This window comes from Ahaetulla prasina, chromosome 4, assembly GCF_028640845.1.
Source record: "Ahaetulla prasina isolate Xishuangbanna chromosome 4, ASM2864084v1, whole genome shotgun sequence".
NCBI lineage: Eukaryota > Metazoa > Chordata > Lepidosauria > Squamata > Colubridae > Ahaetulla > Ahaetulla prasina.
Genome location: NC_080542.1, coordinates 138,827,464 through 139,081,107, shown reverse-complemented (window position 1 = coordinate 139,081,107; position 253,644 = coordinate 138,827,464). Strand labels below are relative to the sequence as shown.

General features: G+C 41.5%; 2 protein-coding genes across 9 annotated transcripts; one reads left to right on the top strand and one right to left on the bottom strand.

The window, feature by feature from the left end:
• The first annotated feature begins 34,436 nt into the window (after positions 1-34,436).
• On the top strand, positions 34,437-165,776 carry RBM33 (RNA binding motif protein 33). Of its 8 annotated transcripts, XM_058180395.1 has the most exons (20): positions 34,437-34,741; positions 41,834-41,909; positions 64,845-64,893; positions 66,223-66,299; positions 68,683-68,992; positions 72,448-72,567; positions 75,411-75,582; positions 82,602-82,810; positions 83,713-83,971; positions 85,492-85,550; positions 96,376-96,526; positions 97,545-97,873; positions 100,029-100,271; positions 102,910-103,194; positions 113,151-113,795; positions 134,748-134,960; positions 137,164-137,352; positions 149,791-149,828; positions 160,732-160,820; positions 163,145-165,776. In XM_058180395.1, the coding sequence occupies exons 1-19, from the start codon at positions 34,705-34,707 to the stop codon at positions 160,796-160,798; spliced, it is 3,528 nt and encodes a 1,175-aa protein (XP_058036378.1). In that variant the 5' UTR covers positions 34,437-34,704; the 3' UTR covers positions 160,799-160,820; positions 163,145-165,776. The 8 variants fall into 8 exon arrangements, with proteins under 8 accessions (XP_058036378.1, XP_058036377.1, XP_058036381.1 ...); XM_058180394.1 differs by lacking the exon at positions 149,791-149,828 and having other exon boundaries at positions 34,438-34,741; positions 100,053-100,271; XM_058180398.1 differs by lacking the exon at positions 149,791-149,828 and having other exon boundaries at positions 34,438-34,741; positions 137,164-137,227.
• A 23,128-nt stretch (positions 165,777-188,904) lies between these two features.
• Positions 188,905-231,776, bottom strand: SHH (sonic hedgehog signaling molecule). Its single transcript, XM_058181670.1, has 3 exons — positions 231,026-231,776; positions 223,067-223,328; positions 188,905-191,181 (listed from the first exon to the last, which is right to left on the bottom strand). The coding sequence occupies exons 1-3, from the start codon at positions 231,326-231,328 to the stop codon at positions 190,466-190,468; spliced, it is 1,281 nt and encodes a 426-aa protein (XP_058037653.1). The 5' UTR covers positions 231,329-231,776; the 3' UTR covers positions 188,905-190,465.
• Positions 231,777-253,644: the final 21,868 nt, after the last annotated feature.

Here is a 253,644-nt window from a genome sequence, read left to right as displayed (position 1 = left end):
TCTCTTTTTGATAAAGCGTCTCTCCCCTTCAAATAGAAGTAGAAAGTGGTGATTCCTAGTATAATACCAGTTCTGAAATAATTAGTAGGTAACCATATATCACTATTTTTTTAAAATAAAAATCTTTATCGATAATGCTGAATGATTAATGATGGGCAAAACTTAAACCAGGGTGATTTCCTCCTACAAAGGTTATTTTGAAGCATGAACTTCATGTGCTTAATTATATTGCAAAAACCTCAGCTCTTTAGGCATGGTTCTGTATCACTGTAAAATTGTTTTTCAAGGTACATTTGAAAAGTTTCAACACACGTTTCAGATGCTTGATTTGCCTGTGAGTTATTTCTTTGTACTGAAACTGGCCCGCATTTCTGCAAAACACACGAACAAACCCTTATTTGCTATTTAAATTCTCCTTAACGCACCTGTGACTGAAGAAAGCAAATGAGAATTTCCCCAAGGACACAGCTGACTACATCCCAGCTGTTTGAACCTGTGGACTTGTCCGTCAGTTCAAAACTCTCAAACATTCTGTTGTTTTCAAAGAATGACAGATGGTTGAATTGTACCTAATATACTCAGCATCATGACACACATCTCCAACCATATTGGTTTCATTCCCAGAATTTACATGTATACCTATAGCAAACTCATGCTGTATTGTTTTATGGATTCTTTTCCTTGTCTTGGCAATAGTATCAGACTTGTAGTGCTAAAGTGTATTATTTTCTTCCTTTCGTCTCCATTCATAATTCCAAAGTGTAGCTATCAAATATGGGACCATATCCACCTAAGAATTTCCACACACACCCAGTTTTTCCCCGAAGGCCATCACTCTGCTAAACAAATAATTCCCTCAACACTGTCAAACTATTTACTAAATCTGCACTACTATTAATCTTCTCATCATTCCCATCACCATCTCCTTCCACTTATGACTGTATGACTGTAACTTTGTTGCTGGCAATCCTTATGATTTATATTGATATATTGACCATCAATTGTGTTGTAAATGTTGTACCTTGATGAACATATCTTTTCTTTTATGTCCACTGAGAGCATATGCACCAAGACAAATTCCTTGTGTGTCCAATCACACTTGGCCAATAAAAATTCTATTCTATTCTATTCTATTCTATTCTATTCTATTCTATTCTATTCTATTCTATTCTATTCTATTCTATTCTATTCTATTCTATATTCCTTTCATCCTGTCAAGTGTCTAAATCATGATTCCTAAATCATGAACCCCAAAGTTTTTGCACTGTTGTGCCATCCTGGTGTTAGATCAAAGGGAATTTTATCACTGATCGAACAATACAAAAAACTTGCAAGTATTTTGCATGCTGATAAAAGGAAACTTAAACTTTTGACATATATAAATAATATAGCCCTGGGGTATTTTTTTGCCTCGGTCTTATTCAAATTTAAGCTCTAAAGCAACAGCTTTCCCTTCTTATCATCCGTGTTTTAGCCAGTTCCTCTGCTTCACTGAAATCAAGGTATAGCTCAGGTCTACGAAGTTAATGAGGCATGAACCCACTTATGGAAAAAAGCAAGTATTTTGCATGCTGGTCACAGCCAGGTTTCAAAACAACCAGATTGCTTTCATGTCCACAGCAACCAATACACATTTTCTTTTCCAAACTATCCTTCAATAACATGGGCTTTTTTTCAGACAATATCGCCGTAGCAAAATCCATCTAGAAGTTTCATTTGATGGAATCAGAGTATCTCTACCAAATTGCCCATAGAAGGAAGGTGGAGCTGCACAAACTCAAATGGTAGAAAAATGACTGGCAGTAAACTTTGGACAGGACCAATTATGAAATTTTCTGATGTTTGTAGTGATAAAAGGCAGGAATTCCTTATTATGGCAGATTCTCTGCCTAGTGTTCTCCAGCTATATTGGAGCAGAGTCTCTCAAAACTGCAGCAAGCTTAACCAACAGCAGATACGTCTGACATGTGTTCAGGTAGGAAAGACTGAATTGGCATGTCATATAGTGAATACCCTTCTTTGTCCCACTGTATTAGCTGCAGTGCCTGGGGTAGGGAATCTGTGCCAACTATGGATGTTGGTGAACTACAATTACCAGCATTATTCTCCATAGATCATGCCAGTTGAAGTTGTTGAGAATTGTAGTTCAATATCTAGAAGGCTGCACATTGCTTGCCTCTATGTAAGGCAATATCATTGCGTTTTATATTGATAGAATTTGTTGAATGCAGGTGCAGTCATGGACTGCTGGTTTTGATGGTTACACCACGTATCATGATGTATCATGATGGAATATTTTCTGATTTTATTCCTTTACACCGGGGAGGAACAAGGCCCATGGGGTGCTGTCGTGTCCCACTCCTCCTCTGACGGCCGGATCTGGGAAGTCTGTATCATGCGTACCAAGAAGCCTCTGCAGCTTTGCCAAATTCCGGTCAGATTTCTCAGGGCAGGTAGGAATCCAAGGTGTGACTTCAGCAACCAGATGAGACTTTGCCTGACTCAAGGAATGCCAAAAAGCAGATCCGTTATATAGGCCATGGGGTGTGGCTCCATGACTCAGCACTTATCCAGGCCTGCCCCTCCCTTCCTTTTGCTGACGTCGCTCTCCATTCTCCAGAAGCGGGGATCTGCCCACTTTTGTCTTCCTCCTCAGCTGCCAGCAATTCTAGCTCGTGGCTAGAACCTCATGCTCACATGCTATAGGAAGGAGGTTTGTTTGCTCAGTCTGTCCGGGCATGGTGTCAGGGCTGGGGGCTGGAGGCATGCCAGGCCATTCTTCTTCACTATCAGTCTCTGGCTGAGATAGCAGGAGATGGGAGGGGCCCGGCTGCGGAGAGGAGGCAGACGAGGCACAACAGGTGCTTAGATGTGGCCCACTCTGGAAACAGTGAAGAAGTGGCCGGCAGTGCCTCTGCCAGCAACAATGGAGTTGTGTTTTTGACTGCGATGGCTTCCTGCAACCTTCTGCCAGCAAAAACGGAGTTCGGGAGGGCTGCATGCAGTCCTGAGTGCCATTTTCACTGGCAGTGTGCTCAGGCCACCACAGGTGCCAAAATGAATGACATCGAGCTGGCCACACCCACCCTGGCCAAGCCCACCCACCCCCGAATTCAAACACAAGCCTGATGCGGCCCTCAAAGAAATTGAGTTTGACACCCCTACTTTACACTAAACCTATCTATCCAATATGATCACGTGGGATGAACTAATACATCAACTGTGTAAGAGAGTTGAACTTTCGCTTAAGTTCTCATCAAGACCACCACTAGAAAGCGATGCAGCCCAACCATGTCACGTGTTACTTAATCCATATGTGGATGCCACAGATTGCTCTGAGTGCAGAAGTCACACAAGTATTGAATAAAATAATAAACAATAAGAATTGCATTGATGAAGAAATATAGGAGAAGGCGTGAGCTAAGGCCATGTTTCCAACATTGGAAATATCTAAAATTGGAAGGTGTTCCAGATGAAGACAACTGAATATCTGTCTTCCCTATTTGAAGTTTTAAGTCAATATGGCCCAGTAAGGAAATTCCCAAACATATGTATTCCAGTTATTAGAAATCAAGGCAAGTCTCCATGAAAGCAACCAAGCTCAAAGAGCACCAAGAACCCTCAGTTATTGCAAACATCTCCACTATGTAGCTTTGTTACAGCTCAAGACTTCAAAGCCTACTTTAGTACTATTGTTTGCAAGGTCCCAATGGGTTTCTCCTACTTTTTCCTGATAAGATTCTAAAATTTTTCCTACTCTTACAAGCAGATCTCTTGCAATTTTCTTGCAGCTTTTGCACAGCATAAAACTCGGTCATGCTGAGTAGAAAATAGTTAAGTTTCACACTCCTTGTTGTCTTTGTTGCCGCTCCCAAGTACTCTTCCTGACAACTATTTTCCCTTAGAGAAATTCCTTGGAGTTAATGTAGCCTTTTCATTTCAGCTTCTCTGATGCAACTATTCTTTTAGACCCCTTGGTGTATAATCATCAATTGCTCCTAGGAGGTGAAGATCTGAACAGGTAAGGTGACTGCTCAGTTGTTGTAAAATTCTGGTCCTATTGTGCTTTCCTAGCATTGGGCCTGTAGTCTTTTTCAGCAGCACCCCCCCCAAAAATCCCTCCCATTCTATGCATACTGTGATTTTCACAAAACTTGGTGAATTTCTGATGCTGTTTGGAAGTATAAAAAGGAAGTTGTAAACTATCCAGAATTGGTAGGAAAATACAATACTTAATAATAATAATAATAATATAATATTTTAATTTGTATACCGCCCTTCTCCCGAAGGACTCAGGGCGGTGAACAGCCAAAATAAAATACAAAAGAAACAATACATACAATACTAAAAACAACCCTTAAAAAACTTATTCAAATGGCCAAATTTAAAATATAATAACGCCCTATAAAATTGACAGAAATTTAAAACCCATAAAATCAAATTAAAAATTTTAAAAATCAAGCCAACTTCAGCTCAGGGGCTGATGGAAAAATCTGATAGGCTTTCTATCTAAACTACAGTTCTTGTAATTTTTAGAAATTCTGTTACCAGATATAAAACTTTAATTCATTACAAAGCTCAGCTTTTGGCTTGTCAAAGAATTGGAAAACCACAATACCCCTAAAAGGGGGCGGGGGAACCTTTTCACTTGAGCTTATGATCTAGCTATTCCAGGTAGATTAGTAGTTTTATTAGTAAATTTCATGTACATTTACTGATGTTTGAATAATTCTTTGCTCTGGAAACAAGATCAAACAATTCTACCGCTCTTATTGTATTTTATTTTTTGTGTAGTTAGGACACTATGGAATAAAGTTATTAAAAATTAGTAGATCCTGCTGTACTCAGTACAGGTTGATACTGTATTAGAAAGAAAGAAAAATAAACTATAAATAGGTGGAGGTATGGATTTTTTTTTTATTTGTATGTTACCAAATTTACACAGGCAAAATATCTAAAAGAAGAAAAAATTCAGCCTATACTTTCAGTCTAAAGAATATTAAGAATATTTAAAGAATATTAAATCTAAATTTTCTTCTTAAGTATTACCTCAAATTTCCTACTTTTACCTTTAAAACTTAATTTCATCAATTTCATTTTCAAAGTGTACTTACTTGGCAGAGATTTCGGCTTCTGCTTAAGCAAGCTCACAGCTCTAAATTTCAGCCAGGACAATGTTTTAAAACCTGATCTTCCTTCAGAGAAGGTAATTTTATCTTCCTCCTTCTTCGGCATCAGGATCTTCTCAGGTCTATTTCTCAGTGCGAAATCCTATTGCTGTTATGATCTAATGAAATAATCCATGGACGAGCCAGCCAATGAAAGAGCAACATGTGGGAAAAACAGAGTCCAGGAGCCAACTGGATATTGCTTAAAGCTCAGGTGCCTGGAGGAAGCAGTAGAAAGGAAGAAGGGGAAGGAATGCTGGTTGCTATGGTGAATAAAATTACCTGTGCAACATGTGCTCTTATTTACTAGAAGTTCATTAGAGCTGCATTTTCTGATCTTTACTTCCCAAATCCATAGAAGAGCGTTTCCTGTATCTCAGCCACTTTAGGATACGTGGACTTCAATTCCCAGAATTCCCCAACCGGCACCTGTGAACTTCAACACCCAGAATTCCTTAGCAAGCCAGCATCTCTATGGACCAACTCAGAATGCTAGCTGCAGAATTCTGGGAGTTGAAGTCCACCCATTTTACAAGATACTTTACAAGAAACACAGAATATTTTACAAGAATATACATTTTACAAGAAACACAGAATGGACTTAAAAGTCTGCTGAAAAGGTTTTCCTCTAAGCATAGGGGCATCTGCAGGATGGGTTAAAACAGGTGGATTTCAGCAGGTTCTGACCAGTTCTGGAGAACTGGTAGCGGAAATTTTGAGTAGTTTGGAGAACCGGTAGTAAAAATTCTGATTGGCCCACCCCCATCTATTCTCCGCCTCTCAAGTCCCAGCTGATTGGGGGGAAATGAGGATTTTGCAGTAACCTTCCCATGAATTGAGGAGGGAATGGAGATTTTGCAGTATCCTTACCCTGCCATGCCCACCAAGCCACACCCACAGAACCAATAGTATTTGAAACCCACCACTGGCTGAAAATAAATAAATAGAAAATCAAGATGGTAACTTGATGGTTGTGTTGGTTGTGGCTGGCCTATCGATTTTTTTTAACCTGCCTTATTTTATAGACATCCAGTCTGATCTGCTACGGATGTTTTCACCTTTAAACACCTTGCAAACACAGACGGTACAAGTAGTCCTAGACTTACAGCCATTTGTTTAGTGACTGTTTGAAGTTACAACGGCCCTGAAAAAAAGCGACTTATGATCGTTTTTCATACTTGCGACCATTGCAGCATCCCCATAGTCATATTATCAAAATTCGAATGCTTGGCAACGGTCTCGTATTTATGACGGTTGCAGTGTCTTGGGATCTTGTCATCACCTTTTGTGACCTTCTCATGAGCAAAGTTAAAAAAGATGCTGAGACTCTAGAAAGAGTGCAGAGAAGCGCAACAAAGATGATTAGGGGACTGGAGGCTAACACATATAAAGAACGGTTGCAGGAACTCGGTATGTCTAGTTTAATGAAAAGAAGGACTAGGGGAGACATGATAGCAGTGTTCCAATATCTCAGGGGTTGCTACAAAGAAGAGGGAGTCAAACTATTCTCCAAAGCACCTGTTCTGTCCCGTCCCCCACCTCAGTCCGGGAGACACATGAACTGACTCAATTAGCCAGCAATTTAGTCCACGGCAGCTATCAGCTCTGGCAGCAGACCAGCGAACATCTGCCAAGGTTTTCTTTATCTTCCCTGATGTTACCGGAGCAACCAGAAAATCAGGAACAAACAGCAATCCAGGCCAAATACTCAGTCAAATAGTTCAGCTCAAGTTTTCTCCAGTCAGTTTGCTTTGTCCATCACAAAGTAGTAGAGCAGCCCCTCCTGCTTTTATACCCTGTGGGGTGTGGCTCCGTGATTCAGCACTTTCTAGGCCTGCTCCACCCCTTCTTCTGTTGTTCCTGCCTCTCTTGTCTACGAAACCGGGGATCTAACCAGGACTGATTGTCCACAGCTGAGCCTGGAAGCGTTGCCTGGGCGGGGGGAGATACAGGAGACAGAGGCCTCATCACCTCCACCACCTAGCCTGCCTCTGGCTCCTGGAGCTGAGCCAGAGAGGCCGGCCTTGCAGAGGGGAGCCCTGATGGCCCTTCCCCCTCACTCTCTGAGTCACTTTCTGGCAGGGGGCCAGGCCTGGGGGGGTGGGTGGGCTGGAGCCACAACAGCACCTGAGGGTAGAACAAGAAGCAATGGATGGAAACTAATCAAGGAGAGAAGCAACTTAGAACTAAGGAGAAATTTCCTGACAGTTTTAAAGAAAATGTTGGATAACCATTTGTCTGAAATGGTGTAGGGTTTCTTGACTGGGCAGGGGGTTGGACTAGAAGACCTCCAAGGTCCCTTCCAATTCTGTTATTATGAAAGTCAATGGGGAAGCCAGATTCACTTAGCAACTGGGCTTCTAACTTAACAAATGCCATGATTAATATTTATTCAACACCTGTGGCCAGAAAGGTCATAAAAATTCATTTAACAACTGCCTTGCTTAGCAAAGGAAATTTTGGTCTCAATTGTGGTCGTAAGTCGAGGACTACGACCACAACTGAGACCAAAATTTCCTTTGCTAAGCAAGGCAGTTGTTAAATGAATTTTTATGACCTTTCTGGCCACAGAATTCAGCCTGGGATGACAGTTGAAAATCATGATGGTTGTTAAGTGGTCACCATATGACTGTGCCTGATTTTATAATGTTTTTTGCAGCAGTCATTTAGCAAAACGCAGCCGTTATTAAACACGTCCCTTATAGCCAACAGGTGGGTTTTGTTATTGTTTTTTTGCTGGAAACTGAAAGTATATGTCAATTTTCCAGCAAAAAATGAAAAAAAAAATTGTAGTTATGTGACCACACAATATTGCAAATGGTTGTAAATGGGCCTAGTTGCCAAATTTTCCAAATGTGATTGTGTGACTGTGGTGTGTATGTGTGTGTAACTTCAAAACTGGGTTCATAAGTAGCTCTGGGGTCATTTGTCATAACTTGAAACTGTCACCAACCAACTAATCATAAATTGAGGATAACTATAGTTGTTTTCTGAGATATTTAACTATCCTTCATGCTGCTGTAGGAAATTAGCACTCACTCCTCTCCTAGGAAAATGAGATATTTTAGGAAATATTAAAAGGGCAGAATATTTTCCCTAAAAGGGAGGCAGAAAGTCAGGCCCCCCCCACCTTTGTCAATGGGCCATTAAGGCCTGGGCCAGTCTATTCTACATAACAAAGATCTACCTCCTTTAGGCAGAGCCATAGTAGGAATTGTCCAGTAGGGAGTTCCTCTTACCTTTGCTACTGGTTCAGAACTGAGAGCGTGCTTGTACATGGTGCTTCTGTGCATGCGTAGAACCATCTGCACATGCGCAGACCGTCCGTGATGATGTCTGGGCGGATGGGTGGAGCCTTCCACCACCGCCACTACCGGTTTACCCGAACCGGTGCAAACCGGTAGAAAACCATTACTGGAATTGCCCAAAACCCTTTCATTACATCATCACCCAGCAAGAATCAACCAACCCTGGGACTCAAAATACAACCTACAAAGTTACCCCTGCATGGCCCCATAGGAGTCTGACAACCAATCAGAACACAAGCTCAAATTCAAAGCCCAACAGAGGGCATAAAACCCAGGCACTCTCCACATCTCTGTCCTTTTTGCCCAGGATCTCAAGCCATGTGATCCTGTTCATCAATAAATCTTCTTTCCAAACAACTTCCATGAATCCGGTGTCTTTTCCCCCACTTGGAAGTGAACCCAGATGGACATTTCTTCCAACACTGCTTTCATTAAATGCATCTTTGTTCCAGTTTTCAGACCCTCATGCCTTTTCCCGCCCATCTGGCAAAGCCCGACTGTTGCACAATTGGTTGCGGGCTCAATGTCATCTGTAAACTTGCCTCTTGTGTTGCACAAATCACATCCAACAAATTGTGCATTGCATATGAATCTACTTGAGTGTGATTTGTTAATTTTGCTAATGAAATAGAAGTCAGATACTGAGATGCTGATACATGTTCCAGGCTGGTATATTCCAAAACAATATATATTAGTAATATATAGCATATATTATATTAGCACTTTATTTATTTATTTATTTATTTATTTATTTATTTTATTATTTATATTTTTATAGCTCCCTTCTCCGAAGACTCAGGGCGGTGTACAGCAAAAATAAAACATAAATATCAAAACAGTTTAAAATACAATAACCATTAAAAATCTAATTCAATACGCTGAAAGTTTAAAAATTTTAAATAAAAGTTATAAATAAAATTAATCCCCTTAAAATCCCATTAAAACATTCAATTTAAAATTGTATCAGGCCAGCCCTGCTTGATGAAAAAAGAAGGTTTTGAGCTTGCGCTTAAAGGTCCGAAGATCAGGTAGAAGTCTTAGCCCAACAGGTAGTTCATTCCACAGGCCGGAGCTCCTACAGAGAACGCTCTCCCCCTGGGGGTCGCCAGCCAACATTGTCTGGCCGATGGCACCCTGAGGAGGCCCTCTCTGTGGGAGCGCACAGGTCGATGGGAGGTTACCGACGGCAGTAGGCGGTCCCGTAAATATCCCGGTCCCATGCCATGGAGCGCTTTAAAAGTGATAACCAGAACCTTGAATCGCACCCGGAAGACCAGCGGCAACCAGTGCAGCCTGCGCAGGAAAGGTGTTACATGGGAGCTACGGGAAGCTCCCTCAATCCCCCGCGCGGCCGCATTCTGTACCAGGGGAGCCCCATGTAGTAATTGTAGTAATCCAGACGGGAAGTAACGAGGGCATGAGTGACTGTACATAACAAGTCCCAATCCAGAAAAGGGCGCAATTGGCGGATCAGGCGAACCTGATAAAAAGCTCCCCTGGCGACGGCCATCAGATGGTTTTCTAAAGACAGCCGCGCATCCAGGAGAACGCCTAAATTGCGCACTGATTCCCTGGGAGCCAACGATTCGCCCCCCACAGTCAAAGATGGAGTTAATTGACTGTGCCGGGACGACGGTATCCACAGCCACTCTGTCTTAGATGGGTTGAGCTGGAGTCTGTTCATCCCCATCCAGACCCGAACGGCCTTGAGGCACCGGGTCATCACATCAACGGCTTTGTTGGGGTGGTTCGGGGTGGAAATGTACAGCTGAGTGTCGTCAGTGTACAGTTGACAACTCACCCGAAAACCACAGATGATCTCCCCCAGTGGCTTCATATGGATGTTGAACAGGAAAGGCGAGAGAATCGACCCCTGCGGAACCCCACAAGTGAGTTGCCTAGCAGTCGACCTCTGCCCCCCTGCCAACACCATCTGCGAACGGTCAGAGAGGTAGGAGGAGAACCACCGAAAAACGGTGCCCCCCACTCCCAAACCCCCCAACCGTCGCAGCAAGATACCATGGTTGATGGTATCAAAAGCCGCTGACAGATCCAACAGGACAAGGACAGAGGAACAACTCCTGTCCCGTGCCCTCCAGAGATCATCAACCAACGCGACCAAAGCCATCTCCGTGCTATACCCAGATCTGAAGCCGGACTGGCACGGGTCTAGATAGACAGTTTCCTCCAGGTACTTAGCTCTTTCATGTTAAAAGTTTGAGAGTTTTAGTCAGTGAATTTACTTTAAGGTAAAGGTAAAGGTTCCCTTCGCACATACGTGCTAGTTGTTGCCGACTCTAAGGGGCGGTGCTCATCTCCGTTTCAAAGCCGAAGATCCAGCACTGTCCGAAGACATCTCCGCGGTCACGTGGCTGACATGACTCAACGCCAAAGGTGCACGGAATGCTGTTACCTTCCCACCAAATGTGCCCCCTATTTTTTCTACTTGCATTTTTATGTGCTTTCAAAACTGCTAGGTTGGCAGAAGCTGGGACAAGTAACGGGAGCTCACCCCATTACACGGCAGTACTAGGGATTCGAACTGCCGAGCTGCCAACCTTTCGATCGACAAGCTCAACATCCTAGTCCCTGAGCCACCGCATCCCTTTTTGAATTTATTTAGGGCACCTAAAAAGAGGCAAGGAACTTCATTTATACAACATGGAATCCATCTTTATTTATTTATCTATGTTTTGACAGCCTTTCTACTTTCTACTTTCCCACACTCAGAATGTCCTTGCAAACAGCCTGAGTTTACTAATCTAAGAAATTATTTGCCATAAACTCTTCTTGTTTATAACCAGTCCCACCCAGAGACACGATCACAGGCAAATCCCTTGCTGGGACACAGATGTACAAAGTTTGTTGTTATGCCATTATCAGAATTGCTAGGAGAGAGATGACAATTATCACATCAGCTGCATATGAAACGGTCCATGAACTGCTTTTCTTTACAGCATTTGAATTAATCTGTATTTTTATAGCTATTATTTCAATAGCTACATAGAGCTTGCTGTTGATCGCTTGCTTCAGGCAAGTAGCAAACTTTTTTTAAAAAAAATATAAAATACCCAAAAGGTTTGGGAGTAAACCATGCACAAATTCTACTCATCAAGGAAACTCTTTATAATACTAGTTCCTGAAAAGTTAGAAAGCTGCCACACTCTTTATGAACTAATACTGTTTATTATTGTTATGTACCATATAAGGAGTGAGCTATAGGTTTCACTCAGGTCCTCGAAAAGGGCGGGAAAATTTCTTTCTTTCTTTCTTTCTTTCTTTTATTTATTTATTTATTTTGTCACAACAGTATATATAAACATCAGCATGAAAATAACTATATAATATATAAGCATATATATATAAGCATGAGTATGTAATAACTATATTAATTGGATATAATTAAAGGAAACAATAGGACAGGAACGGTAGGCACGTTTGTGCTCTTATGCACGCCCCTTACAGACCTCTTAGGAATGGGGTGAGGTCAATAGTAGACAGTTTTTGGTTAAAGCTTTGGGGATTTTGAGAAGAGACCACAGTCAGGTAGTGTGTTCCAAGCATTAACAACTCTGTTACAGAAGTCATATTTTCTGCAATCAAGATTGAAGCGGTTAACATTAAGTTTAAATCTATTGTTTCCTTTTATATTGTTGTGATTGAAGCTGAAGTAGTCTTCAACAGGAAAAACATTGCAATAGATGATTCTATGAGTTAAACACAGGTCCTGTCGAAGGCGGCGGAGTTCGAAAATACTTAAAGTTCATTGGTTAAGCTGTCTGACAGCCCTCTATAAAAGCAGACACTGCCAGACAAGCACTCTGTTGGGTTTGTACTGGTCTACTAATAAAGAGCGGCTGTTACTGAAAGAGCTGTGTCCATCTCTTCCATCATCAGATCTAACATTGGCGACAAGGATGGGATCGGAAGAATAAGGACAAGTAGACCAGAGTCCCAATGGAGTAGGAAGTAACCGGCATTGCTTGCTGTTCTGCAGAATCACCATCTGCCAGCATGATGACCACTTATGCTCTGCCGGCTCTATTCAACCCAGCCATTGACAATTGGGGCTCCTATATGAATTGTTTTGAATGGTTCATGGAGGCAAACGACCTCCTGGGACTGTCCCACAACCTGTTCTGTCCTCCTCCGCCTCCGTCCGAATGATGGCTTAATTAGCCGGCACTATCAGCTCTGGCGGCAAAAGAGCCAGCATCTGCCAAGAGCCTTTGTTATCTTCCACAACGCTGGTGACTCACAAATTTCAGCTCTAGTCAATCAGTGGATTTGCCTGTTACAAAGAGAAACACCAGCTCTCGCTGCCTTTTATATCCTGTGGGGTGTGGCTCCATGACTCAGCACTTCCTAGGCCTGCCCCACCCTTGCTTCTGTTGTTCCCTCCTCTCCTGCCTACTAAACCAAGCCTGATTGCCGTCAGCTGGGTCTGCAGCCGTGGCCTGGGGGGGAGAGTCAGGGGATGGAGGCCTCATTATTTCTTCCACCTGGCCTGCTTCTGGCTCTTGGAGCTGAGCCAGGGGAGCCGGTGCTCCTGAGGTAAGTCCTGACGGCCCTTCCCCCTCACTTTCCAAGTCATTTTCTAGCAGCAGGGCCGGCTTGAGGGGGCGCAGACACAACACAACCGCAAGCGAGCACTGTTCCTCAGTTATTGCGGTATGGACGTGTTTGACACGGCCAAGGCACTCGTTGAACCAGTCGTGGTTCAAACAGTACCATAGGCCACGCTAAAGAACACACTTCAGGCACATTATGCCCCGGTGCAGTCAAAATTCGTACGGTGGCACGAGTTCCACCGCACAGTGCAGGAAGAAGGCGAATCCGTGAACCATTATGTAGCGGCACTCAGAAAAGCTGCCGCATATTGCAAATTCAGAGAGCTGGAGCTTAATTGCCCACCTGTGGAACCAAGATTCCAGCCCAGACTTCCAGAGGGGTTGGACTTTCCACCTCCTACCAAGCCCAGCGACGTGTTCCAGGAGGTTTTATTGGCGGGTTCAGAGACTGCAACTAATCCACTCACTCGACGCCCAGGAACAAACTGGGCACAGGTCAACTAGGGCTCGCACCAACCCCGCCTACCTGCGTGATTAAGTCTGTAAATATGTATATATATTAAACTAAGTAAATATATTCTAGGAGGGGAGGGGTGTTATGTACCATATAAGGAGCGAGCTATAAGTTTCACTCAGGTCCTCCAAAAGGGTAGGAAAATACTTAAAGCTCATTGTTAAGCCGTCTGGCAGCCCTCTATAAAAGAGGACACTATAAGCACACTATTGGGTTGTACTGGTCTACTAATAAAGAGCTGTTATTACCGAAAGAGCTGTGTCCATTTCTTCAATCATCGAATCTAACACTTATCTTATTTTGAGTGAATTTGTTTTATTGTTAATTTGTTTTATTTATTTGCATTTATTCCACCATTATTATTTTTACGAATAGCTCAAGGTGGCAAACATATTCAATATACCTTCCTCCTCCTATTGTCTCTACAACAACAACCCTGTGAGGTGAGTTGGGTGATAGATAGTGACTGGCCCAAGATTACCCAGCCGGCTTTCCTGCCTAAGGCAGGATTAGAACGCACTGCTCCTGATGATTGGCTCAAATTCACCCAGTTACCTTTTATGCTAAGGAAGGACTTGAACTCATAGTCTTCTACTTTCTGTCTTAATCACTGGAGTATCAAATTGTTTTTATTGTTTTGGTACCTAATTTTTGTATTTTAATACTTACAACTCCGTCGACTTCAACATGACCTTTGTTTAACACACAAAATCATCTATTGCAATATCCTTCCTATAAAAGACTACTTCAGCTTCAATCGCAATATTACAAGAGCAAAAAATAGATTCAAGCTAAATGTCAACTGCTTCAAACTTGATTGCAGAAAATATGACTTTTGTAACAGAGTTGTTAATGCTTGGAACTCATTACCTGACTCCATAGTCTCTACTCAAAATCCCAAAATCTTCAACCAAAAACTGTCTACTATTGACCTCACCCCATTCCTAAGAGGGCTATAAGGTGCGTGCATAAGAGCACAAAAGTGCCTACCGTTACTGTCCTATTGTTCCCTTCATTATATCAAATTGATATAGCAGATGCATATTTTTTTACATATATATATATATATATATATATATATATATATATATATATATATATATATATATTCTTCAAAATATGTTGTTTTATCTATGACAATTGTTTGTGTATACTGTTGTGACAAAAAATAAATAAATAAATAAAAATAAAACATATATATTATAATAATGATAATTTCATAACAAAAAATTCACCAAATACTTGGACATTTAAAATTTACTGGATTTTGCACAAAAAACAGCAACAACCCCCACTGTGCTAGGAACGTCAGGTCTCTACTGATTTGCTGTCTCAAGGCTAAATTCAGACAGGAATGGCAAGATTTTTACTGTCCGAGACGGGAAAGTAGATTCATCTGTGTAAATTCTGCCCCTGTGCTCTGTTCTTTTGTCCAGCAAAACGGATACCTGATGAAAGATAAGAATTGCATTTCTTATCTGTGTCAGCTTCAAAGGACCATGGAAATCACATTCTACAAAGATTTTTTTTTTTAATATTAAAATTGTAAAATGCATCCATAAAATATATATTGCTTCTACAGAAGCAGTAGAGTTAGATCTATAACTAGGGTAAGTGGGTAAATGACTTGGGCTGCAAATTCTATGCCAGGAGAATTATCAATATAGGTAGTCCTTGATTTATGACCAGTTATTTAGTGACCATTCAAAGTTATGATGGACTCCCCAAAAGCTACCTAGGACCTGGTTTCATAGTTACATTTCCCCCCCTGGTGGTCACATCACTGCATTTTGGGCATCCAGCAAACAGCTTATATTTAAGCCAATCTGGCTTTCCCTCATTGATTTTGCTCATTCCCAGATGCCAGCTGGGAAGGTTACAAATGGTGATCACATGACCCCAACATAGTGCAACTGTCGTAAATACATGCCAGTTGCCAAGTGCCCAAATTTTGATTACATGAACCACGGGAATGCTACAACGGTCGTTAGGTGTGAAAAATGATGTGTCACTTTTTTCAATACCATTGTAACTTTCAAAGGTCACTATACGAATGGTTGTAAGTCGAAGACATGAGCTTGTTGATCGAAAGGTCGGCAGTTCAGAGGTTCGAATCCCTAGTGCCGTGTAACGGGGTGAACTCCCGTTACTTGTCCCAGCTTCTGCCAATCTAGCAGTTCAAAAGACGTAAAAAATGCCAGTAGAAAAATAGGGAATGCCGTTGGTGGAAAGGTAACAGCGTTCCATGCGCCTTTGGCGTTGAGTCATGCCGGCCACATGACCACGGAGACGTCTTCGGACAGCGCTGGCTCTTCGGCTTTGAAACGGAGATGAGTACCGCCCCCTAGAGTCGGCAACGACTAGCACATATGTGCGAGGGAAACCTTTACCTTCACCTTACATGATCTTGATTTATGACAGTTTTTCTGAAAACTGTTTACTTCTTGTTTCCAGGAAAGACCTGCCCATAGGGAACAATGGTTCGCTTAACAGCTGCTGCGTTCGCTTAATGACTGCCGTGTTTGCTTAACAACCTTCATCAAAAGAAGGTTGTAAATTCAGCTCAGCCATATGATGAACTACTTTATGACCGTCATGACTTATGACCATAATTGCCAGGCTCAATTACAGTCATAAATTGAAGACTGCCTATATTCTTTTGAGGGACTCCACGGGACGCTGCATGTAGCTTGCATATCTTTTTGCTCCAAGGCACTATCTGATCCTATGATAAAAGCATATTTGTGTAGTGGAAAATTCAGAAGAACAAAAAACAATATTGAGAAGAAAAAACCATGTTTATTGCGACCATCATAGGATTCCTGTTTTACAAGAAAGAAGGATTCTAGATAATGGGAAAGCCAAGATGTTTATAAAAGTTGACCGTTACAAGGGGAGTCCTTAAGTTCTGATTTACTGGCCAGTTTGGGGAAGCTAAGCAGGTCTTTGTCCATGTACCTGGAGTTATTTATATTGTTACACAAAGTTGTTTAAGGAATGCAACAGCTTTCTTAGTAATCTGAATATCTAGTCTCTGCATTAACTTTTTTTCTGTTTACCTGTAAGATTTTTCACTAAAATCTTTTCTTTTTGTTTATTTTTAGATCTGCCACTTCGTAATATTCTTCTTCTTTTTTATTAGTTTAGGCCTTGCTTCTTGTGGATCTTCCACGATGAAAACTAAATCATCTGCAAACGGCTGTATTTTATACTTTCCCTTTTTTATTTCCATGTTCAATCTTACAATGGTAAGATCAGAGAATTAATATCAATGTAATGAATGCTCTTGTAAATCTTGATGGTTTATTGCACAGAGATACTTGTACCCAGACGATACACTGTTTAAAGAAAGATGGAATGTGTCAGGCTGTCTCTGATTATATTTAGGAAAGAATACACCTTAACTTCATTTGCAAATAAAGAAAAGTACTTTTACTAAATACATCATGACTGCAGCAGTATAAAGTTGGATCTGAGACAAAATATGGCTAACATTCCATATCCCCCCATTAGTCCCTCCTTTCCTCAAGAGGTCAGGCTGGTCTGGTCCAATGCCAGCTCCTTCTCCCCCCCCCCCCAATAATCTTCTTCCCCCAGTCTCTAGCTGTTAATCATCTCAGGAATGCAGTCTCTGTTGAAAAAGCCCGTGCTCTAACATTCTTGCTGATTTCAACCATTAATCACCCCTCCCCTTCTGATATGTCAGATGACACTCTTAAAGGGCCCTCTTCCCTTACCCTGTATAGGGCAGTAATATATCTTACATCCTTAAACTATTTTACGTTACAGAAAGAACCCATTACATTCTAACTACTGAATATAAATTGTACAAAAAATATGTAGGATTGGAGTGGAGGCTGACATTCGGCCCTCCTGCAGCAAGGACGTTAGTCCTAGAAAAGAAAAGAGAAAAGTTAGGGTTTGTCAGGATATTTTTTATAGAATTGTGCTATCTTTTCTGAAGCATGAACATCTTCCTTGTTCACCCATTCAGCTTGGGACGAAGGGAAGTGCTTCCAAGCAATAAGATATTGAATTTTATTTCTATGTTTTCTTGAATCTTTCTTTTACTTCAAAATGTTGTTTGCCCTCTATGAGAATTGGTATAGGAGGGGGTGTATGGTTCGCATGGAAAGTAGACATGTGTTCTGGTTTCAGTAAGCTCACATGGAAAACAGGGTGAATTCTTCTAAGTATTTTTGGTAAATCAAGCTGTACAGTCATGGGGTTGATGATTTTCACTATGGGGAAAAAGTATATTGTGAAAGGAAAAGGGCCTCTGGTGGCTCAGGCTGGTAAGACAGTCTGTTATAAACACAGCTGCCTGCAATTACTGCAGGTTCTAGTCCCACCAGGCCCAAGGTTGACTCAGCCTTCCATCCTTTATAAGGTAGGTAAAATGAGGACCCAGATTGTTGGGGGCAATAAGTTGACTTTGTATATAAATATGCAAATAGAATGAAGACTATTGCTAACATAGTGTAAGCCGCCCTGAGTCTTCGGAGAAGGGCGGGATATAAATGCAAATAAAAAAAAAAAAAAGAAATGCAACAGAACTGAAGACGATGGAACGCTGAAGTCATCACCGATAGCTCCCTCTGTGTTGCTATTTCCTCATAAGAGCTGGCCTTGGGCTTTAATGCAGTGGTAAAATCCTCCCCAGTTTGCTACTGGTTCGCTGCCCGCACATGCGCAGTTCACACACATGCGCAGTGCATGCCAAATGCATGTTGCATACATGCATGCACAATGTATGCCAAATGCATGCTGCGCATGCGCAGTGTATGCCAAATGGACATGCATGCGTAGTACACACCAAACGCACGCTGTATGCGCAGTGCATGCCAAACGCATACTGTGCACACATGCACAATGCACACCAAATGCACACTGCATGCACGCATGCGCAGTACGCAGTACGCACCAAACACGCACTGCACATGGAAAAAGGAGGCTTGGGAAGATAAGTAGAACAGTGGGGGGGGGAGGGAAGCTACGCCACGCGATTTAGATTCCCTAAAAAGCTTTCCTGCTTTCCGGCGATTTTAAATTGCACGGCACAGCTGATTGTCAGAAATACCAGTTCGGACCAACCAGTAGCTTTATTTTACTACTGGTTCACTGAACTGGTGTGAACCGGTTGGATTTTATCACTGCTTTAATGTGAGTTGGTCAGAGTTTTTTTAATTATTTAATTTAAATGAGATTTCAGAGAGGGGCTTGTTTGGGGGCACGTAGACTCAATTTGGATCTAACAGGATTAGGAATAGGAGATGAATTTTGACCCTGGTCCTGCCAAAAGGCAAGTAATATAAAACGTACAATCTCCATTTCTTTTGTTCGATCTATTTTTTTTGCTTCGCTTGAAATCCTAATTATGATGTTAGCAACATTCAAGTTCACACTGGGCTTAATCACAACATTTTTGCTTCAAAGGCATGGAAAGGTAAAATCAGCCCCTGTCTAACTACAGAAAAAGTCCATTTCCTTGATGTTACACTCAGAAAAACTATATTGTTACAGTAAATACATTATACAGGAAATCTATGGATTGTCCTACTACCTACATGCTTCCAGCTTCTATCCAGATCACAGTTAAATCTACCATTCACAGTCAAATTGTGTAAAGGTAGTACGGTAGTAATATGACTTGTCACTTAGCAACTGTTTCAAGTTACAACAGACCAGTGGTGAAATGTAAAATTGGTTACTACCAGTTCTGTGGGCGTGGCTTTGTGGGGATGGGTAATGGGACTGGGTGAGCGTGGCCAACTTTTTTTTTTTTACTTTTAAAAGCATTGTTTCTACAACCTCTCCGGCCGAAAAGGTTGTAAAAGATGCTTTTAAAAGGTCTGACGATCCCAGGTGAGCCGCACGATCATCAGAAGCTTTTTTTTTACTTTTAAAAGCATTTTTTTGGCCGAAGAAAAAATACTTTTGAAAGTAAAAAAAAACAACCTCCGATGATCGCGCGGCTCAGCTGGGCATGGGGGGGGGGACACGGATTTTTGCTATCGGTTCTCCGAACCACCCGCTGCCATCGCTACTGGATCGGGTGATCCGGTGTGAACCGGGAGTATTTCACCCCTGCAACAGACTCTGAAAAAGGGACTTATAATGTAGATTTGAAGTTCCAATGTCTATCTTCCTGGTCACATGACCGCATTTTGGATGCTTAGCAACTGGCTCAAAATATGACCATTTGCAGTGTCCCATAAGCCATGTGACCACAATTTACAAAGTCACCATCCCCCAAAAAACCTGGTATTTACTAATAGGAATAGCACTTAGACTTATATACTACTTCATAATGCTATACAGTTCTCTCCAAGGGGTTTACAAGTGTCAGCATATTGCCCCCAACAAACTGGGTCCCCATTTTACCTACCTCAAGGATGCAAGGCTGAGTCAGCCTTAAGCCAGTCAGAATCAAATTCCTGGCAGTAAGCAGAACTAGCCTGCAATATTCAGTGGTTGGATTCTACCAGTTCTCATCAGTTCTGTAGAACCGGTTGTTAAGTAGTTAAGCAGTTCTGAGAACCTTGTTAAGTAGCTAAGTAGTAAACCTAATTTTGCGTAGCTTCTTTTCCAAAAACACCACACTACTAACCAGAGCATATAAAACATTTGCTAGACCAATTCTAGAATACAGCTCGCCTGTTTGGAACCCTCACCACATCTCTGACATCAATACAATTGAACATGTCCAGAAATATTTTACAAGAAGAGTTCTCCATTCCTCTGAAAACAACAAAATACCCTATCCCACCAGACTTGAAATCCTAGGCTTAGAAAACTTGGAACTCCGTCGCCTTTGACAAGACCTAAGCTTAACTCACAGAATCATCTATTGTAATGTCCTTCCTGTTAAAGACTACTTCAGCTTTAATTGCAATAATACTAGAGCAACTAATAGATTTAAACTTAATGTCAACCGCTTTAATCTAGATTGCAGAAAATATGACTTCTGTAACAGAATCATCAGTGCTTGGAATACTTTACCTGACTCTGTGGTCTCTTCTCATAATCCTAAAAGCTTTAACCAAAAACTTTCTACTATTGACCTCACCCCATTCCTAAGAGGACCATAAGGGGCGTGCATAAGCGCACAAATGTGCCTACCGTTCCTGTCCTATTGTTTTTCTTTTCTTCTTCCTATATATATGCTTATACCTCCTTATATTTACCCATATATGTGTTTATTTACTATATAATCTTTTTGTATGATACCTACATATATTGTTGTGACAAAATAAAATAAATAAATAAATAAATAGTTAAACAGTTCAGAGAACTGGTTGTTAAAAGAAATCTCCTTTTGTTTTTGTTTTTTCACTTTACAGGGTTAATCCTGTAAACACTTACAACTTTCTGCTGTTGCTTCCTAGACTAAACTTTATTGCGCGTGCAGAAACTGCCTCTCTGTTAACCCTTATTACATTATTGGCCTTACTTCCGGTTCTGGAGCTTCTCAGAGTTTGTTTGCTTTTTTTGACTTTCTTAAAGGTTGTTTTAAGCTTTTTACACTGCTGTTGGGAGGAAATACTCCCCTTTTGGAGTTCTTCCAGCCAAGGTGCAATGATCAGCACTTTGAAGAAATAATTGGATAATGAAGCAGAAACTTTTAATGACAAAGAACCAAGATGAGTGACATTCAGCAAGGCTTATTGACTAGCTAGAATGATTGACATTCAAACGTGAGTTTACATACCCTTTCTGACTTTTGGTCTAAAACTGGTTTTTGGGGAAGTTTAATTCTGTGCTTGGTGATGCTTAATCCTGTGTTTAGTGATGAGATAATTTTCCCTATTCAGCTTTGTTTGGGTGGAAAAATATTAATCTCTGTTCCTGAAAAGAAGCATCTTCGGAAATCGGACTAGTTCCTGTGTCTATTTGTTCTGGTAATTGGTTTAACAAGCAACAGATATTCTCTTTGCTCCTTTGCTTCATTCTGGAGCGCTTAAATGACCTCTCTGCTAAAGGGATTCACAAGAGTTGGCTGCTGATAGTTATTGTTGCATTTTAACTATTTTAATTCCTCAAGGTGCTCTGGCACCCTGCCTGATTTGTAACTCCAATTTGCAGGTATTTCTAATCTAATGATTGGTATTTAGGGCAGCTTTTTGCAAGCAAAGAAGCTTTTTGTAATTTTGTACAGGTAATCCTTTACTCACAACAGTTACAATGGCACTGAAAAATGTGGCTTATGACCGTTTTTCACACGACCGTTGCAGCAAACTGTCATTAGGGCAAAGAAGTGATGTCACATGACCACCTGGCCATGCCCACCTGGTCACATGAAGCACTGCAGTTGTGAAATGAGTGACACAGTTGTTAAGAATGCTGCAACGGGCATAAATGATGACCGGTCATAAGTGCAAGGACTAGCCAAAAGTGCAAGGACTGTCAGAAATCACTTTTTTCAGCCCTCTGGGTAGTCCCTATGTACACAGGGACTACTAAGAGGGCTAAAAAAGTTATTTTTGACCGGTCCTCACACTTTTGACCAGTCCTCGCACTTACGACTGTCCTCACATTTTACGTTTTGCGCCCTATCTTGCAATCATGGTGAAGAGAAGAGTTGTGAAATGTGTGACATGGTTGTTAAGAATGCCGCAACAGGCATAAATGTGAGGATGGTCATAAGTGTGAGGATCGGTCAAAAGTGTGAGGACTGGTCAGAAATGACTGTTTTCAGGCCTCTGAGTAGTCCCTATGCACATAGCCACGATCATCCAGTCACAAGATCATCCAGTCACATGCCCACCCAGTCACATGACCAGCTAGCCCCGCCCCGCCCACAGAACCAGTTGTTAAAAAATTTGAATTCCACCACTGGCAATACTGCATTCTAACTACTGCGTCACTACAATTCTGATTTTCAGCCAAAAATGCTTAATAGTGAACAATAAACTTACTTAATGATTGCAGTGTTTGTTTAATGACTAACCAAAAAAGATAATAAAATTAGACGCTGTCACCCTCTTTAGAACTATCATAACTTGCGACTGAAATTGCAGGCTCGATTATCAAGGTGACCACATTTGTTCTGATGTGATTTGCTCTGATTTGTTGACACAAAGTGTTAATATTGCTATATACTGGTTTAGGAAGGCCACATTCAGAGTACTGCATCTAATTTTGGTCACTGCAAAAGAAAAACAGGTGCTGAGACCTTAGAAAGAGTGCAGAGAAGATGATCAGGGGACTGAAGGCTAAAACAAATGAAGAATGGTTGCTGGAATTGAGTATGTCCAGCTTTATGAAAAGAAGGACTAGGGGTGACATAATAGCAGTGTTCTAATATCTAAGGGTCTGCCACCAAGAAGAGGGGGTCAACCTATTCTCTAAAACAGCGGTCACCAACTGCTGGTCCACGGACCACTGGTGGTCTGTGAGAAAATTTTGGTGGTCCGCAGAAAAATTATTTGCATTTTTATATTGCACTAAATACTATTTATCTTTTAAAAGATTCATATTAGTGGTCCGCGGGATTTAAAATGTTGAATTTAGCGGTCCCTGAGGTCCGAAAGGTTGGAGACCCCTGCTATAAAGCACCTGAGGGCAGGACAAATAACAGATGGAATTTTAACAAAGAGGGAATTAAGGAGAAATTTCCTGATAGTAAGAACAGTTAATTAGTGTAATGGCTTGTTTCCAGAAGTTGTGGGTGCGCTAGCATTGGAAGTTTTTAAGAGAGTGGACAGCCATTTATCTGGAATTGTATAAGGTTTCCCGCTTGCGCCGGAGGTTGGACTAGATGTCCAAGGTCCCTTCCATCTCTGTTATTCTGTTTTCTGTATTTGTATATTAACTTTGTCATCTTCCCTCTCTTCCACCCTCCATTCACACACACCCTGAAATTTAAGACATATATTGACTTAGCCATTCCATGAATTGATAAAGTGAACTTTTAAAAAAATACGTTAGTCTAAAAATATGCTATCAGACTGTTCTGATTACATGTTTCTTCTTGAATACTCTTGGCTGACCGTACTGGATTAGGCAGGGTGGGCCACCGTGTTGATCTAGTAAGCCCTTTACCAAGTTGTAGGAATTTCAATAGGCAAGAATTTATGTAGCTCAGGTGGTCTCTGGTTGTGAAATCCCTTTGTGCTCTCGGAAGTTGGTTGTTTGCTTGCAGATGTCTCATGGCCCAACTAGAGAATAAATTAATATTGGGGATTTCATTGTGTCTTCTGACAGCTAATTGGTATTCATGGATATGCTGTGCAAGTTTTTTATGTCTGTCCTATATAGTGGCTATTACTACGCTGTATGCTGTAGATCAGGGGTCTCCAACCTTGACAACTTTACAACTTGTGGACTTCAACTCCCAGAATTACTCATTCAGCACATGGTGGCTGAGGAATTCTGGAAGTTGAAGTACACAAGTTGTAAAGTTGTCAAGGTTGGAGACCCACGTTGTCGATGACTCTTCCTTTTAGTTCTTGGGCTAATTGTCTTTTGGTTTACTTAAGAGGTTTTAGAACAGTGGTCACCAACTTGTGGTCCATGGACCACTAGTGGTCTATGAGAAAATGTTGGTGGTCCGCAGAAAAATTATTTGCATTTTTTATATTGCACTAAATCAACTATGTCCCCTGGGACAGATACATGCAATGAGTGTTTGTGTTGCTGCAGAGAGTCTCCCCCTTCGGGGTCTTTTTGTGTGGGTCGGAGAGGGGCAGAAATTCCGACTTGGGGTCTGCTTCAGCCTCCTGGTATGGAGCTTTGGGCGAAGGCTGGAGGGAAGAGTCACTGGTGGAGAAGAGCTGGAGGGCCTTGTTCCAGTGGGACTGCATTATGGCTTGGAACTGGCTGACCATCTCAGCCCACTGAGCCTCCAGGCACTAGTACCTGGCCTTGTACTCCCGCAGGTCTTCCCTCTGCTTAGAAAGCCTATGCTTGTAGTCCTCAGTGAGATGCTTCTGCTGAGCCTCCTTCTTGGTCAGATTCAATTTGAACTGAGCCAGCTGTTTTGCCAACCTTTCTCATGGTGGCTGCTTAGCTCCAACAACTGCTTCCTGTTGGGGCCCTAAAGAGCCCAGGTGGGCAGGCGAGGAGTGGGTGGGAGGGAAGAGGAGAGAAAAGGCCAGTGAGGCATCCCTCAACGTTGAGTGAGATCGAGTTGGCCACGCCCACCCAGTCATATGACTACCTCTACCCAGCCAGTTATTAGACAGATCATATTAGTGGTCCACAGGATTTAAAATTATTAAATTAGTGGTCCCTGAGGTCCAAAAGGTTGGGGACCCCTGTTTTAGAAGGTTTTAGAGCTGATTTGTGTGCTACAATGATGCTATCTATATACTAGTTTTTTTGATTATTTTCTGAGATATTTTTGAATATGGTAGTGTTCTTGTTTTCATAGCTTATGTTGGTTGCGCTGTAATTAGTTCATTGGTCAGATACCTTTTGGTTAAATTGCATAGGTTTCATTTTGTTGGAAGATGTTGTATAGTTGGCCTGTTTGTTTTTTTCTCACATTCTGGTTTGCTTCAGTGAGTTTGTGCCAATCTTAATCAGCACAATTGGTACGCAAATGGGATAAATGTGCATACTGACGAATCTCCACTAAGGAACAACTATTCTTTTTGCGCAAATGCTTACGACAATATGCCCTGCAAATCCCCAACAAACTGTGCAGCTGGATGGAAAATAGTTCAACAAAGCAACCAAAACATGATATGATTAACGATCATGTATGCTCACCACAGCAAAATAAATTTCAGCACACCATAGATAACCTCAAGAAGCAACCAGAACAAATCATGACCCCAAAACAGACAAAAATGTTGACAACCGCCAAGAGACTAAATTTCTAAGACAAGCTGAAAAAGGGAAAACAAAACTCCAAACCAAACTACTTAAACTAAGCTCCAGAAGCAAAGAGGTGTCTGACATGAACCCTAATGTGTAGTCAAAGTGCTCAGTGTTTGCCACATAACACAATATCCTACAGAAAAATCTCAACTGTAGCATAGATCATGCTAATCAGTTATAATTCTTTCCAGCGTTAGAAGCATGAATTAAAAGCCACAGAGACGCAAGAAAACGTATGGCAGAGAATCTTATCACAGACCAGAAGAACATAGAAACAGAACTAATTCAAATCAAAGGTCAGAGCAGATCTCAAAACCTAGAGAGACCAAACCATCACTACCTTCCCTGAAGACAAAGGCTGGACTGTGATTATTATGTCAAAATACAATACATACAGATGCCAAAGAATTGCTGGAGTAATCACAACCCAGTGCAGAAACTGGGTAACCAAATCAAGAGAACCCTAAACAATTTAACATAGAAAAGTCAAATCACACAAGAAGAACAGTGGCAGATGAAGCCGTATGTCCTCCTTCCACGTTTTTATACATAAAATTATATAAGCCCAACATTCCTCTTCATCAAATTATATTATTACCGGCAGAGGTGCGTTTCACATAACTTTACCACTGGTTCGCTGTGCACCAAAAACGTGTGCACGCGCCTTCTGCACATGCGCGAGGCCTTCCACACATGTGCTTTGCTTGCACGTGCAGCTTGCATGCATGTGCACGGCTTAGAAAACATGGCTAAATAGGACAGCATAGCGCCAGGGTGGGTGGGCGGGTGGATGGGGTGGATGCCATCCGCAGGTTGTCACTATCAGTTCACCCGAACCGGTCTGAACCAGCTGAATGCTAGCACTGATTACCAAGGACTCCAACTTACAACATTAGCCAGCAAACTTATAAAAAAGCTTGTACATCATGTAGAGGGGAGTGGATACAATACCAATTGTCCACTATAGTGCCTCCAGAAAATTAAAGAGCTAAAAGCAGAAGATGAAATTATGGTTTCTTCCAACATCATAGCATTTTTCACATCCAGATATCTAGAATTAGCAAAAGAATCCATGACAGTAATACTACACCTGGCCTACCCAAATACACTAAGATTGAAATACCATTAACCTCTGCCTCACTGCCAATTTTTTGTTTGATGGACAAATATACCAACAAATCAGAGGAACACCTATGGGATCATCATTATCAGGACTATAGCAGAGACTGTAATGCAACGTCTTTTGGGAAAGGAATAAAATTCACAAGACAAGAAGAAAACAAGAAAAGATATCTTTAACTGGATATCTTTAACAGCAAAGGAAATTATGGCAAATTAGAAATGCAAATCCATGGAAAAAACAATTTGCACTAACAAAATGTTCCATTGCCAAAGTAACATTTCAACCTCCCACAAGGAGAACTGTGTAAGAACATTATTCAGACTAGACTGGACTGGACTGGATTGGACTAGACTAGACTAGACTAGACTAGAATAGAATTTTTATTGGCCAAGTGTGATTGGACACATAAGGAATTTGTCTTGGTGCATATGGTCTCAGTGTACATAAAAGAAAAGATACCTTCATCAAGGTACAACACTTACAACACGTAATGATAGTCATAGGGTACAAATAAGCAATCAGGAAACAATATCAATATAAATCATAAGGATACCAGCAACAAAGTTACAGTCATACAGTCATACAGTCATAAGTGAAAGGAGACGGGTGATGGGAACAATGAGAATATTAATAGTGCAGATTTAGTTAATAGTTTGACAGTGTTGAGGGATATATTTGTTTAGCAAAGTGATGGCATTCGGGGGAAAACTTTTCTTATGTCTAGTTGTTCTAGTGTGCAGTGCTCTATAGCGTCATTTTGAGGGTAGGAATTGAAACAGTTTATGTCCAGGATGAATGTCTATAGAGATTCTTAGTCATTCAGGTCATGGTTGTCCCAAAGGTGTTTTTTCAAAAAGCAACTTGTTTTTCCTCGAAGATGTTTTGCTTCTCATCCAAGAAGCTTCTTCAGTTCTGATGAGAAGGAAACAACTTCAAGGAAAAGCAAAGTTCAGTTGCCTTTTGGAAAAACACCTTTGGGACATTATTCAGACGAGGCACCAATTTGTTGTTATTGTTAGTTGTGAAGTCATGTCTGACCCATCGCAACACCATGGACAATGTTCCTTCAGGCTCTCCTATCCTCTACCATCCTCCAGAATCCATTTAAGCTTATACCTACTGATTCAGTGACTCCATCCAATCACCACATTCTTCTTTTGCCCTCAGTCTTTCCCAGCATGAGGCTCTTCTCCAGGGAGTCCTTCCTTCTCATTAGGTGGCCAAAGTATTTGAGTTTCATCTTCAGGATCTGGCCTTCTAAAGAGCAGTCAGGGTTGATCTCCTCTAGGACTCTCCGGTTTGATCGCCTTGCAGTCTTCTGAAGCCACATCTAGTGCCAGGGTTTGTGGTCCTTCCTCTTCTCTCTCTCTTTCTCTCTCTCCCCTACCTTCCTCTCTCTTTCTTCTTTCTTTCTTTCTCTTTCTTTCTCTTTCTTTCTTTCTTTCTTTCTTTCTTTCTTTCTTTCTTTCTTTCTTTCTTTCTTCTCCTTCCTTCCTTCCTTCCTTTTTGTTTCTCTCTTTGTTTCTCTCTTTTCTCTCTCCCTCCTTCTTTCCTTCTTTCTCTTTCTTTGTCTCTTTCTTTGTCTCTTTTTCTATTTCTCTCTCTCTCTCTCTCCCTCTCCAACAGGGATGAAAAGTAAAATTTGTTACTACCGGTTCTGTGGGTGTGGCTTGGTGGGGGGGTAATGTGACTGGGTGGGCATGGCCAACTTTTTTTTTTTACTTTTAAAAGCATTTTTTCTACAATCTCTTCGGACGAAGGGGTTGTAAAAAATGCTTTTAAAAGCCTCTGATGATCAGGCAACTCAGCTGGGTTCACCGGAGGAGCCTTTTAAAAGCATTTATCTACAGCCAAAGAGGCTGTAGAAAAAATGCTTTTAAAGGGTTCAGACGATCCCAGCTGAGCTGCATGATCATCAGAGGCTTTTTTTTTAGTTTTAAAAGCATTTTTTGGTCGAAGAAAAAATGCTTTTAAAAGCAAAAAAAACCTCTGATGATCTTGTGGCTCAGCTGGGCATGTGGAGGACCTACACAGTGTAAGTTGGTGGAGGGGGGCAGGCCGAGTGAGTCTAGTGGCTGGGGTGAGTGAGCGGAACCGGTTCGGGGGCGTGATCACTCAGCAATTAAAAACACCACTACTGTCCTCCTGAACCAGTGCAAACCAGTAGCAACCCATCACTGATATATTGCATGATATAGTGCAATATTGGGTTTTCAATTTCATTTATATAGAATGTAAAGGATGTGTGTTTGTGGTTTTTATTTTTATAGTTATAATGTACACTGAAGATGGCATTTAATTTTATTGTACCATGTGCAATGACAATAAAGTAAACTATAAACTATCTATTTGCCAGGAATTGAGAGGGATGGATGCCATGATCTTAGTTTTCTTAATGCTGAGTTTCAAGCCAACTTTTGCACTCTCCTCCTTCATCCGCATCAAGAGGCTCTTTAGTTCCTCTTCCCTTTCTGCCATTAAAGTTGTATCATCTGCATATCTGAGGTTGTTAGTATTTCTCCCAGCAAGCTTAATTCCAACTTTTGATTCATCTAGCCCCACCTTTCTCATAATGTGCTCTGCATATAAGTTAAATAGGCAGGGTGACAGTATACAGCCTTGCCGGACTCCTTTCCCAGTTTTGAACCAATCAGTGGTTCCGTGTCCAGTTCACACTGTTGCTTCTTGACCCGCATACAGGTTTCTCAAGAGACAAATAAGATGGTCTGGTACTTCCGTCTCTTTAAGAACTTGCCACAGCTTTTTGTGGTTCACACAATCAAAGGCTTTAGCATAGTCAATGAAGCAGAAGTAGATGTTTTTCTGGAACTCCCTAGCTTTCTCCATGATCCAGCGTATGTTGGCAATTTGATCCGTAGTTCCTCTGCCTCTTCGAAATCCTGCCTGTACTTCTGGTAGTTCTCAATCCACGTACTGCTGGAGCCTAGCTTGTAGGATTTTAAGCATAACCTTACTAGCACGTGAAATGAGTGTAATAGAGTGATAGTTAGAACATTCTTCAGCATTGCCTTTCTTTGGAATTGGAATGTAAACTGACCTTGTTCCAATCCTCTGACCACTACTAAGTTTTCCAAATTTGCTGGCAAATTGAGTGTAGCACTTTTACTGCATCGTCTTTTAAGATTTTGAATAGCTCAGCTGGAATACTGTCTCCTCCACTAGCTTTGTTGTTGCTCAGATTTCCTAAGGCCCATTTGACTTCATTTTCTAGGATGTCTGGCTCAAGGTTAGTGACCACCCCATCGTGGTTATCAGGGATGTTAAGCTCATTCTTGTATAGTTCTGTGTAATTTTACCACCTCTTCTTAATCTCTTCTGCCTCTGTTAGGTCCCTGCCATTTTGGTCCTTTATCATGCCCATCTTTGCATGAAACGTTCCCTTCATATCTCCAATTTTCTTGAAGAGATCTCTGATCCTCCCTATTCTTGTTTTCTTCTTTTTCTTTGCACTGTTCATTTAAGAATGCATTCTTATCTCTTCTAGCTATTCTCTGGAATTCTGCATTCAATTGGGTGTATCGTTTTCTTTCTCCTTTGCCTTTCTCTTCCTTTCTTTCCTCAGCTATTTGCAGAGCTTCCTCTGACAGCCATTTTGCTTTCTTGCATTTCTTTTTCTTTGGAATGGTTTTAGTTGCTATCTCTTGTACAATGTTGCAAACCTCCTTCCATAGTTCATCAGGGACTCTGTCTATCAGATCTAATTCCTTAATCTATTTGTCACCTCTACTGTATATTCATCAGGGATATGATTTAGTTCATACCTGAGTGGCCTAGTGCTTTCCCCTACTTTCTTCAATTTAAGCCTAAATTTTGCAATGAGAAGCTCATGATCTGAGCCAAAGTCAGCTCCTGGTCTTGTTTTTACTGACTGAATAGAGCATCTCCATCTTTGGCTGCAGAGCACATAGTCAATCTGATTTCTGTGTTGACCGTCTGGTGATGTCCATGAATAGAGTCATCTCTTGGGTTGTTGGAAAAGAGTGTTTGCTATGACCATCGTATTCTCTTGACAGAATTCTAACAGCCTGTGCCCTGCTTCATTTTGTACTCCGATGCCAAACTTGCCTGTTATTCCAATTATCTTTTGGCTTCCTACTTTAGCATTCCAATCCCTCATGATGATAAAAACATCATTTTTTGGTTTTAATTCTATAAGGTGCTGTAGGGATTCATAGAACTGGTCAATTCATCCTCTTCAGCACCAGTGATTAGGGCATAGACTTGGACTATTGTGATATTGAATGGTTTGCCTTGGATTCAAACTGAGATCATTCTGTCCTTTTGGGATTGTACCCCAGTATTGCTTTTCCTACTCTTTTAATGACTATGAAGGCTACTCCATTTCTTCTGAGGGATTCTTGCCTGCAGTAGTATACCTGATAGTCATCTGAATTAAATTCACCCATTCCTGTCCACTTTAGTTCACTGATTCCTAAGAGGACAAATACACTGCAACAACCCAGAACAGGAGAAAAGAGAAACAGATTGTTTTATATAGTTTTATGTATATGTATACGTTGTATACATCTTCCACAAAATGGAAGCCATTCGACTTGATCAAAAAATATCTGACCACTCAACCCTCTACAGCACAACCAACACAAGCTATGAGAATGATAACACTACCATACATCAAAACATCTCAGAAATAACCAATAGACCAGTATAACACAGTATTACTGTAGTTTACTGTATAAGCTAATGCTTTAAGTAAACCAAAGTACCTAATAGTCCAAGAAATAAAAACAGCAGTCTATAAAATATATTGCAAGGACTCTAACAGCCACTACATAAATAAGCCAAGACTAGCAGAGTGAATCTATTAACACCAACCAGCAGTCTGAAGACACAATGAAATCTCACAATACATGAACATACTCAACCACACTTTCAACTAGGAAACTTTGAACCTCCTAGACCAAAAATACTAGGAAATTCCTGGAAGATTGGCATTCAGAAAAACCAGCCAACAATAAACACATAAAAATAAAAAAAATAGATAGCATTAAAAAAAGACATTTAAAAAGTTGAGAAGGCTAGAACGTATCTCCTGCAGCAGGTAGCATCCAGATAAACAGGGATTTACACTAAACACTAGGATCTAACAAGGAGAAAAATCACATCCCTGACAGGGAAGCTACTATAGCTCTATAGCTAAAAGTCTATAGAGATTCTCAGTCATCCAGGTCATGGTGGTCCCAAAGGTGCTTTTTCAGGAGGCAACTGGACTTTCTTGTTTTTCTCTGAAGACATTTCGCTTTTTATCCCAGAAGCTTCTTCAGCTCTAATAGGATAGTGGGGAATGGAAGGATTTATATTATACATACAGGATTTGTATTATACATACAAAGCTCTGACACTATCCTGTCAGAGCTGAAGAAGCTTCTTGGATGAGAAGTGAAACTTCTTCAAAGAAAAACAAGAAAGTCCAGCTGCCTCCTGAAAAAGCACCTTTGGGACTACTATTCTGTATGTAAACAGGGAACAAACCATACACTTACTAGCACTGATAATGTTCTCTAGCCAGGTATTGAAACGACTGCGAGGAAACAACCAAGTTTGAAGAGCCCCAAAAGATTCAACAGGTTTCGAATTTACCAAAATTCCTTATATTCTCCTTCACTCAAAAGATGCTCATCTAGTTCAAGATATTAACCTGTTTTGTATCTCTCAAGCCTATGACTTTTATTTGGAGGTCCTTTAATTAAAGGATTTAAAATAACAAGTGGACACTGATGTACTTTTCCTTATCTTTCAGATAAAAACCTGCTTGGGGTGTGTGTGTGATAAATCCTTATCTGAAAGATAAAAGCATCCACATGGAAGGCTTTATCGCTTAATTAAAACCTAGTACAATGGGCAATGAAGTCAATTGATTATTCAAGAAAGCTCTTCAAAAAATATTCTGCTTTACTCTTGGATGAGAATCTCTGTTGGATCCCCTGTACTGTACCGTGTAATATAATGATGTAGATTATACTTATATTCTTTTGTGGAAATGAACTAATTAATTAAAAACCAGGCTACAATTTACTGTTGGCTGATAAATTAATCTGATGGCATGGCATGATAATCAATAGGACCTAGAGATAGGATGATCTGAATCCATTAATACAACCCAAGGAGGCCAGGACCTTCCTTTCTCTGTTACCATAGAAGGAATAACAACTAACTTTACTGATACAGCTCACGACAGTGAGGCAAAACTAGACTACAACTGCAATTATTTAAAAACTACAAATAATGCTAATAATGTTAAATAATGTTAATGCCTGGAGTGCACTACCTGACTCTGTGGTCTCATCCCAAAATCCTCAAAACTTTAACCAAAGACTGTCTACTGTTGACCTCACCCCATTCCTAAGAGGTCTGTAAGGGGCGTGCATAAGTGCACCAGCGTGCCTACCGTTCCTGTCCTAATGTTCCCTTTGGTTGTATTCAATTTGTGTGGTTATTTCATGCTTATACTTATATATATTGTTGTGTTTGACAAAATAAAATAAAATAAATAAAATGCAGTAATAGAAAACATGGGTATGATTTTTCTCATTGTGATTTAGCAGATCCCACCACAGGTGAGAACAAATACATGCACCCTAGTAATCCTGTACGGGAGTCCTTTCTTTGCTTTCTCGTGGATTCGAAAAATGAAGTTGATTAATTAATACACATCCTTTATTGTTTTTCCGAGTCACTGATGGCCTATGTACTTAGATCCCAACTTTAATCCTCAGTGACACTTCATTTGAAAGGATAGCAACAGAACAGAAGTTCAGACGACTCCGAAAATTTGTTTGCCATCACATTAAGTCATTAAGTATGGCTATTGAATAAACCACACAATTAGCCACATTTGCATAATATACTCTAGGCCATACACTGTGCTGTACAAACCACAAAAACCACCTTAGAACTTGTAATAATTATGTGTGTCCTAAGACAGGGGTCTCCAACCTTGGCAACTTTAAGCCTGGAGGACTTCAACTCCCAGATTCTGGGAGTTGTAGTCCTCCAGGCTTAAAGTTGCCAAGGTTGGAGACCCGTCTTAAGATACATCCCTTTCTTCAAAAATCTATTTCTGTATCTATAACCTGCCTAACTCGTTTCTCTAATCATGAGCCCAGATATTGGTTTTATATCATTTCATCGGCCAGGTTTTTCTAAAGGGCTAAAACTAGCATATTTCAAACTTGGCAACTCTTAACACACGCAGCCGTAAAACTCAAAGTTTTAAGAGGTGTCTTTATTTTTTATTTTTTTTACAAATTGTTTTAGAATTGTTAATCACCCAGTGACTTAAGCCAGTATCTGACTGTGAGTTCTGGGAAAAACCCACACAGCTTGTGAGTTGTCAAGGTCGAAAAACACTGACCATGTTTAGATAGAAAACATAGTTTTGTCTAGGACTTGGAGGAGCTTTTGTGGCTGATAAAAAGTTTCCTTATCATCCAATGTGCGTCTTATGTGAATCCGCTTCATGGTCGGCTATTCAGCAACCTATGAGCGTTTTCAAGCCGGATAACAATTCTCCTCATTAGAGAAAAAACCCCGTAAGCAGAGAGACAGAGCTCCAAAACATTTCCCCTCAGCTCCCCTGGCAGAAAAACAAAACAAAAATCCTCCTCTGGCAGCTACGCATGCGCCACATTTATTTGCTATTAAACGCCGGGTTCATTCTAGTGTCTCTTTAAGCGCATGCGCCTCTGTCCAGTTTTTTTTTTCTTTAAAAAAAATCAATAAAATATAGTCACTTGACCATAAAGTCAAGGGCAAGAGAGGCCCGCTTTCCTCCGCTTATGCTAGGAGGCGTGGCTTTCTCCTCAGAGCCCTCCCTCTTCCCACCGCCCATATTTCCTGCCTTTCCCACCCTCGTCTTGTCTTCCGATGCGGCAGATCGGCTGAGCCGGCGAGTCCACCATCTTTCCGCTCCTCTTTTCGGAACAGTCGGTCTTCCAATATCCCAGATTACAACGCGGCGCCTCTAGCGACGCTCTCCGTCCGACTCCTCTGCGTTCCACTCAGCAGCCGGCCGCCATGTTGTTCTAGTTTTACGCTCCGCGGCGGGTGATCGGTGCTGGGCGAGAGGATCTGCCGGCGTGAGGGTCTCCCGGCGTCGGGAGAAGGCAGGGAGGTTGCGGGCTTTTCGCACCGCGACCTGGCGAGATCGGACGCCATGGCAGCCGCCTTGGGAGGAGCAGGAGCAGGAGCAGGTACAGTATATATAGATCCCTTCTCGTCCTCCCGAGGCCAAGCAGGGGAAGGGAGGGTTTGCGGCTGATCCGCTGGGGAAGCCTGAGGCCCCCAGACGGGTGCGGGCGCTCCAGGGAGAGGAGTGGGGAGAAGCAGCCGTCGATCTCCTGGGTTGCAGGGGTGGGGGAAAGATGTTTGCGCTTCCTGCGTGCGGTGTTTACCGGCGAGGAAGCCTGGCTGGGCAAGACAGACACGTCAGGCTTGTCTGAGGGGCAGCTGAGTAGGGATTTTCCAGGGGTTTGGGGCGGGGGAGAAGAAGGGGTGCCTGGAAGTGGGCCTAATAATGGGGGTCGTTTCTAGCTCAGGGGTTGACATGAGGGGGGTCCTCTGAGGGTAGGATAGAATAGAGTAGAATAGAGTAGAATAGAATAGAATAGAATAGAATAGAATAGAATAGATAGATAGAATTCTTTATTGGCCAAGTGTGATTGGACACACAAGGAATTTGTCTTCGGTGCATATGCTCTCACTGTACATCAGGAGAATAAAATACATTCATACAGAATCATAAGGTACAATACTTAATGATAGTCCTAGGGAACACATAGGCAATCAGATCATATTAGGGGACAGTCAGTATAAATCGTAAGGATACCAGCAACAAAAGTTACGGTCATACAGTCATTAGTGGAAGGAGACTGGCGATGGGAGCCACGAGAAGATTAATAGTAGTGCAGACTTAGTGAATAGTTTGACAGCGGTTTGAGGGATTGAGCTTGGATGTTTTCTTGCAGACTTTTTCATTAGGTAACCTCGTAGAATAGAATAGAATTCTTTATGGGCCAAGTGTGACTGGGCACACAAGGAATTTGTCTTTGGTGTATTATGCTCTCAGTTTTATTTTATTCATCGGGGATAAGAAGATGCAATACTTCGTGATAGTCAAGGTTACTAATAAGCTGTCAAATCGTGTTAGGAAACAAATGAAAACAATATAATTTAAAGGTACACGCAACATGGTTATAGTAGTAAGAGGGAAGAGATAGATACTAGTAAGGAAGAAAAGAAGGACTTTCTTTGGAGGGAAAGGAAAAGGTGGTGTCCCCAGTTTGGTTGCAGTTCTTTAAGGCCTTAGGATTGCAGAGTGGGGGTGGGGGGTGGTGGAGATCTTTGGGTTTTTATAAAAGCAAGATAGAGGCACAGGACATAGGGGATAGAATAAAGTGCTTAGGGAGAGGGTGCTGTTGTGGCTCATTTTTAAAAAAAATTTCCCATTTCCTTCCATTTGGACTTGTTCTTTTGTGGATTTGCTGTCTTCCCTCCATTCTTATGCTTTTTATTAAAATGCATACAGATGTGATGGTTGACATCTGTATATTCCATTGCTGCAAAGGGCGTTGTTTAGTAAAGGAGTGTAAATTATGAATCTGGCCTTTTTGCAGAAGTTCTTTCAGTCCTGCATGACATGGACGTCTTATATTTTGTAAAAGGTATATTAGTTGAACTTAATATGCTTATTGCTTGCTTTTAAAATATTCACGTTCAGACCATTCTTCTTTTTATATTTGCACTGTCTCAGTCTTGGCTTGGTTTTGGATATGTAGCCTTATGTGACTGTATCCTCACCATGTGTCTTAACTACAATCTTTTTATTGGCCAAGTGTGATTGGACACACAATCTTGCTGTCTTGCTGAGAAAGGTATATTTTTATTAGAGACCAAGTATATTGCAGGTCATGCAGAGGAACTAATTAATGCTATGAATAAAAAAGCTTACTATATATTAAGTTTGAATTTCTCATATGCTTTCTTGGATGTTTCTTTCTGCCTAGTTTTGTAAGTCTGAATTTCTTTGTTATGTTTGGTCCCAGAGCCTGTTTTTGTAACGTTACCAAAGTTTAAATAACTTGCTAGTTGTGTGATTTCATTACTTACAGTATATATAAAAGTTCCAAACTTTTGTATTGTAATAAAAGTGAAAAAGAAATTCAAATTCAAATTGTATTTACAGGTAGTCCTCAACTTACAACAGTTCATTTATGACCATTCAAAGTTACAACAGTTCTGGAAATAGCGACTTATGACCACTTTTCACATTTAGCATCCTCATGGTCATGTGATTTACATTCAGATGCTTGACAACTGACTCATATTTATGACAATTGCAGTATCCCAGAGTCATGTGATTCCCTTTTGCGACCTTCTGACAAGCAAAGTGAATGGGGAAGCCAGATTCACTTAACAACCATGTTATTAATTTAAGAACTGCAGTGATTTACTTAACAAATGTGAGAAAAGTCATAAAATGGGGCAAAACTCACTTAACAAATTTCTCATTTAGCAACTTAAATTTTAGTCTCAATTGTAAGTTGGGGGACTACCTGTATTTACAAGCAAGACTGATTATGTGGGAAGAGACGCAAGATAGAGTGGCTGAAGTCTTTGACCTGAATCTCAGTTCAAATTTGCTGCAAAGTTTGTTTACTGATCTTGGATTGCCTTTATATCTGTATGCATACCCTTCTTTTCAGTGCATTGTTGATAATAAAGCATATAGGGTAGGGGTATTTTGCTGGTCTGAGCATATAAAGAATCAATACAATACCTGTAAGTTGAATGAAAACAAAACACTTTTTTGTGAAACATGGTATCTTGCAGAGAAAATATGCTTTCCCTTACCAAGTTTTGTTTGTTTACTTTTTGCTACTTATTGACATTATAGTCTAAAGTCACAGTTTTTGTGACAGAGTCTTGTTTTACTTGGATTTCTGAATCCAAATTGCTAGGCTGGTTTCTTTGCTGAGCATCCCAGTTAAAAAATTGGGGATTTTGGAGTGGCAAGAGTAGATTTATTTTTGGAAAGGAACTTTTCCCTATGCCTTTATACCTCATCTTCACAAACATTCATGCCATTATTTTTTGTTTCCCATTATGAATAAAAAGAAGGAAAAGGATTGGTTTTGAAGAGGGCTGTCCTATAGCAAAGATTTTTATTCAAAACTTTATTGTAGTTATAATTTATTTACGACCCAATATAATATATAGAGGTTGTTAACTGTCAGCTGCCACTTCATGCTTGCTTGTGCTTGGCTGACATGAGGTAACATCCTGCCATGAATTATGGAAAACGGGGATCAAGGGAATGCGTGGGAAACCGAAAAGGTGCTGTACTGTCTTGAGAGGCTGCTTCAAGGTCGCCAAGCTGGAAGAAGGAGGGAACTTGAACTGAACTTGAACTGACCGTTAGGAAAACAGCTTGCAAGATTTAATTGGTTTCCTTGGGGTGGAAAATGAAAAACAAGGAGGGGGAAGGAAGGAAAAGTATAAGGTGATAAGGTAGTGATTTTGGCATGCAAATCTTGGTTCTGGCAATGCATGATCTGCAATATACTCGGTCTCTAATAAAAATATACCTTTCTCAGTAAATGTACCCGCAGCTAGGCCACTTGGACTGTTGAGTTTTACATCTTCCTTTTTAGGGTTTCAAATAGAGTGTAGTGCCTCCACTTATAAAATAGAATACTTTATTTGTCCAAGAATGATTAGACATACAAGGAATTTGTTTAGGTGCAGAAGCTCTTAGTGTACGTGCAAAACAACAGTAGTAATAATCATAATGATACCAATTATCATTGGAGGAGGTAGTAGAGATGATGAGAAGGATAATAATAATAATACAGCCATACCACATAGGCATTAGACAGTATTTATGTTCACAATTTGTATTCTAAATAGATAAGATACTGTTTCAGTAGCCGTAGAGAAAATTACTTCTGTAAGAATATTGGTGTCATATTATCTAGTGCTCTTGCAGTTACATATTGTACAAGGAAGAAAGGGAACACATACTTAGAAAGGATTCTCTGAAAAGAGATCTATATATTTTTAGATGGCTTTTCTGAGCTGGTGGTTTTGTGGATTTCAGATGTATCTGAGAGAATCAACTGATAGGTATACTTGCTACTGATGGAAGAGCCTAAGGAAGATTTTTAGTTCACATGCCAAGACTGTAAAGTATAATTCTGCCATATAAATGTTAAAATATTGCTTGAACTTGAAAGATCTATCTTCTAATAGTCTAAATCACTTCCTGATTCATTAATCCTAATTCTCAGTTGATATAAGATGCTTTGGAAACTTGTTATTTCTTATAACACTCAGAAACTCAGAATTCTGTCTGCAAATATTGATTTAAAGTTTCTTGCAGTTTGAATTGTTCTTGTCATAGCTGAATTGGCTAGTTCTATTCCTTCTTGGCATTCTTATGTCCATACTTGAGCCTTAAAAATGCAAATACAAAGTATGGTGAAAAAGCTTTTAGAGTATTCCAGTACATATTAGTGGGAAATCTGGAAATCTAGTATTGTTAATGCAGGAGATACTTGGATGGTGGAAATCAGTAGATAATAGACTACGATTTCCTTAGATGCTGCTAACTACAGTATTGCTTTGTGTATTTATTATCAGGTATCAGAGCTTTATGTTATCAGATGACAGGTTGATTTTGTCCAGCATCCTCTATCTCCCCCCCTCCCCCAATGGCTAGCCATCTATGTCTGAGAGGTTCAGAAGCAGAATTTGAGGACAAATTAATCTCTTTGGTTTATGTTCTTAAGCAACTAATACTTATGACAATATTGCGTTCAAAACTGAAGATGATATCCCATCAGGCTTAATAGCCATTAGTAGTTTTATTCTCCATGAATTTGCCCAGCCTGTTTACATGTTTGGGGTATTGGACAACTCCTGGAGGAATGTTGTCCATGGGGTCGCGATGGGTTGGACATGACTTCGCAACTAACAACAACAAAGTATATTCAGCAGTTAAACGCAAAACTTCCTTTTGCCTGTTGACAATGTGTCACATTCAATTTCTTTCAGAATTTTAGAGGTTTTAACATAAAAGAGGGTGGAACTCTTCATTCTATACATTTTCTTTTATTAAATTATGAGAATTGTAGTTCAGTGTATGTGGAGATCAGTTAAAGAAAACTGATATGATATATTTCTCTACCTTCCTTTCTGTTTTTTGAAAGTATGGAAAAGAAACATTGTTAAGAGTCTTCATGAATCCTTAAATCTATTGTTTAAGTATATATTCCAATGCTATAGATCAAGGGTCTCCAACCTTGGCAACTTTATGACTTGTGGACTTCAACTCCCAGAATTCCTCAGCTAGCACATACTGGCTGAGGAATTCTGGGAGTTGAAGTCCACAAGTCGTAAAGTTGCCAAGGTTGGAGACCTCTATTATAGAAGACATTGCATAAATTCCATGTGCATAAAACGAATAATATAAGAAGTGACCTGAACAGTGCATAACTTAGATTTCTGTAAACACATTTATTTTACATAATCTGTATGCCACTCATTTCATTACATTTTGTGCAGCCTTCAGCAGTAAGTCATAATTACCTGACAATATAGGTGATAATTCTTATTACCTTTCCTTGAAGGCCCAAAATATGATATTCTCCTGCTTTAGGAATCTAATAAAGGAAAGAGCTGTTCTAATTTTGGGGAGACAGTGACAGTGTGCTGCCCTCACTTGAAATCTTGGTGGGGAGTTAGTTTCATTAGTCACCAGCAGCAGCCTCACCTCAAGAGAATCCACAGACCAGAGAAATTCTACTTCAGGAACAGTCCTGAAGACCCCAAGCCATAAAGGACTTCATAAGCAATGACCAGCATGTAGAATTGTACTCAGAAGTGTAGTGATATCTAGTGCAGCTCCTGCAAGATGGAGAACGTTTTTTTAATCTGACATTGGCCCCATCAATAGCTGGGCTGCTGCAGTTTTAATCAGTTGCAATTTCTGTGTAGATTTCATAAGAACTAATTCATTAATTGTAATATAATGAGAGTATGAGTGATAGCAGAACTCCTGTTTCAGAAACTATTGCTTGACAAAGGATCTCTTGGCATGGCCTACACTAGCTGTGCAGTTGGAGTCATGAGTCCAGGAAAAAAAACCTACTCAGATCTTGTAGCACAGCGGCCCCCAACCTTTTGGGTACCAGGGACTGGTTCCATGGAGAAAGGTTTTTCCGAAGATCAGAGGGGGCGTGGTTTTGTGTCCTGCCTACATCCCTTTGATGGGGCTTCACTTTTTTCTGTGGCACTGTTTTTGACATGCTGAGGCACGGTGCCGATCCATGGACCGGGGGTTGGGGACCCCTGTTCTAACAGTTCCTTCCAAGAGATTGTAACTACATCTCTGTCATGGCCTAAAGATGGAATTATTTTGAATTCAAGTGACTTCTGGATAAACAAAGTCTACATCTTGCTCAGATTTAATTTGGTTTTATATATAGGATAGTAGTGTAAAAGAAATTTTTGAATGATAATTAGGCAAAGAATACTTGTTAAAGCTTTTTAGTGAACATCATGTAGATCAGGCCTGTCAAACTGGCAGCCCACGTGCAGGCCCATCCTGGCTCCGCAAAGGCAAAAAAAATCCTGATACGGCACGATACGGTTTGATGTCCCTGATCTAACTAATATATGTACTGAAAAATACTCTATGTTGTGAATGGCTATTGATGCTACATAATGAATCCAGAGCTGCCAATAGATACTAGAATTTTAAAAAGGAATTCCTAAATGAGGGATAAGCTGCCTAGATTATTTTGGACCACAGTTCATATAATTTTTAATAATTGTCTATATGGGATGGGTTTGTAGTCTGATTATCCAGATGAATCAAATTATTTATCTTCCCCTGAAGAGTCAGATTGGGTCCGGAGGTACTGGATAGTCACAGCCTTGTAAGAATCAACTTAAATTTTTCAACCTTTTGTTTATTTTGCATATGCCAGTTGATAGTATTTGTTGTTCATTTCCATTAGTGCAACTTTCTTACAAGAGCAGGGATGTATTTATGATGGTGCCCAGCAGTACTTCTTAAAAATGATTAAAAGCAATTTTAAAGTTGTTCTCCTACAAGGATAGTGCAGAAACCCAGCATTGCTTATTTTATTATTAAATTTATATGCTGGCTAACTCTCCTATAGGGTGACTAGCATGATTCTTCAAAATAATACCAGTACTGCTGTCTGAGAATCCAAGCATTTGTTTCATATTGTTCAAATTGTCAAATCTCTTGTTTATAGAGGATGACTTTGATTGTCATAAACCTGGTGCAGAAAGATCTTGGAGAAGGAGAACTGGAGATGATGATTGGGATAGGTAAGTTTCTCTTTTTTTCTTTTATGCAGAGATGTTTTCATTATATGTCATTTGTTTCTCTCTTTCACAGTGTTAATTTGCAGGATCTAAAAAATGTTCAAATACAGACATTGATATGTTTGTTTATCTGCCATGTACATAACTGTCGCTTAGTTGTAGAGATATGTATGAAGGGCAGACAGTGGGTGGGGCCCACTTTCTTTAATCAGAGTTGCATTTTGCTGTGGAATACATGGGGGGAATTCATAGACCTAACAAAAATGAGCAATTTATTACATTTTTTCCTATCTATTATACCTAGTTATACATAACTGTTCATACTTGTAGTTGTACTCCTTTATATAACGTGTGTTCACTAGTGCCAATGAATAATGTACCTATTTAAGTGAGCTTGTTTGTTGGAATCGGTGGATAAAGAAAGTCTATGGACCAAATGAGGGAGTTCAGCAGATTTTACCTATATTATGATGTTAACTTCCCCCCCCTCCCCAATTTAGAGCCTGAAGACATGAACATGTAGTTTTACAGGTTCATTCATAAACTGTTCATTTACTGACCGTTTAAAGTTATAACAGCAATGAAAAAAGAGACGTTTGGCCCTCACACTTACGTCTGTTGCAGCATCCCCATGGCTATGTGGTCAAAATTAGGTGCTTGGCAAACAGCATGTATTTTCAGTGGTTGCTGCACTGGTTTATATGATCATCATTTGTGACTTTCCCAGTCGACTTCTGGCAAAGACAATAGAAGAAGCTGGATTTGTTTAATGACTGTGTGATTGGCTTAACAATCATTGCAAAATTTTTTTAAATTGGACATGACTCACTTAACAGCCATCTTGCTTAGCAACAGAAAGTCTGTTCCAATTAGGGCCATAAATTGAGTTATTTACCATATTTTTCGGAGTATAAGATGCACCTTAATTTTGGGGGAGGAAAACAAGAAAACAAGAATTCTACCTGCTGCTACTCGCTGCTACTCGCTTTCCCTGAAGAGACCTCTCACATGCTGTGCGGGGAGGGTCGGGGCACAGCCTGAGGAAAGAGCCTCTTCAGGATGGTCTGGGGGCGGGGGAAGCTGCCCGGCAGCTTTGGCAAACAAGACGGGCCCCACAGTTTGCAGCTGGTTCCCCCTCTGGCTGCCCAGCTGGCAGCTCAGGGCAGACAATGGCCACAATGACTCCCTCTCAGTGCCTGGGAGCCCCTAAAGTGAAACGTCCCACCTTTCCAGCACTGCAGTTCCCCTCCGATGTGCTTTGGGGAACCAGGGAGGAAAGCATTTGCAGGTGGCAGCACCAGGCGCCCTGCATGTTTTTGGATTCAGGGAGGAAAGCACTTTGCATAGCATAGCAGGGAATGGGGGTAGGAGGTTGATCAGTCATTTGAAGGGGAGGGGGAAGATGCACCCTCTTAACTGCACCCGCCATGGTCGGTGTTGGAGGAGGAGAGGCGGAGGAGCTGGGAGTGCTGATGCTTTGGGAAGGAAGGAGAAAGGCAATCTCCCTGAGCTCCCTGGGACGGGCACCGCTTTTGCCAATGTGGTTTCCTCAGGTCGACCTCGCCTCTCCAGAGGCAGCTCCGAAAACAGTGCTGGGGAAGATGCAAGTTGCTGGGTGGGAGGAAACTGACAAATGAAACCAGCGAGGTGAAACGCCAACTTTGCAACAGTGTGAGAGATGACACCCCTGCAGAAATGGAAGGTTCCCTCCCTTCTCTGCAAGACCATACCATAGCAGTTCCATCTGCCTGGTATTCCTTCACCTTTCCTTCCTTGCTCCTTCCCCCCCTCTCCACCCCAAAGCAGAGGAGATCACATCAAGAAAGAGGCCAGGGCCAAAGCTGGCCTCGTCCAGAAAGTCGCCCCCCTGCCCCGTCAGCCTGGGTCCTCCCCTGTATCTCTTGTAGAAGAAGTCAGCCACGTCCTCCGAGACCCGCTTGATGGTGGAGATTTTATCCGGATGCATCTTCCTCCTTCACTTCAAATGACCGATCAACCCCCTACCCCCATTCCCTGCTATGCTATGCAAAGCGCTGGTGTGTTGCCACATATGTCAGTTTCCTCCCACCCACCACCCACCCTCTTGGACCTTCCCCAACACTGTTTTTGGAGCTGCCTCTGGAGAGGTGAGGTGTGACCCCAGGAATCCACATTGGCAAAAGCAGCACCCATCCACGAAAGCTCAGGGAGATTGCCTTTCGCCTTCCTTCCCAAAGCATCAGCACCCCCAGCTCCTCCACCTCTCCTCCTCCAACACCGACCATGGCGGCTACAGTTAAGAGCGTGCATCTTCCCCCTCCCCTTCAAATGACCGATCAACCTCCTACCCCCATTCCCTGCTATGCTATGCAAAGTGCTTTCCTCCCCGAATCCAAAAGCGTGCCATGTGGCTGGCACTGCCACCTGAAAATGCTTTCCTCCCTGGTTCCCCGAATCACATTGGAGGGAAACCGGCCACCGCCTGAAACGTGGCTCTGTGAGTTGCATCAGGCCAATGGGCGGCGGTGCTGGAAACGAGGGGCATTTTCCTTTAGAGGCTCCCAGGTGCAGAGAGGGCGGTGGCTCCTCACATTGCTGGCCGGTGAAGTCATTGTGGCCATTATCTGCCCTGAGCTGCCTGCTGGGCAGCCAGAGGGGGAACCTGAACTATGGGGCTCACCTCGGTTGTTCGCTGAAGTCGCTGAGCAGATTCCCCCGCCCCCAGACCATCCCGAAGAGGCTTGTTCCTCAGGCTGTGCCCCGACCCAGATCCCCTCTGCCTGGAACCGCCCGAGAATGCAACATGCAGAGGTCGAAATTGTCCAAAGGGAGGGGCTAGTGTGTGGGTGGGGCTACATTCGGAGTATAAGACGCACCCAGATTTTCACCCTCTTTTGGGGGGTAAAATGGTACATCTTATGCTCCAAAAAATATGGTAATTAAATTTCTATGCTGCCCATCTCACTATCAAGTGATTCTAAGAGGCTTACAATGTTATAAATCACAGTATAAAGCAATTAGAAAGTTAAAACATTCAAGTTAACAATAAACAGGATAAAAAGACCAATATATAAACTGGTAGCAGTTAGTCTGCCAGCCACCTCCAGAATGGGATATGCCCATCAGGGCCCCAAACCAGTTGGCAGAGATTTTTAGGCCCTTCTGGAAAGTCAAGAAGTGGGGGACAGATTTCACCCTGTGGGGCATGATATTCCAGAGGCAGGAGCTGCAGCAGAAAGGGCTTCTCTATTAATGAACATTTCATGATATATTAAAATCTATATTTAATGGACCTTAGTTTAGTGAATACACTATAATAATAATAATAATAATAATAATAATAATAATAATAATAATAATAATAATAATAATAATAATAATAATAATAATAATAATAATAATAATATTTTAATTTTTATACCGCCCTTCTCCCGAAGGACTCAGGGTGGTGAACAGCCAAGTAAAACAATACAATATATTACAATAAAAACTATTTAAAAACTTATTCCATATTGCCTAAATTTAAATATAAAATACATAATATAAAAATAAACCCCATTTAAAACGAATTAAAAACCCCTATTAAGCCAGTCCTGCTCGGAAGAATAGTATGTTTTCAGCTCGTGGCGAAAAGTCCGGAGGTCAGGAAGTTGTCGAAGTCCTGGGGGAAGCTCGTTCCAGAGGGTAGGTGCCCCCACAGAGAAGGCTCTCCCCCTGGGGGTCGCCAGCCGACACTGTTTGGCTGACGGCACCCTGAGGAGACCCTCTCTATGGGAGCGTACCGGTCGGTGGGAGGCATGTGGTAGCAGAAGGCGGTCCCGAAGATATTCCGGTTCTATGCCATGGAGCGCTTTAAAGGTGATAACCAACACCTTGAAGTGCACCCGGAAGACCATAGGTAGCCAGTGCAGTCTGCGCAGGATTGGTGTTATATGGGAGCCACGAGTGGCTCCCTCTATCACCCGCACAGCTGCATTCTGGACCAACTGAAGCCTCTGGGTGCTCCCCAAGGGGAGCCCCATGTAGAGAGCATTGCAGTAGTCCAGGCGAGAAGTGACAGGGGCGTGAGTGACCGTGCATAAGGCATACCGGTCTAGAAAGGGGCGCAACTGACGGACTAGGCGAACCTGGTAAAAAGCTCTCCTGGAGACGGTCGCCAAATGATCTTCAAAAGACAACTGTCCATCCAGGAGAACACCCAGATTGCGCACCCTCTCCATTGGGGCCAATGATTCGCCCCCAACAGTCAGCCGCGGTTGCAGCTGGCTGTACCGGGATGCCGGCATCCACAGCCACTCAGTCTTGGAGGGGTTGAGCTTGAGCCTGTTTCTCCCCATCCAGACCCGCACGGCCTCCAAACACCGAGACAACACTTCGACAGCTTCATTGGGGTGGTCAGGGGTGGAAATGTACAGCTGGGTGTCATCCACGTACAGTTGATAACTCACCCCAAAACCACTGATGACCTCACCCAGCAGCTTCATATAGATGTTGAACAGGAGAGGGGAGAGAACAGACCCCTGTGGCACCCCGCAAAGGAGGCGCCTCGAGGTAGATCTCTGCGCCCCTGCCAACACCGTCTGCAATCGGTCGGAGAGATAGGACAAGAACCACCGAAACACGGTGCCTCCCACTCCTAAACTCCCCAACCGTCGCAGCAGGATACCATGGTCGATGTATCGAAAGCCGCTGAGAGATCTAGGAGAACCAGGGCAGAGGAATAACCCCTATCCCGGGCCCTCTAGAGGTCAACCACCAATGCGACCAAAGCTGTCTCCGTGCTGTACCCGGGTCGGAAACCGGACTGGAACGGGTCTAGATAGACAGATTCCTCCAGGTACTGGGGTAACTGATGTGCCACCACACTCTCCACAACCTTCGCCACAAAGCGAAGGTTGGAGACTGGACGATAGTTACCCAAAACAGCTGGGTCCAGGGAGGGCTTCTTGAGGAGGGGCCTCACCACCGCCTCTTTCAAGGCGGTGGGAACAACACCCTCCCCCAAGGAAGCGTTGACAATTCCCTGGAGCCAGCCTCGTGTAACCTCCCGGGTGGCCAGCACCAACCAGAAGGGACACGGGTCCAATAAACATGTGGTGGCATTCAGCCGTCCCAGCAATCTGTCCATGTCCTCGCTGACACCAATCAGAGCATAGAAAAACTTAAAAAAAAGTAGTGCAAGATCGGAGGAAGTGGTGAGACCTGGCCTATAGAATTGCCAAGAGTTGGACATGACTGAGTGGTCATCTTCAATTTAATGGATAAATTGGATGCAGTAGACAAAATTTAAAGTTTTGATGAAGTTGATTGAACAGATTTTGCCGATGTTCTGGGAAGGTTTGGGAAAGATTGCTGTTTTGCTCAGGATCGGTAAGCCAGTGGCCTATGTGACAATGAAGAAGCTCAGGGGCTCAATGAGGAAGGGGCTGATTGCATACTTTGAATCTATTTCTTTGTAATTGTTGGACTTTTACTGCAAGACTGGGCCAGGCCGAAGAAGGCAGATTAGTATCTAAGGCTATGGGTGGTTGTTAGGAAGCAGCACTTCCCTCTGCAGCAAGTGGTGTAATTGGAAAAAAGAATATTAAAATAAAAGTGTAGATACACTTTTCAGATTTAACAGACCTTTAAATTTGCTAAACACCTCTTTCCACATTAAAATCAAGATTTTACTATACTATGTTCAGCAACACTTCCTTTTGCAACTGGTTTTCAGCTGACTTGTGTATATACCTACTGGGATCAAATAATTCTATTGAGAAATTCCATAACTTAAGCTTAGTTAGGAATTCATCTCTTAACTTTGTTACATTCTTCCTTACATTCAAATCTGCATTTGTCATCACTATTCAGGTAGTGATGGGAGGGATGAACAATACTCTTTTCTGGACATTGAAAAAAAAATGAACTACTGTATTTTTTGTACTATAAGACGCTCCGGACTATAAGATGCACCTAGGTGGGAAGAAAACAAGAAAAAAAAAATCTGCCTCTGCCTCCCAGCAATTTGTCTCCTTACAGCAAACAGCAAACAGCCTGGTCAGCTTCAGCATAGCCTGATTTAGTATGAGCAGCTGATTGGCAGTTGGATCAGCCTCCCGGAATACCGCCTATCAGCTGTTCTAGGCAGTGGGGATTGCCGCCGGCATATATTGCCACTCTGTGTGCCCCATTTTTGGCCTCTGTGCGTCCCGTTTTCAGCCTGCTTGCACCCCATTTTCGGGCTCCATGCGTCCCATTTTCGGCCCGTTCCAGGTGGCGGGGATAGACGGCAGTCCCTGCTGCCTAGAATGGGCCAAAAGCAGGATGCATGGAGGCCGAATATGAGGTGTGTAGAGGCAGTGATGGGCGGCAACAGTGGCGATGGGTGGTGGCGATCTCTGCAGCCTGGAACAGCTGATCAGCGGTATTCCCAGAGGCAGATCCAACTGCCAGTCAGCTGCTTGTGCTAAATCAGGCTGTGTTGAAGCAAATTGCTGGGAAGCAGAGGCCAAAGGGTGGGGGCCAGTGGGTGGGCGGGGCTTCGACAACATTCTCTATAAGATACACAGACATTTCCATCCACTTTATTTTTTTTGGGGGGGGGAAGAAAGTGCGTCTTATAGATCAAAAAATATGGTACTTTAAATATAGTAAAGATTCAAGCAGAGAGAAGCAATTGACTCTTTCATCTCAGTGCTTTGCTTAAACGAGATTACTCTACATTTTAGAATTATTTATTTATTTATTAGATTTATGTTGCCGCCCATTCACCCATGGCGACTCAATATGTGTAATAAGCCTCCTAATGTAACATTTACACCATATTTTCTGTCGCTTATCTTGCTTTGGTTTTATGCTGGTTTGTAAAATCAGAAATGGAGGACAATGCTTTAAAGCATCCTCCCCCCAAATATGATATTCTCCAGATGTTTTGGTTGTCTACTTCCAAGAAGTGTGGATAGGGAGTGAGAAATCTAATCCTTGGCCACTCTCCAATGGTATACCGCCAGACTCAGTACTCTCTCTACTCCTGTTCAAGATCTACAAAAAGCCACTCGGTGAGATCATCCATAACCATGGATTGAAATATCATCAATTTGCTGATGATATGCAACTTTGCATATCCGCATGACCTGACGGACGCTATGTTCTCATAGTGCCTGGAGGTATTAGGGGCCTGGAAGGGGACAACAGACTATAACTGAACTCTGGCAAGACTGAGTGGTTTTGGGTGCATGATGGAACATCAGGATCCGGGTCTCTGACATCTTTAGTTCTGGACGGGGTTGCACTGCTCTGTTCAGACCCACTTTGCAACTTGGGGATCTTGCAACTTTTTCTCGAAGATCAGGTGGCAGTCCTGGCTAGGAGAACCAGTTAGTGCACCAGCTGCAGCCTTTCCAGGACTTTGTCAAGCAGAGGAAATCAGGAATCCAGGCAGTACAAATGAGTGTAGGTTTATTGTGTGCTAATGCTCTCTATAAGTATCTGAACTACTAATGGTCAAAGCAAATTGGCAGTAGATAAGAGTCTGTGGCAGGAGTGTCAAACTCAAGGCCTGCGGGGTGCTTAGATCTGGCCCATGGGGCCACCCTGAAAACAGTGAAGGACTGGCCCACGGTGCATCTGCCAGAGAAAACAGAGCTCAAGAGGGCCATGTGCAGCCCCCCGAGCTCCATTTTTGCTGGCAGAGGCTGCAGGAGGCCCTCACATCCAAAAATGGAGCTTGGGGAGGCCTCATGCAGCCCCCCTGTGCTCTGTTTCCTCTGGCAGAGGGCTGCAGGAGGCTCTCGCAGCAGAAAACTGACGTCGAGCTGGCCACATTCACCCAGGCCATGCTCCCCTGGCCTCTTAAGTTCAAACACAACCCTGATGTAGCTGTCAGTGAAATTGTTCTGACCTAGACTTCCCAAGAGCATGAAGCAGACTTCTTGTCCCGATAAAACCTCTTTTATTTAGGTTAAAAGGAAATTCCTCTCCAGCAAAGTCCTGGCAAACAGTCTTTTATGAGATTTCACAACTACAGACCTTTATCAGGCTTGGAGAGTTGGCAGGTCGATATCTTCCAAACGCCACGTAGCAGCAGCAATCAGAAGCAAGAAGTCAGGAACAGAACTTCACCCTAATGAATTGAACTAATTGTCTCCTGCAGACTCCCCTGCCCTTTTGTACCTCTTTATTCCCTATGGGAGGGACCATTCACCATCCACTGTGCCTTTACTCCCAAGTTGGCCCTTTTTCCTTAGCTGTTCTCTTCTCCTGGCAGCTGATAACTGTGGGATGGCCCTGGCCCCATCTCTGCCTCAGATGCAGAGCACTCATCACAGCCCTCCCCGGACTCCAGAACTGGCCCATGTTCCTGCCCAACTACTTCACTGTCTGAGTCTGCCACCAGCTCCACTGGCTGTTGGCAGGCCACAACAGAAATTAAGTTTGACACACCTGGTCTATGGAATTCCAGGTGGGCTGATTTTAGATTTCTTGTGGACGAGAAGGGAGACTAGTGATATATTTGACTTTTCCCTTGAGCTCAGCCTGGTCATTTATAGGTTCCCTGCACTTTATCATTCTTGTTTGAACTACCATGTTTTCCCAAAAATAAGACCCTGTCTTATATTTTTTTGAACCCCGAAATAAGTGCTTGGCCTTATTTTCAGGGAAATCTTATTATTTTGGGGCATATGGAGCAAGATGGGGTTTTCCTTGCTGTCTTGCCTGATTTCCAGCTCTGCGTTAAAATATTTTTGGGGAGGGCTTATTTTCAGGGGGAGGCTTATTTTAGTGTATGCCCTCAAAAGCCTGATTGGGCTTATTATCAGGGGATGTCTTATTTTTGGGGAAATGGTACTACAATATGCTTTACATGGGACCACCCTTGAAATACCTTTGGAAGTTTCAACTGGTACAAGGTGTGGCATCAGAAGCAGTCTTTGGGGGCCACAGAATGACCCACGTTACACCACTGCTTCACAAGCTGCACCAGCTCCTAGTTTGCTTCTGGGGGTGGTTTAAGATTTTGGCTATGACCTTTAAAGCCCTGCATGACATGAGTTCAGACTTGCTGTTGAACCATGTCATGCTGCTTAGACAAGCCCATCCTACTCATGCTTGCAGAGGAGGCCTTCTGAGAATCCCGTGGGTAAGGAACTCCGACTATGGGATCATTGCTATCCTTTTGAGGACCTGGCTCTGCTGGTTGGCCTGGGACCAAACGGGAGAGTACATCACTGAAGGTGGTTGCTGCACTATTGACCCCACCTGCTGCTTGCACTTCCTGCTCCATCTCCCATTCATCTTTTTAATTTTGTATTATTGTACTTCCATTGTTTACACTTATTATTTCTTTAATATTGTTAGTTTTACATTTTTAATCACTTTCTATTTTATTGTTGTAAGTAACTTAGTGTAGCCCCGTGGTGAGATAGGTGGCAAATTTGACAAATGAAATTAAGTATAATAAATATGTATGTATTCATCAGTGCATAGGGACATGGTGGCTTGGGGGCTAGGACGCTGAGCTTGTCGATCGAAAGGTCGGCAGTTCAGCGGTTTGAATCCCTAGTGCTGCCGTGTAATGGGGGTGAGCTCCCATGATTTGTCCCAGCTTCTGCCAACCTAGCAGTTCGAAAGCCCGTAAAAAATGCAAGTAGCAAAAATAGGGACCACCTTTGATGGGAAGGTAACAGCGTTCTGTGTGCCTTTGGCGTTGAGTCATGCTGGCCACATGACCACGGAGACGTCTTCGGACAGTGCTGGCTCTTCAGCTTTGAAACGGAGATGAGAACTGCTCTCTAGAGTTGGGAACGACTAGCCCGTATGTGCGAGGGGAACCTTTACCTTTATCAATGTATAAGTGCAACCATTATAACCATTCATTTAGTGACAGTTTGGAATTACAACCCCACTGAAAAAAGTGACTGATTGTTTTTCACACTTATGACCATTGCAGCATTCCTGTGGTCACATGATCAAAATTTGGATGTTTGCAATTGGTTCATATTTGTAACGGTTGCAGGGTGTCGGGGTCACGTGATCCCCTTTTGCAACCTTCTGACAAGCAAAGTCAATGAGGAAGCCAGATATACTTAACAACTATAGTGATTCACTTAACAAATATGGTAAGAAAGGTCATAAAATGGAGCAAAACTCAACAAATGTCTTATTTAATAACGTAAATTTTTGGCTCAATTTGTGATAATAAATCAAGGACTACCTATATCAATAAACATGGCTTGAAATTCTGAGAATTATAATCTTTACACATCTGAATGGCATCAAGTTGCCTTAATGAATTAATAAAATATATATTTAAGCCACATTCAAGGGTATTGATTACTGTCTTGAAACTCGATAGAAAGGAGCAATAGAATATGATGCCAATCATTTTGTAGATTATATTTTGCAATTCCATTGGCTGTTGTCAATGGTTTCATTTACTGCTGAACAGATAGGAGAGAGGCACACCTTTCACTTAAGAATACATTTACTACTGTCTCATATCTGACTTCTTTTCACTCCCTGGGCACCTTCACTGAACAAGCAGGACAAAGATGTAATCCATGGGTGGCAGAGTAGTTGTTGTTGTTGTTGTTGTTGTTGTTGTTATTATTATTATTATTATTATTATTATTATTATTATTATTATTATTATTATTTATTCGATTTTTATACCGCCCTTCTCCCGAAGGACTCAGGGCGGTGTACAGCCAAAAGTAAAAACAGACAATACAATATACAATTAAAATACAAATTAAAAAACTTATTTTATAATTGGCCTAAAAAAACTTTAAAATATATAAAACTAAAACCCCTTAAAATTAATAATAGAAAATTTAAAATCAATAAAAGTATCACAGAGGACCATGTCTGTTTCATCAAAATCCATAGACTCTTACGATCCCAAATAAGTTTTGGATTTATTTGTGCTGCTCATCTCAAAGCAGTGATTCAAGGCAGGATATAAACTGCAACAGCAGTTCTTTGGGTGGTCCAAATGTCCATGGTTAAGATAGTAATTCCAATCTGGATAGAAAACAAATTTAACCCATAGAGCTCATGGTGACCCAAATGCCTGGAGAACAGCTGGGTCCCCAGAGAATTACAAAGGTTAAATTTATTTATTTATTTATTTATTTATCAAACTTATATACCGCACCATTTCCCGTAGGACTCAGGGCGGTTCACAGGCATATTAAAAACCAATATAACAAATAAGCATTAAATAAGCATGTTGGTGAACGTCTTCAAAGCGCTCCATGGCATAGGGCCGGGATATCTACGGGACCGCCTGCTGCTACCGAATACCTCTCACCGACTCGTGCGCTCTCACAGAGAGGGACTCCTCAGGGTGCCGTCGGCGCGACAGTGTCGTCTGGCGACGCCCAGGGGAAGGGCCTTCTCTGTGGGGGCTCCCGCCCTCTGGAACGAATTCCCCCCAGGACTCCGTCAACTTCCGGACCTCCGAACCTTTCGTCGCGAGCTTAAAACTCACCTATTCATCCGCGCTGGACTGGGTTAGTTTTTAAACTTATGGGTTTTTAATGGGTTTTTATTCTAAATTTTAATCGTGGCCAATTTAATAAGTTTTTTAATTATATTTTAATCGTATTTATATTGTATTATTTTATATTTTTTATCAGGCTGTGAACCGCCCTGAGTCCTTCGGGAGAAGGGCGGTATAAAAATTTAAATAATAAATAAATAAATAAATAAATAAAACCCAGTTAAAACTAAATATTATCCTGGCCTGATCACTAAAACAATAAAAACCAGTAAAACCCCCATTAAAATTTAACTAAAACATTTTATTCTTAGGCTAGTCCCGCACGCTGGAATAATAAAGTCTTCAGTTCTCGTCTGAAGGTCCGGAGGTCGGGGAGTTGTCGTAATCCCGGAGGAAGCTCGTTCCACAGGGCTGGTGCCGCCACAGAGAAGGCCCTCCCCCTGGGGGTCGCCAACCTGCATTGTTTGGTCGACGGCACCCTGAGGAGGCCCACTCTGTGGGAGCGCACAGGTCGTTGGGAGGCAATCGGCGGCAGAAGGCGGTCTCGAAGGTATCCCGGTCCTAAGCCATGGAGCGCTTTAAAGATGGTAACCAGAACCTTGAATTGCACCCGGAAGACTACCGGTAGCCAGTGTAGGCCGCGCAGGATAGGTGTTATATGGGAGCAACGCGGTGCTCCCTCTATCACCCGCGCGGCCGCGTTCTGACTAACTGAGCCTCCGGTGCTCTTCAAGGAGCCCCATGTAGAGAGCATTGCAATAGTCCAGGCGGAAGTGACGAGGCGTGAGTGACCGTGCGTAAGGCGCCCGGTCAAGGAAGGCGCAACTGGCGGATCAGGTGGACCTGATAAAGCTCCCTGGCGACGGCTGTCAAATATTCCTCTAAGGACAGCCGATCATCCAGGAGAACGCCTTGTTGCGCACTCCTCCCTGGGGGTCAGTACTTCCTCCCCCACAGTCAGCGATGGTGTAAGCTGACTGTACCGGGACGCCGCACCCACAGCCACTCTGTCTTGGAAGGGTTGAGTCGGAGCCTGTTCCTCCCCATCCAGACCCGCACGGCCTCAAGACACCGCCCATCACCTCAACGGCTTCATTGGGGTGGTTCGGGTGGAAATGTACAGCTGAGTATCATCAGCGCAGATGATAATCCACCCGAAACCACGGATAACCTCACCCAGCAGCTTCATATAGATGTTGTACAGGTGAGGCGAGAGAACAGACCCCTGAGGCACCCCACAAGTGAGGCGCCTTGGGGTCGACCTCTGCCCCCCTGCCAACACCGTCTGCGAACGGTCAGAGAGATAGGAGGAGAACCACCGATAAACGGTGCCTCCCACCCCCAATCCCCCCAACCGCCGCACCAGGATACCAAGGTCGATGGTGTCAAAAGCCGCCGAGCGGTCTAATAGAACCAGGGCAGAGGAACAACCCTGTCCCGGCTCTCCAGAGGTCATCCACCAACGCGACCAAAGCCGTCTCGGTGCTGTAACCGGGTCTGAAACCGGACTGGAACGGGTCCAGATAGACAGTTTCCTCCAGGTGTTGAGGAAGCTGATTTGCCACCACACTCTCAACAACCTTTGCTAAGAAGCGAAGGTTGGAGACTGGACGATAGTTCGCTAAAACAGCTGGGTCCAGGGAGGGCTTCTTGAGGAGGGGCCTCACCACCGCCTCTTTCAAAGCGGCGGGGAAGACACCCTCCAACAAGGAAGCGTTGGTAACTTCCTGGAGCCAGCCTTGTGTAACCTCCCGAGTGGCCAGCACCATCCAGGAGGGACACGGGTCCAATAAACATGTGGTGGAGTTCAACCTACCCAACAACCTGTCCATGTCCTCAGGAGTCACAGGATCGAACTCAGCCCAGATAACATTCTCAAGACTTGTCTCCGCCATCCCACCTGAATCTATCCAATCAGTGTCCAAGCCATCCCGAATCTGAGCGATTTTATCAGACAGATACTGAAAAAATCTTCAGCGCGTCCCTGTAAGGGGTCCTCCCGAGCCTCCTGCGTGAGCAGGGAGCGGGTCACCCTAAACAGGGTGGCTGGGCGATTATCTGCCGATGCGATGAGTGCAGAGAAATAGTTATGTTTCGCCGCCCTGATCGCCACTAGGTAGGTCTGAATATATGACCTTACTAGTGTTCGGTCAGGTTCGGAGCGGCTGGACCTCCAGGCGCTCTCTAGGCTTCTTTTCCGGCGCTTCATCTCTCTCAGCTCCTCATTATACCAAGGAGCTGGTCGAGTTCGTCGCCGGGTCAGAAGCCGCAAAGGCACGACGCGGTCTAAGGCACCAGCGGCCGCCTCATCCCAGGCGGTCACCAGCTCCTCAGCCGAGCCGTGGGCTAACTCCCTCGGAAATGGCCCAAGCTCCGTCAGAAACCTCTCAGGGTCCATCAGGCGCCTGGGACGGAACCATTGAACCGGTTCCGTCTCCCTGCGGTGAGGTGTAGCGGTCCGAAAGTCTAGCTGAAGGAGTAAATGATCTGACCATGACAAGGGTTGAGATATTAATTCCCCTAACTCCAGATCATTTAGCCACTGTCCCGAGACGAAAATCCAGTATGTTACCCCCGACGTGGGTGGGGACCGCAACTACTTGGGTCAGGTCCAAGGCCGTCATGGAAGCCATGAACTCCCGAGCTACCATTGACGAATCGCCCGCTGACGGCAAGTTGAAATCCCCCATGACCATAAGTCTGGGGGTCTCAACCGCCGTCCCGGCTATCATCTCCAGCAGCTCGGGCAGGGCTGCCGTCACATAGCAAGGAGCCAGGTACGTGATCAGCAAGCCCACCTGCACCTCCCGGCCCCACCTCATGGTGGCCCAGCTATGAATCTTCCGGATATCAGTTTTATAAGGAACTGACGTAATTGTAAACAATGCTGCTGTGTGGTTTTCTATGGATGAAATAAGAGCAGAGAAGTAAGGCTTGTTTTACTTCTCTTAGTATCACAGTGTAGGCTGAACATTGAGCTCATGCCTGTGTTTGATCACATTCATTCTTCACCTTATACCAAGGTTGTGTTAGAGGTCTCTTCTGTCATGTTCCAATGGCTGCTCCACCCCCAGTCCCAAAGGTGATTTCTCAAGAGGCAACTGGACTTTCTTACTTTTCTTTGAAGTTGTTTTGCTTCTCAGCCAAGAAGCTTCTTCAGCTTTTGGTTTCAGAAAAAAAAAAAACACCAGAAAGTCCAGTTGCCTCTTGAAAAATCATCTTTGGGACAACCATGACCTGGAGGACTCAGATTCCCCATAGGCATCCAGCCCAGTCATGTGATCACATTTCAGGCACTGGAAAATCGGCCTGCCTTTATGGCCATTTGAAGTGTCCTGCAGTCACATAGATAGATAGATAGATAGGTAGGTAGGTAGGTAGGTAGGTAGGTAGGTAGGTAGGTAGATAGATAGGTAGATAGATAGATAGATAGATAGATAGATAGATAGATAGATGATAGATAGATAGATAGATAGATAGATAGATAGATAGATAGATAGATAGATAGATAGAAATAAATAAATAAATAAATAAATAAATTGCTATATTGATATAGAGATAGATAAATAGATATAGATAGTCAAAATACGGCTTTTACTTCCAGTTTTTGGCAAGAATATTCCATAGGGAACAATAAGTTCACTTAACTGTGGTGTTTGTTTAACTACTGGTGCAAAAAACCATAAAACTCTTATGACCACCACAACTTACAACCGTAATGAGCAGGCTCCATTACAGTCATAAATTGAGGACTCTCTGTAGGCCCTTCCTCTATATATTGAGGTCAATATTACTTGTTAATTCTGTGATAACTAGTGAGTAATCATGGCAAGGGAAATGTCCTATGCTCAGATCATGTTTACCTTGGGTTAATTAAAGTTTTAATGGTTAAGACCTTGAGCTTATTGGCCAGATGTTTCGCAGTTTAAGACCCAAGTACTATGTTTCTGTTGCTTCCCTCTGGCAGGGGGTTTCAAAGTATTTCTAGCAGGACTTCCAGATTCTATAACAGCTTTGTTCCCTATGCCATCCGTCTGGTAAACTCGCAAGATTCGTTTCTCTCGCCATATACATGTATACATCCAAACTAGATTATGTTGTTTCTCTGTGTCATATAATATATATGGATATATGCATAAGTATGTATGTATGTATGTATGCATTTATTTGTTTGTTTGTATGTTTATATGTTTATGTTTAATGTATATTGGAGCTGGTGACCTATATGCAACAAAATTTCATTTTAATGTATGCCAATTAGTGTACATTCAAAGTGACAAAGTTATCCTAAGTCATGTGATGGGGTGAGCCTCTGTCCTTGCACCAGCTTCTGCCAACCTAGCAGTTTGAAAGCATGCAAATGCAGATAGATAAACAGATATCACTTCGATGGGAAGGTTTCATATATAATCGGCATATACTGTATTTTTCAGTGTATAAGACGCACCGGAGTATAAGACACACCTTAATTTTGGGGGAGAAAAAAAGAATTCTACCTCTGCCTACCAGCATCAGGATCAGCGGCGTCCTCACTTCCATTCGGATTTTGATAACGGGAGCGGCCTGGGGAAGTGTGGAGGTTGGGACTTGCTTGGCGAAGCAGGTGCTGCACAGGGGGCAAAAGGCAAGGAGCTGCCACCCAAAAACACTGTTGCCGCAATCTCTGCCACCTGCAGATCTCTGCTGCTTCCCTAGTTCCAAAAATGGGGTGTGCAGAGGCAAGGAAAGAGCGTCGCGTTTTTGGGCGGTTCCAGGCAGCAGAGATTGCTGCAACAGTTTTCGGGTGGCAGCACCTTGCCTTTCAACTCCTGCGCAGTGCCCAGCAAGCCACCAGTTCTCCAGTGAGGCTGAGGTATTGGTCAGACATAGGTTGCTACAGCTGGATCTGCCTAGAAACTGAGTCATAGTTTTTTGGCCATGCCCCTTCCTCCATCCTGTTGGGCCCAGTTTCGACTCAGTCGGCCTGAGAGAAGCATCTCTAGCAGATCTGGCTTCCAGCCCATTTCTGTTCGATTCTTTCAGAGTCACTGTGAGTTTTTTGACCAAAAAATTTCTTCTTTCTAATCAGGAAACATACCGGCTTCAGTCTAGCAGAGCCTACTTGCCTTTTTTGGGAGTGCACCGGTCTACCTTCTTTAAAAATAGAGGTACCGGTCTACTAGCCACCTACAGCGCTGATCAGCTGTAGTGCAGCCCTTTGAAGCACCACAGCAAATGCAAGACAGTTTTCCTGAGAACGCGCGGCTGTGCGAATTGCATTGGGGAGGAAAACATGATACATGAAGGCAATGCTCTTGCGAAGTGGCCACTTCTCCATTCATCGCATTTTCCTCCCTGATGTAATTCGCACAGCGATGCGTCCTCAGGAAAACGCAGCAGCGGGGATTTTAGGTCAGTTCCAAGCAGCAATGCCGCCTGTGAGGATCCCCGCCGCCTGAAACCACCAGAAAATGCAACGCTCAGAGGCCGACAACCTCTGAAGGGTGGGGGTGTGGCAGGTGGGTGGGGCTACATTTGATGTATAAGATGCACCCAGACTTTCACCCTCTTTTTTGAGGTAAAACGGTGCGTCTTATACACCAAAAGATATGGTAGTCATGCTGACTATATGACCATGGAAGCATCTTTGGACAATGCTGGCTCCCTTGGCTAACCAATTTCATTGTATATGTGATGTATAATGACAATAAAGGCTATACTATAAGAAGTGGAGATGAGCACCGACCCTCTAGAATCGGACATGACTGGACTGGTGAAACCTTTACCTTACACCAGGGTGGGTTCCAAATATTTTTATACTAGTTCTGTGGGCGTGGTTTGCTTGGTGGGTGTGGCTTGGTGGCCATGTGACTCTGTGGGCATGGCCAACTCAATGCCACTCATGTCAAGGGGTGCCACACCTGGCCCCTCCCCTCCCAGGCATTCCTTGTCACACCCAGCTTCAATGTATCTATAGTTCTGTAAAAATGATGTTCCCCTTTTTTCAACGTTATTAGATGTACTTTCATGGACCATTGAAAGGAGGAAATGGCTCACATGCTTTGCCCAAGAGTGTTATAGGCAACAGGCTTTTAAAGGGCTGCCAGAAAGAAGGGGGGGAAATGTATTTTCCAAAGCACCAGAAGGCAAAACAAGAAGCAATGGATGGAGACTGAACAAAGAGAGAAGCAATCTAAAACTAAGGAGAAACTTCCTGACAGTGAGAACCAATATAGGTGCAGAAATATTCCAGTCATAATTTCACATATAAAATAGCCATTTGTGTAATACAACCTGCATATTGTTCAGAACAGTAATTAGTATTATGGCTGATGTTTGACAGTAAGCTTAAAAGTCAAAGATCACAAGAGTTCTTTCTCTACATACAAAACATCTCATACTAGGAATAGCATATTAAGCTGGATTTATGCAACCTGATGTACAAAATAAACACACACATTTATGCTCTGGACTACAGACATTGAATGAATGTAAATCTCTGAAAAATGTGATAGCCCTGGGCAAAAGAAAGGCAGTAAAATTATTCTAGGTGTAGGGACAGTGTAAAATATGAACACATGATAAATAATGGAACAATTAAAAATAATAGCACAGAGCTTTCTCTCTCCTCTCTCCTCCCTCCTTCCTCTTTCTCTTTTTCTTCTCTCTCTCTCTTTTCCTCTCTCTCTCTCTCTCTCTCTCTCTCTCTGTCTCTTTTTCTGTCTCTTTCTCTGTCTCTTTTTTTCTTTCTTTCTAAATCACTCTAAGGTTTGAAAGCAGTCACAAGCTTAGGGTGAATTAAGTCTTTCTCCAAAACTTAAACTAGGATTCCAACAAAAACCTCTAGGTCAGCATCAAACTCAGGTTTCGACTTTTATCCACAGCCACCAACTCCAAAAGTTTGAGACAGACCAGGTCTCTCCAGCTTAGATTTCCCAATTAGCCCTGGCAATCAGGAAACCATGGGTGTATATGGACAATTATAAGCTAGATGGAAACTAGATCAAAAAATAGGTGTTAAGCAAACTGAGGATAATTTGTTAAAACAAATGAGAGATCAAGGCCAACAGCATATTAAGAGATTGTATAGTGTATTAGTAGAAATAGACTCAGAGACTGAACTGGTTAAGTATTGTATGATTAAGTGGGCACAAAATTTTCAGCAACCGATAATGTTGGAAACTTGGAAAGAATTTGGGTGAGGAATGTGAAATTTACACAAGCGCAAAATATGAGAGAAAATTTTTATAAGATGTTTTATAGATGGCATTTAGACCCCAAAAAGTTGTCATGTATGTATTCTAATGTACAGGCTAAATGTTGGAGATGCGATTGTGAAGATGCCATTGTGCGATTGTGAAGATGGTAATATATATGGTGGACTTGTAAAAAAGTTAAAGCATTTTGGATTAAAGTATGGTGGATCATGCAGAATATTTTGAAAAAGAAGATTAAGTTTACTCCGCAGTTCTTTCTACTAGGAATAATTATGGATTGTACAGCTATAGAGACTAAATTGATCTTGAATTTAATAACAGCCGCAAGACTTTTGATTGCTCAATATTGGAAGAAAGAAGAATTACCTACAATTGAAGAATGGACACTCAAAGTATCAAATCTGGCAGAAATGGGGGCGGGGGTTTGAGGGTAGAGATGGAGTGATGGTTAATGTACAGGGATTATTGAAGAATTAATGTAGGGTCGGGTCTGCCCAGTTACCATTTTAGAATGGTGGGGAGGGAGAAAAGAGAGAGTAGGAGGTAGGAAAGAGGAGAAGAGGAAGGAAGAGGGGTAGAAGAGGGAGAAGGAGTGGAGGGTGGAGGGAGGAGAGGATGTAGATAAGAGAAGGAGAGGAAGGTTTGGAAAGAAGGTAGAAGAAGGTAGAAGAGGGAAGAGAGTTAAAAAGGGGGGTGGTGACTGGGCAAGCCCGACTAATTGTATATAATTGTACATTGGATGAATTATTTGATATGATTGTAAAAATAAAACTTTTTTATAAAAAAAAAAAAAAAAGGGAAACCATGGGTGTGTGCCGCCTCTTAACCCTGAGCCACCCTAGATACTACAAAAGGACTTATTGATGCTCCACTATCATGGGCTTTGAGAGAGTGCCCACCACAAGGGATGGAAGGCAAACAAGACTAGGAGGCATCAGAAAGGAAGGCTAGGATGAGGAATGTCTATGGGGATTCTTGGTCATCCAGGTTGTCCCAAAAGTGCTTTTTTTCCCAAGAGGTAGCTGGACTTTCTGCTTTTTCTTAGAAGCTTCCTGGAGGAAAGCAAAATATCTTCAAAGAAAAACCAGAAAGTCCAGTTGCCTGTGGGGGGAGGAGAAGCACCTTTGAGAGAAATGGATGAGGGCACCTGGTCCTAGCATGTGCCCCTCGTGTCCAGGGCATCAATCCAAAGGAACAATTCAACCCGGCCGGGGCGGCCTTGGAAAAGTGTCCATGCTCCACAGCCCCACAACCTGCAAAAGTGCAGAGGGGGGCACGGAGTGGGATACGTGTTCCTGCGTTCAAGAGCAATCATGCCCGAGTTCCCCAATTTAGTGCCCAGACATGGGTGGTGGTTGGGTGGGCGAGGGATAAAAGTTGTGGCCATGGCATCCCCCCCCAAAAATATCCCTGTCTTTGGATTGGGTAGTTTCTTGGCCTGACCCGGCCCGGCCCAGCCAAGATTAGCATGGCCCTCAGCTGTGCTGTGCTTTTGCAAAACAAGCCCGCCCTTGACTGAAAGCGAGTGGGTGGGCAGCTGCTGTTGCTACTCACGTTGTTGCTGAGCTCCTGGATAGCCATGTTCATGCTGGTGATACAGGACCGGCCGCTGCCTCCTAGCACGGGAGCCAGCTGGGGGCGAGCCGGGCAGGGGTGATGGCAACAGCGGAGTCCAGCGCTTGGGCCATGTGGAGCCGCTCTGCCAAGGGGTTGCGGACAAGCGGCCAGCCTCTCCTGTCCTTCCCAGAGAGCACCTCTGCTGATGGGCGGCGGGCAAGGGCAAGGTTAGTGTGCTCCTAGCCACACCCTGCGGTGCCTCCGCCGGCTCAGGGCAGCGGACTCAGCTACAGGCCGGACGAACCAAGGAACTGCAGGGAGCCTCCTGCGTGTTGCACTCACCCTTCACCCGGCTTTTGCCTGCACTGTTTTCGGTCGCCCACCTCCTTGGCCAGCTGGCTGGTCTTGGCGGAGAATGGCTGGTGGCAGGAAAAGGCAGTGGCAGCAGGGAGGGCGAAGCTGCTGGCCAAAAGCTGCCCGGCCCAGTAAACTTCGTAGTTATGTGGCTGCGAAGTTTGCCCGCCTGCCCCCCCCCCCCCATGGCTACAACTCTAGGAGCTTTGGGAGCCGCTTGCTGGCAGGAAGGGGTCTGCCAGCTCAGCAAGCTTCGTAGCTATGCGGCTGCAAAGCTTGCCAGGCTGCCTTTCCCCCGTCCTCACTGCGGTTACAACACCGGCAGCTTTGGGAGCCATTTACTGGCTGGGTGGGGGCCACCAGCCCAGCAAGCTTTGTAGCCATGGAAAAAGCTGCTGCCGTCGCCACCATGTTTTTCGCGCATGCTCATCCCATTGGACTTGCAAGGCAATGGGATGTGTGTGCGAAGAACATTTCGGTGACAAAATGGCAGCCAGGGCAAGTGAACGGCGACTGGGGGACTGGTTCAGGGGCACGGCCAGACAGCCATTACTACCGGTTCCATGAGTGACTACACATTATCGCTACTGGTTCTCCCGAACTGGTGCGAACCGGTAGCAACCCACTACTGCCTTACATTTTTTAATCTTCCTTTGGCTGATGCTTGATTTATAATGAGCCATTGAATCAGTGTCAACACTTAGTGACCACATAAATATATTTTCGCCTTTACAGAACTGTCCCTAACTTGATCTTTCAGGTCTCCCAAGGGTGCACCCATTGCCACAGTAACGGTCTGCTTTCCTGCTTGCATCTTCTTCTGTTTCCTTCTATCTTTCCCAGCATTAGAATCTTAAATAAAGAACTAGATCTTTGCATAATGTGCCTGAAGTAGGCTGATGTTTCCAATTATTTCTATGCAAAAAGTAGTTTACATTTTTCGGTTAAGGGAGTTTATGCTGTAGAAATTAGCTCATTTTGTAAAGAATTAAAACAGACCACCCATTTGAATTTAATTCTGCTAAAGTTGAGGAGTGAACTTAGCACACATTAGCACACTTTAGCATAATTAAGTATCGGTGGGAGAAAATGTTTCTTTACTTAAAAGAGCAAATTATTGTGCTTTTGAAACAGAAACTGCATTCCTTTGGAATTAATCAGAATTATAAGTTATATCTAGCAATTTTCTTTGTTCTCTATAAGTAGTTCTTGGACCAATGACCATAACCACGCCTGTCATTATGACTGTTGTAAAGCGGGGCATCACATGAAAGATCCAATTTTACAACCTCTTTTACCACAGTAGTTAAATGAATGCAGCAATTTTAAAGTGACTGCTGTGGTCATTAAGCAAACTTGGTGTTTGTTAAGTGAACCATAGCTTTCCTTTTTTTTTTAATTGAAAAAGTTTTACAAAGTTTCCCCCCCTCCCCCCCAGCCCTCCTCCCCCCTCCCTTCACAAACCCCCCTCCCCCCCCGACTTCCTGGAACAAACACAAGGTATAGTTAAAAATAAAACAAACATATGCTAAAAAAATTTCCCTCCTAACTCAATTATACTCCTACAATTCTCATCAAATCCTAACCTCCCCCAAAACAATCAGAAATAATACATCCTAATCATTCAAACGCAGTCTGATAACTCTTAGTCCGATATCTGTTTTGAATATAGTCAATCCATTTTTTCCATTCATTTAAATATCTTTCTTGCGTATTGTCTTTCGAAAAGGCTGAGATTTTTGCCATCTCAGCCAAATTGGCAACTTTCAATATCCATTCTTCTATTGTACCACAGCTTTCCTATGGGCACACTTTTGCGAATAACTGGATGTAAATGCCATTTTTTGATAAAACTTTGCTATGAAAGTCAGCTTGGGTCAACAATTTTCTCTTGGCCTAACCCACAGGGCTGTTATTGTAGGAAAAATAGGATGAGGAAGATGTATTGGATATATTTGCTGCCCTTTTTCTGTAAAAAAGGTGAGATATAAACCAACAAAACTTGTAAAATGTGCTCACATGACTGCAGCACACTGCAAATAGCCATAGATGTGGCTCAGTTGCAAGCACCTACAATCCGGTCACATGACTGCGGGAAGGGACAATCATAGTGACTTCAAATTTGAATCTTAAGTAGTCCCCAGGTAGGTTCAATGGTTGCTAACCGGTTGTAAGTTAGCAGGAATTGATTTTAGTATAGAAATGAGATTTTCTCACTTTCTAAAAAACGAGGTCACCCTCATTTTAGTCTGCATTATTCCTGAGATCCTCAGGTATATTTTGGGTAAAGTAGAATGACATTGACTTAAATAATCCAATTTTTCCACTGTTTTGAAGTACTGATTGAATCTCTTTTCTTTTTTCTAGTGAATTGGATGATGACTTACTAGGAGAAGATTTGTTGACTGGCAAAAAGGTAAAAATCAGTCTGTTTAAAGTACCGTATTTTTTGGAGTATAAGACACACTTCCTCCCCCTAAAAGTGGGCAGAAATGTCTGTGAGTCTTATACAGTGAATGTTGCTGAAGCCCCTCCCACCCACCTGCCCCCACCCAATCGGCCGTTTTCGGCCTCCGTGCGTCTCATTTTCGGCTTCTGCATGCTCCATTTTAGACCCATTCCAGGCTGCGGGGATTGCCACAGTACATCGCTGCTGATTGCCATCTCCATGCATCAATTTTTTGGTCTCTGCACATCGCATTTTCGGCCTCATGTCCCGTTTCAGACCCATTCCAGGCTGCGGGGATCGCCCCAGCACATCACTGCTAATCACTGCTTATCGCTGCTTCTGTGCGCCATGTTTTTGGACTCTGCATGCCCCGTTTTTGGCCTCTGCGTGTCATGTTTTCGGCCACCAATTCTTGCCACCTGAAACCGGCTGAAAATGCGACGTGCAGAGGCTAAAAACGGGGCATGTGGAGGCCGAAAATGTGACGCGCAGAGCCAGCTATTGGCAGTGATGTTCTGTGTTGATTCTCACAACTTGGAACGGGTCTAAAACGGGGGCATGTGGAGGCCGAAAATGTGACGCGCAGAGCCAGCTATTGGCAGTGATGTTCTGTGTTGATTCTCACAACTTGGAACGGGTCTAAAACGGGGGCATGTGGAGGCTGAAAACACAACACGCGGGGCACAAAAATGCAATATACAGAGCTGGCAGTTGGTGGCGATGTGCTGTGGCGATCCCAGTAGCCTGGAATGGGTCTAAAATGGAGTGTGTGGAGGCCAAGAACACGACATGCGGAGGCCAAAAACGCGATGCACGGAGGCCGTGATGGGCTGTGGCGATCCCCGCAGCCTGGAACAGCTGATTGTCAGTATTCCGGGAGGCCAATCCAACCGCCAATTAGCTGCTCATGCTAAAGCAGACTGCGATAAAGTACTGAAGCTAACCAGATGAATACTGATGGATGCTGTTAGGCAGAGGCAGAGAATTTTTTTTTCTTGTTTTCCTCCCCAAAAACTAATGTGCATCTTATAGTCTGGAGCATCTTATACTCTGAAAAATAAGTTATATACTTAAGACAGTCGTTAAAAAGTAATTGGTCTACTTTGCTTAAGCCCACATCGGTGCAGCTCCTGATGGTTTATAACCATCTGTCTTGCTGTTCCATTAAAGAAATCCAAATGCTGTGCTGGAGGCTTGCCTGTTTATTTTATATCAATTCATTTTTTATTACCGTTCGTATTCATTTATGTCTTAAGTCCAACTCACAAAGGTGGTTTCTTTCCCCACCAATTTTAGACTCAGTCTGATATGTCAGATGAAGAACTGAATGATGATCTCCTGCAAAGTGATAATGAAGAGGATCAGCATTACAGGTTTGTGTTTTGTCCGAGCCAAGTATTGTAGCTTGCTTTCTATATCGGCACATTCAGATTATTTGTTTGTATTCCTGTCCTGGAATAGCACATAAAATGTGCTATTGAGTGTAAAAAGTATTATCCTTTAAGGTACCAAACATTATACATGAACATCATTTTATCTGTGCAAGTGTATGAATAAGATTTTAACTCATTTTCGGCTGGGTATTGAAACAGAAAATAATGGTAGTATAGGACCAGATTTCCCAGATGCATTCTTTTCAGAATTGTGGTAACCTCCTCCAAAAATTTAATTGCTTCTAGGGATTCCTTAGGAATAGCTATTCTAATGTGAATTTCTAATTACATAACTTTTCTTTGATGTATATACCATTAAGAATGTAATTATTACTAAGTGTAACTGATTAAAAAAAATAATTCCGTTAAATGCCTCCAAGAAGAAAGAGGATGCCTGGTTTGCTACATATAGGAATAATCTTAGCTGCAAAATTGAATTAAGAACTGCTGTTTTATTCATTTGCATTAAGAATACACTTGTGCAATTATCCCAGAGGTGCTTTTTAAAAAAGCTACTGGACTTTTTTCGTTTTTCCTTGAAGGCGTTTTGCTTCTCATCCAAGAAGTTTCTTCAGTTCTAACTGTGATGAGAAGTGGAAACGTCTTCAGGGAAAAATAAAGAAAAGGCACCTGTGGGACAATATGACCTGCATGACCGAGAATCTCCATAGACATTTGTAGAATTATTTGGGGTTCTTTTTTTAATTAAATGGCAGTGTTGAATTGCTTAGGTACAGTGTTGATATATTTTATCGTTTCATCCTCCTATTTATTTTAAATACACATCTTTCCCAATCTACTTGTTGATGGAGGGAAATAAAATCATTCAACCAATGAGCCTCTGCAGGACTGAATATGTACACTCATACAGAAAAACAGTATAAAATTAGGACTAATTTGAAATTAGTCCTATTAGAAGAATTGCCTGACACATTAAACTAAAAAATTGTTCTCACTTAAGACATGTTCTCACTTCTTTCTCGTTTGCATAATGATTCAACCATGATGTTTTACAGGAAATTTTGAGTTACAACCATCTTTAAATCAGTCTGCCTTTGGTAAAAGTTTCTTGGCAAAGCAGAATTACTAATTAAAATATAGCAAACCCATATAATATCCAGATCATATTTCTATTTCCTTGTGTGTCCAATTCCTTGTGTGTCCAATCACACTTGGTCAATAAAAATTCTATTATCTATTATTATCTATTATTATTTCAGACATCACACATAACAACAGAACAATTCTGACTCTGAACTCTTTATTCAAGACTCAGCTTGCCCAGAAGTGGTTCACATATAATAATTATTGAATTTGTGTCTTTACACCCAGGACAGAACTGCATCTTTGAAACCTGACTTTGAAAGTATCACTGCTTTCTAATTTGTTCATTTCTGTGACTTTGCATGCTGTGGTTTTTGTGACTGACAACTTGAATCGGCATTGGAACGATCCAAGTTTAGTTCCACCTTTAACCATGGCAGTTCGCTTGGTGACTTTGAACCAATCACTGTCTCATCCCACCTACTTCATAGGATGGCGATGGGAAGAAAAATGAAAGAAGGAGCACCGCATATGTCCCTTTGAATTCTCAAAGAGCAAACAGAATATAAACAGATAAACAAAACTCTGATAAATCATTTTTAGAGAAAGAGTAAAAACTTGTAGATAATTATTACTTTATGTACTACAAGTTGGTATATTTTAAAGAACAAAAAAAATCAGTTTTTAAAAAATTTGTTAAATTGACAGGGTTTTATGGAAATTTTTATTAGAACATCTGTGATTCCTTCTCAGAATTTAGATAGGAGCTATTGACACAATTCAAATTGAATATTTGTTGATGTTGATGCTTATTAGAATTAAATGCAAATTCTAGCATGTTGAAGTTTATTCAAGCGTACCCTTTAAAAAAATATTTCATTATAGTAACCTAAAATTTATAAACATTGGTGCCCAGTAGTATTAATGTAGCTAGTATAATAGATAACTAACGTTGCACTAAGTGGAAAACAGATGCTGATCTCCTGTGTATATTTGTTAACCTGGGATTTAAAACTGAACTCAACTTGCTCAGTAATCCCACACTTTATGCCAGGCTAATCTGTTAGAACCTATAGTTGGTTTGATTCCTTTGGTCAAATAGCCAACATTTGATGAAACAATGATATATGTATGCATGTTATGAATTGGTGGCATGAAATCAGGTTGATGCATCAATTAATTTTTACTTAATGTGGATATTGTTGCATTCTATGCAAAATACACACACAGTAATAATGTACTGATTTAAACTAAAAACACTTTTTTTGCTGTATTTTAGTTCTCAAGATGTCACTGTGAATATTAATACTGCACCTAGCGTGATGACATCCTTTGAGCTCGCTGTCAATGCTAATGACACATCTATTGAACAAGACTTAGAGTATGAACAAGGTGAAGATGAAATTGGTTATGACAAATCAGATATTCCTGAAGAGTATGCAGAAGAGTATTCAGAAGAACAGTATGAAGGCCAAGAGGTTGAGCTGACAGAAGACCAAATAGAATATGGGGAAGATCAGGGTGAAGAAGAGAATTACAATGATGAAGTGCTGGATCTTGAAATCAATGAACCTCTAGATGAATTCCCGGTGAGTTTTTTCCCCTCCTATTTTAGTTTTTGAGATAACATTGCTTCACATGCTTAGGTTTTTAGACTGATTTGAAATCTGTTTACCTCCCTTGGGACCGGAGCAAAATTAGACCTATTATCACTGTCTGCCAGTTTCTTTATCTAGGCTGTGACAAAGTTTGTGTTGACAGCTTGTTTGGCTGCAGGTAATGCTCTTTTGTCATTCTGGAAGGCAGTTGAGAATCATGACCTTGAAGATTGTATCCTTAAGGAAGAAAACAGCTTTGTGTGGTGGAGACGCAGTGCCAATTGTTAGAAGTACTTAATGCAAAAGCTTTTATCCAGGCTTTAGACAAGATCTGATAAAGTCCTTCGAAGGTGAAAAGATTATTGACCTGCTAAAGACATCTTTAAGGTGCTAATATTCCAAAGTGATTGATGTTCTGCTCACTCATTTCCACCCTCCCTTTTTTTTTGTAATTGAGAACTGTCTAAACCTGAATAAAGAGATTTGAGGTTGCTTTAGAACATGTCACATATATAATTTGTTTCAGTTTCAGTGTTTTCTGTGTACATTGCTCTGAGTTGAAATGAGAATAGATTTATTGCCATTTATTAGAAGTATTTCTCAAACCTAGCAAATGTAAATGGATTTATCGGTCCTTTTTCTTTGCTTTAAAGCCTAAATCACATAATAAAATGCTGTATGTTATTCTTCTACTACGCCTAAGACATAAATAACTAATGAGAAAGTACATTTCATGGAAAATAAAGGTATTGCGTTACTCTCAAATTAGTTGAGTATCTAATTAAAATCTGAAATCCTACATTTTAAAGGAATTAATGTAAACTATCACATCATTGTGCAATGTAAGCTGCCTGGGAGCAATTAATTTTCACTTTGTGTAATAAGGTACATATGCTTTAAGTAAGTAGATGTAATTTTTCCTAGCTCACATGTTTTAAAAACTGTAATAATTATAGTAATGCTGATGTTATGTTTTAAATTTTAAGAGGGTTTATCTTCTAAATTATTGTTACAAAAGTAAATAGCTACCACATATGGATATTATTTTAAATGTGATGTTGGTTTAATGGAGACCTATAAGAAAGGGGGACGCGGTGGCTCAGGGGCTAGGGCGTTGAGTTCGTCGATCGAAAGGTTGGCAGCTCGGCGGTTCGAATCCCTAGTGCTGCCGTGAAACAGGGTGAGCTCCCGTTACTTGTCCCAGCTTCTGCCAACCTAGCAGTTTGAAAGCACGTAAAAATGCAAGTAAAAAAAATAGGGACCACCTTTGGTGGGAAGGTAACAGCGTTCCGTGCGCCTTTGGCGTTGAGTCATGCCGGCCACATGACCACGGAGACGTCTTCAGACAGTGCTGGCTCTTTGGCTTTGAAACGGAGATGACTCCCCCTAGAGTCAGCAACGACTAGCACGTACGTGCGAGGGGAACCTTTACCTTTACCTATAAGAAAGCAGTGTTATATTTCACCCTTAATAACCTTTTTATAATCATGTAGATTCCAGCTTCTCATCCTTTAAGTTTTAGTTGCAACAAGGTATAAAGTTGTTATCATGGTTAGTATTATAAATTCTCTTAAGCACCATTCACCATTTAAATACTAATTCACTAATTAAAAAAACTAATTTGCATAAATCAGCTTTATATTTAAGGTAGATTTAAGATGCTGGAGACAGAATATGTACAGAAGTATGGAAATTTGTGACTTTTTTCCAGTCTGTTAATCAAAGTAAACAAGTTGGGAAGATTGCACTTATAGCAACCCTTTCTGAATAAATACAGGTGAAACTCAAAAAATTAAAATATCGTGCAAAAGTTCATTTATTTCAGTAATGCAACTTAAAAGGTGAAACTAATATATGAGATAGACTCATTACATGCAAAGCGAGATAGTTCATACCTTGGTTTGTCATAACTTTGATGATTATGGCTTACAGCTCATGAAAACCCCAAATTCACCATCTCAGAAAATTAAAACATTATGAAAAGGTTCAATATTCTAGGCTCAAAGTGTCCCACTCTAATCAGCTAATTAAGCCATAACACCTGCAAAGGGTTCCTGAGCTTTTAAATGGTTTCCCAGTCTGGTTCAGTAGGAATCACAATCATGGGAAAGACTGCTGACCTGACAGTTGTGCAGAAAACCATCATTGACACCCTCCATAAGGAGGGAAAGCCTCAAAAGGTAATTGCAAAAGAAGTTGGATGTTCTCAAAGTGCTGTATCAAAGCTCATTAATAGAAAGTCATGTGGAAGGGAAAAGTGTGGAAGAAAAAGGTGCACAAGCAGCAGGGATGACCGCAGCCTGGAGAGGATTGTCAGGAAAAGGCCATTCAAAAGTGTTGGGGACTGTCACAAGGAGTGGACTGAGGTTGGAGTCAGTACATCAAGAGCCGCCACACACAGACGGATCCTGGACATGGGCTTCAAATGTCCTATTCCTCTTGTCAAGCCGATCCTGGACAACAAACAACATCAGAAGGGTCTTACTTGGCTAAAGGAAAAAAGAACTGGTCTGTTGCTCAGTGGTCAAAGTCCTTTTCTGATGAGAGCAACTTTTGCATCTCATTTGGAAACCAAGGACCCAGAGTCTGGAGGAAGAATGGAGAGGCACACGCTGCAAGATGCTTGAAGTCCAGTGTGAAGTTTCCGCAGTCTGTGTTGATTTGGGGAGCCATGTCATCTGCTGGTGTTGGTCCACTGTGCTTCATTAAGTCCAGAGTCAACGTAGCCGTCTACCAGGAGATTTTGGAAGACTTCATGCTTTCTTCCGCAGACGAACTTTATGGGGATGCTGACTTCATTTTCCAGCAGGAAAATGGCACCTGCCCACACTGCCAAAAGTACCAGAACTTGGTTCAATGCCCATGGGATTGCTGTGCTTGATTGGCCAGCAAACTCACCTGACCTAAACCCCATAGAGAATCTGTGGGGCATTGCCAAGAGAAAATGAGAGACATGAGACTGAACAATGCAGAAGAGCTGAAGGCCGCTATTGAAGCATCCTGGTCTTCCATAATACCTCAGCAGTGCCACAGGCTGATAGCATCCATGCCACGCCGCATTGAGGCAGTAATTGATGCAAAAGGAGTCCAAACCAAGTACTGAGTACATATGCATGCTTATACTTTTCAGAGGTCCGATATTGTTCTATGTACAATCCTTGTTATATTGATTTCATGTAATATTCTAATTTTCTGAGATGGTGAATTTGGGGTTTTCATGAGCTGTCAGCCATAATCATCAAAATTATGACAAATCAAGGTGTGAGCTATCTCACTTTGCATGTAATGAGTCTATCTCATATATTAGTTTCACCTTTTAAGTTGCATTACTGAAATAAATGAACTTTTGCACAATATTCTAATTTTTTGAGTTTCACCTGTAAGCAGTGATATATTTAGAAATAAAATTAGTTTAAATGAAAGGCTTCCTTATGCATTTCTTTCAGGATGAAGATTATGTACAATCTTATAGTGGAGCACAAGTAATTGAACAACAAGAATATATAACTGAAGAAGAGTTAGAAGAGGTTGCTGATACCCAGTCACCTCCATATGAGTCAGAAGAGGTACTGCAGAAAAGCTGGAACGTTAAAAACAAAACATATTTCAGATAGAATTTTCAATTTGGTATTAATCTTTGGCATTGCTTTTCTCAATATTCCTATTGCAAAATTAGTTATAAAGAGAAATTCTGACCCTATGCTAACTTTTAGCAGACTTGTATACTAGGATGATCAACATTCCTGAATGCTCATTTTCAGGGAAAAACTTGAGATATGAAGATGAGCGGTATGCATGCTTCTTGTGTCACAGCTGCTTTGTTTCTCATTTTTGGCAGCCCTTACAAATAGTGTTGGAGCTATAGGCCCATTCCAGTCATCAGCCAATATTTCCTTTTCTTTTCATATCTGAATTTCTTTAACCCTGTCTGTAGCAGTGCTTTTGGGACAAGAAGGAAATGCACAGTACTTTCTCTCTTCTTTATTCTTTGTGACCAGAAATTCAAAACTTCTTAGCATTATACCAGAACTAACTGTTCTGCATTGAAGTATCTTCTGTTTGATATAAAATCCTTGATCATTTTTCACTTTGTTCTTTGTGGGAACCAAGTCATCTTTTCTAGCATTCCTTCTATGTAGTTGAAACAGTTTCATTCATCTGCTCACAATGTTGTCATGTATTATCTTTATTCCATCGACATCATGGCCTATTTGCTAGCAAGTAGATGTAAAAAACCCAACAATCCCAAATAACAACAGCTCAGTTGTGCCCGAGTGACATTTAGTAAGCCAGTCTTCTACAGCGTTTTCTCTCGAGACTCCTCGTTCCCTGTTCAATTTGATTTCCTTCTCTGTTGCATCAAAGGAAAAACTGTCTTAGAAGCTAGTGATGAAACCTGAATCTTGGTCAGATATTTAATATGTGCTTTATACCGTATGTTCCATTCCAAAAGAATTCTGATCCTTGACATTTCAAAACTGGTAGATGAACAGATATCTTGTTAGAAGATAGAGACAAGAAATTTATAGTGACTTAAGGCAGCCGTCCACGAGAATACCAGTTATTACCTGAGCAATAAGTTTATTTTTCGGTGATGCATTTATTTTCTTTTCCTTTTCTACAAGAGGCTAGCTGCCACTCTTAGCTTTCACTGGCTGTATTTGAGGGAAGGGATTATATTTGGATTTAAGGTTTTCCTCATCCTCAGTTTCTTTTGAAGCCAGGAGTGGGAGCTTTAGCTGGATTGTTTGATAGGCTGTTCATTTTTTTCCTTCTATCACCTTAAAATAAGGTTGCATCATCCAAGTTAATATATTCTTTAGAGTCCTAGTTGGTTTACTTGGTATTTAAATTCTGTGATTTTCTTCTTTTAAGGATGTTGAGGCACTTCCTGCAACAGAAAACACAATACTGTAAAAAGTAGAATTGTAGGGCTTGAAAAGATACCTTATAGGCACCAAAACTAATACATAATACTGATGCTTTTTTTAAAAAAAATTCAATCATTCCTAACAGATTAATTTCAGTAATTGAAGAATATAGCCTATAAGTATTAAAACACTAGCTTATACCATGCAAACTGTAAAAGTGTGTTTTATGGCTTTCACTACACAGAGGAATTTTGCCAAAGTCATCCAGTTGAAAATGATATGATTGTCTTCCACTCAAATGTTATTTCTATCACACTTCCAATAATTTTATTAACTCATTTTTCTGTTTTGTTATGCTTTATGAGAGGTTATTCAGTTACAAGGAGAGAGCAGTGAGAAAAACTTAGGTTAAGAATTGTGGCTGCGAGCCTAAATACATTCACTGTAATGGTGTGTGGGAAAAGTCTTGGGAGATGGGAGAAGAGAAGAGACGCTGCCTCAGGAAGGGTCAGATGGGGTTGCAGGGTTAGCCTGCAGTTGCATAACCGACAGGCAAAGAGACACTGCTGACTTCTCAGGCTATAAAAAAGATGGTGGGACATTTGTATTTTCAGGCTCTTACTTACAATAAAGTAGTATTAATTCACCTAGTTGTGTTTCCTGCCTGAGAAGGCTGACATTCCTTTAATATTTTCTACTTAATTTGATGAACATTGCTAACACAGCAAAGAAGTAGCCATTCAGTTTTAATGCACTATTCCCCTTTTATACCTTTTAGCCTGGCAAAACAGCCTACAAATAGCCTGGCAAAATAGCCTACAAAACAATGTAGACTTCCCCAAGTTATCTTTAAATACTGCAGCCTGATATTCATCCTCCTGAACTCATAGGAAGAAATGCAGCATTCTCCTATCTTGACACAAAACACTGAGGCTTCTGGGCACTTTTGGAAACTTAACAGACAAGATCTATAAGTTCCGAAGTGAAGAAGCTTCTAGGATGAGAAGCAAAACGTCTTCAAGGAAAAACAAAGTCCATTTGTTTTCGGGGGGAAAAAAGCACCTTTGGACAGCCATGATTCGGATGGGTGAGACAGATCCATAGACAAGATACAAAGATCGGAGTCTTACCTGTTCAACAATTGCTTCCCAATGAAATCCACTGCTCTGGATGTATGGCTTCTATAAATGTTATTTCTATAAGGGTATTTATGAGTAAAAAAATTTGATTCCCAAAATGCAATTTTGGTGCCATTTTTTTCTCTTTCCTTGCCTGTCCTAAAATTACACCATTTTGTAAAGTGTTTTAGCCATAATTACTATCAACCGAGTTTAAACATGGATTAATTTTTTGCATTCTTTTAAAAAAAATCACTGTTTTTTCACGTTCCACATCGTGAAATCAGTTAAATTTCACATAATGCTATAATATTGAACAGTCTGTGAATTTTAAGAAAGACCCGTGGTTTATTATTTTCTTGATTTCAAACCTTGTAAATATGTAAGATCAGCATTTGTCCCTTTCCTCATCGGTTATAGGTAGTTCTTGAAAATCTGGAGTTTCAACAAGAGCCCAAAGAAGAATCAGATGAAGAGGAGGAAGATAATGAAGAGTCTGGTCGGTTACGGTTCAAAACTGAACGGAAAGAAGGAACAATTATTAGGCTATCGGATATAACAAGGGAGCGAAGAAACATTCCAGAAACTTTGGGTAAGACTTTAGAGGAATGGTTAGAAAACTAGATTCGTAATTGGCTACAACAGACTAGCACATTATGTGCACAATTGAGGAATAATACAAAAATTTAAAATATAAATAATTGTAAAGGTGTGAATTATAAGCAGTGAGGCTGAAAAGGAAGTAAAATATATAAAATAAAACAAAAACGATAACTTGCAGTTCAAGAGCACTTTTATAATGTTAATCTGTTTATGGAGAGACCTCTTTGGTTTATGTATATTTATTTAGTGACCATTAAAGTGCTTAAGTTATGGCAGAGTTGAGAAAACGGAAGTAAAGTTGGTGTTCGGCTGTTCCAGCTATCACACCATCATTGTGATCACATACTTGTGGTACAGGTGCTGTGATGATCCAGCTTGTATTGATGATGTCGCAGGGAGACATGATATCATGTAAGCAGCGACCTTCTCTGCCAGTTTTCCACAACCAAAATCAATGAGAAAGCAAGGAATGTTACAAGTTGATTTTGCTTCTTCTACCCACCTGTAGCACCATATGGCTGATGTTGGCCAGTCCCCTGATTCACACACATACCAACCCTCCTTCCTTGTGTATGACCATCCTCATGCTGCTTACCTGGAGCCCTCACTGCTTTCCACCTAGCAAGTTGTAAATTACAACAAAAAACAACTAGGACTGCTAGGATTGTCCTTGCTAAGCAGTGTGATGGTGTGAAGTGCTCTATGACTGCATCAAGTAACGACTTGCAGTTTTGGACCCAATTGCCATTGTAACTCCAGGACTATCTGTATTTATTCAGGATGGAAAGTTGTTAAATATCTTGTGGCAGTGTTGTATGTGTAAAATAATATAATCTGGTAAATTTAGATAGGTCCTGTCCCTTCCTAATATGAGAGCAAACATGTTAAGGTGTCACACAATGTCTGCTCAGCTTCAGGTCAAATCAGCTTTTCTGGAAGGACTGGCTAATTAAAGATGCTACTATTGAAAAGAAAACTCAGATTGATGTCATAGCAAGGTGGAATCAGGCAGGTTTAGTAATGAATTATTTAGAGTCTCAGTGTGACATCTTGTGAAACTACACACAAACAGGACTTCTTTTGAAGTGTCCTGTGTTATAAGTTCAATATGAATATACGTTGTAATTTTCTAACAGAACACCTTGCTGTAAAACTATTGCAGGAGTACATTTCTTCTCTCATATTAGAGACATGGTCACCTCCATTCTCTGGTCTGATACCTTGTACAAAAGTAATGTAGATATTTCACGTTTTATAAGTTGAAAGCCTCTTGAAGAAATTCTGTTGTTTTACAGATTGACATAGTAATTCTGTGAATTATATGAAATGGCTTAATATGTCATGTGTTGTTGTTCATCTGAGGTTGTCTTTACCTAATACATAAAATCTCGTAAAAATAGGACTCAAAGAGGGTGTAGTAGTAGCATAATATAGCTTTTGTTGTCATTGTACATCATATATATATATATATATGTATGTATGTATGTATGTATATATATATATGTTTTCTGAGGTTTTCACGGGTGTTTGTATATAGGTCTTTGGTTGTTCGGGTTTTCTCCCGTGTAAAATTGGAAATGTCTTGGCGACGTTTCGATGACATCTCATTCGTCATCTTCAGGCTTCAGCTTCGTGCTTCTGGGAGCATATATATATGATGTATATATCATCATATATGATCTCTTCTCAAAGTCCCCAAAGCTTTAACCAAAAACTGTCTACTATTGACCTCACCCCTTTCCTAAGAGGTCTATAAGGGTCGTGCATAAGAGCACCAGCGTGCCTACCGTTTCTGTCCTACTATTTCCTTTCATTATATCCAATTTATATGATTATTACATGCTTATACTCATATATATGCTTATATGTTGTATAGTTGCTTCATGCTTATGCTTACGTATGCTTTTATGACAAATAAAATAAAATAAAAAATAAAATAAAATATATACAACAAAAATATATATAATAAAAATATATACAACAAAATTGGTTTAGCCTCTGGTGCAATCCATAATAGAAAATACAAAACAACATAAATAGTATTAAAAAATAATCCCTATAGAAGCAATTTCTTTTTAGTGTAGTTTCTTTTTCACATGACGGTCCTTCTTGTCTTCAGCTTAATTCAGAAGTAATAAAATAATTAATAATAAATGCGGTAATAAATAATAAAAATAATTTGAGAATTATATATCTGCCACACATTTCATACAGGTATTTAACATGTGAGGGGCTAAATGAAGCTACCAGTTTTAATGTCTATGAAGATTTTCATCCATCCAGGTCATGGTTGTCCCAAAAGTGGTTTTTGAAGAGGCAACTGGACTTTCTGGTTTTTCTTTTTAAGATGTTTTGCTTCTTGGATGAGAAGTGAAACATTTTCAAAGGTGGAAAAAAAACAAAACAAAGTCCAGTTGCCTCTTGAAAAACTATCTTTGGGATTACCAGTTTGAAACATCTTTCATATTCAGTGAATCTGAGCTATCCATTGCTGGGGATTATTGAGCTGTACCACATCAAATGCTACATATCAAATAACAAAAGTTGTTGGGCATTTCTCAGTGGGGCAGATATTTAAAAATGGTTTTTAGCTATCAAAATCATAAATTCTCCAACCTGCTACCCCCACATCAATATCCCCACTTTTCCTTTTCCCAAGATTTTATGTGGTTAGAATTGCTGGGAGTTGTAATTTACAGGTAATCCTTAATTTACAGCTATAATTGAGCCCAGAATTTCCATGAGTAAACAGGGTGGTTTAGTAAATTGTGCCCATTTCATAACATTTTTGTTAAGGTTGTTAGGTGAATCATGGCAGTTGTTATGCTAATCTACCTTCCCTCATTGATTTCAGTTGTTGAAAGCTGATTGAAAACTTACAAGCGGCAATCGCATGACCCCCTAGGATGCTGCAACCATCCTAAATACGTGCCAGTTGCCAAGCATCCAAAGTTTGGTCATATGACCATCACATAGGTATGCTGTATATATATGTAGGTCTTGGTGTATTTGGGTCTTTTCCCGTGTAAAGTGGAGAGTATCTTGGCGACGTTTTGACATCAGCACAAGACTCGTGAGGTCACATTACCAGAACTCAGGATGTTTCCACTCAGCCCATTACCCAGATCGTTACAACACAGAAGACTAATGGGCACACAACTAGGACCACACCCACACAGGATGCTATGAAAGAGCCGACTAATCTGCAAGCATCCACCCCACCTACTAATCAAGATGCAACCACACAGCCAACCAACCTGCTTACAGCAACAGAGCCAACAGTCCACACCTCCCCACCAGTATTTATAGAGAGATGGCAGCTCCGACCACGCTTTGCTCGCACAAGCACAAAGCCATAAGCACCAGCCTGAAGATGACGAGTGAGACCTCGTCGAAACATCGCCAAGATACTCTCAACCTACACGGGAAAAGACCCAAATATGGCAAGACCTACATACATACATACATGCATGCATGCATGCATGCATGCCTCCCTCCCTCCCTCCCTCCCTCCCTCCCTCCCTCTCTCTCTCTCTCTCTCTCTCTCTCTCCCCCCCCTTCTCAGAGAGGCCTCATAGGCAATTCTAAATCCATTTAGGGTGGTGGAATCTTGAGCAGAAGTTATAGGACGAGTGAAAAGCTTGGCTAGCTTGCTGATGGGGAAGATGCGCCTGAAGGAGATCCTCCCTAAAACTTTTCAGTGTTTTTCTAGTAGTTCTGTAGTGAGTACACAAGTCTGGGGAGATTCAAGGAACCAGAAATGAAGCAAGAAGCAAACCATAGTGGTATGTTTATTGCTATTTGCCTATAGACAAGCCCAAGCCTGGGAAGATTGATTGTTTAGTGGGGTGCTTTGATAATGGAACATTTGAATTCATCTGGGGGAAAAAAAACCTTGTCCCAGGTAATTTTAAGAAAATTAAAATTTATTGTTCTTAGTTTTTATAGCGCAAAATTCCTTTTTTAATTTTCAACCTGTCGACTGAAAAGTATAAGATTAGCAAACTGTCTGTATGGAACTATCTTTAAAAAAATGTTTGGAAATACTGATGTTTTATTTGATAGCTTGTTTCCTTGCTTTCATAAATAACGGTATCAAAATGCTGTAGCAATAAAAATAACCCGGTGATATCTCATTAACAGTTTGCAAATACACAGGTTTTGCAGTTCCTATTCAAGTTTTTTTTTTCCTGTAAAAAGCCATTGTCAGCTAGAGCAGTTAAGCGATCTGCAATAATTGTTGTCTATTAGTGAAAAATGTAGTAAAAGTGGCATAATAAATATTACTTTCTTTCAGGACTGATTGCTCTTAATAAGAATTACGGGTATAGAAATGGAAACCCATTGAGTGGTTACAATTTTTACTTTTAACATGGAGATATAAATTGAGAAAACACTTAAACAGAAATTAATATTTTAGTTGAAATTCCAAACGTAATTTCCTTTCTGTCACTTTTTGGTGACCTTTCATGACAGGTTGTCTCTATTGGAGGAAAGCATCCTTACTTGCTGATTAAAGATGGCATTTGAAACCATTTTATTACCAAGGGTAGCCAAATTAATTTTGACACTTGGAAGGACTAGAGGAATAATTGCTGATTCACTGCATTAGCTGTGTATGAAAGAATTCTGCAGTAAAGATTGGATATGTGTTGGTAAAAATATGTTAAACATTTTTTCTTATGAATGCAGCAGAACCATATCTTAAATGCTGCTCTTTTTAAATTAAAAGGAAAATCCTTTGAATTACAAGCATTTTAAAGCAGATAAGTGTGAATATGAAATAGGTTCTTTAGGGAGAATAATTCAAAGAATTATATATAAAGAAGAACAGAATAACAGAGTTGGAAGGGACCTTGTAAATTCTTCGAGTCCAACTCCCTACTCAAGCAGGAAGCCCTATAACATTTCAAACAAATGGCTATCCAATCTCTTCTTTAAAATTTCCAGTGTTGGAGTGCAGGAAACCACAGTTTCTGGAGGCAAATCGTTTTCTTGTGTTTTATAGAATACTTTTGAAATGTCCCATGTTACAAAATACAGTTAGTTCTCCTTCCCCTTGCAGTCATGTAATTGTGTTTTGGACTCTCAGCAACTGGCCTGCATGTAAGAGTTGTTTTCAGCATCCCAGAGCCACACTACCAATATTTCTGATGTTTTGTGCCAGAAACTGATGTTTGCTTCCAGTTTTGGCAAACAACAACAACAACAACAACAACAACCCATCACTTAACAACTGGCATGACTTATGTCTGGAATTTGGGCTCTGTTATGATCATAAGTCAAGGACTACCTGGATTTTAGGATCTATGTTCTGAAATTGAGCATCAGAAGAAGTCTCTGTGTATATATAAAAGATCACACATGGTTTTTTGGATGCTGAATGCTGATTTTGCTTGAATACATTTTTTTAAAAAATCCAGATACCATTTGGTGGGTAGCAGGGCGGGGCTGTTTTATAAGCACCTCTTTTCAAGTTATGAGTTTGCTTAAGTTAGTCAAAAATTGGAATAAGTATTTTTATGTGAAGGTGAAAAGGCAAATTACTTGCCTTGAACCCAAATTTATCTTCCTTCCCTTATCATCCCCTCCCTCATTTTTAAAATCTAAATGAGACCTAATTGTACTAGTGTTAAAGCTGTAATTATTTTGATGGCATCTATTATGTGGGCGTAACATTCTCTAATTATCCTCCCTTCTTTTACTCTGGTTTGTTATTCTTCAGCGCCATCCTATTTTGAACGTTGATCTGTAAGGCAGAATTGTACAAACTACCGGTAAATGGATTGGAGTTGTTCCCATTACATGGAGAATAAAGTTCTGTTTTTAACAGTGGAAGTTATCCGTAGCCCCTTTCAGTTCACCCTCCCAGGCCTGATACTCTCTGCTCTCAATGTGCTGAATTAAGATGACCAGCAGCAACAAGATGAACTTGTAAACTCAATTACTTACTCTCCTTAAAATTGGACATCCTTCTGCATGGGTTTTAGCCTGAATTAGCTATTTTTCAAATCGTTTTGTGCCTTCGTTTTCAAGATTGTAGTCAAGAGATAGAATGGACTACATGGTTCTGAGTGAGCCATTGAAGAAAGATTTAGAAGCAATGCTCCAATTACCAGATTTTGTCTTACAAATGTAATAGCATCTTTCCTTTCTCCATAACATGAAGACTGCCAAGTAAAAGCATAGTCACTTCGTAGTTTCCCATTAGTTAAAGGCATGCTATATACCTTTGTGAGAAGGGAGAAAGGAACAAACAAGGTGTGTTTAGAATGGAATATTGCTCTGAGTTTGTTGTAATAGGCTACTATCAATATATCCTGGAATATTTTTGAATCTGCTGTTTTTATGAAGAATTTCTTGATTGTGTTAAAGAACACTAGTGAAGGGATGATCCTTTCATAGGAGGATAATATTGATATGACTAGGAAGCATGTACTGAAGATATAAAGGCAACAAATATGTCTTACTATAAATATGTCATGTTATTTTACACTTTGTTTGTTGTTGCTGTTTTGAATTTAGAAATGGTCCATATGAAGCAGCATAGAAGCTTAAGAGATAGTCAGATATAATACCTAATTAAGTTAATAAGATTTTAGCAATCAGGGTACTATATTACATGTATATTTCTTATATTAAGTACTGAATTTTTGTAAGGTATTGTAGGAGGAAAAAAAGTTGAAACAAAACTATTTAAAGTAAATTAATAAAACTATAATCAACAAAACCAAACTAAACTTATTTTTAAAAAATCACATATGAAACTATTCTTGAGAGAATAAAGAATTTTATAGCTGGAGTGTAAATATGTATTTCCATTTGCAAATTAAAAGGATACAATCAGGTTAATTCTTTAAATGTTAATAGGTTGTCTTGATGTAAGTGCCATGCTAATTGAATATGTTTACTTGCATGCAGTCGTTGCTATTGTAATGAGACTGTTATCAGTTCATATCTCTTAATTCTTCTGGCAAATAGTAAATTATATTTTCTTTCATCTGATAGAACTTTCTGCAGAAGCCAAAGCAGCATTACTTGAATTTGAAGAACGGGAAAGACAGCTAAAACAAGGGCGGTATGGGTCCCGAAGAGGAGGAAGACGAGGAGGGTTATTGATGTATCATGGGCTGGGAGAACAAAGAAGAGACATCATTGAAAGAGGAAGAATGAAGGATCACCGGTCTGCTTTACTGCCGACTCAGACAGCTATGATGGTACCCTAAATACAATAGTGATGGTTGGGTGGAGGAATTCAAATGATGGAAGGCCTGCTTAAGTTTAATGGCTTAAATGAGAATGCTAAATTCAGAGCCTTATTCTGAAGACTCTTAAAATCAGGAGAATTGCTATTTGAAATCCGAAGTTTTGTTTTGTTTTATTTTGTTTATTTATTTATGTATTTATTTCTGTTATTACTAATGAGTAACTCATGGTGGTGAGCATACATAGTATTCCTTCCTCCTGCTATTTTTCCTACAACCCTATGAGGTCAGTTGGGCTGAGAGATCACCCTGGCCCAAAATCACCCAGCCAGCTTAGGGTGGGGCTAGAACTCACAGTCTTCTGATTTCTAGACTGGTGCCTTCACCGCTACCAACTGGCTCTCTGGTTTTAGGATTTGTGATGATCCCATTCTTGATATTTCTTGTAGTTGTACTGCAAAACATGCAGTGCCAGAGACTTCTCTTGCTCATGTCTCTATGGGTGTGCTTGATTTGGTAATGTGAAAAGTCTTTTTGATATAAATAAGGGAGGAAAATTTTCATGTCCTAATTCCATCATGACAACAGAGGAATCTTGTTGATAAACCTTAGTTTAGAATGCTGAATTATAGTATCTTCATGTGTGTGAGAAGCTACTGCTAAGCTGTTCCCCAGGAATGAACTTATATTCATTCCATCCATAGCCAAAGAGTTAGGATGTCTCCACTTTCATCCGTCCATTCCCCAAGAAAAACTGAAGTTTCTAGGCAACCTGTAAGAATAGAGATATTGTCAGTAGCCACGAATCTGCTTAACCCCACAAAAAAACAAAACCCTCTCTTGCATTTTTTGTGGGGCAGTTTTTTAAAAATTTTCCAATTAATAGAAATGTTATTTTTTGTTTTTAATTTCAGACACATTCAGACAGGATATTTCATCATCCCATCCGGAATCTTTTCCAGCAGCAGCAACAATCACAGCAACAGCTACAGGGTCTGCTCCCTCTCCCCACTCCGCTTCGCCCACCCCCCCCTCCCCCTCCAGGACTCCATATGCCATCCCAAGTAGACGGCCCAAGAATGCTGATGTCTCCTCCTTCAGTGGCATCCCAACAGCCAAAAAACATACACATAAATCCACACTTCAAAGGAACTGTAGTAACACCTGTTCAAGGTAGGAATCTTTTCAAAGAAAGTCTAGGTAGACTACAGGCATTACTACAAAATGTAATGGAAAATGCCTATTGCCTAGAAGTAAAGCAAATATTTGGATGTAAATGTTTCTCATTTTTTAGAATCTCTTTGGAGGTACCACTGAGAAAGAGATAGAAGCCAAGAGAGCTGCTGTGTTGATCATCATCAACCATGCTAACCAATGTAGATCAAACGTCTTACTTGGCATAAGTTGGGTTTTGATGTTATCGTTATTTTTATAGCACTATGCAGAATTCCTTATATTCATCCCCTGAAATTAGATGATTGGAAACCGGAACTGTAGAAAAAATGTAATAAATGAAACAGATGAAAGATAAATTTATATAAATTTAAACCAGGATTTGTATTTTTGTGCTGACATTATTATAAAACAATTTGTCCGAAAGGTACTTTTTTTTTTATGCAAAAGGCAACTGGACTTTCTCTGGGTTTTTTGTTTTTTTGTTTTTTGTTTTTTTTGAAAACGTTTTGCTTTTCATCCTTTTCATTCTTCAGTTCTGAAGAAGCTTCTTGGATGAGAATCAAAGTGTTTTCAAAGAAAATAATAATAATGATTTCCTTAATTCCAGTTGTTTTCCTGGTTAATTAATAAAATAAACCACATATTTTCTTTACAAAGAGTTCACATTGACAAGCTGAACCCCAAATAAAACTATATTATAGTCTAGTAGAATAGGTGAAGGTTTAAGTGAGGAATTGTTTTTGAAATGAAAAATGTCTAATGACTTTAGGATATTTCATAAATTATAATCAAACAAAACATTAAGTAGCACCAATTTAAGGTCTCTTAAGGTCTCTTGCAGGATAATTCTGGTGCAGAAATTTTGATTAAATCAATGTGCTTTTGTTACTTAAGTGAGCAAAAGTAAAAGCAGTGTCTATGTGTGTGTGTGTAAAAAAAGAGCTTATTTCTAGAATAGTTAATTCAATGCTACTTCTTCATGCATGCTTTTCTTTAGTTTTACTCCCTTTTCTCATTTACTCCATTTGCAAAAATTTAAATCATTTCATTGCCTTATCTTAGGAGATACAACACAATGTGAACAATAAGCCAATATAGAACATGTTTACTCAGGAATATATGCAACTGAGCTTAACTAGTCTTTGTTTCCGAGTAAGCATATGTAGTACTATAATGCATAATTGAATTAACGTGAATTAACCCACGGAATTGGTATAATATCTGGAATTTTGGAAAATCGTGACATGCCTCTGATGCTGGGCTGTCAAGATTTTGTCCCTCACTCAGTAATGTGTGAAACAAAACAAATATTTCAAATTGCCTATGCCTTGTTTAATTTTGTAGCCTATGCCATCAGCATCCTAATTGCCCTGTTGCATGGTGTTAACACATTTTGTCTGCCTGCAGCTGTTGGGGAGAATGGGGCGGCAGCTGCCTGTGAATGTGGTTGTCTATGAAAATGGCCCGGAGTCTTGGCTAAAACAAATTGATTTAAAAGGTGTGCTCCTTGTTTTTAGTGCCCTTGCTGCCAGTCCCAACCCAGCCAAGACCTGCTGCAGGACCCCAGAGATTTCCTGTGAGTAGCAGCTGTTCCTTCTTCTCTGATATGGATAAGCATACATTTGTAAAGAAATATTAATATGGCAAATAAACGTGGTGCCAGTGAAATATAATTTTAAGGATTTGCAAATATTGACAGTGATCTGTGAGCTAGAAAATTGTTTGTTAAAAGCTTAAAGGTCAATGAATTTTTCAGGCCTGAATTAATTTTGTTTTAATTGTAAAAACTTCCAGTGGGGAGTTTAAAAAAAACCCACCACACACACACACACACTGGCTGGGTTTAAAATAATAATAAGGACTTCATCCATCCATTAGAGCCCTTTCAGAATAAATAAAACTGGTTTCTTTATTAAAAAAGGCATCAAATATTGTATATTTCTAATGTAAATGTAAAGAATGCTATTATTTTTCTTTTGTTGTATCTTTAATGCCAGAAACTGATTTGCTACTGGTATCTGTCACCTCCTTATCTTTTTTTTTGTCCCAAACACAGTAACCAGGTGTTTCCCCTATCAAAGCTGCTACACTTGGTTGATTTGCCTCTCAGTATCACTGAATATTCCCACTTCTTTTCTCATTCATGTTTTTGTAGTATGTAAATTTCCCAGATTCTTCCCCCCCCCAAAAGCTTTGTATTCCTTCAGTTACTGTTTCTTCATACTGTGCATCAAGACACATAACATTCAGTAATATTGCTTTCATTCACCAGACTACATCATATTTCTATAACCTTTTTAGCATTGGTAAAACTAAAAAAGTAATAATTGACATATGAGATTAACAATCAGAAACCGGGAAATACCTTTTAGAAATATGGGAATGTATCCTCATGGTGTTATAACCAAAAATCTGGTGTATTTTATTGCTTCTTTTTACTGTGCACCACTTTTTAAATTTCAAAAATATTTAAACTAATGCTCATGTGATGAGGCAATTTCTGTTTTAAATACCTGCAAATCATTTCCTTGGTAGTTTGTTATTTTGCAGGAATAAATCGGAATTGCGAAGAATTCTAGACTGGGAATACACAGTGTGGTAGTATACATTGTTTAATTGCTCTTTGTAAGTTCTTCATCACAGAAGGATAGTAAATGATGCTCTCCATGATTCTCTTATCACCTATGACCTGGGAAATGTTATAAGAAACCAAGTCCTCCTTCCCAGTTCATACATAGTGCTAAATGAAACTCAGATGGAGCCTGATGGTATTGTTGTTCGTGTACTGCAAAAAGCACAAGAAGTTGGCTCATTTATTAGTTTTATAATTTGTGAATTTTTGATATAATTAACCTTCTTTTGGATCCATAATTATTACATACTTATTTTTCCTAGAGAATGTGCATATTTGAGACACAGGTCCTGAAAAGGTGTGTTTATCATGACTAGAGGCATTTGACACTGCCTATAATTAATCATCCTGAGGCTAAGGTATGACCAACCCACATTTTTTAGATGCTGCTTTGTTTTCTAAGCATGACTCCAGTGAATATTGATGGTGAGTTTGACTAATATTGTAGGTTTCACCAGACATGGGTACAAAATCAGATAATCGAAGTTTGAAAGGCACGTTGCTATCAGTATAGAAGAACGAATTGAATCTTTCAAGGGCCAGTTGGTGGACTTTATAAACCAATAAAATTGTACAAATTGAATATTATTACAGTGAGCCTTAACAAAAATGAGGATTTGGCCGTATTCTCATTAACATTTAATGGATATTCTCATTAATATTAATAATATTAATAGTATAGCCACTGCTGCTTTTGGATAGTGCTGGTCCGTGAGAAACCAGCTTGATGTTCTCGCCCTGCACTATTCATAGAAATCGGATACATGGGAAAAATTAGAAAAAGTTGGGGTGGGGGTGGGGAAAGGCTATTCTTGATCCTTTTTAACTCAGTCAAGGGTGAATATCGTGGTAACAGGCAGATCCTGATACTTGAGAGTGAGTCACAGAAAGTGCTTTTCCTCTCAAATCTTGGTTTGATAGCTCAATTCGTTAGCTAATTTTGGAAAGGATAAACCACCATTCCTTGAATCCATCGATAATGAGATTTTTATTTTACAGTGTTCCATGTATAAAGTGAAAGAAAACTAGAAGAACCAAACAAGTCAGAGATTCTCTGGATCATTTTCAAACATCTGGTGGAGGGAACGCTTCATTCATTCATTCATTCATTCATTCATTCATTCATTCATTCTACAGGCAATTCCAATCTGAATTAAGTCTGATTAGGGTACAATTCCCATTGCTTAAAGTCAGGATAAGCATCAGTCTGAGGGTTTGTAGTATGGGAAACGGTAGTGGAGTTCTCTTCTGCAGATATAGTTACCTAAACTTCAATTTGTTTGTACTACAAACAACAAATTATTTCTTGTTGTTGAGGAAGATATGCTTGCTGATTTATGCAGACAATTGTTGATTAACATTTTCTCTCCTCAGTTTAGCTGGTAGATCACAGGCTATCTCAAGTCTTCTGTTGGTTATCAAAACGGGGACAGAATATGGCCAAGGAGTCATTTTCATGTGTTAGGAAAGCTAAATCATTTGACCCAACTCAGTGCACCAATCCTGGCTCCAGATGAATGTTTTTTGTGAGATATAGCAGATGTATATTTATCCTCTAAAATGAAACACGTTGACTGTTTATAGTCATTGTGAATATGTATTAAAATTGTCCTGTCATCAGTTTTCACCAGTTGATAAAGGATAGCTGCTTACACAGTTGCACTACTGTTTGTTTAAATGTGAGGCATCAAGTGCAGAGCGGGTGAGGGAAAAACCTCTAGCCTGCTGCATGGCTGCCATAGCAATTGTGTTTTTGTTACGGCGATGCTGTTAGAACAGCAGCAGTAAATGAAATTTTCACTCTATTACTGTGCAGCCGCGCTGGCAAATTCCACCTGGTCTGGAAAGCATTTTCCTTTCTTTTTAACATGATACAAGGTATCAGGTGGTCCTGATTGACATTTCTTGGATAGCGCTTTATACAGCATTTCATGCAAATCATGTTCGAATGAGACTGCTGAATCAAATTACATTCCCCCCCCCTTCTATTACAGCCCCTGCAGATGTGCAACTGAGCTTTCCTCAGCATCTCTGGCAAGTACTCTTTACGAGGACCTGCCATTTTCACAACTTATCTATCTAGTCCTATTATTAGTATCTTCACAATAGAGCAATGAGGGTTTTCTCTTGCCAGATATGTAAAGTACTCAGGAAGATCAACTGCTGTGGCTCCACCCCTTCTGCCTATGGTGTCAGTGTCAGCCTAGGAGAAGGGAAATGCAATTTACAGTGCAGGTGACATGATAACAAACATCCTCCATTTGCTAGGGAGCTTCTAATTAATCACTATTTCCATACATTATCACACTATCAAATTTAATCATATCAATGCATTCCCATCTGCAGGAAGAGCAGCGGAAGCTAAACACGATGATAACACTTATTAAGCTAGGGGAGAGGGGCAGGATCTAAAACGAACTACCCTTTCCTGTTCCTTCTCCTTTATGGCGCTTTCATAAATGGTAAAATCAAGCTGATGCCATGACTGCTCACTTTTTGATTTGATTTGAACATTCACAAGAAATAAGCTTTTTTTTTGGAAACATAGCAAAGAAATACCATTTTTAAAAAATATATAGAGATCCTCAAACATCGTATATGATACTTGCTTAAAAATCCAGGTGAATAGTAGTAGAATTGGGTGTGGTGTGACTTTTTTATTTTGTAATATCCCTGAAGTAGAACTTTTTGCTGGGGATCTTTTCCTTTTAATCGGCAGAACAAGGGCCTTCTGGCCGTAAGAATGAGGCAGAATGAATTTCAATATATATGGCTTGGTCAAGAAAAGGGGACCAGTATAGGCTTGATTGATTTTTATGCTGTCGGATCTTAAAATATGTGGCAGTTTGCAACTGTGAACATACACAGAAAATAAAATTAAATATAATTAAAAAGAGAGGAAATAAGAGTGTAGGAAATTGGTTAAATAAAAAAAAATTCCAGGATTAGTTTTTGGCCCTCTCTAAATTGCCCAGTTCTAACTGTTTTATGAAACTCTGCGTAAGTCAGCAGCAGTAATCTAAGATTGAAGAAACTTTCTCATAAACTGGAAGTCATAACAGAAAGATTCCCTGATTCCCCCCCACCCACCCAATGCTTCTCACGCTCTGAAGATGGAGACAGTAACCTCCCCAGTTGAGGTAAGCCCGTCAGGCAGGATGGCTTCAAAGGTTGTCCTCCAGACAACTATGAGGCAAGCCTGATAGAGCTTTTAAGAATGAAAACAGTACTTCGAATTATAAACAGAAACGGTGCCTCTAGTCACAGCTCTTGGAGGCAATCTTAGGTATGCTGCGTTTGATGATACTAAATGCAGCTAAATGACCAAATACGGCCAGGAGCAGGGTCACTCTAAAAACAAGTAATCTACCGTGTTTTTGACAGATAATGCTTGATGAGAGTTAAATGCTGAAAAATAAGAATATAGCAGTGCTCTGTATCCAGAAATCCTGCAGTCATAAAAGTTTTACCCCTTTCCTTTGCCTTTCATTGTCCAAATATCCTTAGTTCCAAATTCTTAACATCGAACATTCTGATTATTGATTAGTTTTACAACTTAGCTAGTTACTGCTTTTTCTACACCCCATCCTTCCAAATTCTTTCCCTGGTGGCAGTATCCAGCATCCCCCCTTAAAAGGGGCACTAGGTTTGGACACTTGAGCAGCTCTGAGTGGATGGGATAGTTACAAAAAAGAGCAGCAGCTCCACTAATGTACAATTAGGTCACCCACAGATCAATTGGCCTTGGCCTTGGCATAGCAGCCATTGGAATTCCCCCCATCCCAAGTTTCAGAATTAGTGTGTGAAATTCTTTTATTTCATAAGTAGCAGGTTAAAGACCTGCTCTGGCACTGATGATGCTACCTAATTGGGTAATGAAACATCTGCAAGGTAATAAGCAAGCTCAGAGAGCACCAAGGACCGTTCATTTCAGCCCTGAACTACAAATAATCTCCTTTAAATATATGTACTTCCTGACCTTGGGTTACTCCCATCTCACTTTTCCACCATTGCACAATGCACACAATTTACGTATTTATTTTGTTTTATTAGATTTGAATGTCACCAATAGGAGCTTAAAGTGGCTTATGTGGGGTTTCATACCCACAAGCTATGAGCTAGTTTGGGTTGAGAGACTGGCCCAAAGTCATCCAGGTATTTTCCATGACTGTGTGTGTGTGGACTTGAAGTACAACAGTTTTGTCTATAACACCACAGTGGCTCTCTAATTTTGTGGAGGGCTCCATCATGGAGTTAATTCAAGACCGCCATCTTGAAAATAATTTGCTGAGAATATGATGGCAGTGAAATAAGACTTATTTTGAAAACATTTGCACAATCCATTTTCACATAGCTTACCCTATTTTAATTGAATCGAACCAGGGTTATTTTCTGAGATGACTGTAATGTCCATTGGCTTCCAAAGTAAGAGGATTAACATTTATGACAAATGGATATAGTCTTAAGCAGTGTCATAGGTTACTGTAGTCCTTGATTCTTTGCATTTATGCCATTTTAATAAGAATTAACAGAGTATCCATACTTAGATGTCAATGGCATTCCTCATCTCTTTGTATTTTAAGTGAGATTAATAAATGAAAATAAGTGGAAACAAGAGTATAATTTATTGAAAGATTCAGTGACATTGTTAAAGTATTTAATTAGTCTAGTTGAAAAAATACATAGAGTGACCCTTTAGAAGAGCTGATAAGTGTTATAACTGCTAGATCCTCTTTATGCTTTAATTTATAATATTACTGTAGCACTAAGCAATTTATGCTAAGTTTTCTCTTTTATTGGTAGCCAAAGTTCTGGCAGGTTCATGAATAGATTATAAGAGATAATATCATGTAATTAACAAGAGATGCCAAAAAGTAAAAGTAGAATTTGTATGAGAATTGTATGTGAGAAACGTTAATTTTTTAAAAACTAGGGATTATATTTGAGAGGATCAAAGGAAAGAAAAATAGTTTAATATTTTGACAGGATTAAAAGTAACCTTATCTCATATTCTTTCAGACAGTTGCATTATTGTCTATGCTAAATGCTGAACAAGCTAATCAGATTCCCCGACCAACCATAGGTAGAAGTTAGAGCAGATGCTTGCAAAAGTAATTGGTAATACCCATGTTATGCCTTTAGTTTGATGCATAACTGAAATATCTATGCAAAATAATTACTATTATAGACATTGGTTAACCATGTTTCTCTTAATTTGTGATGCCTACGTTGGGTGACAGCATTTAGCCAATTTTGGCTGGCCTCAAAAAAATTAAGCAAATTCAGCTTAGCTAATATATGGGTAGGAGATTACAGAAATCAGAGCTGTAAACTGCATTAGAAGTAAAAAACAACACAACGCTTGGAGACTATGAAATCACCATCAGCTGAGTTTGAGTTGAAGATTACATTATCCTTACAAAAGAAGTTGATAATCTGTGTTTTCATAACAGAGCTCAAAAAATTAAGGTAAACTACTTCTAGAAAATGTAGACTTTATATTGTAATTTCTGAAAGTTATAGTTATTGAGGGAGAGCTTACTTTAAAAAAAAAAATTGGTGTGGATAAATATCACAGAAGCTATTATAGCATGGCCCATATACACGGTTTCTTTTCCCATTGCAAGCGAAGTGATAAGCTTTTGTAGGATAGTGCCTGTTGCAAAACATATATGTATCAGACGGTTTCTTTGGCGAAAACGGTTCTTATATAGATTTAAGCTATTTAAAACTTGCAACAACTCATCTAACATTTCTTTAATAAAGGTGACAGAAGTAATTTCACAACTTCAGGGTTTGAATGTAAAAGCTGTCACATGCAGACTTTGAAGAGTTTCTGGCAAAGAGACAGCTAAGAGACTGAAAATGTCTCCAGTGTTATCTTGCCACTGCCATAAATTTACTAAGCCTAAGGCACACCTCTATATCTTGTCTTAGCTGTCCCACGTGCAATGGGGGGTAATACTATTGCTGCTGAGACGGTACGAGCAAAGCTCTTTGAACGCTTCAATATGTTGTATAAATGTTCATGCTATAGAATGTCAGGCACCATGAAAGGAGTGTCTGTTTTAGTAGGCAAAGGACACTTGTGGCCCGGGGCTCTGAACTTCTATAAATGAAGTTTAGAGGTGGGTAAACTATTCAGGAACTTCAACCCTAGCAGACCTGGCTTGTGGGTTTTTTTCAAACTTTTCTCATCCTTCTGCTTGTTCTCCTTGGCTGATAAAATCATGCGTGGCTAACATAGACTACATTTCTCAAAAATAAGCTTTTTTCCCAAAGCCAGCAAGACCTCTTCAGCCTCCAAAGTTAAAAAAAACAACACCATAGGCCTAAAATGTCAGATTTATAAACCGTTATGATTTAATTTTGTTACTCATATTTGAAATTTGCTACATTAAAATCATTAAAAAAGAGAAACGATTTTTTTTATTGAACATACTGATTCTTTTTGTCTGTTGTACAGTAGTGATTGTGAGTGTGAAAATTTACATCTTTGGTGGTGTCCCCTGCAGTATTAAAGTGTTGTTCAATGCAGACTTTAACCACTTTATTCATCCCCCCCTCAAAAAAGCTGTATTTTTATTTCATTTAGTGTATCTGTTAACCTAACAGATTAGAATATATTGTGTTTCTTGTTAGAATATATTGTGCTTCTACTTTTTCTGTTTCTAGTTTGGAACCATGGGAGAACTGGTTGTGTATGTCAGATGTTTTGCCAGAATTTTCAAAACTTAATTTCTGTTAAAAAAAAAAAAAAAAAGGCCATAAGCTCCTGAAGTTTAAACTTAATTAAATCAACAATTTCAATATTTTATTGACTAAATCTAGCTAATTTCTACAGTATCATAGTCATGATCCACAAAGAAATTTATATAACGTCATCAAGGCATCCATAGGGGAAAAATGTAATTAGAGGAATCATAATGGCATTGTGTAGTTATGGTGTGAAAGCAGGTAAAATAATAATAAAGAGCCTGCAATATTAATGCCATGAAATCACAGAGGTAAATGTCTTGTGTAAGGAATTTTGTTAAATCTAAAATATTGCTAGTGTAAACATTGCGTGATATTTAGAAAGAGAGAGCAAATTGAGGCACCATGGAGAGAGAGGTGTGGAGCGGTAGAGCTGATTTCCTATAATTATAATGGATGAAATTGTGCTTATTTCATTCTGATGTTTCATATCTAAAATCCTTTGCTTTAGAACTGATTGTGCTTGTTCATATCCCAAGGGAAATAATCTCTTCAGGAGTACTAGGTTTAAGCATAATCTTTTGTCTGCGGTCCCCTTCCAGTTTGATGGATATCTGTTGACTAAAGTAAGAGGAATAAATTCCTTGGGATTAAAATGAACTTCAAGCAGAAGTTAGAGGTGGAAATCCATCCAAGGCCAAATTCTATTTGAAAGGCAACATGGCAAACATATTAGATCATCTGGAATGTCTCCCTCTAAAGTTAAAAGTTGCACTAAGTGAGGAAAACCTTTATCATCATATTATTTTAAAATTACAGGGATATAAATCTAATAAAATAGTTTATAGTTACCATTATCATATATGCATGTGTGTGTATAGTCTAAAACTGGAAAGCACGGAACAGCCTGGGTAACTTCGAGATAATCCAGTCTTCAACTCCCAGAATTCCTGGGGAAATCTTGGGGAGTTCCAGGAGTTGAAATCCAGACATCTTAAAGTTGTCCAGATTGAGGGAAAAACAGGTGTACAAGTTAAGGAAGCCTCATCCCTAAAAAATAATGTATGCAAAACTTTTCGTGTCTTTTAAAAATATTTTAAGCAGGATAGTTAATGTTGACAACTAAAGAAAATAATACATTTTCTATAATTTATTTATTGCTCAGGTACTCATTCTTATTAAAGCTAAAGCAGCATAGTAAACATTGGCTAGTGTATTTGAAAGCAAATTGTAGATTAATGAAATTTATCATTCAGGCAAAACGACATGTTTTCTCCTCTGTTTTGTGAAATTGTTGGAGATAAACTGGAACCTAATTAGTAGGCCTGTCCAGCCCTTTAGAGGTAGCTCCCATGTGCTAGAAAAAGATAGTTATTTTACAGAGATGTATGTAGCAGCTATATTTATAATTCTGTACCCTCTAATGCTTTTTTTAACATTCTAAAAAAATGAAAAGGGGAAGTGAAACGTGTAACAAGTGGATACACAGAATATGACATAGAACATGTGTAATATCGTGTAATATCTACAAAAATTACTTTGAAGCAAAAATCTGCTGGGTGAACAATAATGCTGTTGGACTGAGGGATTAGACTCTATCTATATATCTAGCATGTTCCAGGAGGGAGTAAATCAACTCTGAAAAAAATCCAGAACAATTTATGATCTTCACAGACTGCTAAATCCTTTTTAAGTTTGGATTAGACCAGTTCATGAAGGATGAGGCATGAATATCTAGTAATAATTATGGGTATTTAATGTATCCAGTATGAATCTCATACCCACTATGGGGAGTAGCTTCCCACCTTGACCAGTGATTCTGCTTGGCGTATATTGTAAAACAATACAGAATAAATATGTATGGTTGTGGAATAAAACTATTGCTATAGAATAGATGTTAATATAATCAAGAAATGGGGCCTTTAACACATTTGGAGCCCCAGGCCATATTGATACTGTATGTAGTAGATCAGTGTTAAAGAACATAGCTACTCTTACATCCTTAAATACACTTGGTTAATATATTACCATGTCGTATCTTATCCTTTAATATATTAACCAAAGCATTCACATTTACATGCAAAGAAAGCAGTCATTAAGACATGACTATATTATCCAGGGTGTGGCATTATAATATCAAACGTGCAAGTTAGCTGGACACCTGTTTTGTTCAGATTTGATACTTGAGTGATGATAGTGATAATGTGTGACTTGAAGGGTCAATGGGAATACAAATGGGCAAAGAGTTTTTATTTTGGGAAGAAGGATCATACAATATTGTCACTTCCTGTTAGCATCTGGATCTAAAAAAGCTCATGCCTTTTTAAGAACATTCTGTAATTGTGTTGGTACCAAGGTGAAAATCAATTACAGAGCTTAAATTTTAAAGCTTCTCCCCTTGCTGTTAACAAAATAGCTAAATATCTGTCTATAACCCATTTATTTAAAATGAAGAGTAGGATGTCTATGTTAATTGTCCATATCTTTTTTATAATAAATGTCTCAGCTGCTTAAGTATTTAGGATAATGTAGGTGTCAAATGTTCTCTTCTTTATTCTTGAATTTATTTTATTTTTTACTTCAGAGCACATATATGTGTGTGTATGAAGAGGGCCAGGGATCATTGTTTGACACCAGAAAATTAAACTAGCTTCATTTTTAGTTGTTTAGGCTGTATTAAATAGATAGCAAAGAATATCATGGTTTTAAAAGATTAAGTGTTGGGAGCATAAAGTAGACATTCAGGCTTTTGGATTAATGGGATAGAAGTTCAATAATTGTAAGGATTTCAGTACGTTTGAAAAAGAGCGGCACTCCTACAAAGCTGATGTGGTTATTAAAACGTTTTGAGTTTTCTGTAAACATGTTGTCCTTAGATTCTATGTTCACAGGCACAACAAAAAGATGAAAACTTGCAATGACGGCAAGTTGTGCAGATTATAGAACATATATTTGTATGTATTTTGTTACACATTTTCTTCTAAAAGTAGCGGACTAGTGAAGAAACTTTACAAGAGGAATTGTGCCTCATTTCTCTCTCATCTCTCTCTCTCTCTTTTTTTAAATCATGCAGGGCCCTCCAGATTTCCAACCAAATGCTCCTGGACCTGTTCCTAGCAATTTCAACCCAGCCCCACGACTTCCACTCCAAGATCAGTGGCGAGGACCTCCGCCCCCTCTTCCGCCCCCACCTCCACAAGACAGAGAACCTTTCTTCATGGGAGGTACGGCCATGGTCTTACCCTGTGGGAACATACATTTTCCTCAGGGATAGGATCGATTGTGTTGTGTCCCACTCCCACTCTGACGCACAAGTCAAGGAAGTCCGTAACAGACTTGGCAACGAAGCCTTTGCAGCTTGCCAAGTTTCTTCGAGGTTTATCAGGGCAGGCAGGAGTCCAAGTTGTGACTTCAGCGATAGAGTCCGATATCAGCAAACTAGATGAGACTTTGCTTGACTCAAGGTTGGAATGCCAAAAGCAGATCCTTTATATAGGCTGTGGGGTGTGGCTCCATGACTCAGCATTTATCCAGGCCTGCCCTACCCTTCCTTCTGCTGGCGTCACCTCTCAGATCTCTGGAAGCGAGGGTCCTCCTACTGTGAATTGTCTTCAGCTGGATCTGCTGTCAGTAATTCCAGCACCTGGCTGGCTTCCTCTGACGGCTGAGCCAAAGGAACACACGCCGTAGGAGTGAGGTTTATCGGGCTTGTTCGTTCACTCCTGGCATCCTCTCCGGGCATGGGGCCAGGGCCGGGGGCTGGAGGCATGACAGGCTGTTCATCTTCATTATCAGACTCGGAGTCTGGGTTGGAGACAGGAGGGGCCCGGCTGAGGAGAGAAGGGAGGACGAGTCACAACAGATTGGACGTGAACTACGAAGCGCTTGGCCAGTCTCAAAATTGTCCCATTGTATTTAGTGATTATATAGAATACTCTTGAAGCAGCGTGGTTAGTAGCCGAGGCCTTTTTTCTATACATTTTTTTTTACCTTGTTGATGCATTCTTAACCACAGAAAATTTTCGGGAAGTGATACACCAACCACAGGGTGATTTGTCTACACAATTGGTGACTTCTAGTTGGAGTAGAGTATCCTGGGCTAATGGAAGGAATTGTTGGCCATAATCCTGGCAACTCTCTGTGAGACTTTTCTTTCCAGTGGGGTTGGGGCAAAACTCGTATATTGCTTGGTAGATGAGTTGGTTTTATGCTATCCCCCTTTTTTTTTAATCTTTCTGACAGAGCCGAGATTTCCCGGCCATCCCTTGTTTGAACAGCGGAGCCCACCGCCACCGCCACCCTCCCTTCTTAACAGCACGCACTCTGTGCCTAGCCAAAATCAGCTCCCATTCAGTCCGTCTGGACCTGGTTTCAGCCAGCAAGGGCAGCAACCCCTGTTTCCAAGAGAAAGGCTGGTAAGGCCAAGTCTGCAGCCTCAGGGCCCCGTGGGAATCCTTCACTTCAGCCAGCCTGGAGCAACCAACGCACGGCCTTTTCTTCCCCCACGGCAGTCCTTCCTACAGCTCCCAGGACAGCCGTTCCTAGCCCCCCTCACCCAAGCTGGCATGCAGGTATGTAATGATCAGGAAAACTCTTCTCATCACTGTTGAGTCTCATCTCCACGACCATTGTAACCTGAACTCTCCCGTGTAAGTCCTCCAGCGTTCTTCCATGTTGTTCCTTTCTTGTCTTTTTGCAAGAATATGACTTTAGAGAATAATATAGATCTGCTATCTGCAGTCAACATAAAGAAAAAGATGGCTACTCTCTAGTCTGGTACTTGGGAGAATATAGCCAGCTTTTACCGTGCCTTTTTTGGCCCTCCCTTCAAACCCTCCTATATGTAAAACAGTCACTTCTTTCATATTTCAGGCTAAGGGTAAAAGTAAGTTGTGAATATTGATCTGCCTAGCATACAGAGGGATTCTGGGAGTTGTAGTGCAGACCTATCTGGAGTGTGCCATTTTTTCTGGTGTGGGGTGGGAAAAGCTGTTATAGGTTATTATATTTAATCTTAGTTCAGACCCTACGTTACTTAAGCAGAATGCTGAGAGAAGCTTCCTTATAAACAAAGCTTCAATACTTAACGTTCGATGCAATTTAATCCTGCCGTTGTATTGCTGGGCCAAGCATGACAGCATTACTCTCCCTACCACCACCTCCACCACTAGTGGCCAGCACTAATTGTATTATAAGGGCTAACGGCAATGCTATCATGAGGATGCTTCAAAGTGAAGACGTTAAAAAAAGGTTGATTTTTGTGAAGCTGTTCACAGAGCTAATGAGATTAGAGAAGTTTGTAATATGACATTGTTACATATTCCATGATTTCCTAAAATTGATTTATTCCAGAAGAGATACCGAAGTCTATTTCCTGAAAACAAGTTTCTGTAGTATGTCTGTTCAGCAGGCATTTAAAAACATCAAATCTGGAAGACTACAAGACTTAGAGCTCCCTCTGCTGGTGTTTCATTTTCTTCCATGAGAGCTCAGATAACAAACAACGGCTTCTAGTAGTTTGTTCGCTGAAGCATTTTTTTTAAAAAAAAGATTCTGTATTTTATTAAAATTGAAAATGTTCAGATTCTAGCTGTGATCTTCACTTTCATCTCAAAAAAGGAAGAGCTCCAGTACAATTCAGGAGAGCTCTTAGATTAATCTGAATTCATCCAATTAGAATTGGATGGTATTTTAATTGGACTATGCAACTCTTTGGATTTGAAGATGGAAAGTTGGTCAACAGAGTAAATAGAGGTTGAAACTTTGAAGCAGAAAACACAGGAAGTCAGAATGATGGAATAACAAAGTTGGAAGGGACCTTGGAGGTTTCTAGTCCAACCCAAAGCAGGAAATCCTCTACCATTTCAGACAAATGGCTGTCCAGTCTCTTCTTTAAAATCTCCAGCGATGGAGCACCTAGAACCTCTGGACATAAGCCGTCCCACTGATTAATTGTTCTTACTGTTGGCGAATTTCTCATTAGTTCTAGGTTGGGTCCCTCCTTGATAAGTTTCCTTTTATTACTTCTTGTCCTAGCTTTGGATCCTATGGAGAATGGGTTGTAGTCCTCGACTTACAACCACAAATGGGACCAAACTTCCCATTGCCTAGCAAGGCGGTTGTTAAGCAAGTCATTCCTGATATTGCAGCTGTTTTTGCCACAGTTGTTAAGTGTATTGCTATAAATTTTACATGAATCATGCAGTCCTTAAGATAACCCAGCTTCCTCCATTGACTTCACTTGCCAGAAGCCAGCTGGGGAGGTCACAAATGGCAATCACATTGAACCCAGGACGTTGCAACTGTCATAAACACATGCCGGTTGCCAAGCATCTGAATTCTGGTCACATGGCCGTGGAGATGTTGTGACGGTTGTAAGTGTGGGAACCAGTCATAAATCACTTTTTCTTTCAGTGCCTTTGTAACTTCGAATGGTCACTAAACAAATGGTTGTAAGTCAAGGACTATCTGTAGTGTCTTTTTCTCCCCTGGATTATGCAGCTTCTGCTCCTGTCTGATCTTAGGAAAATATATATTCGATTTAAAAAAATCTCAGTCAGATGGTACTTTTCACTGGCTCCAAAGCACTGATTGTCTTCAACTCCCAATTTCTGAAAAACCTTAGTTTCTGTTAAGAGCTTTTTCCTTGTTAAGTAGTGATTATATCTTGCTTAGCAATCAGGGAGCAAATGTGACCTCATACCTACCATGTTTTCAAATGTACAGGGCCCTTTGCACCCTCCTTTGCAGCCACAGCCACCACCACAGCTTCCACAGCCGTCCCAACCATCCCAGCCTCACCACCAGCCGCACCAGTCTAACCAGCAGCAGCACCACCTGCTGCCTGTGCCTCCCCAGCCTCTGATTCCGGCGGCCCCATCCCAGTTCAGGCCACGCCTACAGACTTCACAGCCAAGCGGTAACCGGATGCCATACCAGCAACGGCAAAGTCTGGTAAAGGCCAGGCATGTAAGTGTCCTTTCCATATAGAAGCAAACACGGGCTCTCATTGGGCAGGGGCAAGACCCGAACAATCACCTTGGAAAAAGGTGTGAGTTCTTACCACCCCTGCTGATTGCCCCTGAATGCCCCCCTGTGCTTGTATTTATCATTTCTGCCCCGACAGATGATAGGTGGCTGGAATCTGAGACGTTTTTATTTGGAACATTTATATCCAGCCTTTCTTCTGGGAGATTGTGGGGGGAAAGGGACTGTCCAATAGTTTTATTCATTTATTTAAATTTATTGGCCCCCCAGCTTTAATGTTATATGGATGTAGGGGGAAAACCCCCCAATAAAAATACTAAAAACAAAAACAAAAAACAACCCCATCAAATTGCACAGGCAGCCCAGGCTAAAATAAAGAATAAACAGCAAAACAAATAGGGGCCTTAGACAAATCATAAACATAAACCCTTTGGGCCTGAGAACAAATCCAGATTTTCAAAGCTTTCTGGAAGCCTAGGAGAGAGGACTATCGTTATCTTTGGAGGAAGATGCTGTTCTAGAGCAGGGATCTCCAACCTTGGCAACTTTAAGCCTGATGGATTTCAACTTAAAGTTGCCAAGGTTGGAGACCCCTGCTCTAGAGGATGGGGGCCACAGTAGAGAAGGTATGCTTCCTTAGTCCCACACAATGACAAGGTTTAATAGAGGGAACCTGGAGAGCACTATTGAAAAAATGCGGTCACTGTACGCAGTATACAGGTTACAGTGATACCTGATAAATTCTTTTACTCAAAATCAGCCAAAAGAGTTGTCCGGTTATCCCTGTAGAACAGGAGAGGTTTGAACCAAGGAGGCCCATTGGCCCATGTCCTCTCTCTTAACCCCTAGAAAGTGCTCTGGAGGTAATTGCATCCCATCTGTTTTCCTTTCTCCTCTCATTCCACACCCCCTTCTGCATCCCTGTAAAGCGTACTTTAATATGACTCCATTCACTCATCTGTTGACATACTAGATTGGTATAGTATGCAGTCAAGCTGGCGCCATATAGGTAAGCACTTGTCTTTGAATTGATTGGACTGCCGAGTGTAAGGTGCCAGGAGCTGGGGATAAGTACTGTGTTTCCCTAAAAATAAGACCCAACCAGAAAATAAGTCCTGGCACAAGTTTTTCCCCAGGATGCTCGTAATATAAGCCCTATCTCCAAAATAAGCCCCAGGTAAGCTTATCAGCCAGATGGACACATTTAGTACCGTATTTACCTGAAAATAAGACCTAACTAGAAAATAAGACCTAATGTGTCTTTTGGAGCAAAAATTAATAGAAGATCCGGTCTTATTTTCAGGAAAACACAGTAGTTTATAAAGGGCTATAGATTGTCTGCCGTTACCATGGATTATGAGCAGGAGGTGTAAGGAATTTCTCATTTATCCCACCACTGGGCCTGTACCACCCAACTATGGATAGCCTGGAATGAAAGTAGCTAGGTTTGCTTTCATGGGTATTTATTACAGCCCCAACCCCCAGGAGCTGAAAGAAAGAAAATGTCTTTTTCTTTCTAATAATAAAAGAAAATGCAAAGGCAGATTAAAACAAGCAGCTTGCAATTTACAAGTTACGGACTAATTTACAGTTAGTCCGTCTGAAGGGGGTTATACCGCATTATAATTCCCAAGACAGAAATTGGCACTCAGGTACTTACAGTATTATTAGAAAACACATGGTAGCAAAGAGAAGCAGGGTTGAGCATCAGAAAACAATAGTATGTGTTAACCAAGTAATAGTAAGGTAAGATCATCTGAAATGAAGACTGAGTTTATTCCAATTACAGGTAGTCCTCGACTTACAACCACAACTGAGCCCACAATTTATGTTGCTAAGCGAGGCAGTTGTTGAGTGAATTTTGCCCTGTGTTATGACCTTTTTTACTACATTTGCTAAATGAATCACTGCAGTTGTTCAGTTAGTAACATGGTCGTTAAGTGAATCTGGGTTCCTCATTGACTTTGCTTGTCAGAAGGTGGCAAAAGGTGATCGTGACATGACCTCAGGACACTGTCATAAATAGGAACCAATTGCCAAGTGATCGGATTTTGATCGTGTGACCATGAAGATGCTGCAATGGTTGTAAGTGTGGAAAACAATGATGGGTCACTTTTTCCAGTGCCATTCTAACTTTGAATAGTCACTAAACAAACTGCTATAAGTCGAGGGCTACCTGTATAGTTGTGAAACTAACAAGACTAGGATTCGGGCACACTGAAACTAAAACCAAAACTTGTAACCCAATCCAACTTGTTACTTACAACAGATCCTGGAACTCTTCATGCCATTGTTTTCTGAGTTCTAGAAGCTTCTTGTTCCATATTACTTGGAGCAGGGCAGTCTTTTTCTTCCCCTAGACAGATCTTGAGATGAAATGCCTCTAGCAAAGTCTTTTCTGGCCAATTAATCTCACGGTAGGAGGGGTGGTGGAGTAGGAGAGCTTTATTTAACAGCAATTTAGCCAAATTTAGACCTCTCAGCTTTTCTTACCAGAGGGGAGAAGGTTATATCGCCTGTTTATCAGTTCTTCTCCATTGAAGAACCCAGAAATTTGTCTTGGTAGGGGACGAGACTTTTACATCTTTACAGGATAAGATTTTTTGTTTGTTTGTTTCAGAACACACCAACACAAAGCATTGTAAAACGTCCAAACCAGCAGCCCCAGTCATCTACTTCAAGGAATAGTAATTTGCGTGAATTGCCAATAGCACCTTTGCATGCGATTGAGACTGCTAACAATCAACGAACTTCAACTCCTGTTCAAGAGAAGCCGGTTTCTAGCACTACAGTTGCTATGAAACCTCTTACAGTTGTCAAGAACCAACTGGGAAAGGTGGAGTCCAAGCCTAAAACAGCTACTCCCGCGACTCAGCCTAAAGTGGAGGTCAAATCTGAATCAGAGGTAAGGGTCCCTGCTCTAGCAGAAGCTTGGGTGCATTGGGTAGCCATCTTTGTTTCAACAGCGGTTTTGACCAGAGGATGTTTGCGTTTCAGTATCCTTCTGTACTCACGTTCCCAGTTTTATTACCTGCCAAAATGCGTTCTTTTTTCTGTTCAGACACTTTGCATTTTGATTTAACAGACCACTCAGGCAGAAGAGTTATTTGTTCAGCCCCAATGTCTGTTAAATCTGAAAGGTCACTGTGATGGCGCAGTGGTTGGAGTGCAGTACTGCAGGCTGCTATTGCTGGCTGCTGGCTGCCTGCAATTTGGCAGTTTAAATCCCACCAGGCTCAAGATTGACTCAGCCTTCCATCCTTCTGAGGTGGGTAAAAAATGAGGACCCAGATTGTTGGAGAGGGCAATATGCTGACTCTGTAAATTGCTTAGAGTGGGCTGTAAAGCACTGTGCAGCAGCATATAAATCTTAAGTGCTATTGCTAGTGCTGTTCTGCCTGCATAAAAAAGCCTGATTGCCATTTTGCACATGTCTAAAAATACGCAGCCTGAAGTGCCCTGCTGCATTGCAAATGGAAGCGAAGGAAAACTCCTTCCTACCAGTTTTTCCGATGGTGTACTCCTCCATTCTTTCCATCTTTTGCTTGATGGACAGATAACAGTAACTCTGGGTGGCGTACAGTGCTATCACAGCAGTGCCAAGCATTAGAACAATCAAAATGGTATAAACCCCGTGCCTCAAATTACAAATCTGGAAATCAGAATCGTATCATCGACACCAACCAATCTCATCTGATCACTTCTCCCTTCCCTAAAGCCTGGAAGAACAGCGAGGTCTTCAGAACCCTACAAAAGGTTAGCAGATTTGGGGGCATCGGAATCTGTGGTGGGTACTTTCCCACAGGGCAGGTGAAGCCACATAGGGGGCTGACCTTGTCTCAGTTTTTCCAGTCTAAATTTCTGTGGCTAAGCAAGGCAGTTGTCAAGTGAGTTTTGCCCCATTTTATGACCTTTTGGCTACAGTTGCTAAGTGAATTGTGGTTGTTAAGCAAATCTGGCTTCCCCCATTGACTTCGTCTGTCAGAAGCTGGTTGGGAAGATTACAAATGGGGATCACATAACCTCGGGACAGCAGCTGTCGAAATTCATGCCAGTTTACCAAGCATCCGAATTTTGATCACATGACGGTGGGGATGCTACAATGGTTGCAAGTGTGAAAACTGGTCGTAAAGTCACTTTTTTCAGTGCTGTTGTAACTTCTAATGGTCCCTAAACTAATGGCTGTAAGACGAAAACTACCTGTATTTCAATTTGATAAAGATGCAGTAGCGAAACAGTTTCTATGGAACTTTCCATTCCTTGGGGGTTTTTTTTGAGTTCCTAAATAAAAACATCATCTGAGTCACATGACAGAGAAAATAAATCCCATTTAGCCTAAAAGCAGACGTTCTCCTTGCTAATACATAAAAGTGAGCAAATATCAGAAAGTAGCAGCTGCACTAAAAGATGGAGTGGAACAGAATTCATTCCTGATTTAATCTTTGCGGCAGGAAATATATTCTTCTATTTAGTGGCCTTTCCTGTAGGACAGGGATGTCTAACTTTTGCAGCTTTAAGAGCTGTAGACTTCAAGAATTCTCTAGGTATTCATACAAGAGAGATGGAAGCCTTCCTATGGAAACAGGGGACACTCATGTTTGAGCAGCTACGTCTTTCCAAATTGTTACACTTCCCTTTGAGCATCAAGCTGGGGAGTGAGTGAGTTAAGAGCAAGAAGCAAATCTGCTTTTACTGAACATTTCATTGAAATGATGACAGTTAGTCCTCGAGTCACAACTACAGTTGAGCCCAAAATTTATGTTGCTCACTGAAACACTTGTTAAGTGAGTTTCGCCCCATTTTACGACCTTTCTTGCCACTGTTGTTCAATGAATCACTGAAGTGGTTAAGTTAGTAACACACTTGTTAAGTGAACCTGCCTTCCCCCCTGACTTTGCTCGTCAGAAGGTTGCAAAAGGTGATCATATGACCCCAGCATATCGCAACTGTCATAAATATGAGTCAGTTGCCAAGGGTCTGAATTTTGATCACGGGGATGCTGCAACAGTTGTAAATGTGAGAAATGGTCATAAGTCCCTGTTTTTCAATACCATTGTAATCTTGAATGGTCACCAAATGAACTGTTGTAAATCGTATTTTTAATCATTCCCCCCTTCTGTTTATTTAATATAACATCTAAGGGCAATATTCTGGGGCCTCTGAGAGCCATTTCAGGGATCCTAAGACTGTATAATTTTGCTATAAATGTTAACCACTGAAATCTTTTCTGACTAATGGTTGCTTAGATTTTATATAGGCTATACAGTAACAATACCCGTTTGGGGAAATGGTCATCTTTTGCAGCAAAGCATTTAACCTTAGTGTTCTGTTTCCCTTCCCCCAATACTCCCAGCAAAGAGTCCGTCAGAGGCCTTCCTTTTTTTTCCCTTTTATTTACATAGATACATGTCCTGGCCACGTCTACCCACGGGCCTGCCAAGTTTCTGGAGATAACGAGGAAATTATAGATAAGGCCAGAATTACTCACGAATATATTCTTCCCTCCATGAATTAGCTTGCGCCAAATTCATTGCTTTGTCCGAGACAAAAAACCAGGAAGTCCCGCCTCCTATTTATAGTCTCTGCAGATGTCACTGCATGACAATTATGACTTGGCTTTGTCCCAACTCTTCCGCTGCTGCGCACGCCGATCAAGCCTTCGTAATCTTGCGTCCCTCCAAAACTGTTCTTGGGGCGTTGCCAAATCAGAAGAAGGCCCGGGAGAATCAGGCCTTGCCGGCCCCTCCCTTTGAGTGGGTGCCAGGGAGGGAGAGGGCTCAAGAGAAGCAGGGCTTGCCAGGTCTTCTCCTCATTTTCTGAATCATCCGAGTCCAGGAGTCTGGGTCCAGGAACCTGGGTCACAACACTATCCCTCACCGCAGGGCCCTTCCCCCGGGGCTGACGATCGGGATGCGGTCGGGCTGGGTTCTGCTCATGGAAGGCCTGCACCAGGTCAGGGGCATGAACGCCGGAGGCATCTACCCAGGAGAAATCAGTCCCGTATCCCTTCCACGCGATCAAATATTGGAAACGACCCTTTAGCCAGCGAGAGTCTCAGACGCTGTGGACTTCAGATTCCTCCGACCCGTCCTCGGCGACAGTGACGGGTGCTGTTGGGCACGAAGGGGACTCGGTGTGGCCTCAGGAACCAGAAGGGACCGTGAAAACGGGTGGATCCGCATGGATCGTGGCAGGTCAGTCGGTAGGCTACCGGGTTGATGACTGCCTCGACAGGGAACGGGCCGATGAATCGGTGGTCCAACTTCTTTACCGGCCGGTCGGACGGGAGGTGTTTGGTGGAGAGCCACACCCGGTCTCCAACTGCCAGCGGGGGCGTTGCCCGTCGGGAGCGGTCAGCAGACCGTTTGTAGTCCTCCTTTGCCCGATTCAGCTGCTGACGTACCAACTGTTGGACCGCATGCAATTCCGTCAGGAAGGTCTGCGTTTCGGGAACAGGAGAGTCCGGTGGTGCCAGAGGGAAGAGCCGCGGATGGTACCCCACATTGGCAAAGAACGGGGTCATCTGAGTAGAGGTGTGCTGAGAGTTGTTAAAAGCAAACTCCGCTAGAGACAGGTAGTCGGCCCAGTTGTCCTGTTGCTGGTTGATGAAGCAACGGAGATACTGTTCCAGTATACCGATGACCTTCTCTGTACCCCCGTCGGTCTCCGGATGGTGCGATGACGACAGACATACCTGCACCTCCAACGCGCCATCAGGCTCTTCCAGAAGCGGGCTGTGAACTGAACTCCAGCGGTCCGAAACCACCCTGTCCGGTAGACCATGGAGGCGGAAGATGTGCTGCAGAAAGAGACGGGCCGTCTTTGCGGCTGTGGGCAGTCCGCGGGATGGGATGAAGTGTGCCCTCTTGGTGAGCATGGCCACCACCACCAGCACCGTGGTGAACCCAGAGGACGGCGGCAGGTCTGTCAGGAAATCCATAGAGATCGCCCCAGGGTCTGTCGGGTGTCGGCAAGGGTTGGAGGAGCCGGGAGGGGCCCCGTGGCGGTCTTGGCTTGCCGGCACGGTACGCAGGATGTCACGAGGCATGTATATCATGCCGCACTGGGCCACCAAAAGGTGCGTGTCACCAGGTGGAGGGTCTTGAAGAACCCAAAATGTCCTGCTGCAGGGTTGTCGTGGCACTGGGTCATGACGAGGGCTCGGAGTGGTCCTGTGGGCACATATAATCGCCCCCGAAACTTGAGTAAGTCCTCCTCCAAGGTCCAAGGAGACGGGGCCCACCTCCGCCTCCTTTGCTGCGACCAGGCGTCCTGGCGCTGCGCCTCGCACCTGGGCCCGCAAGTCCACTGGCTCCGTGCTGCGCCAAGGCTTCTGCCGCAGCACTGTCCGTGGAGGAAGGGGGTCCTTGGCGCAGAGGTACTCTGGCTTATGGGACAGGGCATCCGCCTCGGTTGTGACCGCTGGGAATGTAGGTCACGCGAAGTTGAACCGGCAAAACAACGACCACCGGATCTGCCGCTGGTTTAACTTCCGAGCTGTGGTGAGGTGCTCGAGATTCCGATGGTCCGCTCGACCTCCACCTGATGTCGGGCCCTCCAGATGGTGTCGCCAAGCCTCGAATGCAGCCTTGATAGCCAGCAACTCTTTTCCCAGATAGTGTAGTTGCGCTCGGAAGGTTGAGTTTCCGGGAGTAGTAAGCGCAGGGAAAAAGTGTGCCACCATTCGTCGGAGCCTGTAGCAGCACCGCTCCCAGAGCCACATTGGACGCGTCCGTTTCCACCACAAAAGGCCGGAGCGGGTCGGGATGCCTCAGGACGGGTTCCGTGGCGAAGGCTTTCTTGAGGGCTGTGAATGCTTCTTGCTGCGGGGGACCCCACCGGAATGCAACCTTCTTCCTGAGGAGCTGGGTAAGTGGAGCTGTCAGTGTGGCGAAGCCCGGGATGAAGGTCCGGTAGTAGTTGGCGAAGCCCAGTAGGCGCTGAACATCCTTCACCCGACGAGGGGCTTCCCAGCTACACAAAGCTTCTACTTTACATGGGTCCATGGCTATGCCCTCGGGCGAGATGATATGCCCGAGGAATTCTATGGAAGTCCGGAAGAAGACGCATTTCTCCAGCTTCGCATTGAGTTGTTGCTCCATAGCGTTGCAGAACCAGACTGACGTGTCGAAGGTGGCTTTCCTGGACCGGGAGTAAATCAGGATGTCGTCGAGGTAGATAACCACGAACCGATCCAACATGTCTCGAACACGCTGCTCATGAAGTGCTGAAAAGCGGCGGGAGCATTGGTCAACCCAAATGGCATGACAGTGTATTCGTAGTGTCCGTATCGGTGCGAATGCCGTCTTCCATTCGCCTCCTTCTCGTATCCGCACCAGGTTGTAGGCCCCGGAGATCGAGCTTGGTGAAGATCGTGGCCTCCGCAACCTTTCCAGTAGCTCCGGGATGAGCGGCAGGGGTAGCGATTCCGCACCGTAATGGCGTTTAGCCGGCGGTAATCACAGCATAGGCGCAAGTCCCTGTCTTCTTCTTCACAAAGAGGACCGGGCCGAGAGGGACTTTGAAGGCGGATGAACCTCGGGCCAGGTTTTTGTCCAGGAAGTCCCTGAGGGCGCCAACTCGGCCCGACATGGAATACAGGCGTCCCACAGGCAGTGGTGCGTTGGGCAGAAGGTCCACGGGCAATCGAGGGGCCGATGCGGGGTAGTCGGTCCGCCTCCTTCTCGCTGAACACGTCGGCGAAGTCCGTCAGCTCAGGAGGCAAGGTGATGGCAGCGGTGGGGACGTTCTGGCGGCACAGGTGTGGCGGATGTGATCGACGCACTGCAGACTCGGGAAAGAGATGGCGTTCGCGACCAGGCCACCTGAGGATCGTGGGTCCGCCAGGCCAACCCAAGGACCAAGGGAAAATGAAGGTCCGCCGTGACATAAAACTGGATCGCCTCCTCATGGTCCCCAATAGCCAGGCGCAAAGGCTGGGTGGCGAATTTAATGGGGCCGGACACCAGTTCTCGCCCATCAATTGTCTCTACCGCATCGGAGGGTCCACCGGAACCACGGGACCGCAAACTGGGTCACAAAGGCCTGGTCCATAAAGTTTGTTGTGGCCCTGAGTCCACCAGCGCATGCGCCTGGAGCCCGTCCGACTGGTTCCCCAACCATATCCGTGTGTCCAGAATCAGATGCCGAGGGGCCCAGAGTCTACTTCCGCAACGCCCAGTGGGGCTTAGTACGTGCCCGACCTAGGGTTTCCCAGTCGGGCCTGCCCGCTTCCGATTGGTCACGCTGTGATTCGGGGACCGGCGTCGTGCCCCCGCTTTCTGGGGCAAGAAGCGGCGAAGTGGCGGGCTCCCCACAGTACAGGCACAATCCCCTTGGCGCCTCGGTTCCGCTCCTGGGCTGTTAGGCGAGGTCTGGCCGCCCCAACTCCATGGGCTCTTCCGCAGCGGTTACAAAACGTGGGCGACCCTGGGTGCTGGTGGTGCAGGAAGTGGGGGTGCAGATGTCGACGGAGGGTCCCGGGGTGCGACGGGACGGTCGCCGTTGCAGACGGGCATCGAGGCGGAGACAAAGGGCACCAAGTTGTCGAGGGTCCGCGCGCCCACGCGGGCCAGCTCGTCTTGCAATTCCTCTGAGAGTCCCTCCTGAACGCTGGCCCACCAGCGCTGCATCATTCCAGTCAGAGTCCTGGCACAAAAGACGAAATTGCGATGTACTCCTGCAGGGGCGTTTCCCTTGACGGAGTTCCTTAAGGCGCCTGGTTGCCGTCAGCATTGACGGGTCCTCATACATGGTGCGAGGTGCTGCCAAAACGCTGTTGGTCCGCCAGCAGGGGCTGTCCTGGAGCAAGAGGGCGTGGCCCATCGAGCAGCCGAGCCGGAAAGAAGGTTAATCACGAAGGCCACCTTAGCCCGGTCGTCTGGGAAATCCTCTGGCCTCATAGCCATGTAGAGCTGGCACTGTCCCAAGAAGGTCGGGAACATCTCAGGCTGCCCAGAAAACTTATCCGCACGGTTATCGGGCACTTGCGGCGAGGAGGAGGTGGGAGGATGGGGGCTGCAGGCACATTCCTGGCAGCAAGTTGGCCTGCCAAGTGAGCCACTTGCTGCTGGAGCTGTTGATTAGCCGCTGTAGCTGCTCTAACTGCTGCTGTACCTGCTGCTGATCCATCTTTGGTGGAAGATGTTTTAGTCAGGTCTTGGACAAAATGTTCTGTTTCCTTCCCCAAATACTCCCAGCAAAGAGTCCGTCAGAGGCCTTCCTTTTTTCCTTTTATTTACATAGATACATGTCCTGGCCACGTCTACCCACGGGCCTGCCAAGTTTCTGGAGATAACGAGGAAATTATAGATAAGGCCAGAATTACTCACGAATATATTCTTCCTCCATGAATTAGCTTGCGCCAAATTCATTGCTTTGTCCAAGACAAAAACCAGGAAGTCCGCCTCCTATTTATAGTCTCTGCAGATGTCACTGCATGACAATTATGACTTGGCTTTGTCCCAACTCTTCCGCTGCTGCGCACGTCGATCAAGCCTTCGTAATCTTGCGTCCCTCCAAAACTGTTCTTGGGGCGTTGCCAAATCAGAAGAAGGCCCGGGAGAATCAGGCCTTGCCGGCCCCTCCCTTTGAGTGGGTGCCAGGGAGGGAGAGGGCTCAAGAGAAGCAGGGCTTGCCAGGTCTTCTCCCTCATTTTCTGAATCATCCGAGTCCAGGAGTCTGGGTCCAGGAACCTGGGTCACAACACTTAGACTTATTTTTTATGCTGATAGGGTTAGGGTTATTTGGATCAGATACTTGGAGGCAATTGGGTGCTGCAAATCTAAAGATCTAAATTTTAGATTCAGGACCTACTGTGCCAGGGCTCTAAATTTCTGGGAATGATGCTTTGGGAAAATATAGTAACGGGCTAAAGGTCATGACCCCACTCAAGGGGACGATGCTCACCTCTGATTCTCAGCCAAGGGAGCTTGCATTGTCTGAGAAATGCTTCCATCCTTGTGGGGCCAGCATGAAAATACAGAACACAGTAACCTTTCCTGCCAAAGCGGTACCTATTTATCTATTCGCATTTGCATGCTTTTTAACTAAGCATGCAATTGCTAAGTTGGCAGGATCTGGGGCAAGATGATCGCAGCATGCAGCGCTTGGGTCTTGAACCCAGGCTGTTGGCTTTCCAGTTGACAAGCCCACCATCTTAACAGCTGAGCCACTCCAGTAAAAAGTAAATTTCTGCTCAGGGTGTTTAGTTATTTATTTATTCTAAAACAGTGTTGGAGCATCCCAAGTAGGCAAGAGAAATGGATGGAATGGTTAAGAATATGCAGGGTGGGAGAATTCGGTACAGGTAGTCTTCTACTCATGGCCACAGTTGGCACTAGAATTTCTGTTAAGCAAAGCAGTTTGTTAAGTCAGTTGCACCCAATTTTATGACCTTTTTTTGCCATGATTGTTAAGCAAATCACTGTAGTTAGTAAGTGAATCAGATAGTTGTTAAGTGAATCCAGGTTTTCCCCATTGACTTTGATGGCTAGGAAGGTTGCAAATGTCAATCCCATGACTCCAGGATGCCTTCGTAAATGCATGCCAGTTGCCAAGTGCCCTACTTCTGATCATGGGGATACTGCGGTGGTTGTAAGTGTTTGGAGGTATTGTAACTTTGAAAGGTAACTACACAAAATTAAGGATTATTTCTAATAAGCAGTGAACCTTTAAGATTTTTACATAAGCTAGAAAAGAATAGTCACAATTTCAGTTAGTGATTATTACATTAATTCTATTAATATTATGGTATCACATTCTTCTCAGTTGTTGTTGTTTTCCATTTTCTTGTAACTGCTTTCAGAACACACAGTTTCCTTAACAATATTTGTATCCTCAATATTCTTTAATGGAAATGTTATATAGATAATAAATCTAAGCAGCTAAATCTATTATCAAAGAATAGTAAATTTATTGTACATTGTAGATGGTTTGTAGCTTTCTGTCGGAGTAAAGACTGCTGTTATGTTTGATAAGCAGCAGTTCACATTATTAAAGTATGTTGAAGCTGCAAATTAAAAAACAACAACAAAAAATTTTTTTACTGTTAATTTCCCAGCAGCTTTGAATAAGGATGTATATATCCTGCTGGAGTTTTAAGACTGCTGGAGAGATTATTTGGCACACAAAGGCTGCAATACTTTCTAAAAAGCTTAAGGCTGGAATATTAAAGCCATTCCTGATATTCCATTAATATTCCAACATTGCATTTGGCAACATTTTAATTCTGAAGAGAGTGCATGAGTTCAAGGTCAGAGAGATTGACTTGCGCTGTTCATTATAACCAATTATTGTGTGACAAATGAGTTTCAGATCAGGCTGAAAATTCTGTAAGAAAAATCAATAGTTCTAATCAGGGCCTTTCAGGTCATTTACCATCCTACCTTTTGTTAGTTTGTCAGAAAAGAGCAAGATAAAACCTGTGTGACACAGTGGGCTGCCTCTTATTGTTACTGCTCCCATTTGAAACAATATTTGAGTTCTTGAATTATATTAATAGTTTAATTAGTTTCAGCAACTTCTAAATGAGTTCCGATTTAGAAGGCTTCAGTTTCAGCTTTCTGATTTTACTGTATTTAAAAAATCCAAAGTAGAGTAGTGTGTGTGTGTGTGTGTGTGTGTGTGTGTGTGTGTATATATATATATATGCCTCCACGTTACTTGTTTGATTAATTGCTCATAAGCTTTTGTTAGCAGTTTTTGTCATTAAAGACAGGGCATTTCAGTTAATTTAAGAATACCGCTGGGAAAACGTGCCATCTTTTTAACAAGTGTCACCTTTTTTGGGGGAGGGGAAGGGGCAAAGTTGGATTATTATTTTTTTACCATGCGTAAGTTTCTTTTGTGGCTATCCTGCAGTTTCCCGATGAAGATGAAGAAACCAGACAGTACCGTTTGAAGATTGAAGAACAGAAACGCCTGAGAGAAGAGATCTTGAAACAAAAGGAGCTCAGACGGCAGCTTCAAGCTGGGGCCCGAAAAAGAGAATTGCTGGAAAGGCTGGCGCAGCAGCAGCAGCAACCACAAGGCTCTGCAGGCCAACAGGAGGAGGAAGACTCTTCACAGCTGCCTACCAATGGAAGCCCATCGCTTTGTCTTCCTGGTGCACAGTCCCGCCAAAATGTGAAATATAGACTAATGGTTAAAAAACAAGAGCCAGTCATTCCAGGTTTCCCGACTGTTCTCCCTAAGCCTGCAAATGCTCTCCAGGCTGGAGACGGCGCACAGTTTCAAGGACAGCAAATAAAAACCGTAAAGCAACTACGGCAGACTAGGACAGTGCCTGAAAACGAGCTCCAGCCATCCTACAAAGCTTTGCAAGTGACGTCTCCTGCCGCTGCGCAAGTGAACCTGCCCCCAATTAGTCGGGTGGCTTTGTTGCAAGGCCAGCCTCAGGAGGTGAAGCCTGGGATGAAAAGAACTGTCATGCAGCGGGCAAACAGCGGGAGTGGCGATGGGCCCCACATCGGCACCAAAGTCAGGGTGATAAAATTATCAGGAGGGGTAAGTTACCAGGCATGTCCCTCTTACTGTTGTGATCTGTCCTGTCAGGGTCCTTCTCACAAGCTCAGAGCTAGAATAGTCTAAGCCAGGTGTCTCCAACCTTGGTAACTTTAAGTCTGGAGGACTCCAACTCCCAGAATTCCAGCTTTGCTGGCTGGGGAATTCTGAGAGTTGAAGTCCGCCAGGCTTAAAGTTGCCAAGGTTGGAGACACCTGTTCTAGCCAACACCCATGTGTAGCTTTTCCCCAACTAACTTTGAGGGGAAAGCTAGGCACACAGATATATGTCACTAATGACACGACTCTCTCCCCTGCACATAATAGTATAGGTGGAGATTAACCTTCATTATGATTTTAAACGGCCACATTTGAACTGATGGAGCTACAACATGCAGGCTAAATGTTAAGTAGTGTAAAATTACACTCAGGGTGATTATTTAGTAGAAATAGTGAACATTTGATATTTAACTGGAATTACAAAAGAAAGCAGCAGTGAATATTAGTATATAAGTAACTGCATATGGTTGAAGTCCAGAAGAGCAATACTTTCTTCTTTTTTTTCCGCTCCTTTAGCAAAATAAACATGCTCACCCCCTAGAGGTAAAAAAGCTTAGAACTCTAGACTTAAGATATACTGTACTTTCCATTAAATGTATATTGTATTATTTTTACACCAGGAAATAGCAATAGCACTTACACTTATATACCGCTTCACAGTGCTTTCCAGCCCTCTAAGTGGTTTAGAGTCAGGCTGTGGCTCCCAACAATCTAAATCAGTGATAGTCAACCTGGTCCCTACCGCCGTTCCAGCTTTCATGGTGGGTGGTAGGGGTTTTGTCTGATACTGAAGCACTTTCCTTTTTTTCAATTTAATTGACTTTTAAAAAAAATTTCATAGCATTATTTAAAAACATTTTCATTGGGTTTTCATAAAATTCCCTGTGACAATTTAAATTTCTGAAAATATATTATTTGTATCGCCCACGCATAAGTTTAGTTCACGTTACGTAAGTGAAACTAAAGGGCGCTACAGTGCGACTACAAACAAAAGAGCCTCGTCCCAGAATAGCTCATGCATCTCCCCCCAAAACGGTGGGTGGTTGGAAAATTTTACTACTAACAGAGATACAAAAGTGGGCGATAGGTATAAAAAGGTTGACTACCCCTTACTGACCTCGGAAGGCTGGAAGGCTGAGTCAACCTTGAGCCTGGTGAGATTCAGTCTGCCAAGCTGCTGGCAGCTGGTGATCAGCAGAAGTAGCCTGCAGTACTGCACTCTAACCACTGTGCCACCGCGGCTCATGTGACATAACAGAGGTCCCCTGGGCTGCAGCCCACTATCATGCCACAGCCTGTTCAGAACTGGGATGTGGAAGTGGTGGATGAGCGTACATGTGTACGCAACTCTACTTGCATGCACAGCGGGAGAGCGCACACCGCTCCATTTGTGGAAGTGGCGGGTGCGCATGCCCACTACTTGTGCAAAGGGAATGGTGTGTGCTGGCCTGATGCTTGTGCAGAACCATCTCCTCTTCCCTCCCCCCACCCAAAGCCTGAACGGTTGGAGACTGCTGTGATATAAATCAACCAACGGTTGGAGAGAGCATAGTAAGCAAAAATAGTTTATATATACGGATGTTGCATGGAGACACTTTGGAGCTGGAAAAAAACAGGTGATCATGTTTCTGATTAAAAAGTGCAATTGGTCTTCTGGAATGTATACATATAAAAGTGTGCAAGACCAAGCTGAAAAGAGGGTAAGTTTTCCTAAATGCATCCAGTGACATAGATCATATAAATAGAAGCTTTTTTTCCTTGGCTCATAATATTAGAATTCAAAGTTATTCATTGAAATTTAAATGTAGAAGATTCAAGACCCAGGGAAAGAAATATATATATTTTTTTCATTCTGAAATTGGAGAATTTGCTGCCAGTAATTAAAGTAATAGCAGCCCATTTAAAAATGAGCTCCAGAGATTCGTCTGAGATTAGGTTATCAGTGAGTGCTGATATTGATGGTTGTTTAAAAGCTGGGAAATAGTAATGGGAAGGGACATCATTATCATTACTACATACACAACAATATGAAATCACAATTGCCATTTTTAGCTGGTATTATGCTTTGTGCACATTAAGTATTTCTCAAGAACCTAGGATGTCATAATATAGCTGCAGATCCCAGCAGTGCAGTGTTTTGTAACTGGCAGATAGAAATTTTGTCAATGTGCATATTTTCTAAATGCCATCCAGGATTTTTGATATAGCGGCCAAGGTACCGATAACCACTGGGACCATCATGGCAGGTTTATCCTACAATCTTTCAGTTTCCATTTTCATATCTAATACGTTGTATTTATTATTATTATTTACATGTATACGCCGTCCAACTTCCAGCCAATGCTGGGTAATTTACCAATGATTTAAACAAAAAAACAAAAAAAACAAAGACAAGACAGGAAAAAAAAAGATAGAGATGACAGAATAGCAAACAGGGAAGAAATGAAAGAGAATGGCCTAAATTAAGAGATGCCAGCCCTCCCCACCAGGATAAAGAGCTGGGTCTTTAGGCCCCTTCGAAATGTCAGGATGGTGGGAAGAGGTCATTCAGATCTCCAAGGAACCTTATTCCATAAGATAGGTGCTGCAATAGAAAAATGCCCTCTTGGGTCCCTGCAGGTGGCATTCCTTAAATCATTAAGGATTGCCACCTGCAGGGTGTTATATCATTAAGTGTTAAATTTGTACCCTATGACCATCATTTGTGTTGTAAGTGTTGTACCTTGATGAAGGTATCTTTTCTTTTATGTACACTGAGAGCATATGCACCAAGACAAATTCCTTGTGTGTCCAATCACACTTGGCCAATAAAGAATTCTATTATATGAAGGAACCAGGAGCATGCCAACCTTGCCAGTTCATATTGACTGGGCAGATACTATGAAAGATAGGTAGCTCTTCAAGTAACTAAGCCCTATGCCTATTTACATAGTCCAAGTATATGAGCTTGCCAAACGCATCTATTTGGCCACTGGATAGTTGGGCTATTTTTACATTCTAATCTCTTACTCTAGTTTAACCATTTTATATTCAGGTTATATCAATCATTAGAAAACTTTCAAATTACTTTAAACTTAATTATACACTTGAAAATACTATTATGTCATTTGTTATCCCCCCCGTTAAGTACACATTTAAACATATGTTCATTACACATGCTCAACTTCAGTTGGAAGGGAAACCAGTTGATCCCTTCTGATCTTTTTCAAAGGCCATCGTTAATTTTTAAAACTACATAATAGTCTTGTTTACTGTTATTCACCACAATATTCAGAAAACTCCCCCTTTTTAGTGCTGTCACAAACCTGTGTCTTGACATTTTGGGTGGTGGTGGGTGGGAATGGCTTTTTGCCTCTGAACTACAGTGTGTGTTTATACTTTGGTCTCTCTTGCAGAAAACAGGAAGAAACCCGCTTTGGATAGTTCCACCACTGACTGCAATTCAGAAATTAGAAAATGGGAAGAAGTGATCAATTGTACTTCTTCCTCCTAAAATTAAATGTAGTATAATTGCAAATCTCTTATCTACATAAGAATATTGGTGCCACTAGGTAAAATGGTAACCTGTTGCCACTTAAATATGGCAGCAGACTCTCCATATATACCAGAGGTGGGTTCCAAATTTTTTTTACTACCGGTTCTGTGGGTGTGGCTTATTTGGTGGGTGTGGCTTGGTGGTCAAGTGACTGAGTGGGTGTGGCCAACTTGAAGTCACTTAGGGCAAGGTGGGGCGGCACCTTGCTGTGAGTAACATCAAGTTGGCCACACCCACTCAGTCACATGACCAATGCTGCAGAGACAGGGCGATTTCTCCTGGGGGACAGCCAGAGCTTCGCCGCCTCCTCTTTTTCTCAGAGGAGCTGCCTCCAAGTCCTTGCGAAGGGACACACACACACACACACACACACACACACACCAAAACACAATATACTCATACACAATGTAAAAGCAGCTGCACTTCACTCAAAATGGTCCCTGCAACAAGCAGGAACCTCACAGAGCCACAGAAAGCTCAAAAACCAACTTTCACACTTTACACACACACAACACAACAGACTCACACACAATGTAAAAGCAGCTGCACTTCACCCAAAATGGCCCCTGCAACAAGCAGGAACCTCACACAGCCACAGAAAGCTCAAAAACCAACTTTCACACTTTACATACATACAACACAACTGACTTAAACACACACACACACACAAAACGCCACATACAGCTTTGTGAGATTCTGTGTGTTTGTATAGTTAGAGTAATACACTACAGAAACACACCAAATCTCAGAAAGCTGCACAAATATTTTATTATTTTATTTTATTTATATTTTTTAGATTAGGTATCTCCAACCTTAGTAACTTTAAGGTTTGTGGACTTCAATTCCCAGAATTCCTCAGCCAGCAAAGGCACTGAGGAGATGGATTGCAGGCAGGCAGGCAGCCAGATTCAGTTGTACCTGATGCAACTGATTGCAGAAGCCAAAGGAAAGCGAGCCCAAAAGGAGCAGTAATTATGTAAGTAAGGAGGGGGGATTGGGTGGGCTAGAGGAAAAAAAAAGGTTTTAAAAGGCTCCTCTGACGATTCCAGTTGAAGTTGCCTAATTGCAGCCCAGAACCTCTTAACTCAGCTGGGAACGCCAGAGGAGCCTTTTAAAACCTTTTGTTTTAACAACCTCTTCAGCTGAAGAGGTTGTTTTAAAAAAAACAACTTTTAAAGGGTTCTGATGATCCCTGCTCAGCCGCGCGATCATCAGAGGTTTTTTTTTAACTTTTAAAAGCCATTTTTTGGCTGAAGAAAAGATGCTTTTAAAAGTAAAAAAAAACAAACCTCTGATGATTGGGGAACTGGTTCAGGGGCGTGGCCAGCCAGCCATTACTACCAGTTCTCTGAACGCCAGCAGATTTTTACTACCAGCTCTCCAGAACCGGAGCGAACCAGGAACAACCCACCACTGATATATACCCCCAACATCCCTGTATCTTGGGGCTTGGGTTCTGCAAGATACACATATCTGGTCATTTTCTATCTCTGCTTTAAAAAAATAGCTTTACATTAAAAATGTAATCGATTTTAAACAGAAGGGAAAATTTTTCCCTTCCTCTTATTTTCCAGGTATAAGAATAGCAAGACTTTTTTAAAAGAGAAATTTTGTTGTACATAGTTACTAATGTGCAATACATGCATACAGACACATAAATTTTCATATTCTGGGCCTAGATTTTTCAAGTACTCCAAAAAGAGCTTTCCTTCATGAAAGTATATAACTAGAGATTCTCCGTCCTATGTATTCTTCTCTTACGCAATTGCAACTATATATTATTCTGTCAAAAATCTTCAGCCTGAACTGCATATAAACAGTACCAGAGGGTGTCCCAAAGTGGCTTTTTTTCCAAAAGGCAATTGAACTTTCTTATGTTTTGTTTTTTAAAAAATTTCACTTCTCTTCCAAGAAGCTTCTTCAGTTCTAACTAACTGGTAGGGAATGGAAGAATTTATATTCTTTGCTGTAATCCAGTCATTACCATTCTGAGGGTTGGTAATTAGCTCTCTGAGAGTTGTCACTTGGGGGTTTATCTGTATCCTCAGAGTCACCTAAACGAGAGTGTAAACGGACGTGGAACCTTCTTGGAATTGCTGAAAGAACTGCATTGTAAACAGGAGATAGGTGGTGACACTTCTCTCCTCCTCTGTTGAGGGAGGGTTGTTCAATTTTGACATAGATGGGCTCTTTCACTCCTGTTTCAAACCATTGATCCTCTTTGTCCAAAATGTGAACTTTGCTGTCTTCAAAAGAGTGACCCTTGTCTTTCAGATACAGATGGACTCCTGAATCCTGTCATGAGTTTGTTCTCCTATGTTGTGCCATGGGTTTGTGAAGTGGTTGTTTTGTTTCCCCAATACACAGGTTTGTGCATAAGTCACTGCACTGCATTGCATATACCACATTGCTCTGTTTGTGTCAGGGTATTTTTCCCTTTAGGGAAAACTGTCTTAATATATTCCTGGGTTTAAAGTGTGCATGTATGTTGTGTTGAAAATCATCAGCAAAATGGGGAAAGAGAAAGAGAAAGAACAGAAGCCTTCAGAATTTATGACTACTCTATTTGGGCCTTCATCAAGTCCACAAAAAGATCCAGGAGGACCTCCTCCGTAACAGAAAAAGAATAGAACAACAAATGGAGCAACATCATTCCATAAGTTACAGGAATATTGGAAAAGCTTAAGAGGATTTTCAGCCAATGCAACTTACATGTACATTACAAAGCCCAAGAATACATTAAGACAGTAGCTTGTTCACCCCAAAACATCTAGACACAAACAGAGCAATGTGATATATGTGGTACAATGCAGTGAGATATGTAACCTGTACATTGGGGAAACAAAACAACCACTTCACAAACGCATGGCACAACATAGGAGAACAAACTCATAAGGACAGGATTCAGTAGTCCATCTGCATCTGAAAGGCAAAGGTCACTCTTTTGAAGACAGCCAAGTTCACATTCTGGGCAGAGAGGAGCACTGGTTTGAAAGAGGAGACAATGTGGCTATCTATATTACTATTTATGGTTAACATATTTTATGATTATGATCGTGATTTATCACTTGTTCCTTGCATGTATACTGAGAGCTTATGCATTGCAGACAAATTCCTTGTGTGTCCAATCAGACTTGTCCAATAAAGAATTCTATTCTATATCAAAATTGAACAGCCTTCCCTCAACAGAGAGAGAGAGAGAGAGGGATATGATATCATGTATCTCCTGTTTACAATGTCATCCTTTCAGTGGTCCTTAAAAAGGTTCCACATCCGTTTGCACTTCAGGTGACTCTGAGCATACAGATAAACCCTAAGTGGTCTCAACAACCAACCCTCAAGAGTGCTAATGACCAAAAGACTGCAAAGAATATAAACCCTTCGATTTCCCACCAATCTGTTAGAACTGAAAAAGTGAAGCATTTTCAAAGGAGAAAAAGAAAACCAAGAAAGCCCAATTGCTTTTTGGGAAAAGCACCTTTGCGATAACTGTGGCTTGGATGATGGAAAATCCCCATAATGGTACCAGAGGGTGAAACAAAGGTTATAGATGATTTGATAAAGGTGAAATGCAGTACAGCTATGGATCTTGTAAATCATACTAAAGTAAAGACATAAAGATTTCTACTATTCAGTTCTCTTTGCACAATAAGCATGCTTCCAGTTATTTTTGGCAAGGAATGCCAAGTTCCTGCGGAAGAGATTACAGGTAGTCCCAATGATCACAATGGGGACAAGAATTTCCATTAAGTAAGTGAGATGGTTGTTAAATGAGTCACACCCAATTTTATGACCTTTTCTGGCATTTTTGTTAAATGAATCAATGGGGTTGTTAAGTGAATCACATATTTGTTAAGTGAATCAGTTTCCCCATTGACAGAAGCCAGCTGGAAAGATCACAAATGGCAATCAGGTAACCCTGGGACATTGCAACTGTAGTAAGTGGATTTTGGTTGCCAAGTGCCCAAATTTTGATCATGTGAATAAAGGAAATGCAACAGTTGTAAGTTTGAGGACTGGCTACAAGCCACTTCCTTCAGTGCCACTGTAAGTTTGAACAATTGCTAAACCAATTGTTGTAAATTGAGGACTGCCTATATTCAAAAGCTTTCTGGGGAAGGTGATATAACCATAGTATTCTTTTAATGACAAGTTCTATGCAGTTGTATATGACATTACTTTGTAATTCTTTCTAAATGTCAGATACCCTGTGTTTACTTGTAAACCTACAACTAACTCAAGTAAGTAATTAACTCATTTATTTTAGGAGTCATATTTTCTTCGAAAAAGAATTTCCATAGTCTTTTACAATTTTGTAATTAATACCTGCAATGAGATTGATAGGATTTTGGCTATAGAAATTACTCAAAATGAATCAAATCCCCACTGAGTTCACCTTAATATAGGAGCTGTTCTGCAGGTAAGTAAGAAGACACTGAGGTCATGGAATCTCTCTTTTTGCATTTTATCACCAAAAGATCGGCATTTAATGAACGATGGATAAAATAGATGAAAATTGTTCCAGCAGAATTTCTCACTGCTAAAGAAACCAACTGACTTTAAGTTGCTGATTGATAGGTCTTATTCCCAATAGGACCTACAGTATTTTGGGAAGAACGTCATCTTTCCAGCAAATCTTCTGGTTCTAGTCTTTACGCTTGTAGAACTGTTGTGTACTGAGAGTAGGATATTCTCCTTTCAAATGGAGCAGGAATATTTTGCAGCTCAGAAGGCTATTATAGTCAGTCTGAAATTCTGTTCCTGATTTTGACAGACCTGTTTTCTTCATAGCCTTTTGGATTGTGTCCCAAAGGTGTGGGGTGATTGTTGTTTTTTCCTTCTCTGAAAGGCAACTGAGCTTTCTTGGCGTTTTCTTTGAAAATGTTTCGCTTCTCATCCAAGAAGCTTCTTCATTTTGTAACTTCAGAAACATTTTCAAAGAAAACGCCAAGAAAGCTCACTTGCCTTTTGGAGAGGAAAAAACAATAACTGTGGAACAACCATGACGTGGATGATTGAGAATCTCCATACATCTTTTGCGCATCATTCTGGAAATGAAAGGGGAAAAGCATCTTGCTACCAGGAGGTTAGCTCACATTGGCAGCAATTCTTATAATAAATGCATCTTTTCCTGAGATTCTGCAGCTGCCTTCCACAACTGCTCTGCACTTGTAGAAAAAGGTAGGGTTATTGAAGAAAATTATAACCACGTATAAAGGTAAAGGTAAAGGTTCCACTTGCACATATGTGCTAGTTGTTCCCGACTCTAGGGGGCAGTGCTCATCTCTGTTTCAAACTCAAAACTCACTGTCCGAAGACGTCTCCGTGGTCATGTGGCTGGCATAACTCAACGCCAAAGGCACACAGAACGCTGTTGCCTTCCCACCAAAGGTGGTCCCTATTTTTCTACTTGCATTTTTTACATGCTTTCGAATTTCTAGGTTGGCAGAAGCTGAGACAAGTAGCGGGAGCTCACCCCATTACGCGGCACTAGGGATTCAAACCGCTGAACTGCCAACTGCCAAGCGTCTTAGCCACTGAGCCACCGTGTCCCTTTTTTGAAACCACATGACCTTGTTTCAAATGCTTGACAGAAAAAGGGAAAAATATGATGCAAAGACAAACCTAAACATTTAACACAAATAAAAGGTAGTTACACAGTGCACGCGCACGCACACACACACACACACACACACACACACACACACAAATACACAAACACCATAAATACAGTACATTCACAAACATTTATACATAAAGATACTCTTGCAGCACCTCTCTCTATTTTTGCTGATTTCATAAAGCTCAGGAGGATACAACCGCATACATTCTTTCCAGACTGTCAGATAGAAACAGATCAGGACATTGACCAACCATTTTTATATCATTGACAAGTGTATTAATATTTCTGTGTCGATCTTAACCTCCAGTTGAGCTTGAGTGAAGAGGAACTTTATCTTTATAAAATGAATCTCTGATTACATATTGCATATTCACATTACAAGCTCAAAAAAATAAGTACATTTAGGAAATTTCATGGCTTCATTTCTGGAAGGAGCATTTACATATTATAACACTAATGTGCCATTTTGGAAATTTTCAAGGCTATTTGTATAATATACAAGATTCTTCTCTGCTTACTAACATACTAAAATAACAGCTGATTTAAGTTGCACTTAAAACATTTATCTCTGGTTCAAATATTCCTGTCCTGGCTTCTGCATTGCCTCGGCATTTTCGGTGTGCGTGTAGATGTGTTGTTATTATTCCTGAAATATTTTCATGTCTTATTCTTACCTGGCGTTCTGTGTGTCCTGTGTAAATGTGAAATTTGATCGAGTAAATATGAAAATTCTCTTCTGTGTCTCAAGTGTGTGCGAGGAGTAATTATGGCTTTTGGAAGTACACGTAACAGTAGGAGATTGGAAAGATTTTAGAAAGGAAGTTGTGATCTTTTGCTAAATGAATATTTGCAGCTTCTCTTACCCTGGCTTTATTTTCTTTTGCTTTGTCTGCTAAATGTTTTTGTGCCTGCAGTATTTGGAGGATTCTTGGGTAAAAAATTTTCAATAAGGCCCATTTTCCTCTTGCAGAATTTTCTTGCTTTAGATGATGAAAGCATTTTAAAGGGGTCCTTTGACAGCATTTTATCCCTGGTAATGTCTGGTGTTGCTGTCCTCTGTTTTGTTTACATTGGGATTTCTGTTGTCTTTCCTTTTTGGTCCAGAATAAATGTGTTTTTCCTGTTTTATCATAGGCTATCGTTTCTGACTGTCGAGCGGAGCGAAATATGTGAAATGCATTCCTTGCTTAGACTTTTTTCTTTTTGATAGATGCTTAGCTTAGCTCCTGTTTCTAACTGATTACTTTTCCCCAGCACTTACTGCTCTTTGTTTGCTATAGCCTAATACTCTGCCTACATTATTCTATATCTGACCTCAAACAAAATTTAAACTTTGTCTGTTGTTTGGACAACTAAGATGGAAGGAACATTTGACACTGCATTATATGTCAAATCATTGCAAACTGCCTGTGTGCAAAAGTACCAATATATTACTTAATATAAGTAGGATTATTATTCAGTAGGGCAACTACTAAGTGTCATGTTATTTTACTTGTAGGAATGGTTCTATGATGGTGGGTATTCTGTAATAAAAGTGGAAAGTTTACAGTTGCTATTAAAAATTGTCACGGAAGCTAGTTTAAACACATTTTATCTTCTAAACCCTTCACTGTTCAAAATCCTAATACTTATATATATTGCATTAGTTTGTCTTTGCTTGGCTTTACATTACATATCATAACCTTCCTCTCAAAACCGTATTTTTCCTCCACGCACAGCTATATGGTCTTCCCCTTATGGCTTCTATAATCTGTTTCGTTGAAAACAAAATACTGGGAAAGGGGTTTCAAGATTCACAGGCAGCAAATGGCAATCATTTTAAAGCTCATCATAATCTTATTAATAAACGTATTATACTGTTTTTTTTATGGAACTCTGGGAAATGTATATGGTAGTTGCCTTATTCATTCATTTTTATCTTCTCCTGACTATTGTGATACCCTGAGCTTTATATTTATAGTTCAGGGATTTCAACTTCACTCTCCATTGTCCTTGTCCAACAGTTTAATCTCTACATCTCACCGGATTTCAAATCATCTTGTCACTGAAATGTTTTCTCTGTGTGCCTGTGGATATCCTCCATGCTCTGCCATCTTCCCTTTTGCATTCTAAAGGCCCAAAACAAATAAAATCTAATGTCTTCATTCTCAACCTCAGATTATAATTGCTTTATAGGCCAGGTGTGCCTAAAATCTGAGTCATCCTCATGTTCCTTTTCTTTGGTAACCTCTGAAGTAGCATACAGACATTGAGATTAAAAGAACAGGAAGAATGTGTATAAAGTAACAAATTATAGTAATCTTGATGGTCTAATGGAACCAGGTTTTTAAATCATGTTCCTGTATTCCCCTTGGTGGATTACTGGAAGCTCTTTATATTGGACAGTGCCTGTTGACTCATGTGAAATAACATAGAGCTTAAATAATTTATTGTATTATGCAGCCATCTTACATTATTGTTGGATCATTTCTCCTTAGCCAACGAATCTTCTCCCTTGCCCAGAGTGACGTGACTAAGTCCTCTGTCGTCTGCAAATGCTGAGTCTAATCCTGGACCAAGAACATACTTCTTTATCACTCTGAAGAGCTGCCCTAGTGGTTTTTTTTCTATATGGAAAAACAGCTTTGTGTTGTGTGCTGTTGCTACTGAATGTGTCTATAAAGCCTGACTTCACAACTAGCCCAATCTTTTTCTACTAATTATTCCAACTTGTCTACACTACTGTATGTACTAGGGATGAAGTGAATGGAAGAATGGAAGAATGGACAACAAACTCTGTTTCAAGTGGCTAACCAACATTGATCTCACAATGAGAACTATTCCTAAGCTGTTCTCATCTCACTTGACACAAAAAAATTATATACAAAGTTTGCTTCTTGTATAGTTTTTGTTTTTGCATCTGTATTTCTCATCTCATACAATAAAAACATTTTAAGAATTTTTACTTTTATAGCCCCTTTATTGTGATGACATAGATAGAAAAAAAATCAGTCCCTTTGTACAAAAGACATTAATTACGTTGAAGGTGGAAATACTTTCCTCCCCGAAGGGCAATTTTTGATAGTTAAAATAAATGGAGAAGACATCTGACACGGGTTCGCCATGAATTTAAGGATGATCAGGTAATCTGTTCAAAATGTGATCAGATTTAGAAGAACGAAAATAAAAATATCCTCTTCTCTTCTGTTCTCTTCTGAGAAGAGAAAATCAATTTATTCTCCAAAGCACCTGAGGGCAGGACAAGAAGTAATGGATGGAAACATATCAAGGATGGATCCAACCTAGAACTATGGTGAAATTTCCTAACAAAACAGTGGAAAGCAATGGAATAGCTTGCCTCCAAAAATTGTGAGTGCTCCATTCCATTAAGAAGAGATTCAACAGCTATTTGTCCAGAATGGTATAGATTCTTCTGCTCAAGCAGGAGGTTGAAGACCTCCAAGATCTCTTCCAACTCTTATTATTCTATATTCTGTTTCTTTCTGTAAAGTGCATACGTGCTCAACTGACAAGGGATATCTACGAATATGCTTATATTCAATAAATTGAAGCCTGACTTGAGATACTCTGAATTCTGCAAATTGAAGAACATTATGATAATTGAGCAACCTCATTTTATGTCTTTTATTTTAAAATCTTAAAAGTACTTATAAAATTATTTTATTTATAGAAGTTATGGAATATAGTAAAACCATGTTTTGGAGATTAAGTGAGCACTGCCCACGAACTTTAGCCATATATATTTATATATACATCAACAGGAACCACAGTACATAAAAAACCCAAGTAACGTATAAATCCAATAAACACTTGACTCCCGGCAGTAACACTCAGTAAAACTCAACTTGGTTAAGACAGAGCATCTTCTAGCAGTTATTGAAAACTGCAGTAGTGGTGGGACTCAGTGCATGGACCCCAGCAGGAAATGGATCACTGAGATCACTGCAGAAAAAGTGATTTATCTGCATAAACAAACCTATGTATATAGGTGTGTGTATGTATATATGTGTTTATATATGTATCTCTCACACAGGCCCATGCGCACACACATATTTACAGACCCTTCACATCCTGGGCATAAATGTTTCATCTCTTTCCCTTAGGACATCGCTACATGCCAAAACAACTAGATGCAGAGAGAGGTTTTCCACCCATGCCATTCTGCTATAACCCCTAATTCCCACAGCATTGTCTTACGGCGGAAGATACTTACCTATGTAGCAGAGATGTTTTGCTATTCTTCTCATCTTTCCTACTACCTTCTCCTATTGGTATCTTATGATTCTATCACTTGTTTGTATCTTATGATTTATGATCTATGACTTACCACTTTGTTGTTTGTATGTACACTGAAAGCTTACGCACCGGAGACAAATTTCTTGTGTGTCCAATCTTAACCAATAAAGAATTTTCCTATTTATCTCTTCCAACATTGCTGCTGCAGAGGTAGACAGATGCAGACCGAAACATCTATAAATAAAGGAGAATATTTGTAGCTCACGGTTGAAATAAGGGGTCCTTGGTACTCTCTGAGTTTGCTTGTTTTCTTGCAGACACAAACTAGGTAAATATCAGATGTTATCCAAGCTAGATAACATCATTTTGCTCTCTATTTATATTCTAGTAGTTTGCACTGTCAGTGCTAGTGGAAATAGTCTTGGAGGTTCTTTGTTTGGGCTCTTTATTGTTAGCTTGTTTGGCAGTTCTTTGATTGAAGTATTGTTTACTTGTTGACTGTTGGTCTGATGTTAATCTTGGAATGAATCTATGTTCATCTGAGTGCTGAGGTGTTTTGTTCTTTAGTTCCTTTTTTGGTTTGTTGATGGTTTCTTTTGCACAGTATATAGATATTGTTTGTCTATGTGTCTGTTGGTTAATTTGTCAGAGTTCCAGATTCTAGAAATTCCCTAGTGTTTTTGGACTTGGCTTGGTTTAGGACAGTCCCAGTTTCCCAGGTAAACTATGGTTATGTCTGTCCATATGTTGTAAAATTAAAAGAGTTTTGAGCATGACTTCTGATTGCTAGAAGCTAACAGTAAACAGCCCAACCAAAGAACCTCCAAGACCGCTTCCACCAACTCTGTGGTAGGACAAGCCACTAGAATATAAACTGAGAGCAAAGCCTCCTCGTTACTAGCATTGATGACATTACCTAGTTGGGTAATGAAATGTCTGCAAGAAAACAAACAAGCTCACAGAGCACCAGGGACCCCTGCAATTGTTTGTCTGTCAGTCTGTCTGCTTGCCTGCCTACCTATCCACTCTAATTTATCTTATCTATCAATATAGCTCAAATCATGTAAGGTGAAGATGGAAGATACGTCCCTCAAGATAGATTTAAATTGCCAGCCCAAGCCAGCGTGGCTAATAATTAGGGAACAAAGTTATCTATTTTTTTAGAATATAATCTTATTAAAAAAGATAAAAACTTGTAGATCAAGGAAAGAGCTAAAAGTGCAAAAGCAAAGAAAATAATAGAAGTCACTTCTGCTTTTCTTTACAGCACTGATAAATACAATTATACATTTATTCTTTGCTGTATGATTATAGCATAACTCAATTGTTCTATATTGTCTAATCTTTTTCTTATCCTGTCTAATTTTCAAAACCATAAACCATAAGTTCATTTTCTGTTTCATGCAAAGCATCTATAAGAGGCTTCCAGACAGCAATAAACGTAGATATTGCCTTTCTTCAAGTCAAAGAAGCCAGTTTGTTCATTTCCACAAGTTCCATCATCTTCATCAACCATTCCTCCATTGTGGCAGTTCCAGATTTTTTCCATCGTTGCGCATACAATTATACTGACAGTGTTCCATCACTTCTTTCCAGCTGTTTTATCAATGCCAAAAGAAAAGCCTATCATTTTAATCATATATTAACTGTTAAAATCCTTTGAATTAGTGCATATATTTGAATCCAGAACTTTCTGGCTTTTTTTTAAAGTCCACCAAGCATGTTAAAACACCCCTTCTTCATGTTTGCATTTCCAATGCAAATTGGAGTAGTTGTCTCAGTACCTTAGAGTGACAGATACACAACTGCAAATCGCCCACAATTCTGAAAGAGAGAGCAGGGCCCCTCTGCTCCGTTTGAGTAACATTTTAGAATATAAGCAAATTTGCTTGTATGGAGCAGTTTCCCATTTCTAGTTTAGAAAATATGGGGAATATTTGGAGAAAGCCTAATGGAGGGAATATGGGAAAGGATGATAAAAGAAGCATCCTCTGCCTTTCAGGTGTATGGGGATATTGTGATGTAAGGTTGGCTTACTACTTATACAAGTAGCCCTCAATTTATAACCAGTCCACTTAGCAACCGTTTGAAGTTACGGTGTATTTCCCTGGGGGTATTTATAACCCAGATTCAAATAATTCCAGTAGTTCCACTACCACTACGCCCTTGCTTCACTGACCGCACTTTGAGTGCTGAGCGTGCGACCTGCTTGCAGCATCCAACAGTCACATTACAGCAGGGGTGTCAAAATCGATTTCATTGAGGGCCGCATCAGGTTTGTGTTTGATCTCAGGGGGCCAGGATGTGGCCAGCTTGAGTTCACTCATGTCAGGGGCGCCTGCAGTAGTGCACTGCCAGCGAAAAACGGGCTCATGAGCTCCGTTTTCAGCTGCGATGGCCTGCAACCCTCTGCCAGTGAAAATGGAGCTTGGGAGGGCCGTTCCATTTTTTCTGGCAGAGGCACCGTGGGCCAGTCCTCCTCTGTTTCAAGGGTATCCCTGAAAGCCAGATTTAAGCACCCCGTGGGGCAGATCCATCCCCCTGGCCTTGAGTTTGACACTCCTGCATTACAGGATTTTAGGGCCATTTTGCCAAAACCCAGCATTTTACTTGGGGTTTTTTTTTGGTGGTGGTGGGGAAACTGGCCCATAGTGAACCATTTGTACATTTAATGACTGCATCTTTTGCTTAATGACCATCACAAAAAGATAATAAAACCAGGTCAGTCACCAACCCTCCACAAATTACAACCGTAATGGGCAGGCTCCATTATGGCTGTAACATCAGGACTGCCTATAGTCAAACATATCCTGTAATCTTTGCAAGGAATGTCCTTTGAATGAAAAGCCCCTGATGTTCATGTTTTCTCAATCCTTGGCTTTTAAAATATTTATTAGAAAATAGCCACTATTATTTGCCCCATATTTTAGTGCATATTGTTATGATTAGAAATATTTATTAACTGTTTCAAAGAACACAATTACGTGCCTTTCACTTTACTTTTTACATAATATAGTATTTTTGCTTAACTGAAAATAATAGATCTCCTATTGCAGGTTCCGAAGTATTGCAAGTCACATATTTTATCTTGCTTCCTATAATTTCACGTAATGAAAACAACTTGATTGAGCAAGGGGCAGGAAGAATGTTTGCATAATCAACATCAGTTTCAAGGAACAGCTATATACAATTTAACATTTTCAAAAATATAATTTTTACGGCTACAGTGACAGAGATCATACATGTTTCTGCAGTCATAGTGATCAGCAAATACACAGCAGTACATCTCTATTAACGGGCCATTTATTGGATAACACTAAAGACATTTACTATCTTCAGCTGATCGTAAAAAATATAAGAAAGGTGTTGAAGTATGTCCTAATTATACACTGACTCTATATGGGAATGTATTGTGGAAACAGCAGAAATACATTTTGTACATTTAGTAAAACTTCCGTTATGTATCTTTATTCAAGTGCTGAAAATGTATTAGTTTAATATACGTGGTTCTCATACACAAGTAGAAAACCACCTCTCCTGTTTTCCAGCAAAAAATAATTTATGCCCTCTCAGGAAGCATGAACAGAAGAAAAGGAAATTGGAATACTCTTTCATTCTACACTAAGATATGAAACCCTAATTTTGAGTGTCATAAATATAGCGCTATATTTCTGAAGGATGTCAGTAGGGAAAGGTTGGTATAAGTCTGAATCTGAACTTTGAATGCTACCTTGAAGCTAACCCAAATGAATTCATTTCCAGTCTTCTTACCTTGACTTTAAAAGCAAATAGAAGAATATCCCTTTATTTAAGTCTCAGATCACAAAAGTGTTTGAACACGAAGACTTCTTTACTTGCCATGAAATAGGTTTTGGTGAGCTCATTAATACAAGTATTCAGATGTCTATGGAGATTCTTATTCATCCAGGTTAGGTTGTCCCGAAATGCTTTTTCCAAAAGGCAACTGGACTTAAATGTTTTGTTTTTTTTCTTTGAAAACATTTTACTTCTCATTCAAGAAACTTTTTCAGTTCTAACTGACTGAATTCCACACATGTCAGTTAAAACTGAAGAAGCTTCTTGGATGAGAAGTAAAATGTTTTCAAAGAAAAAAAAAGAACAAAGAAAATCCAGTTACCCTTTAGAAAAAGCACCTTTTGGACATGTGTTCAAATGTGATGAAATAGTTGCTAGCTTTGCAGTGATCTTACACCCTTTGGTTTTAAACTTACTTGTTTTATTGTATGTCGACTTCCTGTTACTAACAACACTTACACATTAATTGGTTTCAATAGTTTCTTTCTCACCCGGCTTTAGTTTTAAAAAAGCAATGATTGTTGAGGAAAGCAAGTCAATTTATTAAATCTTGTAAGGTGACTTAATGGGAATATGGTTCTGGTACAGCTTGTTTTGGTCCCCAGTACAGAAACTAAAATGTACCTTGTCTTCTTTAGACTGTAACTCATTTCGCCACGATAGGAGTGCAGAATTTGTGTTTGCAGTCCCTGCAATGCAGTACTTCACAAATCAGGCCTAGCTTATTTTTCTTTAAATGCTTTAACCAGCATGTACATTCCTCTCACTGTTAGGGTGGTTATTTGAATTTGCTTTAGCAAAGATTACATGGATAAACACAACATTGTCACGGTTAATAGAAACCTGTGCAGTGAGGTCTGAGGTTGCAAGATCGTAACAGTGTCAGTGACAGTGAAGTATGGCCTTATCGAAAGGCGAATTCATAAGAGGCTGCCCTGGGACACTCCACCACTGTCCTTCTATGTATCCTGACAATGTTATCTGTCCTCTCAGTGCTGAGTATCAAATGTCTATCATGAGTATAGAAATTAATTTAATGTCACCTGAAGACATGCAATTAATCTTTTAGAGGTTTTCATAATACCTTTACAGAAAGAGTTGCCAGTTTGGCGGATTTGGATTTTGGGGTTTAGTTGAAGATAAGGAAAATTAATTTTTCATCAGGGTTAATACAAGCTAGCAGGGTTACAAAGGCTGAGAGAGATGGTTAGGGAATTTGTCAAGTGTTGTCACTTGGAATAATGGTGCTTAACGTCTGATAGGTGTAATCAAGAGTTGAGATTTCTATAGAAAGGGATTAATCAATTTGCTCACTACAGAATGCACATGAGTGATACCGTTTATTTGTGCGGTTTTAAGAATTAGAATAAGATTTGATCTGTCAAATTGCAAGAAGCTCTGACAGTATCAATGGGGCAGTATTTTATCAGGACACCCTCAAAGCATTTGTTATAAATAAAATTGTCCAGCTAATATTGATAGCCAACTGACTTCATCTTCATTGTGAAACTGTCAAGCCAGCAAGGTATTTGTGAGAAAAGTACAGCTTACAAAATTCTGGTGCTCCTTCGTTGCTTTTATTTATTAACATCCTTCCTAATAAAGCATGATCAGAGCTTACCTTTCTAAAAATAAATAATGGAATTGGAAGCTTCTGAATCTTACTCATTTAATTTCTTGCCTTTTCAATTGAAATTAATGAAGACTATTAATAACAACCTTAGTTTTTAGACCATGCAATGAGGTGTTAGCCTACAGAAAATTTGTATTGTACCCCTGAAAAAGGTATATGTCCACTTATCATGAATGTAATAACTATACTGAAGTGCAAATATACCGTATCTTGAATTTTCATTTTTTTAACACTAGATTTGCAGGATCTTTTATTTGCAGATCAACATTTCAAGACATGACAAGGGCTCTCCTGCTGAGCTTTACTTCTGATATATCAGCTTGCCTAATCCTACTCTTGGCTTGTCATTCAAAAATAATACAAATATGGGTTTTTGAGGGGGGATTTAATGTTTTTAATTCAAAGTAGGAAAGGGTGTTTATTTACCAGCAGGGACATATTAGATTTCTTTGCTGCTGTATAAATGCAGTTTTAAAGATCTGTAGATTGATAACCATTGTAGAAAGATTTCACTGTGGATACTTCAACTTCACTTAAGATATTTTAAGATATAGAATAAAGTATTAGAGAGGAAAACTCTCTTAGAATAAACTTAGTTCTTCAGTTTATCATGTCTGTTTAAAACACATAGGTCCTTGCAGAGTTTACAGCCTTTCCAGAATTGTGTTGGCTTTAATTTATCCCCAGAGATTTGGATAGAATATTTCATTCGTGAATAACACAATGCCATTTCCTCAAGAGGTTTCTTAAGGAACACATCACATACCCATGGGTTGACTTGATTTACTTTGAATAATCATAATTAGAAAAGGTCTGCCTGGTATAGAAAGACAGTAGCCTGCCTGGATCAGACCAAAATCATAACTCATCTTAATCTAGCATCTTTACATTCCCCTTAGGAATATGCAAAATATTCTGTTATTTTGGAAGATCCATATCCATACTGAAATTATTAAGTGCTAATCTGGGCACAGATCTTGAAGGCATATGTGCTGGCAAAATGCTCCAGGTTAAGAGGCAGTGGCTAAAACAGGGAGGGATAAGTCAAGGTAAGGTGAGGGAAAGGACATAAGATCCAGATAGTAATTAAGATGGGAAGGAAGTGTGATCCAATCTGGACCTGAGTTGAGGGGAGGAGCAAAAAGGCTGGCTATCCTTGAATAGATGATGAGATGGAAGCAGTGAAAAGGAGCTCTCTAAAACTTTGCAGTATTTATCTAGCAATTCTACAGTGAGTGCATGAATCTGGTGAGATTCTTGTCAACAAACGAATGACAATAAACATTGTGTTCAGCCTCTTGTACTGTTCTGGTTTATTGCTCGGTTTCTGGTGCAGTAAGTGGGTAAAAGAAAGGATGCTGGAAATATCGATGAGCTGGCTGGTATAGAGACCATGCAGGGATGGGGAGGAGAGGGGAACTGGTTTGTCAACCTTCCTCTAGTTTGCCTGTCAGATGAAGGAGCCATCTGATAGGGGAATTAGCTATCTGGGTCCATTTAGTTTGGACAGATTTTGATTTCCTGGGAAAAGGTGTGCATGAGCCAGAATATCTTTTGATTCATACTTTAATCAAAACATGTTTTCCATTTTGTGTACAGTATATTTCCAGATGTTGACAGTCACCAATATGAAGTGCCTTCATGCCATAATAAGCAGGACCTGAAGGCAACAGGTTCCCCAGCATTTTGTTATATAATTACATCGACTGAAAATTCTGAGAGTTAAGATCACCAGAACTAGAAGGATATCACATTGTGGAAAGTTGTACTAGCATTTGATTCACATATATGTCTATTAAAAAAAACCCCAATCTCTGTGGTTTTTTAACTCTTAAGGAATAAATCACGCAGGAAGGAGGTTCTACTAAATGCCTTCTCTTTTTAACCTTCTCTCAATTTTAGGAAGCCATGCACATTCTCTTTTGAATAAAAGCGTGATCTTAATACTTCTTAATCTGTTATCCAAGCTCCATTCTATAGTAGTTGTTGCCAAAAATACGTAGTAGATTTTATTATTTTATGTCTTAAGCAGAATGTTTTAAACGTCTTACAGGGTGGTGAGAACACTGGCTTTTCTCATTCGGAAGAATCTGCTAACCGGCTTCCGCAGCCATCGGAGCAGAAACATCAGCCAATGCGGAAGGTCACACTGACAAAGGGGACAGTACAGCAACCACATCTGCCTCATCAGCACCTTCTGTCACAGATTCATTCTACGTTTCCTCAAGGACTAAAAAATATCCCAGGGATACATCAAGTGAAAAAGGTATTGATTCTGGTTTGTCCTGATATCTTCATTAGTTGCTTGAAGAAATAACTTTTCAGGGTTATTGAGACGCTGAATTTGTTAACTACATTAGCTGTTGAGGTAGCAGAAAGAGAATTTCTCTTGGTGAAAGAGGTTAAGATTTGTGATTGTTCTTTTGACTTCAGGTAAAAGCTGTAGATGGTGAAAACATTCCCATGTGAATGCTGGTTCTCAGGTAACATTCCAGTATCTGATAGTTCCCAGATAAGTTGGATTCCGATTTTTAACATCTTAAGAAGCACCAAACAGAATTGATGGGAAATGCATTTTAACACTGTAGATAACTGTACGGGGGAACCTTTATTTCAAATCCTTTTGTAAGATCTTTGCTGGTGTGTAATTTTGTATAATAAAAAATTGTTTAGGAGCCTGCTTTTTGTAACTCATGCATGTTTATTGCCTTAATATACAGTACTGTGCAAAAGTACTAGGCATTTGTACAAAAATGGTGTAAATTAAGAATGCTTTCAGAAATAAAATGTTAATAGTTTATATTCTACCAATTAACAAAATGGAAAGTAAATGAACAGAAGAGAAATGCAAATCGAATTAATATTTGGTGTGATCACCCTTTGCCTTCAAAACAGAATCAATTCTTACACTTGCACAAAGTCAAGTATTTCGTAGAATTAGAGCCAGGTATATTATACCAAGCAAGTACCAGTGAACATCAATTTCCTAAGTGGGTTGAAACTCAATCATTAATTGAAATAGTAGGAAGCTTAAATCCGGGTAAGGAACAGCCAAACTCTCCTACTAAGGTGAGGTTGTGGAAGACAATTGCAAGTCACAAGTGAGGCACCATGGCAAAACTGAGCACAGGAACAAAAGGTAGTCATATTGCATCAGCAAGGTCTCTCCCAGATAAAGATTCAACATCATTGACTCTGTTTAGGATTACATGAAGAGACAGAACGCAGCCTACATCCACAGAAGATCTGCGGTTAGTTCTCCAAGATGATTGGAATAACCTTGAAGGAACCTTGCCGGGTTCTTTCAAAAACTGTGTACAAGGGTACCGAGAAGAATTGATGCTGTTTTGAAGGGTAGACACATCAAATATTGATTTTGATTTCTCTTTTGTTCATTTGTTTCCCTTTTTGCTAATGGATCAAAATAATTCATTAACACTTCTATTTCTGAAAGCATTCTTAATTTGTAGCATTTTTGCACAACTGCGTAATACTTTTACAGAGCACTTTATGTCAGACTTTTGGGGAACTTATCTTATGGAGTGGCTATAAAGAGGGAAGAGTTCATTTGAGGTGAGGACACTGCTGGAAATAAAAGAGTTCATGAACGAAAGGGATGTTGCTTTGGAAAGCCTCGGTGTTTTGGGACTCTTTTCTCTTTAGGGATGGAACTTCTTGTTACATTGGAACTTCGCTATGATTTCCTATCAATGGAGGTGAAAACTCTCATGTCTCTCATTGATTGTAACCTTCAGTTAGATGAAACAGTGCATCATAGGCCAACAATTTTTAAAACGGTACACCTCAAAAGGACTAATGTATAGAAAGCATCCACAGTTTAGGGCCTATGATTCCTGTGGGATTGAAATTTGGCAAAGTTGTGGCTGCTTCGGTTCTGCCACAGTTAGCCACAATCACAGGGACGCCTGGCTAGGTGGCTCAGTGGCTAAGACGCTGGGCTTGTCAATCAGAAAGGTCGGCAGTTCGGCGACCTTTCAAATCCTTAGTATAGATCTCCTCTGTGAGCAGGGGGTTGGACTAGATGACCTCCAAGGTCCCTTCCAACTCTGTTACTGTTAACATGATCTTCATTTTCAGAGTTCCCTCTCCAGCTTCCTGCAAGAAAACTCAATGGTGGGAAGTTGGACATCTCCCACTAGGGTTTTTTTGTGGGGGTTTTTTTGGTGGTTTTTTTTGTTCATTCTGTTTCTCTCTTTAGTTAAGGACGTATCTCTGACGCAATGATACCAATGGATCAGAGGTTTCCTGGTCCATAATATAAACGAAAGTGAGTCTGAGGGAACTATGACCATTTTCTGTGGTCTACCACTATGGCCATTAGCTGTGTTTATAGGTGGAACTTCAGTCATTTGCCCTCCGGCCCTTCTAAGAGAATAGATAACTTTCGTGTTAATCTGTCAGATTACGTAAGCGGAAGCACGAAATCAAATCCTTTTTTTCCTCACCAGGGTATTCTGCATGGGAGAGGCAGGGGGATCGTGAGCCAGATGGGCCGAGGCCGCTTAATGACAAGTAAGCCGAATCTGCGGGTGGTGGAGTGCAAACCTCAGCCCTGTGTGGTGTCAGTGGAAGGGCTTTCTTCATCCACCACGGACATTCAGCTGAAGAACCTGCTCATGTCAGTAGGACCCATCCAGGTAGATCATCTCCCACCTTTGTTATTTTTGCCAGAAATCTTAAATCTTTACAAAGCTCTAGGCCAGGGGTGTCCAAACTTGGTCCCTTTAAGACTTTTGGACTTCAACTCCCAGAGTTCCTCAGCCAGCTTTGCTGGCTGAGGGACTCTGGGAGTTGAAGTCCAAAAGTCTTAAAGGGACCAAGTTTGGACACCCCTGCTCTAGGCCAATGTTTCTCAACCTTGGCAATATTAAGATGTTTGGACTTCATTTCCCAGAATCCCGCAGCCAGCATGGCTGACTGGGGGATTCTTAAAAGTTGAAGTCCAGCCATCTTAAAATCTCCATGGTTGAGAAACACCATTCTATACATTTGAAAGAAGTGGCACAATAGGACGTGTTTGGCTGTTAATTACCGTACATATATTTAAGATGCCAACTACCACTATTATCTGAAAGAGGGGAAAAAACAAACAAACCCTTTAAATCAGTAAAAGTGAATGTGTTTGTAAGCTTGATCTGGTCACGGATTGAACCCGTTTTCTGAGTTCTACATTAAATGTAAATAAATCAAATGGACTAGGTTTGCGTAGCACCAATAAGCCCCAAAAGAAATTAACTAAAAATTAGACCGTGCTTAAGCAGGTTGCACAACTGCAGCCACCAAATCTTTAATCTTGGTTAAAATATGGCAGGGTGCATTTTGTACCTATATGTACTCCTCTTTGTTTTTACAGCGCTCTTTTCTGTTCCCTCCAGTATTTTATGACGAATGGAAAAATTCCATTCAATGCGAACAGAGAAATCTAATAGCAACAGCACTTAGACTTATATGCCACTTTCCAGTGCTTCACAGCCCTCTCTAAGCGGTTTACAGAGTCAGCCTATTGCCCCCAATAATTTGGGTCCTCATTTTACCCACCTCTGAAGGATGGAAGGCTGAGTCAACCTTGAGCCTGGTGAGATTCAATCTGCCAAACTACTGGCAGCCAGCAGAAGTAACCCACAGTACTGCATTTTAACCACTGCACCACCAGGGCTCGTGATGAGAATATTCTCTTAAGCAAATATTTTGATGGATGCCTATTTAAGACTTAACTCCTAAGGGCCTGTTTCTCATGGAACTGCCTCTACACCCTCTCACATCTAGATAGGTCAAAAGTGATACTCATTTCTTAGTGGTCTTTTATACCTTTCCCCCCCATATCTCATTTATTATTTTATTTTCTTTCTTATCCCATTTTCTTTATTTACATTAAATTATCTAATACTAATAGCTTTATTTTTCTAGATTCTTATATATTTATTATTTACATATTGTACATTTCTAATTTCTCCCCTTTATTTTTTTCCTTTATTTCTAGTCTCAAGCCATTCATACCATTTGTTCCTGATTATATAATAATCTCTCTCTTCTTTCTCTTTAATTTCTTTTGTTAACTTGTCCATTTTGACACATTCTAAAACTTTCCCTATCACTTCTTCATCTGTTGGTATCTTTTCCTGTTTCCAATTTTGTGCATATATTATTTGTGCAGCTGTTTTAATGTGTAAAATTAGATATTTTATTTCTTTAGTGTCTGTTCTCGTAAAGATTCCTAGTAAAAACGTTTCCAGCTTGCTTTCAAAAGGTTGAAAGCGTTGTTTTCTAAGAAACATTGTTTAAAAATAGGAGATTTTATATGTTATATGTTGTGTGTTTGTCAGATTGTGTATCACAATAAAAAAAAAGTGATACCCATGGTTAAGTTCTTCCTCGTCATGTAGAAAAAAATGAACCCTTAAATAATAGAGGATCCTGTTTCCATTTGATTGTAGCATGTCTTCTAAACCAGGGGTCTCCAACCTTGGCAACTTTAAGACTTAAGAATTCTGGGAGTTGAAGTCCACAAGTCTTAAAGTTGCCAAGGTTGGAGACCCCTGTTATAAACCATGAAGTAGATGCAAAAAGGAGGACAGGGAATTACTCTGCAACCAAGTAATGTAGGGTGATCCTATTAAAATGATATCTATCGCCTGTGAAGGAAGGAGGCAAATGTAGAGCCTGCTGTATAGGCTAAAAATTCTCAATGAAATCTCCTTTGTTGAACAATATCTATCTATCTATATATATATCCATCCATCCATCCATCCTATCCATCCTATCCATCCATCCATCTACCTACTTATCCATCTCTCTAATGTATCTATCTCTCCATTTACCTATTTATCCATCCATTATCTATCTATCTATCTATCTATCTATCTATCTATCTATCTATCTATCTATCTATCTATCTATCTCTCCATTTACCTATTTATCCATCCATTATCTATCTATCTATCTATCTATCTATCTATCTATCTATCTATCTATCTATCTATCCATCCATCCATCCATGCATCCATGCATCCATCCATCCATCCATCCATCCATCCATCCATCCATCCATCCATCCATCCATCCATCCATCCATCCATCCATCCATCCATCTATCTATCTATCTATCTATCTATCTATCTATCTATCTATCTATCTGTCTGTCTATTCCCCCACCCTCCCTGTATTTTAAGTAAAACCTCCAAATTGTGTTTGAATATTAACTAACCCTAACCTTAATCTAGGATTAAACAGGACCTAATTTTTTCAGATCATCTAAATTTGTCTAGCCGCTGACACATAATGACTCAGGAATTACAGAACTATAGTTTAAAGTGGTAGCAACTGTGTTAGGACTAAGGATGTATAATTTAAATAGATTGGCACAGAGACCCATCTGTCTGTTGCTCTTGATACAAATATTTGAGATTAGCAGTATCGGCGTTCTCTGAGCCAGCTGGGAAAAAATGTTCCTTGCCAATTCCATCTGTCTCTAGGTGAAAATGTCAACCAAAATACATTTTCAGTTTCAAGGGACGCTAGTACAGAATATCCATGAATGTTCTTTTTGTTAATAACTTGCCATCTGTCTTCAAATCAATTTTGGTGTTATTACTTAAATATTCATTTGCTATGCTTTTTGATTCTTCTGTTGGGTCCGTATGGAAATATTATTTAACTAGAGATATTTTCTGCAAGAATGAAGAAAGAAAAGAACTCTTGCTATTACTATTGTTTCTGGATCTTAGGACTTTACCTGGTCATAGTTGGTTGGGAGTTTCCCATTTGCAGGATCTCAAGGCACAATAATTATCATGTGTAAAGGTTGTTGCAATTCAGTGAGAAAACCTTACAATAAGAAAAACACACAGAGATGAGTAGGCAAGAGTTGGAAATAATTAAAGCACGTTCACTTTCCTAAAGAGCAGCAAAAGATAAAAGAAAACTGCTGTCATTGCTTGAGAGCAAACCGGGGCACTTTACAGTCCAGAGGCCGCCTCTGGACCTTGAACTATCCCTGTCCGGCACACAGCATCCGCGGCGTTGGGGCGATGGCCTCCACAAAATTCCCAGTTTTTCATGTTCTTTGGAAAAAGTAATTGCTCACCTGTGCTCCAGAGAGAGATCAGAGATGACCATGCTTAACCCTGCATACTTCTTGTCATCCTTTTTGTGAAGAGGCTGGGTGCCTGCGTTGGAGAACCTTCTATCTCAGTAGAGGCTCCCTATAAAATTAGGGTCCTAATTGATAAAGGTGGACAGAACAGGCTCTCCATTGCAAACGCTCTTTTTATATATGTGGAAGGAATAAAAGAAGCAAGATTTTAGCAGGTGACTTAAGTTATCAGCTAAAATTCTGAGCATGCAGGTAGCCCTTGACTTAACCACAATTGGGACCAGAATTTCTGTTACTTAGCAAGAAGGTTGTTAAATGAGACATGCGTGATTCTACAGCTTGTTTTATTACAGTTGTTAAGCGCATCACTGCAATCGTAAAATGAATCACATGGTGTTAAGCAAATCTGGCTTTCCCTTGCTCTTAGGTAAGTACAGGTAGTCTTTGACTTAAAACAATTCCTTTAGTAACTATTTGAAGTTACAACAGCATAGGACAAAGTGTCTTATGAACGGTCCTTGCACTTCTGACTCTAGCAGCATCCTCACGGTCACATGATCAAACCTCAGGCACTGGTAACCAGCATGTATTAGACCAGTTAAAGAATCTCCAGATTATTTGATTGCCATTTGCAGCCTTCCCAGCCGGCTTCTGACAAGCAAAGTCAATTGCTGTAAGTCAGAGACTTCCTGTACTTACCTAAGAGCAAAGATTTTTGAATTGAGGGACCTACTGCAGAATAAGCACGCATTTCTTTGGGTTTGAAGCCTGACACAAATGCTTTTATTAATCTATTTTCTTTTTTGCAAACGTAAGGAAAAAGAATAATCCAAGGAGGTTCCCCCCAATTGTTACTCAATTTTCTGGAAATAAGCTGGGATAAATGGAGAGCTATCCCAGCATCCTATGTGCCAGGGGTGTTAAACTTGTGTCATCATGTCATCATCATGTGATCACAACTCCCCCCCCTTTCCTAAACCGGGCGTGGGTGTGGTCAATAACGCATCCGGCCCTGTGGGCCGCGAGTTTGACACTCCTCTATAAGAAAACGAGAAAGTACAGGTTAGAACTGTACAGGGCTTATGACCACGATTTATGCTGCAAAGTGAGAAATTTCTTAAGTGAGTTTTGCCTCATTTTATGACTTTTCTTGCCATGCTTGTTAACTAAATCATTGCAGTTGGTTAAGTCAGTAACAGGGTTGTTAAATAAATCAATGGATTCGCCATTGATTTTGCTTGTCGGAAGGCCACAAACATGATCCCGCAAACATCATAAATATGAACCAATTGTCAAGCATTCTAATGTAAATCACGTGACCATGGGGATGCTGTAATGGCCATAAGTCACTTTTTTCCGATACTGTTGTAACTTCAAAGGGCCACTAATTGAACTGTGGTAAGTTAAGAACTACTATACCTATATTTCTGAGTGCTTTTTGTTTCTGGCCCTACTAACCTTTGGCTTTCCTTTCATCACTAACATGGTTGCCATTGGCCTCTACGGATTATTTCTGGTGGCTCAATGCTGATCCTTAATGGTAAGAGTTCTCTTCCCATCTCTAACGGTGCTGTTAAGTGCACTGCCCCATTTTATTTATTTTATTTTTATTTATTTGATTTTTATACCGCCCTTCTCCCGAAGGACTCAGGGCGGTGTACAGGCAGAATAAAACAAGCAATACAAAATACAATTAAAATGCAATTTAAAAAACTTATTAAATTAGCCTGAGAATTTAAAAAATTACCTTACACTAAAAACCCCATTTAAAATTAATAAAAATTTACCATTTAAAATTCAATTCAAGCCAGCCCCGCGCGAATAAAAAGGTGTGTCTTCAGTTCGCGGCGGAAAGTCCGAAGGTCAGGTATTTGGCGTAAGCCTGGGGGAAGCTCGTTCCAGAGTGTGGGAGCCCCCACAGAGAAGGCCCTTCCCCTGGGGGCCGCCAGCCGATATTGTTTGGCGGACGGCACCCTGAGAAGTCCCTCTCTGTGAGAGCGTACGGGTCGGTGGGAGGCATGTGGTAACAGCAGGCGGTCCCATAAGTACCCGGGCCCTAAGCCATGGAGCGCTTTAAAGATCGTAACCAACACCTTAAAGTGCACCCGGAAGGCCACAGGTAGCCAGTGCAGTCTGCGCAGGAGCGGTGTTACATGGGAGCTACGCGGAGCTCCCTCTATCACCCGCGCAGCTGCATTCTGGACTAACTGAAGCCTCCGAGTGCACTTCAGGGGGAGCCCCATGTAGAGAGCATTACAATAATCCAAGCGAGAGGTAACGAGCCATGAAGCATCTTCTACCAATAATCGTATAGAAAGAAGCCTGTTCTATTCAAACGATTTTCAAACAGCTCTGACGGTTGTTCCTTTTTTTTTTTTTAGTAAGCTACTGTATTGAATCATTGGAGTTGGTCATTATAGTTAAAGGGAATAATTGCACATAATATTTTTGCACTCCTGGAAAATATTAAGAGGGGGAAATGATATAACTATTCACTTAAATCAGCAAAGGATGTAATCTGTATGGTAGTAGCACCATGACATAAGATAATCTTCTAACTTATATTTATAACATCTAGGCCAGAGGTCTTCAAACTTGGCAGCTTTAAGACTTGTGGACTTCAACTCCCAGAATTCTCCAGCCAGCAGCTGGCTGGAGAATTCTGGGAGTTGAAGTCCACAAGTCTTAAAGCTGCCAAGTTTGAGGATCTCTAATCTAGACTGTTGCAGTCCTTCTTTTTCGGGAAAGTAGCACCTTGCTTGGCCTTGTACTCTCTAATTGCACCTTCCAGTTTCTTTACATTTGTATTTCTGTGCCCTTATAAAAATCCAGTAACGTTTTCAGTATGGACTTAAAAGATAACACATCCTGTAGTGCTAAAAAAAAAGAGGGGGGGAAGAAATTTAGGCCAAAAAAACAAAATGCACCAGTACCGTATATGTGGTACCTTGCTCAATAGTAGTACCTGTGAGAGGGATCTTGGAGTCCTAGTGGATAACCATCTAGATATGAGCCAGCAGTGTGCAGCAGCTGTTAAAAAAGCCAACACAGTTCTGGGCTGCATAAACAGAGGGATAGAATCAAGATCACGTGAAGTGCTAGTACCACTTTATAATGCCTTGGTAAGGCCACACTTGGAATATTGCATCCAGTTTTGGTCGCCACGATGTAAAAAAGATGTTGAGACTCTAGAAAGAGTGCAGAGAAGAGCAACAAAGATGATTAGGGGACTGGAGGATAAAACATATGAAGAACGGTTGCAGGAACTGGGTATGTCTAGTTTAACAAAAAGAAGGACTAGGGGAGACATGATAGCAGTGTTCCAATATCTCAGGGGCTGCCACAGAGAAGTGGGAGTTGGGCTGTTCTCCAGAGCACCTGAGGGTAGAACAAGAAGCAATGGGTGGAAACTGATCAAGGAAAGAAGCAACTTAGAACTAAGGAGAAATTTCCTGACAGTTAGAACAATTAATCAGTGGAACGACTTGCCTTCAGAAGTTGTGAATGCTCCAACACTGGAAATTTTTAAGAAAATGTTGGATAACCATCTGACTGAGATGGTGTAGGGTTTCCTGCCTGGGCAGGGGGTTGGACTAGAAGGCCTCCAAGGTCCCTTCCAACTCTGATGTTATGTTATGTTATGTTAAATGCTGGGTTTTCCCCCTCTGTGTCTTCTGCTTGACATTCGCAGAGCTATGGCGCACCCTAGTGCTCACTGAGAGTAACTGCAACAATTTTCAGTGAACGCACTTTATTTAGAAAATGACTATATAGGCAGTACTGTATTACAAGCTTGAAATCCAGTTTTAAAATGAAATGCACAGTGATTTGATGTGAAGAAGTTCAACTAATTTGTGGATTATATTGAAGATAAAGATTATTTATTATTATGGACTGAATAAGTTTACACTGCAATTTGTAAAGTCATGGAAAAATCTGTGAATCTGTTTTCTAATGGGAATTCTGAGAGGTGAAGTCCATACAAGTTGCCAAGGTTGAGAAACACTGCTCTAGCCTGCATCAGATATACTTGTATATAGGAGCTATTCCCTAAATCCATTTTGTATACTTTGCAGGGAAATTATAGAATAGAATAGAATAGAATAGAATAGAATAGAATAGAATAGAATAGAATAGAATAGAATAGAATAGAATTTTTTTATTGGCCAAGTGTGATTGGACACACAAGGAATTTGTCTTGGTGCATATGCTCTCAGTGTACATAAAAGAAGATAACTTCATCAAGGCACAACATTTATAACACAGATGATGGTCATAGGGTACAATTTAATACTTAATGATACAACACTTAATGATAAGCATAGGGTATAAATAATGTATTCTTATAAATTATATAATATATAATTATATTTATAAATTATAAATTATCATGATGTTAATGGAGCTCCTCATCTCTGCTGCTCTCTTTCTTTCCCCCCTCCCTCTCACTCTCTCTGCATATTAATCTCTTGTTTCCAATATACAAATAAGTAACTATTGATCTATAGATGGTTGTGTTGGATAGTATGCAGTATGGAATCTGATCACTTTATTTGCAGGATACCACTTGATTTTATCTTTTGTGGTTGATGCTGTCTTGGCGATTGTTTTGGTGACTTTACCACTCTGGTAAAGTGTCTATTCTCAATGCACTTAAGCAAATTGTGTGCAGAAGTTGCTAGTAGCCCACCTCATTTTCCACTGTTGCTGATGTAGAGGTCTCCATGGATATTATGCTTTTCTGTTGGGAACCAAGCTAGCAACTATTTTGGTCTATTTTAGTTTAATGCACCCATCTCACTATCCAAAATGACTCTCGGCAGCTTGCAATACAATAAAAAGACAAATATGAAAATATTAACATTAACATGGATGAGATAAAACTATGTATCAAGTCCACATGGTTGATTGCTCTACCCTTTAATGCAGTGTTGATCACATTAGAGTAAGGTACTGGATCCTTCCCCAGTAAATGTCCCAAAAGTGCTGTAGCTGTGATGAAACAAATCTATATGAAGGGAAGGCTAAATATATATCACCATCCTTGCAGAAATTATTGAATTACGTTTGCAAAATCCACTATTAGGCCAATAACTCGATTACATTTTTCATGGAGATTACATTTTTCACAGAGAAGGTCACAGTTGAATCATTTGCATTTTCAGGTAGGTCTAGAAATTCTGGGAACCACTGCCTGCAGTTAGAGGGCCCAGTAGTCCAGCTTTTGGACTTTGAAATGCCATTATGAGTAGATGAATGTATGTGTATATATACATATATACACATATACAGTTAGGCTCAAATTATAGAAAGATTTTGATAGGCTCAAATTACAGAAAGATCTTGACAGACTTGAACATTGGGCGCTATCTAACAAAATGAAATTCAACAGCGAAAAAAGTAAGGTTCTACATTTAGGCAAAAAAACCAAAATGCACAGGTACCATATTTGTGGTACCTTGCTCAATAGTAGTACCTGCGAGAGGGATCTTGGAGTCCTAGTGGACAACCATTTAGATATGAGCCAGCAGTGTGCAGCAGCTGCTAAAAAAGCCAACACAGTTCTGGGCTGCATAAACAGAGGGATAGAATCAAGATCACGTGAAGTGTTAGTGCCACTTTATAATGCCTTGGTAAAGCCACACTTGGAATACTGCATTCAGTTTTGGTCGCTATGATGTAAAAAAGATGCTGAGACTAGAAAGAGTGCAGAGAAGAGCAACAAAGATGACTAGGGGACTGGAGGCTAAAACATATGAAGAACGGGTGCAGGAACTGGGTATGTCTAGTTTAATAAAAAGAAGGACTAGGGGAGACATGATAGCAGTGTTCCAATATCTCGGGGCTGCCACAAAGAAGAGGGAGTCAGGCTGTTCTCCAAAGCACCTGAGGGTAGAACAAGAAGCAATGGGTGGAAACTGATCAAAGAAAGAAGCAACTTAGAACTAAGGAGAAATTTCCTGACAGTTAGAACAATTAATAAGTGGAACGACTTGCCTTCAGAAGTTGTGAATGCTCCAACACTGGAAATTTTTAAGAAAATGTTGGATAACCATCTGACTGAGATGGTGTAGGGTTTCCTGCCTGGGCAGGGGGTTGGACTAGAAGGCCTCCAAGGTCCCTTCCAACTCTGTTGTTGTTACTTTGTTGTTACTTTGTTACATATATTCAAAATATGCTGGCTGTAGAATTTTGGGGCTTGAGGTCTGATTTTTTTTCCCCTGTGGAGATTCTCAGTTATCCAGGTATTGGTTGTCCCAAAGGTGCTTTTTCAAGACTGGACTTCCTGGTTTTTCTTTGAAGACGTTTCACTTCTCATCCAAGAAACTTCTTCAGCCCTGATGAGAAGCGAAAACATTTTAAAAAAAAAAACACCTTGAAGTCCGATTGCCTTTTGAGAAAGCGCCTTTGAGACAGATATCTAAATTTTACTGAGGTTGAGAAACACTGTTCTAAGAGTTAGCATATTTCTTTTCCTCATACAAGATAGAGGATTGAATTTAGGAGTTTCATTGGAACTTGTGTAATCACTTTTCCCGCTGCTTCTACAGCAGGCAACAGTCAGATTGGTCTCTTAATATGGATCGTGTCAGTGAGTGATTAAAGGTTAGAAATTCCCTTTACTGATTGGGATATATGTCTGAGAATAAGGTTTGCCTACAGATAGCCCTCGATTAACTACTGTAATTGAGTCAGGAATTACAGTCATAAGTCATTTTGGTTATATGTTGAGGCATCCACATGACCAGAAGTACATTTCCAGATTTTTTTTTGTGGTGGTTGCTAAGCAAGTGCTAAATGAATGATGCTTGCGGTTAAGCAAACCCATTAATTTGAAAGTGTTATCTGGGATACCTCAATAGGTTGTAAAGATAGGCCGCTGACATGCAGTCATGTGATTGAAGTGGGCGGAGAAGATGAAACCATTTACGATGGCGGGGTATGTGTGCTTTATAGGCCATAAAGTATCCATTCCGTGGCCATGATAACTTTGAACACTGGTAAAATGACTGATTGTAAAGCAAGGTAATCTATAAATATTTATAACTGAAGAGACACTTCAATAAAAAGCAACTAAATCTATAGCTAAGAAAATTGAAACCAACTTTTAGTCCAGAATACCTCTTACAAATTGAGTATTTATTTATTTGTTAAATCTATTTGTCATTTGTCTTGCCATGGGGCTCCTCTAGGCAAGCGGTCACCAACCGGTGGTCCGTGGAGAAATCTTCGTATTTTTGCCAGTCCACCCTGGTGGAGGAGCTGCGGCGCAAGCGGGCCAAAGCAGCGATTGCAATGGCTGGAAGCTGTGGAGCAAAGCACTACTTGCACTTGCACGGCATCTGCATCCTGCCTCGGTATATTTGTGCCCAGCTGGTGACACAAAGCAGCCCTCGTCTCCTGCTGCTTGGAACTTGGAGCTGTAAATGGTGACTGGTCCGGGGAGCAGCCGGATTTTGCTTTCTATTGCGGATGCCAGATCGGCCCCTGGCAAGCTCTTGTCTCTCGATGAGCGCTTGCTGAAGCGGCGCGGGAAATTTTGGCCAGGTTCCTCAAGAGATGAGAGCTTGCAGGGGCCATTCTGGCAATGGAGAGCAAAATCCGGCCGCTCAAATCGGATGCCGTTTACCGCTCCGAGTCCCAAGCGGCAATAGACGAGGGCTGCTTTGCTCCACCAGCTGGGCAAATATACTGAGGTGGAATGCTTATGCCGCGCAAAATGAAATAGAGAAAAAGAGACAGAATGAAAGAGAGAGAATGATAAAGAGAATGAGAGACAGAGACAGAGAATCAGAATGAGAGACAGAAAGAGACAGAGAATCAGAGAGAGAATGAGAGAAAGACAGAATGAAAGAGAATCAGAGAGAGAGAATCAAAATGAAAGAGAGAGAGTGGGAGAGAGAAAGAGAATGAGAGAGAAAGAGTGGGAGAGAGAGAACAAGAAAGGGGGAGAGAGCGAGAAAGAGAAAACGAGAGAATGAGTGGGAGAGAGAGAAAGAGAGAGGGGGAGAGAGAAAGAGGGGGCAGAGGGGGGAGAAGAAAGAGAGAGAGAGAAAGAGAGATGGGAGAGTGCCTGAAGGACCCTATCCCATCACTGGGAGTCCAGGCACTTCAGCAAGTGGCACGCTGAATTCGTATTAGTGGTCCGCGGGATTTAAAATTATGAACTTGGTGGTCCCTGAGGTCCAAAAGGTTGGGCAACCCTGCTCTAGGTGGCTTATAACCATTGTAGAAATAGTAGCTACACATAAGGAATACTTTACTTGAAATCTACGAGGTTTCCAAAAAGGAAACGCAAAGACCACAATATTTCTGCACCAGCAATCAAGACCCAGATTAGCTGAGATTAAAACAAAGGTTAATGTTAGATCAATCAAGTAGTAAACAACAGTCCAATCAAGGAGCTACCAACTACCACCACACAAACAATCCACAGTAAACAATAATCTAATCAAGGAACTACCCAGACCACTCACACCAACACTGACAAGGCATGCCACTTGTATATAGACAGAGAGCAAATCCCACTTTCTACCCGTACTGAAGATGTTACATAGTTGGGTAATGAAATATCTGCAAGAAAACAACAAAGCTCAAAGAGCACCAAGTACCGCACAGTTCAACCCTGAACTACAAATATTCTCTTATATTGGTAATCTAGGAAGTGTTAGTAAAAGTAAATTTTCCTTTGATTCAAATGCTGTTTAGTGATTTCTTAAACTTATCCGTATACATTTCTTAATGACAATGTGAAAATAATTTTCTACGGCCACTTTCTGTTTACTACTGTATATTATCTCTCTCTAGTCTAGAGTTCAATTTCTGATCCAAGTACTCACCTTTGTAGCTTTTTGAGATCAGCCAGTGTTGAAAAGCAAATAATTTAATGTAATTCAAATATGCAGATACAAGTAATGTAGTGTAATTCAGATACAAATGCAATTCAGAAAGGTAGATTTAACTCCATTTTATGTTTCCCTAGCACCTGTATTTGGAATCCCAAAAGCAGAACCTGGTAAAGTAAGTTAATAAATAGTAGTAACCTCAGTGTAATAATATAAATATAGTATATCACTGAAGTGAGTACACACCTTCACATTTTGTAAATATTTAAGTGTATCTTTTCATGTGCCAACACTGAAGAAATGACACTTGGCAACAATGTAAAGTAATGAGTATACAGCTTGTATAACAGTGTAAATGTGCTGTCCCCTCAAACTAACGCAACACACAGCCATTAATGTCTAAATTGGTGGCAGCAAAACTTAAGACGTTACCCCTAAGTGATAATGTCCAAATGGGGCCCAAAGTGTCAATATTTTGTGTGGCCACCATTATTTTCCAGCACTGCCTTAACCGTCTTGGGCATAGAGTTCATCAGAGCTTCACAGGTTGCCACTGGAGTCCTCTTCCATTCCTCCATGACCACATCACGGAGCTGGTGGATGTTAGAGACCTTGCGCACCTCCATCTTCCGTTTCAGGATGCCCACAAAATTCTCAATAGGGTTTAGATCTGGAGACATGCTTGGCCAGTCCATCACCTTTACCCTCAGCTTCTTTAGCAAGGCAGTGGTCATTTTGGAGGTGTTTTTGGGGTTGTTATCATGTTGGAATACTGTCCTGCGGCCCAGCCTCTGAAGGGAGGGGATCATGCTCTGCTTCAGTATGTTGGCATTCATGGTTCCCTCAATGAACTGTAGCTCCCCAGTGCTGACAGCACTCATGCAGCCCCAGACTATGACATTCTCACCACCATGCTTGACTGTAGGCAAGACACACTTGTCTTTGTACTCCTCACCTGATTGCCACCACATACACTTGACACCATCTGAACCAAATAAGCTTATCTTGGTCTCAACGGACCACAGAACATGGTTCCAGAAATCCAAGTCCTTAGTCTGCATGTCTGCAGCAAACCGTTTGCAGGCTTTCTTGTGCATCGTCTTTAGAAGAGGCTTCCTTCTGGAACGACAGCCCTGCAGACCAGTTTGATGCAGCATGTGGCGTATGGTCTGAGCACTGACAGGATGACCCCCACACACACACACCCCTTCAACTTCTGCAGCAATGTTGGCAGCACTTATATGTCTATTTCCCAAAGCCAACCTCTGGATGTGACGCTGAGCACGGGCGCTCAACTTCTTTGATCAACCATGTTCTGAGCGGAACCTGTCCTGTTAAACTGCTGTATGGTCTTGGCCACCGTGCTGCAGCTCAGTTTCAGGGTCTTGGCCATCTTCTTATAGCCTACACCATCTTTATCCCTCGCATCTTGGACATAAACTGTTTCAACTCCTACCCTCAAAACGACGCTATAGAGCACTGCACACCAGAACAACTAGACACAAAAACAGTTTTTTCCCGAAGGCCATCACTCTGCTAAACAAATAATTCCCTCAACACTGTCAGACTATTTACTGAATCTGCACTACTATTAATCGTTTCATAGTTCCCATCACCAATCTCTTTCCACTTATGACTGTATGACTATAACTTGTTGCTGGCAATCCTTATGATTTATATTGATATATTGATCATCAATTGTGTTGTAAATGTTGTACCTTGATGAACGTATCTTTTCTTTTATGTACACTGAGAGCATATGCACCAAGACAAATTCCTTGTGTGTCCAATCACACTTGGCCAATAAAAATTCTATTCTATTCTATTCTATTCTATTCTTTATGTAGAGCAACACTTTGTTTTTTCAGATCCTCAGAGAGTTCATTGCCATGAGGTGCCATGTTGAACTTCCAGTGACCAGTATGAGAGAGTGAGAGTGTTAACACACCTGCTCACCCTTCACACCTGAAACCTTGTACCACTAATGAGTCACATGATACCAGGGAGGGAAAATGGCTACTTGGGCCCCATTTGGACATTATCGCTGAGGGGTGTACTCACTTTTGTTGTCACCAGTTTAGGCATTAATGGCTGTGTGTTGAGATATTTTGAAGGGACATCACATTTACACTGTTATACAAGCTGTATACTCACTACTTTACACTGTAGCCAAGTTTTTTTTTTTTTTTTATCTACATTTATATTCCGCCCTTCTCCGAAGATTCAGGGCAGCTTACACTATGTTAGCAATAGTCTTCATTCTATTTGTATATTTATATAAAAAGTCAACTTTTATTGCCCCCAACAATCTGGGTCCTCATTTTACCTACCTTATAAAGGATGGAAGGCTGAGTCAACCTTGGGCCTGGTGGGACTAGAACCTGCAGTAATTGCAGGCAGCTGCTGTTAATAACAGACTGCATTAGCAGCCTAAGCCACTCAAGGACCCTTCAACCTTCCGCCGCGAGCTTAAAACATATTTATTCATTTGCGCAGGACTGGGCTAGGTTTTAAATTTGTATTGATTTTAATTGGTTTTAATATTTATATCATTTTAATTAATTTGGCTTTAGAATAAGTTTTTTAATTGTGATCTTAATCTGTATTTATATGTTTTTATTGGCCTGTGAACCGCCCTGAGTCCTTCGGGAGATAGGGCGGTATGCAAATTTGATTAAATAAATAAATAAATAAAGTGTCATTTCTTAAGTGTTGTCACATGAAAAGATATACTTAAATGTATAAAAATGTGTGGGGGTGTACTCACTTCTGTGATATACTGTATTATCATTGCATATGATTATCAGATCAAAGTCCTATATTCTATTTATTTGAATGTACATATCAGTTTCCCAGGATTTGCAAGTGTTGGTTAAAAAAAAAACACCCTGTAGTTTTTATATACAGGTAGTCCTTGACTTGCAACCAGTTGCTTAGTGACCATTCAAAGTTACGATAGAAACCCCCGCCCCCCACCAAGGTCTTTGTGACTTGTTTCCGGTGGTCATATGTGATCCCATTTGGGTGCTTGGCAACTATTCTGCATTTATAGCCCTCCGCAATCTGGGGATCGTGATTTTTGACATTTTACTGAAAATTAGCATTTACTCTCAGTTGTCAGCAAAAATGCCTCATAGCGAACAATGGGTTGTTTAAAGACTCAGGAAAAAAAATCATAAAATCAGATCAGTCATGTGGGTGGCCTGCCTTATGATCGTCATGACTTTTGGCTGTAATCAGTAAGTTCAATTACAGTCGTGAGTCGGATGAGTCCCTGAATTCTAAAACTTCCTTAACGGTTTTTAATCCTTTTAGAAAACAGACATCCTTAGTCTGGCACATTGAAGTGCCTTGGACTACCTCTCCCATCATATATCACCACCATGTTGGTTAGAAGCTGCAGTCCAAAATCTCCTGTTTGAACAGGAGGTTGGTTAGAAGGTCCCTTCCTATCCTATTATTCTATGTTCTGAAGCCGGCCTGTCAAACTAGTGGCCCGTGGCCAGATACATCACATGTGGGCCAAGCCCACCCCGGCTCCACAAAGGCAAAAAAAAAGTTATGATATGTCACAGTCTGGCCTATGACACAACCAAGTTTGACACCTGTGTTCTAAAGCATCTGGAAGGCAGGAGGTTGTGGGAAGGGAGGTTCTGGAACTAGACAAATTATCTTCTGTTGACCACCATAGAACAGGGCCCGCAATGTGGTTAGGTCTGGCCCATGGGGTAGCCTTGGAAACAGCGAAGGGCTGGCGCCCCGGCCCCAACCCAGGCCAGCCGGGTGCTGATCTACAATTTGGCAGCCATCCAAGCTGGAATGTGGTCAGCCTTAGATCCGCAGGACCGTACTGGAGCCAGTGAGGAAGTGCCCCAGCCCCACCCGGGTCACCACAGGCACCCCCGACATGAACGACATGGACCTGGCCACACCCACCCAGCCTCCCGAGGTCAACCGCAACCCTAATGCGGCCCTCAGTGAAATTGAGTTTGACACCCCTGCCATAGAACAAGGACCACAAGTTGGAACAGGCATTGGCCAAAAATTAAAATTGTGGCGGCCTTCCTTAATTTTTTACAAAGAAAGGCTGTGATTTTAGCTGTGTGTCCTCAATGAATTTTATAGACTGCTGTCCTAAGAACTGATATAGTAGCTAAATACAGCTTCTTCTTCTCCCCCCTCCCCCCTCTTAATTGGCTGTCACAGGAAGCTGGAGGCTAAAGCATTGGGAGCATGTTCTGCAGTAGTTGAGAGAGAAGCACCTAACTTGATTGTGAGAATCAGTTATTAGCAAGAGGGCTGAAGAAAGTTCAGGAGAGGGGAAGACTGCCAGTTGACAGAGGAGAAAATACTGCGTTGCCGCTGCTGGGGAAATTCCCCTTCCATGGTCATTTGTCCTTCCTGTTGTCTTAACTGGACTTTTAAGGGTATTATTCCTCTCAGGCAATAGAGGACATCCTTTGTGACTGATGACCCATTTATTCAGTGCAAAAGTTTTGGCTTATGTGTTTGTAAAAAGAGATTGTAACTTAGTTTACAATTGTAAGTTGATTTTGTAACATGTTTCATTAAACTGGTCCAAATTTAATGACCAAGGAACAACCTAGCAGATTTAAGAATATGCATGGTAAATATGGAGCAGCAAATGTTCCCTAATTTCTCCAAACATTACTTTACCTTCATTAATCCAAAGTAGGACTTTTTATACAGTTGGTGTTGAATGCTATGTCTGCCCAGTTTTCAGTTCTAAAAAGTTAAACAATGGCAACTGTAAAATGATGAAAAATGGAAGTTATTTTGTTTTTCAATTTAAAATAAAATTTAAAAAATTATGTTCTCTATTATAACAATATCAAGTTGCAGAATTTTTCACTTTTTTAAAAAACAAGCTGCTAAACAAATTCCATTGAATTCTATTAAAATTTATTTAAGGAAAGTTAGATAATCCATAGGCCTGAGCTGATAAAATAATCAGAAACATAGTCCAGTAAATAGGATTGTGTTTCATCATAAAGTAACAGCTTTCTGAAACTTCAGATATATTCATCTGAAATCTCAGTATGTTAGCACTATTACATAAGAGGTATAAATGAAAAGTACTTTCATTCATACTCATCTACATTTAATTTGAATTTATGCACTTTAAATTGGATTCTAAGTCAAATTAACAGGTTGTTTCTTGTTTAGCAGTATTTTCCATGATTCTGATTTACATGGATATACTTGAACAATGATTTTTGAGGTAGAAAATCAATGTTGATACTTATGTTCATAAGTTAATTATCTACAGCATACAAAATATTAAGATAGAAATAGAACTTCTTGTTGGTGAAAAATATAGCATGCAAACTTAACTTTGGGAACCAATAGTCATGGCCCCAATAATAGAAACTATTATATCTCTGGGCTGCTTGACAAAGTAGAGTTAGGTTCTCAGCTAACACCAGAAAAATCTATTAGAACTATTTGTAAAAAACTCCAGGGAGGATATTCTGATTTGTTCAGAAGTGCTGAATATTATTTGGTCCCTCTGGGATACGAACTGCTCCAAAATAGACATTCCTGTCATAACGATGGCCAAGATACACTTTTATCAGGAGCTCATAGCTTTATCAGATACAGCCTTTTAGACATGACATAGCCCAGTATATACAGTTTAATTCTATGAATAGATCTTTTTGATTCCATAGTGTTGTCACAATTGAAGTTTCAGATTGCAATATAAGAAAGTTGTCAAAATACATGTTATGAACCACAGAGGCATTTGGATAAAACACTCAACTGTAATTTGATTTTGGCTCATGTACTCCCTTCTCTGCTTCTTGGTTTGTCATTGAAGAGATGATTAAAAGCATTTTGAGTTTTTTGTAAATTGTCACATTTTTCCTTTGGTTATAATCTTAACAGTACTTATCTGGCTTCTCTGGGTAAAGCCAATTTTAAATTGTAATCTACAGTTCTGAATTTTGAGATTAAAGTTAGATTTAGAATTAATTAAAAGTCTTTGTTATTCAAAAGCAATGGTGACTTTAAATCAGAAGTATACACTTTTGATCTTTATGTGAGAAAAGCAGCCAGACTCATGTACAGACTAGTCATTATGATTTGTAGGGTATCTGAAAAAGAAATTATTTTTTCTGTTGACATACAACTTTAGAACATCTTTTAAAGACAGCAGCTTTCACTGTACAAATTAGCTGTTTTGAACTTTTGAAACTACAAATGCAAGAAATTCAATTCCTGTGGATTCACTGCTTGTCTTCCATTATTTGATAGTACATTCTGATACAATTCCATTACATTCCCATGACATAAAATCTGTAGTGATATTTCACAAGTTTTCCAATGGATCATTCACCCACAAAGGGGTTGCATACCATCTTGTGCCTTAATGATAGAAATCTGCAATTGCTGGATGAATAAAATGTTTGCAACTAGTATTAAGATGGAAGCATATACGGTATGTTTATTCTGAATGGTATTACGTTTGATCCCACTGTTAAAAAGCTAACGAAAGTTTGAAGTTTCATTAGGCTCATATTCCTATTCTTGAGAGTTTTGCACAGTGATTCAGAACTTCATTAAAAAAAATTGGTACAGAATTGTTTTCTACTCCTGTAAATCCCAAGGGAACCTTAAAGTGTTCCTTATATATGGAAAGGTTTGTGTAATGTTTTTCTCCTGTTTGTTTTATGAGCCAAAGTTTACTTCTTCAGTAAGCAAGTACTGTAATAAAATCATTCTTTTTGGCAACTTTTCGTCTACGCTGATCTTCATTTAAAGGTGGCTATCTAAACAAGCATATTAAGGTTTTCTTCATGCATCTGATTGAAGTGCTATTTTATTTGTTATCTAATATAGGTAGTCCTTGACTTACAACCATAATTGGGGCCAGAATTTCTTTTGCTAAGCAAATCGGTTGTTAAGTGAGTTTTACAAACTTTTTTCCCATGCTTGTTAAGAAAATCATTGCCGTTAAGTGAATCATACTACCATTAGGCAAATCTGGCTTCGCCTATTGATTTTCCTTTTCAGAAGTCATTTGGGAACTGTTGCAAATACATGCCGGTTGGCTTATAATCGTGGGGATACAGTGATGGTCATAAGTGCGAGGACTGTTCAGAAGTCACTTTTTTCAATTTCTTTATTTTGAACGATACTAAATGAGTGGTTGTAAGTCGAGGACTATCTTATGTAGTTCTTTTCTCTCTGGAGAAAAGAAATAATAGAGCTAACAATTTGGGATTCATTTAACACAACCATCCCCAACATGATGGGTTGTGAATCCAGCTTCTGAAATTCCAAGGTTGCATGGCTGAATATCACATTTAGAAACTTTGAGACTTACAATTCCAATGATGCTGAAGGACTTGGGGCTCCTGATTTAGCAGATCGATGTCTTAAATGACATGCTAACTATCCCATCAGTGCTTACCAATTTTTTTTTAAATGGACTGCATCATATTTATACAAATCTCAAAGAAAGTATTAATTAGCAAGAATCAGCACTAACAGAAATCCTATTGACTTCGGTGGCTTCATCCTGTTGGCTTCATTTAAATATAACAAAATCTGTATCCAACCCTTCCTATTCCTAGGAATGTTGATTAAGAAACAAGTGTATTGAATAATGGATTCAACATCTCATAAACATACACACTAAATGCTAATATAAACAGTGACTGATTTTTAAATTTATGTTATTTACTTAAACTAGAAATTATATGAACTATCAATAAAGGAGAATATATATGAACTAGAGAGTTACCAGATGAAAACTGAGGTACGCTATACCATGCATACCAGTAGAATTTAAGTGAATTAATTTTCTTTCTTTATTGAAGAAAGGGATTATTGATTGATTGATCGATTGATTGATTGAACAAAGGAATTTAAAATTTATTTTATTTCTTTATTGAACAAAGGGATAGGTGACAGAATACTGACTTATAGGATTAATAATCAAGTTAATAGGATTCTCTATTTTTTTTGGCTCCTTTTTCCTACCCGCTCATTCTTTATCCAAACTAAATGAATAGTTACATTCTTTATATGCTTAATTTTTTAAAAAATTCATCCATTCACAGATTGTATTAAACCTGAAACCTTGCTTTTCACTAAATCAATTTAAATGTAAAAATTTCCTAATTCTTGCATCCATCTATCCTTAAGCACATAAATCCTTAAAATGAAATCCAAAGAGCACTACTTCCAAGTTACCTTAACAAATGACTCTAGAACAGGGGTGTCAAACTCGCAGCGTCACGTTGTCATCCCGTGACGTAACATGACTTTTTTCCTCTTCGCTAAACCAGGGGTGGGCATGGTCAGCGCGTGAGACACATCTGGCTCGTGGGCCGTGAGTTTTAACACCCCTGCTGTAGAATGTTGGACACCAGCAATAATGACTAGCATGTTGTGGGAAGCAGTTGGCTAGGTGAATGAAGTAACCCAGTTCTGAATATGTAGATTTTGCAAATGTATTTATCTAGAGCAGGGATCTCCAACCTTGGCAACTTTAAGCCTGGAGGGCTTCAACTCCCAGAATTCCCCAGCCAGCAAAGCTGGCTGGGGAATTCTGGGAGTTGAAATCCTCCAGGCTTAAAGTTGCCAAGGTTGGAGACCCCTGATCTAGAGGGGCTTTTTTTTAGCCATTTCCTGCATGAAAAAGAGAGGAGAGGAGCAGATTGTTGTTCAAATCATTAATTCAACTTTCATTTTTCATTTGGAAAGAATTTGAGAATGATTTGCAGGTATTTCAGGTTGCTTCTGTTAGGCCTACTTTAAATGTTTTCAGGCTTGATTCACATGTTCCTTTAAAGCTTGGTCTTTCCCTCCATTTGCTTTGTTTCCCTTTTAGCTTGTAGAATAGAATAGAATAGAATAGAATAGAATTTTTATTGGCCAAGTGTGATTGGACACACAAGGAATTTGTCTTGGTGCATATGCTCTCAGTGTACATAAAAGAAAAGATACCTTCATCAAGGTACAACATTTACAACACAATTGATGGTCATTATATCAATATAAATCATAAGGATTGCTAGCAACAAAGTTACAGTCATACAGTCATAAGTGTGAGGAGATGGGTGATGGGAACGATGAGAAGATTAATAGTAGTGCAGATTTAGTAAATAGTTTGACAGTGTTGGGAATTATTTGTTTAGCAGAGTGATGGCCTTCGGGAAAAAACTGTTCTTGTGTCTAGTTGTTCTGATGTGCAGTGCTCTATAGCGTCGTTTTGAGGGTAGGAGTTGAAACAGTTTATGTCCAGGATGCGAGGAGTCTGTAAATATTTTCATGGCCCTCTTCTTAATTCGTGCAGTATGCAGGTCCTCAATGGAAGGCAGGTTGGTAGCAATTATTTTTTCTGCAGTTCTAATGATCCTCTGAAGTCTGTGTCTTTCTTGTTGGGTTGCAGAACCGAACCAGACAGTTATAGAGATGCAAATGACAGACTCAATAATTCCTCTGTAGAACTGTATCAGCAGCTCCTTGGGCAGTTTATAAGTTAAAAACTTATAAAAACTTTATAAGTTAAAAACTTATAAAAACTTTTAACTTGTATAAGGAGGCTAATGGAAATATGGAAAGGGGAAGCGTCAGAGATCAAGGTGATACTTGCATCAGCTTCTTCAAAACACCCTCCTAGCCCTCTCCAGGAGCTCTCTTAACAAGAATACAGCCTCAGAATTAATTTTAATTATTTTTTTAAAGACCATCTTATAGTTGCTGTAATAATGACTTTATAGTGATCATTTAAGTTGTTGGAATAGGATGGGATGGGATGGGATGGGATGGGATATAGGGTAGGGTAGGATAGGATAGGATAGGATAGGATAGGATAGGATAGGATAGGATAGGATAGGATAGGATAGGATAGGATAGGATAGGATAGGATTCTTTACTGGCCAAGTGTGATTGGACACACAAAGAATTTTCTTTGGTACATATGCTCTCAGTGTACATAAAAAGACAAGATACATCTGTCAAGAATCACAAGGCACAACACCCAGTGGCAGTCATAACAGTACAATAAGCAATCAAATCATACTAGAAAACAATATCAATATAAATCTCAATGATACAAGCAACAAAGTTACAGTCATGCAGTCACAAATGGGAGGAGATGGGCAACAGGAACGATGAGAAAACCAATAGCAATAGTAATGCAGCCTAATGTGAATAGTTTGACAGTGTTGAGGGAATTATTTGTTTAGCAGAGTGATGGCCTTCGGGAAAAAACTATTCTTGTGTCTAGTTATTCTGGTGTTTCTAGTTATTCTGGTGTGCTATATAGCGTCATTTTGAGGGCAGGAGTTGAAACAATTTATGTCCAGGATGTGAGGGGTCTATAAATATTTTCACAGTCCTCTTTTTGACTTGTGTGGTATCCAGGTCCTCAATGGAAGGCAGGTTGGTAGCCATTGTTTTTTCTGCAGTTCTAATTATCCTCTGAAGTCTGTATTTGTCTTGTTGGGTTGCAGAACCAAACCAGACAGTTATAGAGATGCAGATGACAGACTCAATAATTCCTCTGTAGAACTGGATCAGCAGCTCCTTGGGCAGTTTGAGCTTCCTGAGTTGGCGCAGAAAGAACCTTCTTTGTTGTGCTTTTTTGATGATGTTTTTGATGTTAGCTGTCCATTTTAGGTCTTGAGATTTGATAGAACCTAGAACTTTGAAGGTCTCTATTGTTGATATTGTGTTGTCTATTATTGTAAGAGGTGGAAGTATGGGAGGGTTTCTCCTAAAGTCTACCACCATTTCTACGGTTTTGAGTGTGTTCAATTCCACACTTGTTCCAGTCGCACCATGAGGCTAGTTGTCTTGAATGAGACCGATCAATGATACATATTTAGTTTTACTGTTCATTTAATAGAGAAAATATTAGAGGATGGTGGAATTTCTTATAGTAGCTAAACGAGTACATGGACATCAGATTCTGTATTCAAATGGATTCATTTGTGAGTTAAGTACTAGCTTTGTGTCTTCCATTTGTAACTCATCTTTTTGCAATAGCTATTAAGAGGAAATTTCTTCAAACTGATGTTCTTTTCCTTTTTTGTCTTCAATAGAGTTTACAGATGTTGCCTCAACAACGAAAGGCCATTGCAAAATTTAAAGAGCCCGCTGATGCTTTAAAATTCCAGCAGAAGTTTCACAGGTAAGTATTATGCATAGGTTTTAATCTTATATAAATTATTTTGCATTTCTCAGTGTTAAATGTATTACAGTATTACAATCCCATTATCCCCAACCAATCTGATAAAAAAGATAAGTTGCTGCTTAACACAGCAATAGGGAAAAATTAATTTTAATAAGTTAATAATAAATACTAAAGTACAGCATTAAAAATTTATTTTTTAACCATTATATAAAGACCTATTATCTTGAGATTGGAGAAGTGTTTAATATAGACCTGATTCGTCATACTGATGATCATACTGAAAACAAGCCTTGGGCCTCTGTGTTCAGTTCTTTCTTTCTTTATGTCTCACTACACATTTTTCCACAGTGATATCTGTCTTTAAGCCACAGTTTTCCATGGCATCATTTTATGTACAATTATGTTTTGTGTTAGGGGGTCTCCAAATTTGGCAACATTAAAGCTTGTGGACTTCAGTCCTCAGAATTCCTTAGCCAGCTATGCTCAGTCAGCATAGCTATGCTGGCTGAGAAATTCTAGGAGCTGAAATCCACAAGTCTTTAAGCTACCAAGTTTGGAGACCCGTGTTTTGTGTCATGATTTGTAAGCAGAATATAAAGAGGATTCAAATTCTGGAAACTATAGTTTTAACAAGCCAGTGTCTCCGTGAAAAAGTTTGACTAAACTGGGTCCAGAATATCTGAAGAACTTTCTTGCCCCAATGGGTTGTGTTCTGGCAGAAGAGGCCAACTGCAGATTCTGACAGCCAAGGAATCTTGGCTGATCGGCTCTAGGAAAATAGCCTTTTCCACTGTGGCCCCCACACTTTGGAATTTATCCTGTCACCAGAGGTGAGATCCACCCACCCCCTTTTTTCTGGTCTTCCTGACTCTGGTGGTAGGTGTGGAGAAACTTTAGGGTGGAGGTGGCTGTGCAGTTGTAGAAGAAGGCAACAACTCTGTCCTGTGCGAGCTCTTGGGGTTTTTTATTCCATTTAATTTTTGAGGGGTCCTTGGTGCTCTGAGCTTGTTTGTTTTTTTTGCAGACGTTTCATTACCCAAACTAGATAACATCATCAGTGCTAGCAAGAAGTGCTGTTTGCTGTCAGTTTATACCCTGGTGACTTGCTTGTCTGTGAGGGTTGGGGTGGTCTTAGGGATTCTTTGTTTGGGTTCTTTGCCAGTTCCTTGATTGTAGGTCTGTAGTTAACCTTGGAGTTAATCTACGCTGATCTGTGTGCCGATTACTGCTGGAGAGATGCTGGAGTCTTTTGCTCTTTCGGGCTGGTTGATTGTCTCTTTTGCATAGTCTGTAGATGTTGCTCATATCTATGTGTCTATTGATGGCTGATTTGTCAGAGTGACAGTCTTCTAGAAATTCCCTGGCATTTTTGGACTTGACCTGGTCTAGGATTGTCGTATTTTCCCAATTGAAACTATGGTTAAATCTGTCTATATCAGGGGTGGGTTCTACTTACCTTTAATACCAGTTCGCAACAGGACCATGTGCATGTGCGTGTGCAGAAGCTTCCTGATGATGTCCAGGTCAACGGGCAGAACCTCCCACCGGTTTTACTACCAATTCTTACGAACTGGTCCGAACCGGAGACAACCCATCACTGATCTATATGTTGTGAAATTAAAGAATTTTTGTCATGTCTTCTGATTGCCAGTTGGTGTTCATGGATGCGTTTAGCCAATCCTCTGCCTGTTTGTCCTATGTAGTGGTTGTTGCAGTTCTTACGTTGTATGTTGTAGATGACTCGTGTTTTGTCTTCTGGGGTTGCTAGGTCTTTTGGTTTGCTTAGGATGTTTTGAAGGGAGTTGTTGAGATATTCTTTATGTATGGCAGTGTATCTCTTTTTAGGGTTTGTGAAGGTTGTGCTGTATCGGGTTGAATGGTCAGGGACTTTTTGATAAAATTGCGTGGGTATCCATTTGTTGGAATGTGTTGAATAGTAATGAAACATCTGCAAGAAAGCAAGCAACCTCAGAGAGCATTTAAGGACCCCACATTTCAACCCTGAGCTACAAATATTCTCCTTAATTGGTATTTAATTTTTGTAATTTTAACTATTCCTACATTTATAGTTGCTTTTATACTTCTATTTTTATTGCATTGTAAGCTGTCCAGAGTTGACATCGGCAGCATATAAATCAATCAATTAATCAGTGACAGTGAAACAACTCAATCTTTTTATAGTTTGAGGAATACTGACTTAGAAAACTTAGCTCTCTCTGAACTATGCCTAAAATGGGGAGAAAGTGTGTAACTAAGTAAGTTCCTTATTCATTCAAAAAATACATCTGTCTTAAATCATTATCCATTCATCTTTCTTCCAGGCACATGATAGATCTTTCCCATATCAACGTTGCACTGATAGTGGAGTGACCACTCGGCATAAGTTGTCTTAAAATACAGGAGGTCATGGAAGAAGTCAGAAGGGTAGAATCTCCCTGTAATTTCTGGTGCCAGCTTTGCAGACTCCTTCTGAAACTTCAAAGTTACTCTGTGACAGCTGCTGACGACAACCACAACCTTACTACAAATGGAAGTTGGATTACAAGAGTGAAAACTATCTGTATGGAACATACAGAACTACAGATCTCATATGTGAATAGTATACACGGATATTTTTAGGCAATATGCTGTGTGATCACAATGTCTTGGATCAAAAGAACTTTGACTCTTGAAAATAATTTTTGTAAAGTTTTCTTCTTAGAAAAGAATATTTGATAATGGTTGCCCTTATCTTCAGTGTGGGATGTTGAAATCAGAATGCACCCATAATCTACTGTTTGTAGCTAAGCATATAGATGCCTATAATACAGAATAAATGTTGAGCCATATAATTTAATGGATTTTAAAAATAGTTAAGGGATGTTAAATGTAATTGTTGCACATAAAGTATACCTCTCAGTATTCCTAACATTTCTTACTAACCCTATTTTGGACAAATTGTCTCCCCAGTTGATGTCCTTACCTAAGAAGGATGCTCGTGTTCAGGTTCCAAAGTCTTGGAGTAGCAGGTCTTTCAGCCTTCTCTCTTTCTTAGAGGGCTTGTATGGCCAGGAAATCACTAGGGGTTGCTAGTATGAGAAAGTTACATATTCAGGAAGAGCAGGTCCATTTTTCTTAGGCTTTTGGGGAAGTGAGTTACTGGTGTTGAGCTTCTTATTTTAATTATTTTTGGCAGTAGAGTCTGCCAAATCGCACTCATAGTGCTATTCCCACACCGTCTGGTGAATTCTGAAGACATTTCCTCTCAGATTTTATTTTACACTAAATAAACTTTCCTTCAGAAAAAGACACTTTACGGCACCATTCCCTGCTTCCTTTGATTTGTGAGAATTCCTTTTATTAGAAATCTTAGACATCTACTCAATGTTTATACACTTCAGGCCAATAAGCATAGAACAAATAAGGATTATAAGTTACTTTTAAAAATAGTTAAGGGATGTTCTTTCAGGACTGCAGGTCATGTGACATTGGGAAGTAGTGATGTTCCTTTTCTAAGTATTCAGAAACATTCTGTAAAAACAAAAAGGCTTTTAAAGCTGCGTTCTTGGTTAAGAACATGTGGGAATCAGCAATAAAGATATAAAAACACATCATCTTTTAAAGACAAAGCTATTTTTTTTCCTACTGGTAATACTTACAGCTATAGCATTTTGGTATAGTGTAGGGTGTGAAGATATTTTAAGATATTTTAGACATTTTAATGGTAGTAAAAAACATCTTCATCTTTGCGAAGTATAGCTTAAATTTGACTATACAAGAGAGGTCTTTATTATTTACAGCTCTAAATTTAAGTTTGTTTTTTAAAAAAACACTTGGGATTTTAATTGATCCCAGGCTAGTTTTTCTGTGCTTAGAATTGTGTTAAAAACACAATTCAGAGGAGAGAGAGAGAGTGGGAGGGAGAGATAGAGGAAGTATTATATCTTTGTCCATCCCAGGATATGATATCATTTTTCCACAAAGATTGCTATTTAGGATTTATCATTTAAAGTAGTGTGTGTTTTTTTTTTTAAAAAATGTCTTCACCACATAGCTCAGATACAGCTTAAATGCAACAATGCCTGCCAGAGAGGGAATTTTATAATGCCCAACCTCCAGGGAAGTTTTCATTTCTTATGTCAACAGATCTTTGATTAGGCTGGATGACCTTCAAAACAGTTTAGGGTATTTTGAGGACAGTGTTTAATGCATTTAAGGCGTACAGCTTGGGGAATCTTCTGTGGTGCTGCATTTAAAATAATGGTGTGGACTTTCGTATGTTTTGTTTAAGGCCCATCTCATACACATAATAATGGCAAGTGTCTTGTGGGGGTATAATAAGCTCACCATCTTGGTAGAGGGGAATTCTCTGGGATAAGGGGAAGAGGAGGAGGAGGAGGAAGAAGAAGAAGAAGAAGTGATTTTTTTTTCTCTGTCTTCGTAGTAAGCAGAAGGAAATCTGTCCTATTGTTTATGGGCATCAGATCTCTCACTTGAATTGTCTATAGATACTACAATACCTCAACTGATTAATACTAAATTAGTACTGAGTTTGACATGATCACAGTAACATTGGTCCCTAATTTTGATATGCCTTCCACAAAAGCTAATCACCGTAAGAATAGGAGAGAGCCTGTTCTTTCCACAATGCTTCCTGAACTATCTCCACATCTTTGGTAGAAGATCTGTTGCAACCATTATCTTGTTCTTTCTTTATCATGTGTTATTTTAAAGATGCAAAATGCAGCCACAGCATTTAATATATTGTGTAAATACAAGACTTTAAAACAAATTTAAATGAAGCTGTTCACATATTACTAATTTAGTTACACAAAAGCTTATTTGGTGGGATGGGGAGGAATGCAGTTGTGTTGTTTTATCAGAGTTGAATGAAAATGGTTCCATGTTGCTGTTATTATTGCTATTATTATTTGTGTAACTCTTCTGTTTTTATAAAGATGCCAGTTAAGTCAATACATGTATCTTGACCTGTGTATTATTTGTTCTGAAACTTCGAAAGCATACATTTGGTATGGATGTTTAGTCGGTGACCACTGTGTGTGGAAACTTTTTTCTCTTATAGAGATAATTTTATTTAATTTGGCAACATTTTCCAAGTCAGTTTAGTTTTTTTACCCATGCCAATGATAAATACAGTCAAGTTAAGTGTGATGCTGAATATTAATAATTTTATAGTTCAAAGCTAAATGGCCACTATCATATTCATTAATTCATGCACTTTTAACATTCATTTTGAACAAGGTTGGATAATTTTAACTTCATAAGAAATTAAAGATAGTCCTGTAATGATGTTATTATCCAAATAAAAATGAGGGTGATTTTCTCTTGGTTTAGCGCTCATGAGAAGATTACAGAATATCATCTCTATATAGCTATTTGTGTTTTACACTTCTCCAGATTTTCAAAAGTTGTTCTAAAATGAAAGGAGGGATGTTTAGCAGAAGTCAAATTTATAATTATTAGAAATAAATTTATAGGGCTAGGACCCTAAAACATACAGAGAGAGCCAGACTGTATAGAGATGGATGCACCAACTATTTGTAGATTGTATCAAACTCGGTTGTTTGAACAATTGAACCGCTGTTGACCGAGTATTGTCCTTTACCTCTAAATGCTGGTATGAATTATGTGGCAAGAATATAGACCATTGTTGAAGAGACCGAGTATGAATTACATAACAACGAAGCCTTGTATATCAATTTATTTATTTATTTATTTATTTATTTTATTTTATTTTATTTATGCTTCATATTTCTAGACTACCCATCCCCCTTAAAGAGTGAGTTTAGAGTGAACTAATCAGCTTTGTAGGAAAATGCCAGCATAGCATGACATTTCTCCTTCATTCTTCTGTGGTTTCTTGTTTTTCCAAAGGTGGCCCAAATGGTGAAATTAAGGGATTGCTGTATTTCTTGTCAGCAACTGACTTTAAATGGTATAAATGAATATTTCATCACGAAAAGGGCTTACACACCAAACATAGCAATCACAGAAGAAATGAAAACATGATCTTACCTTTGACACCTTTCAAAATAAGAAGTGATGCTGGAAACTCTTCATAGTTGATCCAAAGGAATTTTAGGAGTTATTAATCCTGTAGAAGTATTTACTTGAACCAAGAAGTCAAATTAATTACACTATCTCAGAGATACATCTTTAGATGTTAGTTTACTTATTCTATTTATCTGATATAGCCCCGTTTCAATTTTCATGGTTTTATTCATGAACTCTATCTTTTATTTGGTGGCACTTTTTAGATCTTTTTATGGGCATTCCTTAGTATTAGGAAAACTAATAAGACAGGCTTCCTATCCACAACTTTCCAGTGTAGATTCTTAATATCTTTTCATTAACTAGGCTGTCAGTATAATATACATATGGATGGGCTTCTTCTTTTCTTCCCCCCCCCCACCCTCTTTAAATGCCTTTCTGCCTTTCTTACTGTCTTCTGAGCTTTATTTTTCAGCAGCCATTTTGGACAAAAAGAAGGGTTGGAGAATTCTTTTAATGGCATCCAAGGTAGCGCAGTTGGCTTTTAAAGCCATAACATACCTCTGAGGTTGAGGTATATCTGAATTAAGGTCACCACAAAATAGCAAAGACCCATACTGTTTACCAAAGTATTGCATTTGTGAAGTATTGCAAACTATTTTCAATCCTAAGGATTTTGTGGAAAGTTTATTGTAACCTATTTATTATATATATATATATCTATTTAATAACTTATTACTGGTATGGGCCTTGGGCCCTAATGTATGGAACATTGATTCATATTGGATCTCATGTATGCCAGCGTTTGGTATAAATCTGGTTGGGAAGGATCATTTTTAATTGTAATATTCAAAGGATATATTCCAGTTTCCATATTCATCTTTGGTAGTGTGCTGCCCCTTTTTCTGTTATGTGAGATGTTTGGTTGAGAATGTTTTAAAAAAATGATAAAACTCAGTGTTGCTCTTTGCCATTGGTTTAAAAACATTGCTCCCCAAAAGAAGAGAATGGGTTAACCTTTCCCTCACGGGAGAAAATTCTTAATGAAAAATCTTTAATGTTCTCTGGCAAACTGGTAAGCAGGATCCCCAGAGCCAGTGATATTAACTAGATCATCCAGCTGAATGCTATAGTTTTTCCTTAATTTAATAATACAGAAAATGTGTTGATTTGTTGAAATTATTGTTAAGAGTAAAATTGTACAGTTAATCTGCTTGATTTACATGCATAATGCTGTTCTGTTCTGTGAAGCATGTTTTATTTCCTCTCCCATTTTATGTACCTGAAAATGAAGATTTATTTTTATGTAATGGCATAATTTTTCTTTCAGATATAGGGGATAGAATTCATTCCTGATTCTTTTCCTGTGCTTAACTTCAAAATAATTTTTTTTTTTTAACAGGTGGAACTACTGCATCAGACCCATTCCTTTACAGGACACCTTCAATTTTTCATATCTTATTCAACATTATCTGTCTATCTATCTATCTATCTATCTATCTATCTATCTATCTATCTATCTATCTATCTATCTATCATCTATTTATCTCAGCAGTTGGCTTAATTTTAAATCATGCTTATGACACTTCCAATTATGATTTTTCATCCATTGGGCTTTCTTTCTTTCTTTCTTTCTTTCTTTCTTTCTTTCTTTCTTTCTTTCTTTCTTTCTTTCTTTCTCTTCCTTCCCTCCCTCCCTCTTTAGGGATAAAAATATCCTATGACTAAAGCTGAATTGCCTGTTCAATCCTTATTGAGTTAAGGGAATTGTTTATGGAACTTGGGCCCAATTTTTTTGTATGTGACTAGCATGGCATAAAGCAGGAACATATTCCATTTCAAGGGCATTTCTAGGCTTGGCATAGTTTGTTGAGGGGTTGGACCTATTTGGAGAGGGTAGTTTCAGAATTGTAAGAAGGAAAATGTGCACATTGAGCATTTGCAAACTTTTCTCCCAAAAAATGTATTAAAAAAGAGCATTTTTACCTTGTCATTTTTAGATGCTAAAATGAGGTCTGTATGACTTTGAATGGAAAGCGTAGCCTTTCTTTCTCTCGTATGACAATGTTCTAATTGTCACTGGTGATCTGAAGTGCCATATTGCAAACCCGACATTCAGTTTAGTTCTAGAACAGAGTTTCTTAACCTTAGCAACTTTAAGATGGGTGAACTTCAATTCCCAGAATAAAGGGACTTGAAGTCCACACTTCTTAAAGTTTTTCTAACAGTCTCAAACACTGTTCTAAAGTGTCTTGTGCCTCATGTTAAAATAGTCCATTGATTCATTTCCCCTTCACTTCCTGGTTCTTAAGCCCCATTAGTGTTTCACTTCGTGGCATTTTTGCATTCAAGTAAATTATTTCGTTACACCATAGCAAGCAGCCATTACTTATCTTCACTTGTCAGAGGCACTAACCATATCTCAAAATATCTGCAATCAGATCTACATTCTTAAATTCTGTTCTTTCAGCAAATAATAAAGTCACAATTAGAAGGATTAGTGGTTTATATCTAGCATCCAGTCTAGATACATGAGGATTGTAACATTTGAGAACTAGAGTCCAGGCATATCGGAGACCCCAGGTTGAGAAAGGTTGTTCTTAGAGATTCATCTTTTTTACAACAAACCCATCAAATTGTGTGACTGCTATCTTTAACATCAGTGACCAGCAAGTTGGGTGATTAAAAGAGCTAGGAAGAGCTGTTGGGTGATTAAAAGAGCTAGGAAGGAAACTTAGAAGTCTTCTGGTCCAACCATCACCTCAAGCAGGACACGCCATTCCAGATAAATGGCTGTCCAAAATTTTCTTATATATCTCCAGTGAGGGAGAAAATTTCTCTTTTTGATCTCCCCTTGATTAGATTCCATCCATATGCTTCTTGTTTAGAAATCCATTGGCTAGTTTCATTAATGGGCCATCATATACCAATATAGGCATGTGCAAATTTCATCAAATTTAGACCATCCCAGAGAATTCCAGAATATTCTCTTTCCCTCCAGATCGTGCCACACATCTGGACCATAACATTCCTTTTTCTTTTGGAACAGAGGTTGGAACCCCTTGTACAACTTCTGGTGAAGTAGATATATATCTGAAAACCACTGAACTGCTCCCAGGATTGGCATGGTTTAGGGCAGGGGTCTCGAACCTTGGCAACTTTAAGATTTGTGGACTACAACTCCCAGAATTCCTCAGCCAGTTTTGCTTTGCTGGCTGAGGAACTCTGGGAGTTGAAGTCCACAAGTCTTAAAGTTGTCAAGGTTGGAGAACCCTGGTTTGGGGGGGGAAACATTCTGGATTCTCTGGAGCTGTCTGTTCCAAATAATGAATTTTACATATACCTAAACGGAAGGTGTTTCTCCCTTCTTGATGTGTGGACTTGAAACTTCTTAACCTACACTAATATTTTTCCTTTACAGGCTTTCTCCTTTTTTAGGAACGATTTATATTTCAGACAACTGGATAATCTATTTAATAAGAGTTTATTTATGTTTGTTTTTCCTTCTCTCTAAAGTGGTACCTGTTCCAGCAGAACCCCTTACTACTAATCTTTTCCTTTTTCCAGGCTCTTCTAGTTTTCTCTGAGTGGTAGTAATAGCTTGGTAATAGTTGTCGTGTAGCAATAGTGTCAGACTTGTGAAACTTTGCTTACTGTTACTGAGTGTGATCCTTCCTAACCTGTAATGTTGTGAAATACTGGATATGCCTATATAGAACCAGAAATGCTGTTCCAATGTGTTTTGCTTTAATCTGGACTGTGATATGTTTGCTGGGACAAATGCAGTAAGATCTGTCGTGCTAGTGACTCAGTGGGGGAGTGGGTGGTTAGGGGTGTATGGCCTCATGTTTTGACAGCATTCGCTAGCCAAATCACTTTACAACTCATGTTGTGAGATGTAGTCTTTGTGCATTTTATATGCCCTTTGTTTTCTTGCTTTAGAACCATTGTCTACAAGAGTTTGTTGTTACACTGTAGAAACTTGCTTTACAAATCTATGATTCATGATTTTCATGCTTATAAACTGATTCAGTTAACTGTGCTTTTCAACCTACACACTGTACTTGAAATGGGTAAATAAAAAGGATTTATTTTTAATCTCTTGTGTTGTGGAATTTTGTTGAAAACTTTCTTAAATGTGGTTTGCTTTTTCATGATGTAAATATAAGTATTCCTAAGCTGTTCTAGTATATTCCTAAACATTGAGCATTCAGTTATTAACTGCTATATCCTAAAAGCTGCCGTCTCTCTCGGCTTCCTGTCCCCTTCCTCCTGCATTGACGATTTTCCTTTTTTCCAACTGATGATGCAAATGGACCTGAGCAGCAGAAAATTAGCACATCGAAAAGGCCATCGTGGTTGTAAATGAGGCTTCGGGATGACAGATAGCCAGCTGCTCTGAGGTGTCCTGATTGAACCTAATTGCCAAGTAATAATTGCCTCCTGCAAAAGAGGAACTGGACTCTTGTGCTGAATGTAGCTGATGAAGGCCTTCTGAGATGGAGAGGCCTGGAGTGGTTCACAGCATGGATTGTGTTTGCAGCTCTTCTGGCTTAAGCTGGTGCCTGGCTTTACTTCATTATGACTAGAAAGCTGCTGTTGTAATGAACTCTTATCAAGTGTTATGAATTGTGCTGTGGGATAGTTATTCACTCTCCTAAATTAAGACCAAGGCACTCTTCTTAGTTTTCAGGTCAAGATTTTCTTGATGGGTTGGTTGATTGATCAACCCCAAAGGAGTCTAGATGATGTATAAAATATTAAAACTTAATAATAAGAACATATTAACATCTGACTCTGGACCCCCACACACACACACCTCTGGTGATCCTAAAATAGAGGTATGAAGTCTATTTCCAAGACTAGAAAAGCACCAGGCCCAGATGGAATAACTTCTTGCTTGAAAGTCTGTGTTGATCAACTGACCCTCATCTTCACCTGCATAAAACATTGCCTTACTATGTTTTACTTGCTTCAAACATGCTATTATAATCCCATTGCCTAAGAAACCCTCTATCAAGGAGCTGAATGACTACAAACCTGGAGAATTTGGAGTGTAACCTCAGTTTATCCACCTATTGACTTAGCATCAAGGCTGGTTTAAGACTAACCACAGACCAGCTATGGTGTCCCTCAAGGAAAAAACAAACTAGTGCCATGAGACAGAAATGAGAATGATCTCTGGCACACCTTCAAACCAAACTTAACCGCTTTGCTTAGCAATGGACGTTCTGGTCTCAATTCTTGTCATACGTTGAGGACTACCTGCATTAATATTTGTCTATATCAAATCTTAAACTGCGGGTTTAAATTATCCTCAAGGGATAATTTGGGCGTATCCTGAGGGTGATTGAACAAGTGGCTTATTTGCGACTCAAAGATCCAGTTTGGGAATACCACAGCTGGGATGCATGTAGAACAAGACTTTGTGTGTGTGTGTGTGTGTATGGGGAGAATGTGTGTGTGTGTGTTATTATTATTATTATTATTATTTGAGATTGGGAAGCCTAAAACCCCATCTTTTATTTCCCCCAAAAAACATTCCTCTATGAGGTGGGTTGGGTTGTCTAACAGTGTAACAGAGTTGGATGGGATCTTGGAGGTCTTCTAATCCAACCCCTTGTTCAAGCATGGGACTCTATACCATTCCAGACAAATGGCTGTCCAGTTTCTTCTTGAAAACCTCCATTGTTGGAGCACCCACAACTTACGAATGCAACCCCTTACCACTTATTAATTGTTCTGTCAGAAAATTTCTCCTTATTTCTAGCTACCTAACTGAGGTAACTAGAAAATCACATTTTTCTGCTTTGTAGCCCAGCGTCTTTTTTTAGCCCACTATCCCAATTAGCTCTCTTCATGCATATTTGCTTTTATAAGGACAAATATTACTGAACTTTCAACAGCCCGCTTTGAGGCCTGTTGATGGAGTAGGTTTTTGGACTTCTGTAAAATTCACTGCCCTACAGACTAGAGATCTGTTCTTGCATGTGGGTGTATATTGGTGTGAAGAGAAGAGGACAACTAGCAACAAAGATGCTGAAAGTACATGAATAGACGCTGAAATGCATTTCAACACCAAGCCGCTCCACTTTTACTGTTCGCAGCACGGCTGATCAGGGGTTTGTTGACTAAGATTTGTGCAGACATGCTCTAAAGCCACTAGAGGTCTCCTTTGTTCCACTGATAAAGGCCATTCTTGTTCTTGTTTGCTTTTAGAAAGGCCATGGAAGACCGCCTGGGTTCCATAACATCAAATCCCCTCCCCTTTTCTGTTTACTATCTGCCCCCTGAGGAGAAATGCAGGGAGCTCAAAAGCTTTCCCCTGATGTGGTTGGCCTTTAGAAAGAGAATGGTGGCTGTTGATTTTGGCAGTTGTACAGGAAGGGGCTTCTGAAGGACACTCAATTGTTTAGATCTCAAGTGCACCTGCCCCAAGAATCTCTCCTTAAAATTCAGATTTCTGGGTATTGGGCTCTTTGTTTTTAAAGTCAACTTAGGGATACACTGGGGTGAGGGAGGAATTCTGAAATGCATGGCAAAGAACAACTCTGAACAAATTTGTAACAGCATCCACGTTGCAGAAAAGTGATAGAAGTAATTTCCCTCTCTTTTACACACATACACAAAACCAAGTATTGTGAGAAATTAGGTTCAGCCACTAAATGTAAAAATGCATTGCAAGTGCAAATTGTTAGCAACCCAAAATTGAAATGGGCAGCCATATAGAAAAAAGCGAGAGAGAGAGAGAGAGAATGAGAGAGATGATAGACAGACAGACAGATGACAGATGATGGATGGATGGATGGATGGATGGATGGATGGATGGATGGATGGATGGATAGATAGATAGATAGATAGATAGATAGATAGATAGATGATAGATAGATGATGTTAGATAGATATTTTTTCTACAATATTTCCATTGACAAAAATGGAAATAATGTAGAAGGCACACTGGCGGATAACATTTATTGCATTGAGTTATCCTGCAGTAAATTGTACCGCTGTTAGTTGACTGTGGCAAAATGGCTTTGGCGAGATGGCCATGGCAAGATGGCCATGGCTAGTTAGTCTAGACCTGACAGTCTAAATGCTACTGTGATGCTTATTAAAAGAGGGCTGGTCCCATTTACAGAATGCTACTCAGTGGTTACTCATGAGGGCTATCTTATATATCAAAACAATAAAAGAAGCCCATGCCCTATTTTGTGAAATTCATGGATCTTCATAGCAACTCTTCAATTCTTATGCCATTTATGCCATAGTTCCTTAAGTGTCATCAAGAATCCCTTTCACCATTTCCTGGGTTTACTGCTCCTTTCTCTGAGGTTTCTGCTTCACCCTGCCTGACACTAGAGCTACCTGCCAGCTGAAGAATTTCTTCAAAAGCCAAGAGCTCCTGTTCAGTCTCCCACTTAGCCAGCCTGCCTCTATTTATGAATCTGGCATGGTGGTTCAGTGACTTGAAGATGCTGGATTTGTCCAAAAAAGGTCAACTCTCCACTTTTCAACTACTCCAGAAGTTCAAGCCCTAGCACCATATGACAATGAGCTCCTGTCACTCACCTCAACTTAGCAGTTCAAAAGCACACATTATTTTTTTTTTCTTTTTATGACCCTGTGATCCCTTTATTTGGGGTGGAGTCAGGGAAACTGGGAATAGCTCAGTGTTTACTGACTGGATGCCCTTCCTGACACCTATGTGGAGTACACAGCAGATATTTTCTCTTTGTGTCCCGATGGAGAAACATCTGCCACTACCTAGGATTGGATCTCGACCTTCTGAATTTCACCCCGAGGCCAACATGCTGCTCTCCAAAAAGCATGGAAATGCAAGTAGATAAATAGGTCCCACTCCAGTGGGAAGCTAACAGCACTTTGTGAGAAACTAGATGGCACCAGTCTTGTCCAAATGCAAGATGAAATCAATGGAGAAAAGCCCTGGATGACACCGACACTCCCACAAAACATCGCTAGCCACTCTGTGCGTGGAACTAATTTGTCTCCAGTGGTGCACTCTGGATAGCATGCGAGTGGGAATTAAATAACAAGTGATCTTAGGCAGCTGAACTGCTCTGTAATAACATTGTAGACTCCCTGGCTCTTGATGTACAAATGCGATATGCTGAATAGAATAGAATAGAATAGAATAGAATAGAATAGAATAGAATGGAATGGAATGGAATGGAATGGAATGGAAGGGAAGGGAAGGGAATGGAATGGAATGGAATGGAATGGAATGGAATGGAATGGAATGGAATTTTTTTATTGGCCAAGTGTGATTGGACACACAAGGAATTTGTCTTGGTGCATATGCTCGCAGTGTACATAAAAGAAAAGATACCTTCATCAAGGTACAACATTTACAACACAAATGATGGTCAATATATCAATATAAATCATAAGGATTACCAGCAACAAAGTTACAGTCATACAGTCATAAGTGGAAGGAGATGGTGATGGGAACGATGAGAAGATTAATAGTAGTGCAGATTTAGTAAATAGTTTGACAGTGTTGAGGGAATTATTTGTTTAGCAGAGTGATGGCCTTCGGGGAAAAACTGTTCTTGTGTCTAGTTGTTCTGGTGTACAGTGCTCTATAGCATCGTTTTGAGGGTAGGAGTTGAAACAGTTTATGTCCTGGATGTGAGGGATCTGTAAATATTTTCACAGCCCTCTTTTTGATTCGTGCAGTATACAGGTCCTCAATGGAAGGCAGGTTGGTAGCAATTATTTTTTCTGCAGTTCTAATTATCCTCTGAAGTCTGTATGAGGCCTTCATTCAGACACCTCCCATATGTACAGTGAAGGAGATGAGAGTTGCATATGCCATCCATCTCTGAAATGCAGAATTGTGATCCCAATGGTTGGCGATGTTCACCGCAAGAAACTCATGAACGCCAATGTTTTCCACTGATGAATTAGGAACTAAGTGGCCTTAAAGTGAATCCATGGATCTAAGCAAAAGGACAATGGGGAACTTTTGTGTGGAACAGTCTCTAGTTTGCCCAGCGACCGCTGCATCTTTTCTCATTTGGATCCCCTCCATACAGCTGGTGCTTCAAATTCCTTACCAGCTTTGGGTGAGGCTACTCCACAGCATAATCCACACCCACCTTATCAACAAAATGTCATTTGAAATATCCAGCTTAGCTCTCAGAAGTTTGGAAAATGGCACCTGGGCAGATTTTACCACTAGCATGACTGATAATGGGAGAACTTTATGATGCCTGTGTAGACATTAGAGAAGGTGTTATCAATCACTCAAGGGTTCCTATAGGCCACAGCAACCACACCCCTAAATGTACATAGTTTAAACTCAGAGTTTATAACTGCAGATGTATTAACAACATTCCGGACTCAGAGATTTTAAAACCTTAATGATATTGACTCAGTACTGGGAGAACAAGGAAGAGCTTTAATAGGCTCAAAGACCATCTCTTTGAACGTAGAAAATTCCCCCCGAGAGATTCCCCCTTGAAGGTAGATTGTGAGTCCTAAAATTCTTCACATTCACATTCTGGAAGAAGAAGAAGAAGAGCAGAGAGATTTGAAATTTGCTTTCCTTCCTTCCTTCCTTCCTTCCTTCCTTCCTTCCTTCCTTCCTTCCTTCCTTCCTTCCTTCCTTCCTTCCTTCCTCTCTCTTTCTTTTCTTTTCTTTTCTTTTCCTTTCTTTTCTTTTTTTAATTCTTAGCTGGACTTCCTCTTCAGGTTGAATTGTGGAACGTCCATGAACCCATCTGTGCTTGGCATGAATCTGAGCACCAGTGGCATATTGTTTTATCTATATATTTTCATATTTATATTTGAGTATTGGGGCCCCAGACCAGGTGGCAAAGCCAGGTCTTCTAGCCCTTATCAAAAGTCAGAAGGGTGGGTGCAGATCTCACCTCGGGGGACATGGTGTTTCAAAGAATAGAATAGAATAGAACAGAATTTTTTATTGGCCAAGTGTGATTGGACACACAAGGAATTTGTCTTGGTGCATATGCTCTCAGTGTACATAAAAGAAAAGATACGTTCATCAAGGTACAACATTTACAACACAATTGATGGTCAATATATCAATATAAATCATAAGGATTGCCAGCAACAAAGTTACAGTCATACAGTCATAAGTGGAAAGAGACTGGTGATGGGAACGATGAGAAGATTAATAGTAGGCAGATTTAGTAAATAGTTTGACAGTGTTGAGGGAATTATTTGTTTAGCAGAGTGATGGCCTTCGGGAAAAAACTGTTCTTGTGTCGAGTTGTTCTGATGTGCAGTGCTCTATAGCATCGTTTTGAGGGTAGGAGTTGAAACAGTTTATGTCCAGGATGTGAGGGATCTGTAAATATTTTCATGGCCCTCTTCTTGATTCGTGCAGTATACAGGTCCTCAATGGAAGGCAGGTTGGTAGCAATTATTTTTTCTGCAGTTCTAATTATCCTCTGAAGTCTGTGTCGTTGGGTTGCAGAACCGAACCAGACAGTTATAGAGGTGCAAATGACAGGCTCAATAAGGGCAGAAGCCATGGTAAAAAATACTCTTTTCCTGGATCCTATCAATTAAAATTTCTTCTCAGATGGGCTCTCTAGCATGCCCTCTCTGCCAGGTGCAGCAGGCCAAACCTATCCCATTTTAATACCTTAAAACTATGATGTGCTTGGTTTGTTTGTTTTAGCTTCTCTTTAGCTAAAGCTATCCATTATGGCTTGCTGCAACCATAGCTTTAATGTGTTATGTGAACTAGACAGATAGCTATGCATATATTAAATCAACAAACTGATGTAGAACGTGACTCCTGATCCCATCAGATACGTTTATTATGGCGGTTTCCAACAAGGAATTAAGCTACGGTATATCTAAGGATGTTGGCTAGAATGAGGGAAGTCAATAAACCCATATTAAATGATGTCGTGTCCCACTCCTCCGCTGACGGCCGGGTCAGGGAAATCCGAATCAGGCTTGCCTCTGCAGCTCTGCCCAAAGTCCTAGCACGGGGAAGCCTTGTTCTCCAATTCCAGAGGATCATTCCATCAGTACGGTAAGTGGGAGAGGCAGATATGGCGGAAGTGGGGGGCCATATCATGTTCAGGGGGTGCGCACTCACTGTTTGAGAGTGATTGCGCGCTCTGGCCCCTCAGACTTCTCCCGTTCCCCGAGTGGCCAGTATCCCCAGGGCTTGGACCTTCGGCTGATGTTGTGCAATGCTAGGTCCGTAGTGAATAAAGCCCCCCTGATCTACGATCTTATACAGGGGGGGGGCTGCGGACCTTGTGGGCATTTCGGAGACTTGGTTGGGCATTGAAGGGGGGGTTCCCCTGGTGGAGATGTGCCCACCGGATTTCCGGGCATTTCATCAGCCGAGGACCCAAGGTAGGGGTGGAGGGGTGGCGGTGGTTATTAGAGAGAGTCTGGAGCCGATGGAGGCCACTGTTCCTCAGATAGCCGGTTGTGAATCCCTTTACGTGAAGTGGGGGCGTAGGATGCAGGTGGGCTTGTTGATCACGTACCTGGCTCCTTGCTGCGTGGCAACAGCCCTGCCCGAGTTGCTGGAGTTGATAGCCGGGATGGCAGTTGATACCCCCAGGCTTATGGTCATGGGGGATTTCAACTTGCCATCAGCCGGTGTGTCGTCAACGGCGGCTCGGGAGTTCATGGCCTCCATGACGGCCATGGACCTGACCCAATTAATTGACGGCCCCACCCACGTCGGGGGAAGCACACTGGATCTGATTTTTGTCTCTGGACAGTGGTTGAGTGATCTGGAAGTACGAGAATTAGCCATTGAACCTCTGTCATGGTCAGACCACTCTCTCCTTCGTCTGGACTTTCGGACCGCTGCTCCACACCGCAGGGAGATGGGACCAATACGTTGGTTCCGTCCCAGGCGACTGATGGACCCGGAGAGGTTCCTGATGGAGCTTGGGCCGCTCCCTGGCGATCTGGCCCACGGCTCGGCCGAGGAGCTTGTTGCGGCCTGGGAACAGGCCGCGGTGGGCGCCTTGGACCGTGTCGTGCCTTTGCGGCGTCTGACCCGGCGTAGATCTCAACCAGCTCCTTGGTTTTCCGAGGAGCTGAGGGAGATGAAACGCCGGAGAAGACGCCTAGAGAGCGCGTGGAGGTCCAGCCGTTCTGAAGCTGACCGAACACTAGTTAGGTCTTTTACTCAGACCTATCTAGTGGCATTGAGGGAGGCCAAGCGGGCCTATGTCTCTACCCTCATTGCGTCAGCAGAGAACCGCCCAGCCGCCTGTTTAGGTGACTCGCTCCCTCCTTAACCAGGAGGGTTGGGATGACCCCTTACAGGGTTGTGCTGAGGATTTCACCAGGTATCTGTTTGACAAAATCGCTGAGCTTCGGGACGGTCTGGACCAAAACTGGGTAGTTTCGGGCGAGGTGACGGAGGCTAGTCTTGTTGAGACCATCTGGGAGGAGTTTGACCCTGTGGCTCCTGAGGACATGGACAGGTTGCTGGGGCGGCTGAATGCCACCACATGTTTATTGGACCCGTGTCCCTCCTGGTTGGTGCTGGCCACCCGGGGGGTTACACGAGGCTGGCTCCAGGGGATTGTTTACGCTTCTCTGAGGGAGGGTGTTGTTCCCACCGCCTTGAAAGAGGCGGTGGTGAGACCCCTCCTCAAGAAGCCTTCCCTGGACCCAGCTGTTTTGAGTAACTATCGTCCAGTCTCCAACCTTCGCTTTGTGGCGAAGGTTGTTGAGAGTGTGGTGGCACACCAGTTACCCCAGTACCTGGATGAATCTGTCTATCTAGACCCATTCCAGTCCAGTTTCCGACCCGGGTACAGCACGGAGACAGCTTTGGTCGCATTGGTGGATGACCTCTGGAGGGCCCGGGATAGAGGTTATTCCTCTGCCCTGGTTCTCCTTGATCGCTCAGCAGCTTTTGATACCATCAACCATGGTATCCTGCTGCAACGGTTGGAGGGATTGGGTGTGGGAGGCACCGTATTTCGATGGTTCTCATCCTATCTCTCCGACCGATTGCAGACGGTGTTGGCAGGGGGGCAGAGGTCGACCTCGAGGCGCCTCCTTTGTGGGGTGCCACAGGGGTCGGTTCTCTCGCCTCTCCTGTTCAACCGAAGCCGCTGGGCGAGGTCATCAGTGGTTTTGGGGTGAGTTATCAACTGTACGCGGATGACACCCAGCTGTACATTTCCACCCCTGACCACCCCAATGTAGCTGTTGAAGTGTTGTCTCGGAGTGTGGAGGCTGTACGGGTCTGGATGGGGAGAAACAGGCTCAAGCTCAACCCCTCCAAGACTGAGTGGCTGTGGATGCCGGCATCCCGGTACGGTCAGCTGCAACCGCGGCTGACTGTTGGGGGCGAATCATTGGCCCCAATGGAGAGGGTGCGCAATTTGGGGGTTCTCCTGGATGGACGGTTGTCTTTTGAAGATCATTTGGCGACCGTCTCCAGGAGAGCTTTTTACCAGGTTCGCCTGATCCGCCAGTTGCGCCCCTTTCTAGACCGGGAGGCCTTATGCACGGTCACTCATGCCCTCGTCACTTCTCGCCTGGACTACTGTAACGCTCTCTACATGGGGCTCCCCTTGAGGTGCACCCGGAGACTTCAGTTAGTTCAGAATGCAGCCGCGCGGGTGATATAACACCGATCCTGCGCAGGCTGCACTGGCTACCTGTGGTTTTCCGAGTGCACTTCAAGGTATTGGTTATCACCTTTAAAGCGCTCCATGGCATAGGACCGGGATATCTTCGGGACCGCCTTCTGTTACCACATGCCTCCCACCGACCGGTACGCTCTCATAGAGAGGGCCTCCTCAGGGTGCCATCAGCCAGACAGTGCAGGCTGGCGACCCCCAGGGGGAGAGCCTTCTCTGTGGGGGCACCTACCCTCTGGAATGAGCTTCCCCCAGGACTTCGACAGCTTAAAACATATTTATTCTTTCGAGCAGGACTGGCTTAATAGGGTTTTAAATATGGATTTTATGGGGTTTATTTTATATTTTGTATTGTATTTTAAATTTAGGCTATTGGAATACGTTTTTTAAATATTGTTTTTATTGAAATGTATCGTTTTTATTTTATCTGCCTGTTCACCGCCCTGAGTCCTCCGGGAGAAGGGCGGTATACAAATTAAATTATTATTATTATTATTATTATTATTATTATTATTATTATTATTATTATTATTATTATTATTATTATTATTATTATTATTATTATTATTATTATTATTATTAGCAAAGTCCTCAGAGCAGCCAGGAGACCAGTAAGTGACTTCAGCAAGATAAGTTCGACTTTGCCTGACTCAGAGACTGCCAGAAAGCAGATCCTTTATATAGGCCATGGGGTGTGGCTCCATGACTCAGCACTCATTAAGGCCTGCCCCTCCCTTCCTTCTGTTGCCTCCGCCTATCCAGTCTTCTAATGCGAGGGTCACTCCAATCAGCTATTGGAAGTAAACTTTCCTCAGGCTCACATGCTGTGGAGGAGGGGGAGGGGTCTAGCTGCTCCGTTTGCCTGGGCATAGAGCCAGGGCTGGGGCCGGGAGGTGCCCCCTCCTCTGCAGCTTGTCTGGGCATGGAGCCAGGACTGGGGCCGGGAGGCATACATTCCTCCGTGTTCGGGAGCAGATAAGCAGACCCCGGCTGCGGTGAGAGCAGACAAGACACAACAAATGATAGGGACTTGGTGAACAGTGATCTAGAGGTAGGGTGGAAAATGTGGTGTTTGAGATATAGCAGAAATGTATCTCCCAGTTCATCTCCCTATTGGGTTTCTGAGAACTGTAGTTCAGTAGCCTATGTCAGTCATAAGTCTCTATTTGTCACTTGATGACATCATGACACTGTGGGTTTCCCACCCCTGCTCTAGCTCAGTTTCATAGATTCCTTTATATAGTTCAGAATCAGCAGTGGGTTAGTTCAATATACAGATTAAGCCAAGCATTCTAGTCTTTGTGGGGCAAATAACAGAGTAACAGAGTTGGAAGGGACTTTGGAGGTCTTCTAGTCCAATCCCCTGATCAGCCAGAAAATCCTATACCATTTTAGACAAATGGTTGTCCAGTCTCTTCTTAAAAACTTTGTTGGAGCATCCACTACTTCTGGAGGCAAGTCGTTCCACTGATTAATTGTTCTGTCAGGTAATTTCTCCTTAGTTCTAGGTTGCTTCTCTCCTTGATTAGTTTCCATCTATTGCTTCTTGTTCTACCCTCAGGTGCTTTGGAGAATAGGTTGACTAAGAGGTAACTTGGGGGAAATTGCTAGAAGGTATTGGATTTTTTTCTGGACAATTACAAAAAAAATAAATAACTCCAGTGAAAGTGCATGGTCCTGAAGAGGTGAAAAATGACACCAGTCATAGGTGAGGAAGGAACAGAGGGCAACCTGGCAATCCCATTGAAATTCCAAGCATAGGTAGATTTAGCAATGTCGTGATTTAGGAAAAATCCAGGCACTCTGAATGCATTTAATATTTGGCTTGGTTAGGAAATGGCAATTAGTTCCATAGGTGGGAAAGTCCAATGAGATCTTGAGCAAAGTTGTTCAGGATTTTAGGCCAGGCAAAGATTTTTATGTCTCAAAGACTGCAGTAAATGTCATTCTTATTGACCCCATCTCATATTCAAACTCAGCTGTGGTGTACTTTAGCCTCAGTCTCAAAAGAAATCCTGAGAAAATTGTATTCCATACAGCCCCAGAGGTGGTATTCAGCAGGTTCTGAGCAGTTCTGGAGAACCGGTAGCAGAATTTTGAGTAGTTCAGAGAACCGGTAAATACCACCTCTGATTATCACCACCCCCATCTATTCTCTGCTTCCCAAGTCCCAGCTGATTGGGAGGAAATGGGAATTTTGAAGTATCCTTCCCCTGCCATACCCACCAAGCCACGCCCACAGAACTGGTAGTAAAAAAAATTGAATCCCACCACTGATACAGACCATCCTCAATTTATGATCACCACTAAGGCCAAATGCAGGACTATTGTTAAGTGAATTTTCCCCCATTTTACAACCTTTCTTGCCACAGTTGTTAAGTGAATCACTTCAGTTGTTAAATTAGGAACATGGTTGTTGAGTCTGGCTTCCCCATTGATGCTGCTTGTCATAACATTGCAAAAGGCGATCACATGATTCCAGGACACTGCAAGCGTCATAAATATGAGTCATTTCCCAGCGTATCTGAACTTTGATCATGTGAGCATAGAGATGCTATAACAGTCGTTAAGTGTGAAAAATGGTTATAAGTCAATATTTTTCAGTGCCTTTGTAACTTCAAACGGTCACTAAATGAATTGTTGTAAGTCAAGGACTACCTGTAAATAAAACCATCTTGGTTTTTTCCTCTCTTTTATTTTTCACATAGTATGCACACATAAGGGACGCGGTGGCTCAGGGGCTAGGACGTTGAGCTTGTTGATCGAAAGGTCGGCAGCTCAGTAGTTCAAATCCCAACGACTAGCACGTATGTGCGAGGGAAACCTTTATCTTTACCTTTATGCACACATACTTCATTGTGAATGGAAGGGGAAGGGAATCTGTAATAGATGTGCAAAACCTTTTGGATTGATAAATGTCTATAGAGATTCTCAGTCATCCAGGTCATAGTTGTCTCAGTCCAAGATAATTGGACTGGTGTTTTTTGTTTTTTTTTAAAGGCAACGGGACTGTTTTGAGGAAGAAGACATATCACTTCTAAGCCAAGAAGCTTCATCAGTTCTGACAAGATGATGGGGGATAAATTTCTTTGCAATTATCTGGTCATTAGTATTCTCTCTGAGAGCCGTTGAAAAAACTTGCGGGTTTATCTGTGCCTTTAAAGTCAGCTGAATAGGAATGGACATGGTTGTGGAAAATTCTGTCTGCCATTCAAAGCAATGTTCCTCTCTATTTTTGATCGGTACGGCTCTCTAGGAGACACCCATCTTCAAACACTCAGTATCTGGGACCCTGAAATAGAAAAGCCTTTAAGGTCTTCTCTGACAGCAAGGGTAAAATAACCCCAACAATTGACAGTTTGGTACTCTTCAATGACTGTCAGAACATGCTTCCTGAAGTTACTGCTTCACTCTACTTGGATCCCAAAGTTAGAATAGAATGAGCTGGAAGGGACCTTGAGGTCTTCTAGTCCAGCCCCTTGCTCAAGCTGGACAACCTAAACCAGTGATGGTTAACCTTTTCGGCACTGAGTGCTGAAACTTGAGAGTGCGCACTCTGGAGCGCTGGAACCCGGAAGAGCAGCTGGCGACGGCACGCGTGCCCGCAGAGAGGACTCTGTGTACCACCTCTGGCACGCGTGCTATATGTTTGCCATCATGGACCTAAACCATTTCAGACAAGAGACTGTCTAGATTCTTCTTAAAAATCTCCAATGATGGAGCACCCACCATTTCTGATGGCAAGCTTCTGTGCATGCACAGATCGTCAGTGATGACGTCGGGGCAGGTGGGCAGAGCCTCCCGCTGCCATTACAACCGATTTGCAGGAAGCGGATCGAACCAAGAGCAACCATCACTGCACTGTTAGGAAGTTTCTCCTTAATTCCAGGTTGCTTCTCTCTTTCATTAGTTTCCAACCATTGTTTCTTGTCCTGCCCTCTGGTGCTTAGGCAATAGGTTGACCTCTTCTTTGTGGCAGCCCCTCAAATACTGGAATACTGCTATCATATCACCCTTAGTCCTTCTTTTCTCTAGACTAGCCAAACCCAAGTCCTGCATCCGTTCTTCATAAGTTTTAGTCTCCAGGCCTTTTGATCAATCTTAATTGCTCTTCTCTGAATTTTTTCCAAAGTCTCAACATCTTTTTTTATACAATGGTGACCAAAATTGGTTGCAGTATTCCAGGTGTGGCTTTACTAAGGCTTTTTAAAGTGGTACTTCACATGATCTTGATTCTCTGCCACTGTTTATACAACCTAGGATTGTATTAGCATTTTTGGCTGCTGCTGCACACTGCTGGCAGTATACGAGTTTCCAAAATCTAATGGCAATGTAGACGACCATTGTTATCTCATGGACTTTAGTATCATATTTGTTGCTGGCAATCCTTATGATTTATATTGATATATTGACCATCCTTTGTGTTGTAAATGTTGTACCTTGATGAATGTATCTTTTCTTTTATGTACACTGAGAGATATGCACCAAGACAAATTCCTTGTGTGTCCAATCACACTTGGCCAATAAAAATTCTATTCTATTCTATTCTATTCTATTCTATTCTATTCTATTCGATTCGATTCGATTCGATTTGATTTGATTCGATTCGATTTCGAATTGTCCTTCATATTAAAAAAAATCTAGAAGTTTAGAGCTCATTCTGAGTTTGGGTTTTTGTTTTTGTTTTACTCTTGTTTAATGAATGAAGGAAAGAGGTGGGATGAAATCTTCATTTAGCTTTTCTCATTGTGAGAGTTTCAGGCTTTCTATTCCCATCCCAAAGGCATGTGCCACTCAGCCAATGTCAGATCTTGCAGTCTCCTGTTCTGCACAGGGCCATGTTGTCATGATGGCAGATTTTGATAAAAACTGTGAGGTTGTTGTTTTTTGGGGCAGCTTTTGTACCGAATCCAATGCTAGGTTCTGTGGAACCGTACTGTCCCTGCTGTCATCATTAAAGAACTCTTGGCAACTTATAAGAGATTTGGGTAACGTCTTGCCTGTTTACGTTTACTGTTTATGTTATGCTTTTAAATCTGTTTGCTTGAGCTAAGAATAAAGCTTAATTTTTTTTTAATTTATTCATTGTCTTTGGTGGTGAAATCCAATTTTTTTTACTACCAGTTCTGTGGACGTGGCTTGATGGGCGCGGTGTGGCTTAGTGGGCATGGGTGGATGGGCATGGCAGGGGAAGGATACTGCAAAATCCCCATTCCCACCCCACTCTGGTGGTATTTACCAGTTCTCTGAACTACTCAAAATTTCCGCTACAGTTCTCAAGAACCTGTCAGAACCTGCTGGATTTCACCCCGATCCAACAGAACCAATTCCCTGGACTGATCACCGCCCTGATACTTGGCAAAACACAAAACTTCTTTTGTTGTGTTTCAACTTCCAGAATAGTTATTGTTGGCTACGTATCAAGTGTGTGAAGCTTGGGAAACACCCCAAATAGTCTTTAGAATAAAATAGAATATTCTGCCTATATTGCCATCAGTGTTTTAGGAAGTCATGGATCGATTCACCTGTAATTTGCTATCAATACTGTTCCAAATAAGTGCCTACTGTTGCAATGTTTTGCCAACCAATCAACATACCTCGTTTATGTCACACACTCAATCAGAAAAGAGCTGTAATGCATGTTAGATGATAGTGTGAAATTCCAATAGATAAATCACTGTTTGCTTTTTCAAAATTGTGTCTGACAAATGGAACTCTTCTGATCTTTTTAGATTTAGGTGGATTTTAAGATGGAATTCTTTTGGAGCATTTATAAATATCCCGAATAATAGTACATTTAACAAAATTGAGGAAGTAAATCTAAATCCTTTGAAGTTATCTGAATCTATAATTTGATTCTTTAGGTTGCTTAGATAACAAAGTAAAAGAGTCAGAAGTCTTCTAATCCAACCCCCTGCTCAAGCAGGAAACCCTATATTATTTCAGACGAATGGTTGCCCAATCTCTTCTTAAAAACTCCAGTGTTGGAGCTCCCACAACTTCTGGAGGCAAATTGTTCCCCTAAATAATTGTTCTATCAGGAAATTTCTCCTTAGTTCTAGGTTGGTTCTCTCCTTGATTAGTCTCTACCTATTGCTTCTTGTCCTGCCTTCTGTGTTTCGGAGAATAGGTTGACTGCCTCTTCTTTGTGGATTCAAATTTGTAAAACACTGCCCTAAAACTTGACATCTGAGCAGAGTGAAATAACAGCCCCAGGAACCTGTTTTAGGAGTCCTTGAAGAATAGCAACCATTGAGGTTATTTTACTGTTGCTACCAAAGAAGACCTTGCATATTTAATGCAAGAGTATATTGAACTTAAAATAATAGAGTTGGAAAGAAACTAGGAGGTCTTCTAATCCAAGCCCCTGCTCAAGCAGGAGACTTTATACCATTCTGGGCAAATGACTGTCCAGTCTCTTCTCGAAAACATCTAGTGATGGAGCACCCACAATTTATGACAGTAAGCTGTCCACTAGTTGTTCTTACTGTCAGGAATTTTTTCCTTAATTCTAGGTTTAATGTCACGTTAATTAGATTTCATCTAATACTACTTCTCCTATCTTTCAGGTGCTTTGGAGAATAGGTCAACCCCTTCTTCTCTGCGACAGACCCTCAAGTACTGGAAGACTTTTATTACATCACCCCTAATCCTTCTCTTTGTTAGATTAGATATGCGAAGTTCACTCAATTGTTTATCATATGGTTTCACCTCCAGACCCCTTATCATCTTTGTTACCCTTCTCTGCACTCTTCCTATGATCGTAACATCTTTCTTGTGACCTTGGTGATCATAACTGGACACACACATAGTTTCATTAAGGACTACTCACTGGATATGATTGGTCAGTCACAGAGGCGGGTTTCAAAAATATTTACTACTGGTTCTCTGGGTGTGGCTTGGGTGTGGTGTGGGTTGGTGGGTGTGGCAGTATCCTTCCCTTGGTGGGAACTTCCCTTGGGGTTCCATTCCCACCCCAATCCAGGGGAAGGTTACTGCAAAATCCCCATTTCCTCTTGATCAGCTGACACTTGGGAGGCAGCGAATAGATGGGGGCGGGGCCAGTCAGAATTTTTTTCCCCCTGTTCTCTGAACTACTCAAAATTTCTGCTACCAGTTCTCCAGAACTGGTCTGAACCTGCTGAAACCCACCTTTGGTCAGTCAGTACAAATCCATCTGATTGTGCTACTGTCTATCTTGCATTGTTCTATCTTAACAAGAACAATGTGAGGAACAAGTACAGCTCCAATGATTATAGATGCAAATTGATTTTTTCAAAGCCCCTTTTTTGCTCCTATAGCCCTGCCCAAAAGAGGAAAAATACATTAGAAAATATGTCAAAGAGTCTAAGATTTTGATTTCCTAGAATCCAAATAGATTTATGTCACCAAATGTAGAAAAAAAAAAGTCACTGGCTTAGATATGGTTACGCATATAGGTTGTCCTCAATTTATGGCTACAATTGGAACCAGAATTCCTGCTGCTAAGCAAGGCAGTTGTTAAGAAAGTGACATCCAGTTTTGCAACTTTTTTTTTTTTTTTGGCCACAGTTAAGCAAATCACTGCAGTTGTAAGTTGAATCTAGCTTTCCCCATTGACTTTGTTTGTTGGAAGCGAATTTTGGAGATTGTAAGTGATCACATGACCCTGGGATGCTGCAACGGTTGTTAAATACTTGCCAGTTGCCAAAAATCTGAATTTTGATCACAAGACTGTGGGGATGCTGCAAGAGCTGTAAAATGGAAGAACCAATTGTTAAGTCGCTTTTGCCAGTGATATTGTAACTTCTAACAGTCGCTAAACAAATGGTTGTAAGTCAAGGACCATCGGTATTTCCCCTCTGCTCATTGCTCATAATGGGGAAATTTAATTTTGGAAAGAGTCTGAAAAAGCCCCTTTTAGGGAGAAGAGGTGGGGGGGGACTTAGAAGATACAGATATAACCACATTTTTTGCATTCTGTTTTATCCCACAATCAATTCTGAACAAGCTATTAGGAAGCACAGAATAACTTTGGATGGATTTAGCTATGTAATATTTTCAGCAGATCAATAGTAGTCAAAGCAACTTAAAGTCATTTTAACCAACCCCAGTCCCATTAATTTAATTGGGTTGTTTTTAAATATGCAGCAAGGTGAAAGGGATGGGAAAGTCCTCAATTTTTCTTGAGCTTGCTGCTGTTACTTATTTCATAGTACTTGCAGAGGAAATTATGTTAGGATATCTCTCCCAGCTTCATAGAATCATTGATGAAATCTGTAGAAAACAATTCATACAAATTTGCTTGCATCTCAGACAATATCAAATCCATCCGCAATCATTGAAACTCTTACTTTTTTTAAATGTACATCATGCACACAATGCATGGAAAGTAATTTGTTTTTACTTTTTGGCCCACATTATGGACACAAACATATCTGTGTCTGAGCTTGGAGAGAGAAATCAGAAAGGTTTAACAATTTAAGAATATCAGGCTTCATTTATTTAATTGCAAAGGCAATGAGCTAATATGACTGTCCTATTGCTTCCTTTAAAAATTCTTGTTATAGTTTTTCTAAATATTATCACAAAGCAAAATTAAACATAAATTGAGACTGGATATTCACATTTTCTATCTGAATAGCCTTTAAAAAGAAAAAAAAATGTGATGAACCAGAAAAGCTTTGTTATTATATACTAACCAGACTGTGCATGGCACATTTTATTTCTATAAAACTATTACAAAATATTCAAAAAATACATTTTAGTAAATTGACAGCAGTTATTTATCAGTTTATTAATGCAAAACATCCTTTCCCTGCCTGTACAAACTATTCTCCATTCTCACCATAATAGTCAACCTGTGCACGTTTTAAAAAATATTTTCTCATAAATTTCTTCTTGATTTTGAAGACAAAAATAAGAATTTTTTCCACCTCCTCACTGAATAAAGATGTGTAACAGTCTTGAGTTTGAAGAACGTGGATGAAAGCGTGCTATTATTTTTATACAAAACAAAATATTTCAGAGGCAATAGAAACATATAGAAGATGACATTACATTTCATATTATTTAAATTAAAATAATATATTCTCATATCTTACATTATTTCAAAAAAAAATTTGAAATGTGACTGTTAGGTATTGATCTCTCTTTCTCTCTCTCTCTCTCAAAAAAACAAAACAAAACAAAACAAAAAAACCCACGAATTTACAATTCTGTGTATAAAAATATAATTTACGGATTTCCACCTCCCCCTTCATTGTGTCTTTTGTTCTGAGTCTGGCTATTGGGAAAGATCAAATCTGGAGGGGGGGAGGGGAGGTCTGCAGGGTCTGTCAAAAAATTCAAAATGACGGCCATTAAGGTCTGATCAGAACTCTACCTGCGATTTTTTTTTGTAAAAAGTAGGTGGAGCTCCGATCACATCCTCTCGTTCGCCATCTTGATTTGTGTTCACTGCTCACTGCGGACATCCCTGAGCAAATCCATGGATAGTTGGAAGAAGGAGAGGCATTTCTCTGTTCGAAATTCTGGACATACATAGAAAAATAGAACTCTGTGCAGTTTTGCTAGGCAGCGCAAAATAATTTGCTTTTCCCTGTGAGTGTACAATTCACATGATAATAAATTATCAAAGAAACTATTTAAGGCTCTTGAAGTTGGGTTCATATTCCTTAAAACATCTATTTCAAAATACCAAACAAATAAATATCCAAGAGATGAGAACAACAAAACAGACAGACAAAAATATAAATCAAATAAAAATATAATATATATATTTATATTTATAAACTAAAACAAAAACTTCCTGGGTTCTTCCTGTTTCTTGAAGTCTACTTTGGAGCGTCCTACTATTATTGTTAAATTTTCTTTCTTTCTTTCTTTCTTTCTTTCTTTCTTTCTTTCTTTCTTTCTTTCTTTCTTTCTTTCTTTCTTTCTTTCTTTCTTTTTCTTTCTTTCTTCATCTTAGTTCCCCCCACCCCATTGGTACTATTTTAATCTTCAGATGGGTGTAAGTGGACTTGCCAGCTGTCAGTCTCAGCTGGCCATGCCCAATGGGTGCATCATCTCAGAACCCAAAATCCAGCGGCCAATGTAGTAGAGGAGGCGGGAGTACCAGTGGACTCCAGCCAATGTGGAACCCTCTTCGGGTACAGCAGCTGGAAAAAGGAGAGGAGAGGAGAGGCCCTCAGGATTTAGCACTGCCAAGGCTGCGTGAGCAATGCGGAAAGGCGCAAACGCCCAGTGAGCCCAGCTGTGCTCCTCAATGACAGCATAACAGGAAGCCAGCACCTGGTTGATGAGAATGGTGCCCTGAGCGGTGAGTGGGGCATAAGCCCCCGAGGCCTCCTCCTTCAGGGACACGCTGTGCACTGCTGCTTGCAACAGGGTCTGACCCCCTTGGCCCAGCACGTAGACACGTTGTCCAGGCCGCACACGGCTGGCAAAGATAGGCTGGGGTTGGGAATGGGAATGATTGTGTGGTGGGGCCACAAATAGCAGATGGGCAGCGGTGAGCAAGAGACGGGCCTGGGGTGCTTGGGTCTCAATCACGTAGAAGAGTTTGCGGACAGGAGGGTCCTCTCGGTCCAAGAAGGCTAGGAATTCACTGTAGAACAGCTGTCCGTGCACATCTGCTGCCAGCACTCGGTCACCTGGATGAAGGTCTTTCACCAGCTTCGTGCCTCCTCCTTCTAGGTTCACCCAGGCGGATCCAGGGAAGCAGCCACCCGATTTGGCAGCCACCGAGTTTTCTGAGAGAGGGAGAGAGAAAGCAGCGTTAGAGAAAAGCCAGAAAGGAAAAAGAGAAAAGCCTAGGCAATCATCGGTGTTCTAATAGCAGAAGCAAAGAATGTGAAATCATGGTGGGGAGACCAGGCTCCATATAACAGAATAACAGAGTTGGAAGGGACCTTGGAGGTCTTCTAGTCCAACCTTTTCTCAGGCAGGAAACTCTATGCTATTTCAGACACACGGTTGTCCAATCACTTCTTAAAAACTTCCAGTGTTGGAGCGTTCACAACTTCTGGAGGCAGTTTGTTCCACAGATTAATTGTTCTCACTGTCAGGAAATTTCTCATTAGAACAAAGGAGAAGTTACTTCTCTCCTTGATTAGTTTCCACCTGTTGCTTCTTGTTCTACCTTCAGGTGCTTTGAAGAATAGTTTGACTCCCTCTTCTTTGTGGCAACCCCTGAGATATTGGAACTCTGCTATCATGTCTCCCCTAGTCCTTCTTTTTATTAAACTAGACATACCCAGTTCCTGCAACCGTTCTTCATATGTTTTAGCCTCCAGTCCCCTAATCATCTTTGTTGCTCTTCTCTGCACTCTTTCTAGACCAGTGGTAGTCAATCTGGTCCCTACTATCCACTAGTGGGCATTCCAGCTTTCATGGTGGGCTGTAGGGGTTTTGTCCGGTACTGAAGCCTTTCCTTTTTTTTAATTTAATTTAATTGACATAGCATTATTTAAAAATATTTTCATTAGGTTTTCATAAAATTCCCCATGACAATTTAAATTTCTGAAAATATACTATTTGTATCGCCCGTGCATAAGTTTAGTTCACATTACGTAAGTGAAACTAAATGGCGCTATAGTGTGACCGCAAACAAAAGAGCCTCATCCCAGAATAGCTCGCGCATCTCCCCCCACCCCACCCAGCTGTAACAGACAAACAGAGCTGGTAGCCGGCGCCCCCCCCAAACCCAATCCACAATGCGCAAGAGGCTGGTGCAGACGAGGATACATGGCGCATTACTGTGGAACCGGTAGCGGTTAGAAAATTTTACTACAAACAGAGATACAAAAGTGGGCGGCAGGTATAAAAAGGTTGACTACCCCTGTTCTAGAGTCTCAATGTCTTTTTTTACATTACGATGACCAAATACTGGATGCAGCATTCCAAGTGTGGCTTTACGAAGGCATTATAAAGCAGTATTAGCACTTCAGATGATCTTGATTCTATCCCTCTGTTTTTGCAGCCTAGGACTGCACTAGCCTTTTTGGCAGCTGCAGCAGACTGTTGGCTCATATTTAAGTGACTGTTGACAAGGACTCCCTCTCATGGTTATTATTACCGGTATTGAACCAGGTACCACCTATCCCCGTGATAGTTAACCTATGGCATGCAAAGCCCTCTCTGTGGGCATGCATGCCGGCCAGCTGTTCTCTTCCAGATTCCGGCACCTGTGTGCAGCCGCTACAGTTTCGGCACTCGGTGCCGGAAAGGTTAACCATCACTGACCTATCCTATACCTGTGCATTGGTTTTTCTTGCCTAAATGTAAAACCTTACTTTTTTCACCTTTGAATTTCATTTTGCTAGGTATCTTACTGACTTTCTTCACAGGATCATCTATATCAGGTTATATGACATTATATTTTCTGGTTTCCTTCTCTATTCTTATCCCAATCTAACTGAAAAGAGATTCCATCCTGTTTGTCTATTCTCTCTCTCTCTCTCTCTTTGAGTGTGTGTCTCACTTTTCCCTCCCTCGCTCTCTCTCTCTCTCTCTCTGTATTTATCTATCTATCTATCTATCTATCTATCTATCTATCTATCTTCTTTCTTTCTATCTATCTATCTATCTATCTATCTATCTATCTATCTATCTTCTTTCTTTCTATCTATCTATCTATCTATCTATCTATCTATCTATCTATCTATCTATCTATCTCTATCTTCTATCTATCATCTATCTATCTATCTATCAATCTATCGATCTATCTTCTATCATCTCTCTATCTTCTATCTATCTATCTATTCTATCTATTCTATCTATCTATCTATATCTATCTTCTATCTATCATCTATCTATCTATCTTCTATCTATCTATCTATCTATCTATCTATCTATCTATCTATCTATCTACTATCTATCTATATCTATCTATCTATCTATCATCTATCTTCTATCTATATCTATCTATCTATCTATCTATCTTCTATCTATATCTATCTATCTATCTTCTATCTATCATCTATCTATCTATCTATCATCTATCTTCTATCTATATCTATCTATCTATATCTATCTATCTATCTATCTATCTATCTATCTATCTATCTATCTATCTATCTATCTATCTATCTTCTATCTATATCTATCTATCTTCTATCTATCATCTATCTATCTATCTATCTATCTATCTATCTATCTATCTATCTATCTATCTATCTATCTATCTATCTATCTATCTATCTATCTATCTATCTATCTATCTATCTATCTATCTATCTATCTATCTATCTATCTATTATATTGTTTCCTGATTGCTTATTTGTATCCTATGACTACCATTAAGTCTTGTACCTTAGAATTCTTGATGAACGTATCTTTTCTTTTATGTGCACTGAGAGCATATGCACCAAGACAAATTCATTGTGTATCCAATCACACTTGGCCAATAAAAATTCTATTCTATTCTATTCTATTCTATTCTATTCTATTCTATTCTATTCTATTCTATTCTATAATCTACCTACCTACCTACCTATCTACCTACCTACCTACCTACCTACCTACCTATCTATCTATCTATCTATCTATCTATCTATCTATCTATCTATCTATCTATCTATCATCTAATCTATCTAGGGAGTAAATTAAAGCAAATGGAGGCAATGACAGCAGATACATCAGGACATCTTGACACAAAATGCTGCAACACAGTCTTTCTCATGCTGGCTGGGGAATTCTGGGAATTGTAGTCCAAACATCTGAACTTTGCCAGGGTTGAGAAATATTGCTGTAACAGATATTGAATCCTGATGGCATCCATCCAAGAGTTCTCAAAAAAAAAAAATCCCAACAACCCTCAAAAGAGGAATTGCTCTAATTTGTCATTCAAATGAGGCTTAGTGCCAGAGAATTGGAAGGTAGCCAATATGATTTTAAAAGGGACCCAGAGGAGATCCAGGAAATTATAGTCTGGTCCCCCCATCCCCCCCAAAAGAATAATCAAAGCAAAACATGACTATACACAAATACACACAGAGGAGCAAGCTGACTAGGAAGAAATCAGTGTGGGATCCACCAAGATAACTCCTGTCCAGCCAACTTAGTGGAGATTTTGAAGAATGCCAGATGGACCATGGATGGAGCTGATCTTGCCAACATTGTATGCTTAGGTTTTCAAAAAAACCTTCGGAAAAATCTGTTCATTAAAAGCTCCTAAGAAAGCTTGTCAACTGTGGGGTAACAGGATTTGACCTTCTATGTATTGCTAATTGGGTTACAAACAGAAAGCTATGTGTAAAAATAAATTGTATTTTTTTAATGGACAGAAGTCAGACACAAAGACCCTCAAGGCTAAGTGTTAGAATTAGTTAAAATTATTCAAAAACTTAAGAAGTGAGCTGGACAAGTCAAGAGATGATAATGAAGTATTCAAGATGGTAAAAGAAAGATCTCTATGATGTTCAACCAAATGGCCAAGAAGATTCAGTTTGAGGTAACTTTCCCCTTGGAGATAAATGTCTATGGAGATTCTCAGTCATCCAGGTCATGGTTGTCCCAAAGACGCTTTTTTTCAAGAGGCAAATGGATTTTCTGGATTTTCTTTGAAGAGGTTTCACTTCATATCCAAGGAATCTTCTTCAACTCGGAGTTCAGTCCGGTTGCCTCTTTAAAAAGCACATTTGGGACCCTGGGAGGTATCTTTCCCCTAACTTTATTTTGAGCTCTGAGCTGTATGAAACTATCTAAGAAAAAGATCTTGGATCACAGTTGGTCGCTCAAGTAACAACTCAGTATGCAGCAGTATTTCTGCATCTGCATTATGTTGTTGTTAGTTGTGAAGTCATGTCCGACCCATCGTGATCCCATGGACAACGTTCCTCCATGCCATCCTCTGGAGTCCATTTAAGCTCATCCCGACTGCTTCAGTGACTCCATCCAGCCGCCTCGTTCTCTGTCTTCCCCTTCTTCTTTTGCCCTCAATCGTTCCCAGCATGAGGCTCTTCTCCAGGGAGTCCTTCCTTCTCATTAGGTGGCCAAAGTATTTCAGTTTCATCTTCAGGATCTGGCCTTCTAAAGAGCAGTCAGGGTTGATCTCCTCTAGAACTGACTTGTTTGTTCGCCTTGCAGTCCAAGGGACTCACAGGAGTCTTCTCCAGCACCAGAGTTCAACGGTCTCAATTCTTTGGCGCTCAGCCTTCCTTATGGTCCAACTTTCACAGCCATACATTGCAACAGGGAAAACCATTGCCTTGACTATACACACTTTTGTTGGCAGGGTGATGTCTCTGCTTTTTAATACACTGTCTAGATTTGCTATAGCTTTCCCCACCCCACCACAGTCCCCATCTGCGGTGATCTTGGAGCCCAGGAAAATAAAATCTGCACTATGAGTACACTTCTAATGGCTGCATATGAAAGAAAACATACAGGTACTTCTCAACTTATGACCTCAATTGAGGTCAGAATTTCCATTGCTAAAAAGTTGGTTGCTAAGAGAGTTGCATCTGATTTTACAACCTTTTTTTTTTTTTGGTCATGCTTGTTAAGGGATCCAGGGTAGCTGTTAAGAGAATTATATAGTTATTAAGTAAATCCACATTCTCCCACTGACTTTGCTGGTCAAAATCCAGTTGGGAAGTTTGCAAAGAGTGATCACACGACCCCAGAAGATGGAGCCCATTGTAAATACATGCCAACTGCCAAGTGCCTGGATTTTTATGACTGTGTGGATGCTGCAATGATTGTAAATGTGAGGATCAGTAGCAAGGCACTGTTTTCAATGCAGTTGTAACTTGGAATGGTTGCTAAATGAATGGCTGTAACTTGAGGACTATCTGTATAGTAGAAGTATTAAAAAAAAGCACACAAAAAGTAACCAAGGTTAAAATGTTGGCGATTCTTTGGGGTAGGACACAGTGGTGGGTTTCAAATTTGTTTACTACTGGTTCTGTGGGTATGGCTTGGTAGGTGTGGCATGGCTTGGTGGGCATGGCTTGGTGGGCGTGGCAGGGGAAGGATACTGTAAAATCTCCATTCCCTCCCCAATTCAGGGGAAGGTTATTGTAAAATCCCCATTTCCTCCCGATCAGCTGGGACTCAGGAGGCAGAGAATAGATGGGGGTGGGGCCAGTCAGAATTTTTACTACCGGTTCTGCAAACTACTCAAAATTTCCATTACTGGTCAGAACCTGCTGAAATCCATGTCTGGTAGGACAACATGATGAAAGACAATAAAACCATATTTAGCCTGGTGATAGACAACTAGAAGTTCTTAAATATCTACCCTCACTCAAAATGCTAAGGCAGGACCATCCAATGAACCTAAACCAGAGGTCTCCAACCTTGGCAACTTTAAGCCTGGTGGACTTCAACTCCCAGCTTTGCTGGCTGGGGGATTCTGGGAGTTGAAGTCCGCCAGGCTTAAAGTTGCCAAGGTTGGAGACCTCTGATCTAAACTAATGTAATCCGATCAGATATCTAACAAGATGATTTAAAACAGTCCAGAAAGAAGAACTTTTTCCAACAGCAGATAATTAACCTGTAAAATTCACTATCACAAGATATGGGAATTTTTTAAAAAAATTTGCATTTATATCCCGCCCTTCTCCGAAGACTCAGGGCGGCTTACACTATGTTAGCAATAGTCTTCATCCTATTTGTATATTTATATACAAAGTCAACTTATTGCCCCCAACAATCTGGGTCCTCATTTTACCTACCTTATAAAGGATGGAAGGCTGAGTCAACCTTGGGCCTGGTGGGACTAGAACCTGCAGTAATTGCAGGCAGCTGTGTTAATAACAGACTGTCTTAGCAGTCTGAGCCACAGAGGCCCTTGACTGAATGCCTGCTATGGGCAACATTAAAAACAAAATGAATATAATGGAGTTCGATTCCGTCATCATGAAGATTCAATTATTTGTAGGTTGTGTGGGCTTGGCAGCCCAAAATCAATTGCAGAACCTCAACGGTTAGTGGCAGAGGCCTCCATCTCTGCCTGTGATTGTGAAGCATGCTTGCTGGGTCCTTACTACCAATCCCTCCTAAAACGCAGCAGGTCTGCTCTGTACGTTTAAACAAAATTACATTCCTGGGATCATCACAAAGCTTTCCCCATTTCAAGATACTTGTATATAAACTGGCTCTTAGCTTAGAACCAAGATATTCTGCTACCAGTCACTGATCTCATGGTTAATCCTGTGCAAAAGAGGAGTTGCTTTTGGGATAAGGCAATCTACCCTGGCACACTTCCAGTTTTGCTTCTATTTCTCCTCTTGTAATTATCATTATCATCATACATTCCTCTGCGGAAAGGGAAAACCCAGCGCTTAATCTAAGGAGCAATCATTTTCAGAAGCTTGTTTTCTAAATGCCAGAAAAATAATTAAAACTAGAAGGGAGCGCCCCCAAAAGCATACAATACCTTGCAGCTCAAGATCCTGACTGTCATTGGCTTTTGCCAACCCAGTGCCCTTTGAAGACGAATTGGACTTCAATTCCCAGAATTCCCACCCCACCCAGTCTAGAAAAGGCCACGCAGGGGTAAAACTGGTGCATTCTGAGCCCACCAATGCTGGGGAAGGTTCAGCTGCTGTTTGACTGAAGGGGACCCAGCTGTGACCACGTTAGCAATTCGTAGCTGCTGCACCTGCTTCTTTTTTTTTGCCTTGATCTACACGCCGTCCTCTTACCAGCTTTCATCCATGATATATGAAAAGTCAGAGCACCGAACCCCGATACCCTGACATAGGATGAAATAGCTGCTGTCAGTTGCCCCACTGTGCATTTAAAGTCAGGGGGCCAGCTTCCAAGATTCAAGGGTTGCAACGTTAAGCTCTGAAGCTACTTTTTAAAGATTAAATGCTGGGAAACCCCCTAACTCCTGGCAACGGTGCTGGGCTAAAGCATATGTGCATGATAAAAATGCCAGATGAGTAGCAAAACATGCCTGCTGCTTCTGAGGGCAGGCTAGGAGGCTTTGAAATCTAATCTCCCTCTTCCCACCCACCCCCCTGCATATTTGTACACCTGCTTCCTCACTTATGAAGTTAGCACGCATCACAGTAGAATTAAACAGAATCAAAGAGAGATGAGGAAAAGGTCTAATGTCTTCTTCTCAGCTGCCCAGATGCTGCTCTTTAGTAATTACAACATGCCACAACTTTTCCAAGTTGGAGGATTTGATACTCCTCGGCTGGGTTGCCAGCTTAAAGGTGCAATGGGGCAGATAAGCTGTGATCAGTTCCCCCAGTCTTGAAAGTTTAGAACTCCCTTATCGTGGAATTAAAAGTGACATGCCATGATGGACAGATCAAGCTTTCAAAAACAGGAAAGCAACTTAAACAGTTTCCAGGTTTTTAAACCATCAGCTTTCATTCAAAAAGAGGGGCAGATAAATTCATTAAAATGTAGGATGATGTAGAACTTTTAACACTTGATTTCAGGATTTATGTCTTCTCTAAAGTAGCCTTCCACAACCTCAAATATACTTAATTTCCAAATTCCAGCTGTAGTTCCCCGCTGGAAAGAAATTTGGGGGGTTACAACTGAACACTTGGAAAGGTGGTTTAAATCTCTGTAGCATAATTCTTTTTAAATGCACACAATTATAGCTACTTGCAAATAAGTAGGTAAAGTTTTGCAATCCAAATAGACTTCCTAATATATAACACTTTTACTGGATTATCACTTTAGCATGTGAGCAAATGTTCTAATAAACAAGGGACAAAAGGAGAGAGAATAGAAACTAAGATGATGGTGCTCAGAGCACACATTTTTGCACAGCAAAATATTTCAGTGCTAAAAGCCAGTTCTTGTTCATTGAATCAGAGTGAAGCAATACTGATTGTCGTTCAGAATAATGGCACAAAAATCTAATGGAATATTGCTGAATGTTGGTAATGCAATTTCCTGATTATATGAAGCCAAACAAAAAAGACTATTCCACATAGCCGTAACCTTTTTTCATTAAAAAAACAAAAAACCCCAGATTTGTCCATTCTTATATTAAAGGCTCGCTGTACAGAACCAAATCTAAGGAAGGCCCAATATTAATGCCAGCATAATTAAAGAAGTTGCAAATCAAATCTAATCATTTGCCTGTGGAATTCACTCCAGTTGAAAAATAGCTCAGCAGCATCTTAGATAGTCTTTGATTTATGACAATCGGGACCAGAATTTCCATGCTAAACAAGGCGGTTGCTCCGGGAGTCATGCCTGATTTTTTGCCATGGTTGTTAAGTGAACCACTGCAATGTTTAAAATGAATTGTGCAGTCATTCAGCAAATCCAGCTTCCTCAATTGACTTGGCTTGTTGCAAGCAAGCTGGGAACATTGCAAACGGTGATCCCCTTCATTATAGTATTATATGCATACTTTTACTTATACTTTTACTTATATATACTTTTTCTCTCTCTCATGATGGGTTATTGTTTACGTTGATGACTGTATATACTGTTGTGACAAAATGAAATTAAAAAAAACAAAACTATCTGCCCATTGCCAAGAGTCCAAATTTTGATCATGTGATGCGGGGATGCTACAACAGTTATAAATGTGGGGATTGGTTGCAAGTCGCTTTTTTCAATGGAACTCTAACTTCAAACATTTGCTAAGCAAATGATTGCAAGTCAAGGACTATCTGTACTATAAGTGGAGTTACTTATAATATCTGTCTTGAATTTTTCATGCTGATGGATCTGTTTGAAAGGCCCGTCATTGATTTGGGCCAGCCTTGCAAACAGCCACTGAATTCTGTGGCTATGCAGCTTCAGATAATTTTTTTTGCAAAAAATGAAAACATACGTCCTAGTCTGCTATCTTTTGTGGCCAAAAGAAGGCTCGTGGAACATTTTTCAATCCATCCTTGAAAATTCAGCAGACTTTAAGCTCTGTCCACCTTCTTCAGAAGCTTTGCCCAATGAGCCAATTTAAGGCAAATACACAGATTCCTTACCTATCTATATTTCCCCATATCACAAGAGAAACTGCATAGAAAGATGATAAAACAATAATTGGCCAGTGCTCCAAAGACCAACTTCTGTCTAAGGAGGCTAGTCCATTGTTTGAGATCAAGGCAAAGAATTCTGGGCAACTTTTGCCCATATGAAGCAAAAGGCATCATTTACACTATAGAGCTGTGCATCTCTGTGGCCATGGAAACCTGGTTACTATGGAAACACTGTTGCTAGGGTGAAAGGAGAACATGCAACCGCAAATGTGCTTCACATAAAACCTGTAGTCTTGGCTTTCCATTACTCAGTACATTTTTAATTTATTATTGGCCTAGTTTTTCAACATATGAACCAAGAGGAGGTTATAAACTGCTAAAAAGTGTCCCAAATACATCTTCCCAAACATAGTTAAAGTGGCAGCCCATTAACTTCAAATTCTTGGTTTCCCCTCTGTATTTTCCCTCATGCGGAAATATTACTATGTTGCTGAAATATTCATGGTAAAACACCATATCCATTCATATGTCGTCTAGTCTGTCTAATAATCTGCATTGTGGTTGAATACAAATCAAGTATGATCCAATCTTTGAATCCACTTCCAAATTAAAAAACAAACAAACCACCCTCTGAGATGATTAGATAAAATTAAGACTTATGAGGAAAAACTGATATTTATAAAAGGTCTGCTACCAAGAGCCATAGTGGCACAGTGGTTAGAATGCAGTGTTGCAGGCTAACTCTGCATTTCCTCTGCCAGGAGTTCGATCTTGACTGGCTCAAGGTTGATTTCAGCCTTCCATCCTTCCGAGGTCAGTAAATTGAGGACCCAGACTGTTGGGGGCGATATGCTGACTCTGTAAACCACTTGGAGAGGGCTGTAAAGCGCTATGAAGTGGTATATAAGTCTAAGTGCTAGTGCTAGTGCTATTTTACTACCATTTTAACTGCCATTTTAAGTTCATCTTCCAGGAATTGCAAAAAATAAAAAAAAAAAGCATTATGGAAAATTCTGAGAGTAGAAGTCCAAACTTAAAGCTGTCAAAATTAAGATATTCTGCTGTAGAGAACAGTGAGTTATGCAATGGCCCAGATACACATCAGTATACAGGTAGCCCTCGACTTATGGCCACAACTGAGTCAAAAAAAATCTCTGTTGCTAAGTAAAACATTTGTTAAGTGAACTTTGCCCCATTTTATGACCTTTCTTGACATAGTTGTCACGCACTGTTGTTAAGCGAATCTGGTTTCCCCACTGACTTTGCTTATCAGAAGATCACAAAACATGACTCGGGGACACTGCAACCGTAATAAATATGAGTCATTTGCCAAGTGTTCAAATTCTGATCACGTGACCACGGGGATACTGCAACGGTTGGAAGTTGGAAAAACAGTCATAAGTCACTTTTTTTTCAATGCCATTGTAACTTTGAAGGGTCACTAAATGAACTGTCGTAACTCGAGGACTACCTGTACCTAAATTTCCATGCACGAAAAAAAAAATGTACAAAACTCATCCCTTTCCAGCACCATCATGCAGCTTTTTATATGCATTTCTTTGCATGTTCGTGGGCTGGCAACCTAACTTACCTCCCAGGTCTGTTGTTGAGACAAAAAGAAGCTCACATAAGTTATCTTGCACTCTTCGTAGGGAAGGTAGAATATAAATGCAATTAAATAGAGGCTTCAAACTAATTTTTCTTGCATGGAAATGAATTCTTCCATTTGAAAGTCTGGAGGGTTTTTCGTTTCTCCCTCAGAAAAGACAGAAATAATCAATAAGCAAAGCTATTTTTTTTTCTTCTTCTCAAATTCTGGTGGGACTTATTTCCTTTCCATAGGTACCTCCTTAACTATCAGTGTAATTAATACACCAGCTTCCTTGGACATATTTATTGTGCAAAACTCCTTAACATCTTTCCAAAGACTAGAACATAATGGGTGGAACCCTAACTCACCCCAGGAAATTAAACATCAGAGCTCAGGCAAGAAATGCTTTTCAAGCTCAAACAAATGCACATTAAAATTTGATGTTTTCTTTCTTGCCTGAATATGTATTTACTTCAAAACCCCTTGAGGACTTCTTGTGCTCACCAAAGGTAGAACAGCCAGCAGTGGAATGCTATTCTGAGAGATAATAAATTTCCTTACAAAACCTGTAGGAGGTACTTAACCTTTATGCGCACAGAACCTTACCAAGGGCTAATTGGCCTGATTGTTGTAACATTATTAATGTTGTGTTATTTATTAATATAATCATAAAAGGGCAAAGCTAAAGATTTCCCCTGTCCAGTTTGTGTCGGATTCTAGGAGGTGTGCTCATCTCAGTTTCCTAGCTGAACTCCTAGCATTGCCCAAAGATGCTTGTCTGGTCATGTGGCCAGCATGACTCTATGCCAAGGTGCCTGGAAATAACTATACCTGAGTATAATTGTTGGCCTGATAACATTGATAGCTGTTGACATCAGGCCAACGGCAATACTCACTATAATACTGAGGATGAAAATGATAATTATATAACAGCTATCTCAATCTGCTTCAAGAAAGCTTATCCATCTGTGTCAAGAAAGCTCATCAAACTATTGACTAAATCTGCACTACTATTAATTTTCTCATCGTTCCGTTCACCCATCTCCTTCCACTTCTGACTGTATGACAGTAACTTTGTTGCTTACGTATCCTTATGATTTATATTGATATTGTTTCCTGATTGCTTAAATTGTAGCCTATGACTATCATTAAATGTTGTACCTTATGATTCTTGATGAACATATCTTTTCTTTTATGTATGCTGAGAGTGTATGCACCCAAGACAAACCCCTTGTGTGTCCAATCACACTTGGCCAATAAAAAATTCTATTCTATTCTATTCTATTCTATTCTATTCTATTCTATTCTATTCTATTCTATTCTATTCTATTCTATTCTATTCATTCTCCATGCTGAAAATAGAGAAGGTGAAGTCCAGCAAACCTGAAGAGATCAGCTTGATAAAACCCCAAGATTGTTGGCTTATATGTTCATGTGGTCTCCTAGGTTCTGTTAATCATAAAGCCTGTGCTTAGATGCTGCTGTGAGAATTATAAAATCCCAGAATTGAATGGAGCCCATATAGGGCACTGAGCCCAACCTGAAATCCATATTACAGGATCCCAATACCTTTTCTTTCCAACCTCTGCTTCAATACTTCCAGCAAAATGGAGCTCGTGATCTCCTTTGGGAATGGGCTGATCTTACTCTTATAGATGAGTTTTTGAAATATTATGTTGGCTTTCCTACAATTTGACTCTGTTATTCAAGTATCAAAGAAATGGCTCCTCTTATGTAGTGCTTCTTTCATCCCTTGCTATATTCGACAGCAAAGTATCAGCTGCAGAGTCCTTCACATTTTGGGGTTTTATAATATCCCAGCAGGGGACACGGTGGCTCAGGGGCTAGGATGCTGAGCTTGTCGATCGAAAGGTCGGCAGTTCAGCGGTTCGAATCCCTAGTGCTGCCATGTAATGGGGTGAGCTCCCGTTACTTGTCCCAGCTTCTGCCAATCTAGCAGTTTCGAAAGCATGTAAAAATGCAGGTAGAAAAAATAGGGACCACCTTTGGCGGGAAGGTAACAGCGTTCTGTGTGCCTTTGGTGTTGAGTCAAGCCGGCCACGTGACACGGAGATGTCTTCGGACAGCGCTGGCTCTTCGGCTTTGAAACGGAGATGAGCACTGCCCCCTAGAATCAGCAATGACTAGCACAGTGATTCCCAAACTGTGAGCCGCGGCTCCCCAGGGAGCCGCGCTATCGTCATGGGGGCGCCGCGGAATATCTGCGCCCGCTGGGTCCGGCGCTGATGCGCCATTTCTGGGGCGTCTGGTGCGCATGCGCAGTTGCAGGTCGGATTTCCGGGGAGCCGCGGGCGCGTCTGGTGCGCATGCGCAGTTGCAGGTCAGATTTCCGGGGGAGCCGCGGGCGAAAAAGATTGGGAACCTCTGGACTAGCACGTATGTGCGTGGGCAACCTTTACCTTAATATCCCAGCATTTGAAATTTACTCCCAACATTAGAACCATCATTAAAGAGGCACAAAAAAGAACGTTTTTCTTGCATGAACTCAGGAAGTTCTGCCTGCCCTAGGAACCGTTGATATGGTTCTACAGAGGAATTGTTGAGTCTGTCATTTGCATCTCTATAACTGCCTGGTTTGTTACAGCAATCAACTGGACAGGGACAGACTTCAATGAATAGTTAGGACTGCAGAAAAAACAATTGCAACCAGCCTGTCTTCCATAGAAGATATGTATATTGCATAAGTCAGAAAGAGAGCTGAGAAAATATCTACAGACAAACCTGTCCAGTTCTTGGATATAAACTGTTTCAATTCCTCCCCTTGGGATGGTGTTATACAACATTGCATGCCAAAACAACTAGACATAGGGACAGTTTTTCCTTTGTGCCATCACTCTGTTAGACACCTAATCTTCCCAGTACTGTCTTATGTCTATGTATATTTACCTATTTGGAATGGCTGTAGTATTATTATCCTTATCTTCTTTATTATATCTTAAATGTATTACTATGATAATTATTATTACTCTGTTGGTTTGCATGTATACTGAGAGCTTCTGTATCAAATTCCTTGTGTGTCTAATCACACTTGGCCAAATTATTCTATTCTATTCTATTCTATTCTATTCTATTCTACTCTACTCTACTCTACTCTACTCTACTCTACTCTACTCTACTCTACTCTACTCTACTCTACTCTACTCTACTTCTGTTCTGTTCTGTTCTGTTCTGTTCTGTTCTGTTCTGTTCTGTTCTATTCCATTCCATTCCATTCCATTCCATTCCACCTTATACAACTGATGAACTACCTCATCTGCCCATTTCTGGTACAACAGAAATATACATTAATTCCATATATTCCATTCACACTTTTCTGTTTGCTTGACAGCGTGTTTCCTGGAGAACAGAAATATTTATTTATTGTTCTGGCCAAAGGCCACATCTGACCTTTGATTCTTTCACTGACATTCAGCAAGTCTCCAAGACAAAGTGCACAATGCCAGGGAGAAACATGAAACACGATTTAAATTTAAACTTAAACTCAGTCAAGTGCTGTTAACATAACACCCTCATGGATTTAAAAGTTTCTCTTATATTAAAGGAAGGTATGCAGAAACAATGGTGGGAGGAACATTGGAGAGCTCTCCTTTTTGGGGGGGGGGAAGGGGGGGGCTCAGCCTCTCAAATTGTGTGTACCTCTCAGGTTGAGCAAATACGCCGCACGATGGAAAAAAGCATGAGAATGAGATGTGCGGAGCTGAGAATTTTGCATCCCCGATCTTTGCCAGCTCCACTTGAAAGGCGTTTGGACAACTGCTGCCAGTCAAACGATAGTAAACTAGAAGGATCAAAGATTTGCCGTGGAGTAAAAGTATGGAGCAGGCTTGGAGCCAAAGAGTTGCTTCCTGCCCCAACAAGTCTCAGGTGGCTGAACGGCCTTCTAAGGAAAAGGTTGCTTTTTCAGCTTCAAAGGGATCAGCTGACTTACACACCCACTCCACTTTCCCCTTTTCAGTTGACTCCACAAGCAGTTGGCACAAGCTAGTTCTTAGCAAAACCTCGGATTAACAAACAAACTAGGTCAGTTTTGTTCATCCGAGTGGCCATATGTGTGGACGCTTTAGCACCAGAACTGAACCTGCTTGCGTTTTCAGCATCTTAGGTCTTCCCATTCTCACGACCTCTCAGTCTAGACGTTGTTACCCCCAAGAGCTGGGCTTGATGACTTCAACCAGTCAGCCCTGTGAGCTTGCAGCCTGTCTTGGTTTGGAGACTCTCTGATGATTTTTAGTTTGCAATCAAGCCCGGAGATCAAAAGCCTGATGAATAAGCATGATGTGCTCTTTTTGGCTTAGTGTTCGTATCTGCTCTTACGTGATCCCTGACTTTGATGTTTTGCCCGTGCAAAGGTGGTTTGTCTGCCCAGCCCAACTGCATTATGGTCCTCCTCAACAAATCCTCCCAAAGATCCTAGCTAGGAAATTTAAAAAGGGAACTGTGATTGTTGCCAATCTGTTAAAACACGTGCAAAACTCTGCTCTTGGGGGGAGGGGGGGGAAATTTCTGCTCTGAGCCCAGATGGACTATGATTTGCTGACTGATTCACATTTTGTACTAAGGTGTGATTTTGTTTCACTCTAGCTTGTTGTGGGCTAACTTGGAACTATGCTAAGCCATAAATCATGATTAGCTGGCCTCACCCCACATGCTAAGCAATAACCAAAAAATTGTGGTTTAGTGGGATAAGGTAAAGGTAAAGGTTCCCCTCACACATATGTGCTAGCCGTTCCTAACACTAGGGGGCGGTGCTCATCTCCATTTCAAAGCTGAAGAGCCAACATTGTCTGAAGACGTCTCTGTAATCATGTGGCCGGCATGACTCAACGCCAAAGGCGCACAGAATGCTGTTACCTTCCCATCAAAGGTGGTCCCTATTTTTCTACTTGCATTTTTTACATGCTTTCGAACTGCTAGGTTGGCAGAAGCTGGGACAAGTAATGGGAACTCACCCCATTAGGCGGCACTAGGGATTTGAACCTCTGAACTGCCAACCTTTCGATCTACAAGCTCAGCGTCTTAGCCACCGGGCCACTGCATTAGTGGGATATGTAAACCAAATCTTTATCTCAATTTAGAAAGCCTTGATTATTTTACTCTTGAAAGGCGCTCATGATGCCTGTACAGTCTCTTCTCTCAATATATGGTATCAACAAACACAACACAAGTTTATTCATATCTGTCAGGTAAAGATACACACATATTGTGTATACTGTGGCTCAGACTGCTAATGCAGTCTGTTATTAACAGCAGCTGCTTGTAATTACTGCAGGTTCTAGTCCCACCGGGCCCACTCAGCTTTCCATCCTTTATAAGGTAGGTAAAATGAGGACCCAGATTGTTGGGGGCAATAAGTTGACTTTGTATAAAGGTAAAGGTAAAGGTTCCCCTCGCACATATGTACTAGTTGTTCCCGACTCTAGGGGGTGGTGCTCATCTCCGTTTCAAAGCCAAAGAGCCAGTGCTGTCTGAAGATGTCTCCGTGGTCATATGGCCAGCATGACTCAATGCCAAAGGCGCACGGAACGCTGTTACCTTCCCATCAAAGGTGCTCCCTATTTTTACACTTGCATTTTTTACATGCTTTCGAACTGCTAGGTTGGCAGAAGCTGGGACAAGTAATGGGAACTCACCCCGTTACGTGGCACTAGGGATTTGAACCGCTGAACTGACAACCTTTCGATCAACAAGTTCAGCGTCTTAGCCACCGGGCCACTGCATTAGTGGGATATGTAAACCAAATCTTTATCTCAATTTAGAAAGCCTTGATTATTTTACTCTTGAAAGGCGCTCATGATGCCTGTACAGTCTCTTCTCTCAATATATGGTATCAACAAACACAACACAAGTTTATTCATATCTGTCAGGTAAAGATACACACATACTGTGTATACTGTGGCTCAGACTGCTAATGCAGTCTGTTATTAACAGCAGCTGCTTGTAATTACTGCAGGTTCTAGTCCCACCGGGCCCACTCAGCTTTCCATCCTTTATAAGGTAGGTAAAATGAGGACCCAGATTGTTGGGGGCAATAAGTTGACTTTGTATAAAGGTAAAGATAAAGGTTTCCCTCGCACATACATGGTAGTCATTCCCGACTCTAGGGGGCGGTGCTCATCTCCGTTTCAAAGCCAAAGAGCCAGCGCTGTCCAAAGACGTCTCCGTGGTCATGTGGCCGGCATGACTCAATGCCAAAGGCGCACGGAACGCTGTTACCTTCCCACCAAAGATGGTCCCTATTTTTTCTACTTGCATTTTTACGTACTTTCAAAACTGCTAGGTTGGCAGAAGCTGGGACAAGTAACAGGAGCTCACCCCGTTACACGGCAGCACTAGGGATTTGAACCGCTGAGCTGCCGACCTTACGATCGACAAGCTCAACGTCCTAGCCCCTGAGCCACCATGTCCCCTTTGTATATTGTGACTTTGTATATAAATATACAAATATAAATATACAAATAGGATGAAGACTATTGCTAACATAGTATAAGCCTCCCTGAATCTTCGGAGAAGGGCGGGATATAAATGCAAATAAAATAAAAATAAATAAAAATAAAAATACACACATACACTAATTACATATATTCCCAAAGATAGACAATACTCTTGACCTCTCTAGATCATTCTTGAACAATATAAAGTCTAAAATTGTCGTTCAGACTTGCATTTTTAAGCACTAGACCAAAAACCAATCTAAAACCAGGGATTTCCATAGATTGTTCCTGGGAAGGAACACAAACAGAATATAATATGTGCACATAAAAAAAAGGAAATATCTTTTCAATGAGATGCAGCAAAGATTTGGATAGCAGCAATTCGCCTGTTTTCTATTCAGCTTCCTCTATGTGTTATTATAAATAAAAGGAAAGAAAGTTCACACTCTAAGTTGCAAAGTGAGTATATGGGAAACAGAGATGCTCCTATTTTGAAAGCAGCTTCAGAGAAGTGGCTACTGCTTCTGATTTTTAAAATAATCCCACCTAGGGTCCATTCCACAAATGTCCTATATGTATAATTAGGGGTGTCCTGTATCAATGCACCAAAGCTATAGAAGCCCTGGCATTGTCGGAATGTGATTTGTATAAAGAGAAAATCCCCCCTCCTCTGGCATCTCTAATACTAGAACCCTGAAGGGTCATCATCCAATGAAGCTGAAAAGTTGAATATTCAGATCAACTGGGCCTCTGGTGGCTCAGGCTGCTAAGACAGTCTGTTATTAACACAGCTGCTTGCAATTACTGCAGGTTCAAGTCCCACCAGGCCCAAGGTTGACTCAGCCTTCCATCCTTTATAAGGTAGGTAAAATGAGGACCCAGATTGTTGGGGGCAATAAGTTGACTTTGTATATAATATACAAATGGATGAAGACTATTGGTTGACATAGTGTAAGCCGCCCTGAGTCTTCGGAGAAGGGCGGGATATAAATGCAAATTAAAAGAAAAGAAAACAAAATAATTATTCCCAAAATACAGAGTCAACCTGTGGATTCCTTGTGCTAGGAACACAGCTAACTAGCTAGGAACACAGAAAGTTTTAACAAAGGATTAGACTATTTCTTGGGAGAAAATAAGGCTGTGTATTAGTTCCAGCGAGAAGTGGCTTAAAGTACCAGTTTCTGAGTGAATAAACAGTAGCAGTAACCTATTCTTATAATTAATGTGCATCCTATTATAATTTGAGCTTGTGGTGAGCAATTTGCTGGAGTCTGCTTAGCATCTTTTGAGACCAGTGACCAGAAGCACTTTAGATATTGTTTAACCCAGGGGATGAAATCTACTTACCATCTCTACTAGTTCACATGCACGTGCAGACCCTCTGTGCATGTACAAACCCTTCTGCGCATGCGCAAAGGGTAAAAATAGGTTACTTCCTGGTTAAAACCAGGAAGTAACAACGGGGCGGGTGGGCGGAGCCTCTCACTGCCATCGCTACTGGTTCTCCGAACCACCCACTACCATTGCTACCGGTTTGGGCGAACCAGTCCGAACCGGTAGCATTTCACCCCTGGTTCAACCATAATGTGTGACACTCCTAAGAAAAACGACCAGTGATAACTCATAGTGGGAAATGTAATTCAACCACTCGTGTAGACCCAGAGGTCAGCTAGTCCTACTTTATAATATGTTGCATAATGTGTGAAATGCCTTGTTAGCAATATCTATAGTGTGTCTGTTTTTTCAAAACAGCAAAATGGTTGCAATACAAGCTCTGCATGAGGGATGAATGACAATTTTGATTTTGACAGCTTTCCTCTCCACTGGCCCTAGAGTCAAATGGAACTGTTAACATTTATCTATAATGCTCCATTTTTGCTTAGAAACAAATCCTATTGTGCTCTGTGAGATTTTAAACCTATAAAGCATTTCAGCATTTTTCCCTGTCTTATCCTGTTTATATTTCTTTTAGAGTAAGCCTTGCAGAGCTCAGTAGATTTATTTACGAATAGAACTAGAGGCTCAAGTAGGCTATTTAAAATAAGGCTACTCCACCTTCTCTGAGTTTTAAGATATGGGAGGTCCTTTCCTAATCCAATAGTGAGGTCAATCAAAAAGATAAGTGGGGAAAAAAAGAAGAAGATAGGATTTACTCACTAGTATCCAGTGTGTCAATTTCTCTTCTACACAGGAACTTCTTTATAAGTTGTGAGGCAGGCATAAAGAGATGGATGTGTTTTTGAAAGATGTTTTATGGCCCCATTGATTTTTACTCTTGTTATTTACATAGTTTTATCGACAGCTAAATGGTGGTGTAATGACTTTATGGCTTAGTTGGGTTTAAATGATATAATTGTTGTTTTTATGGCAGTTCCTGATCCTAATGGTTGTGTACTGTGAACAGGGTGCAAAGAAGGATCGGATAAGGTTCAAGTCAGATAAAATGGACTCTCTGTTGGTCAGAAAGCAGAGCAGTCTAGGATGGGAAGGGCAGCCTGTTCTACAGAACTTTTAAGGAGGAGATTCTGAACTTGTAAAAAATTTTTAGATTCAACCCTGGTCCTGGCAAGCCAACAACTGTTTGTGACCACCAAAATTTTTGCTCAATATTGGTGATATTAGGCAATATTTCACCCTATTAGGCAAGGTAGATTTGTTCACAGAAATTAATACCTGCTTTGATGTACTGTACTGTGTAGGGTTATCAGACCCCATTTGCAAAAATTTCAGCATCCATTAGAGGGCAGCAAAGAAGGTTTATATACTTCTTTGCTGCCATCTGGTGGTCATCTGGCCTCAGTTTGTTACCTGCAATAGGTAGTCTTTGACTTATGACCGTTTGTTTAGTGATGACAGCTATGACACACTGATAAAAATTACTTGCAACCAGTCCTCAATCTTACAACTGTTGCTTCAAGCCTGTGATCAAAATTCAGTTAGCTAGCAACTGGCACATATGTACAACAATTGTAGTGTCCCAGAATCACATGTTCTCCATTTACGGCCTTCCCAGGATGTTTTCAACAGTTAATGGGGGAAGCCATATCTGCTTAAATAAGGTCATAAAATCAGGTACAACTTACTTAATGACTGCACTGTTTGGAAGTTCTGCTCCCAATTGTGATTGTAAGTTGAAAACTACTTGTACTATGGATATCAGATGGATCTCTGCACGGAACTGCTATTGGATTGCTCAAACTTCTTAAGATGCTTCGTTTGACTTTTTAGCCCTAATTGGTTCTGACGATGATACCTGAAACTAATGGTGAAATCCAATTTTTTTTTACTACCGGTTCTGTGGGCGTAGCTTGGCAGGCGTGGCAGGGAAAGGATACTGCAAACTCTCCATTTCCACCTCACTCCTGGGGGAAGGATATTGCAAAATCTCCATTCCCTCCCTACTCTGGGGCCAGCCAGAGGTGGTATTTGCCGGTTCTCTGAACTACTCAAAATTTCTGCTACGGGTTCTCCAGAACCTGTCAGAACCTGCTGGATTTCACCCCTGCCTGAAACATTACCTCTTCCACTCTGTGCATACCCGTGATCTATTACATATATATATATATATATATATATTATTATTATTATTATTATTATTATTATTATTATTATTATTAATTAATTAACCAGAAATGCTCTTCTTTTTATCTTTTTATCCCAGTAGCAACAAAACTGGAAAGTAGGTTGAGTGGAGAGAAAGTGATTGGCCCCAAAGTCACTCAACAGATTTTGATTGCTGAAGATGGACTTGAAACTAGATTTCCCTGGTCCTAATTCAATGCCTCCTTTAGAAATTCTTCTGGAGAACTCACCCCCCAAAGAGAGGCAGAAGATAAACTATGTCCAGTCTTTTTTGTAGTAGCTTTCTGAGCTAGGAACTGCTTCCAAGAGAGAGCATATTACTACGTTTTAGACTTGCAGAAAAAACATAACTCAGATTAACAATTTTGCTTTGCTCAATAGCATGATGTACCTCAAAGACATTTTTAAAAAGTATTATATTATGGCTTAACACAATGGCAACTCACTCACACACTATGTTAAGACAACACACTGAAACACAACAATGCAATCCCACTTTTAAGTTAATCCAACAACACTATTTTGTTAAGGCTTTGCTAACCTCTGATTGTTTTGGCTTGCTTTAAGGAATGGATATTGCTGAAAGAGATCACTCTTCATTTTATTTATTTATTTATTTATTTATTTATTTATTTATTTATTTATTTATTTATTTATTTTGTCACAACAATATATGTAGGTATCATACAAAAAGATTATATAGTATATAAACACATATATGAGTAAATATAAGGAGGTATAAGCATATATATAGGAAGAAGAAAAGAAAAACAATAGGACAGGAACGGTAGGCACGTTTGTGCGCTTATGCACGCCCCTTATGGTCCTCTTAGGAATGGGGTGAGGTCAATAGTAGAAAGTTTTTGGATAAAACTTTTAGGATTATGGGAAGAGACCACAGAGTCAGGTAAAGTATTCCAAGCAGTGATGATTCTGTTACAGAAGTCATATTTTCTGCAATCTAGATTAAAGCGGTTAACATTAAGTTTAAATCTATTGGTTGCTCTAGTATTATTGCAATTAAAGCTGAAGTAGTCTTTAACAGGAAGGACATTACAATAGATGATTCTGTGAGTTAAGCTTAGGTCTCGTTGAAGGCGACTGAGTTCCAAGTTTTCTAAGCCTAGGATTTCAAGTCTGGTGAGATAGGGTATTTTATTATTTTCAGAGGAATGGAGAACTCTTCTTGTAAAATATTTCTGGACACGTTCAATTGTATTGATGTCAGAGATGTGGTGAGGGTTCCAAACAGGCGAGCTGTATTCTAGAATTGGTCTAGCAAATGTTTTATATGCTCTGGTTAGTAGTGTGGTGATAGAATTGCAATGAATTTGGGAAGGGGAGTAAGAGGGCTCCATAAGGTTGGAAAACCATCTGTAAGTATATTTCACAGGGATATTATATGTTAACACAAGCTTTGAAATCCCTTTTCTTTTTCTTATCTGTTTTTGAGATTTCTGCCGTCTTTTTTTTTTTGGCTTTGTTGTAGTTTCCTTTTTTAAAATGTTTTTCAGGTTTTGTAAACTACCAGAGTCAGTGGGAGTTGGATAGCATATATACTAAATTTAGCATACTGCTATTATTATTATTATCGTAGGTGTTGTTATTGTTAATGTTTAACTTTTAATTTGCAGACATGTTATTCCAGACTGCAAATAAATTTACTGCGATCTCTGAATTCACATGCATAGAATTCTGCATGCTGTCAATTAATTAAAAAATATGAAAGACATGGAAAAATGGGTTAAAAGAAGGGATTACTGACTGAATGTTAGGAAAAAAAAATAATTCACAGTAAGAGTAGCTTGGCAATAAAATCAATGGCCCAAAGAAGTGTAGGGCTACCTACCTATCACTGATTTTATTGAAGCAAATATTATCTATCTGGGTTGTCTCTAATGGTGGAGATTCAGCCAGTTCGCACCACTTCGGGAGAACCGGTTGTTAACTTTCTGAGCAGTTTGGTGAACTGGTTTGAAGAAATCATTAAGGGCAGAGAACCGGTTGTTAAATTATTTGAATCCCACCATTGATTGTCTTACACTAAACAGAGGTTTGAGCAAGGTAACTTTTGAGGTCTTCTCCAACTTCAGAATTTTCTGGAGGAGATATAAGATACTAATTGGGGAAGCCCATCCATCTAACTCATGCCTAGTCCTAATTTATAAAATAGGAAGACCTTTACATTTAAACTGATGTAACATTAGATTTCAGCCACTATGGCCTTGTGGTTAAGGCAACAGATTGGAAACCAGGAGACTGAATTCTAGACTCATTTTAGGCATAAAGCTAGCTGGGTACCCGAGGTCCAGTTCTCAGCCCTAGGAAGGAAGCAATGGCAAACCACTTTATAAAATTTTGCCAAGAAGATTACAGGAACTTGTCCATGCAATTGCCAAAAATCAACAGTGACTCAAAGGCACTGACAGACATTAGAGATAAATTGTGGCTAGCTGTGAGGAAACTGAAATTTTGTGTTTGTGTTTGCAAGGCATGTTTACCTATGGACAAATGTACTCTGATTAGCTCAACACCTTTTAAGTGATATAGCCAGGAGTGTCTACAAAGTATGCTTAAAAAAAGAAGTCAAGAGGGTGATCACAAAGTTTAACTGAAGTTCTGCCTATTTTTTTTGCGTTTCATGACACTCCTGTTTATACTGAACTATAAACTATAGTTAGTTTCACATAAGATGCTGATTTAATAAACAGCTGGCTAGTTTATGAGTTCAGGGCATAGCAAGCAGTCTGCACACGGCTTCACAAATATCAGCAACAGAACTATGATTGCAATTTTTCCTAGCTGTCTCTTTCAAAAGGGATATTATGGGTCCAGAACTGAATTTTTCTGCTAGTCATCATGCCCAGCCAGCAACTGATCTTCAAAAAGATAAATTGCTATGACCAAAGTGCAGTCAGGTTGTTTGTTTGATTGTAATTAAATGTTCTCCTTCCCCCTCTCTCTTTTGGACAACAAAGGTTATTAGGTCACAACTGATCTTCACTTTCTCTTTTTCCTCCCCCCCACCCCCGGTTTATAGTTCTTTATTAATTTTTGGTGGACTATTTTAAGACCCCATTTGCCTCTAAAAGCAGAATGGACAGGGAGTCCTAGACATTTGATTGCTTCCACACCCACGTCTTTTTTCTCTGAGGCTTACAGGCTGAGCCCTTCTATCTTGAAACCAACCAACCTTAAGTGTGTCTTCTGTCTCAATAAGAGCAACAAGAAAAGAGAACAAAATAGATTTGATAGACCAACTACTTTGTCCACTTTTGGAGCAGGGTGGGATGGGCCAGGAATGAACTGTCCAGCAATCTTGGCAGAACAGAAAAGAGGCATAGCTACCCCATGAATGGGGCCATGGGGCCCTTTCTGACGAAGCAAGCAACACCTTCAAGCAACCTCTTTCCCACCCCTGAGCGCCAGCGTCAACTCCAAGCTAGGCTTTGTTTGCATACTTGGGGTGTTGATGAATAGGTCTAGTTGTGTAGCAGCTCAGCAAACATGCCAGCTAACCAGCGGAGGTGTGAAAATCTTGCTCTGTTGAACAGGCCCTTCTCTAATTAAAATCCAATAAAGAATCAGCGCTGTCATTCCGATCTGGGTAATAAAGGCAGGGTCTCTTAGAAGAGAGGAGATACTTCCAAGTCTCCACCCTACCCCCACCCACCCCCTATTTGTTCAGGTGCAGGGGGACTTCCCCCCCCCCAGACCCATTCACATACACATACACTCACCCACCAAATCCTCCAAGGCCTATTTGCACAGAACGGGACACTTTTCCAAAACACTCAAGATGTGTATTTGAATTTGAAATAGAGGGGTGGACTCTTAATAGCCCTCCTGGCACCCGATCCCCCCACCCCATTATCCTGTTCCTTTTGCAGCTCCTGTCCTCCTCTCCCCCCACAGCTATTCAGGGCCCGTATTGGGGGGGCGGGGGGGCGGGAATCGCCTCCTTTGCATTCCAATCTCCTGGATGATACTTTCTGCAAATAGAAATGGCGTCTGAAAGAAACTTCCCTTCGCTCTTTAATCTTCTCATCAGATTCTTAGTCATGAACCCAGAGCCTGGCCCTCCAAAACCAGCTGGAAGAGGCATTTTCAAGGCACCCTCTCAAGAAACCTCTCTTGTACAGTCGCACGACCTTGAGTGACTTGTTCCCTTCCTTCCCAAACACCCCGGCGTGCGCTGCCTGTTAATGCCTGGATTTTGGCCCTAAAGGCTGATTCACCGCGTTTGGAATCCATCAAATTGGACTTGATGAATCCAGATGGTTGGGTGGGTGGTGGGAATGGAATCCGTTTAGTTTCTGTTGGCCATATGGGTGGCAAGAAAGTAAGCATGCCCACCTCAGAAGGGTACTATGATATAGCAAAGTCAAAGTCAACAATCTCAGGTCCTCTTAACCCACCAAACAATCAAAATAGAGCTGGAAGGGACCTTGGAGGTCTTCTAATCCAACCCTCTGATCAAGCAGGAGAGTCTACACCAGGGGTCTGCAAACTTGGCTTTTTTAAGACTTGTGGACTTCAACTCCCAAAGTTCTTAAGCCAGCAAAGCTGGCTGAGGAATTCTGGGAGTTGAAGTCCACAAGTCTTAAAAGAGCCAAGTTTGCAGACCCCTGGTCTATACCATTTCAAACAAGTGGCTGTCCAGTCTTTTCTTTAAAAAATCCCAGTGAAACAGAAGTTGCCTTCAGAAGTTGTGGGAGCTTCATCACTGGAAGATTTCAAGAAGAAACTGGACTGCCATCTGTCAGAAATGGTGTAGGGTCTCCTGCTTGGCCAGGGGGGTTGGATTAGAAGACCTACAAGGTCCCTTCCAACTCTGTTAATCAGTGATAAAGCACCTGCAAGGCAAGGTGTTCCACTGGTTAACTGTCCTCACTGTTAGGAAACTGTTTCCAAACTAATTCCAGCTTGGTTCTCTCCTTGATTAGTTTTTATCCATTTTTTTTTTGTCTTGCCTTCTGGTGCTTTGGAGAATAATTTGACCTCCCTCTTCTTTATGGCAGCCCCTCAAATACTGGAACACTGTTATCATGTCACCTCCATTTCTTCCTTTCTCTAGACCAGGGGTCTGCAAACTTGGCTCTTTTAAGACTTGTGGACTTCAACTCCCAGAGTTCCTCAGCCAGCAAAGCTTTGCTGGCTGAGGAACTCTGGGAGTTGAAGTCCACAAGTCTTAAAAGAGCCAAGTTTGCAGACCCCTGCTCTAGACTAGCCATACCCAGTTCCTGCAACCGTTCTTCATATGTTTTAGTCTATAGGCTATTAATCATCTTATCAATCACCTTGATCATCCCTTCAAGACAGATCAGACTAGAAATCCAGTGCAGTGTTGGTCAGTGCGGCTGTTATTATAAACCTATAGTAAAAGAGTCTTGCAGACCTGAATGCATTCCCCTTTCTCTCTTTTTTTAATTTGCATTTATATCCTGCCCTTCTCCAAAGACTCAGGGCGGCTTACACTATATTAGCAATAGTCTTCATCCATTTGTATATTATATACAAAGTCAACTTATTGCCCCCAACAATCTGGGTCCTCATTTTACCTACCTTATAAAGGATGGAAGGCTGAGTCAACCTTGGGCCTGGTGGGATTTGAACCTGCAGTAATTGCAAGCAGCTGTGTTAATAACAGCTTAGCAGCCTGAGCCACCAGAGGCCCTTTTTATCTGATTGGTGCCTTCCTCCTGTTCCTCCAGGTTGTTCTTTCTGCCCTCTAGAGATTTTGGCCTCCTGACATCTTCAGCCAACATGGGATTTATAATCCAATGCTTCTGGAGGGCCATATGCTGCAGAAAGTTGTTTCTAACCTAGGCACTGCTTGAATAGACAAACTAGGAGATAGGAAATATTCTGTTCGGCCCTTCAATTGCTACTACTCTGGTTTTCTGCTGGTTTATAGGAAGGAGGTGGAACATTTGAAGCATGAAAGATAGAACACTACAAGGTAGGTGAGCATTATCCCTGCCTAAGATTACTCTCTCCAGAACAGTCACAAACAGAAAACCAGGCAGGAGAAAGGTTTTGCCTTCTAGCTTATGTTCCAGATCTCTGCTTGCAAAACAAAAACAAAACTCCAAACCCTTATACATGCATCCACATGAATATAGGTCAGATTCTGCCTGCAGAGTTCACACTTGTCGTAGTTTCAACATTGGCTCCCTGGATCAAAGACGAGATGGTGCCTCCACCCTTCACTTTGCGGTTTGGATCAAACTAAGTCAGGAGAGCCAGTTTGGTGTGTACTGAAGTGGTTAAGGAATCAGGCTAGAAACAATACCATGAGTTCTAGTTCTGCCTTAAGCCCAATTGCCAACTTGGCGGCTTTGAGACAGTTGCTCTCTCTCTTTCTCTCTCTCTGTCCTGGGAAATGGACAATGGCAAACCACTTTTGAAAAACCCTTGCTAAGCAAAGTGCAGAGTGTTGTCAGGAGTCAACTGACAACTGACTCCAAGGCACAAAATAAAATAGAAATACCAATATACCAGGGCTACTGCAACATGATTGAATCCGGATCCAGAAACTAAGCTGAATATTAATATTGAGAAGGCAATATTGCCCACAACAGAATGTCAGCAACCTGGTTCAGAAAAAATAGGATAAAATACAGGTAATCCTCAATTTATGACCACAATTAAGCCCAAAATTTATGCTGCTAAGTGAGAAATTTGTTAAGTGAGTTTTGCCCCATTTTACGATGTTTCTTGCCACATTTGTTAGGCGAATCACTGCAGTTGTTAAATTACCAGCACTGTTGTTATGTGAAATCTGGTTTTTCCATTGACTTTGCTAGTCAGAAGGTCGCAAAAGGGGATCACATGACCCCAGGACACTGTAACCGTCATAAACGTGAATCAGTTGTCAAACATCTCAATGTAAATCACATGACCACGGGGTCGTCGTAAGTGCGACAGTCGTAAGTGTGAAAAATTGTCATAGGTCACTTTTTGTTGTAACTTCAAGTGGTCACTAAATGAACTATTGTAAGTCGAGGACTACCTGTAGTATGAACTGCACTGTGCACATCCAGTGCTCTGGTCTCTAAGAGACAAGACATAGAAGGGGCCAAGAAAACCAAAAGGACATATTCTTGTCAGAGTTAAGACACCAAGACAGCTTTACTTTTTTTTAACTTAGTACAAAAAGTCCAGCGGTCTTCTGGTCCTGCTTTCTGACTCATTAGTCCTAGAAATAATTACTATTGTCCCCAACACTTTATTTATTTATTTTATTTATTTATTTTTCGAATTTTTATACGGCCCTATCTCCCTAGGGACTCAGGGCGGTTCACAGCCAAAATAAAAATATACATATAAATACAAAATAAAACGTCAGTTAAAAAACTTATTAAAAATGGCCGAATTATTAAAATCACAATATACATAATAAAACCCATTTAAAACCATTTAAATTTTAAAATCTAATCCAGTCCTGCGCAGATGAATAGATGTGTTTTAAGCTCGCGGCAGAAGGTTCGGAGGTCAGGAAGCTGACGAAGACCTGGGGGAAGTTCGTTCCAGAGGGTGGAAGCCCCCACAGAGAAGGCCCTTCCCCTGGGTGTCGCCAGCTGGCACTGCTTAGCCGACGGCACCCTGAGGAGTCCCTCTCTGTGAGGGACTCTGTGAGGGACTCTCTTTAAATGAGCTAAAGGAACTTCTCCAATTCTTCTGCAAGCTAAACATCTGGAATGTTACATTTTCCAGACTGAAAATATAAAATCTATGGTATCCTCACATGCCCGGAATTATAGTTCACATTATTTTAAGAAGTGCATCAGGGATTTTAACCTATACCTTGACGATACTAATACTAATGCTACTAATACTAATAATTAAAAAAATAATTGGGTCTTTGACTTGAGAAAAAGTCAACCTCCAATGAAAAATAATTATAAAAGACCCTGGTAGACTGAGAAAAAAAGTTGCTTTTTAGGAAATCTACTTGGGGAATCCAGTCCCGTAGTGAAATCTTACCCACTGCCTTGAATGGAATTCTCCCTCCCTCCCCATCATGCCGGTTCTCTTAATCCTTGCTTCGTTCTCACATTAGTCGATATATTTAGAGACAGTTAATTATTTTTTCATCTCGATCGCGTGTTTCTTGGCACTTCGAGAGTGTTTTCTTTAAGAGGCGGTCAAAAAGGAGGAGAGGTAGCAAAACAAGGAGGCGTCTCCGCCAAAAAACAAAAAACAACAACAACAAAAAAACCCTGTTAACTGTTTTGCTAGAAAGCGACAATTTATGCAGAAAGCGAGCGAGCAGCACGCGCCCTTGAGGCTGCGTTTCTCAACCACACCAGCAAGGGGCGCTCGTAGCACGAAGGAATACTGACAGCCGAGGCTGAACTTAAAAAAGCGGAGCTCGGAACAGCTGTACGCTGTTCCGGCGACAGCAAGAGGAAGAACGAGCTTTTGCAGGTTGTTTCACTGCCCCACTGAAATATCAATGCCGGGTTAAGCGGCTCGGAGGCCGCAGGGCCGGCGGAGAGACGAGAAGCTTGTCTGCTTCCCCTTCGCTTTTTTCCACCCCCCCAAAGGGGGAGCTGGAGCTAGTTGTTTCGGCAAAAGTCCCAATCCGTGGCGGGACACAAGAACAAACTTCCCTCGAAGTCTCCTGCATGCTCTGGATACGGGTCGGCGGGCGGGTGGGGGATGGGGCAGGAGGAGCGCAGGGCAAGTTCTAAGCTCAGACTGCTTTTTAAACGTACCGCATCTTCACTGAGGTCGCGGAAAAAAACGCGCAGACGATCGAGCGCCTGGATGGTCGAACCCCAACAGGGGGGTGAGGGGTGAGGGGTGAGGGGTGGGCGGTCTCTAAAGCGCTGCGCGGGATCCGCATCTGTTTCCTAGCACGGCTTCAGCAAGCGGGGGTTGTGCCTGTGACCACGCACGCCGCTCCTCTGGATGAATGAACTCGAAGCCTCGGTCCTCCCTACCGCGTGGGTACCATTCGCCGCACCTCGCCACCTTCCATCCTTTCCTCTGCCCAGTTCATTTTGGTTCTTTCTTTCTTTCTTTCTTTCTTTCTTTCTTTCTTTCTTTCTTTCTTTCTTTCTTTCTTTCTTTCTTTGTCTTTCTGTCTTTTTCTTCCTTTCTGTCTTCCTGTCTGTTTCTTTCTTTCTCTTTCTCTTTCTGTTTATTTCTTCGTTTCTTTCTTTCTTCATTTCTTTCTTTCTCTTTCTGTCTTTCTGTCTTTTTCTTCCTTCCTTCCTTTCTGTCTTCCTGTCTCTCTCTCGCTCTGTCTTTCTTTTTTTCTTTCCCTCTTTCCCTCTTTCTCTCTTCTCTTTCTCTCCCTTTCTCTCTCTCTCTCTCTCTCTCTGTCCCTCCCCCCTTCCCTCTCTCTCCCGCTCCCTCCTTCGGTTAGAAGGAAGAAAACGGGGCGTCCTATGATTTCTAAAAGGATCCAGAACTACGGCTCTGGGATCTCTCTTGAGTGTGTGTGTGTGTGGGGGGGGGATTCGGGAGTCGAGACCGGCGGAACAAGTCACCCCGGCGTGCTTGGGACGGTTTGAGTTTAACAAAATGAGTTGTGGCTGACCGGTTAAGGGTCCAGGAGGACCTGCTTTGAATTCAAGGGGTCTCAGCTCCCCTCTGAAGAGATTAAGCAGCGTGGAAACGGCGTGGGAGGGGATGCTCGCTGCTGTGTTGAGAAACCGTTCCCCAGTGGGCTTAAGCTCTGAACTCCCATTCTTGCCAGGAATCTTACTTAGGTTGTGCGCACAAGACCCGTCCGGAGCTCAAAAGTTCCCAGCCAGCAGCTTCCCTCATTCCCACCCATCTGTGAAGACGCGGCCGAGGCAATTGCAACAGAGCTTGAACGCGGGTCTAACAATCGCAGTCTAGGATGCCCCGGCAGAAATAATTGAAACGACCGACTCGGGGGTGGGTGTGGGGAGAGAGCAGACGCTGACTGACCTTAGTTGGGAACAAAGCACTGGACGCACAACCGCCCCGCACTGGATGCGCGAGGCCGATTCTCACGTTCTCATTTACTCGAGAAGACAGTGGGCGGGGCTTATTGCGTTTAACCAGAACGCCCCAAAGCCCCTTCATTTGAGGATGCCCGGATTGGGCGAAAGGCTTAGAAGCGGCAGGCCCCTGCGCTTTAATCGCTAGCCTTCCTCAAGACTATTTCGCCCCGCTACATTTCTCATAGCCCTCTTAGACGTAGCTTTTCTGTCTCTTAAGGTCAGCAGGCCTTCAGGAACCTGGATAAGGTCCCTGACAGTTCCCTCCCTCCTTCCCGTTTTCTGGCCATTCTTGACTAATTGGAGATTTCTGGATAATAGTTGATGGTTGATGGTATTTAAAGGAGTAATTAAAGAAAAGGTTCATTTATTTAACTTGGCAACTTGAAGACGGGTGGATTCTAATAATTCTGGGAGTTGAAATCCTCTCAACGACCAAGTTGCCAGGTTTTGAAATGTGACTCACATCCCATTTTTCATACAAAAACTGAAACTGGCATACACGATGCATATTCCTACTTTCCCCCACAACAACCATGTGAGGTAGATTGGGGAGGGGGAGAAGGAAAGTGGGAGAGAAAGAACAGGCCCTTAGCCAAGGCCACCCAGGGAGCATCTATGGAGGAAGATAGACTGCACCTTGCTCTCCCAAGTCCTTCATATTCCAAAAAAAAAAAAAAAAAAAACCCTCTCTCTATATGTGTATACTTGCATTGGTGAAACACAGCAGTCGCCCTTCTTATCTCACAACTAACACCTTAAATGGAGGCTAAATAAATGGGAAACTCAGCCAAAGCATTCTTCTGCTTCCAACTAGCAGTATCAGGTCTCTGAAATCCCTTCAGCATAAGCAGGAATGCCGTACCCTTTCACAGTAGGTGTTACTATTACTTTACTACTTGCCCCTTCTGCAGAATGAGATGCTTTTAAGAACGATCTCAGTTTCCCCCCTCGAGAATGGAGAGAGCGGAGGATGCGTCTCATCCAGGCAGGGGTGTCCCCTGCCGTCTTGTTTGTTTTTAACAACATTCCTCGGGTTTCCCACACCCTGGCCAAGCTTAGCAGACCCGGCACGCCTGGGAGGACGCCCACCCCCCGCTCTCGCTCGCGCTGCTTACCGGCCTTGACGGAGCAGTGGATGTGCGCCTTGGACTCGTAGTAGACCCAGTCAAAGCCGGCCTCGACGGCCAGGCGAGCCAGCATGCCGTACTTGCTGCGGTCCCGATCCGAGGTGGTGATGTCCACTGCGCGGCCCTCGTAGTGCAGCGACTCCTCAGAGTGGTGGCCGTCCTCGTCCCAGCCCTCCGTGACGCGCAGCTTGACGCCGGGCCACTGGTTCATGACGGAGATAGCCAGCGCGTTCAGCTTATCCTTGCAGCGCTGCCGGGAGCAAGCAGAAGAAAGGCGAGCGTGGCGGGGGGAGTCAGAACAGCTGGCGGCGCAGTGGGGTAGGGATGGGGGGGATTGTCACGGCCGGGCTGGCTGGGCAGGGGACGCGAAATCCCACGGCGGGAGCCAGACCTGCGGTGCTTCCGCCCGCCCGCAGGTCTCCTGTGGCCAAGCGATCCCGGCTGGGGGAAGAGAATCGTGTGACCCGGGTTTCCCTCCCAGCTGAGATATTCCAGTGGACCTAAAGCGGGGGACAGGAAACACTTGTGGAGGTCTTCCAGCTCCGGATGGCAACCACATGGGTCATCTCAAGAGCTTTGCAGTCCAGATCTGATGGTCCTAACTTTTTCCTGTGCGATCTGTATAATGCTAATTGATTTCCCCTTTCTTTAAAGCTACCCACAGGGGATGCCTCCCACCTGTAAGCAGACAAAGCTGGGAGGCCTGGCAGACAGCTGATCTTTTGCCCAAGTTTAAGCATCCTAAGGCAGGTTAGGTTAGTCGCCACAAAGCCAAAAGTCTAGAATAGCTGTAATTTAAATCAGGGGTCTCCAACCTTGGCAACTTTAAGACTTGTGGACTTCAACTGGCTGAGGAATTCTGGGAGTTGAAGTCCACAAGTCTTAAAGTTGCCAAGGTTGGAGACCCCTGAATTAAAGCACCTTCCCCTCCCCCCCAAAAAAACTTGGCACCTTTAAGAAGTATAAATTAGCTGGGGCATTCTGGGATCCAAAGTCCACAGATCTTAAAGTTGCCAACTTGGGAAAATGCAGCTTTAGATACTTTGCTTGCTTGTGAGATTTTAGTAGAATCCCCTATGCATTTTGCCCTGTTACTAAAGGATGGGGTATAAAACATGATTAGGCAGGAGATGAGCAAGAGGGAGAGTTTAGCTCACCAGGAATGAGGTAGACAAACTCTGGAAGAAACTGAGCCAACCATACCCTCCTGGACACCTACTGATATCTGTTCTACCAAGCCCGCTCTCCCGCCACCAACCAAACTCTACTCTACTGGCTGAGATAATGCAGAAATTGTGCTTCTGTGTCCACACAAGGGAACCCCAGTCTGAAAGATATGCTTCCATCATGTTGCTCAGTCTTGACATGCTACCACATCTATTGTCTCGGAATGGACCTTCATCCTAAGACCCAAAGTTGGACCTTGGAGAAACTCCTGCTACAGTATGTGGGCAGAAGGAGGGGAGCAAAGGGAGGCACAGTTCCCTCCAGAGAGTGCTCCTCCCAGAGTCATTCCAGTCCAAAACTAGATGCAACAGCCCACAAACATGTTTGGCAAACTTGCTTTCTGAAGTCAATTTGGCAGAACTCCAACTTTACCAGTTATCAAACCTTCTGTCCAGCTTAGCTGAGAAGGGGCCCCCCGGAAGACAATCCAAGGTCATTATGTGTCCTGTGGCAGCAGTAGAATCTCTAGATGGACTAGAAAATATTTAAATAGTTTTATATATTGCCCAGAGCCTACTGGAGTTGAGCAGCCAATAAAATTAAATAATATATTAAATATTTTAGGAAAGACAGGTTGATTGGATCCTGACAGGATTAGAGCAGGACCATTGGTTGCTAGGCTGGGGGTTTCAGTTTCCTACAGTTAATTTGTCTGTCTCCTTAATTTTGGTGTGCTTATTTGAGAACTTGTTGGAATCAAGTCTTTCTCTGCTTGGTTCTTGGTAGGACTTGGGCTGTGGTTGGAAGTTGTACTTCCTTGGTGGAAAATGACTGCTGAATGGAAGAACATCCACTGAACCAGTTTCCATCCAAGATAAATGAAAAATTGTTGGCATTGACTAGATTTAAGGATAATGGTTCAGTACTTGTATTCACAAGCATGCGTAACTTGGTTAGCTTTAGCTTGAATGGGAGGGGAGGTAAGCTATTTTGCTAAATCAGGATTCATTTGATGGTTGAATGGTCTAAACTCCCGAAGTTGATTAATTGAATAGACTTGGATCTTCAGGAGTGGGGCAACATGCAGGGTAAATTAATTAATTAATTAATTAATTAATTCTATTTCGCTTAATGTAATTAGCAAATATAGACCAACTTAACTTTCGGTGAAAAGATGCAAGTTAGTAATATAAAATTTTCCTAGCCTGAGAAGTAAATCCACCTCTGTGACTTTATAGGGCTTTTACTCCCTAAGAATTTAGATTTTCAGATTTAGCTCCACATGTCTCATTCTTGAGTGATTTATATCCAGGAATCATCTTAAAATGAATGGAAGGGAAGAAGACATAAGGTATCTATCTTCTTAGATCCTGCAGAAGCTGGAAGTATCTATTTTACTTTATAAAAAAAAAAATGAAGAGGAAAAAAAATTGGCCAAATTTGGAGATTGCAAAAGCTGGACTACAGCTTCAAGATATGAAAGTATATGGATCTAGATAAACACAAGTTATTTTTAAAGACAAAAAAATAAGGTTAAGTTTTTAAGTTTTGTACCTGAATGAAGTTTTTCTCACTTCAGCAAGCAAAACACACACACACACACACACACACACACACACACACATATCCCTTCCCCCCTCCCAAAACTGTTTTTGTCTGATTTCTGAACAAGACTGTTTTCTTTTTGCAAAGTTTTTAAAAGTGGTTTGCTATTCCCTCTTTCCTAGAGCTGAGAGAAAGTGACTAGGGGTCACCAGGCTGGTTTTGTATCTAAGGCAAGACTAGAACTCATAACCTCCTATTTTCTATCTCAATGCCTTAAATGTTATATCAAACTAGTTCTGATCAGCACTATTCACAATCTGAGAAAATATAATTCAGGAACAGTTTTCCTACTTAAATTTTTGCTGGCCTAACAATTGCCTGTGATTTTGCACCAACCCGATATCACCCTCAGGTTCTTGTGAATCTCATCCATCCATCCAGGATGGATGTTCCCCAATATATAATTCATCAATTATTATTTGTGAATAGATAAGGAGATGTTTCACTTCTTCCTCTGGTCTGGCCCTGTTAATATTTATTTGAGTTCCTGCGATCTGTAGCTAGGGACTGTATTGGGATTCCATGACCCTAGAAACTAAAGTCATTAGCAACTTGGCTATAAGTTCCCACAGACTCTGGATTCAGTGGAGAAGGAAGCAAGGAGGATCTTGATGTATCCTACTAGTAATCTCCTAGCATTTTCTCCACAAAGGCTAACCTTCAAAACTTTTAAGCGAGGCAGATTTCTAAGCAAGTGGCCTCTGAAAGTAAACAATCCTTTCCAAACCAATGTTCATTTATCTTAAACTCCATGAATTAGTCTTTTAAAGCTAGGGACAACATCTTTCTGGAAGAATCCACAGAAGCAAATAAAAGACAGGTCAACGTTCTATTGCATTATTTTAAAAAAGGATTTCTGGGAGAAAACAACAACAACTGAGTTTATAGAGGATGAGGAGTTGCTGAGTCTTTGCAGTTTTGCTGGGAAGCATAAATAGTTCTCTAAGATTGTAGCTACGATAGAACAAACCTTTCCAGAGGCCAATGACTTTACACTGGACAATTTCTTGGACTTTCTCCCAGGAATACTTTTGCCATTTCACCTCTCCAGCAAGAAGTATAAGCCAGCAAGGCATTTTTTTTTCCAGAGTCAACTTTTGCAACATTGTCTTTTAAGACCAACTCAAGAGTGAATTTGGCACCCTTTTACCTGCCTTTTATATATTTTCTTCAGTATGAAGTTTAGCCCAGTAAAACTCAGTGGGGTTTGCTTTAATATAAACACAAATGGGATTGTAAAAAAGGAGAAATTGCCTAGTTCCACAAACCTTCACTCTACTTTTCTCTAGAAGAATGGCTTCTACAACTCCCAAATGATCTATGGAGATTTTCAGCCATCCAGGTCACGGTTGTCCCAAAGGCGCTTTTTCAAGAGAAAGTTCAGTTGCCTCTTGAAAAAGCACTTTTGGGACTTGTAGTTGCTGTCTTATTGAACGAAGGGCGGCCAAGATAGATACATCTCAACAGTTTTAGAAATCGCTGCCGCGGATACTGTTTTAAGAGTGACATCTTTTGGGGAGGCGGGGGAGGGAGATTTAAGTCATAATCATCATCTTCGTTTATGTCAGAAGGCTGCTGCTGGGAAGGCGAATGCGTAAAAAGCACATCAGCTCAGTGGGCAGGTAAGCAGAAACACGAGTGGGTTTTCCTACCCCTTCACCGCACCAAACAGCAGATCCCGGATCTCTGCCGACCAGATGGAACTAGACAGCAGAAACTGATTCCCCCATACCTGCGCTTCTTCCGTGAGCGTCCAAAGAGCCGAAAGCCTGAGGCTACGAAGAATCCGACGCCGGTTGCCCAAGGCGCGCGGCTGGACTGGAGGAAGAGTCAGGGGAGCTCAGCCGTTCGGAGTTCTCGGGCTCACGGAGGGAACTTCGCCGGCGAGGAGAGGGGAAGGAAAGATCTACAGAGCCGGCTTTTTGGGATCAAAATCCTCACCCGCAAAGACGGCAGCGCTGAGCACTTTTGGCTTCCATCACTCCTCTAAGGCATCTTATCTGCCCGATCCTTTCTTTGCAGGACGGCTTGGGCAGAAAAGAGCCGAGTTATGGGGCGGAGGGGGGCCGGCTAACCTGACCTAGGCATGCAGGCTACTCCTGCCTTCTCCAGGGCGCCGTTCCGCCTCGGCGCTTTTCACTTTCTCTCCCCCTTTGCTAAGAAGGAAGGCGGCCCGCGTGTGGAATCTCTTCAGGAATAAATCCCATAGGGTGCAGCCTCGATTCCCTTGATTGAGCGGGACTCAACCGCCCACACCTCCCACTCAAGCCCCGAAACAAGCTAAAGAACATTCACGGACTGTAACTGCCTTCGTCCCAGCGGGCCGAGAAGGGCCTCGTTTTTCCAGACTAATCGCAGCTCTGGCCTGACACCCTTATGTCCCTCATTAGTTAGAGTAGGCTACGGAGTGGGAATTGTGTGGGGGGTGGGGGGGGGGAGGCGGCCGCCTAGAAGGCCGCCGTCACCTGCCAGGAGAAACCCTCTGCCGGGTTTTGCCTCTTTCTCCTCCCTTCATTTAGTTAATATTAACTGGCAGCGGCGGCAGCGGCTGGTTGGAAAGATGAACGCTTCTCTGCCGAAAAAGGTTCCCCTCCCATCTCGGCCCCGCCCCAGGAGGGAGACTGCCTTCTCCAAGCTGCCTGGCCGCTGCGCGAGACAAGGGTCAAGGCGGAGACGAAGGGCCCGGGGCCGCCCAGGTGCATTTCCGCCGCCAAGCGGCGTTCTATGTTAGCAAATCTCCCCCACCCTATCTCAGGCGGTGAAAGGCCGCCGCGCAGGGTAACAGATTCGCTTCCTTTTCTGCTTTCACGCCCAGGGTCAGCTGGACTCCATGAGCATCCCCTTCCCCCCCCCCAGCGCACGTCCCCCAAAGTCTGCCTCAAAGCCCGCTCTTTGCTCCCAAGCTAAGGCTATTTTTCCGACCGCGCCCAGAACTCGCTCTGGTCGGCCGAAGAATCCGGAAAGGAGCGAGGCGAGATGGGAAGCTCCCGTGAGTGCGTCTAGCGCGGCGGGGCTGGGGCGCGGTGTTTGTTGCGTCTGAGGGAAGTTGGCTGAAGGTCAGAAGTTCAGAGGCTGCCAGAGAACGCTGCCAAGGAGGCCGGCGGTGAAGAAGTGGGGAAGGAGAGCGCTACCTTGCAGGTGCCTCGATTCACCAAACAAGGGAGCTCCAAGGCGCGTGGGAAGCGCGCGTGGGGGCGGGGAAGACCAGGAAAGGCGGCGGTCAGAGGAGGCTAAGCTTCCCGGCCCTCTCCGTTGCCTCTCTTTTCCCCACCCTCGACCCCAAATATCCAGGCCACTTGTTCCAAATTTACCTCCCTTCCAGACCTATCTTCTTCTTTCCTTCCCAGACCGTCCAGATTACACTCCCATCACCCCAGCTCACTAGGACTGGCGAAAACGTCATATACACCTGGAGGAGCTTCCAGACAGATTCCCCGGGAATAGGACCCGCCCAGGTGCATTTCCTTTGCTCTTCCCGGGCTGTCGGAGGAGCGCGAAGGAAAGCAACCTGCGCCGGCAGAGGCGGGCGCGCACGCGCAGGACCCCTTGCCGCGTATAACAGCGGCAGCGCTTTTCCTGGGGCTTCCGCGTCACTGCCAACCCCGCCAGGAGCTCGCAGCCTTTCCGGCCGCCTGTAGCCAGGCTCCAGGCTGAAACACGAGCCCTGCCGATCGATCAGAGAGGAGTAAGTGAAGCTGAAAACGCGAGATGCGGTTGACTTGCAGCCGCACAGCTAACCCGGCTCGCGCGTCTTTGCAGATGAGAGAAGGGGGTGGGGGGAGCGGGGACATAAGAAAGGCAGGAGGGCGCGAACGCCAACCGGGAGCTTAAAGGTTCATCAGTGGCGCTGGTCCCGCCATCGCCTCGCCTTCTGTTCTCTGGGGGCCTTTTGCTTTCCTGGAGGCAGCGCTGTCGCGGCCTCGGCAGCTGTTGGAACTCGCGTCGCGCGCGCTTCCAAACCTTTCCGTGTCCCGTGAGATTTAAGGTGGTCAGATGGAGATGGCGGGCAGGCGCATTTCCCGTAGCCCCAAGCGAACTCCTCGCCGAACGGCAGGGCGGGACGCGAGCAAAGACGCCAAAAGTACGCCGCCCCCCCCTCCGCCCTTCCAGGGGCGACTCGGGCGGAATCGAGCTGGTTCCGTGGTGCTGAAGGTGGGGCTTAAACCTCAGAATCGCGGGAGGGGTCGGGGAAGTAAAGGCAGCTGACCTATTTTCGGAAGGGGACGCAACCGACGGCAGTCGCCCGAGGCCGGCAGCGTGGTGGAGAATTTGAAGGGCCGCCCGAACTCTGGAGCGGAGCCTGATTCGCAGAGTTTTCCCTGGACGAATCAGTTTTCGATCATTATTCGGTTGGAAAGCTGATCTAGGGACGGAGGGTGGGCGGTTAATGGGTGCCTAGTTTTAGTCGCCTATTTGTAGTCCTCGCATACTGAGGGCCGTGAGACGTGGGCGCGCAATCCGCGACCTTCCATCCCGGGTTTGCTGTGCCGATTAAGTTCCCCGTCCTTTCCCCTCGGGTGGTATCACCGGTCTGGGGCCGAGGGGGAAATGAGCATCTTTAAAGGCGATCAATGCGCTCTCAGACACAGTTGCCAAAGGGAGTCTGGCGGATGCCGCCTTTGATTATTATTATTAGTAGTAGTATTATCCTGCTCCTTGGACTTCAGAACCGCCCCGGGAGATGCCAGGTTCTGACCTTCATCCTCACGGCGTGCGCGAGGCGACGGGGAGAGAGGGTTAATCTAAAAGAAACTGACTAGGAAGAGAAAGAAGCGGAGCTGGGCGATTCCCTATCTCCGAGGAGGAGACCGGTGGTGTGCAGAAGGCTAACACGAGCAGCAGGCAGAGCCGCCAGCTAACCAACTCGGTGGCAGGGAGCGGCCGAGCGCAGCTCTGCCTGCAACTATCAGGGCTACCGTATTCACACGCGGAGCCTCCTCCCTCCGTGGCGGAAGGTCGCATCAACAGCCCAGCCGATGCTATCCCCAAGGAGCTCTCCCCCACCCCACCGGCGCATCCCTTCCCCCGACAGCTCCTGGGAACCGGGGTCGGCGACGCCCCAGGGAAGCTGAGAGCCCCGGAGGGAGGCGATGCTGCCGTATTACAGTCCGCGCCCCCTCCTCCCCAGGCCGGGAGGCGAGCAGGTCGGCAAGAGGCGAAGGGCGCGTCTCTGACCTGGGTCATCAGCCGGTCGGCTCCCGTGTTCTCCTCGTCCTTAAAAATAATGTCCGGATTATAATTGGGGGTCAGCTCTTTAAAGCGCTCCGAGTTCCGGGTGATCTTGCCCTCGTATCTGCCGCTGGCGCCCAGCGTCTTCTCGGCCACGTTGGGGATGAACTGCTTGTAGGCTAAAGGGGTCAATTTCTTCGGGTGCCTCCTCTTGCCGAAACCCCGGCCCGGCCCGCAAGCCAGCCCGGCGGAGAGGAAAAGCGCGCCTAGGCAGAGCGGGAGGAGCCCAGTTCTTCTCAGGAGCAACATGCCGTCCACGGAGCAAGCGGCCCCTTCGGCTTCCCCTCTCGCCGCCCCCTGCGCTCTACCGGGCTCGTGGCTCGGGTGAGTGCGGGTGAGTGGCAGAGAGCGCGCCCGCTGCTGCCTTCCTCGCCCGGGAGTTGCCCTCTTCCCTCGGCTCCTGGCTTTTTCCCTTCCTTGTCTCCTGCTGCCTGCCTGCCTGCCCGCCCGCCTCCTCCTTTCCTCTGCTTTCCTTTCCTTTCCTCTCCTCTCGGTGACTTAGCCCCCGATCTCTAGCAAAGCAGGTGCATCTTGGCGCTTGCGATAACGGGACTCATCGGAGTTCAGGATCGTGGCGCGTAGAAGGCAGGAGGGGACTGCGGGCGGGAAGCGGGAAGGTGGGGGGGGGGAGCGACGGTGGAAACGGAATGAAATAATAAAGACTGGGATCTAATGGGAGCTGAAACGCCTATGAGTGAAGCCTGGCTCTAGTTCTATATTATAGCTGCCAGCGCTGAGTCCTGATTGGTCGAGGCGGGAGAAGCTCGCCTTCCGATGTATTAACCCTGAAGAAGGCAAAATAGAAAGGGGGGGGGAAGCGCCCACAACAACAAGGCGAGAGATTAAAAAAAAAAAAAAGGACTTGAGAGATTCTCGCTCTCTCCCTCCTTGTACCTGAAGGGTTGGAAGTGAAAGGGGTGGAGACGGCGCTTTCTCGGGATAACATCAATTACATGTTTTTTTTCTTGCCCCCCCTCCTCTTCAACTTAAAAGAAAATTGGCAGCAGGTTAATATTTGTCAGCAAGAGTAAGACGAGATGTATGTGCGCGGAGGTGAGAGACCCCTATAACGTTCACACATTACTTGTCAGCCTGGAGGTTGAAAATGGTCTGGAAAATTTAAGTAGCCGATAAAATTAGGTCATGGGGTGGGGTGGGGGGAGAGATTTCATCGCCGTTCGGGAAACTGAGGAAATCATATGCAGAGTTAAGAGTTCCCATTAAAAAAAAGAAAAACACACACAACCACACACAGCTGGGCATTATTTGAAGCAGGCTAATCCACGCGCGTCCACCTAGGTTTCAGGACAAGGGAACGGAGAAAAAAACATTTATTGGGAAAGGTCCGTTTTTAATCCCCCGTGACTATACAAAGAGGGCGATCTTGTCAAAACTTTCTAACGTGGAAAATAGCTCCTGTTTATAACACAGAGGTATAGAATAGAAGGGTTCGGCCTCAGGGGAAGATGGATCTAAAAGATTTTGGAAACAAGTGCCTGTTCTTTTATAGCCCAACCATCTCAGCTGCAGAGAGTTTTAGGCGAGCTATGTAGGGGGGGGGGAGGCAGTTGCAATAATTGCCTTGGGGCTTAGTCCCATAGATCGCTGGATCGCTATCAGCCCAAGAGTCAGAAAGAGGCTGGTGGAAATTACAAGGAACTCACAATAGTGCAGCATTTCCCCCCCCCCCCAAACTGAGTTGGTAGGGGTTTTTTCCCCCTTCCAGGCAGCTGATGAAGAATCCTCCACCACTTGACACTGAAAGTATGGGGCAGGATTCGTGTATGAGAGATGATGGAGACTAGAGAATTATCCTTAATGTTGCTTAATTGTAATTTTTCGCTGGCTGGCAACTTGTCTGGAGCTGCATGAAGCTACTGAATAGACAAAGGTATCCAGAGACTAATAAAATAAGCTTGGACGCAGATATGAAACTGTACCTACAATTAAACTTTTTTCTTTCTTTCTTTCTTTTTTTGTCACTGTATGAAACTGAGGTTGGTTCTGCTCTGCTTCAAAGGACCAAAAATGCTTTCAAGCATTGAGGAAAAATAAACCCTTATAAATGAAGATATATGGATCTCAAACCTCTTTGATATTTCTCAAAGCTGGCTTGGAAATTCTAGGAATTGAAGTCCACCTGTGTTAACTTTCCAAGTTCTTCGAAAACACTGGCCTGTATAAGAGAGGACATAACAGTGTTGTAATTATCTTGCAAAGTAGAAGAGCCAAGTAGGTTTATTTCTAGCAAGTTTAAAGAAAATTCCCCCCTTCTGAAGTTTTCTTTCTTCTTTCCATCCAAGATCCATGATTTTAAGGTTCCCCAGTTCCAAATACTTGTACTCAGTTAATATTTTTCAAAACTTTGAAAAAAGTATGAGCATCTAAGAAGTTTTGGCTCCACTTACTTTTAAAAGAGAAGAACTATTCTTAACCAGGGTTGCAATATGTGGATGCCCAGAGGGTTATTTCCCTCCCTTTCCATTCCCTACCTGATTTTGAGTTAATGCTTCTTCATTTCCAGTAGGTTTTCCTACTGCTTTTCTGCACAAATCCTGTGAACCCCTAGGTGTTCCCAAAAAGTTATTAGCAATGTGTGTCTCTCTGTTGCCACTTAGTGATTGTCTGTAGTTTGGAACGCCAGACATGAAAGTCCTAATTTTCAGAACTTCTTCCAAATCGGCACCAGCCACTCTATATTTCAATATCTTAGGATGCATAGAAGTCATAGAAATCACGAGGCGAAAGTCATCAAGGCAGGCTCGATGTTCAACAGAACCGAAGCCACTGGCGATATTAATCCAAGGGGGTGGGTGGGTTTATGAATCCGAATTCAGTGATGAGAGATTGATAGAAACTCTGGATTTCCAGTGGGAAATTGACAAGATCTAAAAAGAGGCCTACTGCAAGGAAAGGAGTTCATGTCTGGAAGTTTACGGCTTGTTTCTGGTTTCTCTGGGCGATAGAAAAAAGCTTTGAGAAGTTGGAGACTGAGATATGACAATCAAATCTCTTTCTCTCCCTTCCAGTTTCTCACTCCCACACACACACAATCCTTCCCCCTCCGGATAGTATTTGGAATCTCCATATGTAAACAAACCCGAAGCTTCTGAGCAACCTGCACATTACAGAGAGCCGATTTTTGGATGCGGTGATTTTCAACTCATCGGTGTGGTTTGGACCAAGATAAAAAAAAAAGTCTGATCATTGCTTCTCGCTGTTTTTCCTTTGGTACGAAAGATCTTCGATTCAGCAGGAGGAGCTGGCGTGAAGAGAGAGAGAGAGAATGGCAAGAAAAGTGCGCATGGAGGTTGCGCATATCTAAAAAGTGGAAGGAGCAAAAAAAACAACAACAACAACCCAAAACCCGCTCCTCTATTCTCCCACTCCCCTACACCCACCCCACCCCCGCGGCACCCGCCTCTTTTCAGGATCCGCATGTATAGCAGGAAAAGGAAAAGCGCCCAAGAGGAATTCGCGTGAGAACCAGTTTAGTTTAATGGTTAAGGTGCTAGGCTAGAAACTGGGAGTCTGTGAGTTCTAGTCCCGTCATGAAAGCCAGCTGAGTCACTTAGGGCCAAACTCTCTCTCTCTATCAGTCTAACAGGGTTGTTGTGGTAATGGGGAAAAGAGGCAGAAATATCACCGTAGTTAAGTTCGACGGCTTGAGTTACACTCATCCACCCACAGGTGAGAAAAAAAATATGACAGAAGGTCTAAGACAGAGGTAGCTGGGCATCTCTAGCAAAGCCAAAGATGAAGGAAAGCAACGGTTGCCACAGCTGACAAGTCAGGATCTCCCAAATTTGTCAGACTATTGCAACTTTAAAATATAGGTGGAAGCCCACGCCTTACAGTTGGCTGAAATCGGGACGCACCGCTCTGCTCATTCTCTAAAACCGTGTCGCGAAGGGAATTTATTTACAGGAGGTACTGCAAAATTGCCTTATACAATGTAAGCCGCCCTGAGTCTTCGGAGAAGGGCGGGATATAAATGTAAATAAATAAATAAATAAGGTGCCTCAGTCAACTCTTCCAATATTCTCCTCTTCCGCAGACATAAAACAAACAAACACGGTCAACTTTTTTCTGGGAAGGGGACTATCCCCATCTAGCTGAACTAAACGGAGCTTTAACTCATCAGAACTGAATTTGTCGGGGTCCTCTTCAGGGCACCGAAGCCATGGACTGTCTTTGTTCTCCAGTGGGGCCCCCAAATAATAGAATAGAGTCCTTCAACTTTCCCCGCCTTTCTGCCACGTGACAGACCCAGTCTGCTGGGCACCTGCCCGCCTCCGGCCCGAATATCTGTATCCAAATAAGCAAACAGGCAGGTGACTCGCTTCCCCCGAGTTTTCAGCTAAGCCATCTCCTATGCATTTTGCACGGACTGGCTTGCCCGGCCTCTTTGCTCGCCTGTTCTTTTAGCAAGGAGGAGGAACTTAGTGTCCTTCAGGACATCTGTTGCCTCGAGGCCCGGAGGCTTCGCGGCGTTCTCCCAGAGTGAACGCCGTTCTCACCCTTCTTCCCACCCTACAGCCTGCATCTGCCCTGCCACCACTCCAAAGCTGACCAGCTTGGAGCGCCGGGTCGCGCGCTTCACCAAGAAAAGGCAAGGTTTGAGCCGCCTGGCTAAGCCTCGCCAGCGTCCAGCTTTCGAGTTGCTTTCTGGGCGAGGGTCCCGCGCGCTTCCGGGAGGTGGCGGGGCTAGCCAGGAGTCTTTCGACCGCCAGCCGGTCGCCCCTTCTCTCCAGCTGCCCTCGTGCAAAGGCCTCGGCGGAGTTCTCCCTCTCAGGGGCCGGGCCAGGCCAGTGGAGGGGATATCAAGATCGCCTCCCTTTCGATTCCCCCGCTTCTTGTTTGTCACGCAAGCAAGACCGCCTGTTTCTAGCGCCTTCCTGCGCGAGAGTTTTTCTGAAGGCCGGAGAGCTACCACCTGCTCTCTTCGGGAGACCCTCTGGCTCGGACACCTTACCCAGTGTGACTAGTATCGTCTTTGCCGACGGGACACAAGGCCAGACCCCGAGGGACCCGATCTGGGCCAGAGTAGAATAAAAGACGGACAGGCTTGGGGTACATGTGCAGAGCGCCTGCGTCTCCCTGCTGAGTTAGCCTAACTGACGGGCTACCGGACCTGGGCTGCAAAAATCCGGACGAGTTTGTTTTTTTTTGGGTCGCCTCCAACCATACTCAGGGAGGCCTCCCGAAGTGCCCTAAGTCCCCTGGTACTGGAAAGCAGGACGTCGCTTCCACACGTCTTTTGGAGGAAAAGCACAGGCCGGGAGGTTTCGGAAACTCGAGGGGAATGAGCGGAAACGGCGAGGTTCCTTCGCGCTCCCGGCCAGGTCCTTGGCGATCTGTCCTTCCAGTCTTATCCCTCTCGCCCCCCACTCCCGCGCCCCGCTTTGCATCCTCTCCCTGGAGAGCAGAGGGCGAGGTAGTGGCCACAGCCTTCCATCTCCCTTGGTTTCCGCAGGGTTGCTGCATCGCGCTGCCAGCTGGGCCCGAATATGGGGCGGGGTGGGGGGTGGGGGCAGCATTCGGCAGCTTCGTGCAGCCTCTGCGAACGAAGATCTTTCAGCTTGGCCGGCTCATTAAGGCCTCTGCTTTCCTTCTTCCCTGCCAGCTGTCTCGGTCTGGGGACCTCCTCCTGCGCTGAATCCCGTTTAGGTTTCGGCTGCTTCCCCACTAGGGGACTTTAACATCCAAACCTCCCCTCCATGTCAGGGCTGCTCTTTGCAGCATCTAAAAAGCTAAAGAGAAAGAACGAACGAACCAGACCAAACATCTCCTGGCCAGCCACCAACACCCAAATAAAAGAGGATTAACACCAGACAAACATTCAAAAAAGCAAACAACACAGCCTAATCCAGGAATTACCAAGAATACTCCCACCAACAGGGACAGGACAAGTCACCTGTATATAAACATGCAAACCACGCTCCCTTGTAGTACTGATGTTATTACATACTTGGGTAATGAGATGTCTGCAAGAAGACAACCAGATTCAGAGAGCACCAAGAATCCCCACAGTTCAGTCTTGACCAGAGGTGGTATTCACTTACCTTCGCGCATGCGCAGAGTGTAAAAAACAGGACATGATGATGTCCAGGCAGCTGGGCGGAGCCACCCACAGCTGCTGCTACCCATCCCCCGTCCCCCGAACCGGATATAACCAGCTGAATATCACCACTGGTTTTGACCTACAGATATATCTCCTATCAATATAGCATCTTTCGAATTGTCTAGGTCCTCATGTCCTCTGACACTTTAAGGGTCCCCCATAGACCTAGATCCACAACTGAGCAATATAATAGTAGGTTTAACTCTCTAAGGAGGGCAGCTCAGCTTACCTTCTAAGCTGGCTTCTCCTTCAATTGCCTGTTCTTCAGAAGCTTTCTCCTGGCCTACAGCATCTCCCTTAGCTTTGAGAACATCATCTCCTAAGCCTTTCAAGAGCTTTGGAAGGAGGTACAATCAAAACTGTGGTTGGTGGCCATCCTTATTTCTGCTACTTTCCTCCTGTCCTCACGCTGCTTACTGCCTTGCAGTAAGTTTCTTCTAAGTTTCCACTTTTCTCTTTTTTTGGAGGATCTCATTATTTTATTTCTATTTATATCCCACCTTTTTTCATTTTTATAAATAACTCAAGGCGGTAAGCACACTTCATTCTTCCTCTCATTTTTTCCCATAACAACAACCCAGCAGAGTTGGTCAGAGGGAGAGGGATTAGCTCACCCAGCTGGCTATCATTCTTCTCTTCCTCCCAGCTTATTCGATCTTCTTTCATATATTTATTTAGTGATTCACTCTGCATTTATTCTCACCATACGACCAAAGCACCTCAGTGTACTTTTGTACTGGATTATTCACTTTGGTGCTCAGTTGCCATTCATCCAGTGCTAATTCAACCTTAACCCTATCTCTACTTCTTTTGTCACATTGTCTAAATGTCCACTTTTCATTATACAGGTAGTTCTCCACTTATGACCACAACAGAGCCCAAAATTTCTGCTGTTAATTGAGACATTTGTAAAGTAAGTTTTACTTTACCATTTTACGACCTTTCTTGCCAGAGTTGTTAAGCGAATAGCTGCAGTTGTTAAGTCAGTAGCAGTAGGTTGTTAAGTGAATCTGGCTTCCCCATTGGCTTTGTTTGTCGGAAGGGTTGCCAAATGGGATCACATGACCCCTGGGACACAGCAACGGTCATAAATATGAGTCAGATGCCAAACATCTGAATTTTAATCACGTGACCGTGGGATGCCACAATGATTGTAAGTATGAAAAATGGTCCTAAGTCACATTTTTCAGTGCCGTTTTTTTTTAAAATTTGCATTTATATGCCTCCCTTCTCCGAAGACTCAGGGCGGCTTACATTATGTTAGCAATAGTCTTCATTCTATTTGTATATTTATATAAAAAGTCAACTTTATTGCCCCCAACAATCTGGGTCCTCATTTTACCTACCTTATAAAGGATGGAAGGCTGAGTCAACCTTGGGCCTGGTGGGACTAGAACTTGCACTAATTGCAGGCAGCTGTGTTAATAACAGACAGACTTAGTCCGTTGTGCCACCAGAGGCCCGTTGTCACTTCGAATGGTCACTAAATGAACTGTTGTAAGTTGAGGACTAGCTGTATTCAATTTCCTTTGATGTACTCCTGTTTTATGCAGCTTTCATGTCTGAAAGCGGAACTGGCAGGAGAATGTTATTATACACAATCACTTCTTTTCTCCAGACAAACTTTCATTACTTACAGCAGATCCTCCCACTCCGCACCTCCCCTCTCCCTCCCTCCCTCCCTTCCTTCTTTTCTTCATCCCTCCCTCTTTTCCTCCCTTCCTTTTCTTCCTTCCCTTTTCTTTCTCCCTCCTTTCCTCCCTCCCTCCCTCAGTCCCTCCATCCCCTTCTTCCTTTCTTCCTCCTTTCCTCTCTCCTTTCCTTCCTTCCTTTTCTTTCTCCCTCCCTCCTTCCTTCCTTCCTTCCTCCCTCCTTTCCTCCTCTCACTTTTCCTCCTTCCTTCCTCCCCTTTCCTTCTTCCTCCTCCTCCCTCTTTTCCTTCTTCCTCCCTCCTTCTTCCTTTCTTCCTCCCTCCCTCCCTCCTTTTCTTTCTTCCTTCCTTTCTCCCTCCCTCCCTCCCTCCTTTCCTCCCTCCTTCCTCCCCTTTCCTTCTTCCTCCTCCCTCCCTCTTTTCCTTCTTCCTCCCTCCTTCTTCCTTTCTTCCTCCCTCCTCCCTCCTTTTCTTTCTTCCTTCCTTTCTCCCTCCCTCCCTCCCTCCTTTCCTCCCTCCCTTCCTTCCTCCCCCTTTCCTTCCTTCCTTCCTTCCTTCCTTCCTTCCTTCCTTCCTTCCTTCCTTCCTTCCTTCCTTCCTTCCTTTCTTCCTCCCTCCCTCCCTCCCTCCCTCCCTCCTTTCCTCCCTCGCTTCCTCCCTCCCTCTTTCCCTTCCTTACTTCCAATTCTGGAGGCTCTAGGTGGTTAAATCTGTAGCCTTCCTACTAGCATTTGTAGTTTGTTTTAAATCTCTCCACATACTCACTAATTCTTAGTAAACATTTTAACAAGCTACCCAAGTTGCTGGTTTGCTTTATTTCTTTCTCTTTATTTTGCCATTTTATTTATAGCTTGCTATCATTCATTTTGTTTTCCATATCAAACCATAATCTCCTTGGGCTTTGCTGCATGAATGCTTGGATTTAGGCTCCTTATAATATCACACAATATATCTAACATGATTCATTGCAAATCGTTCAAGTTCTCAGCCAGCAACATTATTTCATCTGCATACGAATGTGTAAATACATTCATGTCCCTAGCCAACACCCCTCTGAAAGTGCCACGAGCATTTCTTGTATGTTTATGCACAAGTACATTAAACAATGAATTGTATAAAACACATATCTTACTCTCTGCTCCATATTAAAGCTTTTGCTTGCCATTGATTGTCATAATTTATATTCCATCATACACTTATGATCTTAATCGTAAGTGTATGATGGTATTCAGCCTCCATTCAGCCAGAATCAAACAACAACAACAATTCTAAAAAACAACAACAATTCTATGTTTCTGTTGTGGTCCATCAGCAGCCTGCGAAGCTGGCAATGGAGTCAGCGATGAGGCTGAGATGAGGCCAGAGCCATTGGGAAGTGAGGTGCGGACTCCAGAGCCTCCAGTGACTGATAGTAGTGAGGCAGAGGACCAGGAGGAGCCTGCTCCTAATGCACGGATGAGAAGAGCTGCCAGAAGGCAAGAGCAGCTCAAGCAAAGAGGACGACTGGGGCTGGCGTTTCAGCTTTGCCAGAAAACAACATTGTAGTTATGTCGTCTACTTTGCCCTCTGCTTTGTATACTTCTTTGTTTTTGTGGCTTCGGGACATTTGCCAGGAAGGGCCTTTGGCAGTTTGCCTAATTGGACTAAGCTTTGAGTTTGAGATAACTGAGGAATTTGTTTTGGGAGGCATTTGTTTTACTTTGAGTTGAACGACCCTGGGAATGAAGTAATTCCCAGCTGTTCGAATAAAGTTTGTTTTTCCACAGACTAAGTTTATTACAACCTACTTGGGCCTGGGTCACAAAAAGTTTCAAGTCTACCTACTCTATCAGATGCTTTTTCTAATTCAACAAATATAGGTAGTCCTCAACTTACAACAGTTCATTTAGTGATTCCTCAAAGTTACAATGCCATTGAAAAAAGTGACATGACCATTTTTTCACAGTTACAACCTTTCCCGTATCCCCATGGTCATGCGATCAAAATTCAGATGTGTGGCCACTGATTCATACTTATGACCGTTGCTGTGTCCCAAGATCATGAGATCCCCTTCTGAGAACTTCTGACAAGCCAAGTCAATGGGGAAGCCAGATTCACTTAACAACCATGTTACTAATTTATCAATTGCAGTGATTCACTTAACAACTGAGGCAAGAAAGGTCATAAAATGTGGCAAAAATTCACTTAACAAATGTCTCACTTAACAACAGATATTTTGGACTGAATTGTGGTTGTAAGTTGAGGACTACCTGTATATAGTTTAGTTGTTTACAAGCAGTCCTCGACATATGACCACAGTTGGGCCCAATTTTTCCATTGCTATGCAAGGCAGTTGTTCAGTGAGTTTTGCCCCATTTCCCCCAACCTTTCTGGCTACAGTTGTTAAGTGAAATCATTGTAGCTGTTGAGTGAATCATGTGGTCATTAAGCAAATCTGGCTTCCCCATTGACTTTGCTTGCCAGAAGCCAGCTGGAACATTTACAAATGGGGATCAAGTGACCCCGGAACAGTCATAAATACATGCCATTGGCCAATTTTGATCACTTGACCTTAGAGCTGCTGGTGTGGGTCACATGAAAACTAGTTATAAATCACTTTTTTCAGTGCAATTCTAAGTTCAAATGGTCACTAAGTGAATGATTGTAGATCGAGGACTACCTGCATTTCTATATATTTTTCAATGAATTACTAGAGAAAAATAACCTTATTTTCAATGCTTCTGTCCTGCGTAAGGCCACGGTGCACTTTCCTTGTTTAAAAAAAAAATCCTTTTATTCAGAATTCTGACCGGGCATTCTTTTCAGACTACTCTCCCTATAGTTTAATATTTTCCTTTGTGAAAGGAAACATTAAAAGTATTCCTCCAATTTTTAGGCACTTCCTTAAACAAATCTTCTACATTTAAGGTGTATCAAGGAAGGCACATACTATATACTGCATCTTCTGGAAAACTGGGTTCCTTTTACCTTTTTCCGTTTTTTCTTCTACCTCAAGATGATTTAAAGGAGGTTTATTGCAAAAGGCTGGGGGTCCCACCACATACTATACTTGTTTATGTTTCAGTGCATGATGTGAACACACCTCTTACCTTTGCTACCAGTTCAGAACTGGGAGCTCATACACGGTGCTTCTGCGCATGCGCAGAGCATCCATGATGTTGTCTGGGTGGGTGGCGGAGCCTCCCGCTGCTGCCACAACCAGTTCTCCCGAACCGGGGTGAACTGGTAGAAACCCATCACTGGAACCTATTTATTTATTTATTTTATTTTATTTTATTTTATTTTATTTTATTTTATTTATTTGTCACAACAGTATATATAAGCATAAGCAAGAAATAACTATACGATATATTATTATTATTATTATTATTATTATTATTATTATTATTATTATTATTATTATTATTATTAATATTTATATTTATATTTGTATACTGCCCATCTCCCGAAGGACTCAGGGCGGTTCACAGCCAATAAAACAACTGAAAACATATAATACATATAAAACAGCAAAAAGAATAGACAATTAAATTCAGTTGATGCCTTAAAACTTTTAAATACAAATTTAAAACCCATTTAAACCCCTGATTTAAAAACCCCAATTTAAAACTACGTTCAAGCTAGTCCTGCTCTTCGAAACAGCAACATCTTCAGCTCGCGGCGGAAGGACCTGAGATCGGGGAGTTGACGAAGCCCCCAGAGGGAGCTCGTTCCAGAGGGTAGGGGCCCCCACAGAGAAGGCCCTCCCCCTGGAGGTCGCCAGCCGACATTGTTTAGCTGACGGTATCCAGAGGAGGCCATCTCTGTGAGAGCGCACTGGTCGGTGAGAGGCTAATGGTGGCAGTAGGCGGTCCCGTAAATATCCCGGCCCTAGGCCATGGAGCGCTTTAAAGGTGATAACAAGTACCTTGAAGTGAACCCGGAAGACCACTGGGAGCCAGTGCAGATTACGCAGGAGGGGTGTTACACGGGAGCCACAAGGTGCTCCCTCTATCACCCGCGCAGCCGCATTCTGGACCAGTTGGAGTCTCCGGGTACCCTTCAAGGGGAGAGGTCAATGTAGAGAGCATTACAGTAGTCCAGGCGGGATGTAACAAGGTAACAAGATATTACATATATATGTAATAAGCATATATATAAGCATAAGCATGAAATAACCACACGAATTGGATACAATCAAAGGGAACATTAGGACAGGAAACGGTAGGCACACTAGTGCTCTTATGCATGCCCCTTACAGACCTCTTAGGAATGGGGTGAGGTCAACAGTAGATAGTCTTTGGTTAAAGCTTTGGGGATTTTGGGAAGAGACCACAGAGTCAGGTAGTGCATTCCAGGCATTAACAACTCTGTTACTGAAGTTCATCAACCATGATTTGTGGCTTAAGAATTATGCAATGCCATCTAATTGTGATTTTTTCCCCCAACAGGCCACAGTTAAACCCAGTAGTGGGATTCAAGTAATTTAACAACCGGTTCTCTGCCCTAATGATTTCTTCCAACAACCAGTTTGGCAAACTGCTCAGAAAGTTAACAACCGGTTCTCCCGAAGTGGTGTGAACTGGCTGAATCCCACCACTGGTTAAACCCAATGTGAATTTATACGTTGAGTCCTAAATGGATTGATTTATCTTGAAGCTGATCGCTTTCCTGGATGCCAACAAGTTCTTACCAAATCACAAGGCTTATTTATTATCCTGGTGACTTTCTGCGAAATTTCTGTGAGTCTCTGCAAGACTCCTTCCCTTCTTCTCTTCTCCCCTCCCAAGGTAAGCCCACATGCGATGGACCTCAGCTATTCTGTGTCGCCTTCTTTATTCATGAGTCAGTAATATAAAAGATGTGAGCTATTTTTATCTTGTCTTATGCTAAATATAACTGAAGATGCGGAACATCATTTTGCATTATTCAAAGTTCCAGCGCATCTTCTCCAAAGCAGGACTGCCTAAACTCTTCCTTTAACACTCTCCAAGTTTCAATGCCTGAGTGTGATTTGCTTTTATAAATGCACTGGCATCACGTTCCTTGGCACAAGGAGGGGAAAACCCCAGTTATTATTCCTAGGTAGTTTTCAAATGCTAGTATAATTATGCTCCTAGCAAGCACACTTTTTGCACTCACCTCCTTTAGATAATAACAATTATCACTTTAGCGGGTGTTAAAACTGGATTTTTGGAACCTGTGATATTTATCAAGGAAAAGTGGGGCAGTCATTTTACTTTATTATTTATTTTTTTATTTATTAGGAAAGGAACATTTTAACATGGGAGGAAATCTGTGAACACGTCTCCTTCTGGCCTTGTTTGGCAATGAATGGGTTTCGTGCAAGATCAGGCAGAAAAATCTTTTCTTCCTCGTCCCTTTTCAAGCTAAAGGCCCAGGAGAAATGCATGAGCCAAACTGATTTGCTCCCAGAAAACCTGAAGATTGACATTTGGTTGGATTTTGCCAGTTTTTAGTTGAAGTCAAACTACGCTACGCACCATGGGTGGATGGGAGTTTGCTCAGAAATGGGTAGATTTGTTCCTTGGGGCTTTGGGGCGTGAATGGAAATCTTAATCTGCTGGCTATCTTTTCCATTGAACTCAATTAGGCTCCACTATTGAATTTCTCAATGGGTATGAGTTGGGCGATTATTTTAATTTGTCTTAAATCCTGCTCTAAGCTAAGTGACATGGCTTGCGGGTTAGCATAAGGCACTGTCTGAGTTGGACCCAGTGTGTGTGTGTACACACACAAACAGACATATATGTGTTATATTGGGTTTGGACAATCTGGAACTGCGCCGCCTGCGGCCTAATCTAAGCACGGTACACAAAATTGTCTGCTACAACGTTCTACCTGTCAACGACTACTTCAGCTTCAACCTCAATAATACATAGGCAAACAATAGATACAAAGTCAAAGTAAACCGCTCCAAACTCGATTGCAGAAAATACGACTTCAGCACCAGAGTGGTCAACGCCTGGAATGCTCTATCCGACTCCGTTGTTAGATCCTCAAACCCTCACAGCTTCAACCTCAAACTGTCTACCGTGGACCTCACCCCATTCCTAAGAGGTCCCTAAAGGGGACGTGCATAAGCGCAACAGCGTGCCTACCATCCCTGTCCGACTTTCCCCATTTATTTATATTTATTTCCCTCATTCATGTCCATGTTCATATTTATACCTGCTATCTTGTACACATTAAACAAATAAATTATATATATATATGTATGTATGTATGTATATACGTATGTATGTAGGTCTTTGGTTATTCGGGTTTTCTCCCGCGTAAAATTGGAAGTGTCTTGGTAATGTTTCGACGAAGTCTTATTCGTCATCTTCAGGCTGGTGTTTACAGCTTCGTGCTTCTAGGAGCAATGTGTGATTGCAGCTGTTTCTTCCTTTTAACTAAGTCATACCTAAGCCAGGAGCAGAACTCATACCTAAGTCAGGAGCAGAACTCACCGTCTTCTTGTGATTGGCCCAATATCATCCAATCAACTTTCCTGCCTAAGGTGGACTAGAGCAGGGGTCTCCACCCTTGGCAACTTTAAGACCTGTGGACTTCAATTCCCAGAATTCCTCAGCCAGCAAAACAAAGCTGGCTGAGGAATTCTGGGAGTTGAAGTGCACAAGTCTTAAAGTTGCCAAGGGTGGAGACCCCTGGACTAGACTCACTGTCCCCTGGTTTCTAGCCTGATGGTTAAACCACTAAGGTACACCAAACACTCACTCTCTCCTTCTCCCTCCCTCCCTCTCCCCCCCCTCTCTCCTATCAAAAATTACATTTAGAGGGAAGAAAAAGTAGTCAGCCACTAAGTTTTTTTTAAAAAAGAAACATCCATTCACTCAGTGGAGGAACAACACAATGGACACTAGAAAAATGAAATCAAAATGAATCAATATTTAAAAATATTTGAGGTGGTACGCTGTGATATCCTCATAATAACAGAGTTGGAAGGGACCTTGGAGGTCTTCTAGTCCAACCCCCTGCCCAAGCAGGAAACCCTACACCATCTCAGACAGATGGTTATCCAACATTTTCTTAAAAAATTCCAGTGTTGGAGCATTTACAACTTCTGCAGGCAAGTTGTTCCACTGATTAATTGTTCTAACTGTCAGGAAATTTCTCCTTAGTTCTAAGTTGCTTCTCTCCTTGATTAGTTTCCACCCATTGCTTCTTGTTCTACCTTCAGGTGCTTTGGAGAATAGTTTGACTCCCTCTTCTTTGTGGCAGCCCCTGAGATATTGGAACACTGCTATGATGTCACCCCTAGTCCTTCTTTTCATTAAACTAGACATACCCAGTTCCTGCAACCGTTCTTCATATGTTTTAGCCTCCAGTCCCCTCATCATCTTTGCTGCTCTTCTCTGCACTCTTTCTAAAGTCTCAACATCTTTTTTACATCGTGGTGACCAAAACTGAATGCAGGATTCCAAGTGTGGCCTTACCAAGGCATTATAAAGTGGCACTAACACTTCACGTGATCTTGATTCTATCCCTCTGTTTATGCAGCCCACAACTGTGTTGGCTTTTTTGGCAGCTGCTGCACACTAATACCCATTAGATATAGAGTTAGATTTCCGAGAAAATGACTTCGTGGAAAGTGATGGACTGATGATCTGTTGTATATCCACTGATTGATCACCCTCCCCACAATAACTCATGGCTCAGTTTGGAAAGTGGCAATATTGGCAATAATACTATCCATATAGAAAAAGGGAGAATCTTTTCATACATGGGGAGACGCTGAAGAACAGATGATAAGCTTTGAGGCAACGTTGTGTGTAGAACATGGTTAAAATATTCAATATTGCAGCCACAATGATGGATTCACAGGTCCACCTGGTTTTTAATGTGCATCATACATGTGACACACACGAAAACCAGGTTGAGCTTTGATAGCATTATTGTGGCTATCACCTTGAATTTTTTTTAAATCACTTTGTGGATACCCCTATACTGATGCAGAGCTTTCTTGGGTTTCATTTTCAAGGGACAGGGATAGACCAACTTTTTCCTCCTTAGCAACTAAACTTGTTTTCCAATCTCAGTTAATCCTATCTACCAGTTACAGTCCCTCCAAGGTCAGGTGGGATGACCACAAAAGATAGGCAACAGATGTTGGTTAAAGATCCATGAAGTTAGGAGAGCAAGGTGATGGTTGTTTGGCTTGCCAATTGGAGAACATAGCCTTTTAGCTAACAAAGGGTATCAAAACTCAATTTAAAAGGGGGAGCTATGCCTGAAATTTAATAAATTTCATAGCAAATGATCTTCCAAACATCGAGTTGCAAACCCAATGACAACCTATTCATTGATTAAATTTATATGCCACTCATCTCACTCTACAAAGCCACTTTGGGTGGCAATGGTTCAAAAAATGATTGGCCATTATGGTTGAATCAAGATATTATAGCCAGATGTTTTTGATCAACTAGAGACATCAATGAACTGATAGGTGGCACCATCAAGGTTGACTCAGCCTTCCATCCTTACAAGGTTGCTAAAATGAGGAGCCAGATTGTTGGAAGCAATGTGCTGACTCGGTAAACCGCTTAGAGAGGGCTGTAAAAGCACTGTAAAGTGGCATATAAGACTAAGTGCTATTACTATCTAGTCAACTTCAAATGAGCCAAGCTGATTCAGACTTAGTATTTGTATTTGATAGGAGATCAACAGGAGTTCTTAGAACTGCTCCAGAAAATTGAACAAACATTCTGGAAAAAAGAAATAGGAAACCACTTCCATATTGCATCTAGGTAGTCATCAGGAATCAAACTGGATTCACAGGGGTGTCCTACTAATTTCTTGGTTCATATGAGAGAGGTGTTTTTTTAAAGACATCCAATGACCTTTAAAAAGACATGGAGTGCCCTCTTCTGGATCAATAATAAAGAAGCATAACTCTGAATCAAGGATGACCTGCCACTGAGATTTGACTCAACTTGTTGCAAGCATGTTGTATTATGTTTAATGGGATTTATTTCTAGATAAGCATTTATTATTGATGTAATTGATGTATTCAAAGTATGTTATTGGAGCCTTCATTGTATACAGGATCTCAAAAGATTAAAATCATATGATAAAGAAGTTATTGTTTTAGATGAAGCTCTGAATGACTAAAGATGAAATTTAAAGATACAGTTTAAAGAACTATTTGAACTAATAGAATGCTTGCCTAGAAACTAGAAGGACATGTGTTCTAGTCCTGCCTGAGGCATGAAGGCTTGCTGGGTGTCTTTGGGCTAGTCACTTTCTTTCCAGTGGTGAAATCCAATTTTTTTTTACTACTGGTTCTATGGGCGTGGCTTGGTGGGCATGGTGTGTCTTGGTGGGCGTGGCAGGGGAAGGATACTGCAAAATCCCCATTCACTCCCCACTCTGAGGCCAGCCAGAGTTAGTATTTGCTGGTTCTCTGAACTACTTAAAATTTCCATTTTCGGTTCTCCGAACTGCTCAAAATTTCTGCTACCAGTTCTCCAGAACCTGTCAGAACCTGCTTTATTTAAGCCCAACCAGTCTCACAGGGCTATTGTGGTGAAGAAAATAGAAGGAGGAGGAGGATTAGTTCGCCACCTTGAGTTATTTATAAAAAATAATAAAGATAGGATATTTACAAAAACAAATAAATTATATATATATACACATGTATATATACACATACATACATTCATTAATAAAATTATATTTGCTATGAAGAAGAATTTTTATTTATTTATTTTTATTTATAATTTAATTTCTATACCGCCCTTCTCCCGAAGGACTCAGGGCGGTTTACAGCCATATTAAAACACAGAATATACAAAAGTATAAATCACGAATTTAAAACAAATTTAAAATGAAATATTTAATTGGCCAAATTAACTAAAACGGTCATAGACCGATATAAAACTCTTTAAAATTTAAAATTATAAATAAATTAATTAAAACACACTTAGGCTAGTCCCGCACGATTAAATAGTAAAGTCTTCAATTCCCGCTTGAAGGTTCGGAGGTCGGGGAGTTGGCGTAACCCCGGAGGCAACTCGTTCCAAAGGGTCGGTGCTGCCACAGAGAAGGCTCTCCCCCTGGGGGCCACCAGCCGACATTGTTTGGATGATGGCACCCGGAGTAGGCCCACTCAGAGAATGACTTCTCTGTTAAGCTCCACAATAACAGTTGCTAGGTGAGCCAAATCTGAGACTCTTTGAGGATATTGGAAGGGGATGGGAGATGCAAAAAAAACAATGATGTTACTGATTGGATTCATACATCATGCTAAACCATCTTTTTCAACCTTGGTAACCTTCTTAGCAATGGAGAATTTTGAAAGTTGAAGTCTATCTAACTGAAAATGGCTGAAATAATAGAACTTTGCTTGGTTGCTAACTTGCAGGTGTTTTATTACCCTACTAGGTAACATCACCAGTGGGCCACGATTCAAAGAATAAAGACAGTATAGCAATTGAACCATTCCAACTGAGCTGTTGTGCCGTTCAACTAAACCAGTGTTTCTGAAGCTTGGCAACCTTAAGACATGTGGAGGTCATCTCCCAGAATTCCCTACCTTAGCCAACATCCTGGGGAATTATGGGAGATGAAGTCCATATGTCTTAAGGTTATCAAGCTTCTGAAAAACTGGTCTAAATACACAAGGCAGGTTATAAATGGACGAGGAATGTAGAGAAGAACTAAACAAAACAGCCAAGATGGCTATGTGTATCCAAAGAGGTCCACAATGTTTTTTCCAGCTCCTATTTAATATATAATCAATTCCATTTCCAAATAGGATGCTCTAAAGTGAAAGTATTTTTGTAGATAACAAGACAAGCTTATATTGAATCCATTAGCCCTGTACATATTAAACAATGAAACTGTACCAAAATCTCAAAAGTCTTGCTTTTTATTAAGGAAAGCACAATGAGTTCCCATTGCATTTCAACGGTCACAATGAGTTTAGGGCCACATTTTGGATTTTTGAAAAGATGACCTATTACTATGTCTTTCGCACACAATTGCTCTAAAGAGAGATGCTAAGAGAAACCTGAAAGCATGAGTTATGTTCAGACAGAAACAATATCCCTTAGTTCTAACAGGATGAAGTTGGCTTGTCTAAAGTACACAAACATACCAGTTGGATCAAGAATCACTGTTTGGGTAGAGAGAAGGAACAAAGCCTGCCTGCCACAGTCCATCAGCCAACCATGGCAACCAAAATATTAAGTGGCCCATGGTAGCAGGGGAGGTATGTGGAACATTCCCTTAGAATTGTCTCGTTCCTTGACTTTTGCAGACCATTTCTGAATCTGGTCCTTTCCATGTTTTCTTTCCCTTCTTGACATATTTACATCCTTGCATTTCAGGAAACTTTGCTTAAGTCACTCAAAAGTTGGCAGTCTGCTTTTATGTCTTTCTGTATTATGTATATACATGATGAATAGCAAAAAAAAATCTGAGAAGGATGTTTCAAGCATCTCACCCTTGGGATGGATATTAGTGAAAGCATACTTCAGTTTGAAATAAGAGATAATTAGATAGATAGGTAGGCAGGTAGGTAATGATGATAGATAGATAGAAAGATAGATAGAAAGATAGATAGATAGATAGATAGATAGATAGATAGATAGATAGATAGATAGATAGATAGATAGACAGACAGACAGATAGATATAGATAGATGATGATAGTTAGTTAGATAGATAGATAGATAGATAGATAGATATATAGATGATGATAGATGATTGATTGATAGATAGATATAGATGATGATAGATGATTGATAGATAGATAGATAAAGATAAATGATGATAGATGATAGAATAGAATAGAATAGAATAGAATAGAATAGAATAGAATAGAATAGAATAGAATAGAATAGAATTTTTTTATTGGCCAAGTGTGATTGGGCACATAAGGAATTTGTCTTGGTGTTTACTCTCAGTGTGCATAAAATAAAAGATACGTTCATCAAGGTACAACACTTAATGATAGTCTTGGGTACAAATAAGCAATCAGGAAACAATATCAATATAAATCGTAAGGATACAAGCAACAGAGTTACAGTCATACAGTCATAAGTGGAAGGAGATGGGTGATGGGAACGATGAGAAGATTAATAGTAGTGCAGATTTAGTAAATAGTTTGACAGTGTTGAGGGAATTATTTGTTTAGCAGAATGATGGCATTTGGAAAAAAACTATTCTTGTGTCTAGTTGTTCTGGTATTCTAGTGCTCGTTTTGAGGGTAGGAGTTGAAACAGTTTATGTCCAGGATGTGAATATTTTCACAGCCCTCTTTTGACTCATGCAGTATACAGGTCCTCAATGGAAGGCAGGTTGGTAGCAATGGTAGATAGATAGATAGATAGATAGATAGATAGATAGATAGATAGATAGATAGATAGATAGATAGATAGATGGATGGATAATGATTGATAGATGAAAGATGATAGATGATAGATAGATAGTCAGGTAGATAGAAAGGTAGATAGATAGATAATAGATAGATAGATAGATAGATAGATAGTTAGATAAATAGATAAATAGCTGATAGCTGATGATAGATGATAGATGATAGGTAGATAGATAAATACCTAAACAGATAGACACATGTTTGTTTAAATAAACATTTATTTATGATTATTTTTTCTCTATTTGCAGCTCAACTAAGACCTGGTTTATATTATAACAGGGAGAAGAAAATGTCATTCCCAACAGAATGTTAGAATGGTCCTTGAACCTGGACCATTGGTTGTAAGTCATGGAGCTTGCAAAGTAGTTCCTCATGTGACAAAAACTGATTTATGATCTTTTTTGCAATTGCCATTAAGCAAATGTGTGTACTTAAATGAATACTGGAGCCATTAAATGAACTCATTTTAGCCAATGGGTAATTTTTTTTTTTTGCCACCAACTGAAAGTAAATGCTGGTTTCTGGCAAAATAATAATAGTAATAATAATGCCAAAAATCACGGTCATGTGACTCAGAATGCTGCAAATGGCCATAAATGTGAGTCAGTTGCCAAATGCCCAGAATACAGTCTTGTGACTATATGTGTGTGTGTGTGTGTCGGGTGGACATTGGAATTTCAGAACTGGGTTATAACTAACCCTGGGGAGGTCCTTCTTAACTCTGAATGATTGCTAAGAAACAAATAAGTCGAGGAGTACCTGTATAGATAAATCTATTCCGCTCGTGCAAGACTGAGTGGTTTACATACCCAATTCTATCCTTTTTTTCAAATGTGCTGTAGTGCAGGGCTCTCCAACCTTGGCAACTTTAAGCCCGGAGGACAGGGGTGAAATCTAAAATTTTTCCCTACCAGTCCTGTGGGCGTGGCTTAATTGGTGGGTGTGGCTTGGTGGTCAGGTGACTGAATGGGCATGGCCAATAATAATAAATAATAAAAATAATAAAGTATACAAAACTTGGGAGCACACTGGTCTATCTTCTTTAAAAACAGAGGCGCCGGTCTACCAATTGGCTTTTTTTTGGAGGCACTGATCTACCTTCTTTAAAAATAGAGGCACCGGTCTACTAGCCGCTTACAGTGCTGATCAGCTGTAGTGCAGCCCTTTGAAGCGCCACGGCAGTCATTTAAGGCCGTTTGCAGCTATATCACCACAGAGAACTTCAGGGACAGAGAAGAGGAACAGCGAGGTGTGGGTGGTGGGGGGCAGGGATTTTTGCTACCGGTTCTCCGAACTACCCGCCCCCCCATTGCTACCGGATCACGTGATCCGGTCTGAACCGGGAGCATTTCACCCCTGTCGGAGGACTTCAACTCCCAGAATTTCCCAGCCAGCAAAGCTGGCTGGGAAATTCTGGGAGTTGAAGTCCTCCGGGTTTAAAGTTGCCAAGGTTGGAGACCCCTGCTGTAGTGTATGCATAGGCATTCATTCTAGTTCATTTTACATGGCTACCAACTCACCAAGCAACCGCATATTCGAACAGACATTTACAATCTCAGCTCTCACATAATTTTACCCGTGCAAATGGGGCTCACGAACCTCCGATTCTCAAACCGCGATTTCTTGCCGCCAGACTCAAACTCCTAATCCTTTACTGCAGGCTGTTTCTTTAGGCCACGTATGAATATGCAAAGTGCATATCTGGACGCCCAAGAATGCACGCGTGGTGGAAAATCCCCATGGCGGGTCTGATTTGAAGACACCATGCTTTGCCAGCCATGCAAACTACAGGGAAAGGTCCCACTGGATGCTCTCCATAAAATTGTGCGTCACCATCTAACAAAATGGATGCAAATATGTATTTGCATCTCATTTGCATGTCTGGTTCCTGATCCAGGAAGGAAATCACAATAGATTCTCTCTACATGCTGATCCTTCTTGCTGGACTGGCAGATTTTCATTTAGTTTGTTTGCTTACTGATGCTACACAACAGCCACAACAGCTGCCCGAAGTTTCTTATTAACAAGCGTTCCCTCCCCTTTTCAGATACATTCTCTCCCTATTTCCCGCCCTCTGATAGTAAAATAAATTGACCTTAATGCTTCTCCATTTTAAAACAATTTCCAACATTGCAAATTTGAATACCATACCCAACAAAGTATAAATAATGGAAAAACTTTGTTAGGTGTAGCCATTTTTTGAGATAAAGACAGAATTTAACATTTGTTTAATTAGAATTATTTTTATTTATTATTTTCTATCCACCTTTATTATTTTTATAAATAATTCAAGGTGCTGAGCATATAGAACAAACTTTTCTCCTCCTATTTCCCCACAACAACAACCCTGTGAGGTGAGTTGGGCTGAGAGAAAGAGGTTGACCCAGAGTCACCCTGCTGGCTTTCGAA

Excerpts from the sequence above, each read along its gene's own strand:
- RBM33 (XM_058180393.1), top strand. The coding sequence starts at position 34,705 with ATGGCAGCCGCCTTGGGAGGAGCAGGAGCAGGAGCAG. Across the intron at positions 66,300-68,682 it reads GAAGAGGATCAGCATTACAG|TTCTCAAGATGTCACTGTGA; the intron begins GTTTGTGTTTTG and ends GCTGTATTTTAG. Across the intron at positions 160,821-163,144 it reads TTCCAGCAGAAGTTTCACAG|GCACATGATAGATCTTTCCC; the intron begins GTAAGTATTATG and ends TCTTTCTTCCAG.
- SHH (XM_058181670.1), bottom strand. The coding sequence starts at position 231,328 with ATGTTGCTCCTGAGAAGAACTGGGCTCCTCCCGCTCTGCCTAGGCGCG. Across the intron at positions 223,329-231,025 it reads CCGACCGGCTGATGACCCAG|CGCTGCAAGGATAAGCTGAA; the intron begins GTCAGAGACGCG and ends TGCTCCCGGCAG. Across the intron at positions 191,182-223,066 it reads CCACTGCTCCGTCAAGGCCG|AAAACTCGGTGGCTGCCAAA; the intron begins GTAAGCAGCGCG and ends TCCCTCTCTCAG.